This window comes from Narcine bancroftii, chromosome 11 (assembly GCF_036971445.1).
Source record: "Narcine bancroftii isolate sNarBan1 chromosome 11, sNarBan1.hap1, whole genome shotgun sequence".
NCBI classification, from domain to species: domain Eukaryota; kingdom Metazoa; phylum Chordata; class Chondrichthyes; order Torpediniformes; family Narcinidae; genus Narcine; species Narcine bancroftii.
Window position 1 is genome coordinate 10,545,478 of NC_091479.1, and position 277,500 is coordinate 10,822,977.

The following is a 277,500-nucleotide window of genomic DNA, read 5'->3' on the forward strand; positions in this document are numbered from 1 at the left end:
TCCTCCCCCCTTCCCCGTCCCCCTCCCCCTCCCCCTCCCCCCTTCCCCCGTCCCCCTTCCCCTCCCCCTTCCCCCCTTCCCCTCCCCCCCTCCCTCCCCTCCCTCCCCCCCTCCCCTCCCCTCCCCTCCCCCTCCCTCCCCCCTCCCCTCCCCCCCTCCCCTCCCCCCCTCCCCCTTCCCCCCTCCCCTCCCCTCTCCCTCCCCTCTCCCCTCCCCTCCCCCCCTCCCCTTCCCCTTCCCCTCTTCCCTTCCCCTCTTCCCCTCTTCCCCTCCCCCTCCCCCTCTTCCCCTCCTCCCCTCCTCCCCTCCCCTCTTCCCTCCCCCTCCCCCTCCCCCCTCCCCCTCCCCCCTCCCCTCCCCTCCCCCTCCCCCCTCCCCCTCCCCCCTCCCCCTCCCCTCCCCCTCCCCTCTCCCTCCCCCTCCCCCCTCCCCTCCCCCCTCCCCCTCCCCCTCCCCTCTCCCCTCCTCCCTCCCCCTCCCCTCTCCCCTCCCCTCCCCTCCCCCTCCCCTCCCCTCCCCTCCCCGCTCTCCTTCTCCCTCCCCACCCCCCCAATTCTTCTTCACTGTTAGAACTGAGCCCCATCATTCACCACTTCAGCTGGCAGCTCCCTCCACCTCCTAAACTTTCCCCTTTCACCCTTGACCTGGTTTGTGTCCACCCACCCTCAGTGGAAAAAGCCTACTTTTTAAACATTTTACTGATAAATTTAAAGCCGCAGTATTAATTACATTACATTCAATTCAAAAAGTTTTATAAGTGGTATAAAAACCCCCACCCCAACCCAAGGAAAAATGAAAGGCCCTGAGAATGCCAAGAGATAGAGTGTTTTTCTCATCGGCAAGAATCTATTAAACCTGTAAACCCATTTTTTGTAAATAGGGGCACCCTGATTTTCAAACCACATGATATTTATTTCATAAACTGTAAGTCATTTTCTCGAGTGATGTGCAGCTATGAAGTTCTGCCTGCCATCTTTCCATGCCTGGATCTGAATTTGACTTCCATGATGTCGCTCTGCATTTCCTAGAACTGCTAAGGTAAATTGCACATGTTCAATTTAGGTCTTATGATCTTAATATTACTCAATTAAAATAACATTCTGTGGGGATTTAACCCCCCCCCTCCCCCCCCCGGTAATCTGTTCAAAAAATTACCAACTTCCAACTGGAAATATTTAACTTTAGGACACCGCCAAGCCGAAAGCAAAAAAGATCCAGTCTCACGTCTGCACTGAAAACGCAAGTCTGATACAACTGGATTCAATCGGTTTAGTTTTTGTGGAGTCAAATATAATTGATGCAAAAAAAAAAGTATATTGGACTAACCTATAATTTTTGCCATATTATCCTTGCATAATTCCATCCAATTTTTCTCATTTATTTGTCCGTTTCAATCCACTTCACATCTTAATCTCAATTTGTGCATCCCTATTTTGGGGGCTTCCTTTGAAGTAAATTGTATATTACAGAAATAAATTTTACTTGCATTAATATTATGAATCAATAATTCCAATTCACTTCAGCTCGGTATCGTCAAACGCGGACTTATTTATCAATCAAAAAATGCCATAACTTGATAATAGCAAAGTATTATTAGCCACATTAAATTTATTCTTCATTCACTCAAATGTTATAAATCTTCCAGCTTCAAAACAATCCTCTATCCTCTCAATAACCACCCACATGCAAGTTCTCAAAAATTGATATCAATAGAAAATGGAATGTGGGTTTTGAGAAAGGGGCATTTTTCATGAAACTAAACCTTTCATACCTATTTCATAATCCGTCTTATTCCATACCTCAATCAAGTGTTTCAAAAAAGGTATTTCCTACTTCGTACCAACAATTTAGAATTCCATTTGTAGTAAGTTCTATATTAAACCAAAGCAGGAATGTTATCTGAACTAAACAGTACATTAATAAATCTCAATTGAGCAAATTGATGATAATTCTTAAAATGGAATGTGTTAACCCCCCACCCCAATTTCTTTTTTTTTAAAAACTTTATTTAGATTTTATAACATGAATAACATATAGGATTACATTAAAAAAAATTAAGAATAAAATAATAAAATTACAATACAGTATCAGTAATCTAATAAACTATACCCTCCCAATAATTATTACACATTGATAACCCAACTCAAATTAGTCCAACCCCCCTTCCTCCCCAAATAAAGAGTGAAGATTAATAAAGTTAATAATATATGTGAGAAAAAAACCCACTTACAAAAAAAAACCAAAAACATAACTGATTAAAATACTAACAAAAAGAAAAGTAATTAATACTAAGATATCAGACTTAAAAAACATATTTAAATCAAACTTAAATGCATATATTTAACAAACGGAGTTAAGATGAAATATATATTTAACTCAAACTTAATATAAAAAATTAGTAAAGTTAGTAACATTATCTATCAAAAATTCTTAAACAATAATCAATTCTTAAAAAAAAATTGTAGCATGAAAAAAAGATGAAAAAAAAAACTTTCTCTATAGAGATAAACCTTCACCAAATATCAACTAACTACACATCTATCATCATATTTGTCACATAAACCACCATCTTAAACCAAAATTCAAACCTCATTAAGCATTGTACAATTCAATTTTAGTACTCTTCCACCATTTTTCCCTTTTACTCTTGAATAGTTATCCAATAAAAGCTCCAATACCACATTTAAATATCCCCAATCATTACGTTAAAATTCAGATATCCAAATAATAAAAACACATCTACAACGAAATCTATATCTTCAACAAATGGAGCATAAACCACAAACAAAATTCAAGCCTCATTAAGAATTGTACAATTCAATTTATAACTTTCACCATTATTCCCTTCGTTCTATAACTAAAATAGCAAAATAATATACACCAGAATTACCACTCCTTTCACTTAAAGTTAAAGAAAAAATATAAAAAAAACTTATCCATCCCATTCACATTTAAATTCAGATATTCCTTATCTACTGAATAAACTTTACAAAAAAAACCACATCAATTTTTAGTTTTTTAAACAATCAAATACTTTCTTATGCTTTTTTTTATATTTAAACAAAAAAAACCCTCTCACTCTTTAATCTAATAATACAAAAAAAGGAAAAAAAACAGGTAGAAGGTTAAAAATACCCCTCCCGTCTAAACCGCGCAATGCGGTAACTCCCAAAAAAAAATGGGTGTGAGATAACTCACACGTAGCAGATGACTTTCAGGAAATAGTGCCTATCCAGTTCTCTCCCCAACTCTCACTTCATCTTAACTAACATCCTCATTATTTAATATCCCTTCTTTTAAAAAAAAACATTAGAAAAAAAAAAGGACAACTCTTCTTTTAATCAGCTCCAACTGCCGAGTCACCATTACAACCATTCCTTCTTGGAGCACGGCTCTTTTCTTCCATCTTTTGTCTCCTTAGAGATCGCGGCGGACTATGTCTCTGTTGAAACTGAGTGATTGGCAGCTCTTGAGCAAATGCTATAGCTTCCTTTGGAGAATCAAAAAACTTTGGTTGGCAACCATCTTGAAAAAACATTCAAAACAGCTGGATATCTAAAGGTTGCCTTGTAACCTTTCTTCCACAACTCTTCAGCAGGATTGAATTCCCGTCGTTGGAACATAACTTCTTGACTCAAATCCGCATAGAAGAAAACTCGATTATTTTGAATCATCAAGGGTGATTTTCTCTGTGTGCATTTCTAATAGCCACTTGTAAAATTATTTCTCTGTCGTAATAATTCAAGCAACGAACCAAAACAGGTCTTGGACTTTGACCTGAAATAGGTCTTCTACGCAAGGCTCTGTGAGCACGTTCCAGGTAATATACCTTCCGGAAAAATGTTCTAGACCCAGCGCCTGCGGAATCCATTCAGTAAAAAATTTTCTTGGGTCTGGTCCCTCCATACCTTCTGGCAAACCAATAATCTTTATATTGTTCCGTCTGGATTGTTTTCCAAATAATCAATCTTTTTCACCAAATTTTTATTTTGAGTTTGTAAGTCTTCGACCATTTTGGTCACATCAAAAACTTGATCCCATATTTCGTCTATATCTTCTTCACATGAATTAAATTTATCTCTCACTTCAAGCTTAAAAGCTCCAACTCAGCCATCTGTTGAGAATGTATTTTCACCAGAGTATTAAACCTAGTACCAAGTTCAGTCATAATCTTGAATAATACCTGCATTGTATAAGATAATTTAGATTCAAGATTCACAAAAATCTTTTCAATTGGAAGAGATTTTGGCTCAACAGATTCCTGCTTCTTCTGCATAACTAAAGGATCTTCTGTTCCTTCCTTCATTCTGGTTGCCTTCCCTTGTAGTAAGACTGCGTGTGGAAACCCCAGCCACAGCCTCTCAGCAATGACTGGAGGACGCTGGCCAGGATTTTACCCAGTCCATAATGTATTAAGTCTCCAGTACATCAAGTTGTATAGGTTCTTCTATCTCAAGAGATGCAGTTTGCAGCGCCACCTCTACAGTTGACAAATGCCTTTGAGTAACTCTTGTTCTAAAGGCTGTTTGGCGCCCTCTTTAGGGGCTCTACTGATGTAACATAGAGCTCTACATCCGAACACTGTACCTCTCTCCTGGGATCCATTTCACGCTGAGTCCCGTGTCTTTCCTGTAGGTAGCTCCAAAACTTGATCTTTGAAAATGTAGTTTTTTGATGATCTGTTGTCATTTTTTTTTTGCTCTTTTCCACAATTGTACCATCATAAGTTAAATTAACAGCACTGAAATTATCTAAACTTTTAAAGAATTTTAACGGGCATTTCTAGACAAAACAATAAGATAGAGTCAGGAGAGGACTGGAAGGCACATCTGATCCTTGAGCCATCTTGCCACGCACCCCCAATTTCAAACATCCAAGTCAATTTTTCCAAGAAACCCTCGCCATTTTACCTTTCCATAAAAACTTCCTAACAATCGCATTTAAATCCTTAAATTTTTTTTTGATGAATTAAGAAGGGGATCGAGTGAAAAAGATGCTGAACTCTCAGAAAAATATTCACCTTAACACAATTTACCCGACCACCTAAAGTAATAGGTAGGGTATTCCACTTGTTCAAATCCCAGAAATTTTATTAAGTAAGGGTAAGTAAGTTAGTTTATATAATTTTTAAAATTGTTATCAACCCGAATACCAAATATTTAATTCCAGCATCTGGCCACCTACGTTTACACTGAGTATAGTCCCCCTTAACTAAAGGCATAATTTCATTTTTCTCCAATTAATTTTATACCAGATAATTCCCCGTATTCTTCCAATGTTGCATGTAGTTGAGACAATTATTGGATTAGTCAAATAAACCAAAACCTCATCAGCAAATAAGTTAATTTTATATTCCTCTTAATTAATCTTTATACCCTTAATCTTAAATCTTGTTTTATAAGCTCTGCTAAAGGACCTATTACCAAAATAACAGGTCTGTGATAAAGGACAACCTGCCCATTAATTTAAAAGAAGTAGAAACTTGTGCATTAGTCACCACCCTTGCACAAGGATTTTTATATAGGCTTTAACCCAATTTGTAAATGTCAACCAAAAACCAAACTTTTCAACAAAAGTCCCATTCTAATCTATCAAAGGCCTTCACTGCATCCAAGACTACTGCCATACTTAAGATCACTCTTTTCTGAGCTAAATGAGGAAAAAGCTTCTTGTCTAAAATTTCAAGTCAGTTGGCATTGAGTTATATGGGGACCTGCCTTGCAGAGTAGAGCATAAGGCAGTTTTTCCGGGACCTGTGTCCTAATCCTAACCTGGTACCCTTCCACACCAGGAAAAGCTTCAGCCTCATTGCTCTCACACCAGAGAGGGCTGACAGACCTTAAGGAAGGAAATAGGCAGCACACTGATTTCAAATTTCTAAATATTTTAGACAAGAAATGGGAGCAGGATTAGGCCATCCGGCCCATCGAGCCTGTTCTGCCAGATCTGCTGATAGGCTCATCTCCACCTATCTGCCTTTTCCCAATATCCCTTAAAAATCTATCCAACCTTGTTTTAAATATATTTACTGAGGAGGCATCCACTGTTTCACTGAGCAGAGAATTCCACAGATCATCATACTCTGGGGGAAAAGCAGTTCTTCTTTATCTTTGTCCTAAATTACTACCCTTAATTTGAGGCTATGTCCCCTCGTTCTAGTCTCCTACTCACTCCCCACCAATAGAAACAACTTGCCTACCTCTATCTCATCTATTCCTTTCATAATTTTATTTGTATCTATAAGATCCCCTCTCATTCTTTTAAATTCAGCAAGTACAATCCCAGATGGCTCAATCTCTCCTCATTGGCCAACCCCTTCATCTCTGGTGAACCTCCTCTGCACCCCCTCCAAAGCCAGTCCATCCTTCCTCGAGCAATTGAACAATACTCCTCAGACGCGGCCTCACCAGGACCTTGTCCAGTTGCAGCAGAACCTCCCTGCTTCTAAATTTAATCCCTCCAGCAATGAAGGCCAACATTCCGATGACCTTCTAGATAGCCCGCTGCACCTGCAAACCAACCTTTTGCGATGCTTTAACACGAACCTTTAATGTTATTAAATTAATCATAATTTTTTTTTGTTGTAATTCTTTATTTATCACCCTCTGAGCCATATCAACCAATATATTTACAGATGCATCTCTTTAAATATTCACAGTGACATTTTTTCTTTTTTCCCCCCCTCTCCCTTCCCCCTTCCCACTCCCTCCAAAAACAGTAAATATTGGACATATAAAATACAATAAAACAATATCTTTTCCAAAAGGAATTCAAACAAAAAAGACGTATCATCTACTTATTCACATTAAATCTGATCGTGTTCATCTTCTTATCATTTTAGGTGGTGGTGGTTCTAGGCCTGCTCTTTCCGTTATGTTCCATCTATGGTTCCCAGGTTTTTACAAACATTGTAACTTTGTCTTTTAAATTATATGTGATTTTTTTTTCCAATGGGATACATTTAAACCTGGTTATATATTCCATTAATGTTTATGGTCCTATAGTCCATCTTGTATCTTTATTTTCACTTCTTTTCCGCCTCTTCACCACCTTCATCTCTTTTTTTCCATTACTATTTTTTAAGTTTTCCTTTTTAATCTCAATATATGACAACACACTTAAGACATGAAATAACCCAACAATCCCCACAAGCAATACATAAGCAGATAGTTGAGAAAAAAAATAACCAAAACTGTCGATGGTGGAAATCTGATATAAAGCAGAATTATTGTGGAAAATAGAACTCAACAGGTCAGGCAGCATCTGTGGAAAGTGAAAAGTTACCATTTCAGCTGGTCAGGCATTTAGTCATTTTCCTTTTCCACAGTTGCTGCCTGACTTGTTGAGTTCTATTTTCCACAATAATTCTGCTTTATATCATATCTTTCTGGCAGCCAGTGGTTCTCAACCTTTTTCTTTCCACTCACATCCCACTTTAAGTCATCGCTATGCCATCGGTGCTCTGTGATTAGGCAGGGATTGCTTACGGTGAGAAGGGAAGGTTGAGAATTACTGCTCTAAACCCCATTGTTACTGAAATATTTTTGCTTGAGAAAAATTGTCATTGCCCTATTTCCATTGGCGTTCTGAAACCGTGCACATAACGAGTCAATGAAGTACAATTAAAACAGTGGTTCTCAAATGTTTTCCACCCACCCACGTCCCACCTTAAGTCATCCCTTACTAACCTCGGGACCAATGGCATAGGGATGACTTGAAGTGGGATGTGAGTGGAAATAAAAAGGTTGAGAACCATTGTTTTAGGCTCCGCCTCACAGCTTTAGAGATCCAGCTTCAACCTTGACCTCCACTGCTGTTTGTATGGAATTTGCATGTTCTCCCTCCCCTCTGAGGGGCCAGTTTCCACCCACATCCTGTCACATAATCAAGACTTTTCACAGAATCCTGCTGCGCGCAAATCGGCTGCTAGCCAGACCTTGAGTTGCTTTAGGTTGTTTCGGGGCTATGTGAATGTTTAAAAAAAATGCTGGAGAAACTCAGCTGATCACTGTATTTTATATTGGTAAAGGTACATAACCAATGGTTTGGGCCCTTCATTAAGGTATGAGCAAAATGTAGGCAGGCGTCCGAACAGAATGGTGAAGAGGGGCAGGAAGAAGACCAATCCCACAGGCAGGAGAGTAGGTGGATGAGGGAGGGAGGATGTCTCTGTGAATGGAGAGGGAAGGGAATTAGAGAGAGAAATGGGAAGGGAGGTAGAATGGAGAGCAGGCTAGCAGAAATTGGAGTAGAAGGTAATGAATGCATCTTTATTTTGCTGTATGAAGGACACTGTTTGACCTGCTGAGTTTCTCCAGCATTGCGTTTTTACATGGTGATTTTGCAGACTTTCAAGTTTCACTGCTATATAAATGCATCCCTTTCTTTCTCTTAAAGGTTATTGCCAAAATGACAGAAACCATGACGTGAGGCTGCGACTCGAAGCCTTTCGAGTCACTGGCTCGTCGCCAAAAAGAACACAGAAGGTGGGGGAAGCATTTCTTGCCATCTACCCTCGCACGGACACGCCGAGGATGAACGTCTCGGCGAAAGGAGACCAGGATCTTTACTGCTACAGCAGCGTCCTGGCGTTGCTCCGAGTGCGGGATGACGCGCTGTCCATGCACTGTGGAAGAATGGCCTACAAGGTGCGTTTCTATGAGGCACGACTTCAGAGGGATGTCCCAAGGACAGATTCCACTCTGGCGGTGAACACAGACAGTACCCAGATGCATCCCCTCAGCCCAAACCCACCAGCAACGACAGCTTGCAAAATGCCTTCACCGCCCATTGAGTTGATGCAACAGGGGCCAACATCACCTGGTCCTCAGGTAGGTGCCGGATGGACTGGCATTAAATATTACTTGACTGATGTGAGAGTGATCTCCAATTGTGAATAGTTGGCTAACAAAAGGGCAAATGGAATGTTGGCCTTCATTGCTAGAGGGATATAAGATCATTAAGTGTAATTAAAATGGGTATGTTGCTGTATATTGGAACTCCGAAAAACCCTCAACAATAGCGTGGAGAATGATTGTACAGTGCAGCCTTTTGAGAGCAAGTAAGGCATCAGCTTTCACATCAACAATCTGTCTATTGGTTGGTGCTTCCAGAATGTCAGGGCAAATCTTTAGCTTAAGACCGGCACATCCCGTAGCTGGATTAGGATGGCGACACCATTGCCCCTGAGCTGAAAGCCCTGCAAAAGGTAGTGGACGCAGCCTAGGACATCACCGGTAAAACCCTTCCCACCATCGAGAACTTCTGCAGGGAGCGCTGGCATCGGAGAGCAGCAACAATCATCAAGGATCCGCACCACCCAGCGCACGCTCTGTTCTCGCTGCTGCCATCAGGAAGAAAGTCTCGGTGCCACAAGACTCGCATCACCAGGTTCAGGAACAGCTGCTCCCCCTCCACCATCAGACCCCTCAACAACCAAACTCAATCAGGGACTTGTTTAAGGACATTATTCATTATTGAATATTTATTTTCTGTTTTGCACAGTTTGTTTACATGTGTATGTTGTGTACAGTTTTTTTGCACTTCCAAAAAGTGGCAATTCTGCCTCGCCCGCAGGGAAAGGAATCGCAGGGTTGTATGTGATGTCATGCATGTACTTGGACAATAACTGAAATCTGGATGGTAGAACACAGCAGATATTGCTAATCAGGATGGTGGGTTATTCTGGGGTTCGACATGATCTAGGAATTTTTTTTTCTCTCCCTCAAGTCTCAACAGTGGGATGAATCCAAGGAGGGGTCTGATCTTGAAGCGTTGCCTGAGCTCCGTGAGGGAAGCCCTCCTCCTACCCCAGAGCGGAACAATCGCCTGGATCCACGGCACTCCAGTGATTCCAGCTTCCATCTGTCTTACCCTGAACATGTCCCTTCAGGATGCTTGGAAACACGCGTGAGTACTGCAGTGTATCACAACACCGAGAGCCGAAGGGCCTATACTGTGCTGTAATGTTCTATGCTTGTGAAAATGCAAAAGATTGATAGAGATGTTTAAAGCATTGCAAGGATTTGTTGGGGCTGATTGGGAGAAATTATTTCCTCTGGTGGGAGAAGTGTTTAGTGATGAATTCCTAAAATGACTGCCCCTTCAGACCTCGATTGGCCGCACACCCCTGAAGTTTAGAATCGTGAGAAAGTGCTTTTCTCCAAAAAAAAATCGAGCTTCGCAGGAGAGATGCTGTGAGGATATTTTTCCTGATGAGGGATTTCTGTGTGAGGGAACCCTCTGCAAATAGATGGGAGGTGAGGAGGACTTAGTGCCTTGTGAATCTTTTCCAATTCTCTACCCCAGAGAACTTGCGGCGCTCAGTCATTTGATTTTATGGATGTTCCTCCGCTTGCGATGGTCTGACTTACAACTTTTCAAAGTTGCATGGTCGTTATCACCATATTTTATGATTAAAATTCTTTCCCAGTGTGAAATAAAAAGTAATCAACATTTAATTATAAAATAGGCTTTGTCTTAGATAATTTTGCCCAGCTGTAGGCTGTGTTTTGAGCACGTTTAAGCTAGGCTAGGCTACGCTGTTCGGTAGGTGTGGTGCTGTATCTTCTCGACTTAATGATTTTTCCACTTCCAGTGGGTTTATTGGAATGTAACCCCGTTGCAAGTCGAGGAGCACCTGTACTCAAGGTGGTCAATCGTGTCCGCGGTGAATGACGACGCAGACCCTCGAGCCCATACGGCTCTCTCCTCACCCTCTTGCTTTTGTCCTTGAGTTTGCAGGCAGGCTGGTCTTTTCTCACCTGAAATATGGTTCAACCCCCCTGTTTTTTAAAACTGACGTCATGGGATTTTTGTTTAAAGGGTGAGCAAAGGCGGTGAATTGGACTTGAGTGACAGCCCGGTGATGATCTTCCCTCCTGTTTTGAGTCTGCTCGTGCGCCATCTTCTCCCGCAGCCTCGCGTAGCCCCTCCTGCCTCAAGCTCCCATTGTCCTTCCCATTTAATGCTGGAGGAACTCAGCAGGCCTCGTGGCGTCCATCGGAGATAAATGTATACAACCAAAGTTTCGGCCTGAGCCTTTTTTCAAAGCATGAGCAAAAAGGCACAGGCACCTGAATGAAAAGGGTGGGGAGAGGGAAAGGAAGGGCAGGGGGAGGGGCACAGACTAACAGACAAAAGGTGATAACTACACATGGATAGGACAGGAGAATTGATCAGGGGAGGGGTGGCTCTATGAAGGTAGAGCAAGAGGGAAAGAGAAAGAGCTAGCGGAAAGGTATTTTGAGTCTGGCAGTGCAGGAGACCATGGGCAGACATGCCAGCAAGGGAAGGGGGCAGGGAATTGAAATGGGTGGCCACTGGGAGATCCACGCTGTTGCAGCGGACAGAGCCGAGGTGCTGAATGAAGCGATCGTCCAGTCTCTGCGATGAAGGGGAGACCACAACGGGATGTAGTGTTCACAAGTGAACTGTTGCTTCTCTTGGAAGGACTGTTTGGGGCCATGAGTAATGGTGAGGGAGGATGTGTGGACTTGTGTAGCACTTCCTGCGGTAGTAGGGGTAGGTGCCAAGGGGGTGATTGATGGGTTGGGTGGAGTGGACGAGGCAGAGAAGGGAGATGTGTCTAGTGGTGGAATCACCTTGTCTCTCCCCTTCTCTATCCCTATTTCTCCCTTCCTTTTGCTCTCTCATTTTACCTTTCTTACACTCTGCATTCACAAAGTTACCCACACCCCCGATCAAATTTAAAATATTTAAAATTCAAATTTAAATTTAAAATGTAGACATATTGCACGGTAACAGGCCATTTCGGCCCAAGACTCTGTGCCGCCCAATTAACCTACACCCTCAGTACGTTTTGAAGGGTGGGAGGAAACTGGTGCCCCCGGGGAAAACCCACGCGGTCATCAGGGGAATGTATAAACTCTTTCCAGACAGCATGGGATTCAAACCCTGGTCCCAATCGCTGACGCTGTTAAGGTGTTCCGCTAAGCACTATGTCAACCGTGGCACCCAATTCTCACCTTTCCCCTCACCTCCTTCTTCCCATGTCTAATGATCATTTTTTGTCCGTTGGCCTGTGCTCCTCCCCTTGCCCTTGCCTTGAAGGTCTCAGACTCGAAACAGCGGTTATATATCTTTACCTCCTTTGGACGCTGCGAGATCTACTGAGCTCCTCCAGCATTTCGTTTTTTTTTTACTGCCACCACAGCATCTGCAGATTTTCGTGTTTCATTCAAGTATAATGAGAAGAGAAAAGAAGTATTTACATCTGGCCATTTGTCCTCAAAAATGCTCGGAGGGCAAGAGGCGGTGCCTGAAGAAAGCAGCCTCCATTCTCAACGACCCCCACCACCCAGGCCATTCACTCCGCTACCATTGGGGAAAAAGGAATAGGGGACGAGCTCTCAGCGGCACAAAGACAGCTTCTTCCCCTCTGCCATCAGATTCCAGAATGATCAATGAACCACAGACACGGCCTCACTTTGACTATTTATTGCACTAATTTTAATTTGTAGGGTGGTTTATAGAGATGTTTGCCCTGTGATGCTGCCGTCAAATTTTGTGACCTGTTCATGACAATAAATTATGATTCGGATTTTGAACGATCGTCTGTGTCAGTAGTGCAGACAGATGTCTGGTGCACGTGGAAGTTTAAAAAAAAATGAGGAAAGGGTACAGCACAGCCATCTTGAGAGGCACAAAGATTTTGGAAACCCTGGCACATTAACGGAAGTTTCTGGTGGGCAGCTGCCGTGCTAATAGATCAGGATGAAACGTGTTTGTGGCAGAACATAACAAGCCATTAACTTCAGCAATGCATTTTCTTTGGAGGCTCCATGTTTGAGATAAACACTGACAGGGGCTGGGAAGACGGGGCGGCTTAACAAGGTGAAACACTGGAGAACGAGTCATTGAAAATTCTCTTTCAATCCCAGACAGCTTCTGGATAAGGAACCGGCTCTTTTGTTTTGCACTTCATAGGTTCTGTTCCCAGAGGAACGTATCTGTCAAACAAGGCTCCCTGTTGCTTTACTTGAGAATAGCTCAAACATTTGAAGGTTTGTGCACTATTTTTGTCACCCAACATAGAAACAAAGGGTGTTGGAACATCGGACAGGATAGGAAATGCCTGTCTTCCTTTGTTAACTCGGCAGTTGGCTGGTGGAATGATAAGGGGAGGGAAAATGTCCGTTTCCCAGTGGTGGGGATCTGCTGGCTGAGAGGGTGATCAAGTCAGAACTTTTGATTCTCTTCCTGAATAAGAACCAGAGGTGTATGATCCAGTGACCTTTGGGGAACTAGAGGAGGAGTGGGTGAGCAAATTTAAATTCCTAGGAGTCACCACCTTGGTGGAGCTTTCCGGGGTCCAACACACTTCTTCGGGAGTTGGTAATGACATCAAAAACCTTGGCAAACTTCTGCATTTGTGTAGGGGAAAGTGCGCTGACCCTGGCCGCCTCACGATCTGGTATGCGAACACCAGTAACCCTGGTAGTGGCACACATCCCAGGACATCATAGGCAAAACCCTCCCCACCATTGAGAACATCCGAACTGTCAGAGAACAGCAGCAAATTCAAAGATCCGCGCCACCCAGCACACACGCTGTTCTCGCTGCTGCCATCAGAAAGAGGTGTCGGTGCACAAGACTCTCACCACCAGGTCCAGGAACAGCTGCTCCCCCTCCACCATCAGACTCCTCAACAACAAACTCAATCAGGGACTCATTTAAGGACTTGTACTAGTGCACTTTATTGATTTGTTTTCTCTGTTTGCACATTCAGTTTGTTTAGTTTTCTTTCTTTGTTTACATTTCTCTCTTTTGTAGACTTATCTTTTCTTGAGAATAGATTTTACTTTTGCACGACCGATAAGTAGAAATTCTGTCTGGGAAGAAGAATGTCAGGGTTGTATGTGATATCATGTATGTACTCTGACAATCAACCTGAACTTTGAGTGAGCTCTGTAATCAACATATCCTGTAAGGGCAGTGACTGAGATGTGGGATTCAATTTGAGTGACTTTTTTTGAGCTGGCATGGACTTGATGGGCCAAAGGCCGCTCTTCTTTGCTGCCACTATTTGTGGTTTTGTATCAGCATTGCTTAAACTGGCAATAGCCGTGCAAAATGTAGAGCAGGTGCCTCATCTCTGCCGTGACCTGGACTTCAGTCCTGACTTCCAGTGTGGAGTTCGCCCAGTCTCTTCCATCCTCCCGGGTTGGATGACACGGTTAGCGCAGCGCCAGCCCTTGGGATTCAAATCCCATGCTGTCTGTAAGGAGTTTGTACGTTCTCCCTGTGTTTGTGTAGGATTTCCTCTGGATGTTCCAATTTCCTCACACCTTAAATCTGTGATTCTCCACCTTTTTCTTTCCACTCCCATCTCACTTTAAGTAATCCCTATGCCATTGGTGCTCTGTGATTAGTAAGGGATAGCTTAAGGTGAGATGTGAGTGGGAGGGAAGGTTGAGAATCACTGAGAATTACTACTGAAATATTTTGCTTGAGAAAAATTGTCGTTGGTCCATTTCCTTTGGAGTTCTGAAACCCTGCACATAACGAGTCAATGAGGGACGATTGAAACTGGGGTTTGCAAACTTTTTCTTTCCACTCACATACCACCTTAAGCAATCCCTTACTAATCACAGAGAACCTATGGCGTAGGAAATACTTGATCCACTGCTTCAAAACATATCATGACTTTAGGTCAATTGAGCAGCACGGGCTTGACGGCCAGAAGCGGGGAGGGAGGGGAGGTTTATAGGTCAATTGGGTGACGTGGGTGCATGCTGTATGTATAAATTTAAAATAAAATCTAAGCCTGCCCTAAATTGTCCCTCCTGTATGGAGTGGTAAAATTTGGGAAGGGTTGATTGGCCAATGAGAAGAATTAAAAATGGGATTAGTGTAAAATCTGATCGCGGGGACTGGGTAGGGTGAAGGGCACATGCATCCATTCTCTGTGATTCCATGACCTTCCTATTGTTTAGTCTGGAATGTAGCTTTGGTTGGATATTTTGCTTGAGGAATGTTTGTATGAGGTTAACGATTAGATTTCAGTGCCATTTGGATACAAACAAGAAATCGAGCATGGAATCCCACTGGATGTCCTTGAGTTGTCTTTCATCCTTCTGTCTGTTCCTTAAAACTTCATTGGTACAGATTCAACAGCAGTGGTTTTTTTTTACCAGCGGCCCGTTCTTTTTGAACAGGAGTCTGTGCGGCTGCGGCGGCACTGGGGGGGGGGGGGGGGGGGGGGGCGAATCCACGGACACCCAGTGACTCTGAAGGGACTCTCTTTTGCTTCTCTTTCTCCTGTTGTGAGGGGCATCAGGCAATATGAATGGTGACTGTTTGCCTTATGGCAGATGAAATATATTACGTACAATAAAAGCCCTGTTATCCAGACCTCAAGCAACTGGCAAAAAAAAAAAGGAAAATAAATACTGTATATACTCTTGTAATAGTTGACCCCTGAAATTTTGGCCCAAAATTCAGATTTTTGTATGACTGGTGTAAATATCAACCCATCTCCCCAAAAATATTTAGCCCCAGCTGCCTGCCTGACAACGGACCCTTGCCCTACCCAGCCCCCCATCCACTGGAGCTCCCAGCGCCCTGGCCACTCCCCAATCTGAGCTCCCGAATGCAGATCCTCGCCCCCCCCCCCCCCCCCATCCCCGGCTGCCCGACCATCCAAACTTCTGATCCCCCAACCATGGTTCCGGCCATCCAAGATCCCGAAGCCGTGAATGATGCAAGCACTTGCCACGGTCAAAAGTTTGACCCGTGTAAAATTTGACCCCCACCCTCCCCTTTTTTTGGCTGAAAATTGGTCCAAAATATTTGATGATTTCACGAGTACGTAGGGTGGGTACCCCCAGCAGCTAGTTCACCAAGCACTCAACACACAATCTCAAGCAACTGGAAAATTCACTTATCTGCCATCTTCCAATCTTCATTGGTGGCAGATACCAAGATTTTTAACCGTTACTTTTTAATGCATTACATGACAATAAAAGAACCTTGAAATTGATCCTTTTTAAGAAATCCTCTTGCAATGTAGAAGGAAATCATTTGTCCCGTGGACTTGGTGCAAGATCTCAAAGCATTGGTACCATTTCTTGTGACCCATTCTCAACCTCCTCAACTTCTCCTTCCACCCACCTGCACCAGCCAACCAACTGGTTGTGGGAGGATACTGGAGCAAACCTACCCAATTGAGGAGATGAGGGGCAAAATATGCAAATATGATGCGAACAGCAGTGCAGCCTCTGGATCTGATCCAGATCGCTGGAGCCACAACAGCATTCTTGGACCCTCTTTCTGCTAACCCCGCCTCAAGTGTCCCAAGCGAGACCAGCCGAGTTCCTCCAGCAGTTGTGTGTGTTTTTACGACAATCGCAGCGTCTGCAGGCTTTCACTCCGTGCCTCAAGTCTACGTGCTTCCTTCGGAGAGAAAGAAAGCGAAGCAAATTTCTAGAATATTGCTTCTCTGTCCACACTGGGAGATGCAAGTCAGTTGGGAGATCTGACCCCACAGTCCTGAGCAACACCCTCTGGTCCGATAACAAAACCTTTACGTTTCCCGCTGCTGCAACGTGCATAAGTTCAGTTGCTCATTTCAGGAGGCCGAATCTATCCTTATCAGTAAACATGTCTGCACAGTGAGATAATGTCACCAGAATCAATAAGGTTCCTGATACTTGCCTGGAGTGCCCCAGAATCTGAATCAGGTTTGTGGCATGAACACGTGTCATGTTGTTTTGCGTTACAGGTGCAATATTGCAATAAGTTACAGTTTTCTAAACACAAAATTAGAAATTAATAATTAGTGCAGAAAAGAGGTAAAAAAGTGAGTGGTGTCTGTAGATTTATTGTCTGTTCAGAAATCTGACGGCGGAGGGGAAGAAGCTGTTTTTATACCGTTGGGTGTTTGTCTTCAGGCTCCTGTATACCTCCTTCCTGACGGCCTGGGTGGTGGGGGTCCTGCTTTCTTGAGTCAACCAGTCAGAATGCAGTACACCTGTAGAAATGTGCAAGTTTTTGGTGACAGACCAAATCTCCTCAAACTTTTAATGAAATAAATCCCCCCTGGGTAGATCTTCAGAAATATTGATACCCAGGAATTTGAAGTTCCTTACCCTCTCCCAACTGACTTGCATCTCCCAGTGTGGACAGAGAAGCAATATTCTAGAAATTTGCTTCCCTTTCTTTCTCTCCGAAGGAAGCACGTAGACTTGAGGCACGGAGTGGATTGCATTCTCCTGATTTTTCCCTTCCTGGAGTTGAGTGTAAGGTCGTTGTTGAGATACCCCTCAACTCGCTCGGCGACTGAGTTTCTGCTGTGTGTCACTGGCATATTTGTAGATGCATTTGGATTGTGTCTGGCCACCCAGTCATGGGTGTAGAGTGGAGCAGTGAGCCAAGCACGCATCCTTGAGGTGTGTCTGTGTTGATTGTCAGTGAGGAGGAGATGTTGGTAGAGATCTGCGCTGACTGTGGCTTTCCAAAGAGGAAGTCAAGGATCCGGTTGGAGAGGGGGATGCAGAGGCCCAGGTTTTAGAGCTTGTTGACCAGTCCTGAGGGAATAATGGTGTAGAACCCTGAGCTGTAATCGATGAAAAGCAGCCTGATGTGGGTATTGATGTTGTCCAGGCGATCCAGGGCTGAGTGGCAAGCCATTGAGGTTGCGTCTGCTGGTCGGAGAATTGTTCATTTTTCCTCTTCAATTAAATTCCTCATCTTGTTCTTTTTTCACATTCAACCTACTGTTTACATCTGACCGCGCATACGCAAATGTGCGCTCAGACACTAACACACTTACCTTAATTTGAGTACCGGTCTGTATACATGAGTGAGAATGAATACAAGAGGACCCTTGCAAAATGCAGGGGTTCTGAGAAACATCTGATCAATCATATCAAATCCAGATGTGCTGCTGGACAGGGGTATCGCAGGGCCCTTACCCTGTGGTGGATTTGGAAGGGCAATGGACCCTGATGTGTGTGCTCGGCTGCTGGAGGGGTGAGCGACCGTTGGGGGGGGGGGGTGGGGGAGGCAGGGATGCAGTGCAAGAGACAGAGAGAGAGAAAGCCAACGATGCAAAGGCAGAGAGAAACACTGGAAACGGCTGGGCTGGACATTCGCAAGGAAGCAAGATTAAAATAATTGCGAAACCTCAATTACGACAGGCTGAACAATTCTGGCACAGGATCACCTTGAGAAAAATGAGGAATTCCTGAGAAACCTGATCAAGGCAGCTGGAAACAATAGAAGGTTTTTGAAGCTCGTTGACAGGACAGTAATTGTAACACTGACAAGTATATTATCTCAAGAAAAATCTGCTTAAAGAAACCCAGCTGAAGTTGTTCCATTTCAAGTCGTGTGCCTCCAGGGCATTCAACTACATATTACCTACTGCCAAGAGACTTTGAAACTTCCATCCTTGCTTGTTTAAAGAGTATGAACATAATAATGGGGAGTCTTTTGCAGTTCTGCAGATTACATGTCTGTATCTGTTCTAGTAATGACTTGAATTCAAAATTCTCATCCTTGTTTCTGTAAACTCTCCCTTTCGCTGCATTGTTCCCTGTCCCCACCAACTTCCGATCTATATTCCTATGAGTTTGGCCCTTTTCCTCATTCCCATCATTGAGCAGGTGTCCACCTTCTTCCAAAAACGCCACCACCAGCAACTTGGCCCTTACCCGCGTAGAACACCACAGCACGGAAACAGGCCCCTTCGGCCCTTCTAGTATGTGCTGACCCTTTTTTTGGTGGCCCAGCCCCACTGACCTGCACCCAATCCATGCCCCTCCCATCCATGTACTGTCCAAATTCTTAAATGTCAAAATCGAGCCCTCATGATCCTCCTCGTAATTTTAAATACCTCTATGAAATCTCCCCTCATTTTTCTACGCTCCAGTCCTAACCTATCCTCCATTTCGCTTTCATCTGTCCTGGCCTCCTCTTCCTCCAGACGCAACACCAGCCTCTGCATTCAACACGTTATCCCAGTTATTTCTGTCACCTACAACCTGAACCCACTACCAGATCCTTCCATGTCTGCCTTCTGCAGAGACCGCTCCCTCCATGACTCCCTCGTCCACTTATCCCTTCCGATTAATCACATCCTTGCCACTTTCCCCTGCGGCAGCAGGAAGTGCCAAACTTGTGCCCACACCTCCCCCTCCCCACCCCCCCATCACCATTCAACGCCCCAAACATTCCCTCCAAGTGAAGCAACACGTGAATCTGCGGGAGTCACCTACTGGTGCTGCCGTTGTGGCCTTCTTCATGTCGGAGAGACTGGACGCCGGAGAGACTGGACGCAGACTTTGTCCGCGTCAATGACAGGGATCTCCCTGTGGTCAACCAGTTCAATTTTGCACCCCCACCCCCGTGCTGACATGTCTGTCCGTGGCCTCGAGTACTGTCAAACCACCCGTAAATTAGAGGAACAAAATCTAATATTCCATCTGGGCACACGCCTACTGGATGGTGTTAACGTTGACCTCCAATTTTTGCTAGCCCACTCGCCATTCCCCCATCCCTCTGTCTGCTTTCCTCCAGTTCCCCTTCCCCCTCTATTCACAGAGCCATTCCCCCCTCCCCATGTTTGCTGATGTGCTGTCCCTCCCATATCCACCTATTATCTCCTGCATGTGGATGTGTACTCTTTCCCCTTGCCCCTCCCCACCACTATTTTGTTCGGTTTCCCTGTCTAAATTTTGCTCATGAAGGGGGCTCAGCCTCGAGATGTTGGTTCTGTATCTTTATATTTGCTACATAAAGTAAACTGTTTGACCCACTGAGTTTCTCCAGTATTGTGTGTTTTTGATTTAGACAAACAGCACGGTGACAGGCTCTTTCAGCCCATGAGCTTCTGCTGTCCAATTACACCTAATTGATCTGCAACCCCTGGCTTGTTTTTGGGTGGTGGGAGGAAACTGGAGCCCCTGCAGACACAGGGAGAACATACAAGCCTCGTTACAGACAATACGGGATTTGAACTCCGGTCCCAATTTCTGGCGCTAATCTTCATTCACAGTGTCTGCAGACTTCCATGCTTTACTCCCATCACTGAGCCAGTGGTTTTACTGTGCCTTCAGCTCTCCAAACCCTTTCTGCCTCTCACCTTGGTCCTCAAGGGTAAATGGGAGATGAGCAATAAATGGTGGACTTGCTCAAAACAAAAATGAGCACTTTCCAGGCCCTTTTGGTGCAAACTAGTAACAAGGTCTCTTTACCGATCACATCTCTAACTTTAGGTATGAGGTGATTTTAAAATTCTGATTGTTTTTTTCTCTCTTCTTTCACATCTACCCTCCTTTCTCTAATCTTCTCTAATCCACATCACTTCAAGATAAGTCTGTGGAATTGTGGGTGCTATAGAAATGCAAGATCCTGTTGAATTCACTGATTTTGTTCATTGACCAACTTGTCAGCTGCATATTTATTTTGATTGGAGACTGATGGAATGTGGGCTGAGTTGCCAGAAAATAATGGACTTCTGCTGTGGTCTCCTCTATGTCGGAGAGACTGGGCGATCATTTTGTTGAGCACCTTGGCTCTGTCTGCTTCAATAGTGTGGATCTCCCAAAGGCCACCCATTTCAATTCCCTGACCGTGGTCTCGTGCGCTGCCAGACTGAGACCACCCACAAATTGGAGGAACAGCACCTCGCATTGGATCTGGCCATCCTCCAACTGGATGGCGTTAACACCAACTTCCCTGGTTTCTGTTAAGAACGCACCTCCTTCTTCTTTCCAGTCTCCTTTCCTCCCTCCCGTCCTCCTGTCAAGGTCAGCCCTTCAAGGTCTGAGCAAACTGTAGGCAGGCGTCCAAACAAAAGGGAGGGGGAGGAACACAGTCCCATAGGCAGGAGGTAATAGGTGGATAAGGGAGGGAGGGCACAGCAGCAAATGGGGGAGGAGGGATGGCTCTGAATGGAGAGGGATGGGAGTGGAGACCTGGAGGAAATAAGACCAAGAGGAGGGGGAAGGGCGGGAGAATGGGGAGTGGGCTAGCAGAAACTGGACATCGATGTTAATGCCATCTGGTTGGAGAGTGGCCAGATGGAAAATCAAGTGTTGTTCCTCCAATTTACGGGTGGTCTTAGTGGGATTGTACATGAGGCCCTGGACAGGCACGTCAGCATGGGAATGGGGCACAGAATTGAAGCGGTTGACCACTGGGAAATCCCTGCCACTGACGCAGACAGCGAAGGTGCTCAGCGAAGCGATCTTCCGGTCTTCTCCAAAGTAGAGAAGGCCACAATGGGTGCAGGAGATGACTCCTGTAGATTCTGCAGGGGTGCTTCACTTGGAAAGTCTGTTTGGGGCCCCAAATGGTGGTGAGAGAGGAGGTGTGGGCGCAAGTGTGGCCCTTCAGTAAACGTTGGGCTTAGGCCAAACCTCACTAAAGAGTAGAAAATAAATCCATGGAGGAAACGAAAGTGGATCAAGGAGAGGAACTGGCAACCTTGTCGAAAATGAAAAGGGGTTGTGTATTTATGGAAGAATAGCTAAGACAGGTTTGGCTGTCTGCATATTCCTTGAAGGGCTCAGGCCCGAAAAGCCGCCAATATATCTTTGCCTTTTATGGACACTGAAAAGACGGGCCGAGCTCCTTCAACATTTCAGTTTTTTTACCACAATCCCAGCATCTGCAGACTTTCGTTTTGCTGGTGTCAGTTTGGACAAAGCCGTCCTCTTTCCAATTAAGAAACTGGCCTTGAAATGCTTTTTTACTGCAAGAGTGGTAATAGATAAAGCTCCGTCAAAGAGAAGAGAGAGTGCTTGATGTTCCTTGAAGCAACGCTCTTGCTAATTTACTGCCTGAATTGTAATCAATGAGCCTTGAGACAGTCATTTACAAAATAATTGAATGTGCAGGCTGGATTTTTTTTCAGTCGAGTCCTGATTGTGTTTCCAAATAAAAGCCGGAACAGGCTTGTTCTGTTTGCTTTATTGCTGATTTAATTCTGGGTAAGGAATCACGTGAAGATTGTTGGCATTTGTTGTCTATTCTTAATTGTCTCTAACTGCTGGCAACCTCCAGTTGACTTGTGGAATCACTGAAGTGTACAGCATGGTATCAGGCCCTTTGGCCATCAAGTTAATTTATTGGTCCTCGGTGCAACACACTGCAAAGACAGTACAGACCTATCACACGTACAGATAAGCAATGTACTTATCTACAAATATTAAAATAAATAAGTATTATTGTTTAAATAAATATTTGACTCGTGCCCTGTGGAGAGTATTCTGGCTTGGTTGCATTACTGCCTGGTATGGAGGTGCCAACTCTCAGGACAAGAAAAAAACTCCAGAGGGTTGTTAACTCGGCCTGCAACATCATGGGCACCAGACTTCACTCCATCGAGGACCTCTACATGAGGTGGTGACTTAAAAAAGTAGCTCCTATCCTCAAGGACCCCCACCCAGGAGGTAAAGGAGTCCAAAGGCAACCCATCAGATGCACCAGGACGGCTTCTTCCCCGCTGCCATCAGATTCCTGAATGATCAATGAACCAAAGACACTGCCTTACTTTTCGAGCATTACCATTTTTAGTTTTAAAAAAAATTATAATAATGTTGTAAGATGGTTATAATATGATGCCGCCGCAAAACACCGAATTCCATGACGATAAATTCTGATCGTGAGCCATGGAGGGTTTGTATGAGGGGATCATCAGTTGTTTAACAGAACCACTGCCCATGGGGGAAGAAGCTGTTCCTCAGCCTGGTGGGGCTGGTTCTGATAACCCTGCATCTCTTTCCTGGAGATAGTAGTTGGAAGATGCGGTGTGCGGGGTGAAAACGATCCTCACGGATTTTGCCAGCCTTCTTTAGACAATGATCCCAGTGAATTCCATTGATGGGGGTGGTGGAGGGAGACCCCAGTGATCCTTTCTGCTGCTTTTTTGGTCCTGTGAATTTTTACCATATAAAGGATGCTGTTTGACCTGCTGAGTTTCTCCAGCGCTGTGCGTTTAATCTTCATTCACAGCGTCTGCAGAATTTTGTATTTTACTTCTGTGATTGAGCTATTGATTACTGTGCATTTAACTCTGGAATTCCCGTTCCAAATGAATGCTTTACAGCAATGGTTCTCAACCTTTCTCTTTCCACTCACATCCCATTTTAAGTCATCCCTCTGCCATCGGTGCTCTGTGATTAGTAAGGGATTGCTTAAGATGGGATGTGAATCGGAAGGGAAGGTTGAGAATCATTGCTCTAGACCCAATTGTTACTGAAATATTTTGCTTGAGAAAAATTGTCGTTGGACCATTTCCTTTGGGGTTATGAAACCCTGCACGTGACGAGTCAACGAGGGACGATTAAAACAGTGATTTTCATACTTTTTATTTTCCACCTTAAGCAATCCCTTACTAATCACAGAGCACCGATGGCATAGAGAATACTTAAAATGGTATGTGAGTGGGAAAGAAAAAGATTGAGAACCACTGCTTTACAGCAACCGTACCACACGGTGATGCAGTTGGCCAGGATGCTCTCGACTGAGCTTCTGTAGACAAGATGGTGGCCAGTGGCCATGCCCACCGTAGTCTTCTCAGGAAGTGCAGACTCACTGACAAGTGAGGAGGCGTTGTGTGTCCAGGACAGGTTGCTTTTTAAGTGGACGCCAAAGGAGCTTGGTGCTTTCTACTCTTTCCACCACTAATGTGTGGTGGAGGGTAGTCGACCATGATCCTCCTGAAGTCCACAATCATCTCCTTCATTGAGACCAACCACCCACTTCTGTAAATCATACACTAATTCCCATTAGCACCTCCCCAGATCATATCTAGGTATGGCACATTGGGATGCAGAAATACATCGTTGTATTCCCCTTGAAAAGATTACCTATAACCTAAGAAATCAGTACAACATATTTTTACAAGTTTGGCGTCCATATTTACAGTTTGCAGGTGTAAATCGTTCCTCCCCCTCGAGACCTGCGTTGATCTTCTCCAAAGAAAATTAAATAGACCATCAATGTATGATCTGTGGAGAGTGCGGCACTTTTCACCAATCCATTCTTTCTTTTCCTTTATCTTTTTTCCTTTATATCTACTCTTTGGGCTGTCTTCTTGAGTGGTGGGGGGGGGGGGGTTGGGGCATAACCATCATGGAGTAAATACTGGAGTTACATTTGTATTTGTAATTTTTAATTTTGTAATTGACTGTATATCTGGTCAAGATTTTAAAATAAACTATTAAACCCACCCCCAGACTTTACCCCACACCTACAGCAGCTCCGGCCAGCCTGCATGTCGCTGGAATAGGGAGGAAACATGGGTGGTCGCAGGGGGAACGTGTAAAGTGCAGGTGGGCGGCATCTGAGGTGAGGGCTGAACCGGAGTCTCTAGTGCTGGGAGGCAACAGCCCTACTCTGCTACTCACCAACGCAAAATTGCCACCATGGCTAATTCTGAACAGGTGGTTGGGTGCTGTATGTGCCCAGAACTGTGAGCAGCGCTCAATGGAGCTGGCTGTGCAGTAGGCGCGTAGCTGCTGTGATCACAGGGTATTTTTTTTCCCCAGACATACAGTATGGGAATAGGCCATTTTGGCCCAAAATCCCATGCTGCCCAATTTACACCCCCGAATGTTTCAAATGGTGGGAGGAAACTGCCCCCCACCCCCCGGGGAAAACCTACGCAGACTCGGGGAGAAGGTACAAACTCCTTACAGACAGTGCAAGACTTGTATCCAGATCGTTGGCACTGTAAAGGCTTTGTGCTACACTAACCGTGCTGCCTCTAGCTTTAAAGCAGTGCCACCTGTGTAGTGGGATTGTACCCATTGAGTGATGGGGAGTGGGAACACTGATAAATGTTACAATACTTGTAAAACATTGGTTGGTTCACACTTGTGTACAATTCTGATTGCCTTGTGGAAGGGAGGATGTGACCGCAACGGAGAGGGTGCTCAGGAGATCCACCAGAGTGCTACTGGATCAGAACATTTTCCTAAGGAGAGAATGTACTCTTCCCAGTGGTGTCACCTGGTGTGGTAACTCATGGTGTCATCCACCTCCCATCCCCCCCAGTGATGGTGAGACCACGCTTGGTGGGTAATGGACAGTTTGGAAAGATAGCATTAATCGGGAAAGGGTGCAGAATAAGAATGTTGGTGGGACTGGCAGGGAGGGGGGAGGGGTCTTGAATTGGAGGGAGTGGTTGTATAGGTTGGGATTTTCCTCTCTGGGAGTGTAGATGGCTGAGGGGGTGTACCAAATCAAGGTTTATAAATTCATGAGGGGCATAAATGGGGTAACTTGTCATCCAATTTGCATGTGACTATCCTCCACTTGCTGCGTTTTTGAATAAATTATATTTTTGCAGGTTATAGACATTTCTGTTTCCTCTGTGGCGTTTATGTTGGAGAGAATCGGGCGCAGATCGGGAGATCGCTTCGCTGAGCACCTCCTCTCCGTCCGCCACCACAGCGACCTCCCAGTAGCCAACCACTTCAATTCCGAGACACACTCCCAGACCCACTTCTATCCCCACCCTGACCACCCGCGGATTGGAGGAACAACTCCTTATCCTCCGTTTGGGCACTCTCTAGCCACATGGCATGAACGTCGATCTCTCTGTCTTCTGCTGAACCTGTTTGTCTTTTCTTCCCCCTCTCCCTTTCCATCCTCCCCCTCATTGCTGCTGTCCCCTCCCTCCCCTCATCTGCCTAACATCTCCTGTCTTTGCAACCCCCTCCCCTCCCCAACCCTTTTGCTTGGATGCCTGCTGGCATTCTCACATACCATGCTGAAGGGGTCAAGCCCGAAATGTCGGTTCTGTATTTCTACCTTTGTTGCACAAAGGACACTGTTTGACCAGCTGATTTTCATGATTTTACTTCAACTACGGTGTCTGCAGATTTTCGTGTTTCCTCTGCTCTGTGTGAGTCTATTAACTCTTTGTTGCTCTAAGTGGCACAAGGATAAAGGATACTTTAGTAACACACCACCTTGCGTAGATGTCATCAACGAAGTGAAGTCTGGTGCCTGTGATGTCACAGGTCGAGTTTACAACCCTCTGGAGTTTATTCTTGTCCTGAGAGTTGGCGCCTCCATACCAGGCAGTGATGCCACCAGCCAGAATGGTCTCCACGGTACACCTGTAGAAGTTTATGAGACTCTTCAGACTCAGCAGGTCAAAAAGTGTACTTTATATTGGAATGTAAAGGGTACATAACCGAAGGGCTTCGAGGTATCTTTAACGGGAGCATGTGGAATAATTTCTTTCACACAGAGGGTGGTGAGTGTTTGGATCAAGCTGCTGAAGGACTTTATTGGGTAGTGGGAGACTGAAAGCAAGTGAGCACTCATGATTGTAATCCACAACGATACAGAGACCAAGAACTGGGAGAAGGCTGATGGTTCTTGTTTGGACATCACGGAGTTTAAAAAATTTTTCACACTGTGCACCATATCAATCAAAATACACACAAACATTTCCCTCTTAAATTATTACTGTAGCATTTTCTCCCTTTTTCTCCCCCCTCCCTTCCGCCCCCTTCCAACCCCCCCCCCCCCCAAACCCATTAAATGTTCAACATTTACAATACAATAAAACCATCACACAATGGAAAATAAACAAGAAAATTGTGTCTTCTACTTTTACACACTGGATCAAGTCATTTTGTTTTCTTCTCATTCTATCATTTTAGGGGGTGGAGGTCCGAGGCAAGCCCTCTCTGTTGTGTTCCATGTGCGGTTCCCAAATTTGTTCAAACAATGTGACGTTATTTTTTAAATTATATGTTATTTTTTCCAATGGAATACCTTTATTCATTTCCATGTACCATTGCTGTATTCTCAGGCTCTCTTCCATTTTCCAAGTTGACATTAGACATTTTTTTGCTACTGCTAAGGCTATCATAATGAATCTTTTTTGTGCTTCATCCAGTTTGAGGCCTAATTCTTTACTTCTTATATTACTTAGAAGAAAGATCTCTGGATTTTTTGGTATGTTATTTTTTGTGATTTTATTTAATATCTGATTTAGATCTTCCCAAAACTTTCTCACTTTCTCACATGCCCAAGTTGCATGTACTGTTGTTCCCATTTCCTTCTTACAGCGAAAATATCTATCTGATACTGTGGGTCCCATTCTTTTAAACTTTTGGGGTGTGATATATACCCTGTGTAACCAATTATACTGTATCATGCGTAACCTAGTGTTTATTATATTCTTCATAGTTCCAGAACATAACTTTTCCCATGTTTCATTTTTGATCTTTATGTTTTGATCTTTTTTCCACTTTTGTTTGGGTTTATAACTTATTTCATAATTTTCTTTTTCTTGCAGCTTAATGTACATGTTGGTTATAAATCTTTTAATTATCATTTTGTCTGTAATCACATATTCAAAGCTGCTTCCTTCTGGTAATCTCTGTCTGTTTCCCAATTTATCCTTTAAATAAGCTTTCAGTTGATGATCTGCAAACATTGTACCGTGAGTTGTTCCATATTTGTACTTCAACTGTTCAAATGTTAATAAATTATTTCCCAAAAAACAGTTTTCTATTCTTTTGATTCCTTTTCTCTCCCGTTCTCTAAAGGAAAGGTTATCTATTGTAAAAGGGATTAGTGGGTTTTGTGTCAATAATAATTTTGGTATTTCGTTTTTTTCCTTTCTAAGTGGATCTTCTTCCATGTATTAAGTAAATGATGCAATACTGGTGAGCTTTTATATTGCACCTGCTTTTCATCCCACTTATAAAGTATATGTTCCGGTACCTTCTCCCCTATTTTATCTAGTTCTATCTTAGTCTAGTCTGTTTTTTCCCTTGTCTGATAAAAAATCTGATAAACCTTAATTGTGTGGCTCTATAATAATTTTTAAAGTTTGGTAACTACAAACCACCTTGGTTGTACCTCTCTGTTAATTTATCTAACGCTACCCTCGGTTTCCCCCCTTTCCACAAGAACTTCCTTATTATTCTCTTTAGTTCACTAAAGAATTTCTCTGTTAAGGGAATTGGCAATGATTTAAATAAGTATTGAATCCTTGGGAACACATTCATTTTAATGCTGTTTACCCTCCCTATCAGTGTTAGCGGTAATTCTTCCCAATGTTCTAAGTCTTCCTGCAATTTCTTTATTAGTGGCTGATAATTTAGTTTGTACAGGTGGCTTAAATTATTATCTGACCTGATCCCTAGGTATCGGATTGCTTGTGGTTGCCATTTAAATGGTGATACTTTTTAAAATTCTGTATAATCCGCATTACTCATTGGGATCATTTCACTTTTATTTGCGTTGATCTTGTACCCCGATATTTCTCCATACTCCTTCAATTTCTTATGTAGTTCTTTTATTGATAATTCTGGTTCTGTTAGGTATACTATGACGTCACCTGCAAATAAACTGATTTCATACTCCTTCTCCTTTATTTTTATCCCTTTTATTTTATTTTTTGTTCTTATCGGTTCTATTGCTAAAGCGAACAGTGAGGGAGATAGTGGACATCCCTGCCTATTTGATCTACTTAATTTAAATTGGTTCGATACATATCCATTTACTGCTACCTTCGCCAATGACATCATGGAGTTGATGGGTGGAATGGTCTCCTTCCAGTATTTTCCTCACTCACTCTCATTTCAGTTTGAAAGTATTTTGATCCGATAATTGATGCGAGTGGGAGCAAAAAGTGATCTGATGAAAGCTGTGGGGCAGTGAAGATGATGGCAGCAACATTTTATCTCCTCGATTAAGAAGAGTTTAAAAATTGAGAAAGAAAGACCAGTATTTCACAACAATGTTCACAACTAGGGTGCCCCAAACTGTTTCTGTGCTGTAATGTTCTATGATAAAGTCTCAGGAGAAGAAATTAAATCAACAACCTTCTGACTAAAATGGCAAGGGCAGAACCAGACTGCACTGAACTTCCAGAACTCTGTGTAATCTGCTGACAGGGCATCTTTATATTTTAAATTAAAAAATGTGGGCATGCAGCACGGTATCGAGCCCACGAGCCGCCCAATTTACACCCGGTTACCCAGTACGTTTTGAACGGTGGAAGGAAACCGGAGCCCCCAGGGAAAACCCGCGCAGACACGGGGAGAACGTATAAACTCCATGCAGACAGCGCAGGATCTGAACCCCAGTCCCATTTGCTGGTGCTGTACAGGAGCTGCGTTACGCCAACCGGGCCGCGCCCCCCCCGCCCCCCATCTTGTAATCCAGAACCTGGAAGGTTGAAGTGGCTGTAATTTTCCCAACACTTCCATGACACATAAAACCACTTGAAGTAGCATTCAAAATAATAAGCTGGCACATTAAGAACCACGTATTAATATCTTGTGCAGTAAAGTTGATCCTAATGTCCCTATAATCCTTTTCTGCCAGAATTGCACAGATGAAATACACGGAGAGATGAACTGGTTTGTATGTCTTTGCTTGTGTTAATGGCAATAGGAAAACAATCCATCTTTAGCCATTTTACAGCAAGAACATTGAACATTTATCTCCGAGCAGACTAAGTGATTGCGTTTCTGAATTGATGTTAATCACGTTCTTTGGAAGTGAGGAACTAATTCATTAGTGTTGACAGGGGATAAACTGTCGGGTTTGCTGGCTACAGTTCCACTTCATGGGGCATGGTGGGAGACAGATCGAATGGCAAGGGATGGAAAATATCCGAAATCTATTTTTAAAAATATCCGACAGAATCCCAGACCATCGCCATAAACAGACGAAGAAATGCCAGACCCTGTCAGGACTCAAGGTTACTGTCATCTGATTGCACAAGTACAACCTGATGAAACCCGAGTTCTCCGGTCTGCAGTGCAAAACACACAACGAAACACATACAATCAATGCATATGCAGGACAAGTATTCATCTATACAATGAATATGTGAGTCTCGGACGGTTAGTGTGAGCAGATCCTTTGGTCGATCAGCGTTCTCACTGCCCGTGGGAAGAAGCTGTTCCTCAGCCTGGTGGTGCTCCTCCTGGATCTCGTTCTCGAAGGGAGAAGCTGGAAGATGCTGTGTGCGGGGGGAGGGGGGGGGATAAAGATCCTCAATGATTTTGCGTGCCCTCTTCAGGCAACAATCCTGGTAGTTCACATTGATGGAGGGGAGGGAGATCCCAGTGACCCTCTCTGCCCCTCTTATTGTCCTGTGGATTGACCTCCGATCCATTTCTCTCCAGCAACCGAAACACACTTTGATGGAGCTGGCCAGGATACTCTCAAGAAATCTCTTGTAGTGGGTTGACAGGATGGTGGCTGGTAGCCCTGCCTGCCTCAGTCTTCTCCAGAGGTGCAGCCACTGTTCCGCCTTCCTGGCAAGCGAATGAGATTTTACACAGAGAGTTGTGGGGGCCTGGAATGCTTTGCCAGGGATGGTGGTGGAGGTTGAAACATTAGGGGCATTTAAGAGACTCTTAGACACAGGGATGAAAGGAAAGTAGAAGGTTACAAGATAGGAAGGGTTTAGTATTTTTTAGAAGGAATATATAGATCAGCGCAACACTGAGGGCCTGGTCTATGCTCTAATGTTCAGTGTCCTAGCTCTTGTGTGATCCACTTTGAGATGGCTTGCTAAGGTGCTATCTAAATGCAGGCTGTGCAGTTGATTGGTCTGGAGGACCACTGTAACCATTTGGCAAGAGATACAGAGCGTGAAGCCTACCTTAAATATTGCACTGTTAATATTTCCTGTGAGAATTTTAGATAAGATTCAGTTATTGCATCAGTCATTCAAAAGGAGACTTTTGAATCCTGGTTCGTTCTGCAGGGCAATGAAATTTATTCCGCAAATTGCTATTGAAATCTCAGTGTTAATCTAAACTGGTGCCCTAAAGGGTTTATTAGTTCCTTGCATCTCAGACTCTCAGTAGGTTGTAATCAAAGAATATTGGCTTTATTCGTAGCATGTTTCAGGAGATGCAATTCTTTGCTGCAACTTTAAAGGTTGGAAGATGATATTCGTGGGCTAATTTGAGGAGAATGTTTGCAGAATTCCTTCTTCAAAGAAAAACAAACTTACATTTCTATAGCACCTTCAAAGTCCTATAGACTTTGGGTGGGGGCAGGGTGGGGGGGGGAAGGATTTGAGCTACATTTGTGTTTGCAGGGCGGAAATAGCAGCAGCCAAAATTCCAATCTTCTCGGTTGTTCTGGGTTTGTTTATTTGTGCCCTCGAAGGCAGGGCCTTGGGATCAAGGGCATTGGCTTTCATTTCTGGTTTTGTGTGTTCTGATGCGAGGGCAATGTGGAGGATGGAGCTGATTCTTGACGGGCAGGTAAGTCCAAGGTTTGTGAGGCTGAATGCTCTTTCCACGAGAGGTCCCAATGCACGAACTCACGGTTGTCAGCACCATTCCCAGTGCTCAATTCCTTCATTGTAATAGTGCAAAACGTGTAAAGTTACACAAAATTTCCTTCTGCCTGCTGTAAGGTAAAGAATCAGCATTGCTGCCCCTTTCAGTAAGAGAGAAAAGGAAGCAAAAGAGAGTCCCTTCGGGGTTGCTGAGTGTCCGTGGGTTCGCCTCCAGGGCTCCCGCAGCCGCACAGGCTCCTGTTCGATCAATCGGCAGCCCGAGCTCCAGATCCGAACAATCAGGAAGCCGTCAGCACCCGAGGCCTTTCGGGAGCCCTTCTTGCCCACAGCACCGCTCCGATAACCTGGTTCTCATGATCCTGCAGCCAACGCAGTTCCCTCATCCCCTGAACCCCTCGCTGGTCACCGTCCTCTCTTCTGCCTCTACTTCTCAATGTGTGAATGTTCTCCGCGTTTCTGGTGACCCGCCCCAGTCCTCTGCTCCACCTCATCTGCAAACCCTCGTGGTCGCTGCCGAGCCCTGGCTCTGCCATCTTGGGCCCAGACCCCTGAGGTTGCAGGTTTTTAATGAAGTCACAGTTGTCTCCTTCAGACCCGGCGTCAGAACAAATCTAATAGGGGGAGCGGGGGAAGAGAGCAGTAGCCTGACCCCGGGGGGAGGGGCATAAAATGTCTTTCAAGAACTCAATAAGCAGGTGGGGGGGGTGCTGGGGATGGGTCTATCACTGTATAACACTGGGGCACAGTACTGGTGGAAAAGGGTCTGTCACTGTATAACACGGGTACAGTACTGGTGGAAAAGGGTCTGTCACTGTATAACACTGGGGTACAGTACTGGTGGGGACGGGTCTTTCTCTGTATAACGCGGGTACAGTACTAGTGGGGACGGGTCTTTCTCTGTATAACACTGGGGAACAGTACTGATGGGTACAGGTCTGTCACTGTATAACACTGGGGTACAGTACTGGTGGGGACGGGTCTTTCACTGTGTAACACTGGGGTACAGTACTGGTGGGGACGGGTCTTTCACTGTGTAACACTGGTACAGTACTGGTGGAGAAGGGTCAGTCTCTGTATAACACTGGGGTTCAATACTGGTGGGGGTGGGTCTGTTACTGTAAAACCCTTGGACCACAGTCCTCCCTATCTCTGTTGTAACCTGTCACCCTCTAATCTTCAAAGACCTACATACCCCTCATGTCTTGGCCTCTCCAAAGTACACGATCTTGATGATACATGCTCCGCTCCCAAGCCTCAGCTGAGAAAGTTCCAGGAATCAGACCCTCAAGCTCCTTCTTTTCAGGTGCTTATTAAAACCTGTTTCTTTGGCCAAGCTTTTAGACATTGCCCAAGGTCCCCAGCACCGAAGTTTGATTATAACCCACTGGAGAACCTTGGTGATAGTTTACAGCATTAAAGGCCTTGAAGATGCAAGGTGCACGTGTGTGTTGAATGCATCCTTGGTGTGTTAATTGCAACCAAATGCATTATTTTGATAAATTAACTTTGGCTGTTGTCTTGTTCCCCGCAACCTTGAATCTTGGGATCCTATGCACCTCTTTCACCAGAGGGAATGTGTCCAAATCTTTCTTGCCGATGATTTGGAATATTTTCTGATGTTCTCGTTGCCATGGTGTCGAGGGCTGTTAGTAGCTTTTTAACTGCATCAGGAGACTCCTGCCTGCAGAACCCTCGCGCACATAAAAGAAACAGCGAATCTCTTAAGAATATTGACCGACAGGCGGTGGCTTGCACAGTGTGTCTCCAGCACAATTAGTTAAACCCTCAGGAATTCCACCAATGTAGTTTTAATAAATCCTTTGGTGGAAGAAGCGTTTTATCTGTTCAAGCCCAAGTTCTTAGTTCCATAATTCCAACAATTTGTTTGTACTTTACTTGATGGCAGAGGTCGACAGCATCGAGTCCACGCTGCTGAAGATCCAGCTGCGCTGGATGGGTCACGTCTCCAGAATGGAGGACCATCGCCTTCCCAAGATCGTATTATATGGCGAGCTCTCCACTGGCCACCGTGACAGAGGTGCACCAAAGAAAAGGTACAAGGACTGCCTAAAGAAATCTCTTGGTGCCTGCCGCATTGACCACCGCCAGTGGGCTGATAACGCCTCAAACCGTGCATCTTGGCGCCTCACAGTTTGGCGGGCAGCAACCTCCTTTGAAGAAGACCGCAGAGCCCACCTCACTGACAAAAGGCAAAGGAGGAAAAACCCAACACCCAACCCCAACCAACCAATTTTCCCTTGCAACCGCTGCAATCGTGTCTGCCTGTCCCGCATCGGACTGGTCAGCCACAAACGAGCCTGCAGCTGACGTGGACTTTTTACCCCCTCCATAAATCTTCGTCCGCGAAGCCAAGCCAAAGACTTGAAATACCCTGCTGTTGCTAGATGTGTACAACCCAGATGGGTGGATAAATCTTCTTGAATAACAAATACCTTTATCTGGATGATGATAAATCACTTCAGGTCAATTTTATAGATAATAGAAAGAATGTGTTATTACAGTCTATGTCTTTTCAACCATTCCCAGTCCTACCATTTGTATTAAATTGAAGGATATTACTTGAATTAATTTTTATTAGAGCCTGGAGTCTTTTTGGGACCCAACATTTTTTCATGGATGAAACTTCTCTCAGTGAAGTTACAGAACAGTACAGTACAGCAGATGAACAGGCCATTGGGTGCACAATGTTCTGAACATGATGTTTATATGAAACAGGAAGATTAAGTGATGTGCCCAGATCATTTTAATTCTGCCTGCATGTGACCCTTATCGTACCTCTCCCTGCACATTCGGATGTCTATCCAACAGCCTCATAAATGCTCCAGTGATATCGACATCCACCGCTACCCTGATAGCCCATTCCAGACACATTCACGCTCTATTTGGAAAAGGAACTTGCTCATTAGAGGATTTTGGCCTTCAGCGTGCATTGGGATGCTTGTAGAAAGGGATTTTTTTTTTCTTTCCACTTTCTTGATGTCAAGCAATGAGAGGTTCTAATTAATTTGCTGATTTATCGAACAAATTAGTTGAAAGTAACCAGTGATGTCACAGTGTCCAAAACACTCAGCAGGTCAGACAGTATCTGCGGAAAGAGAAACTGCGTTAGTGTTTCATTTGGTGCTTGAGAGTTTCCAGCATTTTTTGGGTTAGGATTTAATTTTAATTTAGGGTAGGCACGGTTGCCATAGTGGTTAGCTCAATGCCATTACAGTGCCAGCAAGCAGGTCCGTGGTTCAAAACCCACGGTGTCTATAAGGAGTTTGTACGTTCTCCCCACGTTCAGTCTCTCGATGAGGAGTAGCTTTTGATGGCAGTCCCTCAGACCATTGCCCTACTGAACATGCCCAATCCTGGCCTGTTAACGTCAAGCCGCTAAACATTACAGATCATTAGTCACAGACCATTGCTTTTGTCAAATCTGAGCTGTTATTAAGACTTATTGCATGTAGAACGCTGCTCAATCGAACAGTCAAGAAGCAAGAACCAACAGCTATCACATCGCATTTAGAGAGCGGAAAATCTATTAACCTACAACGATAAAATTAGACCCATCAGAGAAAGAAGGTTTAGGGTATTTTAAAAATAATTATAAATCAATGCATTCAATTTTAAATATATTTAGTTTGTTGGCAATGGTTTTGATTGCCTTTGAGCTTTTAACACGTTATCATTTCCCAAGCCCCTCCTGTAGGGGTCTTCACAATGTAATGATCACTGAGACTTATACTGCTAGTGTCCTTGGGTTGCATTCCCATGAGTGTGGGGGGGGAGGGGTTGATCTGACTAAGGTATCTAAAAGGTTGAAATGGTTTGAAAGGGGATCGCAGACGAAGTAAACATTATTGCAGACAGACGGTGATTAAGTTGTTGGATGACATTCAAATGTCTGGACGCTCGTTCAAGGGATTGTGATGGTCATTGAACACGCCATCTGAAACTCCAAGGAAGGCCAAGTGGTTCGGTCAGGAGAGCCACTGCCTCACAGCGCTGGAGACCTGGATTCAATCCTGCCCTCTGTCGCTGTCTGTGTGGAGCTTGCGCGTGACAGCGGGAGTTTCCTGCAGACTTCCTCTCGTTTACCAAAGATGTAGAAGTTAGTAGATTAATTGGCCCCTGTGGTGTAGTGAGTGGTGCACTGTGTGGTGGTGTTGGCATGAAGCCAGGTTAACGTAGGATGAGTTAAACGGGTGGTTGATGGTCGGCACAGGCTCAATGGGCTGAAGGGCTGCGTGTTCCCATAACTGATTCCAGGAAGGAAGTCTGTGGGTCCGCGTGTGATCCTTGACCCACCAGTTTGATCGGCTCCTTGAATCGGCCCAGCGACCCACTTCGTTCATGGGGCCACTGGCGAGAAACTGTAAACAACATCAACGTTTAATGAATCCAAATAAAAAGAAACAGGAAGTATTCTCTACTATTTCTGTTCTTGACAACACACTTTGGGTGGCACAGTCGGTGTAGCGGTTAGCACAACCCTTTTACCGAGCCAGCGATCAGGTCTGGGGTTCAAATCTCACACTGTCTTAAGGAGTTTGTATCTACTCCCCGTGTCTGCATAGGTTTTTCCCGGGGGAGAGGCTCTGGTTTCCTCCCTCGTTTGAATCGTACCTGGTGTGTAGGTTAATTGGGTGTAAATTGGACAGCATGGACTCGTGGACCAAAATGGCCTGTTACTGTTGACATTAAAAAAAAAGATCCTTACACCCATCAGGGTTGAAATCAGGAATCATTTATTTACTTGAAATAATTGTCCTGTTAATGCTCAAGGCCAATTGGAACTTGTAAAGATAGGGATACAGATGAGACGAGGTGGGGTTGGAGCTGTAGGTGAGGTACAGGTGAACTGATTAAACAAAGCATCAAATTCAAGGGGCCAAATTACTTCTCATTTTTGAAAGGATGTGCTGGGTGTCAGAGAGGATTCAGAGGAGGTTCACAAGGATGATTCCAGAAATGGAAGGTTGATCATATGAGGTGCATTTGACAACTCTTGGCCTGCACTTGTTGGAATTTAGGAGAATGATGATCTCATTGAAACCTTTTGAATGTTGAAAGGCAGAGGCGGAGTAGATGTCGATTCCCATGGTGGGAGAGTTCAGGTCAAGAGGGCACAATTTCATGATGGAAGGGCGTCTGCTTAGAACAGAGATGCGGGGGAATTTCTTCAGCCAGAGGGTGGTGAATCAGTGGAATTTGTTGCCACGGGTGGCTGTGGATGCTGGGTCATTGGGTGTATCTAAGGCAGAGATTGATAGGTTCTAATTTATCCAGGGCATCGAAGAATATGGGGAGAAGGTCGGGCAGTGGGGCTGAGTGGATCAGCTCATAAGTGAATGTGGGGTCTATTTCTGCTTGGTCTTAAAAGTCCTCCTGTTCATCCTTAATTCCAAGTCTACTGATGGAACTTTTGTTAGCCCTTCCGGATCACCACACAAATACCCCTATTAACCTGCAACCCTCATACATTTTTTTTAAAAGGTGAGTGGAAACTGGAGCACGCAGACGAAATCCTCGCAGACATGGGGGCCACGTACAAACTCCTTACAGACAGTGCCAGATTCGAACCTGGGTCGCTGTCGGCGCCCCGTTGAAATTAATCCAGAACACAGCAAGGTCATTTTACAGACATTGGCATCTCGTGGAATCACATGACAGATCATCTACCCATTAACGGAACTGCACCCTTGATTTGCGCTTCTCCCCAGTCACTGAGTTTATCACAATACTGTTAGCTCCTTGTCTCAGTTTTCTGCTAACAGATGATATACATAGTTGCCTCTCCATCGACAGATCTCCAACAGTGTACCACGAGCTGCAATTACGACCACGGCCATATCGGGCTGCAATCTCTTTTAAATTCCCTGTGTGATTCAAGCTTCATGTATGATTTAGAAAGCCGGGATTATTTTGCATAGAATCCTTTTGGCTTTTTTATATTGTGGTTTATTGATCGAAAGAATCTGAAGGTCTTGCAAGCAAGCTGCAGGTTGCACCGCCTCTGAATGTCACCATTCCAGTATCCTTTCATCTCCTTTTGTTATTTCTCAGGCCCGAATATGGCTTTTCGTACAAGATTCAAAAGCACGATCGGAGCAATTCAGCTCATTGCTTTTAAAGCAATTGATGTCTGTGAGCCACAGTGGCAATTGAAAGGACAGTTTAGCAATCGATAAGCTGCTCTGAATAAGAACCATTCAGTGTATTTTCTTTTTCAGATTATTTTACAGGAATCAAAAGCCTCTGAATACGAAACAAAATCAATAGACTTTCTGGATAATATTGTGACAATTCAATTCAGAGCTCGTGACGCCAAGAAATAAGTTTACAGTCAAGGAGAGGTTTGGCCCCTACTCAGTAGGGGCCAACATTCAGTAATGTTTGGGACAAAGGCCGCTTTTGTTCCTCTATTTGCCCCTGTGCTCCACAGTTCTACATTTGTAATCAAACAATTCAAATGTGAGTAAAGTGCATATTCCAGATTTTATGTACACGTTATAGCCCCTTTCACACGTGCATCCCAGTAAATCGGCCGTTCAGTGTCCTAGGATAGGAATGGGGGGTGGGGTTTGGCCTTTCACACTAGACCACTCCTAACCGGGACACTGAATGCCTTCACACTTGCAAGAGTTTATTCCCGGCTTTTGGTCTGTTCTACTTTTAATTGGAAGTCCCAGCAATGTTGCTGCCTGTTTGACCCTTGCCTGATCTCAACACCAACGTCGAGGATTGCACTAGGGGTCGAGGCCGTCAAATCTCGGTGTGAGATGACGTCATCTGATGCCAGCGTTGAGCAGATTTTGCTTTCACACTAGACACTTTAAAGGCCGATTTGTGTTCGATTCCTGGGATCACTAGCAAGTGTGAAAGGGGGTTAAGGTTTGATCATGTAGAAAATATGGCATTTTTTAATACATTTCAGGGCACCATAATGTTTGGGGCATTTGGCTTCAACTCAGTATGTGTAATTGCTTCATTAGCGCAGGTGTTAGAGCACTGGGGTTGCTTCTTAGCTTTTGATCACCTTTGGGGTCTGTAGTTGCCATTTTTCAACATGGGGACCAGAGTTGTGTCAAAGAAGCCATAATGAGGCTGAAGAACAAGAATAAAACAGTAAGGGACATCATCCAAACTTTGGGATTACCGGAATCAGCTGTGTGGAACTTCATTAAGAAGAATGAGTGTACTACTGAGTGCAGTAAGCATTCTGGTGAGGTACTTGCTCATTAAACTGAAACAAGCCCAGCTCCTAAACCCTCCCGGCCAAACGAATGAAGCGAAGGAATGAAATTTTCACTATAATAAATTTGTAACCAAACAATTCACAAGTAATTAAGGTGGACATTCCAGATTTTATTCAAGGATATTTGTGGACATTTTGGTTTGACCATGTAGATATTACAGCACATTTTATACATAGTCCCCTCAATTCAAAGCACCGTAATATTTGGGACATAGCAACGGTGTGTATATTAAAGATTAGCATTTTGTTGAATATCCCTTGCATGCAATGACTGCTTGAAGTCTGTAGCCCCTTCCACATTTGCCAGTGATCCCAGGAATCGAACGTCAATCGGCCTTTAAAGAGCCGTGTGAAAGCAAAACTTGCTCAATGCCGGAGTCAGATGACATCATCTCACAATTCTCACCTTTCCACCTTACAATGACCATCGATCACCTTTTTGTCTGTTGGCCTGTCCTCCTCTCCTACCCTTTCTTCCCCCCCCACCACAGCCCTTGTCTGCTTTTTGTTTGTACCTTGAAGAAGGGCCCAGGCCCCAAACGTTGGTTATATTACCTCCCATGGATGCTGCGAGACCTGCCGAGTTCCTCCAGCAATTTGTAGATAGTATTTGTATTGCACCTAGCCACACAGTCATGGGTGTAGAGTGAGTAGAGCTGAGGGCTAAGCACACATCCTTGGGGTGTGCTTGTGTTGAATGTAAGTGAGGAGGAGCTGATCTTCCACTCCTCCCCATTGCCTCTCCTTCTCCCCATATATAGTTGGTGCCCTGGCTAATTAAGAAACTTCTCTCCATATATTTGATACCTTGGCTAATTGAGATACACGCCAGCTATGGCAGAGAATACAGGCCATTTCTGGGTTTACTTTCCTACAGCCACAGAGTCTGAGAAATCTCGGTCTCTCATTAATGCGTCCCCAATGTCTCACGTTGTTGGAGTCACAGACAGATCAGGCAAGGACAAGTAAAAAGAAGAGTTTGCTAGCCATTCATGATTGCCGTGGCCGTTCCCGCCTGCTTTGATCTATTTGTATTCGAGGCTGGATAATTGAGGACTGTGCGGAAGAGGGGATCAGAATCAGAATTTATTGTCGCGAATGTTGATTTGTGGCAGACTCACAGGTGCAAAATTGAGATTAACATTCTAAAAAGTAAATGAGTACAATAGAAAAGAAAGTGAGGGTGTCAGTGGTTCATTGTCCATTCAGAAATCTGATGGCAGAGAGGAAGAAGACGTTTTTGAGCCATTGGGTGTCCGCCTGCACCCTTTTCCCGAAGGCAGCAGTGAGAAGAGCAGATCAACTCTGATCATATTGAATGACAGGACAGATTGAGGGGCTGAATGGACTGTTTCTGCTGCTTTTTCCCTCCGATGCTCTTAATTCCTTCATAATTAGGTTAAATAATTTATTTCCTTTCATAGCTGCCATGATAGGGTATGAACGCGCTTCTCAAATTTTCCAGATTGCTGATCCTCTCTGGGAAGTACCCTCACTTCATCGTAAATCCAGGTCACATCCCGAGTGACCGAGTTTTGAAGTTATACCCCATGGCCTTTAACGTTGGACCTGTTGTGCATTCCGCCACTTTTTTTTGCCCCAGAATCCGGTATGGGCCAGGGCAACGTTACCATATTAGCCTGAGATCAGTGTGAAGGAAGGAACAACAAGGACGTATATTTTGATAGCAGCCTTAGCATTTTATTTCAGATATACCTTCGTGCAATTGGTAAAGGGACAGTAAATGGAACGTGAAAGTCTGTGATTGTAGTAAAACACACACAGTAAATGCTGGAGGAACTTGGCCGGTCTCACAGCACCTACAGAAGGTTAATATTCCCAATCATTCAGGCCTGAACCAGAGCCCCTTTCACAGAGCCAGAATCAATTCTCACCTCTCCACTTATCATATCCAATTAACACCTTTTGTTGGTCTGCACTCCTCCCCCAGCCGGCACTGTCTTTATTTCGTTGCCTTCCTGCTCTTGGCTTATTCCTTGAAGAAAGGCTTGGGCCCGAAATGTCGGTAATATATCTCTGCCTCCCGTGGACGCGGTGAGACCGACTGAGTTCCTCCAGCATTTCAGAGTGTTTTTATTGACAGTAAGTGTTAATTTGCAATTTAAAATCAAAAGAAGCATCAAGGAAAGGGTTTGTTAGAAGCTCCTTGAGCAATTTGGTTCTCCTTTGACCTTGGGGCAAAACGAAGACAGCTGCTATTATTTGTGATTCCAATTACTGAAATTTTCTGTTTGCCTTTTCACTCTGTGTAACTATCACTGCATGCTTGATGGTATTTGTCATAGTAAATTGGACTGATTTGGCCAAAGTCATGAAACAAATAGGCTGCAGATGCAGCCAATTGACAAAACATTAAGACAGCGTGATTTGCAGTGGCTCTGTGATTTGCAAGTTATCCCACATCCTCAGAGAAAGTCTGACATTATGTAAAAAAAATGCTAATACATTGACTGTTTGGTCAAAGGAAGACTTAGGGGCAGGAGTTTGCAGAGGTTTGGTACGACGTCGGGAAACCCTGGCAAATTTCCACAGATGTGCCATGGTGGAAGGTGTGCTGAATGGCTGCATCACAGCCTGGTATGGGAGACACCAATACCCCTGAGTGGAAGGCCCTGCAAAAGGTAGTGGACCCAGGACATCACAGGCAAAGCCCTCGTCACCATTGAGAACATCTACGGGGAACGCTGCCGTTGGAGAGCAGCAGCCATCATCAAGGATCCACACCACCCAGCACACACTCTGTTCTCACATTTCTTTATTTGTTTACATGTGTACGTTGAGCAGAGTTTGTTTTTGCACTACCAATTAGTGGTAATTCTGCCTCGCCTGCAGGAAGAAGAATCTCAGGGTTGTATTTGATGTCATGTATGTACTCTGAGACCTGCGTAGGAGCAGAAATAGGCCATTCAACCCATCGAGTCTGCTCCACCATTCAATCATGAAGGGATCTATTTTCCCCTCAGCCCCACTGCCTGGCCCTGTCCCCAAATATATGATGCCCTAGCTATCAATCTCTCTAACAACCTGGTCTCCACAACAGCCTGTGGCAACAATTCCACAGATTCACCACCCTCCAAGTCAGACATCCTTTTTCTGTGTCCTTCATTAGATCGATGGGATGGCGACGGTCTGGTTGCCTCATTATAGAAAGGGTGTGGAGATGATGCAGATTTACCAGGATGTTGCCTGTATTGGACATCATGCCTTATGAAGTAAGGTTGAGCGATGGAGGACAAGAGGCAATTTAATAGAGTGGCATAGATTAGAACAACTTTTCCCCAGGGTGGCAATGACCAGTTCCAGAGCCCATTCATTCAAGGTGAACAGAGAAAAGTTTAGGGTAGCTATCAGAGAGTGGTGAACGCCTGGGATGAATTGCCCGGGACTGTGGTTCAATAAGGACATTTGGATGGCATAGTGGTTAGTGGGACACCTTCACAGCACCAGTGATTGGGACCAGGGTTCGAATCCCACGCTGTCTGTAAGGAGTTTTTAATGTTCTCCCTGTGTCTGCCCGGGGGCTCTGGTTTCCTTCCACTGTTTGAAACATACTGGGAGTGTAGGTTAATTGAATGAAAATTGGGCGGCACGGACCCATAGGCCGAAATGGTCTGTTACGGTGCTGGATGTCTAAATTTAAATTTATAAATTTTAAAAAACTTGTAAGACTCTGAGATAGGGATGTGGACGAAATAAAAATGAGAGTTGTGGACTGTGAGGGAGGGAATGGTCAGATTAATGTGGAGAAGGTTTATTTAGATTCACACATCGTGGGCAGATGTAATGTTCAGTGTAAAATGCATAGATTTGGAGAGAATAAGCCCTGTGCTGAGATTTCCAGGGTGTGAGGTGCTAATGGGTGCAAAAACAAAGATTGTGGTGAGGAGAAAGAGTTGGGGCAGGAGTGGTGAAGCATTAGAGGTCGGCCAGGATATGAGGAGAAGGCTGGGCAGTGGGGCTGAGTGGGAAAGTGGATCAGGTTGTGATTAAATAGCGTGGCAGACTAGATAGGCCGAATAGCCCATTTCTGCTCCTTTGTCTTATGGTCTATGCACATTTAGGTTGGTGGATGAGGAGATTAATGTCCAGGGATCTAAAAACGTGAGCAAGGAAAAGAGATCACGAAGAACATTCAGGAGGAACCTGTATTGTGATGTTGAAGGCCTCAGATGCCCATGGTCCAGACAGGACAGTCAGCCTAACTAAAGCAGGAGCAGGTCCAACCTTTCAATTAAAGCTTGCTTCACTTCACAGTCCACACCATCCACTGCTCTTATCCTCACTGCAGACGATTGTGGCTGAGGTCTCGTCTTCCTGACGTGTACTCTACCATGAAGTATGGTGTTAAAAAGCCAAATATATATCACTAATAAAACTGATTAAATGCCCTGCGTCACTCTCCTCATGGTGCGTGTGAAAATGTGCTGGTATGAATGTGTGAATATACGAGTGTGAGTTTGTTTCTTTCTGTGTGAATTTGTGTGTCAGTGTCTGTTAAATGTGAAAGTCTTCAGATGCTGTGATTGTAGTAAAAACATGCAGTAAATGCTGGAGGAACTCAGCCGGTCTCTCGGCATCCATAGGAGGTAAAGACGTTTCAGGCCTGAGCCCTTCTTCATGGTACATGCAAACAACAGGCAGGCACCCAAATAAAGACACTTGGAAGAATGAGATAGAGGGAGGAATATGCGCAAAGGGTGTCAATGGATATGAAAAGAAGAAATATGAGATGATTTTGGCTCTGTGATAGGAGACAGCGGAAAGGAGAAAGGGGGCGATGATGGAGGGGGGGGGCTGCTTTAATGGAAACCGGAGAAGTCTTTTTTAATTTTCAGTGCCCATCGCTCTCTAGTTTCCACTTTCTGGCTATTTAAGAGTCTTTGCTCGTGGCTCTGCGATAGTGGAGGAAATCGGGAGAACACGACCCAGTCCTCATCGAAGGGTCAGTAGTGGAGAGAGTCAAAGCTCCAAGTCAAGGATCTGTCCTGGAGCCTCCATGTCGATGCAATCGCGAAGAAGGCTCGCCAGCGGTTCATACCTTGTGAGGAGTTTGAGGAGATTCGGAATGTCCCCAAAGGCTCTCGAAAGCTTCTTCAGGTGGACCGCTATTCTGGCTGGTTGCGCCCCCGTCTGGTACGGAAGCGCCAATGCTCTGACAAGTAAGAAAAAAACTCCAGAGGGTTGTTAACTCGGCCTGCGACATCACGGGCACCAGACCTCACTCCATCGAGGACATCTGTAAGCGGAATCTGAACAAAGCAGCCTCCAATCTCAAGGACACCCTCCACCCAGGCCGTGCCCTCTGCTCCCATTGGGAAGAAGGTACAGTAGCCTGAAGCTTTTTCCCCCCCTCCACCATCAGATTCCTGAATGAACGCTGACTCACTCTGACTTTACCTTGCACTATTTTTATTTATTTTGTAAGGTGGTTTATTGAAGTGTTTGCCCTGTGATGCTGTCGCCAAACAACGAATTTTGTGACAGTAAATTCTGATTTAGCTCGCTCCTCCAGTTTGGATTAGCTCCATCTGTCGATGCCCCTGAGCAATCAGCAGATCAAACCATCTGACTTGCAAATTTGCCGCAACTCACTTCAATCTTGGTTCATTATCACTTGGACAGATTGCATTTTCTCACAGGCGTCCTGGGAGAGACGGCTTCTTCCCTTGAAGAGCGTCAAGAACCCGGTGTGTGTATCCTAGATTTTGTACTTTAAATGGACGGGTGGGGGGAGGTAGGGAGGGTGGGATGGGGGGGGGAGAAAATGGCACTGTATATATTTGAAAAGGAAAAAGTGTGTATTATGGTTAATGTGGTTTATGGTGTGGAAAGAAAAAAAAAGAACCCGGTGTGTCCATTGCGCTGAGATAGATGGTTACTAATAATGAGGGAGGGGTCAGCTTTGCCGCCATCCCACCAGTATTTACTGATGAAACTTCACGCTGGATCGTGGGATCGTGAAACAGCAGAAAAGGTCTTCCTGGCAAATTAAGATCAATAATATCGGGAACTATGGTTTTTAAAAAAAAAAATCCCAGGAAATAGGATTTAAGAACTATATTCCACGATAGAAGATAAACTTTCATTCAATGAGTACCTTTAACACAGTAAGCTGTCCAAAATGCTTCACAAGAATGAAATCTGATGGGAAGGCGGGGAGATTTTAGAGCAGATGGCCATCAACTCAAAATGGGGTTTAAGGTGCATTGTAAAAGAGGTGGGAGGGAATAGAGAGAGAAAATTTGAGAACAGTTGAAGGCAGGGCTGTCCATGCTCGATCAATTTAAATTTATTGGTCGGAATTGGAAGGGGGCAGAGGTGTGGGAGGAGTTCCTCTTATCACTCTTGCTCCCCAATGTTTGGTGATCCACTGTGACGATTTTCATCTTCCCATTATAAACTGCTTCCCTTGGCAACCCAGTTTGTGGTGATGGAGTTGCCACCTGTAATCTGCATCCAACTCACCTCTCCCCCCCCTCCCTAGCCCGCTATCTCTCCCTTTCCCCTCCCTCTCTGCCCCTCCCTCTCCACCTCCCCCTCCCTCCTCCCCATCTGCCCTTCCCTCTCCTCCTCCTCCATTTCCCTCTCCGTCTCACTCTCCCCAATTTGGTTAAAAAAGGCGATTTCTCAATGGTCCTCATTCTTCCCTCTTTCTCTCCCAGTCTTTATTCCAATGACTTGAAGAAGGACTCTGTCCCAAGACGTGGCTAATAAACCGTTACCCCCTATGGATGTTGCGAGACTTACTGAGGTCCTCCAGCATTTCCATTAATGCCTTGGAGTGAAGCAGTTCTTTGTTGTGTCCCTTCTCGGTTGAGGATTTGTTCGACCTTGCCACGATCGGCTACTTTCTCTCGAACAATATTCCCAATTCCCATTCTGATCTTGGCAAAATCACCATGGAAAATGAGCCCGATTAGTCCCACTGTTTCTCACATCTCTGTCAACCGCTTCATAGCATGGTATACTCTTTGTTAACAGGCGTTAGTTTCGTGCACTTGCTAATTCTTACCGGCTTTCTGTGGCAGAATTGTAGCCAATTCCTGGCTCGTTACAGTGGAGGGAAGCCAGTCACCGCAGATGTTCCCTAAAATCCCTGGGGTGCATCAATATTTGCACAAGAAAATTAACTATTGATGTCGCAGAACCTTTGGAGTTATGATCCATAATTGACATCCAGAGTACTCAATATTAGTACTCAGCTTCAGAAAACTTCAAACTTGTGTCATTGACTTGCGGTGAGGTTGTCACGTGTTCACAGGTCCCTTGCAAGTCTTCCCTTTCTTCCTGAAGGCTTTGTTGAATTATTCACTCGGCTCAGCTCTGAGTGCCCCTTTGCATGACCCCGATTTTATTTTCTGTTTGCTTGACTACTCTTGCCTGCTGATGAATATTCCACCTTCGTGCATAATTGTTTACGGTGGCTCCAGGGCATTGGCCTGAGCCACCGCTTGCTGAAGCTTTCGGATGAAGAACCCTTTGGAAACTCAAATGCCACCAAGCTCAGGAGTTGAGGGGAAGCATGGAAACCAGATCAACCCGGACCAGGACAGGACAGTACGGAAACAGGCTTTCTGGCCCACCTACCATGAAGTCAAATTGAGCTAAACCTATCTGTCTGCATGTGCTCTGCATCCATCCTTTCCTTGACTGTTCAGAGCGTGGATCTCCTGGCGACCACCTGTTCTAATTCCACGTTCCCTGAGATGATGTCCATGGTCTCGTGCTCTGCCAGACTACCTACAAATTGGAGGAGCACCCGCTATTCCATCTTGGCACCCCCTTTCCTCCAGCTCTCCACCCCCTTCCCTTTCCGTTCACAGAGCCACCCCCTCTCCCCCTTGTGCCCTCCCTTATCCTGCCTATGAGTTTGTGCTGCCCCTCCCCTCCCCCCCCAACCATTTTGTTCAGGCACCTGCCTACATTTTGTTCAGACCTTGATGCAAGGCCGAAGCCTGAAATGTTGGTTCTGTATCTTTGCTCTGTAAAGTCCACCGTTTGACCTGCTGAGTTTCCCCAGCGTTATGTTTTTATTTTGTTCTTCTCTAGTCTGTTTTGTTGAAAGAAAACTTCCGCCACTTGCCAGCGCTTACCTTGTTCCTGGTGTATTTATATCGGTACGTTTCCTATCACTGGAGAAGGTTCGACCTTTAGGGTCCCTTTAATTGCGTGCGCCAGGGTTATAATTTTTTCTGTCTGTGTCCCTACTCACATTTTTGTCGATGAAGGTTGTTATTAAGTGGTTGAGCCATAATTGTGACTGACTCTCGGCATTTAAATGCATTCATTAGTAAGCCCTGTATTTAATCAGAATAAAAGCATTGAAATACACGGTATACTTTGAGCTTACCCAGAAAATGTTGATATTCAAGGGTGAATGCGGACACTAATAGATGACTTATTTGTTGTGTGTGTAACAGATTAGTGCTCTGAATTAAACGAGCTCTTGTAAAGGACTCGTGAGAAAGTATGTCTCTAATTTCCCTTCAAAACATTCAGCTTCCTCCTTTCTCCCTGCCTCAAGAAACATTCCTGGGTATTGAGCAGTAATTGACACCCCCCCCCCTTAAAATCAGAGAGTCCCTCCAGCACTCCCACAACCGCACAGACTTCAGTCCAAACCATCGGCAACCCGAGCTCCAGATCTGAACCTCCGACACAATCAGGAAGCCTTCAGTGCCCAAGGTCCATCCCACCCTCCCCACCCTCTGACATCCTGGTTCTGATTCCTGGTATCCCCTTCAGCAGTCCGTGGTTTTAGGCTACTGTTCTAGCATTTGATTCCTGAGTATATTGCATATTTGGCCCAACCTTTGTCTGCCAACCAAGTTGTCTACCCAAGCTCGAACCCCTGACCTGTTCAGACCATATCTCAATTCCCTGTTTTCCCTCATTTGCCTGTTATCCTTGTCTCCTTTCACCCATCTCTCTCTCTCTCCCCCTCCCTCTGCCTCCTTTCTGAGCCAAAATCAATTCTCACTTTTCCTTTTATCGTATCCAATTAACACCTTGTGTCTGTTGGTCTGGACTCCTTCCCCTCCCATACCCCCTCGGAGAAGCCTGTTTTCTTTTCACATACCTTGAGGAAGGGCTCAGGCTTGAAATATCAGTAATATATCTCCTCCTCCTGAGTTCTTCCAGCGTTTTTGTGTTTTGCCTACAATCACAGTGACTGCAGACTTTTATGGCTCAGCCCCCATCTCCTCCCGTTGGGGAGAGGATGAAATCATGTTTCAACAGCGTCAAAGATAGTTTCTTTAAAAAATAATGGTGAAGCTGCCAGAGCTGTCGTCATGGTGTGGACCTGGGGAGAGCAGGGATGGAGATCCAGCGGTCCTCCGCAGGGTTCTACCACCCAGTCCAACTGCTCTGTACAGGCTTTAAACGGTGGTTTCTTTTAAAATCCTGCCACCAGGATGGCAGCATCGGTGCTGGCATTGTCCTTTAGGGGTTGCAGACTCCGGGGAAGCAGAGGACTGGTGCAGGGCCACGGAAATCGGGGAGAGCACCCCCCTCCCCGTCTCCCCCAGAGGAGACAAATCTGCGGGACTGAGTCAATGGCGGTGGACAGCAAGGGACTCCGCGACTGAGGAGTGCACAGATGGCGGGCTGTTGGCAACTTGAGGCGAGAAACCCATGCGGGCTGCAGGGTGCCGGCAACTGTAGACAAGGGACTCATACCAGGCCACGGACTGCTGAAGGGGATACCAGGAATCAGAACCAGGATGCCAGAGGGTGGGGAGGGTGGGATGGACCTCGGGCACTGAAGGCTTCCTGATTGTGTCAAAGGTTCAGATCTGGAGCTCGGGTTGCCAATGGTTTGGACTGAAGTCTGTGCGGTTGTGGGAGTGCTGGAGGGACTCTCTGATTTTAAGGGGGGGGGAGTGTCAATTACTGCTAAAGGTGAATCTTACGGCTAACTAAATGCAGCCATCAGGCTCCTGCATGAACCTCACAACAGTGCCCTCATGCTGTACTAATGGATCATTTGCTCATTGTAGCACTAGACTAGCCACTCTCAACCATGACCTTCTTAAGACTGCTGGAAGTTTATGGGCCCCTTTCCCTGTGAAGAGGTCAAGTTTAGTTAGTTTCTTTCGTCCTCTCTTGTGGACTGCATAAAAAATGTTCTGTTTCAGTCCATGGCACCCTCTCTTAAATGTGCTCTGGCCTCTGGTGGGAGGGAGTATGGCACCCATTGAGAATGTAACTACGTTTGTTTTTCCACCTTGTATGAATGTTGGAGTTGACCTCTTCGACTGCTCACAGAATAATCATTCTCACTGTGTCGGGTATAATATGAGAAATCTGATCAGATACTATTTATCGTCATGTAAAACCCAGAATTGTAATATTATACAAAATTGCTTAAATGAAATTATTTTATGCTCAAAGCGTACTGGGGGTTGTAGGTCAGTTGGGCAGCAAAGGGCCTGTTACCGTGCTGTTTGTCTAAATTAAAAAAAAAAATTAAAACTAGAGGACTAATTTATTCCTTGGCTCTGTCTTAGGTGATAGAATCGCCACCTGGACCGGCTGCACCAAGGCTCACGTCCCCCGCCAATGAATGGCACATCTCCAGACCCGGCAAGCAGTCCGTCAGCATCATTCTGCATGGGGCAACTGACCTGCCGGCCCTCAGCGATGGCTCTGTGCCCCAACCCTTTGGGACAGCGTGAGTACTGGGCCCTGTTGTTTGCAGCAGCGGCGGTCGAAAGTGCGGGGTCAAATCCATTGAGTGGTGGTGAAGGACTGAGGCCTGAAATGTTGGGTCCCCTTTGCTTCCTATAGGTCAGTGGTTCTCAACATTTTTTTTCTACTCGCATCTCACTGTAAGTATTCCCTATGCCATAGGTGCTCTGTGATTAGTAAAGGATTGCTTAAAGTGGTCTGTGAGTGGCAAGAAAAAGTTCAAAAACCACTGTTTAATTGTCCCTCATTGACTCGTTATGGGCAGGGTCTCAGAACTCTGAAGGAAATGGGCCAGTGACAATTTGTCTCAAGCAAAATACTTCAGTAACAATTGGGTCTGGAGCAGTGGTTCTCAACCTTCCCTTCCCACCCACATCCCACCTTAAGTAATCCCTCACTCGTCACAGAGCCCCGAGGGTGCAGGGATTACTTGAAACGGTATGTGAGTGGAAAGAAAAGGTTGAAAACTACTGATCTAAAACATAGACCCCTTTAGCTCAGTACAGGCCCTTCAGCCCTTAATGTTGTGCCGACATGTGCAGTCCAGATTTGATCATCTCAGCAGCGCAAACCAACTCTACACCAATCTAATTCTTCTCCATCTCACACCTATAAGCCTCTATTTTCTTATATCCATGTACCTGCCTAAGAGTGTTTTACATGTCTCTATTGTACCTGTCTCCTCCACCACCCCTAGCGATGCATTCCAGGCACCCACTAATCTCTGGTGTGTTTAAAAAAAAACCCCAACTTTCTTACCCTAAATTTTCCTCTGCTTATCTTGAACAGATAATACTCTGGTATTTGTTATTTATATTGTCACCCCAGCTAAAAAGTACTGGCTGTCCTCCCTATCTAAGCCCCTCGTAATATTTCATACCTCTATTGTCCCCACTCAATCTGTCCAAAGAGAAAACCTCCAGTGCTGTCAACCTTGCTTCACGTGACACGCTCTCCAATACAGGGAGAATCCTGCTAAATCTCCAAAGTACCCACATCCTTCCTGCAATGAGGGTGACTCAAAATGACCTCACTGCTTCAAGTATGAAGTAAGCACTGGAGTGGTGGCTGGTGGTCAGTGTGGATTGAATGGGCTGAATGGCGTGTTACCATGCATCTGTCATTACTCATCCCTCCGAGCCTCTTGACTGCCTGACCCTTCATCAAAAGCATCATTGTTTTGTGGGATCTTGCTGTGTGCATATCAGTTAATGGGCTTGTCTCCCTCTAGCATTTCTAAGTAATTAAGGACAACATCCGACCAGTCGAGCCTGCTCCGCCTTTCAATGTGATCACGGCTGATCTGATTATCAGTTCATCTCCACCCACCTGCCTTTTTCCCCATATCCCTTAATTCCCCTACTTTGTAAAAATCTATCGAAATTGATAGAAACCTATCCAACCATGCAAAATCATCGAGGACCCCTTCCACCCCGCACACAGCATCTTTGAACTGCTCCCATCAGGGAGTAGATCCAGGAGGATCGGAGCCAGCACCACCAGGCTGAGGAACAGCTTCCCACGGGCAGCGAGAATGCTGAACGACCAAAGGAACTGCTCACAGGAACCAACCGAGACTCTCATTTGTACACAGGAAAGTTTATTTATTTTATAGATAAAATACTTGTCCTGCATGTGTATTGCTTGTTGTGTGTTATGTCTGGTTGTGAGTCTGTGTGTTTTGCACCGAGGACTGGAGAATGCTGTTTTGTCAGGTTGTACTTGTGCAATCAAATGACAATAAACTTAAAATATATTTACTGAGGTCACCTCCACTTCTTCAATGGGCAGCAAATTCCACAGATTCACCCCCCCTCTGGAAAAAGTAGTTCCTCCTCATCTCCGTCCTAAATCTCCCACCCTGAATCTTGAGGCGATGTCCCCTGGTTCCAGTCTCCCACGTGAATGGGAACAAATTAACTTTCGATACGTTGCACATTCAGTACATTGGGGGCTTCTAAGAAATTCTGCCTTCAAAGCCAGCTATTATTTTGCAGCGGTAAATTTATTTTTGCCTGTGTTTGCAGTGATTTTAAAAAAATCTTCTATAGTTCAACATAAGTTCTGTTTAAAAATAATGCTAATCCGTTTCTATGCTCAGTTAATTTGAGAGGCCTGATCTGAAAAACTGCAGCCACGCCCAGAGTTTGATGAAATATCTGTTTTGATGAAGCCAGCCATCTCATCATGAATTTTTAACCATGTGCAAACTCTCATAAATCTTTCAGTACTGTGGCTTTTTCTCAATGCATTCTCACTTGGTAGAACAGGTGCTATAAAACATTACAAATCAGTGCCCCTGGGGGCAGCTTATAAACAAAGCACAGGAATAAATTCTTAGAACCTTTCTCTCCAGTGGAGATTTATTGAACTATGTAACTTTCTCATTTGAATGCACGTGTGTGTGACTGTACATACACTCTCTCTGCATGCATATGTTTACCTGTGTGTCTGTGTTTATATGTACTTACATGATTCTGTGCACCTTTTGTCTGTACATGCATCCAGCAGCTTGCATCAACGTGTGTATATGTATGCAGATTTTTTATGCTTCAGTGGCATGTATGTCTATCCATCTGTGTGCTGTACATGTTATGTCTGTGTGCTTGCTGGATATATTTCTGTCAACACTGCATTTGTTTATGCACAGATGCATGTAATTGTATGAAGGTGTTTGTGAGTGCCTGTGTAAATCTGCAAGTGACTGTGTGGGTGGTGTGCGTGCCCACGTGTGTGTGCATGTATTCATGTCTGGGTCCACCTGTCTGTGAGGCTGAGGGTGGTTCGTTTGTGAAGACCGGAAGGTTGAAGGATGGTTGGATAAGTCAGGGCCATTCATTATTCATCTTGAGTGTCACAGGCTGGATCCAGATCCGTGACCTCTCTCTCTGCTCTGCTGACGAAGCCCTTGTGGCTCTCCACAGGTATGGATCCCCGGCTTGATAACGGGAGATTAAATGGCCAGCAAGATATTTGATGCGTATTTAAAAAAAAACGAACCAGTTATAAAAATGAACTGGTGACAGATGAGTGGCAAAGTTGGCTTTATGAGACGAGGATTTTTGCCAATAAACACTTTTCAGAACAGCAGACTGGGGAAATTCAATATTTTAAATTAAATCACAAATCTGAGGGCATCGCTTTCTGGGCACGTTTAGGTCTTCTGGTAACTTCCTGAATTAATTTTTTTAACCCCTAAATGACATGTTAGGGTTGTCCAGTATTTGTGGAAATGACCTGGCAGAATAGCCTTGCACACAGCACCCCAGTGGGCCGACAAAGGCAAGCACTCTGGGGTACAAATAAATTAGGTTTTCTCTTCCTCTCCCCTTCGCATATGGGGTCATTTCTACTACCTCTGGGCTTGGCTTGGAGTGCTCACAGATCTCTCCAGAGCAATTTCCCTCTCTTTCATTTTAGTCTCAATTGTTCGACCTCTATCCCTCGCTCTTCCGCACTTTCGCTCTCCCGCACTCTCCCCTTCTCCCTTTGCCTCACTTTTCCGATTTCCCCTTCGTCCGCCAAATTCCTTGCTTCAGGTAAACAGCAGAAATTCCTTGATGGCTCAAACCATTTCTCCAATAGTCTTCTGCATCATTCAGCTAAGAAAGTTTCTGGAAGGACGAAACTTGAGCTGCTCTTATTCTTGGCTGTAAGTATATTTTAACCTTGCTGCATGTATTTCTAACATTTCATCACTCAGAGTAGAAAAAAAGGTATTCAAATACATAACCTTCATTGTTAAATTGTTAGTTTTCTGGTCCCAGGAAACTTTAGATATTTTCAACTTTATTTAATGTTTGAAAAGGCAAAGTTGTTTATTTTTCAATTTAACCATAATTATTTGAGGAGATCTCAGATTTATTGTTAGAGTACATACATGACATCACATACAAGGTTCTTTTTCCTGCGGGTGAGGCAGAATGACCACTTATTGGTAATGCAGAGAAAAACCTGTACTCATCATACACAAGTAAACAAATAAAGAAATATAAACAAACTGTGTAATACAGAGAGAGAGAGAGAAAAAAATAAGAGTTCTTAAATAATTGAGTTTGTCGTTGAGGAGTCTGATGGTGGAGGAAGAGCAGCTGTTCCTGAACCTGGGGGTGTGAGTTTTGTGGCACCGAGACGTGTGCTGGGTGCTGTGGATCCTTGATGATTGCTGCCGTTCTCTGACGGCAACGTCCCATGTAGATGTTCTCGATGGTGGAGAGGTTTTGCCTGTGATGTCTGATTATGAATGGCTAAATATGAACTGGAGGGAGTGCAATCCAGATTTGATCATCTCAACAGCGCAACTGAATGCATCATTAATCCAGAGAGTAAAATCTTTCACGACATATAGTGTCTGTAATAATAACCAGTACCATGTCCCATCTGTACCACAGCACTATATGCTCCCTTTTTATGGTCTATTTTCCAGCCGTGGGGTTGTTAAAACTTGTTAATTTTTTGTTTTGACTGCATCTTACAAAGGAATAAATTGTTCGGCTCTGGGCTCGTCGGGATAGAATGCAGAATTGTTGGCTTAGCTTGAGTGAGCAAAGAGAAGCTGGAGGCATTCGGCAGGCCAGGCATCGTCCCTGGTTAGAAATGGTCAGTCAGTGTTGCAGTTCTGGACTCTTTATCAAGACTGGAGGAGGATGGAGTGATATCAGGTTGGGGGGAGGGGGCAGGTGGAGAGACAGCGAGAGAGAGAGAGAGAGAGAAAACCCTGGGGTGGGGAGGGGGGGGGGTGGAAGGTTAGTTGAGTTTATTGTCGTCATACCTTGGCGAACAGCTCAAGCCTGAAACATTGGTTTGATATCTTTCTCTTTGTTATATACAGGACACTGTTTGACCTACTGAGGTTCTCCAGCGTTGTTTTTACTTCAGCACAGTGTCTGCAGACTTGTATGTTTTACCTTCATCATCTGACGAAACAACGTTCTCTGGTCCTTGGTGCAAAACAAGTTGACACACAGCCAGACATAGCACACATACAGACAAACAATACACATGTAGGACAAGTATTATTTCATGAATACGAGAGTCTCGGCAGTTCCTTTGGTCGTTCAGCATCTCGCTGCCCGTGGGAAGAAGCTGTTCCTCAGCCTGGTCGTGCTGGCTCTGATCCTCCTGGATCTCTTTCCCGACAGGAGCAGCTGGGAGGTGGTGCAGGGTGGCAAGGATCCTCAATGATTTTGTCTTCCCTCTTCTAACAGTGATCCCAGTACATCACGTTGAAGGGGGAAGGAGACGCCAGTGATCCACTCTGCCACTCTTAATGGTCCTGTGGATTGACCTCCAACCCATTTCTCTGATGCAGCTGTACCGCACAGTGATGCAGCTGGCCAGGACGCTCTCTGTAGAACTCCTGAGGAAGGTTGATGCAATGGTGGCTGGTAGACTTACCCGGGTTGATGTAATGGTGGCTGGTAGACTTACCCGGGTTGATGTAATGGTGGCTGGTAGACTTACCCGAGTTAGAGAGTGTACTTGGAGGATTGTGAGCCATTTTGGGGCTTCTCATTTAAGAAGGGATACAAAGAACGTTCACCAGGCTGATTCTTGGAAATGAAAGGATTATCATACAAGGCATGTTTGGCAGCTCTTGGCCTGTATTCACTGGAATTTTGGTGAATTAGGTGGGGATCTCATTGAAACATTTTGAATGTTGAAAGGCGAGGACAGAGTAGATGTAGGAAGGTCATTTCCCATGGCAGGAGAGTCTAGGACAAGAGGGCACAACTTCAGCGTTGTTTTTACTTCAGCACAGTGTCTGCAGACTTGTATGTTTTACCTTCATCATCTGACGAAACAACGTTCTCTGGTCCTTGGTGCAAAACAAGTTGACACACAGCCAGACATAGCACACATACAGACAAACAATACACATGTAGGACAAGTATTATTTCATGAATACGAGAGTCTCGGCAGTTCCTTTGGTCGTTCAGCATTCTCACTGCCCGTGGGAAGCTGTTCCTCAGGCTGGTGGAGCTGGCTCTGATACTCTTGGATCTCTTCCCCGATGGGAGCAGTTGGAAGATGCTGTGTGTGCGGTGGAAATCTACTTGGACACATTACGTCACTTTCCCTCCATTGGCTCCTGCTCGGATTTGAAGCTTGGATGAAGTCATGAAAGGAAATGAATCTCTTTAAGATTTCCAAGAAATTCGATGGCTCAATCCCTGATCAGAAGACTCATCGATGATGAGATCATCAGATAGAAAGGAACAAATTGGTGAATGCAGGCTCAATTTTAACATTTAAGACAAATTTGGACAGGTACTTGGATGGAAGGGATATGGAGGAATGTGGTCCGAATGGAGGCCAGTGGGACGAAGCAAAATAATAGTACAGCACAGACTAGAAGGGCCAAAGGGCATGTTTCAGTCCCATAATGTTCAGTCAAGTTTATACAAGTACAACCCGATGAAATAATGTTTTTCGGTCCTCAGTGCAAAACATGCAGACACACAACCAGATAGAACACACGTACAGACAAACAATACATATGCAGGACAAGTATTCTATCAATCTAAATTAATAAATGAATACTGATTTGTACATATGAGAATCTTGGTTGGTTAGTGTGAGCAGTTCCTTTGGTCGTTCACCGTTCTCACTGTCCGTGGGAAGAAGCTGTTCCTCAGCATGGTGGTGCTGGCTCTGATCCTCCTGGACCTCTTTCCCGATGGAAGCAGCTGAAAGATCCTGCGTGCGGGGTGGAAGGGGTCCTCGATGATTTTGCGCGCCCTTTTCAGACAACGATCCTGCTGGATCATGTCGATGGAGGGGAGGAGGCTCCAGTGCTCCTCTCTTATCATCCTGTGGATTGACCTTCTATCCATTTCTCTGCAAAAACTGTAACACCTGTGATGTAGCCGGCCAGGATGCTCTTGATAGAGCACCAATAGACATAATGGTGCTTCTATAGTTCTAACTCCTCTCGGTTCAGTCTTCCAGGCATGGGTGGGCTTTGTAGTTCCCATATTGGAGCCAATGTATGGTCAAGTGGAAGCCTTGTTCAGCTCAGTGCCAATTTGTTCCCATCTGAGTCAGAAGGTGGTGTGTTCCAGTCCCCTCTGGAATCCTGAGCATTGTACCCCAAGCAGACTCTTCATTGAAGTACTATGGGGTTCCTCTCTTGTTGCATGTGCCTTTTTACACCTGAAACTCTGCTCTCTATTGAATGTATATCAGCGGTGCAGAGGAGGTTCACCAAGTTGATTCCAGAGATGAAGGGGTTGGCCTTTGAGGAGAGATTGTCTGGGAATGTACTCGCTGGAATTTAGAAGAATGAGAGGGGATCTTATAGAAACATTGGATGGATTTTTACATAGTCGGGGAATTGAGGGATATGGGGAAAAGGCAGGTAGGTGGGGATGAGCCCATCATCAGATCAGCCATGATCGCATTGAATGGCGGAGAGGGCTCGACGGGCCACACGGCCGACTTCTGCTCCTATTTCTTATGCTCTTATGAACATGTTGTATTACACATCAATGATCATTTTGCTTGAAATATTCGAACAAGTATGGGAGCCTTACATTAAATACAATAGCGAAAACCTACCGGGGACAAACATTACCTAAGTTGATGGAAGGAGAAGGAAAGAAAAGAATGGACTCAGTAGAATTTCTGGTGTATTTTTGTTGAATGACAACATTGTCTGACTGGCTTAATGCAACCTAGATTGTATACCTAAAATGGATGAGGGGGGGGGTGGGGGGGGTGGCTTGGGAGGAGGGGGGGGGGGAGAAAAAGTCACTGTATATGTGTGAAAAAGAAATAGTGTATATCATGGCTAATGTGATTTATGGTGTGAAAAATAAAAAAATTAAAAAAAAAAAAAAAAAGATAATTTTGCTGCGTCCTGCCCAACACTGGTCACCTTTTTCATTGTTGTTTCGCCCCATCTTGCTGTCAAGAGGTGAAGGCCTTAATTGTTGTATTTCTTCCCTCTGATTCCAGGGAAGCCTTCTGATTGTTTTTTGAATGTAATGGCCCCATGATTGATGGCTGAGCCCTCAGTTCGTTCTGGACCTCCCCCTGAATTCCTCCTCCTTCTCCTCTTGTTTTAAGGTGTTCCTGTCAGGCAGAACGTTAGCGTAGTGGTCGGTTGCATCGCCAGCGACCAGGGTTCGAATCCTGCACCGTGTGTAAGGAGTTTGTACATTTTCCTTGTGTCTGCATGGATTTCCACTGGTTTTCTCCTACCTTTCGAAAGTGCACGTGGTTTATAGGTTAATTGGGGTTTTTGGGGTGCACTGGCCCATGGGCTGGAAGGTCCTTTTACCTTGCTGAATGTCTAAATTAAAACCAACGCTCAGCTGGAGCTTTGGTACGACCCTGACATGTAGACATTCCAGTGAAGTACGTGTGATGCCTCTCCTGTCCACATTCATTTGTGGCCTATCGGCTATTGGCCTATGCTCCTCCTCTGCCCCTTCTTCCTTCCTCCCCCAGCCTTTTAATTCAGGTGCCTGCCTGCTTTTGGCTCATACCTTGACGAAGGGCTTTGGCCCGAAATTTTGGTTCTACACCATTGCCTCCGTTGGACGCTGCAGGACCTGCTGAGTTTCTCCAGCAATTTTGTGTAATTCCCAGCTACTGTGTTGTCATTAGACCCCAGTGAAAAGGGACATCTTGCCAAACTATCTGAAATTTGCATACGACCTTGACAGAAAGATATATTAAATGAGGCTTTAGGATGTGAATGGGGGTGACAGCTTTATGGAACTGTTTCATTACTCCTCAAGCAAAGAATATTTCTAGTTGCTGAATGCATTAATGCTTACATCCCATGACAGTTGGGGATTGTTAAGCCGATCGAGGGATCTCCATTATGCTCTGAAGCAGATCTGAATCTCATCACATCGAGGTGCCTGCTACCCCCCCCCCCCGCCCCTTTTGCTGTGGAAGAGAAGAGGGGCGTGTTGACACAACCTGCCTGCTGAGGGGGCTTCGAACTCCTTGTTCGATAATTGTGGAGAATTGCTGGGGCCCATGGCTAACCGGGGGGTGGGGGGGAGGCACAATACGACCTTCAAAAACTCGGTCAGCGGGCGGGGAAGGTGGGTGATGGGACAGGTTCTTTCCATCTCATTAATGTGGCTCTTCTCACGATCAGGGAGGCGAGGGCAACTACATGGGTTTGCAAAACAGTCAGAATCAAACCTGTTGGCCCACTTCTTCTAAAGAGAGCGAGAAAAGGATCTAGAGTCAAAGTTAAGAACTAAAGACAAGGTATGAAATCTGGTTTGGTAATTTAAATGTCCAGGAGTGAGGTAGGCCACAGAAAGTGGCCAAGTCCATCACTGGCTCTCACATCCTCTTTTTTTAAATACCAAAAATAGTCTTTATTCACAATAAATTATTTATAAAAGGAAAACTATTCAAGGTCTCTTTCCCACCCTTAGTTTCATATCCATATATTCCCTGTGTCACTGATGCATTCATTTCTGTTTACACTGTTGCCACCACTGTGGCACCTTGTCACTTCTATCCCCTCTGTTGTTTGAGGGGTTTCCCCTCGGTCTCGTCTCCTCCCCCCCCCAACCAATGTCCGCTAATGGGAGAACTCTAGCCCCCCCCCCCCCCACAGCGCCTTCCCAATAGCTGTGCCAAGCCTCAGTGCGTCCCTCAGCACGTACTGTGGCAGTCTGGAATGTGCCAGTCGGCAGCATTCACCTCACTGACCAACTGAAGGGCGCCTTTCACTGAGTCGATGGTCTTCCCGCAGTTCTGGATGTCTGACGCTGTGTGCGTCCCTGGGAACAGCCTGTAGATCGGAGAGTCTTCACCATCTATCCATTTAAGACATCTGTTTGAGGTGGTATCTCATCAAGGCAGCCAACATGAGAAAGTATCCCCATCCCCTAATCACAATCTCTTTCCACTGCTACATTTGGGAAGAAGGTGCATGGGTGGTGATTTGTGGGATCAGGCTCGCTGTTTCAAACTGCGCCTGTGCCAGCTCAGACTGACATGTCTGGCTCTGCCCCGCCTCAGCCCAACTTGCACAATGCTGATTGGTGAGAAGGTATGATTGACACTTCACTGCATTATCACAATACCATTCAAGGCAGGTGGCAACAGGATGAGGCAGCTGACAAATAAGCAGCCATAAGGTTTGGTCTTGACTGCCAAATGATTGTGTGCTTTGAACGAAAAAAATGATATGATCAGCCATTCTCACTGGGTGTCCCACGGCCTCCTTGAGGGCCACTGCACAAGAGAGGTGCGTAAGAAACCAACTAAACTTGACTGTTGAACAGGGAAGGGCGTCCATACGCTTTTGTTTTCTACTCTAGATTATATACTTCTGAATCCAATAATGATAGTACTTCAATGTTGGATTTTCTGGACCTCCCTAATTTGCCTACACTTTCTCAGAATAAACATGAATTTGGAGGCATCTCTCTCTCAGGAGGAAATACTTTTTGCTGTTTCTTCTCTACATTCTGGTAAATCACCAGGACCTGATGGATACCCCATGGAATTTACTGAACTGCTGGGGTCTCAGTTAAGTTCTGTAGTTAATGATTCATTTAAACAAGGGAATCGTCTTTTAATGAAGATCGTATAACCATTTACAAAGCGGAAACAGGCCATGTCGGCATTTCTAGTCCGCACCGGTTCACTAGAACAACTCCACTAGCTCAATCCTCTCGCTCTCCGCCAAGATCCCTCCCACCCCCTCGCCTCCATGTATACATCCAATCTTCTCTTAAATGACAGAAGGGACCCTGCCGCAACTATCTCATCGGAAGATCATTCCATTCTGCCACCACTCTCTGAGTGAAGAAGCATCCTCTAATATTTCTCCTAAAGTGATGCCCCCTTACCCTTAACTCATGGCCTCTTGTTCCAACCTTCCCTGCCCTCAGGGGAATGAGTCTGTTTATGTCTAGTCTATCTATTCCTTTCATAATATTTCTTTTATTCTGATAAAGAGGAAGGATCCAATTGAATGTGCTTCTTCTAGGCCTATCTCTAAATGTAGGTGTGAAGATCTTGTCTAAAATATTGGCCCATAGACTTGAGCAGGGTCCTAAGGGGGGGTCACAGCTGAAAAAAGGTTCAGAATGTCTGACGGATTCATTAAGATCTGCAGCGTGGACTAATTAGGCTGAAAGGCCTATTTCAATCCTGTAATCTGTGAATTTATGATAGGAGTTGAGAATTTACTGTCATCTAAATAAGCAAATGTACGATGAACCAAAAGTATTGCTGCAGTCACAAAAGAATATAAAATGCTCTGGGGATAAAAAAGGTTTAAATTAAATTACAGGAATGTGCATGTGACCAAAAAATGATGTAATAAATATGAAGGGATTACATACAGACATTTTTGAATGTTGAAAGGCAAGGACAGAGTAGACATAATAAGATCGTTCCCTTGGTGGGAGAGTCTAGGACAGGGGTGGACAACCTTTTTAAAAACTCACATTCCACCTTAAACAGTCCCTATGCTATAAATGCTCTGTGATTAGTCAGGTATTACTTCAGGTGCGATGTGGGTGAAAGAAAAGATTTGAAAACCACTGTTTTAATCGTACCTCATGGACTCGTTATGTGCACGGTTTCAGAACTCCAAAGGAAATGGGCCAATGACAATTTTTCTCAAGCAAAATATTCCAGTAACAGTTGGGTCTGGAGCAGTGATTCTCCACCTTCCCTTCTCACTCACATCCCGCCTGAAGCAATCCCTTATTAATCACAGAGCTCCGATGGTATAGGGATTACTGAAGGTGAATTTAAAAAAAAGTTGCCCACCTCTGGTCTGGGACAAGAGGGCACAATTTAGGATTGAAGGGTGTCCACTTAGAACAGAGATGTGGAGAAATTTCTTCAGCCAGAAGGAGGTAAATCTGTGGAATTTGATGCCACAGGCAGTTGTGGAGGTCAGGCAATTGGGTGTATTTAAGGGAGTGATTGATAGGTTCTTGATGAACCAGGGCATCAAAGGGAGAAGGCCAGACAGCGGGGCTGAGTTAGAAAATGGATCAGATCATGATTAAATGGCAGGGAAATCTCGATGGGCTGAATGACTTATTTCTGCTCCTATTTCTTACGGTCTTATGGATAGATAAGTATTCACAGTTTCTATCTCGCCTTTTCTCTTATTTTGCACTATTTATTTAAAATAAATGTACAGCCTCTCCCCGACTACGACCATCCGTACTTACGACTGGGGGGAAAAAACTATAAATATAAAAAAAACGCTTGGTCGTAAGTGCACCAGTGCTAACGACTGCATGCGTACGATAGTGGCCATCAGAAGATATCCCGGCATTGTGTACTTCACAGCATCTCTCTCAATTCTCTAAATCTAATGAGTTTTTATGCTGGATTAAACCATTATTGTACTAAATCACAAAGAGTGCTGTATGGGTATACAACTTCTACATGCCATGCTAATGTATGCCCGATTTATGTCCATTTCGAGATCAGTCAGTCAGAATGGGCTGACGTATGTCAGGGAATGGCTGTACTTTGCACCTGTGATGCTACTGTACAACCACAAATTTTGTGACACCTGTTCATGACAATAAATTGTGATTTTGACTGAGGGTGCAGAGGGAGATATCCAGGATAATGGGGCCACAAATGAAGTGGGAACCTCTTATGTGTCTAAAATTTACATCTGCTCCTTCGCAGTATGCTTAGCGCTGGGCACCAAGGATAAGTTCACTCTTGCAGGATCTGATGCGAGGTCTGTGATGCAATTCCATCCTTTCTAACGCAAAGTTTTATTTCTCGTTGCTAGTAAGAGTGGCGCGGATGGAGAGGGAAACCAGAGGGCCCAGGGTGTCACCCATGCCTCTGTCCAGCCCACGCACTCCCCATCCTGGGAGGAGAAGCTGACGGTGGAGGTAGAGGAGGAGATGGCTGCAGAAGAAGGTAAAGGACTCTCCCCTAATTAACCTTGACAAATGACTTCTGTGGATTCATGCATCGAAGGAGGTGGAGTGCCTCAGTTCTGTGTGTGAGGAGACTCCTTGTACTCCCTATGACCATAGGCGCTTCCCCACAAATACCTCATGTGCTTCAGTTTGCTAGTCTTATGTGGACGATCCCAGATCTGGCGGTGTTAGCCTGGAACGTAGAACACTACAGCACAGTGCAGGCCTTTTGGCCCTTGATGTTCTGCTGACCATCATTATTCCTTAAAAAAAATGTACTAAACCCTCCCTACCCCATAACCCTCAATTTGTTCCATCCATGAGCCTGTCTAAGAGTCTCTTAAATGTCCCTAATGTTTCAGCCTCCACCACCACCCCTGCCAAGGCATTCCAGGCACCCTCAACTCTGTTTTTAAAAAAAAACATTCCTGATGTCTCCCCTAAACCCCTCCCTTCACTTTGTACAGATGTCATGGATGAAAGAAAAATAAAGGATTATGGGGTAGGGAGTGTTTTGTATATTGTTTGTGAGGAAGATTGAGGACCAAAGGGCCTGTGTTGTGCTGTAATGTTCTATCTTCCTGCTCCCTTGTAAATAGCGTGGTAGGATTTTGAGGATGTGGTTTAACATTTAGACTGAAAGTCAGAACCTCTGGCACTCCCACTCCAGCATCAGCAAGATTCAACTCTGCATCTGGTCTATAACCTACGACAACCTTCAGCACCAACCACAACTCCTCCATCCTTCATATCATCTGTAGACTAACTGACCCATCCTTCCACCTCTTCATCCAACTCATTTATACAAAGATCAGGGACCCCAAGAACAGATCCCTGCAGCACTCCACTAGTCACAGACCTCCGGGAATAATACTTTCCTCCTGCTGCTACTCTCTGCCAATTTTTTATCCAGACAGCCAAGGTTCCACTGATCCCGACTTAATGACTCGATCATGGGGGACCTTGTGAAATGCCTCACTAAAATCCATGTAGACCACATCTACTGCCCTCCTCAAAAAACTCAATTAGACTCATGAGACATGACCTTCCCTTCACAAAGCCCTGCTGACTATCCTTGAGTAGACTGCGCTTCTCCAAATGCTCATAGATCCTGTCTTTAAGAATCCTCTCCATTAGTTTGCACACCACTGATGTAAGACTCATCGGTCTATAACTCCCAGGATTCTCTTTATTACCTTCTATTTTAATTTAATGTAAATCTACTTTGTGGTCCTGGAGAAGCACAAACTCGCCTTTATTGTGTGAGCATGGTAAGAACAACATAGAAAGGTGACTTGACCTCAACAAGCACTGAATCAAAGAGGGGTTCAGGGAGACGAGAACGAGGCAGGCCAATGGAACTGTATAGATCAGGGGTGTCAAACTCAAATTCACGGAGGGCCAAAATTAAAAACTTGGACTAAGTCGAGGGCCGAACTAAATATTTATTGAAAATTTTCAACAACATCTGCATGTTTTCTCTTCTTTCAACATATGAAATGTTAAACTTTAGGATATAACTTTAGGAGGATAATGTTACAGGTCAGGAGTAGGTAGCTCAAGTTCACCCTTTGCTTGACCTGAGGGAAACCTATTTGGTCCCTGTGGATGTAGTCAGCATTCACAGGCTGTGTCCATTTTGGCCTGCATCAGGACTCAGCATTTCCTGCTCACTCCTCAGGCTCTAGGCCTCTATTCACCCACGACCCACCATCCCTCTACCTGACCAGTCCTTTACCCAACCTCTACTCACCCCTCACTCCACTCGCTCTGCCTCTACCCACCCCATCCTATACACGCCCCTTTACTGCCTCTCCCCTCAACCTGTTCCTCCCTCTACCCGTCTCTCACCCTCTAATCACCCCTCCCCTACTCACCCTGCCCCTCCCCTTTTACCTCTTCACTATCCACCCCTCCTTCTACTCATCCCTCCCTCTAACTGCCCCTCGCATCACCATAACTTCCCCTGCCCATTACTCCTCACCTACACCCTCTGCCCACCCCTGTTTACCCACCCACTCAGGCCCAGCGCGCTGCCGATCAGCCTTTGCGGACAGCCACCATCTCTCTCTTCACGTGCAGGGCCGAACCAGCCGTCCCTGGGGTCCGCGCGGGTGCAAGCGCTGAAGGCTGTGGCGACCGGGAGAAGTGCGCTCGCGCTGTGGAAGGGCCGTCCGGTGCTAGTCACGTGGGGCACGCGCTGCCCGGGGACCGTGCGTAGCCTGCCATGCCCGTCGCGCCAACAGGAAATCACAGGCGCTCGCCCATCCACCGCACCGCTCGACAAGTGGGAGAAGTGACTGGTTGTGCGGGGAGCCTTCCAACCGGCTTGCCGGCTGATGACATCGACAGACTTCTCGTGTTACAATTTCTCGTGTTACAATGGGGAAGGAAGGATGTGCAATGAAGGGGGAGGATGGTGGGGGTGACATGACCAAAAAACAGCATCGGCTCTCGCTGCAGGGCGGGCCACCTCTAATACATTTTTGAAATGATCTTGTGGGCCAAATATAATTATATCGTGGGCCAAATTTGGCCCGCGGGCCAGAGTTTGACATGTGTGGTATAGATGGAGAGACAAAAGGTCAGGGTGGAATCGAACTCCCTTTTCTGCTCTAATGGCTATGACAATTCAGTAGGTATCAATTGGTTGTACGAGGCTTTGAGAGATCCTATGTTATGAAAAACACAGAGATCCAAGCCTTCCTTTAGTGGTTTGAAAAACAGTACATAGTTAATTTCATGGCATGAATTAATTGGACAATTCAGTCTTTCATTTATAAGTAGGTCTAATTGGAAAAGTCTTTGGCAGGCACGTTTGCAGCTTACTGGATTTTGTGGCCATTATTTTTTTCCTTCAGGTTTCAGATCCTCGTGATGTGATTTAGACATTCTTTCACATTTATTTCCATTTCTTTCTCCTTCTTATTTTGTGACGAGTTCAATTCCTGTCAGTTACCTCCTGCTTCCTGCCTGGGGCCTTGGTCTCCACCCAAAGGTCATAGCATTTCTTTAGCATCCTTCGTGTCCGTTAAAGGATTTTCCACCGTGACACATCGTTCCATAGAGCCGTGCAGTTTTGGCTGAAGGATAGATTTTTAATGGAGTACCAGATATCGAAACGATTAGGAGGTGAACAGCCAGCACCTTTTTTTTTCCAGGGCAGGTGTAGAAAAGACCAGAGGACATCTGTACAGTGAAGGGAGGAAAGTGTAGGGGGCAGAACAGAAGTAAGTTTTTTTTAACACAGAGAGTGGTGGGTGACTGGAATGCATTGCTAGAGATGGAGGCTGAAACATTAGGAGAATTTAGGAGACTCTTAGATAGGCCCATGGATGAAAGAAAAATAAAGGATTACGGGGTAGGGAGGGTTTTGTATATTTTTTGCGAGGAACATTGAGGACCAAAGGGCCCATGTTGTGCTGTAATGTTCGATCTTCCTGCTACCTTGTAAATAGCGCGGTGGGATTTTGAGGATGTGGTTTAACATTTAGACTGAAAGTCAAAACCTATGGCACTCCCACTCCAGCATTAGCAAGATTCAAGATTGTCAGGTAATAGTTCAGAACGTAATTTTATGTGAAATTGAGTTCACCCTGCCGTAAAGCAGACAAAGCCGCCATCGGTGTCACCTGATGCCCCTGACAGCGCGAGAGAAAAAGAAGCAAGCGATTCACTTTAGAGGTGCCGAGTGCCCATGGATTCGCCTCCAGAGCTCCCGCAGCCGCACGGGCTCCTGTTCAATCGATCGTCAACCCGAGCTCCAGATGCAAACCTCCAACACAATCAGCAAGCCTTCGGGAGCCCTTCTTGGCCTCAGCCACCCTCTCAAATCCTGGTTCCCATGAGCCTCCCGCTGCCTGCATGGGTCCATCAGCTGATGAGCCCCTCGCTGGCCCAATTCCTGTAGGGTCTTTCAGCCACTGACCCCCTTGCTCATTAGCTGCCGTGATCACCATCCTGTAGGGTCATCTCCTCTGCTTCTCTTTCTGGGTGGCGGGGGGGGGGTATGTTCTTCTGGTTTCTGGTTCACTGCTTCCTGGAGTCTGCAACCCCTCATGGCCAATGCCCAGCACAGGCACCGTCATCTTAGGCACAGGACTTTACAACGAAACACCATCTGCTCCTTTAACAGGCCCTTTAAAACCCGTACAGAGGCACACACATTGGGCCCGGGCTGTGGAACCCTGAAAACCAGCGCTGTGTCTCCACTGTCTATAACCATGAGCGAGCCCGTCATTGAGCCGTCACTGAAGTAGGGTAGGGGGAGAGCATTAATGAGTTGGTCTCCGTGCTCATCACTGCTCGCTGTGATACCTGTGGGCACATATTGAGGGAATAGGCTGATGCCTGGCTGTCCCATTCACCACGTGGGTGCTCCCTTGTCAGGATGCCAACATAACAAGCATCGACTTCTCCGGTTAGTCCCTGCCATCTCTTGCTTGTCTCCTTTCCTCAAGATCTCACTCTCTCTCACCCCTCCTTTCCCTCCAGCTCCTTTTACACAGCCGTTAAGAGGCAGGAATTAACTGCCTTTTAACCGCTTCACCAACAAAGGTGGGTTGGGGTGTAATTTTCATCCCATGTCTGATCCTACCAAGGCAAGAAGTATCAGAGCTGGTGCATTTTGCAGTGGCTTCTACCTAAAAGGGTTAGGGGTTGCCGAGCCCAGGACAGTCGAAGGCTGTGACACATTGATGACGTTGAATACGTGTGACTTGCCAGCGGAGATACAAACTTGAACTGGCAGCAATGAGGTCATGTATGTTATGCAGGACATCCACGCTGTAATGCTGCAGGTCCCGCTTCCTTTTCCTCCGGGATGCTGGCTGGCTTATGTAAAAGGTCGCACTGACCTGGCATTTCGTGGTTCAGTGTGAACGACCCGAGCTGCTTTGAAAGATGGGTCATTCACATGCCATTTAAGAAAGTTTTCAGTGTAAAAATTCTGTCTGTCTCCTTTTACAGAGCCAAATCTACCCCCCTCTCCTGTCCTCTTATCCTATCCAATTAAAACCTTTTGTCTATTGGTCTGGACTCTTCCCCGTCCCATTCTTCCCTTTTCACCAAAGTTTTAATGTAGGCCTCTTGCAGGCTTTTTGAAGAAGGACACAGGTCCGCATCGTAGGTAATTTATATTTCCTTCTGAGGGTGCTACGAGACCGGCTGAGTTCCTCCAGCGTTTCTGTGTTTTCACTACAACCTTGGCATCTGCAAACTTGAATGTTTCACTCCGAGCTGAAGACTCGACAGAAAATGCAGCGTGGACTCCACCTCTGCCTAGGAAAGGCAGCCAATGTGCCTAAGGACCCATCACACCCCAGAAACTCTCTCTTCTCTCTCCTTCCTTGTGGAGAAGGCTCACAGTAGAACACTTCTCTCCATAATGAGTGCTGACCCCACTGATCTTCTCTCTCTCTCTCTCTCTCTCTCTCTCTCTCTCTCTCTCTCTCTCTCTCTCTCTCTCTCTCTCTCTCTCCTCCCTCCCCCCCTCCCCATGACTGTGTGGCCAGGAGCATCTAAAAATTGGCCAACGACACCATGCCCATCGGCAGAATCACAGATGACAATCAGGTAGCGTACAGGAGGGAGATACATCAGCGTGTTGAGTGGTGTCACAACAACAACCTTGCGCTCATCGATAGCAAAACCAACGATCCAGTCCTCATCGAGGGCTCAGCAGTGGAGAGGGCCAAGGACTTCAAATTCCTGGGTGCCAACATCTCCAAGGATCTGTCCTGGAGACTCTATGTCAATGTAATGACAAAGAAGGCTCGTGAGTAGCTAGACTTTGTGAGGTGTTTTAGGAGATTCGGTAGGTCACCAAAGACTCTCGAAAACCTCTACCGGTGGACTGTGGAGAGCATTCTGCTGGTTGCATCACTGCCTGGTGCGGAGGAGCCAACAATCTGGAGAAGAAAAAAACTCCAGAGGGTTGTTAACTCGGCCTACAACATCACAGGCACCAGACTTCACTCCATCAAGGACATCTACATGAGGCGGTGTCTTAAGAAAGTGGGCTCTGTTCTGAAGGACCCTTATCACGCCCTCTTCACTCTGCTACCATTGGGGAAAAGGTACAGGAGCTTGAAGATGAGTACTCAACGGCACAAAGACAGCTTTTTCCCCGCTGCCATCAGATTTCTGAATGATCAATGAACTACAGACACTGCTTTATTTCATCTTTATCTTTTCCTTGCACTGTTTTTATTTATTTTGTCATGTGGTTTATATAAATTGTTTGCAATGTGATGAAGCCACAAAACAACGGATTCCGTGATGTGTTCACGATAACACTGCAGCAACGGTTGGCGTAGCGGTTAGCACAACACTGTTAAAGTGTCAGCGATCGGGACCAGGGTTCAAATCCCACGCTGTCGGTAAGAGGTTTGTACATTGTCCCTGTGCCTGCCTGGGTTTTCCCTGGGGGCTCCGGTTTCCTCCCACCGTTCAAAACATACCAGGAGTTTTAGGCCTATTAGGTGTAATTGGACGGCAAGGACTCATGGGCTGAAAGGGCCCGTAACCGTGCTGTCTGTGTGTCTAATAAATTCTGACAAATGAACATTTTCTCGAAGGGGGTTGAGCTCAGATTTTGACTTCTTAAAAACAAAAGAAAAGGAACACTTTTTTTTCCCCTCCCAAGTACAAAGGAAAATTTACAACCTTGCCCTGGGTTGCAGATGCCGGGGTTTGTGGACTCCTTGTCTGAACTATAACGCAAAATTGGTCAGGAGGCTATCGATTCGAGCTGAGCAGAAGGGGGCGCGTGCCATTTTGAGCAGATAATCTCCACCCTGCTAGAATCCGTGGATGGAATCCAATTAACGGCAAGGAGAAAATAAGGAAAGGTTATCCTACGATATTGGATAAGCCTTTGAACCAGCTACCACACCACCGTCAACAAACACGCAGTCTCTGGTGCAGAGAGACCTGGAGCCAGGAGCAATCGGAGTGAAAATAATACTTTGCTAGGAGTAGGTGGAGAGACGGCAGGGGACGGGACACAGACCTTTTATCTTGGGAGGTGGCAAGTGTGATGCTGCTACATCTTTTCCATCTGTCACCACCCCCTCCCCAACACCCCACCCGATGGTTTTAAGCCTCGCAGTCTGGTTATTCTGTCAAGGGTTGTGGAGCAGGCCAATGCACTCTGTGTTGCATCATTGATGTGTATTGATCTGCTGCTTGCCTCGTGGGCTGCTATTGATGGCTTGGCTCATTGCCTGATTTTTTTTTAAGCAGACAGTCGGTGCATGATCTGTGACTTTCTAATTAGCCCTGAGACCTTTTATTCAATCCGTTAAGCAGCAAACTCTGACTGGAATTTAAACACAATGTTGCCATGTATTTGCATTAAAATATTGTATTTCCTGCTACCAAATCTTCTGCTGCTTTATCCCTGTATTTTGCTCTCAAGTCCTTGCTGTCAGTCACTAGTGACGCACCTTCAGCACTGCCGACCAGCCAGTTTGGAAGGAGGCCTTTTGGCCTGTGGAGTCCTTGTAGACCAGTGAGGCCGAAGAGGATGCAGGCGGCGGGCCGCTGGAGACTCGAGGCGAGGAACCCACGCGGGCTTGTTGGCGACAGCGGTCAAGCGCCTCGCACCAGGCTGCGGACTGCCGGAGATTGGCTGAAGGCATCGGAATTGGAATGCGAGTGAGCGTAGAGGACTTCCTGACCGCGCCCGAGCTTCGGATCTGGAGCTTGGGTTTGCTGAAAGTTTGGACTGGACTCAGTATGGCTGCGGGAGTGCTGTAGACCAGTCCACGGACACTCAGTGACCGGGGCTTAGTTTATCACCTGATCCAAATGGTGCGATGTTCAATGGCGCATACATTCTCGGTCTATTCCTGGAGATCCATAGAACACGACAGCACAGTACAGGCCATTCGGCCTTCAATGTTGTGCCGACCCACATATTCCTTCCAGACAAAAAAAGCACTAAACCCTTCCTGCCTCGTAACCCAGAAGTAAAACATGAAAGTGTGCCGACACCGTGGTTGAAGTAAACACAAAGCTGGAGAAACTCAACAGGTTGAACAGTGTCCTTTATATACGTAACCAATATTTCAGGCTTGAATTCTTCAAGCCTAAAACATCAATTATGTGTTTTTATCTTTCCTTTATAAATGACACTAAATGACCCGCTGAGATTCTCCAGCATTGTTTTTACTGCCTCTTAACCCTCTATTTTTCTTTCATCCATGGTGTGCCTGTGCCTTTAAATGCCCCAAATGTTTCAACCACCACCCCTGCCAAGGTATTCCAGGCACCCACAACTCTTTTTAAAAAAAAAACTTATTCCTGACGTCTCCCCTAAACTTCCCTCCCTTCACTTTGTACAGACGTTCTCTGGTGTTGGCTGATCCTGTCCTGGGAAACAGGCACCGGCTGCCCACCCTATTGATGCCTCTCATAATCTTGTAGACCTCTATCAAGTCTCCTCTTATCCTTTTACGCTCCAAAGAAAAAAGTCCCAGTTCTGCTAACCTTGCTTTGTCAGACTTGTTTTCCAATCCAGGTAAATCTCCTCTGCACCCTCTCCACATCCTTCCTCTAATGAGGTGACCAGAAGTGAACTCAATACTCCAAGTGTGGTCTCACCAGAGATTTATAGAGTTACCGCATGATCTCTCGACTCTTGAACTCAATCCCCCTATTAATGAAACCCAGCATCCTTTAGGCCTTAACTATCCTGTCAACCTGCGCAGCAACTGTGAGAGATGCCTGGATTTCCCAACCCAAGCCACATCAAAATGTGTGTTGAACCCACAGCCACCTGCCTCAGAAATGAGGTGTTTAGGATCGAGCCACAGACGGATTTATAGCAGGGTAATTCTGGAATATTTTAGGTGCAGTTGGCATAGTGGTTAGTGCCACGTTGTTCCAGCGCCAGCGATCGGGACCAGGGTTTGAATCCGGGGCTGTCTGTAATGAGTTTGTACGTTCTCCCTGTGTCTGAGTGGGCTTCCTCCCACCGTTCAAAACGTACCAGGGCAATTGGTGGTGCAGGTGGTCTGTCACTGTGGTGTAAGTCCAAATTAAAAAAAAAATATTTAAATTTAATAAAAATTAAAGCATCAACTTCTGACCTATAAATATACTAAGATTCCATTTCTCTCTTCCTTTGGAAGAAGTGGGAAATAATTTCCTATTAGTACCGATTTAAAACATCTGTACTGATTGCATCAGCCACATTTTGCTGGTACACTGTAACATCTGTACCAGTTTCCTCCTGCCCCTGAAAGGTACGTCTTTGAAAGGCACCTCGTTCGAGGGGGTGCATCAGTGGGATGCATTGCGGAACACTCCCATTACGACCAGAGCATTATTACCTCATCTGCACAACACGATGGGAGCACTTAATGGCTGACACTTGATTGCAGCTAAATACATTTATTCATGTGAAAATGCTTCGATTTGTGAAGGGGGAGGCGGTTTTGTGTTCTGCCAGCTAATTAGGAGAGGAGCGAAGGTGAAACTGGCAGCGTGATTACAGGCTGTTCAGAGACACGAGCACCGCATCTGGGTTTTAATGACAGCTCGAGTGAGTCTTGGAAGTGACTGCTGCTCCGCACACAGCATGGCTATTGAGAAGAGAAAATTGGCAGTCTGTCAGTGACTGGGGGACATTCGACTGATGTCTGTGTCACTGGTCTTTCAGAATAAAAAAACACTCGGGCACTAAAGGCATTGCTCATAGAGTCCACTTTTGAGATAAACACATCCTCCCCTGTCTTGGGAACTATTGTTTGATAATTTAAATGATTTTTTTTTAGAAGTTTATTATAATCTACTTCTTGAGGTAAAACACGAAAGTCTGCAGACACCGTGGTCTGCTGGAGAAATCCAGCAGGTCAAACAACATCTTTATGTAGCAAAGATAAAGATACATAACCAACATGTTGGGTCTGAGCCCTTCATCAAGGTATGAACAAATGTCAGTAGGTGCCCGAATAAAATCTACTCCTTGATCCATTTATCTGTAACAACAGGAATCACTGTAACGTCAGTTTGGCATTCACACCTATCTCCTGATGACCTACCTACCAACCTAACCTGGTTACCCATCTGACCTACCTATATAGACTGAAACACAAAAGTCTGCAGACGCCACGATTGCAGTAAAAATGAACAGTGAATGCTGGAGGAACTCAGCTGGCCCGCCGCGCCCATAGGAGGCAAAGATATATTACCGACGTTTCGGGCCTGAGCCCTTCTTCAAGGTAGAAGCAAAAAGCAGGCGGGTGTCTTAATTAAAGACTCGAGAGAAAATGAATTTTAAATTAGGCATCTCTCACAGTTGCTGCGCAGGTTGATAGGATAGTTAAGGCCTAAAGGATGCTGGGTTTCATTAATAGGGGGATTGAGTTCAAGAGTCGAGAGATCATGCGGTAACTCTATAAATCTCTGGTGAGACCACACTTGGAGTACTGGGTTCACTTCTGGTCACCTCATTAGAGGAAGGATGTGGAGAGGGTGCAGAGGAGATTTACCTGGATTGGAAAACAAGAATGGGAGGGGCTAATTGGAATAGATAAGAGGAGAAGTGGGAATTGATTGTGGCTCTGTGAAAGGAGACAGTTTTTAATTAAGAGAGAGAGAGACAGAGCAGGTGGGCAAGGATCAGAGGGACAGAGATGTGGGGGTGGGATGGAAGTTTAAACCGGAGAAGTCGATGCTAACGGCGTCCAGTTGGAGGGTGCCCAGACGGAAGACGAGGTATGGTTCCTCCGATTTGTGGGTGGTCTGAGTCTGGCAGTGCGCGAGACCCCTGGGCAGACAAGTCAGCAAGGGAATGGGACAGGCGATTAAAACGGGTGGCCGCTGGGGAGATCCATGCTATTGCGGCAGATGGAGCCGAGGAGCCCAACGAAGCGCGGATCCTTGACCTCCGCGGCCAGACAGACCCGCGCCGGGGCGAAGCGCGTCGGAACATAGGTGCAGGAGTTGCGGGAGGGAGTGCGAGAGGCAAGTCCACGGACACTTTGTCTCTTGAAGGAACTTCTTTGCTTCTCTTTCTATGATTGACAGGAATGCCGGGCCAGAGCCTTGTCTACGTGTATCTTCACAAGCAAACAAAAGTTGTCTAATTTTATATACATGACAAAAAAAGGAATCTTGAATAAATACAAGGAATAACCAAGAGGCAAAACTCCAACCGGGTCCTGTGATACCAAAAGCAGAGTGCCAGGCAATCTGTCCTGGGCTTGAGTACATTTCTCTGTTAATCTCCCTTCCAGGTAGACCAGCTGTTTTTTAATTCTCACTTTTCTGCATGGCTGCCTCTGACTCGAGATAATTGGTGTTTTTCCGAACGGTCCTCCTGCTTACTGCTGTTGGTGGTAGCAGCTGAAGCAATTGGGGTGGGGTGGGGGGGGGGTTGGGGGGGCTGGTGTTCATGTCTGATTCCCTTGGCCCGTTCCCAGACTGGGAAATTGGCAATGAAGGAGGTCGGGCAGCATCAGTGGGGAAAGAAGAAGCAGGCGATGCTTCAGGCAAAATGAGCTTTTGTTAGGCCCGACCTACCAAGGCGCTGCCTGAACTGGTGGAAGGGCCGTCTGTGGCTGTACTTTGCTTGAGGGGATTCAGTATGTCAGTGAAGACTCTCGAAAACCTCCACCGCAGAGAGCATTCTGGCTGGTTGCATCGCTGCCTGGTGCGGAGGCGCCAACTCTCAGGTCAAGAATAAACTCCAGAGGCTTGTTAGCTTGGCCTGCGACCTCACGGGCACCAGACCACTCCGTCGAGGACATCTACATGAGGTGGTGTCTTAAAAAATAAAAGCAGCCTGTATCCTCAAAGACCCCCTACCACCACCACCCAGTCAGATCTGAGGCTGAAGAACAGACCCGCAGCGGACTGATTAAGGCATCTGCGGTCAAAGGACTCAGACCAGGCTATGAGACCGGCTTAAGGGTTACTAGGTATCAGAATGGTGGCATGAGAGACTGTTGGTGTCCCTGTTTGTGCCAGAGGTACGCCATCTGAGGTCAGGTTGCCGATGGATTTGGACTGAAGGCTCTGTGGCTGCAGGGGCTGTGGGAGCACTGGAGGGATTCCACAGAGACTCAGTGACCTTTGGCGGGGTGGCGGGGTGGGGGGGGTGGGGATGATGACTCTCTTTTGCTTCTATTTCTCTGGCTGTAAAGGGTGCTGGGTCATTTTTGCTCTCAACGCATCTTTGTCTGCCTTGCAGTAGGCTAAAGGAAATTTTGTGTAATATCACATTTTTTTCTTACAATAAAATAATCTTGAATGTTCCACACTTGGCCCTGTAAATGACATGACTTGCGATCAATAGGTTACCTCCTGGTGAACATCAGTCCAAGTTCTGAGAGGAACAGCGTCAGGGAGAGAAATCTGCTGGGGCCCACCTTCCGTCGGAATCAGCTCCGGAGCGTGAGCCTGTAGCTAGGAGCTGTGCATTGATGGATAACTCTCACAGGAGTGACGCGAGGTCCAGAGAACCTAGAACATTACAGTGGAGTAAATTTATTTGTTAAATTTAGACATGCAGCATGGTTACAGGCCATTCTGGTCCACCAGCCTGTACTATCCAATCACACTCAATTGACCAGCAACCCCCCAGTACGTTTTGAAGGGTGGAAGGAAACCCATGCAGTACACAGGGAGAATGTATGAACTCCTCACAGACAGCGTGGGATTCGAACCCCGGTCCCGATCTCTGGTGCTCTAGCTGCGTTGAACTACGCTAACCGAGCTGCCTTAAAAGTACAGGTCCTTCAGCCCATGATGGGTTACATATATACCTACCCAAAATAACTAAACCCTCCCTACCTCATATCCCTCTTTTTATTTCATCCATGTGCCTGTCTTAAATGCCCCTAATGTTTCAGCCTCCACCACTATCCCTGGCAAGGCCTTCCAGGCACCCACAACTCGCTGTGGGGGGGGGGGAAAAAAAGTACCCCTGAAGTCTCCCCTAAACTTTTCTCCCTTAGCTTTATGCAGAATGCAAAGTCTGGATTGAAAGTTGCTCTACCTGAGGTGCCGTCCACATCACCGTAAACCCAGGTCCCGAGTTTGGAGCTCAATTGGTTAACGGTAAATTAGTTCAGGTGTCGGGGCATGGGAGAAGAATAGGGAGAAGGGAAAGGGTTTGTTGAGAGTAGTTTACAGGGGGCTACCATTTGAATGGGGAGGACATTCAGAATTTGGAGGTACATTGGGACATGGGAGTTGTCATGCAGGATACCCTAAAGGTTGACCTCCAGGATGAGTTGGTGGTGAAAAAGACAAATCAAATGCTGGCATTCGTATGTAGAGGATATAAGAATGCTTTATAATGGCCTGGTGAGGCCTCATTTGGAGCATGGGGTACAGTTTTGGGTTCAGAGAAGATTTACGTGTCTGGAATAACGGGATTATCACATGGGGAACATTGGACAGCTTTTAGACTGCACTCCTTGGAGCCTCATAAAAAAGAGGGGACTCACATAGAAGCATTTCAAGTGTTGAGAGGCCTGGACAGAGTCGATGTGGCAAAGTTGTTTGCCATGGGAGGGGGATCTAGGACAAGAGGGCACAACTTCAGGATTGAAGGGCCCCCATTTAAAGCAGAGATCTGGAGAGTTTCTTCAGCCAGAGAGTGGTGAACCTCTGGAATTTGTTACCACGGGTGGCTGTGGAGATGAGGGTGTTGGGTGTATTTCAGGTATCAGAGGTTATGGGGAAAAGGCGAGCGAGTGGGAGAATGGATCAGCTCATGATGGAATGGTGGAGGGAACATGACGGGCCAAATAGCCTACTTCTGGTTCCATGTCTTATGAGAGTTTATGGTCATACACACAAGTACAATGGAAAGGTGTCCTGATATTCTTGCTTGGTGCAGCCACACAGGTACGAGTAATGTATTGAGGAACAAGACCTATAAATTAAATTACCTCACAAGATAAAAGGGTAGATAAATAATCACACTGTGGTTAGTGCAAAATGTGATGTTCCAATAAATGGTGGGTTCCTTCTATCATGATCAGAAGTTATAGTCATGAACGTGTCACAAAATTTGTTGTTTTGCAGCACCGTCATAGAGAAAACGTTTATATAAACCACCGCACAAATTAAAAAAAGAAAAAGACGAAGTGAGGCAGTGATTTTGGTTCATTGACCATTCAGGAATCTGATGGCAGTGGGGAAGAACCTGTCCTTGTGCCGCTGAGTGCACGCCTTCAGGCTCCTGTAACTTTTCCCCCGATGGTAGCAGAGCGAAGAGGGTGTGACCTGGGTGGTGGGGATAGAGGCTGCATCTTTAAGACACCGCCTCTTGTAGATGTCCTCGATGGAGTGAAGTCTGGTGCCCGTGATGTCACAGGCCAAGTTGTCCTGAGTATTGGCGCCTCTGTACCAGACAGTAATGCAACCAGCCAGAATGCTCTCCTCTGTCCACCTGTAGAAGTTTCCAAGAGTCTTCGGTGATATAGCGAATCTCCTCAAACTCCATATCAGATGAAGACTCCAAAATGTACCACGTTGACCATGAAATGCTTTGCGATTTTGGAACCTCACTCCAGAAATGTCATTTACTGATAGTAAAGAATTTTCCTGAGGCTTTCCCTTTGTGTCTGTCAGTGGTAGAATTGGAAGGAAGTTACTTTGTTGATCAGAAGACGAGCAAACACGTCAGATTACATTTTAATAGGATACAGTCTCAGGCAATCGACAGGCGTGCGATCAAACACGAATCAGAATTGAGGAAATATTACCACAAAGGACCAGAGTTTTGCTGCTTGATTGGTTTCACCAGTGACCAAGAGGAGGGTCCAGAGTGGGGCCCCCAGCTGTTGAAGGTCCGGAGGAGATGTTGAGCAGGAATATAGAGCAACCATGGTCTCTGGGAGGGGTGGGGGGGAGAAAGGAGTAAGAGAGCTTTTTGTGTAAAATGTGGCTTCAAAGGTGAGGAAGGAATGCTAAATGAGCCATATTTTTACAACCCCATTTGTTTAAATCCTGTAATCCAAATCAAGACACATATTCTGCAATGTCTTAAATCTGACCTTGACATGATTGACTGACAATAACCTTTAACCTTGGGACAAAAGCGAAGATTTCCATTCCATTTGCATGTTTGGGTCTAAGAGGTCAAGCATAAATTATGCAGATGGCCCTTTGGCTCTGGTTCCTGCGTGACTTTCTAGCTGATGAATGGGTTACCTGTCCGTGACTGCCGATCAGTGCAGGGCGACTGCACCCAGGACCCCTGTAGCTCATGCAGAGTTGGGACAACATTCAAATTTGGAGCAGCTCTCGTTCAAACCCAGGCCCTGTGGAGCATTCTCTCTTCAACAGGAACTTGAGGCAAAACAATCTTTTCACTTCAATATGTTAATTCTTGAATCATTTACTCTCAAGTGAGAAAAGAATGACATCATTTGCTTTTTATCCTGGCCACCCATTCACAGCATCTTGATCTGTTCATCAGCTTCATACCTTAAAGAAGGGCTCACGCCCGAAACGTCAGGTGTATATCTTTACCTCCTATGGGTGCTGCGATACCTGCTGAGTCTAAACTATCCGTGTCCTCTGCCTTGGTGTCATTGTTTTCCATCTGTTCAGTGTTAAGGTTTTATTGTTCTGTACATTTCAGGGTTCAGGGAAACTCAATGCTGAGAGGTTAACAAAAGAAAACATTCAACATCTTGGATCCATTTACAACAGCAAATGTGTGGACTCACATCTTTTATAATCAGGGTCTCACTGCTCAGTACGTTGTCAGTGTCTGAATCGTGATAGGTTAACGTTTCAGCCTGGATGGGGATCGGAAAGGCTGGGGCCAATCAGATTGTGGTTGGGAATGGAGGGTCCTAAGCCAGAGAACTTGAGTATGGTGGTAACACACATGGTTGTCTTGGGAATGACCAATGGTATTTCATCCCTGGAAAATAATGGTGGATTTTAGGGCTTGTGTACGTTGCGTGTGTGTGTGTGTGTGTGTGTGTGTGTGTGTGTTGTGTGTGTGTGTGTGTCTGTCTGTCTGCGAGTGTGTTCGCATGAGTCTGTGTGCATGTGTCTGCAGGGGTGTGTGTGTGTGCATGTGTGCGCAGTCTGTTTATGGGGGTGTGTGTGTGTGCGCTTTGAATCCCGCGCTGTATGTAAAGAGTTTGTACGTTCTTCACGTGTCACCGTTGGTTTTCCCCAGGGGCTCCGATTTCCTCCTGCTGTTCAATAACATACCAGTGGGTTGTAGCTCAATTGGGTGTAATTGGATAGCAAGGGTTCATGGGCCGAAAAGGCCTGTTACTGTGCTGCATGTCTAAATTTAAAAAAAAATCTTTATGATTGAGGAGTTATTCTGAGCAATGCACAAGACCTATATTGTGCAGAAGGGTATGTGCTGGTGTTTCAGTTGTCCCTTCGAACTTCTCTCATCTCTTCACAGAGCTGGTCCTGAGCATAGCAGACAGCAGAAGTAAGGAGCTTCTTGTCAGATACCGTCTTCCTGTCTCCTACCTGCAGATGTTCTATCATTACCACCTTGAGCTGATACAGGTGAGTGAAGGAGAGCACAGGTGATCCTGGCCAACAGTTACTGTATAAACACAGGTAATAGGTAATAGTCGATTCTATGTAAAAGTTGACCCCCTCTATTATTGGCCCCAGTTGCCCACTCTCCAGAGCTCCTCTTACCTTGGTCCCAGCTGCTCAGCCATCAAAGCTCCCGAAACCCCGACTGTGGATTGTCACCTAGACCCTGACCGCCTGCCCATCCGAGCTCCCAATGCCCCAACGGTGGACTCTCACCTAGGCCCTGGCCACCTGCCCATCCGAGCTCCCAACACCCCAACCGTGGACTCTCACCTAGGCCGCCTGCCCATCTGAGATCCCGATGCCCAATCCTGGACTCTCACCTAGGCTCTGAATGCCTGCCCATCTGAGTTCGTGAAGCCTCGAATGCAGACTCTCACTTAGGCCCAGGCCGCCTGCCCGCTGGAGCTCCCAACGCTCCAACCGTGGACTCTCGCCCACCCACCAAAGCTCCCCATGTACCAAACGAGGACTTAACATCCGGTCCTATTCGCCCACCCGCCCATCCGAGCTCACAATACCTCAAATGACGCAGGTATTTAGCAGTCAAAAGTAGTGTGCGTGTAGTAGTCGACCCTCTAAATTTTAAAGATTGCACGCATATATAGGGCAGTCCTTCAACAGAATGGCGAATCTGTTTCCTGCCGTTTCTGTCTGTGTGGGATCTTGCTGTGTGCATATTTGCTACCAATTTTTGCCACATTACAATCCTTTGGGTATCCAAAGCTGAGGAAGGCACATAATCATTCAGGGGCCCTGCTGTTCAGCGTGGGCGATCACATCGCTCCATCTGTCGCGGTGTCTGACCCTCCGAATTGTAGTTGTTGCTTCCCCTGTTCTCCTTCAGTGAAGGCTCCATCTTTGAGCTGAGACCATGGTCGATGATCATACAAGGGAAAAAAAATACCAAAGTGGTTTCCCTTTGCAGTGTCCGTACTGGACGGGTAACCCTGCCCATTGATCAGCAGATTCATCTGCCCAGCGATTTGAGTTTTACAACCAGAAATTCCAATTTGTAGAATCTGCTTGTAAGAACCATCGACAATCCATTGGCTTCACTTGACCCTGATTGGGAGGCTAAATACCTTGCCCAAGGGAGACCTGTGGATTATTGGATGGAAGGAGCACCTTACAACTCCTTTTTCTGAGCAATTGAACAGCACCAACTCTGATTAAGGATCCTTAAAGGGCAGCATGGTTTATATAGCAGTTAACGTGCTGCTCTTACAGCACCAGCGACCGGGGTCGAACCTAACGCTGTCTGCAAGGAGTTTGTACGTTCTCCCCGTGTCTGTGTACAAAACCGTACTGGGGTTTGTGGGTCAATTGGATGTCATTGAGCAGCACGGGCTCATGGGCCGAAAGGGCCTGTTACTGTCCTGTATGTCTAAATATAAAATGCACTCATACGGATAATCATCGTGGAGTGGCATTGGTTTTTACGAAGATTCGATAGTTTAAATTTCCTTTGCGACTCATCCATCCTGTGTTCTCATCACGGGGCTGGTGCAGGGATCAATTCCCCTCTTTACGGGCATCCAAATATATTGATGGTTTGGTGTGTGTTTTCTTCCCCCTCCTCTCTCTCTCTCCCCCCCCCCCCTGCCATCGCTTGGCTCTAGCCACACCCCAGCGTCCCATCTGGTGTTCGATTATATGTCACTGTCGTGCGGAAAGGCAGCGTCATTCCTCGACAGGAGGGCTTCGCTTACACCGGCTTTGAGGTAGGCCTGCCTCAGTGCCCTGTCGAGAAAAATACACGTCAGGTGGAAAGAAATGGGGATGGAAAGATTTCGGATGTTAATCTAGGGGATCCATGTAGCTATTCACATTTCTCCACTGCTCTATAATAGCGTTCATGTTGGAAATCGACCTTACTTACAGATATAATGACCCTAAATGTGTATTTGGAAGCTGAAAAGAGCACCTGTCACTCAAAGGATATTAATATTAATGTATGCAGATGTTAAGTTTTCAATGCAACTAAAATTACTAAATGCTCCGATTCAGAAAATACACTTTGGGTTATTACAGTCTGCCCTTTATAATGTGCTGGTCGTTAATTTAGCTTGCTTCAGACAAATGGATTAACATCCCTTGAAAATGTAAAGGCACAGGCTCTCCTTCCCCCACCCCACCTCCATTATCATTACCCCCCCCCCCCCCCGTGCGTGTTTGTTCTTGTATTGCCATAGTAACCAAGGCGTTTGAAGCATTGCAGATTCAGCTGTTATCAGTATTCGAGGGGTGGTCTGTGGCCGCCCATCTCCAGCCATAGTTGCGTGGCCCACCCACTGCTGGTATGCCTGACACTCCCCCCTCCCACCGGCAGGCGGGAGGTGGAGTAATCACCTCCAGCACCCTGGCCTAGTCCACCCACTTTTACGCAGTGACCAGCAAAAGCACCCCAGTGCATCGACGACATTTGGGACATCACCCTCCGTAACTTCTACAGGAGTTCAACTGCAGTTCCCTAGAAGGCTGAGGTGGGCCACCGTCCTGTCAACCTTCCACAGGACCTCTATGGAGAGTGTCCTGACTGGCTGTATCACGGTTGCTGTGGACTTTTCACAATTGCAGCAACGTTCCCTGTAGATGTTCTCGACATTGGGGAGGGTTTTGCCTGTGATGTCCTGGGCTGAGTCCACTTTTTTTTGAGGGCTTCATGCTCAGGGATACTGGTGTCCCCATGCGAGACCGTGATGCAGCCGGTCAGCACACTTTCCACCACACATCTCTAGAAATTTTCCAGGGTTTCCATGCCATTACCAAACCTCGTGAGGAAGTAGAGGTGCTGACGCGCTTTTCACATGATGCCATTGGCCTGTTGGCTCCAGGAAAGGTCCTTCAAGATAGTGACTCCCAAGAACTTAAATTTGCTCACCCTCTCCATCTCTGAGCCCCCAGTGATTGCTGGGTCGTACACCACTGGTTTTCCCTTCCTGAAGTCAACAATCAGCTCTTTGGTTTTGGTGACATTGAGTGTGAAGTTGTTGTTGGCGCACCATCCGGCCAAGTTTTCAACCTCCCTCCATCACTCCTTTTTATATACTGAATGACCCATTGCACCCCAAACACACCCTACTCTCCCTCCTCCCATTAAGAGTGTGAAAGCATTCACCAACACGTTTAAAGACAGCTTCTACCCTGCAGCCATCAGGCTCCTGAATGAACCCCACAACAGAGCTCTTATGCTGCCTTTGCTTGGTGCTGATTGATCTTCCTTTTCATTGTAACCATGTAATTTGTAAATTGCGCTCTTTACATGGGTTAGCAATAACCCGTTAGTCTGCTTGCAAACAACCCTTCTCACTGCCCCAGGTGATAAATAAGCTTAAAACAATGTAAAATTCAAAAATCTCCATATGCTGTGGTTGAAGTAAAAACACAACGCTGGAGAAAATCAGCAGGTCGAACAGTGTCCCCCAGCGGATGCTTTAAACCGCGGATAGTACCAAACCTTATACAGGAAATGCACCGCTTAACGTCCATGATGCATTCTGTGAAATTGGGCGTTATGTAATATGGACATTACGCAACACCATATTATACTTAGCAAAGTTAAATGGGATACTGTAGTGTACCTGTAAACTTTTTATTTGTAAGTAGGGATCAGTTGGGGACGGACACAGGACTATGGGCAGAGAGGGGGCAGTGGGATCAGTGTGGGGGACTGACATGGGGTTGTGGGGCAGGACTGATACAGGGCTGTGGGGAGAGAGTGGGACAGTTGTCAGTTTCGGATCGCGGTCGACTCGGGTAACTGAAACTGCAGATTACAGGGAAGCCACTGTATACGTAACCATTTCTTCGGGTTTGAGCCTTTCATCAAAGCATGAAATGATGCAGGCAGGTGCCCGAACAAAATGGTGAGGGGGAGGAGCAGGGTCCCATACCAGCAAACTTGGGGTGGGGGAAAGGCTCTATGAATGGGAGGGAAAGTGGAAGAGGGAGAGAATGGGGAGTGGGCTGGCAGAAACCTGAGAGAGCACCCAGACGGAAAATTAAGTGTTGCTCCTCCAATTTATGGGTGGTCTTGGTTGGGCAGTGCATGACGCTACAGACGGGCATGTCAGCATGGGAGTGGGGTTCAGAATTGAAATGGCTTTTGAAACTTAAAGCAACATTGGTGAAGAGAGTCTGGGAATTTGATGGAAAGTGTCATGAACTCCCAGATCCAAATGAATGGCTTCACATTTACAGTATGGATACAGGCCATTCAGCCCTTCTGGTCATTACTCCCTCCTACAGCCCCCCCCCCCCCAGAATATTCCTGCTCTTGCCTTCCGTCACTTTCAGCTTCTCAGAATAGTCAATAGTTTGGGACAGATGGCGTTGAGTCCTTTTCCCCTTCTTAGAAATGACCAGTGGTGACAGGCTGTGGTGCCCTGGGGTTTGAGGTGAGTCCACGGCTGGAAGGAAGGCCTCTATGGCGGCCATATTGATAATATGTGCAGTCAGTCACTAACCAGATCTACATTACTCCAGGTTCTGCTCCGAGCTGTGGAGAACCCATTAAAGGACCCCTTAGGCCCACTCCTTGTGGTGGCGAGGATAGTGCCTGACTATGAACCTGACAAGTAAGTGGTTCGACTACAGTGATTGAATTATTAAATAAAGTTACCTTTTGGAGTCTTTTGGAGATTCGTAGAACCACAACAGGGTCAATCTGACCAACATTCAATGTGACATGATCTATTTGTCCACAAGATTATGAGAGACGTAGATAGGGTGGACAGTCTCCCGAAGCGAGAGTAACACACATCAGAGGACATCTGAACAAGGTGAGGGTAAGTTTAGGGGAGACATCAGGGGTATGTTTTTTCACTCAGGGTGGTGGGGGCCTGGAATGCATCACCGGAGGTGGAGGAGGATGGTACAATAGGGACATTTAAAAGACTCTTCGACAGGCACGAGGATGCAGGGAAAATAGAGGATTATTGGTGAGAAGTGGGGAAGGTTTAGTTTGTTGAGTCGGTTTGTATAGCTTGGCCCAACATCGAGGGCCGAATCTGTTCTGTGCTGTAATATTTAAAAATTAAATTTTAAATTCAGACATACAACACAGTAACAGGCCATTTCGGCCCATGAGTCCGTGCCACCCAATTTACCCCCCATTAACCTACACCTGATATGCTTCAAATGGTGGGAGGAAATCCCACACTGACATGGGGAGAACGTACAAACTCCTTACAAACAGTGTAGGATTAGAACCCCGGTCCCAATTGCTGGTGTTGTTAACTGCTGCGCCAAGCAATGTTCTATGTTCTAGAAGTAGAAAACACTGGAAATATTCAGTGCCTGGATTCATGAACAGAGATGTAGCATTAACATTCTGTGTTGCTAATTTCCAATTTGAGGAAGTTCTAGCTTTCCTACATGTTGTCAGGCATTGACACTGAAACTCGTTAACTTCGTCGACCACCTCTGTCTCAGTCCCTGCAGTCACACTTCAGTGACAGTATCAGCGGGGAGTGGTGCTAACGTCTACCTTTGATCGCATCAAGCATTGCATTGGGAAAGTATTGCTCTTGCCTCATCTCACACCAACCATTCTCAACCATTCTTTGCCTCTGCAGCCCCCAGGATGGGCCCCCTTTTCTGTGAAGCAGTCAGGTTTTGGGCCCCCTTTTCTGTGAAGCAGTCAGGTTTTGGTTTCTCCTGTACTCCTTTCTTGCCTTTTACATAAAATACACAAAAATATTTACACTATGTGAGGTGCAAAGGATTTACTTCAATGTGCTGTGGGCCCCGTCGACAATGGCCCGTCCATGGCACCCTCTCTCTGCTTCTCATGTTCCGCCTTTCTCTATCTATCTCACTTTTCTTCATCTGCTTCTCTTTGTCACTCTATTCCTCTCGCGTTTTTTTCACATTTATTTATCTTTGTACAGCAAAAGTCCAAAAATCGGGGATCCCAGAAAGCTGGACCACGAGAGAATTTTCAAAAACTCTCACACTTTCCAAACGTAGTGCAAGTGCCGCCGACGCAGAGCGGCAACAAGAGACCACACTTGTTGGCCTTATTTTCCTTTAGAACTGCTCGTTTTGATAAATGAACCACGCTGTATTTGCTAATGGACAAACTATCAAAATTTACCCGTTCATCTCTTCTTTACTCCTCCTTAAATTTGAATTTTAAATGTTCTGCCCGAGAATCTGGAAAATTCAAAAATCTGAACCAACCCAATCCTCAAGCTATCTGGATTTTCAGACTTCTACTGTACCAATATCACTCCTTGTATTTTTCTCTCTCCACTTCCTGACGAGGAGCCCAGGCCTTTACTTCCTACGGATGCTGCGTGACCTGTTGAGTTTCTCCTACATGTTTGTGTCTTGCTCTCAACCCCAGCATCTTCTTGTTTAATTCTCTCCCACCTGGCTCTCTTTCTCTCTCTCTCACCCTTTCTCTTCCCTCCCTCCTTTTATTTTTCTCTGCGTCTTTCTCCCTCTTTCCCTGTAGATGTTCTCGACATTGGGGAGGGTTTTGCCTGTTTGCAAATTTCTAGAGATGTGTGGTGGAAAGTGTCCTGACCGGCTGCATCACAGTCTTGCATGGGGACACCAATACCCCTGAGCATAAAGCCCTCAACAAGATAGTGGACTCAGCCCAGGACATCACAGGCAAAACACCTTCCTCTTTCCGTCTCCATATATCCTGAGAGCAGGGCTTCGATTGGCGGCCCTGCAGTGAGGTGAAGACAAGGCAGGTTGCACAAGCTGTTCCACCATTAATTATTAATCAGTCCCTTGGTTCTTTATTACTTTTTACACCTTTGATGCCCTTTAGCAATGACTGGATCCTCAATTAAAATCGATGCAGGCAGCACTGCCTCTTTGGTGGAATGCCATCATACATTTATAATAGACTCCTGTGGATTGTAGCCCATTATTTGGAGACGTTCAGTGAAGGGTCATGGTAAATACCTCCAGGTAGCCTGAGTGAAGATGTAGCTGGGACTTGCTTGTCAGAGGAGAGAAGGGAAATTGGAGGCTCCCTTTCTGAGTGTCTCTCTGTGTGTTGGCGCCCAGGTAGGATGTGGTAGACTGGCTGGGGAATTGTGTGCTTTTGGAAACCGAATGCAGCTTTAGGCTTGGAATGTGACAGATCCGTGGGTGTTGATGTATTTTCCTGAACAGAGCTGCGGTGTGGATGAAGCCTCCCAGGCTCGCCAGCATTAGCGTTACCACAGTCAAGTACCCAAGCCCACAGCGGTCTTCCTTCGATGTTCCCCAGCACGCCACCCAAGGCTACATCCAGGTAGGCTGCTTTGATGTTCGGCAGTGATGTTTACCCAGTGCGAGGTGACTCTCTGAGGCAGCAAGTCTCCAGCGACTTTATTTGTCCCGGGAGCTCTTCCGGTGAAAAGTGCTGAGTTACGGCGCGGAGACTCTCATTCTCTCCGCAGTTTTTGGTCATACACTCAGTTTTAAAAAAATCTTTAAGTTTTACTTCCAGCACATTAGAAGCCATATCAACTTGTGCTGCCCACAATTGCACCCAAATTAACCTACCTTCTGGGAGGAAACTGGAGCCCCCAGAGGAAACCCCCCTCCACACCACGGGGAGAGCATACAAACTCCTCACAGAGACGGATTTGAACGAGAATCACAGGCGCTGTAATATCATCGCGCGAACTGTGCCACCCTATATATGTTGGGTTATGTTAGCTGGAATGCCTTAGCGAACCAAGTCTGTTAAATAACCTAGTGGATGACTCACTGAAGGCTGTTGGACAGTTTCTGCACAAAATTGGGAAGGGGGCGATGGAAGAAGGCAGCCAGCCCTCCTGGACACAGCCTCTTCTCTCTGCTCCCTTCGGGCAGAAACCTGAAGACCGGCGCCGCCAGGTTCAAGAGCAGTTCCTTTCCACCAGCTATCGGGCTCTTGAACCTCCCCTTGGTACTCTAATCAGACACCACAAAAGGTTTATAGTAAGTTACTTTTTGGTATGAGAAAACTGCGAATCTATCTAACCTAGTTATTGATCTGTATAATTTATTTACGTTTTCTATTGATCTATTTGTGGGCTGCAGCAAGTAAGAATTTCAGTGCATGTGTATTTACAATGTGTATGACAATAAGCTAATCATTATTGCCAAATGTGAATATTAATTGCTAGTTAAACTAGGTACAAATGAAGATCAGGGTCATGGAGTACAGAATAGGGGTGGCACATTTGGTGTAAGGGGTTAGCGCGACGCCATAACAGCGTCAGCGATGGGTCCGGGGTTCGAATCCCGCTTTGTCTGTAAGGGGTCTGTACGTGTCTCCCCATGTCTGCGTGGGGTTTTCCCCGGAGGCTCTGGTTCAAAACGTACCGGGGGTTGTAGGTTAATTGGGTGTAATTGGGCCGAAAGGGGCTGTTACCATGCTGTATGTCTAAATTTAAAAAAAAATTAACAGGCCCTTCGGCACAAATGAGATTGAGTTTGTTGTCGTGCACCTTGTACAGTGTACACATACACCGAAATTCTCACTTGTTGCAGCCGAACAGGTACGTAAGGTACACCAAGTACAATCGTACGCATTACCCCAGTACAGACAGGGATAATAAATGAAAAGGATAGACAGATAAATAAATATTGACAATTGCAGTCAATGCAAGTAAGAAGAGTGGTGTTTCAAAAGAGCTGGCAGGTCTTTGTTGCCCACGGAGCAGATTAATTGTCCGACACGCTTTTTGTTTTAAGATGTATTATAATAAATTCTCCAGTGAATGTAGTAGGTTTCAGGGGAGCATTGGAATTAGGAGCCGGTGATAAGGGGATGGAGGAGACCCATGAGTGTCAGGGGGAGAAGGGATGGGTGGGCGTTGGGGAGAGGAGGGGTGGACGTTATGGAGAGGATGGGTGGGCGTTGGGGAGAGGACGGGTGGCGTTGGGGAGAGGGGAGGGGTGGGCACTGGGGGAGAGGGGACGGGTGGGTGCTGAGGGAGAGGGGACGGGTGGGTGCTGTGGGAGAGGGGACGGGTGGGCGCTGGGGGAGAGGGGATGGGTGGGTGCTGAGGGAGAGGGGACAGGTGGGTAAAACACAATGGTGGAGAAACAGCATAACTGGCATTTCAGGCTTGAGCCCCTCAAGGTTTGGAGAGGTGATGGGTGAGTCTCAGGGCTTGAGTCTTGGGATGGTGTCCGGTCATGGAAGGTGTGGCTCCTGGAGGGTTTTGGGTCAGTGTTCCCTGCTGACACTGTGCAGATATATGGTCCCTGATGAGTCTGTGGTGGAGTAGTTCCTTGAGGAGCCCCTGTGGGTCTCGGGGATAGGCAATATGCCATTTTTTCTGAATGGTCTTATATCACCTCCTCACATCTGACAGGGACAACCAAGCTCTCTGGACCAGTGGGTGAGGGTGCCCTCCTTCCGATCACCAGAATTTCACCAATCTACCATGATCAGACGCAGCCTGAAACTCACTCCCCAAAAGTACAAGGAAAGCGCCTTCACCAGGAGCTTAGGGGTCCAAGAAGGCAGCTGCCTATCTCCTTTTGGGGATGGGCAAGGACAGTGATATGTCCACCTGTCAGGAGAGAATCCAGTGGTTTTCAAACATTTTCTTTCCACTCAGATCCCACTTTAAGTAATCCCCCTGCTGTCGGGGCTCTGTGATTAGTAAGGGATTGCTTAAGGTGGGATGTGAGTGGGAAGGGAAGGTTGAGAATCATCCAATTGTTACTGAAATATTTTGCTTGAGAAAAATGATCATTGGTCCATTTCCTTTGGAGTTCTGAAACCGTGCACATAACGAGTCCATGAGGTACAGTGGTTTTCAAACTTTTTTCTTCCCACCCACAGCAATCCCTCACTAATCACAGAGCCCCGATGACCTAGGGATTTCTTAAAGTGGTATGTGAGTGGAAAGAAAGTGAAAATCTCTGGATCCGACAGAAGTAAAGCCATGACATGAACCACTAATACCGTTCAGGAGAAAAATTGCAATCTGTCCTTATTGGAGTATTTAATCAGTGAGAAATGAAGACAGATTTCTACCCAAGTTGCACCTGCCTTGGTGTAATCTGACCACAGATGCTCTTGGTTATTCTTCCCCTTCTCTCACACTCCTTCCAACTGCAAACACTTTGGCAGAGCCTGCTGCCCTACTCAGCGGGTACTGGGGATTAAAGTTTCTTCCTGTCACTTGCTTTTACTGTCTCCTGCATCTTTCTGGACGATCTGACCGACGGCAGCAGACGCAGTGCCCACCACTTGCCGAATCAGTCGGCCTGTCAGACCAGCAGCTTCGAACGAGGGCGTCTGTTTAGTTCAGGACATTTCCCCCCCACCCCCCACCGCCCCGGCTCCTCTGGCCTGTTTCCCTGCTGTTAATTTCCCTGCTGTTAATTTGGCATGGAACAGTGGCAACGGATTATTGGTGGAAACTCTGAAGGAGTTTGATCATCGAATGTTACAGCACAGTAGAGTCCCTTCAGCCCATGATGTGGTGCTGACTGATATATAAACCAACTCCAAAACAGCCTATTCCTTCCCTCTCTCACACCCATAACCCTCTATTTGTTTTATATCCACGTACCTGAGAGTCTTTTTAAAGTCCCTGTGGTACCAGCCTCCACCAGCACCCCTGGCAAAGCATTCCAGGTACCCACCACTCTCTAGGTAAAGTATTTATCTCTGACATTTCCCCTGAACTTTCTTCCACTCACCTTAAATGGTATGGACCATTGCTACCCTAGGAGAAAGGTGCTGGCTGTCCACCCTTTCTCTCCCTCTTCTAATCTCATGCACTCTGAGCTCAAGACTAGGGCCCGTCGGAGACTTGTAGCTCATTCTGTGATTAAACCGCACTGCCTTTCCCCACAGACCTGCGAATGGTTTGGTGCACTTCATTCCCACCGATCGCTAACTGGAGTCTTCATGAGTCCGGAGGGAGACATGGCCAGCCATTCTGTGACCTCTCTGCTTTAATCAGTTACGCAGTGGAAATTTCCAGGATTAGACAGAAGCACCATTGAACCTTGGGGATATTTTGAAAACTATGTGTGCACCTTGAGAGGAGGGAGGTGGCAGAGAGTAGGAATGCGAGGGGAACAGAGATGGAAAAAGAAGCGTGAGAGAGAGAGGAAGACAGAAGATGAGGTGGAAGGTGAGAGAGAGAAAGACAGCGGTTGGGGGGGCGTGTGGGGGTGGGGACAAATTTGTGGGGGAGGAAGAGAGCAAATGTTTGTATGAGAAAGGGATGGAGACTGTGTGTGATAATGTGTGGGTCAGTGTCTGTATTTCTACGTATATGTGTGTGTGACTCTCTGTGTGTGTGTCTGTATGTCTTTTCTATGTGTGTGGGGATTCTGTGTCTGAGAGTGTGTTGCCTGCGAATGTGTGAGAGGGAGTGTGTGAGGGATAGGGAGGGAGAGAAAGTGTGAAAAGAGGATGTTTGTGGGGGGAGGGAGAGTGTGTGTGAACGGGGAGGAGGGATGGAAGGAGGGGGAGTGAGGGCAGGGAATGAAGGAGTGGGGAAGGGAGAGAGGGGCCAGCGGAATTCACTCAGTGTTCTGCTGCGCCTGTCCTGATCTGCGGCTGGTTTGTAAGCAACGTGGGAGGTGTTACCCTGACCCTACACCAGGGCTGATTTTTTAAAAAAAAAGGGATGCACGAACAAATCATTCATTAAAGGAACAGCGTGGTTAAGCCTTTTTTTATTGGGAATGATTCCTGTTTTTACAGCTCCCAAAGTCAGCATTTAGAAATACAATCACGGTCAACAGCCTGTGGTAATTATGTGAGGTGAGAATTGATTTTTCCACTGCTTTACTCGTGTTTTTTCACCGTCATTTTTTGAAAGACTGATGATACCTGATTTATTTTCCAAAAGGTTTCATGTAGATTCTCCTCATTAATCTGAGCTTTGCCCATTATTTAGCAGGTGCCTCGACGTGAACGTGTTAGGCAGGAGAGCTGATGTTGTTCGATAAATTGATTTCCGCGTGCCAGTGTTTATCAGTCTGCCTAATCCAGGAAATGACCACTGCATAACTGATTAAAGCAGGTTACACTGTTCTGGCAGAGAGGTCACAGAATGGCTGGTGAGGGAGATGGCCTCGTCTCCCACTGGACTCGTGAAGCCTCTGGTTAAGAGATCGGTGGGATTGATGAATTACAACATAAGCCTCACCTAGAGAAACTGTGAAACATTGCAGCTAAACAAGAGAGTCTGCAGACATTGGCATCAAGTGCAATCCACACAAGTGCTGGAGAAACTTAGCAGGTCACACAGCATCAAGGGAGTCAACAGTTTTTTTTACCTGAGCTTTTGCCGACACACATGTGTGTGTGTGTGTGTGTGTGTGTGTGCGCGTGCGTATATATATATTTATATATATTTATATATATAGATGTGTATGTGTGTGTGTATATATACGCACACGCATGCATATAAACCCACCCACCCCCACACCGCCCCCGGGTGACTGCTGGAGCTGAACCATCAAGACAAAGCACGTGTAGGTGAATCGTTGACTCGGGGCACTGGGAGAGTGGAGCGATAGAAGCTGGGCTGAATGTGAGCCTGTTGATGATGAGTGACCGATGGTCGGCACAAACGAAGCCATTCGCCTTGATCTGGATAAAATAGAGAGTAACCAAGCTCAGCGGACCCAGACATACTCGGGTCCTATTGAGATAAACTGCGATGAAGGCTACATGATTGGATATTGGGGTGAGAGGTTGTGGACCAATGGGACCGTCCCATCACATCCGGAGCAGGTGTGTGCACTGGGTACCTGTTGTGCCTGCATGCAGTTTGGAAAGATCAGTGGCACCTTCCAGCTCCAGTAACAGTAGGTTCAGAGATAGACGCTGTATTTTCCAGTGAGGCACTTGCAGGCTCTGTGATAAAGATGCATGCACTAAACAAATTGACATTTATGATGCTTCAGGGAGAAGTAGTACAAATTTATCAGTTCTCAGTGAAAAGGAGACAGATGGAGAGAGTGAGGCGAGACCCTGGCTGCGTTGATTGACAGCTGACTTGTCCCCTGCCAGAGACTCAGAGGGAAGTGATGGGGCTTCCCCTCTTTAAAGGGCTGGCTCTCTCCCATATGTAGATGTGAATGAACAGCTCTGTACACGTGCTGTTTGCTTTACATCCTGGCTTCTCATCTCAGGGGGAGCGTGCAAGTTGTTTGGACTGTATCTGCCGAGATGCAAACACAATTCCGGTTACCCATTCCTTTCAACGTTGCAAAGTGCTGCGAGCCCTTGTCGGAATGGTTGCCTCGGGATCGTGGAGTTGTCTATTTAATCGGTCACGGCCAGACCAACTCCTGTCAATCACAGAGCAAAACAGCGCAGGTGTAAATTGGGTGGCATGGGCTCATGGGCCGAAAGGGCCTGTCACCGTATATCTAAATTCAAAAAAATTAAACTCTGGACAGAATCTGTGGTAGTGTTCCTCCAATTTATAGGTGGCCTTAAGTTGGCAGTATGTGAGGCCGTGGATAGACATGTCAGCGCTAGGACATGCATGGTGAATAGTTGGGCAGTGAAGAGTGCAGTAGGACAGAGGGATGTAGGAATAATGTTATAGTTCCCTGAAGGTGAAGTCACATGTGGGTAAGGTGGTGAAGAAAGTTTATGGTATGTTGGCCTTTATAAATCAGAGCATTGAGTCTAGGAGCTGGGATGTTATGTTAAAATTGTACAAGGCATTGGTGAGGCCATATTTGGAGTATTGTGTACAGTTTTGGTCACTAAAGTATAGGAAAGATATCAAGAAATTGGAAAAAGTGCAGAGATTTACTAGAATGTTGCCGGGGCCTAAGTTATAGGGAAAGGTTAAACAAGTTGGGTCTTTATTCTTTGGAGCCCAGAAGATTTAGAGGAGATTTGATTGAGGTATTAGATAGAGTTGACATGCAGAAACTTTATCCTTTAAGAAAGAAGGAGATACAAACAAGACGACATGAGCTTAGAGTTAGGGGGCAAAAGTTTAGAGGAAACACGAGAGGGACTTCTTTACTCAAAGTGGTGGGTGTGTGGAATGAGCTTCCAGACGAAGTGGCGAAGGCAGCCTCGATATTGGCATTTAAAGAGAAGTTGGATACGTACATGGATGGGAAAGGAATAGAGGGTTATGGGTTGAGTGTAGGTCAGTGGGGTTGGGTGGGAGAAAGTGTTCGGCATGGACTTTTTACCCAGAGAAGTGTGAATCTGTGGAATGCTCTGCCACAGAGGGTGGTAGGGGCGGATTCGCTGACTATGTTCAAAAGAGAGTTAGATAAGACTCTTGTGGGTAACGGAGTTAAGGGTTATGGGGATAAGGCTGAAAAGGGGTACTGATGGTAATGATCAGCCATGATCTAAAATGGCGGTGCTGGCCCGAAGGGCCAAATGGCCTACTCCAGCTCCTATTGTCTATAGAAAGGGGCAAGTTGGCCTGTTTCTATGGTGCAGTTGTTATATGGTTCATATGTAAAAGTTAATTTAAGTTTTTAAAATATAATTTATTAACAGGCCTTTCCAAATTATATACAAACCCTGTACGTTTTGAAAGGTGGGAGGAAACCCACGCAGACATGGGGAGAATGTAAAAACTCCTTACAGACAGCACGGGATTTGACTCCCCTCCCCGATCACCAACACAGCAACAGCGCATGCTAACTGTGCCAACTGGAAGTTGTTCAGCTTCCTTCCAGTCCTGTGTCCCCTTTATTGTTAAACCGAACGGCCAACCAATATTCTTTGGCCGCCACCTTGATGTCATGAGTGGGATCTTGCTGCGCGCATGTCAACTGCCATGTCACCCCTCTGGAGATGGGTGGAAAGTGCCATGGGGGAGCGCTCTAAGGCTGCGAGAGGCGGTGCTTGTTCAGAAGATGTTCACCGTTGATCTTTGTTTTCTTTTCCTCAGATTTCTCAAGCAGGCTTTCCCCCAGAGAAACCGGTTTGGGATCATTCCTACCTGTTCCAGGGCCGGGACTGTGCCACCATCTTCACCACGGGAGCGGCACTCATCCTCGAGTACTACTGCATCCCTTCTGGTGCGTAAAGGGAGAGGGGAGGGGAACTGACACAGACAAGACCCTCAGGCAGATCAGTTCATGTTCGATTAAAAACTTTCAGAAACTCAGCCAGTCTTGCAGTGTCCATAGGAGGTAAAGATGTTTTGGCCCTGAACCCTTCTTCAGGTTACAAGCTAAAAAGCAGGTAGGCATCTTAATTAAAGATGAGAGATTAAGGGGGAAGAATGGGAGGGAAAGGAGTCCAGACCAACAGCCAGAAATTGGATATGATAAGAGGAAAGGTGAGAAGTGATTTTTCTCTCTGTTTTTGTGGAGACGCCTGCCTGCTTTTTGCTTATACCCTGAAGAAGGGCTCAGGCCTGAAACATCGGGAATATATCTTTACCTCCTACGAGATCGGCAGGGTTCCTCCAGCGCTCACTGTGCATTTTTACAACAACCTCGGTGCCTGCGGACGCCCGTGTTTCACTCCACTGGCCTTCAGGACTGTTCTGCGGAGAGATTTGTGAGATCAAAGCCCCCCATGCCTCAGATGATAGTGGGCCCAGTGTAGTGACAAGATGGTGATGTCATAGCCCACTGACATCAAGGTCACTACTGATGCCATGGAAAGCTGGCACAAGGCAGTGCCCGCTAATTGTGCTGAGACTTTATGCTCCAAAAACATCTTGCTTCGTAGATCTGGTTAGGGGTTCTATTGTGATGTGATGAAGTTCCAGGACCATTGTTTGAGGAACGCTGCCCACATTTTATTTGCTACCTGACTATAATATTGTAGTCTTAGAAAGAGAGAAAGACAAAGAGAGAGGAAGAGAGAGAGGGAGAGAAAGACAACAAGAGAGAGAGGGAGGAAACACTAACCAGCAGTGGGGTTAAACAGGAAAGTCTGCAGACTGTGTGTCTGTAGTGCAATACTCAAAAGTGCTGGAGAAGCTCAGCAGGTCACGCAGCGTCAAAGTCATTTAACCATCCCATTTCCGTCCTTGCTTCCATTTGATCCTCCTCACCTTCTCGTCAACTCTCGTCCAGATTCTCCCCCTCACCTGCACACTAGGAGCATCTCACAGTAACTTGCCTCCTGTCCTCCACACCTTTGGAAACTGGAGCACCTGGAGGAAACCCATGTTGTCACAAGGAGTATGTGCAAACTCCAAACTGGAGGTCTGGTTCTCCGGTGCAGTGACGTGGCTGCTTCGTATGTTATCCACTGACTCCCTGTGCACTTTCACCCAGCCACAATGCAAGGTTGGTTTTGGCTCGGCTCATGTCATGTACTAGTGCACAACATGTCATATTACATGAAACTGAATTCTGCCTGCCGAAAGGCGAGGAGCTGTTATTAGTTATCGCCCAGTCCCCCTACTACAGTAGCAGAAGAGACTGCCTTCAGAGTGACCAGTGCCTCCCGCACCCTCTGCAGATGCACAGACTCTGATCCCTCGGCAACCTGAGCCCCAGGTCCAAACCTCCGACACAAACAGGAAGCCTTCAGCTCCCGAGGCCTCGGATGCCCTTCTTGCCCTCAGCCACCCTCTCGCCTCCTGGTGATACCTGGTTCCCAGGAGCCAGTCTCCAGCAACCCGTGTGGGTCACCTGACCCCGAGAGGCCCGCAGCCTGTGTGGGTCCTCCCTTAGCCGCTGAGCCCCTTGCTGGTCTGCTGTCATGGTTTCCTTCCTGCAGAAGAGATGGAATGTGAAACATTTTGCTCCTTTTATCCAATTTAGTGCTAACATTTCAGGAATTGTGGTTGAATTAAATTTGGCAAGTGACTGATTTCAGATTTATTGTCAGAGTACATGCATGACATTGAATACGACCCTGAGATTCTATTTCCTGCGGGCGAGGCAGAATTTAAAAAAAAAACTCTCAACATACACATGAAAACAAATAAAGAAATGTAAACAAACTGACTATGCAATACAGTGAGGAAAAAATCAATGAAGTGAAAAGTACGAGTCCTTAAACGAGTCCCTGATTGAGTTTGTCGTTGAGGAGTCTAATGGTGGAGGGGGAGCAGCTGTTCCTGAACCTGGTGGTGTGAGACTTGTGGCACCGAGACCTCTTTCCTAATGGCAGCAGCGAGAACAGAGCGGGTGCTGGGTGGTGTGTATCCTTGATGATCGCTGCTGCTCTCTGACGGCAGCGTTCCCCGTAGATGCTCTTGATGGTGGGGATGGTTTTGCCCGTGATGTCCTGAGCTGTGTCCACTACCTTTTTGTAGGGCTTCAAGCTCAGGGGGCATTGGGGACCCCAATACCAGACCGTGATGCAGCCCGTCAACACAGTAACCACACATCTGCAGAAACTTACCAGGGTTTCCGATGTCATACCAAACATCTGCAAACTCCTGTGGGAGTAGCGATGCTTTCTTCATGATGCCATTTGTGTGTTGGGTCCAGGAAAGATCCTCCAAGATCCCAATAACTTAAATTTGCTCACCCTCTCCACCTCTTCTTGCCCCAGTGATCACTGGATCGTACACCTCTGGGTCTCTGTTCCTGAAGTCAACAATCAGATCTTTGGTTTTGGTCACACAGATGCATTATTTAACTTGCAGACAATAGAAAGTAAAGTCACCTCCTCACCTCCTCCCAAACTAATGCTGTACGACTAACTCCTTCCAACTTGCTGCTTTTTTGTCCAGATTCCAGCATCTCCAAGTGCAGTGAGATTCTGACTCAAAAGCTGATGGGTGGAGTTTAAAATTCTGAGAGATGTGCTTTATTGCTAATATGAAGCCCAGTTATTGAGTTGGTCTCCTCGTTCGTGGTGTTCCGTTGACTGGTTCCTCAGACTTCAGAGCTCTGGTTAGTCTGTCTCCTCTCTGACTAGTTGAGGGAGTAATTAACACATTTTCCTGCTCTGTTACCCCCCCCCCCCAACCCCCCATCCACAGCAGTGATGAACACTGTCAGCTGGTTCAGCCGTAGTCCCGTGGGATTTTCAGCGGTGCCTCTAGGCCAGGATGTCTACCACCGGTTGATGACGGAGAACGGAGGCTGTGGGCTGAGTGTGGATGGTCTACCTGTGCAGGTGAGCTCCTTCCCACCCTAGGCATGTCTTGCTTGGAAATGGCTCCCCCGCTTCAGGAGGCAAAACTGGCCAGATGCGTAGTGCCATGTTAAAGACGCAAGAATGAGCAGGGAGGAATTTGTGGGAGGCCCCTTTAAGCCCATCCCGTCCTCACCCTGAGGCCTTCGGGAAGCGAAGGGCCAGTGAGGATGTATCTGCACCGTTGGGGAACCTGCATCATGGCCCAGGTAATCACTGTACATTTGCCAACTCTCTGCAGGGAACCAGCCTGAGAACCACATCCAACACCACTCCGACCGTGGGACTTGTCCTCCGACTCATTGGCTCTGAGGTAAGGTTCAAGGCAAGTTTATTGTCATCTGATTGCACAAGTACAACCCGACGAAACAGTGTTCTCCGGTCCTCGGTGCAAAACATGCAGACACACAACCAAATATAACACACACAGACAAACAATACACATGCAGGACAAGTATTTCATATATACAAATAAATATTGTTTGATGAATATGAGTTTGGTCGTCCAGCCTTCTCACTGCCTGTGGGAAGAAGCTGTTCCTCAGCCTGGTGGCACAGGGTCTGATACTCTGGTATCTCTTTTCCAATGGGAGCAGCTGAAAGATGCTGTGTGCGGGGTGGAAGGGGTCCTCAATGATTTTGCACACCCTCTTCGGATAACAGTCCTGTTAGATCAATTCAATTGGGGGTGGTGAGACAACTCTGTGATGCAACTGGTCAGGACGCTCTCGTTAGAGCTCCTATAGAAGGTGGACATGAATGTGGCCAGTAGCCTTGCCCGCTTCAGTCTTCTCAGGAAGTGGTTGAACAGAGGCTTGGTTGCACCAGCAGATCATTAGGTTTGGTTCATTTTCCTTCACTCCACCTCCACACTAGTCTTCAGATGTCAGGATGCTATGCTCTGGAACCCCTATCTTGCTTTTGTAAGAGTCCCTTAAATTTCTACTCTCACAAAACTGGTGACTTCCTTCTCTCTCCAACACTCCAGTGAAGTGCATTGAAGGTGCAATACAAATGCAAACAGATGAAAGCTGGTCTCGTGGCCCCTTCTGCCCGTGACCTCAAGGCAGTCGAACACTTTATCTCCCTTTGCCATTCCTGCCTCCATTTTGCTGCAGATTCCCTGCCTTTTCTTGCTGCTGTCTTTCGTCTTGGTGTTGCCTTGCTGCCAGGGCCAGGTTCTTCCTTCTAACGTCACAGTGGAACAGCTGAAGCCTTCCCACTCTGTAGCAACATGGGCTGGCCCAGTAGAGGCTTCAGTCGCTGGTCAATGGTGAGGGTTATGTTTGAAGTGCTGAGGTGGATACACGTGCATGACAGGAAGCAGATTCCTTACAGATTCGTGAAGACAACGTCGGCATTTGAACACAGGTCTCTAGCGCTGTAATAGCACCACTCGGCTAACTGTGCAGACCACCGCCAGTGGGCTGATCTCGCCTCCAACCGTGCATCTTGGCGCCTCACAGTTCGGCGGGCAGCAACCTCCTTTGAAGAAGACCGCAGAGCCCACCTCACTGACAAAAGGCAAAGGAGGAAAAACCCAACACCCAACTCCAGCCCACCAATTTTCCCTTGCAACCGCTGCAACCGCGTCTGCCTGTCCCGCATCGGACTTGTCAGTCACCAACGAGCCTGCAGCAGACGTGGACATACCCCTCCATAAATCTTCTTCCGCGAAGCCAAGCCAAAGAAAGAGACCCTTTATAACAGCTTTCACAACTGCAGTCCCTTCCAAATAGTTGTACTGCAAATGAAATACTGATGACACATTTCCATCTGTTGTCGTGTAGGAAAGATGGGTTCATAACCACCTCCCGTACGGAGAGCAAGAGGACGTGGCCTAATGATGTTCATAAGATCACAAGATATCGGAGATGAAGTAGGCCAATCGGCCCATCAAATCTGCTCCACCATTCTAATCACGAGCTGATTTATCCTCCCACCCAGCCCCACTCCCAGGCCTTCTCCTGTGACCCTTGATGCTCCGACTAATCTCTGCCTTAAATACACACCCAATGACCTCGCTTCCCCAGCCACCTGTGGCAACGGCCCTCCGACTAAAGAAATTTCTCCGTGTCTTAAATTAATGCCCTTTCAACCTGAAGTTCTGTCCTGTTGTCCTAGATTCCCCTACCAGGGGAAACATCCTTGCCGCATCTACTCTGTCCAAGCCTTTCAGCATTCAAAATATCTCTATGAAATCACCGCCCCCCCCCCCCCCCCCCCCCATCCTTCTGTAGTCCAATGAGTACAGTCCAAGGGCCAACAATCGTTCCTTATATACAAACCATTTTATTTCTGGTATAATTCTAGTAAATCTTCTCTGAACCCATTCCAATGCCACCATGTCTTTTCTCAAATACGGCGCCCAAAACTGTACACAGTCTCCAAATGAGGTCTCACCAGTGCCCTATGGAGGCTCAGGATGACATCCTTGTATTCTGTCACTCTAGAAATGAACGCCAATATTGCATTTGCTTTCTTCAGCACCGACTCGTCCTGTTGGTGGAGAGCTAGGTATTGGATAGGATGGTAAGGATACATTCCCTCCTCTTTGAGATTACTCAATGGATCACTCAAAAGGCAGGCCCTCAGGCAGTTCTGCACACCCTGTGACTGGATTGGGTTTCAGCCTAGATGTTGGGGGGGAAGGTTGAACCAATAACAAGCAAGTTAGCTATCCTATCAAGTTACTCTGCTCTGAATCTGAATGGGGCATCAAATGAATTCCATGACACCAGTCGTGGGAAAGAAGACTGCTCTATTAAAATGGGCATGAATTGAATTAGACTGGAGCTGTGTCTTGGAGAGTGGACAAAGTGGAGCAGAAGGCCCCTGCTCTACTCATTTTACACTGATGACTGTGTGGCAACCGCACAGTCCACAACCACAACTGCAAATTCACTGACAATGCCACAGTAGTGGGTTGTAAAAAAAAGATGGCGATGAGTCAGTATATACATGAGGGAGATTGAAAACTTGGCTGAATGTTGCACGAGCAACAACCTCGCACGCAATCTCACCAAAACCAAGGAGCTTCAGGAAGGGAAAACCAGAGATGTACGATCCAGTGATCATTGGGGGGGGGATCAGAGGTGGAGAGGGTGAGCAAATTAAGTTCTTGGGAGTCGCCATCTTGGAGGATCTTTCCTGGACCCAACACACAAATGGCATCGTGAAGAAAGCTCGTCAGTGCCTCTACTTCCTCGGGAGTTTGCGGAGGTTTGGTATGACATCAGAAGCCCTGGAAAATCTCTGCAGAGGTGTGGTGGAAAGCGTGCTGACCGGATGCATCACAGTCTGGTGCATGGACACCAATACCCCTAAGCATAAAGCCCTGCAAAAGGTAGGGGTCACCATAGACCAGGACATCACAGGCAAAGCCCTCCCCACTATCGAGAACATTTACAGGGTACACTACCGTCGGAGAGCAGCAGTGATCATCAAAGATCCACACCGCCCAGCGCCACGCTCTATTCTCGCCGCTGCCATCAGGAAAGAGGTCTCGGTGCCACAAGACTCGCACCACCAGGTTCAGGAACAGCTGCTCCCCCTCCACCACCAGACTCTTCAATGACAAACTCAATCAGAGACATATTTAAGAACTATTAATTTGGCACCTTATTGATTGTTTTTCTCTTTATATTGTTTTCTTGTGTACATTAAGTCAGTTTTTCTTTTGCACTGTCATTAAGTGGGTAATTCTGCCTGGCCCGCAGGAAATAGAATCTCAGGGTTGTATGTGATGCCATGTAAGTATTCTGACAATAAAACCTGAAGATAAGTCTTGAAATGACGAAATTACCTTCATTCATTGAGATAATCATAAGTTTAGTTTAGAGTAGAGATTCTCGACCCTTTTCCTTCCCCTCACACACCACTTTAAGTAATCCCTATGCCATCGGTGCTCTGTGATTAGTAAGGTATGGCTTAATGGGATGTGAGTGGGAAGGGAAGGTTGAGAATCACTGCTCTAGACCCATTTGTTACTGAAATATTTGGCTTGAGAAAAATTGTCGTTGGCCCATTTCCTTTGGAGTTCTGAAACGGTGCACATAACGAGTCAATGAGGGACGATTAAAACAGTGGTTTTCAAACTTTTTCTTTCCACTCACATACCTCCTTAAGCAATCCCTTACTAATCACAGAGCTCATGGCATAGGGAATACTTAAGTTGGAATGTGAGTGGATAGAAAAAGTTTGAGAACCACTGGTTTAGTGTCTCATTTGAAAGCATTAATGTTGTGGCATTCCCTCAGCGCGGCATCGGATACACCCCTTGAATTAATTTTTCTTCCCAAAAATGTCAGTGAATAAAAATATACACACCAATACAGCAAATAGCTTCTGCACTGATGTGTAGAGCAGTTGTCAGCATGTTTTACTGTTGAGCAGAGACTTCTCACTGGACCATGTTGAATGCTTTATCCTGGGTCTGCTTCTTGCAAGATGATAAATTGCCCAGCCCTAGTTAAAAGAAATTACTTTCAGTTGATTATATCAGCACAGCTTCCAGAAGCAGTAAAACAATAGCTAGGGAGGGAGATATATACACGCACAGGGAAACAGTGATCATGCACACAAATCCCATTTTATTCACCGAATACTCCCCCAGCACTGCACTGAATGTGCACTCTTATCTACCCGCTTGGAGAAATTTACAGTGACCAATTATCTGCCACCCTGTAGACCTTTGACGTGTGATTAAACAGGGACCCTCCCCTACCCCCTAGGAGAAATTTACAGTGACCAATTATCTACCACCCTGTAGTCCTTTGACATGTGATTGAACAGGGACCCTCAGGAGAGACTTGTGTTGGCCAATCCACACAGGTCTTGATTGAACTTGACTTGTGTGGCAGTTGGTAAATCAGTTGTGCTGCCAACATTAGTGGGTCAGGGTCGAGTGTTGAGTGCTTCACTTTAAGACATTAGTGTTTCTGGGAGGTCCTGTTTTTGTCTGCAGTATTTTGCTTTTGCCCACCCCTCGGCCCATGTTTAACACGATATTCCTCTGCCTGTATTGGCGATCCTGGCATTAGGCTGTTGCTGGTTCAAGGCCTCTCGCTCTCATTGCCTCATCTGTGTCCTCCATTCCATGATGACGTCCAAAGTTGGGGATGTTTGCTAGGGATGGCTCAGCGTTCAATCACATTCACAGTTCCTTAGCCGGCAAAGCAACCATCCCTGCATATTGTAGAACCGATTCGGGCATGGCCGATAACACTGGACAACAAAGAATTTGCTTCCTGAACACTTTTGGGTGTATGTTATGGATTTTGGGCTGCTGGACATGAAAACCTCCTTAGAATTTTCCTATCTTGTACAATTTTCTTGGCAACTACAGACCACCACACTACATCCAGCTGATCGACAACACGCTTCAAGCAGACAAAGCTATGAATTGCAACATGTTATTGAAAATTCATTTTCAGATGGTTGGTGTGAGAATTTCCTTTGGTCGTTCAGCGTTCTCACTGCCCGTGGGAAGAAGCTGTTCTTCAGCCTGGTGGTGCTGGCTCCGATCCTCCTGGACCTCCTTTTGAATGGGAGTAGATGAAAGATACTGTGTGTAGGGTGGAAGGAGTCCTCAATGACTCTAATACTTCTGTATCTCTCATTGGCAAGGACAACATTAATCATCCTTTGTGGCGCTGGCAGGAGCTAAAGGAAATCACTGCTGCCACACCGAAGGTCGTTAACGACTGCTTTTATTCATATTCAGCGCGCCCCTTCAAGGGCAGCATGAGCTCAGTCACCTTGTGGATTGTGACGTCAAAATCGCTGCCCAGGGCGCACACTAGAAGGGATGCTGGAGTCAGAGAGAAACCTCTGGTGACGCCATTTCCCCATGGCTGCCCTGCCACGTGGCGATACAAGCGGGGCCTGTTCGCCATGAGGATGTGTACTGCCACACTCCATTTACCACTGAACTAGAGGCCTTGCTGGCCATTTCACAGCACTTAAGGATTGAGGAAGCATACAGGAGGGAGATAGATCAGCGCGTTGAATGGTGTAACGACAACAACCTTGCGCTCAATGTCAGCAAAGCCAAGGAGATGATTGTGGACTTCAGGAGGAAGTCAGGGGAACATGACCCAGTCCTCCTCGAGGGCTCAGTAGTGGAGAGGGTCAAGAACCTCAAATTCCTGGGTGTCAACATCTCCCAGGATCTGTCCTGGAGCCTCCATGTGGATGCAATCACAAAGAAGGCTTATCAGTGGCTATACTTTGTGAGGTGTCTGAGGAGATTTGGTAGGCCACCAAAGACTCTCGTAAACTTCTACAGGTGTACTGCGGAGAGCATTCTGGCTGGTTGCATCACTGTCTGGTACGGAGGTGCCAACTCTCAGAGGGTTGTTAACTCGGCCTGCGACATCACGGGCACCAGACTTCACTCCATTTGAGGACATTGAAATGAGGGAGTGTCTTAAAAAAGCAGCCTCTATCCTCAAAGACCCCCCCCCACCACCCAGGCCATTTCCTCTTCGCTCTGCTACCGTCGGGAAAAAGGTACAGGAGCCTAAAGACACAAGGGCAGCTTCTTCCCGGCTGCCATCAGATTCCTGAGACACTTCCTCACTTTCTAATTTTTTAATAGTAATGTCATAAGTTGGTTAAAATATGAATGTTTGCCCTACGATGCTGCCACAAAACACCGAATTTCATGACTTGTCCGTGACGATAAATCCTGATTCTGACCCTTTTTCAGTGGGAGTCCGACACCTTGGAGAACTTTAAGGAACTACATGGCCTTTATAGCAAGCCAATCGCTGTATTTCTCACTATCATTAATATATTCCTTATTTCTCGAAGCAAATGAATTTAAATCCACTGGCTGCTTTAACAGATTTGACTTCATGGGAACAGATTATTATTTTGCTTTCGGATTGCTGGTGTTCTGACAGAGCTACTCTATCACTGTACCCTGTGGCCCATTTGTCACAATGACCTGCTTTAAGTGAAAGCATGGAGGGGTGACCCTCTGAGGGTGAAAAATCATCAGTGATGAATGAGTTTTTTGATGGTAAATGAGGAGAGATATTATCAATGCACATACAAATGCACATACAAAATAGGGGCAGGTGATCAAAAGCAGGACCAGTGAGGAGCAGAGGTTTTGGGAAAGAATTTCGGGGCTTAGGGCCTTGGCATTTGGAACAGTCCACCAGTGGTCGAGTGGTTACGTTCGAGGGGGGTTGGGGAGCCAGTGTCGGAAAAGGACAAGGGTCTCGGAGGATTGGTCGGGAGGGGTGAGGCAAAATGGGGGTTTGGAAACCGAGCCTTTACAGAGGAGAAGCAAATGTCAATAATTGAATATTTTAGACTTTTAATGACTCTCCCTGTGCCCTGAAATTAGGGAAGGGAAGAGGTATCCTGAAATAAAAAGTAACATCGCAAATGCTGGAGAAACTCAGTAGGTCAAATCATGCACTTTATGCAGCAAAGATACATAACCAGTGTTTTGGGCTTGAGCCCTTCATCGAGGTGCGGAAAAATGTCGGCAGGAGCCCAAACAAAATGCTAGGGGCAGGATAAGGGAGGGAGGGAACGGTGACCAGCAGGGGGTGGGGGGGAATAGATCCCGGTAATAGAGAGGGAAGGGGATGGAGAGCAAGGGGAAAGGGAAGGGAGGGAGAATGGAAAGCAGGTTAGCAGAAACCGGTAAGGCCATCTGCTTGGAGAGGGCACAGACTGAAAATCGAGTGTTGTGCCTCCAATTTAGGGGTGGTCTTGGTGGGATAATACAGGAGGCCATGGACAGGCATGTGAATATGGGAGTGGGGCGCAGAATTGAAGAGGTTGGCCTCTGGGAGATCCCTGTCACTGACACGGACAGAGCAAAGGTGCTCAGCGAAGCGATTTCCCAGACTGCTCCCAGGTGACTTGAAATCCCTTCTCCTTCCTTATTGAGAAGAAAGGGGTCAGCAGCTTTGCTGAGAAAACAATTTCAGATGAAACACTCTGTAACAGGATGACATCGTTAGCCTAGTGATTAGCGCAACATCGTTACAGTGACTGGGACTGGGGTTCAATCCTGCACTGTCTGTAAGATGTTTGTATGTTCTCTATGTGGGTTTCCTCCAGGTCCCCTGGTTTACTCCCTCCATTCAAAACATGGAGGTTGTAGGTTAATTGGGGTATTTGGTTGGCACGGACTAGTGGGTTGGAAGGCCTGTAATGTGTGGCACAGTTAGCGCCACGCTGTTAATGCGCCAGCGATTGGTTCCGGGGTTCGAATCGTGTGCTGTCTGTAAGGCATTTGTATGTTCTCCCTGAGCCTACGTGGTTTTCCTCTGGATGCTCCAGTTTTCTCCCATGGTCCAAAAATATACCGTGGATTGTAGGTCAATTGGGATGAAATGGGCCTGTACATCTAAATCTGAAGAAGAAATAGCAGGAATTGCACAGAGTCACCTCATTTTCTTATACCTCCATTCTTTTGCCGAGCTCCTTTTCATTTTCGGGGGCTTTTGCGGTAAAATACAAAGTACTGATACAAGTCGGGCTGAAGCATAATGGTATGGAGATTTTATTGATATTCCACGGGCGCCTTGGGGTTTGGTTGCCGAGGAGCCCACATTGGTGGTACTTACGAGTAATTGCCCATGGGTCGAATCGAGAGGCTGTGTGTGATACATTATTCACAAGGGCCCAACTTAGCCATGAATTAATTCGTTTTATTACAGTTGCTTGCCAAACTAAATTAACAGCTTCAGCCAAGCACTAAACTAGCGAGGTATTTATTTTTGGATGATTGTAGTGGATGCCGTTTTATAGGACAGTAATTTGTATCTTTTATGATCAGGTTCATGCATGTAATTTAATAGATGTGATGGCCACTGTTTCAAAATTCCTGATTAAATTCTGAGCTAATCAACACAGCTGTCCCCAGCAGGATTGGCATAACATTAGGACAACCTACGTGATATGAGCATCGTTCCTTCAGATGGGAGATCCATGGAATAATAGTTTAAAAGACAGCCAATGAGGTAATAATAGACTGGTATTGCTCACCGTGGCGATATCTTTAAGGGCTTCGTAAACTGACGATAAGAGCATAAGGCGGGCAAAGGTGACTATTTTTGGGGATAGCCTCGTGGAACAATATAGCACTGCAGGAGACCATTTAGTCTGCTGAATCCATGCTAGCCCTTTCGAACATCAGTTGGTACCGTTCTCCATCAATTTCAGACCATAAGAGGAGGAGAAATAGGCTATTCAGCCCACCAAGTCTGTCCTGCCATCCAATCATGAACTGTTCCATTTCCCCTCACAGACCCACTGCCTGGCCTTCTCCCCATAACCCTGGCTACAACCTTGATTGGTTGTATTTAACCCCTCAGAAATTAAAGAAATTTGAATTAATTTCCTCAGATTTGTGTTTCAGATGTGGGCATGAGATAGGTACTTCTTTTCTCATTTGACCTGGACTTATTCTAAAATTAAGAATTTTTGGAATCAGGCTGAATTGTTTTTGGAGCAAGTATTAAAAGTGAGTTTACCATTTCATCCAATGTTGTTTTTACTAGGGGACATTAAGTCGATTGCTTTAGGACTGAGACTGACTAAGTACCAAAATGAATTTTTACGTTAGCTTTGGCTGTTTCTAAAAAAGGTTTGGCTACTACTTGGAACTCTGATTTAGTTTTAGGAAGAGACGGCGTACTGAAATGAAATCCTGTATTCCTTTAGAAGAGATAATGTATAATTTGAGGGATAAATTTCATTTTTTTGGAAAAGTGTGGAGTCCATATTTAAAAACTCTTGGTATGAAGATTTAATCTCTCAGTCCGCTCTGGTGGGTGTCTCCGTTTCCACAGCTAAAAAGTAGATTATTGTCATTTTTAAGTGATCTCCTTTCTTCTTCTTTGTAGGTGGGTAGAGAAGGAGGGAGGGTGTTAGGTGGGGTGGATTTTACTTAATTATATAATATCTGTATGAATATGTTATAATTAATGTTATATGATTTAAAATTTACAAATAAAATATAAAAAAAAGAACCTCGATTGGTGTAGCAGTTAGCGCAACTCCTTTACACTGCCAGCGTTCAGGGCCAGACCGAGGTTCGAATCCTGCACATTCTCCCGTGTCTGCGTGGGCTTTATCCAGGTCTTTGGCATCCTCCCGCTGTTCAAAATGTTCCAGGAGTGTAGGTTAATGGGGTGTAAATGGGGTGACACGAGCTCGTGAGCCGAAATGGCTTGTTACTGTATGTCTAAATTTAAAATTTATCAATCTATGCCTTAAGTACAACCAATGACTTGGCCGCCACAATTTGCTGTGGCCACAAATTCCGCAGATTCACCAGGTGAAGAAATTCCTCCTCATCTCTGTTCTAAGTGGATGCCCTTCAACCCTGAATTTGTACCCTCTTGTCCTGATTTCCTCATAACTTTGCAACTTTTTTCCCTTCATCCATTGATCCAGCCTGCTTATGAATCTTTCTCCATTCCAAAACCCACCCACGTGATGTGTGGAAAAGATGGCACTGGCTCAAGGAGGCCAGCTTAAGCACAATACAGGTAGACGTGATCAATGCCTGAATAAAAAAAGATCTCATTATTACTATGCCAACCAATGGAATCAGTCCCCCCCCTGAAAATTCTTCACAGTTTTAATCAAACCTCTGCTCAAAATAAGAAGGTTCCTCACCAATCTATTTTAACACTGTCTCTAATGGAGACCATCCTGTTTTCCAAAGTTATTATTTCTTTAATTAATGTGGTAATTACTGGCAGAACCCACAAAAATCAAAATGCTGGAAAAACTCAGCCAGTCAAGTGACATCTGTGGAGAGGGACACGTTTCGGGACTGTGAACCATAGAACATTACAGCACAGAAAACAGGCCCTTCTAGTCTGTGCCAGACTATTATTCTGTCCACTCCCACTGCCCTGCACCCAGTCCACCGCCCTCCACACCCCTCCCATCCATGTACCCATCCAAATTCTTCTTAAATGTTAAAAATTGATCCCTCTTTCACCCCTTCAGCTGGCAGCTCGTTCCACACTCTCACCACTCTCTGCATGAAGAAGTTCTCCCTAACTTTTTCTCCTTTCACCTTTCACCCATGTCCTCTGGTTTATATCTCATTTGCCTTCGGTGGGAAAAAAAGCCTACCTACATGTACTCTTGTCCCTCATAACTTTGTATACCTCTATCAAATCTCCCCTCATTCTTCTACACTAAAGGAAATAAAGTCCTAACCTGTCTAACCTTTCCCTGTAACTCAGGGTAAGTTCATTTATGCAGAATTGTGGACGCCTGGGGTGGTGGTGGAGGCTGAAACATTAGGGGCATTGAAGGGTCTCTTAGACGAGATGGATGAAAGGAAAATAGAGGGTTAAGGGGTTGGAATTTTTTTGGCACAAAATCGAGAGCCAAATGGCCTGCACTATGCTCTAATTAATATTCTAATGTTCTATCCCAACTCCCATATTCAATAGTTTTATTTATGAAGGCCAATATGCCAATAAAACCCAGAACACTAGGATGTATCATCCGTCCCTGTCAGCCCTGAGCAAGCACGTGTTCTGAGCTTATGTCCTGCTGGCTCAGACGCAAAAGCTGCTCACCGAGCTAGCGGCGGGGACTAGTCGGGGAGGGGACAGATGGTGATGATAAAAGGCATTGTCATCTCAAGTATCACTGCCATCTCCATGGTCTATCTCACCTTGGTCTTGACCGTAATTCATTATCTTTGCTATATTCACCATGCCTGCCAAAGGAGTCTGCAGCACACTATCTATCGAGTCTTCCTGAATGTATTCATAAAGAACTTGCTTCTGATTTGTCTGCACGTCAAGCTTGCTGTCACCTGATTGCACAAGTACAACCAGAATAAACCGCGTTCTCCGGTCCTCGGAGCCAAACACGCAGACACACAACCAGACATAACACACACACAGACAAGCAATACAGATGCAGGGCAAGTAGGTACTAATAAATTTTGTTTCCTGAAAATGAGAGTCTCGGAGGGTGAGCGTGAGCAGTTGCTTTGGTCGTTCGGTGTCCTCACTGGCCATGGGAAGAAGCTGTTCCTCAGCCTGAAAGATGCTGTGTGCAGGGTGGAAGGGGTCCTCAATGGTTTTGCGCACCCTCTTTGGACAACAATCCTGGGAGGACACGTCAACGGGGGAGGGACAAGGTGGTTACTGATTGGCAAGATGAGTCACTGGACAGTGGAAGTTGCATCTTCACAGATGAGTTGCCCAAAGCTGCCAGAAGGCTTTGAAAGGCTGCTAAGTTTCTGGCCCGAGAGAATTTTTGGCTCTAGAACTGAGGGAAATGTTCTTATGTTTAAGTAAATCAAAGAATAAATCACTCATAATCTATTTATTAACCCAACCTGGAATGAAAACTCAATAGGAAACCGCAAGGTAAATGCTCACTTTGCCAAGCTGATGTATTGGGAATTTCTGTGGGCTTCCATCCCAGTTTGTGGGAAGTGGGGAATTTCTCAGCTGCAGTTGCTTGGCACCATTAGCTAGTGGTCAGGACAGCGCTATTACAGCACCAGTGACCTGGGTTCGAATCCACCACTCTCTATAACGAGTCTGTGTGTTCTTCCCCGTGTCTGTGCGGGTTTCCTCCGTGTGTTCCCACCGTTCAAAACGTGCCGGGAGGATTGTAGGTCAATTGGGTTGCATGGGCTCGTGGGGCAAAAGGGCCCATGTGTCTAAATTAAAATTTAAGTTAAAATCTACTCCTGATGTTCTGTGAAGGGAATGTCCCCATTGAGTTCTCGGCATCCTTTTACCAGTATGGTCTATGGTGTTTAAGGACAATATTTAACCCTCAACCAGTCACTTTAACTGGCCTTCATCAGCTTGTGGGATCCTGCTATGCTTAATTGGCCACTGAATGTCTTGCAGTGCAACAGTGACCAAACTTCCGGTTACTCTATTGGGTCTGAGTTGTTTCAGGACTCCTGGGATTGTGGAAGGTGTTTGCGATCAGGCACACAAGGAGGTGTCTAGTACAAGGACTTTAGAGCATTAGCTTTAGCTGCATAACCGGTCACTCAGGAACTTCAATCCTTTCATTCTCCTCTGGAACTTAGTTCACAAGTGCCCTTTCAATTGGGGTTTGAGGTTGGGAAAATGCTGTTCAAACTCTCTTGCTCCTTTCACACTTTCTACATCTTTTTAGTTAATTGTTTTACTGAAGTTTCATTGCACAGATTTCTGCATCTCTGGAAGGCGACTAAGCATCATTTCCTCAAGGGGTAATTCGTCCATCGGTGTTCCCAGCGATGGCAACGCCTCATGAATGAAAGAAATCTGGTCCACATGTATTTAGTAACTTTCACATCCTTTCAATCTGTCGATGAAGAGCAGCTCTATGTAGGAGGTGATCCAGAGCTGAGTGGAGAGCCAGCGATATTGCATCTGCTGCGGACCGATTCTGACGATGGCAGCGGCTCCAGATCTTTGCCTAGATAATTCTGGCCAAGACCAGCCTCTCAAAGCATTTCATCACAGTGCAAGTTAGTGCTACTGGGCAGTAGCCGTTGAGGCAGTCCACGCTACTCTTCGTGGGTACCGGGATGATTGATGCCCTTTTGAAGTAGGTGGGAACCTCCAACTGCAGCAGCGAGAGGTTGAAAATGTCTGTGAATGCTCCGGCTAGTTGGCTGGTGCAGATTTTCAGTCCCCTGACAGGTATGCCGTCAGGACTTGATGCCTTGCAAAGCCCTTGGTTAGAATCAGTTAATCAACTCAGATCTATACCATAGATTCAAAGTCTGCTGGTTCAGTGAAGTTGTTGGACAGAGCTTCAGCCTGTATTTACAAATGTGCTTCAGAACCCAACCATGTCTGCTTACGGAGTTATGCCTTGCTAAGCATTTTACAGGAGTGCATACATTTAGGGATATCCACAGGGCCAGGGAATCTCTAACATTCATCTGAAAATGGGAAGGCAATGTTTCCAAACGCAAATGAGTAAAAAAAATGCCATGTTAAATTTCCTTTTAGTTAAATGTTATTTTCTAAATTCTAATGCGCTGTGAGTTGTGGTTATAATAAACCCTGGAGCAGATGTTCCATGCAGGGCTACATCAGTGAATAACTTGAGGTTGCAGGCTCTGTGCAGTTGGTTAAATGCCTAATGAGTGAGAGACTTTGAGATCGCGGGAAGATTAATGTCTTTGTTGAGCAGAATGTGTTGGCCTTCTCCACACGCACTCCCACAGGAGCCCTCGTGGACAAGAGCTAATTGAATAAAAGTGCGCGCGGAAGGCTGGCAGCACATGTTGTATGGTGCCTCGCGTTAAAGAAGGTAGATGAAGCATCTCACAGCAACGAGCCTTGCGGCACCACTGACGGCAGCTGCATTAGCCGCATATGTAATCGCAGACAGCTGATAAACTGTTGCATTTTGCATGAGCTGGGCTTGGATGCTATAGTGGACGCCCAGATCGCATGTAGGGAATCTCTTGTTCTTGATTGCAGAGGCTTGCGTGGACATGAGAGTTTGTTGTTAAGTACGAGGTACAGAGGCTCCAAAATTTTTACTTGATGCAGCCGCAGGTACACCAACAATAATGGGATAAGTTAAATTGCCATAGTGCTCCATGAGACAGAGAAAGAGATAATACATATATAAAAGGATAGATAAATCAATACTGTGTTGACGAAATGCGCATACCTCTGACCACATTAATAAGGGGTGGGTAAAGGTCAGCTGCTTAAAGCTGTGTTTGGCATTGAGTATTTGGCAGTGGAATAAAACACATTGGCTACAACGTGATGTAGCCTAACTCTGTTATTTTTCTGCCACAGTCTAATCAGGCATTCAATATAATTTCAATATCATTCGTCATTTCACTAATTTTTAAATTTAGAGATACAACACGGAGCCTTAGAACCACAGAAGCATAGAACATTGCAGCACAGAAACAGGCCTTCTAGTCTCTATTTTTCCACCTAGTCCCACTGACCTGCACCCAGTCCGTCGCCCTCCATACCTCTTCCATCCACGTACCTGTCCAAATTCTTCTTAGATGTTAAAATTGAACCCCACATTCACCAGTTCAGCTTGCTCCACCACTCCCCCTAAACTTTTCCCCTTTCAACCTGAACCCGCGTGCTCTGGTTTGTATCTCACCAACCCTCAGCGGGAAGTAGTCAATCTCCATTGACTCTGTCTATCCCCCCTCATGATTTTAAATACCTCGATCAAATGTCCCCTCATTCTTCTTCGCTTCAGGGAATAAAATCTTAACCTTTCACCTCTCCCTGTAACTCCGTTCCTGGAGTCCAGGCAACGTCCTAGTGAATCTTCTCTGCCCTCTTTCTATCTTATTGATATCCTTCCTGTCATTAGGTGACCAAAACTGCACATAATACTCCAAATTTGGCCTCACCGATGTCTTATGCAACTTTACCATATTCTCAATACTTTACAAGGGCCAATATGTCAGAAACTCTCTTTACAACCCAACTGGCCCATGGGCCCTTTCTGGCCAAACACAACCATGTGACCAATTAACTTACTAACCCTGAACACCTTTGAGGGGTGGGAGGAAATAAGAGCCCTTGGAGGAAACCTATGTGGAAGTCGGGAGAATGTACCAACTCTTGGAGGATTTGAACCGGTGTCATTGGTGGTGTAATAGCGTTGCACTAACTGTGCTGCCATGTTCTTAATGGGCTCGATAGAGTAGGTGCAGGGATGGTGGTTCACCTGGCTGGAGGTATCTTGAACCAAAGGTCATAGTCGCAAAGTTAAGGGGTGGGCTGAGATGAGAAGGAATTTCTGTATCCATGGAATAATGAGTCTGGAATTCTTTACTCGACGGTGGAGGCTCAGTTGAAGGTAAGGATCTATAGATGGGATGGTGAGAGAATTGAAGGGTATGGGGTTACTGCAGGACAACATCCCTGAGGTAATGAGACATGGCCTTGGTGAATGGTACAGCAAAAATGGCCGCCTACTGCACTCTTGCATCTTATCAGAATCAGAATTTATTTGTCATAAAAGTCATGAAATTTGTTGTCTTGCAGCAACATCTATAAGTCACTGTACAAAATAAATAATAAAAGTGGAATAAAAATATAAAGTCAGAGTGAGGCAGTGTCTGTGGTTCATTGTTCATTCAGGAACCTGATGGCCGCGGGGAAGAAGCTGTCTTTGTGTCGCTGAGTGCTTGTCTTCAGGCTTCTGTACTTTTTTCCCGATGGTAGTAGAGTGAAGAGGGCATGGCCTGGGTGGGTGGGGGTTCTTGAGGATAGAGGCTGCTTTCTTAAGACACCGCCCCTTGTAGATGTCCTTGATGGAGTGGTCTGGTGCCTGTGATGTCGCAGGCCGAGATAACAACTCTCTGGAGGTTTTTTTAAAATCTCGTCCTCTGCACCAGACAGTGACGTCACCAGCCAGAATGCTCACCTGTAGAAGTTTTCGAGAGTCTTCGGTGACAAAGCGAATCTCCTCAAACTCCTCACAAGGTCTAGCAGCAGGTGATCCTCCTTCATGATGGCATCGACATGGGAGCTTCAGGATGGATGTTGACACCCGAATGTGAAGATTAGCCCAGATACACTGCAAAAGAAGGAACCTACAGTTGTACCCCTGGCTGTAACAGTAATGACTTCCTTCATATCTGGGTACAATGTTGTGTGAATTCTCTTCCTATTTAGAACATGGTCTCCTTTATTCCTTGCACCAAAGTACATGAACACATGCTTTAGTTTGTATTCCATCTGCCCCTTCTCCCAACCTATTGAAGACCCTCTGCAAATTCTTTATTTCTCATTCCCGTGTTTCGGGTGTGAGGTGGGGGTTCCAGAGCATGAACAGAGTGTGTGTATATGTTCGTGAGGGGGTCCAGGCTGCTTGTATGTTTCCTGCTTTGTTTAAACCCAACCGGTTCATTGCAAGAGTTATTATACAATTTGTGCAACAGGTTAAAAATAGATTAAATAAAAGCTAGTATTAATGGGGAGAACTGAATAGTTTGGAAAATGTGTCAAATCGCTGCCACCAAATTATCACGGTTTCCAGATAGCACTGGCCAACAAAGATTTTGCTTCTTAAACTCTTTTGGATATATTTTATGGATTTTGGACCGCTAATCACATAAATCCACAAATAATTCCTATATCATGTACCATTTTTGTTATTTCCTGTCATCTTTTAAGCCTACTAGTATATTGTCCACTATTTTGGTCAGTCCCAGCAAGCCTGGGCATGCACTCAGTGCAGGTGCTACGCAACTGTTGTCTTGGGTCTGGGAATGCACATGTTCTTCAGGCAATAGCATAATGAGGGCACTTAACCATAGGCTTCTCACTTGGACTTCTTCCCGGCTGATCTTGGTGCAGTCAGTGACGAACACGGTGAAAGGTTTCATCAGGAGGACTGGAATCCATCCATGCCAGCCGTCTATTCTTCGACATTGACACGAGAGGCATCAAATGCTGAATACAGCGTAAAAAAAAACATTTTTAGGTCAGTTGAACTAACGCAGCGCGTCGACATCAATAAAAGTTAATTTAATGTTGCTCCAACTTCCTACGCGATGCAGCAAATCTGAAATTATCTTTGCATTCAGCTTGAAGTTGTCTATCACAATCCCCAATTTTTTTTTCCCAGGAAGCAAACCTTTTGTTGTCCAGTGTTATCTGAGTTTTATTCCACTAGATGGTCCAGTGAAGTCGTTGGGCTTTTGAAAGAAAGGAATCCACTATTCTTAACTGACTTAGCCCAGATATCACTGCAGATCAGTGGTTCTCAACCTTTTTCTTTCCACTCACATCCCACTTTAAGTCATCCCTAGGCCATCGGTGCTCTGTGATTAGTAAGGGATTGCATAAGGTGGGATGTGGGTGGGAAAGGAAGGTTGAGAATCACTGCTCTAGACCCAATTGTGTGTGAAATGTTTTGCTTGAGAAAAATTGTCACTGGCCCATTTCCTTTGGAGTTCTGAAACCCTGCACATAACGAGTCAATGAGGGACGATTAAAACAGTGGTTTTCAAACTTTATGTAATCCCTATGCCATAGATGCTCTTTGAAAACCACTGTTTTAATTGTGTCTAATATATCACAGAGTTGCTTGCTGAGCATAGGCACCTTCCTTATTGCTGTGTTTGTTTGGCTGAGGCAAAGGGGTGCTTACCCTTACAGATGGATTGTGCTTTTAAAGAACCCAGTGTTCTTGCTCAGCCAGTCTGTTAGCAATCCGATTAGAGACCAGCTCGAGCACTGAGGCTGCACTAGCACAAGGAAATGATGGGGCTAAATCTTATTAACGTGCTGGGCAAGTTGGTCCTTGTCTGCCACAGAGAGGAAGCGCACAGACATCAATTAAAATCATTCACTTCTCGCAAACCTCTCTCCTGCAGCAGATATGCTGGCTGTCACATTTAAAACATGGTTGAAGCCAAATAAAGAAGTGTTGGGGGAACTCAGCAGGTCAGGCAGTATCCATGGGTTGAAATGGTCAGCCGGGATTGACCATTTCTAACCACGGACCTGCCGAGTTCCTCCACTGGCTCTTTGTTTGCTCAAGATGTCAGCATCTGCGGCTTTTGTGTTTACTGCAGCAGGTATCTGTAACGTGGTGGTGTACCTGTTCCCACCCACGTCCGAACCAGGGTCTGATCCCGAACTTGGGATGCGTTAAGTTTGCACCTTCTCCTTGCGACAGTGGGGGAATTCCTCTGGGAACTCCAGTCTCCTCCCTCAAGGTGGGCTTGGGAGGGGGGGGAAAGGGGGGCTGTTATCTGCTGCGTTGCCCCTTTTGTAGGCAGTAACAGGAGATTTGTACCTGACCCGAAATGCTGGTTGCCCTTTACTTCCTGCAGATGCTGTGCGACCTGCTGAGTTTCTCCAGCACATTTGCATGTGGCACTCGACCTCCCAGCGTCTGCAGACATGTTTAGAAGGAGATTCAGGCTTTCCACAGTCGGGAGCCTGAATGGGTGGGTGGCCGGGTCTGGATGAGAGTAGAGGGCAGGCGGCCGGGGCCAGAAATAGGGGGGGGGGCAACTTTTACATGTGTATATATGGCATACATACCAAATATTTTCAGTCGCAAGTTACGTCCACTAACATTACCATTGTGAGCACTGTCTCCTACGATTCCTGCCTCAGCCACCATATTTCTGTGAGCCGCACAAACGGCCGCGTTTAGCCACCCCTGAAATAGAGGGAAATTGTCTCATTGATGGGGGAGACCAGAACTAGGGGGACATAGTCTCAAAATTCAGGGTAGTAGATTTAGGATGGAGATGAGGATGGATGTTTTTCCCAGAGGGTGGTGAATCTGGAATTCACTGTCCATAAAAACAGTGGCGATGACCTCAGTAAATATATTTAAGACAAGGTTGGATAGATTTCTACATAGTCGTGGAATTATGGGATATGGGGAAAAGGCAGGTTGGTGGAGATGAGCCCATCATCAGATCAGCCGTGATCGCATTGAATGGCGGAGAGGACTCGATGGGCCGGATGGCCGACTTTCTTCTGCTCTTATGTACACAAGCCTTGAGGACCATTACACCCATTCACACTGGCCCGATCTTATTCTCTCCACATTTCCATCAACTCCCCTCTCCCTCACCCACACCCTGGGGGCAATTTACTGCGTCCAATTAGCCCAGCAACCTGTGCACATCATTGGAATGTTGGGGCTGGAATGTCAGGAGGGAACTTGGATCACTGAAACCTTACTAGTTGTAGCACACTGCTGCTCCACCCTTGACTGTGTCGTAAGAAATGAAGGGAATGTGGCATGTTCAATTTTCTCACTTCCTGTCTCCCCGTCACCCAAATCTCACTGCGACCAAAGATGGTAGAAGCCCCATGATTTAGTTGTTTGTTGGATGATACACCAAGCCGTCACCTCGTGAAGGCAGACAGGATTACTAACGAAAGGTGCACTTACACCATCGGGAAATGTGAGCTCATATCAAAAGGAGTTTGTTTCGTTTGGTACATTAATTTTGGTCAGAGGGGTCAAAACAGAATCAGGGTCTGTGTGAAATGAGACAGTAGCTGACAGACAGTCAGCGTGGAGTAAATTTGCTATGCTTCCATTTGTATGGCATGGTGAAATGGGTAGCATAATGTTTAGCACAACACGTCACTATTACGGCGCCAGCAACTTGGGTTAAAATCCTGCGCTGTCTGTAGGGAGTTTGTATGTTCTCCCCATATCTGCGTGGGTATTCTCTAGATCCTCTGGTTACCTACCACCTTTCAAAGCATACAGGGGCTGTAGCCTAATTGGTGTAATTGGGCGGCACAGGCTGTTGGGCCGAAAGGGCCTGTTACTGTGTTGTATGTTAAAAAATGGTGGCTTGGGAGGTGGACACCAACCTCCATCAACTTCACATCAACTTAATATCACCAGGCGCTTTTCAACCAAAGGTGGAGTCTCATCTGTTGCACAGTAGGATCCCACAATGTGTGGCAAGATAGGCAGCCAGATAATACAGTAAAACCCCTGTTATCCGGAATTCAAGCAACCGGCAAAAAAAATTGTGGAAAATAGATAGGTTAAAAAAAAATGCGGAAGTTTAAAATTGGCGCACCTCGCCGTTAGTTCGTGACACGCATTCTCAAGTAACTGGAAAGTTCATTTATTCGGCATCTACCAATCCTCATGTGTGCCGGACACTGGGGTTTTTACTGTATATCATCTTATAAATACAGGAAACGCTGAAACACTCAGCTTCTGTCTTTGGAGACAGAAGCAGTTTTATGTTTTGGATCCAGATTCCTCGTCACATCTTCCAGTATTTTCATTACTTTTAGAACAACCGCAATCATGGATGTGTGGTAAATGTTATCCAGAACTGCGAGCCATCTGCTTGCAGGGTTTGTTTGAAAGGCATTAATTCCAAACGTGCGCCACTCCTGCCGATTTCTCTCTCCTCAGCCTAGAATGATTACGGTCACTGCATTAGGTCTTGATCTCGCATTTGTCAAGTTTAAACATTCCTTTATTGTCATGTAATAATGCAAAAAATGTAATGCAGACGAGATATGTCAACTTTTTCTGGCTGTAAGAGCAAAGGGTCTCCATTAGCATTGCCTGGCTAAGAGAAACAGGCATTGAGTGTCCATTGAGTCAGATCTCGCACTCCTCGCACAGCCTCTGCAGCCACATAGCCTCCAATTCAAACCAACAGCAACCCGAACTCCAGATCCAAACCTTCGACACGATCAGGAAGCCTTCAGTGCTCGAGTCTCTTAGGGAGCCCTTTGTGCCCTCAGCACGCTCTCAAATCCCAGCTCTGATACCATGAGCCAGTCTCCAGCAGACCACTACCCGTGTGGGTCCCCCGACCACAACCAGAATCCACACCTGGATGAGGGGCTCAGGCCAGAATCATTATCTTTGGCTACATGTTTGACGTGCTGAGTTTCTCCAGCGTTGTGTTTTTAGCCAGAATCCTATGCTAATAAAATAACCACCCTAACCGAACCAAACCCAAAGATTTCCTTCTGTATTTCAGCGACCAGATTCGATTCTCGCCATGGAGTATCCCTCCTGTGTGTCCAGCCTACGAGCCAAGACCCCGAGGAGTCCCGTCCCCTTTCAGCACCCGGCTGCTGAGACCGCCGACGTGTCCTCCAAGGTGGAAGAGTGGAACCATTCTCCTCCCTTGGATAGACCCGCAGGCTTACCACCAGCACTGGCCTCAAAGGTACGTCCAGCTGAGTTAAAATACAGCTATATTGATGTCAAGTTGATGGAAGTTTGACCAAATGCCTTTGGAGAACTATTTTTATTTGTCCATTGATCAACGTTTGAGGTGGTGAAATGGATATTCAGATAGTGACTCAAAATATACCGTATATACTCGTGTAATACTCGATCCCGTGTAATAGTTGACCCACCCCACCTTTTTGGCTGTATCCATGTGATCCATGTAAAAATCAAGCCCTATTTTTGGCCCCAACTGTCTGCCCATCCGAGCTCCCAACATCCCGACCGTGGACTTAGTCCCAGCCATCTGAGCTCCCAACGTCCTGTCCGCAGACTTATCACCCTGATCCTGGCCATCCGAGCTCCAGACATCCCAACCGTGGACTCCCCAACTGGTTCCAGCCATCTGAACTCCCGATGCCCCGGGCTGCCCGTCCGTCTTGAGCTCCCGACGCCTTGAGTGACTTACTGTGGTCAAAAGTGTGGCCTGTGTAAAAGTCAACCCCCCACCAAATATGACCTGAAAAATTGGTTGATAAAACTCAACTATTGCCCGTATATAAGCAATATCTGTGGGTTCAAATCTCTCCTGAATTGTTCCTATAGATTGAGAACAACTTTGAAGCTTCTGACACACAGGAGCAGTTTTTAACTTTCAGAATTGAGTTGAAGGTTTGTCTATAGCCATTGGCTAAAACAGAATCATACAGAGGGCAGTAAGGAGGGCACATGCAGTCAGTAAAATTCCAATAATCCATCAAGTGGGGAAGTCCTATCAGTTCAGCTCATTGGTCTGCAATGTGCACTGGGGATCCAGAGTACGGGGAGTGTATGGCCAGAGCTTGTGAAGGGGGATGGGGGTTGGAGGGGACTAAGATCCGGGCTGTGGGCTGGATGTGCGGCTAGAGATGGGGTGGAGTGGGCGGTGAGTGGAGGGGACTAAGGATCGAGCTGTGGGCTAGAAATGGGGGTGGGGGGGGTGGAGGGATGGTGGAATGCGCGGTGTGTGGACTTGTGGACTCTGGCATCACTTAGGGGGTACATTTTGAACCCACAAAACAAAACATTCAGTCACTCTCGAGATGTGTGGAAAGCAGTTTAAAAAATTTTTTTTTTAACAAATTCAGACATTTGCACATCAATTAAAAATATTAACATTAATTTCAATGAATCATAGAACTCTGGTCTGAGATGTTGCTATTGATTGCTTTGAATCACGTGGTTTCGTCTCCACGTGCCGTCAGCAAGCGCTGTTGTTTTCGTTGCTGCCGGTGTTTTTCGAGTCACTGCTTTTGTCAAATTTTCTGGTGTTTTAGCTACAACATCGTGGTCGGTAGTATTTGTGAACCTATAGCAATAACTTTTTTGAGAATGAAGTCACATGATATTGTAATTTAAAGGTGTGAATCTAATTTTGCTGTTTGTTTATCGCACTACTATCGCCGTTACGTTCCGTGATCTATGGGAATTACAACTTATGAGTAACATTAGCACAAGAAACATTGCTATGGAATGGGAGGAGGTCCGCTACTCTACCTTCATCAATGATCTTGGTTACATCCTCAAAGTATTCCATCAGGCTCGTGAGACACCACCTTCCCTCGATGAAGCCATGCTTGTCTATCCCTAATCAGATTAAGCCTCTCTAAATGCTTATAAATTCAGTCTCTCAGGATCTCCTCCAACCACTGAAGTACGAGCCACCTCTGCTCTCCTTCTTGAACATTTGCAACCTTCCAATCCTCTGGAATTCTCCTGTCCCCAGAGATGATCATCGCCAGTAGCTCAGCAATTTCCTCCTCTTTCCTGATGCCTCAGTCACGTCATGTCGTCTTCACGGTTGCCAAGGGCCTTTTCTCTGGTGAATACTGAAGCAAAGTATCAAGGATTTCTGCTAACTCCTCCGATTCCATTCACACATTGCTACTGACATCCGTGATGGGTCCCAACCTCACATGACTCATCCTCTTGTCCTTTGCATATTTGTAGAATATGTAGTCATGGGTCCTCTACCGGCACCACCTACGGCTCCTAGAACGCTTCCACCAGCGTTGTCTCCGCTCCATCCTCAACATTCACTGGAGCGCTTTCATCCCTAACGTCGAAGTACTCGAGATGGCAGAGGCCGACAGCATCGAGTCCACGCTGCTGAAGATCCAACTGCGCTGGGCAGGTCACATCTCCAGAATGGAGGTCCATCACCTTCCCAAGATCGTGTTCTATGGCGAGCTCTCCACTGGCCACCGTGACAGAGGTGCACCAAAGAAAAGGTACAAGGACTGCCTAAAGAAATCTCTTGGTGCCTGCCACATTGACCACCGCCAGTGGGCTGATATCGCCTCAAACCGTGCATCTTTACGCCTCACAGTTCGGCGGGCAGCAACCTCCTTTGAAGAAGACCGCAGAGCCCACCTCACTGACAAAAGGCAAAGGAGGAAAAACCCAACACCCAACCCCAACCCACCGATATTCCCCTGCAACCGCTGCAACCGTGTCTGCCTGTCCCGCATCGGACTTGTCAGCCACAAACGAGCCTGCAGCTGACGTGGACATTTACCCCCTCCATAAATCTTCGTCCGTGAAGCCAAGCCAAAGAAAGAAGAAAGATTTGTAGAATGCCTTGGGGGTTTTCCTTAATCCTGCCCGACAAGCCCTTCTCATGCCTTCCTCGGGCTCTCCTGTCCATTCTTAAGCTCTTTCCTGTCAACCATGTGATTCTCTAGAGCTCTATTAGTTCCTATCTATCGAAACCTTTCATAAGCTTTGCATTTCTACATTTCTTGTACGCCGTAGTTCTTTCACCTTACCGTCGTTTCCCTGCCTCAGTGGAATATACTTAACCCAAAATGCCATGCAAATATTCTCTGAACTTTTGCCACATTTCTGCTGTACTTTTCCCCAAAAACCTACTTCCAATTTATGTTCCTGACTACTAGAGCGATATATTCCCCTACCGCAATCAAATGTTTTCCCAATTTGCCCATTCCTGTACATCTCAAGCACTCTGGTAAAGGAGAGAGAGTTGTCATAATTTTCTCCAAAATGTTTGCCCACTGAGAGAGCTGGTACCTTTTCCCACACCACGCCAGATATAGCCTCTCCTCTATGTTTAGTGTAGTTAGTAGACATTCGGGGACTGATAGTTGTCGTCTGCCTCTCTTTCCATCATTTTACCCTGATAAAGGTGATATATAAATGTAGCATGGCATTTTAACCTGTGCCACAGACCACCATCTTCCTATCTTCAGCTTGAGTACAGATACGTTGAATGATCGAAACTTAGATATTAAAGTTCACAGTGTCGCCAAAGGCGGCTTTTATATATTTGCTCGGCTGCCTGTGGGTTATAGCTGCGGTTATTAAAATTTTTTCCACTCATCTCAAACTCTTGATCTTTTGGTATTTGTGCTTTAATACAAAAAGGGAGAGAAAAAAAATGCCCCAGGCGCCTCACACCTCTTGAAGGCCTTGGCAGATCCTGTCAGAGAACAAGGAAAAATAATTGAAAGCTGCCTGAACTGGTGAGGGGGGTGGGGGAGGGGGGGGGTCGGAGAGAGAGAAAATGCGAACTGAGGGTTTGCATGCTGCAGTGGTTGGTGAAGTCTCTCAAAGCTTTATCTCCAGTACAGTTGGTTAACAGTGAGTCGCCAGCATGCTGAAGGCCAAGAGCATTGATTGGCATCTGATACCTCCGTATCGTCAATGCCACTTTCAAATATAATTGCGACATATCATGAACGTATTGTAATTTCTCTGCACTGGTGGAGTTTCCTGTGACCACCTACGGCCCTTCATCACAGGGCAGCTCTCAAACGATGGCTTTGACAGCCAACACTGGGAACGTAGAATGCCAAAGCTGTCAGTGATGTCATGGCTATTGAACACTTGTGAATGCCTATGCAATCCACAAAACATTCAGTCACTCTCGAGACATGTGGAAAGCAGTTAAAAAAAATATTTTAAATAAATTCAGACATTTGCACATCAATTAAAAATATTAACATTAATTTCAATAAATCATAGAACTACGACTCTCTCCTGGGAGACGTTCTCCAATGTGTTCACTCGGAGCTCTGTGAGGTGAATGGAGAGACAGATGAGTCTGATGAGTCTTCCCACAGACCTCATCGCTCTTGGGCAGCAAGAAAGGAAAGCAGGGCCAGGCCACAAGATGACACCAACAGCAGAGACCAGTGATACAATACTTATTTCAATCGTTACCAGTTCCCTTAACAGAGAAATTCTTTAATGAACTAAAGAGAATAATAAGGAAATTCTTGTGGAAAGGGAGGAATCCGAGGATAGCATTAGATAAATTAACAGAGAGGTATAACCAAGGTGGTTTGCAGTTACCAAACTTTAAAAATTATTATAGAGCAACACAATTAAGGTTATGTTCCATGTATGGTTCCCAAATTTGTTCAAATAATGTGACTTTATTTTTTTAAATTATATGTTATTTTTTCCAATGGTATACATTTATTCATTTCCATGTACCATTGCTGTACTCTCAGGCTCTCTTCCATTTTCCAAATTGACATATTTTTGCTACTGCTAAAGCAGTACAATTAAAGTATTTATCAGATTTTTACCAGACAAGGGAAAAACCAGACTGGACTAAGATAGAACTAGATAAAATAGGGGAGAAGGTACCGGACATATAATTTATAACTGGGATGAAAAGCTGGTGCAATATAAAAACTCACCAGTACTGCATCATTTACTCAATATATGGAAGGAGATCCACTTAGAAGGTATATGTCCGGTACCTTCTCCCCTATTTTATCTAGTTCTATCTTAGTCCAGTCTGGTTTTTCCCTTGTCTGGTAAAAATCTGATAAATACTTTAATTGTACTGCTTTAGCAGTAGCAAAAAAATGTATAATGTCAACTTGGAAAATGGAAGAGAGCCTGAGAATACGGCAATGGTACATGGAAATGAATAAATGTATTCCATTGGAAAAAAATAACATATAATTAAAAAAATAAAGTCACAATGCTTGAACAAATTTGGGAACTGTACATGGAACATAACAGAGAGGGCTTGCCTCGGACCTCCAGCCCCTAAAATGATAAGAAGACAAAACATTTTTCTTGTTTATTTTCCTTTGTGTGAAGATATTGTTTTATGGTTTTATTGTATTGTCTTTTTCTTCTTTGGCTTGGCTTTGCGGACGAAGATTTATGGAGGGGTAATGTCCACGTCAGCTGCAGGCTTGTTTGTGGCTGACAAGTCCGAAGCGGAACAGGCAGACACGGTTGCAGCGGTTGCAGGGGAAAATTGGTTGGTTGGGGTTGGGTGTTGGGTTTTTCCTCCTTTGTCTTTTGACAGAGAGGTGGGCTCTGCGGTCTTCTTCAAAGGAGGTCGCTGCCCGCCAAACTGTGAGGCACCAAGATGCACGGTTTGAGGCGATATCAGCCCACTGGCGATGGTCAATGTGGCAGGCACCAAGAGCTTTCTTTAGGCAGTCCTTGTACCTCTTCTTTGGTGCACCTCTGTCTCGGTGGCCAGTGGACAGCTCGCCATATAACACGATCTTGGGAAGGCGGTGACCCACCCAGCGCAGTTGGATCTTCAGCAGTGTTTGAGGATGGAGCGGAGACAATGCTAGTGGAAGCATTGTATATGTTGAACATTTATGGGTTTTGGAGGGGATGGGAAGAGGGGAGGGAGGGAAAGGGGGAAAAAAGGGAGAAAACGTCACTGTGTATATTTAATGAGAAACATTTGTACATATTTTGGTTGATATGGTTCACATATAAATTTTTCACATAAATTTAAGTGAGAACATTAAACGACCAAAGGAACTGCTCACACTAAAACCATCCGAGATGCTCATATTCATGAAATAATATTTCCTTATTTGTAAAATACTGTGTGAAAAATAAAAATATATATTAAAAAAAAGCAGCAGAAACCAGTGACCCAACTGCATACTGACCTCTTGCTGCCCATGTGGAGTTTGCATGTTCCCCCTGTGGCTGTACGGTTCATGCCAGGGGCTCAGATCTCCTTTTCACATCCTAAATATTGATCATTTGACCGAATCAGAATCTATTGTCACGAACAAGTCACAAAATTCATTCCTTTGTGGAAACATCGCAACGCAAGCACCTTATAAAGTAAATAAAATAGTGCAAGAAAAATGAAAACTCAAAAGTAAGGCCAGTGTCTTTGGTTCATTGATCCTTCAGGAATCGGATGACAGTGGGGAAGTAGCTGGGTGCTCGTCTTCAAGCTTGGTAGCAGAGTGAAGAGAGCGTGGCCTGGGGGGTGGGGGTCCCTGAGGATAAGGCTGCTTTCTTAAAACACCACCTTTTGTAGATGTCCTCGTCGGAGTGAAGTCGGGTGCCTACGATGTCGCAGGCCGAGGTACCAACCCTCTGGAGTTTATTCTCGTCCTGAGCGTTGGCGCCTCTGACCCAGATATTGATGCCACCACGTTCCACCTGTAGAAATTTTCCAGAGTTTTCAGTGATATACTGAATCTCCTCAAACACCCCACAAAGTATATATGGAGGCTCCAGGACAGATCCATGGAGATGTTGACACCCAGGAATTTGAAGTTGTTGATTCTCTCCACCAACTGACCTCTCGATGAGGGCTGGTTTGTGTTCCCCTGACTTCCGCCTGAAGTTCACAGCCATTGAGGCTATTACCTGGCGAAACATCATTCTCCGGTCCTCGGGGCAGAAACACAACCAGACAGAGCACACACAGACAAATAATATACATGCAGGACAAGTATTTCTTATATACAAATAAGGAAATATTATTTCATGAATAACGAGCATCTCGGATGGTTTTAGTGTGAGCAGTTCCTTTGGTCGTTTAATGTTCTCACTTAAATTTATTTTTAAAATTTAGACATACAGCATGGTAACAGCCCATGAGTCCGTCCTACTCAATTACACCTAATTGACTTACAACTCCCAGTATGTTTCGAATGGTGGAGGAAACTGGGGAAAACCCATACAGACGTGGGGACAATGTACAAACTCCTTATAGGCGGTGTGGGATTAGAACCCTGGTCCCTATCACTGGTGAGGTAACAGCGTTGCACTAGCCCCCCCCTATGCTAGTCAGAGGTAGTAGTTAACTTCTCATTGGTTGAGAGTTAGACTGGGGAATAGGGAATCAAAGAAGCCTTCTGCTGCATCTCTGTGACGTCTAGGGAGTGCCTGATTAAGTCCCAGTATTAATGCGGGTGGTGGGGTGCAGATGATTTGCTCCATTGAGTTAAGGACACTGATCGACCATTGCTATAAGCGGCAGAATCAGTTTAGAGGGCTGAAAGGCCTCCTGATTTTATGATTCTGGGTACAGGCTGTTTTGTAACCTCTGCATAATCCCAAAATGCGGAGCTATTTGCAGTGTGGTCTTTGATGGGGCAGCACGGTTGGCGAAGTGGTTAGTGCAACACTTTTACAGCGCCAGCGATTGGGTCTGGAGTTCGAATCCCTCGCGGTCTGTAAGGAGTTTGTACGTCCTCCCCATGCCTGCGTGGGTTTCCTCCGGGAGCTCCAGTTTCCTCCCACCGTTTGAAACATACCAGGGGTGTAGTTAATGGGGTGTAAACTGGGTGGCGCAGACTCGTAGGCGAACTGGGACGGTGTCTACATGACGCAGTGTCTTAGAAAAGCCGTCTCTATCCTCAAAGACCCCCACCACTGAGACCACGCCCTCTTCACTCTGCTGCCATTGGGGAAAAAGGTACAGGAGCCTAAAAACGAGCACCCAGCGGCACAAGGACAGCTTCCTCCCCCCCGCCATCAGATTCCTGATTAATCAATGAACCAAAGACACTGCCTTATTTTTGTCCACAATTATTTTTATAGTAAGGTTGTAAGGTGGTTATAAAATGAATATTTGCTCTGTGATGTTGCTGCAAGACCCCGAATTTCAAGACTTGTTCATGACAATAAATTACTGTGCTGTACGTCTAAATAAAATTTAAATTATGTAATGCATGGAACAACAGTCACATTTCACTCTGTGTGAAGGAGTGAGGCATTTCTGCAGTAATGTGATAAGACTTTATACAAGTACAATATTTTCTGCATCTGAAGTACAATGTGATTAACCCCAAAACATTGGCTGATTGAAATCCTTCTGAGAATAGATCTCACCATTAACTTAAAAAAAAACGCAGTATCATGGATATCTGACTTCCTGCTATTATGTCCTTATCTTAAGGAAACAGAAAGAGATAAAAATGGACTAAACCCTATTATGTCTGTTAAATAATATGTAATTCTTATGTACTCGTTTCTAATCTGGGCCTTGTTAATTTGTAATTAAACATCTGTATCTCAGCAGAGAACATCTGGGCAATTGGCAAATGTCAATGGATTGCAAACACTGATCCTGTCCCACAGTTGTGTGGTCTTTTTCAACCAAGATTAACTGTTACCTATTAAAAGAGTAATTAAGTTGTTCGTAACCAGTAACTAAACCTGCAGAGAGCTGCTGACTGATGCTGGATTTCCATTCATGAGATAAGGTTGTTTCTGAAGAAGTGTGAAATTTTTAATTGCAGAGAATTCACTGGTTAATCCCATCGAGTGTCGTTTGATGTGATAGTGGAACAAGGTTAGCTCTTGTATCGACAGTTGCCCCTTCAAACCTTCCATTTGTTCTCCGGAAGTTCTGGCCATTCGGAAAGGCTCACCTTTACTTTCCTGTAAACCACTGATGGTACACTGCACCAGAGCATCAACTTTTTTTTTAGAGTTGCCTTCAAAGTGGGTTATTTACAAAAAAACTGTGGTTTGAATTTAAAGCAAGCAAAAGAATGCCCAGTCCTTAAGCTACAAGATGATCCCCATCTTGTTGAGCTCTGATGCTTACCACACCATTCAAAAACCTCGTTCCTGCAACTTTGCAGATGGTTGCTCATGTAGCAGCGTCGAAGTACTCGAGATGGCAGAGGTCGACAGCATCGAGTCCACGCTGCTGAAGATCCAGCTGCGCTGGGTGGGTCACGTCTCCAGAATGGAGGACCATCGCCTTCCCAAGATCGTGTTATATGGCGAGCTCTCCACTGGCCACCGTGACAGAGGTGCACCAAAGAAAAGGTACAAGGACTGCCTAAATAAATCTCTTGGTGCCTGCCACATTGACCACCGCCAGTGGGCTGATATCGCCTCAAACCGTGCATCTTGGCGCCTCACAGTTCGGCGGGCAGCAACCTCCTTTGAAGAAGACCGCAGAGCCCACCTCACTGACAAAAGGCAAAGGAGGAAAAACCCAACACCCAACCCCAACCCACCAATTTTCCCCTGCAGCCGCTGCAACCGTGTCTGCCTGTCCCGCATCGGACTTGTCAGCCACAAACGAGCCTGCAGCTGACGTGGACTTTTTACCCCCTCCATAAATCTTCGTCCGCGAAGCCAAGCCAAAGAAGAACACTCATTTCACTATTCTTCGCATGCACACACCCCCCCCCCCACACAAATCACCCACATACCCTACACACCCTATTCAAACAGCTGCTCCGAGCAAAGCCCGACCAAGGTTGAATATTTGCTCCCATCTTCACCAAAGGTACTTCAGAAAATATTTTCTTTTACAATTTTAAGTTATCATTACTTATTATTTCAGTTTTTAAAATGCATTTTCCTCATTTTTTTTTGTTGCCAGTTGCTTGAATTGCAGATACCAGGGTTTTAGTTTACAATTAGGGACAATTTTATATATAAAAAAATACAAAACCTTTCCGAATTGGCAATAAGTAAATAATTAAGTGATATGTGATCTGTGTCCAAATCTCCCTCAACTCTGCTCATGTTTTTTTGTAAAAAAATCTTCAGTCGTTCCTTTTTCCACGTCTCCCAGAACGATGCTGCAATCTTTCTGTTTCTTCCAGTTTTGTCATCAGGGATTTTAATCACCTTTCACCGAGATAAAAGGGAAACGTTGGTGGAATTAATTGAAAACACAGCCTCCTTAATCCCTTCAAAAACCACCCCACGTTGCAGCTGAAGGGAAAAGGAATGGACGTCAATTTGTTTTTATTCTAAGGGAGAGATTATACCTTTCTGCTCCCCTGATGATCAAACTTAGGTCAGGCCTTTCAGCCCAGAGTGTTGTGCCGACCCATTAAACCTACTCTATCTAATCGGGCTTTAAACGCCCTATTAACGGAGGCAATGGTGGGTTTCTTTTAAAACATGCTAATAAAATTTAAAGCTTGACTGGGTGATTTACTCTCAAAATATCGTGAATTATTATATTAAATACGCTCAACAGCATCACTCCCCTGGTCAGCGGTAGATTCCAGACTTGGGGTCGTCTTATAGGGCTACAATCCTGCATTTTATGTGGATATTCGGTGGGGGGGGGGAGGGTCATCCCATTCACGAGCCGGCATATATGACATATTGGGTAAGCGTGAAATTGGGAGGTAATTTTCCACATTGGGCAGAAGAAGCCGAGGTAGTCTTGCTTCTTGATTTAGATTTCAGATTTATTGTCAGAGAACATACATGACATCACATACAACCCTGAGATCCTTTTACCTGCAGGCAAGGCAGAATTACCACTTATTGGCAGGGCAAAAAAAAACTGTACATGTCAACAAATAAGGAAATGTAAACTGTGCAATACAGAGAGAATTAAAAAAAATTAATAGAGTATCAAAGTAAGTCCTTAAATGAGTCCCTGATTGAGATTGTCGCTGAGGAGTCTGATAGTGGAGGGGAGGCAGCTGTTCCTGAACTTGGTGATGCGAATCTTGTGGCACCGAGACCTCTTTCCTGATGGCAGCAGCAAGAACAGAGTGTGTGCTGGGTGGCGCGGTTCCTTGATGATGGCTGCTGCTCTCTGACGGCAGTGTTCTCGATGGTGGGGAGGGTTTACCCATGATGTCCCGGACTGTGCTCCCGACCTTTTGCAGGGCTTTACGCTCGAGGATATTGGGGACCCCATACCAGAATGCGATGCAGCCAGTTAGCACACCTTCCACCATACCTCTGTCAAAATTTGCCAGGGTTTCCGATGTCACACCGAAACTCCTCAAACTCCTGAGGAAGTAGAGGTGCAGACGAGCTTTCTTCACCTGGCACTATTGTGTGCTGGGTCCAGGAAACTCCTCTGAGATGGCGACTCCCAAGAACTTGAATTTGCTCACCCAATCCAAGGATCTAATCAAGGATACAAAAGCTGTTACACCCTCATAATCTCCTAGGAATCTCTATCCCATGATCCCTCCGAGCAGATTGACGTTGGGAATCTGGTAGTAATACATTGGGAGCTCTGAGAAGCCTTGGGTAAATGGCAACATTTGTTACCGAGTGGTCACCTTCCTGCCCTGTGAGACATCTCTTCCCCATCGGAGTAGAGAGGACGATGGAGGAACTCAGAGGCATTTCGAATGCTGAAAGGCCTGGACAGAGTTGATGTGTCAAGGTTGGTTCCCATGGTCGAGGATTCAAAGACAAGACAACTTCAGGGTAAAAGGGTATCAATTTAAAAAAAAAGAGATGTGGAAAATTTTCTTTAGTCAGAGGGTCATGAGTCTGTGGAAACTTGTTGCTACAGGCAGCTGTGAAAGCAAGGTCATTGGGTGCACTTAAGGCAAAGATTGACAGGTATTTGATTAGTCAAGGCATCAAGGGCTACAGGGAGAAGGCTGTGGAGTGGGGCTGAGTGGTAAGGTGAATCAGCTCATGATTAGAATGGTGGAGCAGACTCGATGGGCCAACTTCAGCTCTTATAATCTTGTGATCTGTGGAGGCACCTGCACCTGCAGCTGCCTCTGGCAAGTCAGCTCAGAACCCACGAATTGAAATGGAACCAAATACCCCCCCCACCCCTTCCCGGTCCCGAGAAATTGCAAAGAGGATGACCTCACCTGCCCTCCAAAATCGGCTCAACAGATCTGTATTTACAGTTCCCTTCTAGTGCCTCAATAACCGTGAGCAACTTAACATAAGACTGGCCATGGGTGGGGAATGGGATGGAAGGATTACCGGAAGACGCAAGATAAGGCCCTGTGTCCTTGGCGTAGAGAGGGATTGTGGGTAATTTCCCTCTCTACTGCTGACAGAGTTTAATTAAGCTCTAGCTATGACCAGACGGGTCTCTTTGGGGAGCCTGAAGATTGTATTAGAATAAATCACTGCATTAATATTTTCTGGAAACTCGAAGGACTCAAGTTCATTTAAAGCATGTTATTATATTTAAGCTTAATTTAAACTTATGAACATTTCAATACAGAATGATTTGCTGCAGTTACTATTGGCCTGTGTAGAGAATTTTGCCATTCATGAAGCCCTCCTCTCTGAAATAAGATGGGAGATTGAAAGTGACGGGCAATCTAACAATTTTAACAGAAATTGGCAGGAGCCACACTCTCCTGGTTCCTCACAAGGTTTGATTAAATAATGTGTAAGGTTTCAGATCATGTGTATCAACCCAAATAATAGAAAAACCGTTTGAATAAAAAAATTGAAAATATCGGCTTGAAATGAAATCATCTATCTCGCACGAAAATGTAAATGGATTTCCTGTTTTATTGTATTGTAATGGTTGTTTTGGGGGGGTTATAAGATGTTTTTAATTGCATCCTTTGCTGTATTTTGATTTATTTTAAACGATTTAAGCCAATCTAAATAGTTTTCAAATGCCACAGACTAATAGAGATATTTAAAAAACCACAAGGGAATTCACGTCCAAGTTTTGTCTTGCTGCGCTACCCTTACAATGTCCCGCCCAATCAAGCCAAGCATACCGTGTGATTTACCACCCGATTTACTTGTGCAACCATTGTCAATGAGGTGGACCCCCCCCCTCACCCCGATCCCTCTGGACATCAAGGTTTTAAGAGCCCTGCCATTTCCCTTACACTTGACCTCCCAAAGTGCAACACCTCACACTCGCCTGGATTAATCTCCGCTTTGCCGATGTGTTTCCTGCATTGCAACTGCCTACTCTTCTTTGAACGAATTGTTGGCAGTGATTCATTTGTAACATCCTGCAGTGGTTTTGCAATGAGTCTTATAAGACTCTGTTTATCCACCTTTTCGGCGTGCAGATTTGCCTTTTTCCAGCAATGCTTCAATGAGCGCAATTTTCCTGGAGGGTTAAGAACCGTCTCTGTTCTTAACAGTTCCTCGCACTGATAAGCTGGTCCTACACATGGGGCATGAAGGCTCCAGTACGAACCTCTTCTACTGCATCACTTTCCATTCTCCTCCTCCCATTCATGCCATGTACAAAGTTTAGAGGTTAGGATTATGAAGAATGACTAATTAGGGTGTGAGCGTTAAGGTTAATGATCTGTAATTAGAGTTGCTAGTTATGCCTCCATATGAGAGCGCTAAGTGTTAAAGTTGGTGAAAGCAAAGTTAAAATTTATTGTCAGAGAACATATATAACATCACTTACAGCCCTGAGATTCTTTTTTCAGTGGGCCACTACTTATCGGTACGGGGAAAAAAAACTGCACTTAAGGAAAGTTACGTATACAAAAGAGGGAAATGTAAACCAAGAAAAAAAATCTAAACAAACTGTGCAAAACAGAAAATAAAAAATGAGTCCCTGATTGAGTTTGTGGTTGAGGGGTCTGATGGCGGAGGGGGAGCAGCTGTTCCTGAACCTGGGGGTGCGAGTCTTGTGGCACCGATAGCTCTTTCCTGATGGCAGCAGCGAGAACAGAGCGTGTGCTGGTTGGTGCGGGTCCTTGACGATCGCTGCTGCTCTCCGACGGCAGCGTTCCCTGCAGATGTTCTCGATGGTGGGGAGGGTTTTGCCTGTGACGTCCTGGGCTGCGTCCGCTACCTTTTGCGGTAGGCTTTTCCTCCCCTACTAGGCCGCGATGCAGCCGGTCAGCGCACTTACCACTGCATTGATTCTTCTCCAGTGATCTGTGTAAAATGTTGTTTTGGTGGCAATAATCAGGAAAACTGTAGTTTACAAAGGTAACATCTGCTTTCTGGCCACACTTTGTCATTTTTGCTTGATCTGTTGAGGTATTGTCTGTGTTCACCTCCCTGCCGAACACAATTAGATACAGCAGCAATGTTGGAATTACAGAGAATGTGGGGCAATCCACATTTCAAACATTGAAAGGCATAAACAAAATAGATTAGATAGGTTATTCCCCACGGTGGGAGAGTCACGGACAAGAGGGCACGACTGCAGGATTGAAGGGCGTCCACTTAGAACAGAAATGCAGAGGAATTTCTTCAGCCACAGGGGGATGAATCTGTGGAATTTGTTGCCACAGGTGGTTGTGGAGGCCGGGCCACTGGGTGTATTTAAGACAGAGGTTGATAGGTTCTTGATTACCCAGGGCATCAAAGGTTATGGGGAGAAGGCCGGGCTGTGGGGCTGAGTGGGAGATCGGGCCAGCTCATGATTGAATGGTGGGGAAGACTCGATGGGCTGAACAGCCTATATCTGATCTGAATAACTTTTAAAGAGTATAAGGGAATATTTACTGGTCAGGTGTCGAGTTGGAAGCTCATGTCCTATCCCCACGACTACCTTCCTCTTGGATGGCTTACAGAAAACAAAGCTCTATGTTCCTAATCCACTCTGAAACAATGATCTCCTGACTATAGTGGACACCATATCCTGGAACACTCTAATCCCACAGCACTATGTAAGCCCCTTCACCAGGAGGACTGGAGTGGTTCAAGAATTATCAGTATCCATAGGACAGCAGTGGGGGAAAAAGTATTGTCGGTAACATTTCAAGGCTAAGACTGACATTTGATCACAGGTCCTTGATCTGAAACATGCGGGTGCATCTACGTCTGTATCTATCTATCTGTCTGTCTGTCTGTCTCTCTCGCTCTCTCCCCTCTCTTTTCACTCTTCATAAAATAAAATAGTTTTTCTCTAGCATCAGTGGATTGGGAGCAGAACTGAATGTTGACGCTTAATGATGGCACCTCAAACAGCAATTCAGTGACATTTGTCCCATTGCACCCCTGCCAAATCAGAATGAAGTAATCCCACTCCTTATTTTCCTCTACCCCCTATCTGTGGCGTGCTCTCTCTTCCTCAATCTGTCTCTCTTTTTCTTTGTCTGTCTCTCTCCTTCTCTCTCTCTCTCTTTGAGTGCCTCTATCTTTTTGCCTCTTGTCTCTTTCCCCCTCTCTCTCACACACCCATAACCACACTCGCATGTCTCCCCCCCCCCCCACACCCACAACCACACACACACACTAATGCCCATCAATCATTTGATTCTTTCACCTTTAACTCACACCAAGCGGAGACATTTACAGTGGCCGAACCGCCTGCCAGCATGTTCTTTGGATCTGGAAGGAAACTGGGGCAAACCCAGCATGCACACTCCACACCGGAAGTCGGAATTGAACAGTACTACATGTTGAGGCAGCAGTATTACATGTTGCCCCCGCCACCCCACCCCCTACCCCTTCCCAAGCTGTGGAGCCTTGCTGCATGGTTAAGACTGAACCAAAGAAATGGAACTAGTGATGTAAGGTATAATTCAACTCGTTGAGAGCCGGCGGGTTTCAGAATGAACATATGAACGGCATCTGCTTCTTTCTCCCCTACTGTTTTGCCATGGATTCTGATTGGTTCAGCGGATGTAGCAGCTGCCATTCTCTCAGAATAGAAACATGTGTCAGTGGGGTTGACTTCAGTCTCACTGACTCCAAGAGGGATCAACGATACATGGGGCTGTCCAATCGGGCAGAGCTCTCAGCAGAGGGCCTTGCTGTCAGCACCTTTCCTTTCGACTTAGGTCAAGTCCAGACATGGGCCTTACTGCACCTGCTGTCAGTTTGGACCTTTGCTTTCAGAAGCACAGGGAATGTTGTTTTCCTGCTGGTTTTGTTTTGTAAACCTGACGAGCTTCTGTTAATTACAACTATGGCCGATTCAGACAGGATCAATGGAGAGAAGCCATTCCCATTGCTGAGAAGTTCAAGAAGAAAGGGGTTAAAATCTAGGGCACGGTGCCAGGGAAGAGAAACTTTTTCACACAGAGAGTGGTTCTGAGGGTCCAGAGCTATCAAGGTTATCAATCTTCGTCGTGAAGCAAGGCTGCGTTCTCGCACCAACCCTCTTTTCAATCTTCTTCAGCATGATGCTGAACCAAGCCATGAAAGACCCAAACAATGAAGACGCTGTTTACATCCGGTACCGCACGGATGGCAGTCTCTTCAATCTGAGGCGCCTGCAAGCTCACACCAAGACACAAGAGAAACTTGTCCGTGAACTACTCTTTGCAGACGATGCCGCTTTAGTTGCCCATTCAGAGCCAGCTCTTCAGCGCTTGACGTCCTGCTTTGCGGAAACTGCCAAAATGTTTGGCCTGGAAGTCAGCCTGAAGAAAACTGAGGTCCTCCATCAGCCAGCTCCCCACCATGACTACCAGCCCCCCCACATCTCCATCGGGCACACAAAACTCAAAACGGTCAACCAGTTTACCTATCTCGGCTGCACCATTTCATCAGATGCAAGGATCGACAATGAGATAGACAACAGACTCGCCAAGGCAAATAGCGCCTTTGGAAGACTACACAAAAGAGTCTGGAAAAACAACCAACTGAAAAACCTCACAAAGATAAGGTAATTCAGAGCCGTTGTCATACCCACACTCCTGTTCGGCTCCGAATCATGGGTCCTCTACCGGCATCACCTACGGCTCCTAGAACGCTTCCACCAGCGTTGTCTCCGCTCCATCCTCAACATCCATTGGAGCGCTTTCATCCCTAACGTCGAAGTACTCGAGATGGCAGAGGTCCATAAATCCCCTCCATAAATCTTCGTCCGCGAAGCTAAGCCAAAGAAGAAGAAGAAGAAGGACACTAATGGCATCGTGAAGAAAGCACGTCAGCACCTCTACTTCCTCAGGAGTTTGCGGAGGTTCAGTATGACGTCCTAAAGTCTGGCAAATTTCTGCAGATGTGTGGAGGCTGCATCACGGTCTGGTATGGGGAAGTGAGTGGAAGGACCTGCGGGAGGTAGTGGACACAACCCAGTACATCACAGGTAAAACCCTCCTACCATCGAAAACATCCAACCTTGTATTAAATAATTTACTGAGGTCACCTCCACTGCTTCAATGGGCAGAGAATTCCACAGATTCACTGCCCTCTGGGAAAAGCAGTTCATCCTCATCTCTGTCCTAAATCTACTCCTCTGAATCTTCAGGTGCCTCGTTCAGTTCTCCCCCACCAGTGGAAACAACTACCTAATTTTACCATAATTTTAAACATTTCTATAAGATCCCCTCTCATTCTTCTGAATTCCAGCGAGTCCAGTCCAGTTCTGTGGAATCAACCTGGTGAACCTCTGCACCGCCTCCAAAGCTGATCCATCCTTCCTCAAGGAAGGAGACCAGAACTGCATGCAGTCCTCCAGATGCAGCCTCGCCAGGACCTTGTACAGTTGCAGTGTTACCTCCCTGCTTCTAAATTCAATCCCTCCGGCAATGATGGCCAAGATTCCAAAAATAGAAACAGAAACAATTCTGAAAGGCATAGATAAGATAGGTAAGTTGTTCCCATTGGTGGGGGAGACCAGAACTAGGGAACACAGCCTCAAGATCCAGAGGAGTAGATTTAGGACGGAGATGAGGAGAAACCGCTTTTACCCCAGAGGGTGGGTGATCTGTGGAATTTGCTGCCCATTGAAACAGTGGAGGCGACATCAGTAAATATGTTTAACATAAAACTAGTGAGGGGAATTAGGGGATATGGGGGAAAAGGCAGGTTGGGGAAATGAGCCCATCTTCAGATGAGCTGTGATCTCATTGAATGGCGGAGCAGGCTCGACGAGCCACTCCAGCTCCTATTTTTTTATGTTCTTAACTTCAACCAGCAGGTATAAAAGCTATGACTCGGGACCTCAATGAGCCAGTGACAACCTTCAGTCTCCCAACAATGCCTGGAATACAACTGCAACCTTAAGACCCTGTTCCATCCAAAACGCAGTATTATTCATTCATAGAATAACCACGCTTTCTTCAGCTATTTTTATTTATATTAATTGTCCCCTCATCGAAATAAGCATACAATAGCTTTTAAAATCCTTCATCGTTTGTAGCACTCTCTTGAAAATAGATGCTCATTTGTCCTTTAAGAAGTTTGTTCCCATGGCAACTTTCTTCAAGGCCTTCATCAACCTCCCCCCTCGCATGTTCAGCTCTGCTCTACTGATGTTTTGTCAGCTGTCGCTAAGGAGAGGTTGTGTTGTAGTGACTGAACGAGTGGGACTGACAAAGGCTTCATTGTGCGCCGGAGAGATTATAAGGAAGGCATGGAAGGTAGCCCACGACTTTGGAAAGCCAATGATTGTGGCAGCTTGGCGGCAAGAGGCAATGCTATTTAACAGAGGGGCAAGCATACCCCCCCAGTACCATCTTTTACCAAGGAGCAGAGACTTGGAATGTATTTGTGTGCCCACTGGTTCTGTGCTTTGTGTGGGCAACCGTCCCAGCTCAACTAGGCCCACCGTCGCTACTGGGGACTCGATATTTAGTGCGAGGAGTAACGAGGTCAGCGCGACTTGGCAATCTTTCATTGCAATAGGTAGGAGCATGCGAGCAGGTTAGTTCCCGAGGAAAGGGCCCTGGGGGGGGGCTGAAGGCTTGTGACGGATGGTTTCGGGAGGAAGCTGGCATCAGCTCAGAAGGAGTCGAATGGCCTCCTATTACAGGCCCCACACAACCTCTGTGAGTATGCATGCTGCTCAGATAATCCCTCTTGCGGGAGGATGGCACGACATCCTATTCCATGGCTAGCGCAATGCTATTACTGCGCCAGCGACCCGGGTTCGAATCCGTCAATGTGTGTAAGGAGTTTGTACATTCTTCCCGTGATGGAGGCTGCAAGAGCGCTGGAGATGAATCCATGGGCACTCAGTATCTCTGAAGGGACTCTCTTTCTCTTATTATGGGGGGGGGGGGGGTGGGCATTGTTACTTACGGCAGGCAAAAGCTAATGTATATTGAATGCAGGGTTTCCCCTCTTATCTGCGATCCAAAACTGATCTGATTACTCCACACTCTCCTCACAGTCCCGTGTCAGTCCCCACACTGACCCCACTGCCCCGCTCTCTGCCCACAGCCCCATGTCCGTCCCCACACCAATCCCACTTCCAGCTCTCTCCCCACAGCCCCATGTCGGTCCTGCTCTCTGCCCACAGCCCCATTTTGGTCCCCAGACTGACCCCACTGCCCTCTCTCCCTACAGCCCCATGTCAGTCCCCACACTGATCCCACTGCCCCGTCTCTCTCCACAGCCCTTTGTCGGTCCCCATACTCATCCCTCCTTACAAATAAAAAGTTTACAGGTACACTACAGTGTCCCATGTAGCTTTGCTAAATTATATAACGTGTTCGCACAACGTCCACATTGCATAATGCCCAGTTTCACAGAATGCATTGTGGACGTTAAGCGGTGCATACCCTGTATAGGGTTCGGGACTATCCGCAGTTTCTAGCATCTGCTGGGGGTCTTTGAGCATATTGCCCACAGATAAGGGGGGGACTACTTGAACCTGTGTTGGTTTCCTCTGGGTGCTCCATTTGCTCTCACCCACCAAAAAGATATGGGAGTTGCAGGGTTGATTGGTGTATTTGGAGGGTAAGGTCTTGTGGGCCAGAAGGGCCTGTTACTGTGCTGTATGTCCAAATTAAAATAGTGATTGTAAATCAAAAGTATAATTACATTAATGACTCTTGGGTGGTACGGTTAGCGTGACACAGTTAGCATGGCGGTTAGGGTAACGCTGTAACAGCACTAGTGACCCGGGGTTCGAATCCCCTATCTGAAAGGATAGCATGTCAGTGTGGATTTTCCCCGGGCGCTCTGGTTTCCTCCCACTGTTAAAAAACGTACCAGGATTGGGTGTCATTGAAGCAGCACGGACTCATGGGCAGGAAGGGCCTGTAGCCTTGCTGTATGCCTAAACTTAAAATTTATGCCTTAAGGTGTATGCCTTAAAACTTAAACTTAGTGCATTTAAAGGTCATTTCTCCAAAGGTCACTTTCCACATTCCACATGTGCAAAGTGAGCTGTTTTGAACCTAGTGCAACTCTTCCTTATGAATAACCCATCCATGCAATGCATAAAGAGCTTTCCAGTTGGAATGGCCGGTCTCCCCTCCAAGTACTGACCAGGCCTGAGCCTGCTTAGCTACCGAGATCAGACAATCTCGGGCATATTCAGTCTATTAGGCATCTGGTTAATAGGGAGGGAGGGCTTAGAGCTTTCTTTTAGGAATATATGGGTCGGCACAACATCGTGGGCCGAAGGGCCTGGACAGTGCTGTAATGTTCTATGTTCTATGTTCTTGCAGCTTCCAAAAGACAGAGTTAATCTTCCACCTTACAATGCACTGGCACAAGTATTCCCAGAATACGATTACCTCTTCCGCGCTGCCAGGCCGAAGGGGAAACAAAGGGCAGCGAAGAGGGAAGAGCAGTTGCCAGTCACAGCTCCTGAACTTATTTTGACCCAGGAACCAATCTTGCTCTCTCCAAAAAGGTACGGTTTCATCACAACAAATCTCCAGTTTGTGTGGGTGAACCAGAAAATCTGCACCGTGGTACGCAATGGATGGCAGGCAGGATTAGCGTAGTTTGGGTTCGAATCCAGCACTGTCTGAAATGAGTTTGCATGTTCTCCTTGTGGCCCACATGGGTTTACACCGGGTGCTCTGGTTTCCTCCCACATTACAAATGCGTACGGGGTTAGAAGGTTCAACGGCCTTGAGGATGTATTTGGGCAATGAGAGCTCGTGGGCTGGAAGGGCCTGCATCTGTATCTCTAAAACCTCAACAAACAAAAACAGAAACGCAGCAGGTCACCAGCATCTATAGGAAGTAAGTTGCTGTGTTAAGCCTCAGTCCTTCCTCAGGAGCGCTACAAATTAGTCAGAAGCCCGAATGAAAAGGTGGGCACAGGTGGGGAAGGAGCACAGGCCAGCCGGTGGGAACAGGTGGAGAAGGGACACAGGCCAGCAGGTGGGCATAGGTGGGGAAGGGGCACAGGCCAGCAAGTGGACACAGGCCAACAGTGGGGAAGGGGCACAGGCCAGCAGATAGACACAGGCCAACAGTGGGGAAGGGACACAGGCCAGCAGGTAGACACAGGCCAGCAGGTGGACACAGGTGGAGAAGGGACACAGGCCAGCAGGTGGACACAGGCCAGCAGGTGGGGAAGGGGCACAGGTCAGCAGGTGGACACAGGTGAAGGGGCACAGGCCAGCAGGTGGGCACAGGTGGAGAAGGGGCACAGGCCACCAAGTGGACACAGGCCAGCAGGTGGGCACAGATGGGGAAGGGGCACAGGCCAGCAGGTGGGCACAGGTGGGGAAGGAGCGCAGGCCAGCAAGTGGACACAGACCAACAGTGGGGAAGGGGCACGGATCAGCAGGTGGGCACAGGCCTGCAGCTGGGCACAGGTGGGGAAGGAGCACAGGCCAGCAGGTGGGAACAGGTGGGGAAGGAGCACAGGCCAACAGTATCTCCAGAAAGCCCACATCTCCCTTCCTCCAAAGCTCTCAACACACTTGATCACCTTTCTCTGAGATTCTCACCTATCCAATGGGGTGACTTAAACCTCTTCCTCATCCATTGACCTGCCCATGGTTTGTGAATTTTCTGTTCCTGGCATTGGCACGCTTGGCTTGACCAGAAGGTGGTGCAAGCTGACTAATTCTGCTTGTGTATCTCTTGCGGTGGCTTAAGATATTGTGGCCACATTAGCAAAAGCTGGCAGCAGGGAGTTTTGGAGAGCTGTTCCTCTTGGTCCCATACAAAGGCCTAGTTCACATCGACAAGGGAACGTAATTTTGACTTCCCCAGACCACCAGTTTACCCACATGGAGACTGACGGCAAACTCCTCCTCAGCTCGAGATTTGGAATAGTAAATGGTAACCATCTGTGAAGTCGCTTTAAGAGGGGTTTGTCGAATAATTTTCCAGTGCATATTTTTACATCATGTCCATCGAGGACATGCCTTCAACTGTATAAAGGCAATTTTTAGTGGTTATTATTTTCACCAAGCTTTTGCTCCTTCCTCCCTCTGACTTAAACAGATTAGGCGGACAGGCAGAGATGTGGCAAATGAAATACAATGTCAGAAAGTGTACGGTCATGCACATCACTGGAAAAATAAATGGACAGGGGAGAAAATTGAAAAAACCCAGTGACCTGAGAGTCCTTGTGCAGGACAGCCTGAAAGTAAACTTGTGGGTTGAATCGGTGTTGAAGAAGGCAAATGCAATGCTGGCATTAATTTGAAGAGCAGGGATGTGATGTTGAGGCTTTGTGAGGCCCTAGTGAGACCTCGCATGGAGGATTGTGAGCAGTTTTGGGCTTCTCATTGAAGAAAGGATGTGCTGACGGACAGGGTTCAGAGGAGTTCACAAGGATGATTCTGGGAATGAAAGTCGTCCTCAAATTCGCCCCTTAAATTCACATTCCACTTTAAGCAATCCCTAAACCACAAATGTTCTATAATTCATAAGGTGCTCTGTGATTAGTAAGGGATTGCTTAAGGTGGGATGTGGGTGGAAAGAAAAAGTGTGAAACCCACTGTTTTAATCGTACCTCATTGACTCGTTATGTGCAGGGTTTCGTAACTCCTAAGGAAATGGGCCAATGACAATTTTTCTCACGCAAAATATTTCAATAACAATTGGGTCTAGAGCAGTGATTCTCAACCTTCCCTTCCCACTCACATCCCACCTTAAGCAATCCCTTACTAATCACAGAGCACCGATGGCAGAGGGAAGACTTAAAGGTGGAACATGAGTTTAGGGAGCTGTTTGAAAACCACCGGGTCAGCACGTGCGGAGCATTTTTACAGCTCTTTGGCTGCCCTCATTTAGGAGAAATATTTTGAATGTTGAAAGGTGAGGACAGAGTAGACATAGAAAGGTTTGTTTCTCATGGTGAGAGACTCAAGGACAAGAGGGCACAACTTCAGGATGGAATGGCATCTGCTTAGATACGGAGGAATTTCTTCAGCCAGAGTGGGGTGAATCTGTGGAATTTGTTGCTACGGGTTGTTGTGGAGGCCGGGTCATTGGGTGTATTTAAGACAGAGATTGGTTCTTGGTTAACCAGGGCATCAAAGGTTATGGGGAGAAGGCCGGACAATGGGGCTGAGTGGGGAAACGGATCAGCTCATGATTAGATAGCGGGGCAGACTCGATGGGCTCCTTTGTCTTGTGGCATCTTTCCTTGTTGAAAATGACACTCAGAGAAGGGTTTTCTATGGAGTGAACCAAACATTTTCTGTGTTCTACAGTGAGTTGGCAATTGAGGACAACATTGGAAACCAGGAAATCATTCAGCATGAAGCCCAGGTGAGTGTGCTATGGACAGATACCGAATGTATTGACACCAAAGAGGCCATCTCTCAGTGGAATGAAACCCATTATCCAGATGACCAAGAGCAGAAATGGGCCATTCAGCCCATCGAGCCTGTCCCTCCATTTAAGCATGAGCTGATCCATTTCCCCACTCAGCCCGGCCTTCTCCCCATAACCTTTGATGCCATGGCTAATCAAGAACCTATCAATCTCTGCCTTAAATATCCCCAATGTCCCAGCCTCCACAACCACCTGTGGCAACAAATTCCACAGATTCACCACCCTCTGGCTGAAGAAATCTGTATTCTAAGCAGATGTCCTTCAATCCTGAAGTTGTGCCCTCTTGTCGTCGACTCCCTCACCTTTCTACATCTGCTCCATCCACGCCTTTCAACGCTCGAAACGTTTCAATGAGATCTCCTCTCATTCTCCCAAATTCCAATGAATACAGGCCAAAAGCAGTCAAACTCTCCTCATATGGTAACTCTTTTGTTCCTGGAATCATCCAAGTGAACGTCCTGAATAGACAATATCACTGCAAACAGAAAATTCTGGAACAAGTCTGACTATGTTCTGATCTACTTGCTGTGTTGATGTAGTCTTACTGTCTTTATAAAATAGATTCCTATTTATTTATCTGTTGTATATTACAGTAAAGCTCCCAGTATCTGGCACCTATGGGGATTGGTAGATGAATTTTCCAGTTGCTTGAGGTTGCGTGTTGTGTGATCCAACTGTTGGGGAGGGTGGGGGGAGGCGCCAATTTTAAATTTCCCTATTTATTTTCCACAATTTATTTTTCCGGTTGCTTGAATTCTGGATAACGTGGATTTTACTGAAACGGGAATATCAGATGGGGGTTGTTCAGGAGACAAATTGATATTGACTGTATTTCTATGTGATAAAATAATGGTTTGAATCTGCTGATAGCCCAGGCTCGTGAGGTGTCCGCGTATAGGAGGGTTGTTGTATATTCTTTCTGTGGAGCCCCGTCCACACTTGTTGGATTTCAGCATCTTTGTTCGGGGCCTTCAGTGTGATTGAAGGTCCAAAGACTGTTTGCGGAGACTGGGAATTAGCCCACAACTTGTTGTTGAGGAGCGTGAAAAGAAAAAAAAGAGTTATTGTTTCAGGTCGAAGACCCTTCCACCTGTTGCATTGACTCTGCTTCTCTGTCCCACAGACACCCCTGAGTCACTGAGGGTTTCCAGCAATTTCTATTTTTCAAATTTAGACATACAGCATGGTAACCGGCTCTTCCGGCCAACGAGCCAGTGCCCCCTCAATTATTAACCTACAATCCAATATGTTTTGAAGGGTGGGAGGAAACTCGAGCGCTCGGAGGAATCCCACGCAGACACGGGGAGAATGTACAAGCTCCTTACAGACAGGGCTGGATTTGAACTCGGGTTGTTGGCGCTGTAACAGCGCTGCTAACCGTGCCACCCTTGGATATCCACCATCTGCGGGGTTTTGTTTTCATTTTGTCTTTGACTTGCATTGATGTAGATTTTGTTTCTTGGTAAAAAACCAAAGGGCCTTGCAGGTTCCGACATGTTGTGATGCTGGTCATGTGGCATCCACAATCACGTGGCAGTGACCAGATTATCTGGCTGTTGGCTCAGTGATGAATGCAGGCCAGGATATCATATGTTTGGTTCACCAATAATCTGCAGGGAGGTCAATTTGCTGTTCTTACCCACTTTGGCTAATATGTGACTCCCAAGTCCAGCAATGGCTCTGTGGTGACCCTCAGTTCAAGTGTAATTACGATGCTGGTGTTGCCAGAGACGTTTTCATCCCATGTACTGATGTCGCAAAGACTTTTTACATCCAGCCAAATAAAGCAGATAATGCCAGCGTATAACATCATAGCCAAATGACAGTGTCTCTGTGGATGCAGCACTCCCTCTGATGGAGCTCCACTCCCTATGATGGAACTCCACTCCCTCTGATGGAACTCCACTCCCTCTGATGGAGCTCCACTCCCTCTGATGGAGCTCCACTCCCTCTGATGGAACTCCACTCCCTCTGATGGAACTCCACTCCCTCTGATGGAGCTCCACTCCCTCTGATGGAACTCCACTCCCTCTGATGGAGCTCCACTCCCTTTGATGGAACTCCACTCCCTCTGATGGAACTCCACTCCCTCTGATGGAGCTCCACTCCCTCTGATGGAACTCCACTCCCTCTGATGGAGCTCCACTCCCTCTGATGGAACTCCACTCCCTCTGATGGTGCTCCACTCCCTCTGATGGAGCTCCACTCCCTCTGATGGAGCTCCACTCCCTCTGATGGAACTCCACTCCCTCTGATGGAGCTCCACTCCCTCTGATGGAACTCCACTCCCTCTGATGGAACTCCACTCCCTCTGATGGAGCTCCACTCCCTCTGATGGAGCTCCACTCCCTCAGATGGAACTCCACTCCCTTTGATGGAACTCCACTCCCTCTGATGGAGCTCCACTCCCTCTGATGGAGCTCCACTCCCTCTGATGGAACTCCACTCCCTCTGATGGAACTCCACTCCCTCTGATGGAACTCCACTCCCTTTGATGGAACTCCACTCCCTCTGATGGAACTCCACTCCCTCTGATGGTGCTCCACTCCCTCTGATGGAGCTCCACTCCCTCTGATGGAGCTCCACTCCCTCTGATGGAACTCCACTCCCTCAGATGGAGCTCCACTCCCTCTGATGGAACTCCACTCCCTCTGATGGAACTCCACTCCCTCTGATGGAGCTCCACTCCCTCAGATGGAACTCCACTCCCTTTGATGGAACTCCACTCCCTCTGATGGAGCTCCAATCCCTCTGATGGAGTTCCACTCCCTCTGATGGAACTCCACTCCCTCTGATGGAACTCCACTCCCTCTGATGGAACTCCACTCCCTTTGATGGAACTCCACTCCCTCTGATGGAACTCCACTCCCTCTGATGGTGCTCCACTCCCTCTGATGGAGCTCCACTCCCTCTGATGGAGCTCCACTCCCTCTGATGGAGCTCCACTCCCTCTGATGGAACTCCACTCCCTCTGATGGAACTCCACTCCCTCTGATGGAACTCCACTCCCTCTGATGGAACTCCACTCCCCCTGATGATGCAGCACTCCCTCTTTTGCTGCATTGCTCCCATCAGGACAAGTAATCATATATGCAAATAAGTAAATAAATAAATTTTCTTTTGTGAATATGAAGCGTCTCGGATGGTTAGTGTGAGCAGTTCCTCTGGTCGTTCAGCATTCTCACTGCCCGTGGGAAGTTGTTTCTCAGCCTGGTCGTGCTGGCTCTGATCCTCCTACAGGTTAAACTAAGATCTTGCCTACTCTCTCAGGTGAGTGCACAAGACATTCCAATGCTAAAAGGTAGACGATTGCTGGGTCAACTTTATCCATGGCAGGTGGATGGTTTTGTTGTTATTCCTTTGTTGCTGTTTGCCGGGACTTGCTGTGAGCAGACGGGCTTCTGAGCCCTCACTTCCCTGCAGTGACCGGTCGTGATGCAAATCAAGTTGGGACAGCCCTGAGATTGTGCAAAATGGACGAGCTTTATCCTAAATGCCGAGGCGTGGAGTCAATGAAGGTCCTTTCTCCAGTGTAACCAGCCTGCAGGAGATCCCCTCCGGGGATAGTTTGTCTTTCTTTCATTAGTTCAGTGCAGCAGTCCGTACATAAACAGCTGCCAGTTCCACAGGCTTCAGGAGATGTTGATATGGCAGTGATGTGTGATAATGCTTTGTACCTCATTTACTGATCTGATGCTTGTGTTCTTGCCAATTCATGAGCTGATCAACTCTTGAGCCTTTGGGAAAATTGGCGGGGTTGTGGTGGGGGGGAAAGAGTGGGTGGTGGAGGGTGCAGTTTGATGACAAGCTTACAGCTTTATTTTAGCAGTAGCTGTTCTGATCGCAGAACACTCCTTGCAGGTTAGATCAGCCGCTTTCCCAGGCTGACAAAACCAGGGATGTGGCGACTTGTGGGTCAGGAGATGTGGCCATTTCCTTCAGTAGAGGTGGGCCTACGTCTGAACTAGGAGGGAATTGAGGGGAACTTTATAAGACCATGAGACAGAGGAGTATAAATAGGCTATTCAGCCCATTTAAACAAGAGCTGATCCATTTTCCCACTCAGCCCCTCGCCCCATAACATGCAATGAGTTCGAACGACAAAGGTTTAACTGTTACCTCTTGAAAAGGGATCTGTTAAATGTCAATGCTCACAAAAAAAGGATCAAATTAACTGCAGATGCTGGAAATCTGGAACAAAATCCAAAAATGATAGAACAAAAAGTCGGCAGGTCAGGCTGCATGTGTGGGGAGATAAACCAAGTTAAGCTTTCAGCTCGGAGAGTAACCGTGGCAGCACTAGCCTTTTGAACTTTGAAGACCACTGGACGGTTGTAAAGACCCAAGGCTACATTCATGTCCTTCAGGAAAGGAAAAGTGTGGTCTGGCCTGAAGATAGTTCAGCTCAGCACAGACCCTTTGGCCCTCAATGCTTTCTCCACAGCAATCGAATCCTGCCCTACCTCACACCCATGACCTTTTATTTTTCTTACATCCATGTGCCTGGCTTTTGAGTGCCCTTATTGTTCCCATCATCAGTGCATGGTGCATTCCAGGCACCCACCACTCTGCATTTAAAAAAAGTTCCTATAAGATGTCTTCCATTCCCCTTAAACTGATGTCCTATGGAATTAGCTATTGCCACCCTGAGAAAAAGGAGTTGGTTCGTCACCTAATTCCTCATAATCTTATTAAGTCACCTTTCATCACCCCATACACAATAACTCTTAAAGTATAATTTTGTTTACAGCGCGGTGGAAGCCGATTCTGGCCTTTTACACCCATGCCATCCAGTGACACCCAAATTAACGTACGACCCTGTATGTTTTTGGACGGTAGGAGGAAACCAGAGCACCCAGGGGAAAACACATACAAGGGGAGAACGTACAAATTACAGATAGAACCGGATTCGGACCTGTGTCACTGGCGCTGTAATACCGTCGCGCTAGCCGTGCCGTCCTAAGGGGGCCATAGCCCAAGAATGGTTGAGAATGGCTGTTCTAGAGGCTCCATCGGATTTACACTGTACACCGTTCAGCTGGGTGGTCAGTGAAGCACTGTTGGACCCAACCGTATAAAAATTGTTCAGCTCCGCAGGAAGTCTTTGGATGTTGCTTGGCCCATCTACGTGTCTAGAGATGCCCTGCTCGGGAGAAGATTGGCCTGAGAGCTGGATACGTGGGTGTTCTTGGAGATTCAAGTCTCAACAGGATGAACAAGACCTCATTTCTCTGGGACAGATTCCTGCTTGCCATCATGCTTTGCGGGGGCCAAAAATATGGAGATGGAAAATTAGTTTCTGTTATTTATCTTTTTATTTTGCTTTTTTTTTTGGCATTACTGGAATATTCTGAGATGAGAAGGGATGAACAAAAATGTTTCCAAATACCCTGTAGCTGAGAAGAATGAGGTGATCTTGCAAAAATATAGACTCTTTCAGGAGCTTGAATCTAGCAGATGCTCAGAATTTTTTTTTATTCCTAGAGGCTGGAAGGGCAACATGACCTCAGGATGGAGGTCTTCACTTGGAAGACGATGAATCTTTGAAATTCTCCACCTCAGAGTTGCTGAGTGCATTCCAGGGCCTTTTTAGCTCAAGGAATCACAGTAGGTGGGAACCAGTTGGGAAGATGATCACCTGCATTGCCTGTGACCTAGATGAAAAAAGGAATAAGCTCAGGTCTAGTCCTTACTGGTGCCTCAGTACACTCACAAAGGTAATGAAATCGGCGCCACCCATCGAGAACATCTACTGTTGGAGAGTAGCACCAATCATCAAGGATCCACGCTACTCAGCGCACGCTCCGTTCTCGCTGCTGCCATCAGCAAAGAGGTCTAGGTGCCACAAGACTTGCCCCACCAGGTTCAGGAACAGCTGCTCCCCCTCCACCATCGGACTCCTCAACCACAAACTCAATCAGGGGCTCATTTAAGGACTCGTACTTTTGCACTTCAGGGATTTATTTCTCTCTCTGTATTGCAGTCATTTTGTTTACATTTCTTTATTTGTTTGCATGTATCATTATCATCTTCAGTAGAGTTTCTTCCGCTGCCAATAAATGGCAATTCTGGCCCATCCGCTGGAAAAAGAATCTCAGGGTTGTACGTGATGTCATGTATGCCCTCTGACAATAAATCTGAATCTGTAATTTTCTATTATTCATTCAGTGCTTTTCCTCATGGTGAACATCACTCCTTTACAGGGCATTGTTGGGTGAAAAAGAAAACTTTTTCCACCAAAGGTAAGACCTAAAAAATGTGAGCTGCTCTATTCCCATTGGCGCTTGCTTGAGAGCAAGTCTTTATCCATGTCACTGAGAGCACCCTTTGCTTGTCCAGAGCTGGAGATCTGTAACCAGCGAGGGGGTCTTTGACCTGAAACGTTAACCCTCCTTGTCTTCTCAGAGATGCTCCCTGACCTTCTGAGTGTTTCCTGTGCTTTGGATTTCCAGCATCTCCGATTCCCTTTCGATTTCCAGACGTGTATCTTCCAGCCTCCCCCCCAGCACCAGCTCACCTCCGCCAAAGGGCCGGAAATCCGTCTGCACTCTCAAATGACCCGACAGATCTTCAGCTCTGATACCAAGTGATTGAATGTGGTTTCAGCGTTGAAGAGTGAAGTGCTGTCTTGGTACCTGACAGCGGAGACAAACTGATAGACTGCTTGGGTGGGAGGCAAGTCAGCAGAAACAAAGAGCTTGTGCATAATGTAACAAGGTCAGAAAGCTTTAAGTGAATTTCATGTCCTAATCCAATCTCGGAATTATAATGATATTGGTAAACTAAAGGAGCTTTGATTTTGGTGATTTATGCTGTCATTTGAGCATCTTGATTAGATCATCAACTCAGAATTCATTTTGGGATAATCACTGGGGACACAGTAGTCTTGTCTCTTTATGTTTCAGCTGGATGATCTCTCATGATGTGGCTGATGTGTATGTTAGGATTTAGCGGAGTGTTTATGAATGGAAGTAAATTGGAACCACCCACTTTGAATTGAATACAAAGTACTTCCTGAACACTTTTGGGTGCATTTTTTTGGATTTTTGAGCTGCTGAACATGAAAAGTGCCTTAAAATTTTCCTATCACGTACGTTTTTTTAGATATAACCTAGTTTTGTGATTTCCTGTCATATTTCAAGCCCACCTCAAACACACAAAATTCATTTACTGCATTTGCACTTGGACTCCTTCCCTGCTGATCTTGGTGCCGTCAGTGACGAACACGGTGAAAGGTTTCACCAGGACATTGCGACCCTGCAAAAGCAATAACAGGGCAACTGGAATCCATCACTGCTGGCCGATTATTGTTGGACACTGACATGAGCGGCATCAGATGCTGAGTACAAATGAAAATCAGCGGCAAAAACATTTTTAGGTCAGTTGAACTAATGCAATGTGTCAACATCATGATGCGATTAAACTTGCTAAATTCAATAAAAGCTAATTTAATGTTTCTCCAACTTCCTATTTGATATAGCAAATCTGAAATGATCTTTGTGTTCAGCTTCAAGTTGTCTATCATAATCCCCAATTTTGTACCCAGGATGCAAACCTTTTGAAAATATTTGTTTGTCCAGTGTTATTTATTCTCACCAAGATGCAGGAAAAATCTTGGTTTTCAGTTCTCTCAAGCGTCAACTCAATCAGCTTTTCTCTCACTTAATATACATAATATCACTCCTCCCCTTTAGCCCTGATAAAAGGTCCAGACCCAAAGCATTGACTGACCATTTCTACCCCCTGTCTGACCTGCTGGATTCCTCCTTCGTTTGCTCAGAATTCCATCAAATGCAGATTTTGTGTTTCTCTGAGCCGCAGGTTCAAAGTTCACACTTATTGTCAGAGCATTTCGGGAAGGATTCCTGACGCAGTGTTATGGACCAGCCAATGAGAGCAGAGGCCGTACCGGATCTAATTCTGGTCATGGAGGGGGAGCATTTTGGTGAGAGTGATCACAACTCCCTGAGCTTCAGCCTAGTTATGGAAAAGGTCAGAAACAGGCAAAATGGGAAAGTGCTTCATTGGGGAAGGGCTAATTATGAAGGGATGAGGCAGGACCTAGCAAGAATAAATTCGAAACAGTTGTTCAAGGGTGAAAGCGCAGAAGAAAGGTGGAGGAAGCTTAGGGACCATTTGTGCTGGGTTCAGGATAGGTTTGTCCCATTGGGACAAGAAAAAAGATGGTAGGAAAAGGGAACCGTGGCTGACGAAGCAGGTCAGGCAACGTCAAGAGGAAGAAGGAAGCCTATGTTAGACATAGGATGCAGGAAACAGGAAGGGCTCATGAGAAGGATATGGTAACCAGGAAGGAACTTAAGAAAAGAATTAGTAGAGCTTGAAGGAGGCGTGAGATGGCTTTGGCATGTAGGGTTAAGGAGAACCTCAATGAGGCAACATGTGTCTGGAGGAGGAGGAAGAGGTCGAATACTTTGCCTCAGTATTCAAAAGAGAAAAGGACCTTGATTAGGGTGAGGATGAAATTTCTACTTATCTGTTGTGGAAAAGAAGTATAATATATATATATAGATATAGATAGAGAGAGAGAGAGAGAGAGATAGAGCTGCAGGCTCGTTTGTGGCTGACAAGTCCGATGCGGGACAGGCAGACACGGTTGCAGCGGTTGCAAGGGAAAATTGGTGGGTTGGGGTTGGGTGTTGGGTTTTTCCTCCTTTGTCTTTTGACAGTGAGGTGGGCTCTGCGGTCTTATTCAAAGGAGGTTGCTGCCCGCCAAACTGTGAGGCGCCAAGATGCACGGTTTGAGGCGAGATCAGCCCACTGGTGATGGTCAATGTGGCAGGCACCAAGAGCTTTCTTTAGGCAGTCCTTGTACCTCTTCTTTGGTGCACCTCTGTCTCGGTGGCCAGTGGAGAGCTCGCCATAGAACACGATCTTGGGAAGGCGATGGTCCTCCATTCTGGAGACGTGACCTACCCAGCGCAGATGGATCTTCAACAGCGTGGATTTGATGCTGTCGGCCTCTGCCATCTCGAGTACTTGGATGTTGGAGATGAAATCGCTCCTATGAATGTTGAGGATGGAGCGGAGACAACGCTGGTGGAAGCGTTCTAGGAGCCGTAGGTGATGTCGGTAAAGGACCCATGATTTGGAGCTGAACAGGAGTGTGGGTATGACAACGGCTCAGTATACGCTAATCTTTGTGAGGTTTTTTAGTTGGTTGTTTTTCCAGACTCTTTTGTGTAGTCTTCCAAAGGCGCTATTTGCCTTGGCGAGTCTGTTGTCTATCTCGTTGTCGATCCTTGCATCCGATGAAATGGTGCAGCCGAGATAGGTAAATTGGTTGACCGTTTTGAGTTTTGTGTGCCCGATGGAGATGTGGGGGGCTGGTAGTCATGGTGGGGAGCTGGCTGATGGAGGACCTCAGTTTTCTTCAGGCTGACTTCCAGGCCAAACATTTTGGCAGTTTCCGCAAAACTATATATATATATCTATATATCTATAGATATATATACAAAAGAGAGAAGTGCAAGCAAACTGTACAATACAGAAAATAAATAAAGAACAGTGTACTCAGTAAGAGTCCTTAAATGCTTCTCTGAGTGAGTTTAGTAAAAACACAACATTGGAGAAACTCTAGGTCAAACAGTGTTCTTTATGCAGTAAAGATGAAGATACAGAACTACTGTATTGGGCTTGAGCCCTTCATCAAGCTATGTGCAAAATGCAGGTTGGTGCCCGAATGCAATGTTTTTACTCTTTGGCTGAGTTTGTTGTTTAGGAATCTGATGGTGCAAAAATAATGAGCAAAAAATAAAGTAAAAGGGAAGGGAGCAGTGTTGCAATATGTCAAATGGTAGAGTTATGGTAGAGTTCAGTGGTTCCCCATCTTTCTCTTTCCAATCACATCCCACTTTAAGTATTCCCTATGTCATAACAGCTCTGTGTTTAGTAAGGGATGGCTTAAGGTGGGAAGAAAAAGATTGAAAACTACTGTTTTAATCGTCCCTCATTGACTCGTTATGTGCAGGGTTTCATAACTCCAAAGGAAATGGGCCAATGACAATTTTTCACAAGCAAAATATCTCAGTAACAATTGGGTCTAGAGCAGAGATTCTCAACCTCCCCTTCCCATCCACATCCCACCTTAAGCAATCCTTACTTATCACAGAGCATTGATGGCATAGGGATTGCTTAAGATGGAATGTGAGTGGAAAGAAAAAGGTCGAGAACCACTGATCGAGAGTATAATTAAATGGTAGAGTTATGATATAGTTAAAATCAAAGCAAGGGCAGTGGGAGGTCTAATCACAGCAGGAAAGGAACTGTCCTTAAGCCTGGAGGTTTGTTTTTAAAATCATGTATCTTCTGCCCGATGGGGGTGGGGGAGAAAAGGTTTGACTGGGATGGGATGTGTTCTTTAATGTGCTGGCCACTTTCCTGATACAGTGAGTGGGGGGATAGAGAAGAGTTGACAGAGGGGCGGTTGGTTTGTTCGATAACCTGAGTTTTCAACTCCACTGCGGTCCGGGGCAGAGCAGTTCCTGAACTAACTTTCTCGATGCTTTCCGGATGGAAGCAAAATAAGTGTCAGTGAGACTGGTTCAATGCCATCTCAGAGTTTAGCAATGGCCACTGTGAAATAAGTGAGGGGGTGGTGGAAAGAAATCAAGGAATCAGCCTGGCCTCAGTCATCTGGAAAATGTTAGAATCGATCACTAAGAAAGATAGAAAGTGATAAAAGGACTGAGCAGACATGGATTTATGTAATAGAAAGAATGTTTAACAAATCTATGATTTAGATGTAGCCAGCAGGGAGGGGAAGCACCTGATGTGGTGTATTACAGGGAGGCTTTAATAAGGCAGCTTACAGGAGATTTCCAAATAAAAGCATGTTGGATTAGAGGTGATGCATCGTATATCCTTGTGTAATCGTTGATACCCTGTAAATACTCATTCCTCCCCCCGCTTTTTTTTGGCCCAAAAATCGTGTGTTTTAAAAGTCAACCCCACTTTTCTAGCCCTGACCGCCCACCCATCCGAGCTCCGACATCCCGACCGTGGATCCTCGCCCCGGCCACCGGAGCTCCCGCCTCCCCGAATGTGGATGCTCGCTCCGGCCGTCCGCCCCTCTGCGCTCCCGACGCCCTGACCGTGGACATGACACCCAATCCCGGCCATCCTTGAACAACACAGGCACTTATCAAGATCAAAGGTTTGCCCCCACCCCCCCCCACCACCTTTTTTGGCCCGAGAAATTAGTCCAAATATACGAGTATATACGGTACTGATGTAGGTTGAGGAATAATTTAAGGATTAGAGAGTAAGAATAAACAGTCCCAGTTCTCCACAATGATTTGGCCAAATTAGGGCTGAGAAACGTTACTGTGAATCTGGTCAATTTATCTTGATGCTGTTGTCAGTTCAGATCAGATCGACATGTGATAAAACAGAAATGTAATATTACACAAAATTGCCTTTCACCTGCCATAGATTTGCCTTTAAGATAGCCCCACATCCCTTACAACGGGGAAAGAGAAGCAAAAGGGTGTCCTCGCTAAGTCACTGAATGTCTGTGGATTTACCTCCAGTGTTCCCACAGCCTCAGTTGTGTGAACACCGGATGTGAAAGCAGGCAACGAGATAGAAAATGCCAGAAATACTCCATTGCTCAGCCAATCTCTGTGAAAAGGCCTTTCATCAGAACCCACGAATGAAGGGTTCTGAACCTGATTTGTTAACTTGTTTTCTCTTTCCACTGATGCTGTCTGACCTGCAGTGAGTTTCCGGTATTTTCCAGTTTTATTTCAGATTTCCAGCATCTGCAGTTTGCTTTCATTTTCATGAGGACCAGGTAACCATGCAGGGACCTTTCGGCAGCCAGTGCCACACCCCAGACTAAGGCGGTGCTGGAAGCTCATTGTGGCGGTTACATTTCAAGCCACAGTTGCCTATTCCTGGGTTCTCATTGAACTTGCAAAACGATTTCCATCAGCTGTGCTACTGGAGGTGTGAGACCTCTTATGGGCAGTCCTGGATGAGGTCTCCTTTCCTGTCATGCCTTGGTAGGCCAGATGTGTTTTACGATTTCGTCTTCAATGTACTGAAATTAGTTTTGCAGATTACTTAGGTCATTAATTTCCAAGCTCCTGATGTGGGATTTGAGCTTCTGTTTGCAGACTATTAGTCCTGATCCCTGTATTACCAGTCCAGAGACATAACCTCTGTTCTTTATCAAGCAAAGATAAAGATACTTAACCAACAGTTCAGGCTTGAGCCCTTCATCAAGGCATGAAGTACCCTGTGTGACCTGATGGATTTCTCTAGCGCTGTGTTTTTACTTCAACCACGGTGTCTGCAGAATTTACTCCTAACCTCTGTTGTTCTTCACAGTCTCCATGGTGACTGTGACATGGACGCCCGTTACAATAATATTTGCATTTATATTGGGTCTGCGGTGGAACATCTCGAAGTGCTTTCCCCCTGCAGTGAGTGACAGTAACCACAGTTACCGAGAAAGTCTCTCCCCCATAATGAAGCCACCAGTGGCAGCGTTGCAAACCTTTAACACAGCAGAAGTGTGCTAGCTCCTCCAGGTGGTTTCCAATAAGTAAAGCAGGCCCCAACTGCAGGTCATTAATACCCATTCAGACAAATGGGAAGTCTGCAGGAAGCAGGCCATTGCTTGTTTCAGAGATATCTCTATTAAGTCTTCACAGGAGGGATTAAAACCATTAACATTAATTCACATTCCATCCTAATTGGTAGTTTCTTCTTTCTTTGGCCCTTTATTTCTTATTGAATATTTATTCTCTGTATTGTGCAGTTAGATTGTTTACATTTCTTTCTCTCTTTACAATTCCCTCTTCTGTATACGTTGCTTTTCTGGTACCATTGTTTTGCATTACAGATAAGTGGTCTGCAGGCAAAAGAATCTCAGGGTTGTCTAGTTTTTGCAGCGTTTTGTAGTCAAAGCAGGAGTAAAACATGGAAGTCTGCAGACATCGTGACTGGCAAGGGCAGGTAGCGCCACGACCGGGACCAGAGTTCAAATCCTGTGCCGTGTTTGTATGTTCACCCCCGTGTCTGCGTGGGTTTCCTCCAGGTGCTCTGGTTTCCTCCCGCCATTCAAAATATACAGAGTGAGGGGGGTGGATGGAAGGTCAATTGCGTGTAATTGGGCAGTACAGGGTCAAGGCCTGAAAGGGCCCGTTACTGTGCTGTATGTCTAAATTTAAAAAAAAAGTTTAAATTAAAAAAAAACTAATGCAGGTCAACCTAAACTTTCCCCACCTAGCACCATAATCCTCTATTTTCCTTACATTCTAAGAGTCTTTTGAAAGTTCCAGCCTCCACCAGCATCCCTGGCAGTGCATTACAACCATCCACTGCTCTCTGTACACTATAACTACCTCTGACACCACACTAACCTACTCTCCACTCGCCTTCAAAAGAAGTCCTCTGGTATTTACCTTTGTCATCCCGGGCAAGAGGTTATGAGTTTGCATTTGGTTTCTCCCTTGTAATGAAGGAATAACATTGGAACACTTGGAATATTCTGTTCGGTCCTGGTCATCTCATTATGGGATCAGGGGAGATTTACCAGGATGTTGCCTGGATTTGAAAATAAAACATTTTTAAATTTAGAGATTAGATGCTCAATTTCTGATTTGAATTCAAAATTTCAAACACTGTGAGGACCTTTTTTTGAATTACTTTTATATTCTTTGATTTGTTATGGTTAGAAATGTTGCCTAATGAGGTAATTTACATATGGCTCTTCATAGACTACAGCTCGTCTTTCAATAATGTTATTCCCTCAGTGCTGGTGAAGAAGCTACAAACTCTAGGCCCTCTGTATCCACCTCTGCAACTGGATCCTTGACTTTCTCATCGGAAGACCACAGTCAGTACAAATTGGAAACAATGTCTCCTCCTCACTGATCATCAACACAGGTGCACCCCAAGGATGTGTGCTTAGCCCACTGCTCTCCTTGTTATTACACCTTTCCCAGTGTGGCATGCATAATTCCAATGCCATCTACAAGTTTGGCACCACAGTTGTTGGGAGAATCGCAAACGGCAATGAGGAAGCGTACAGGAGGGAGATAGGTCAGCTCGTTGAATGGTGTAATGACAACAACCTTGCGCTCAACATCGGCAAAACCAAGGGGATGAATGTGGACTTCAGGAGGAAGTCAAAGGAACATAGCCCAGTCCTCATCGAGGGTGCAGTAGTGGAGAACTTCAAATTCCTGAGGATCTGTCCTGGAGCCTCCGTGTTCATACAATCGCAAAGAAGGCGCGCCAGCGGCTATACTTTGTGAGGTGTCTGAGGAGATTTGGTAGGCCACCAAAGACTCTTGTAAACTTTTACAGGTGTACTTGGAGAACATTCTGGCTGGTTGGATCACTGCCTGGTACGGAGGCGCCAACTCTCCAGAGAGTTATTAACTCTGCCTGTGACATCACAGGCGCCAGACTTCACTCCATCGAGGACATCGAAATGAGGTGGTGTCTTAAAAGAACCTGCCTCTATCCTTGAAGACCTCCCCCCCCCACCACCCAGGCCATGCCCTCTTCACTCTGCTACCATCGGGGAAAAGGTACAGGAGCCTAAAGGCGAGCACAGGACAGCTTCTTCCCCGCTGCCATCAGATTCCTGAATAACCAATGGTCCAAAGACACTGCCTCACTTTTCGTGCACTATTTTTAAATTTACTTTTTATTAGTAATGTCTTAAGATGGTTATGACATGAATGTTTGCAGTATGCCACCAAATTTCCTGGCTTGTTCGTGACAATAAATTTATCACTCTAATAAGAATTCTGTCTTTTTGGCCAAACAGTGTCTTTCTTGGTCATGGGTTTAGATTTTCCTTTTTTATAATAAAATATCAATGCAATATAATCTGTTTGATTAAAATGTGGGGTACTCCGGATGAAATAATATGATTTAGGAGGAATGTAACTTTTTGAGTTTTAACATATGTGCTCTGTATTTTTGGATGTGTAGTTTCAATGCCCATAACATTATTGTAAAAGAAAACCAGTTTTATGAGGGCAAGGTTAGCAGAACTGGGTCTTTTCTTTACGGAGCGAAGAAGGATGAGAGGAGACTTACTAGACACCTGCAAGATTTTGAGAGGCGTAGATAAGGTGGCCATTTTCCCAGGGCAGGAATAGCAAACACCGGAGGACATCTGGACAAAGTGAAGGGAGGAAGGTTGAGGGGTAAGTTTTCTACACGGAGTGTTGTGGGTGCTTGGAATGCCTTGCCAGGGGTGGTGGTGGAGGCTGAAACATTAGGGGCAGTTAAGAGACTCTTGGACAGGCACATGGATGAAAGAAAAATAGAGGATTGGTTTAGTTTCTTTTTGGTATGCATCAGCATAACATCGAGGGCCGAAGGACCTGTTCTGTGCTGTAGTGTCCTCCCCTTTATAAACTTAATATCTCCCCTTCTTATTTTAGTCTCGATAAAGGGCCCCGACGCAATATGTTGACTGACCATTTCTACCCACAGATGATGCCCGATCCCGCTCTCCCTCCAGCTTCTCATTGCTTGCTTGCAGTTTTAATGTCTCCCTCTTCTTTCCTGGTTCGGTATTCATTGCCTGTTTATAGACAATTGAGAACAGCCAAGCTATTGTATCTCGTGCATCAGACAAGCAGCAGAGACGCCCTTTTATCGCGTTTAATATTCCGAGCAGTCAGACCCGAGCTCGGTTTGTGACCTTCATAATTGCTGTTATTTCAACTCCATCATGAGTTGAGCATTGAAGAGCCGTGTATTTGATTGAGGTTCTATCTCTTGTGTAATCATGAATCTTCCCTGCAAACATTTCAATTAGAAACTCAATTTCACTCCATAGACCCAGGAGAGGTCCAGAGAAGCCTTCAATCACCCGTCGATAATCACCCAAGCTGTCAGGCCACCACCAGGAATAAACTAAAGATATTAGTGACCCAGTTTCCCCTGCTCATTTTATACGAAGCTCGGTGCAGATACAAATAAGCAATCCTGGTGGAAATATTATTTTTTAAAATGTTCAAAACGTGGAACAAACTTGGGAAATAATAGGAAGCAGGAAGAGGTCATTTAACCTCTCAGACCTGTTCTCCCATTTACCAGGATCACAGTGGCTCGCCCTGTATACCAGCCGATTTCCCCGGTTGCCTGGATTCGTTTGATCCACCATGTGACATGGTAAATAGTCATCAGGGTGGAAGGACCTAAAACTAAAGGGCATAGATTTAAGGTGGGAGAAAGTTTCAAAAGAGATGTGCAGGGGGTACCTTTCTCGCTCGGAAGGTCGTGAGCGATGTTCCCTCTAAGTTTTAGTAGTCCGTGTGTGCCAAAATCTAACGTTGTGCAAATTTTTTTTTCCTGCGACAAAAGTCTGGCTGCACTGAATGCTTGTGCAAATGTAAACTTAAAATTGTTTCAAGATCATTTTGGCCCAACCTGTCTCTCATGGTTAATAAAACTGTACTGCCATGTTTTAATCTAATACAGATATGACTGCAATTGACTTCTTTCCATGCATCACAAATGACCAGCTCTTAACAGTGTGCTACATTATTTAGATCACTAACCTTTTGTGCGCACGTTAATTTTCTTCGTGCACTGGTTTCAAAACGTGTGCGCGCGCGCACAGCTTAGAGGGAACAGTGGGGGGGGGGAGGGAGTAGAGTATGGAACAAGCAGTGGTTAAGGCATGTACAAATATAATGCTCAAAGGACAATTAGGTTCATGGATGGGTCCGCTTTAGAGCAGTGGTTCTCAACCTTTTCCTTTCCACTTTAAGTCATCGGTGCTCTGTGATTAGTAAGGGATTGCTTAAGGTGGGATGTGACTGGGAAGGGAAGGTTGAGAACCACTGCTCCAGACCTAATTGTTACCGAAATATTTGGCTTGAGAAAAATGGTCATTGGCCCATTTCCTTTGGAGCTCTGAAACCCTGCACATAACGAGTCAATGAGGGACAATTAAAACAGTGGTTCTCAGCCTTCCCTTCCCACTCACATCCCTTACTAATCACAGAGCACCGATGGCAGAGGGATAACTTAAAGTGGGATGTGAATGGAAAGAAAAAGGTTGAGAACCACTGCTCTAGAAGGAATTGGGACTGCAGGCACCGTGGTTGAAGTAAAAACAGTGCTGGAGAAACTCAGCAGATCAAACGGTGTACTTCATAGAGCAAAGATAAAGATTCCTAACCAATGTTTCAGGCCTGAGCCCTTCATTAAGGTACCTGTAACTGTGCTGTATCTCTAAATTAAAAATTAAAGCACGCCATGTCTTTTGAACATTGGTACGCACGAGCTCTGGACTGTGAGGTGTGTTGTGTTCTTGGCCCAGCTGCTCTCTTTCTGTCACCCCTTCCAGTCCTCAAACATTCCTGAAATTCCGACCCTAACCCAGCAAAGAAGTCCTTCAGTCTTTGTGTCATCTGCAAACTTGCTGATCCGATTTACAAGGTTATCATTCCAGGTCATTGATATAGCTGACAAGTAACCATAGTCCCGGCACCGATCCCTGAGGCCCACCTTAAAATTTCTTTGTCCCAGCTTTTTCCTCCCACCAGTTGTTGCAATCACTTTTTGTCTGAAGAGCCTCCGAGAAATGCAGGGGGAAGCTTCTGCTAAATTCGAGGTGTCAGTGAAATGGACGCCATTATTTTTGGTGTATTAGTTCCAGCAGGGAGAAATGGGACTGAACGGCCTGATTTTCTGCTGTAAGTGCCATGTAATTAATTTCGCTGATTTATTTTTCCTTTGCTGAAGACCATTAAATATTTCCTTTCCTTGTCGCACATACATCCAGTTCTGCTCTGGGGTCACTCCCGTATCTGCTGCAGGCATTTCATCGTCTCTCATTCCAGTCTTTAGGTTCAAACATGATAAATGCTGATTTGTTATGAATATTGACCATGTCCCTGGAGAGTTTCCGTAGATTTCCAGTTTCCATTAATTGTGTGTGGGCTGATGTGTGTTTGAGAACTGCATGGGGGGGGGGGGGGGGGGTGAGTGTGTGTGTGTGTGTGTGTGTGCACATTAATATGTCTGCATTAGTCTTATTTTCTCTGAAAATGTGTTTTTGTGCAGCATGTGGTGGTCAGCATATGGCTATATGCCGATATATGTGTGTGAATATATCCATAATGTTTGTTTCCCTGTGTGTTCCAAGTCTGTGTTAATCTCTCAGTGTGAATGTCCAGATCTGTGTTTGTGTGTGTTTCCGTATGTGATTTTGAGCCTGAGTATGAGAGGATGTTTATATGTATGTGCATGTGTACATTTACCTGTGCGCGTGTGCGACAGAGTGAGCGTGATCACCAAGGCCAGTGGGTTTAACGGCTGTAGTTCACATCATCTGTTCAGTCAAATGGTTAAGCCTGATCAAGAGCTTGTTGTATGAAAGCAGCAGACGTGCATGTTAGATTTTCAACTCGGGCAGATGTGTGAAACGGAGGAAGGACATCAAGTTGATCCTTTTCCATCCTGACTATTTAAGTACAGAAAGAGCATCAGGGCTGCTCATTTAAAATTAAAATGACCCTAATGAATTATGCAACTAAATACAAAGAATGGGTTGGAAAGATCTTATATTTCAGTTGAAATGTGCAAAATGCACATGTGTTTGGAATTTCATTATCCTGTCTGATTGAATTCTCAAATGCTATATTTATTTTATCCTTTATACATGAGATGGCTTTCTGGACTGCTTACAGAAGAAAGTTTCTCCTTGGACCTTGATACATGTGACGATGAACTTGAACTTGAAAGGTGCTCAATCTTTGTTCGGGATTGACACTGACATCCACGTCAGAGCAGAATTAGAATCAAAATCAGAATTTATTGCCATGAACGAGTCACAAAATGCGTCGTTTTGTGGCAAGATTGCAGTGCAAACATTCATTTAAACCACCTTAAAAAAAATAAAAATAGACCACAAAAAAGACACAGTGAGGCAGTGTCTGGGGCTCATTCAGGAGTCTGATGGCAGCGGGGAAGAATCTGTCCTTGTGCCGCTGAGTGCTCGTCTTCAGGCTCCTGTACCTTTGTCCCGATGGTAGCAGAGTGAAGAGAGCATGGCCTGGGTGGTGGGGGTCCTTGAGGATAGAGGCTGCTTTATTAAGACACCGCTTCTTGTAGATGCCCTCGATGGAGTGAAGACTGGTGCCTGTGAGGTCTCAGGCCAAGTTAATAGCGCTCTGGTGTTTTATTTCTTGTCCTGAGCGTTGCCACCTCCATACCAGACATACTTCTACAGCACACCTGTAGAAGTCAAGTCACCTGATAAGTTCATGCTATGCTTGCATGGTAAATACAAGATAGCATTTCTCCAGGACCACAGAGAATATTTACATAAATATAAGTTAGAATTGAAGTTAAAATATTAAGACGTATACAGTAACAGTCCACAGTACCCTATCCCCAAATGTTCTGGGAATTCAGGACCCTGATGGCTTGTGGGAAGAAGCTGTTGCCCGATCTGGACGCCAGGGCCCGAGGGCTGCAGTACCTCCTACCAGATGGCAGAAGGGAGAACAGTTTACATAAGGGGTCGAGAGTTTTCGGTGTCATATCGAATCTCTTCAAACACCTTACAAAGTATAGCCGCTGGCGAGCCTTCTTCGTGGTCGCATTGTTATGGAGGATCCAGGACAGATCCTCAGATGTTGACGCCCAGGATGTTCTTGACCCTCTCCACTACTGACCCCTTGATAACGACTGGTTTGTGCTGTCCTGACCTCCTCGTGTGGTTTGCGAAGCAGTGACCTCCTCCTATGTGCATGTGTCTGATGGATGTGTGTAACTCTGGGTGGTGAAAGGTGGTGTGAGGAAAGGAGGAAAGTCAGTCATCAAACATATCATAGCACTCCCAGTACCATCTTAGGAAACGAACGAAGCAAAAGGGCTGAGTTAAATGGCTGACCATTGAGAGACTCAGGTCAAATCGCTGCACAATCACATTGCATTATTTCCAGCCTGCGTTGCCAACACGCAGATAATTAAATGGAACTTGTAGGGTTTCAATGGAGCAAGAGGCAAGATATTAGCAAATATCAAGTCCTCTGCCAGACCTTGAGCTCTCCATCTGCTGTTGAAGGACTCCTTATCTGTGTCTTGGCCTTTCCCTTTCCAAAGATAAGTTCAAAAAATAAATAATGTACTTTAGACAGATTTGCCCAACAAGCCTTGATGCATGAAGATTAAAGTCCTTCGTGTCACAGGATTTTGGCTTCAGGAACGTTTATCTTTGTCTGACAGTCTTCAGCAGCTTTTTCTTTTCATCATAGTTGACTGACCTTATTAAACACCTCACGTGATATCTCACCACCCTCAAGCCCCCACACAACCCCAGCCCCACACTCCCGTTAAAACCAGGGATCATTCCCATGATCCGTGACCTCTACATGATAGGTCACATAAGCTGGCACCAGGAAGAGGCCTCACTCCTCCAAGCTCTGCTGTGATGCAGCACCTATAGAACTGAAACAGGCCCTTTGGCCCTTCTAGTCTGTGCCAAACTATTTTTCTGCTCAGTCCCACTGACCTGCACAGTCCATAGCACTCCATACCTCTCCCATCTATGTCCCTGTCAAACCTCTTCTTCAATGTAAAAATTGAGCCCAGCTGGTACTCATTTGTTCCACACTCCCACCACTCTCTGTGTGAAGAAGTTCCCCCTCATGTTCCCTCTACAATTTTCCCTTTCTTACCCTTAACCCATGTCCTCTGGTTTGTATCTTACCTACCCTCAGTGCAAAAAGCCTACCTCTATTCTGTCTACACCCCTCATAATATACCTCCATCAAATCTCCCCTAAGTTTTTTACACTCCAGGGAATAAAGTCCTAACCTGTAACTCAGTATGTAAGATCGAAAGTGTCCAGAGAAGATTTACTAGGATGTTGGCGGGTCTTCAGGATTTGAACTACAGGTAGCAGGTTGGGACTTTACTCCTTAGAGAAGAGGTTCTCAACCTTTTTCTTTCCCCTCACATGCCACTTTAAGTATTCCCTAGGTCATCGGTGCTCTGTGATTAGTAAGGGATTGCTTAAGGTGGGATGTGGGTGGAAAGGAAAAAGTTTGAAAACCACTGTTTTAATCATACCTCGTTATGTGCACGATTTCAGAACGCCAAAGGAAATAGGCCAATGAGAATTTTTCTCAAGCAAAATATTTCAATAACAATTGGGTGATTCTCAACTTTCCTTCCCACTCACATCCCACCTTAAGCAATCCCTTACTAATCACAGAGCACCGATGGCAGAGGGATGACTTAAAGTGGGATGTGAGTGGAAAGAAAAAGGTTGAGAACCACTGCTCTAGAAGGAATTGGGACTGCAGGCACCTGGTTGAAGTAAAAACACCGTGGTTGCACTGTTTAACAGTTCTCTCTGTCACTTTTTACCCTGCACTTTTGTCTATGTCATGCACTTCTGTTTTATTTGCTTCTTGCACTAACTGCTGTACCATGTCAAGGTTGAGCTGCATTGCTTAGCATGCAAGTCTGCTTGCTGCCACTTTCCCCTTCCTTTCCCATTCCCGGGCGTCCGTCGAGAAGGTGACGCTGAACTGCCTCTTGGACCTGCTGTTAGCCTTCTGCTAAAACCGTCGCTGCTTTGCAGCTGGACAGGCACGATTCCAAGCTTTCCAGGAGGGAAGTAGACACATCAAAGCTTTGTTGTGGTTTGAAAATGACTTGTAATGAAGAGATGTGGTGATGGGAAATGCTTCAACATTCAGAGAGCAGATGAGGTTCCAAACATTCTTTGTTGCTTCTTCTCTTTAAGCTTCTCCAATTCAGGGATTCCCAAACTTTTTCCTTCCACTCACACTACACCTGAAGTAATCCCTATGGCATAGGTGATTAATAAGGGATTACTTCAAGTGGTGTGTGGGTGAAAAGAAAAAGTTTGAGAACCACTGTTTTAATCGTCCCTCATTGACTCGTTATGTGCAGGGTTTCAGAGCTCCAAAGGAAATGGACCAATGGCAATTTTTCTCAAGCCAAATATTTCAGTAACTATTGGATCTAGAGCAGTGATCCTCAACCTTCCCCTTCCACTTTAAGTAATCCCTTACTCATCACAGAGCACCTATGGCATAGGGATTAGTAAACGATCCCAGTAGATCACGTTGATGGGTCGGGGGGGGGGGGGTGGAAGGAGACTCCAGTGATCCTCTAGTTCTGGAGATGCAGTCATGGGTCAGTAGCGTGAACAGGAGCGGGCTGAGCGCACATCCCAGAAGTGTGCCAGTGCTCAGTGTGACTGTGCTCGACATTCTGCTACCAACCCGGACAGACTGTGGTCTTCCTGTTAAGAAGTCCAGGATCCAGTAACAGAGAGGGGTATTGAGTCCCAGCGAGGAAAGCTTCTCCACCAGCCTCTTGGGAGCGATCATTTTCAATTTCTGATTCCACTTTGTAATCTTTGTGCCTTGCTTCTTGTCACCGTATCCGCACCAGTTTTTGTTCCATTTCTTACGGAACTCTATACATTTCATCCCACTCCCTGACACCATCCTGGCTCTGACCACCCGCTGACCGGCTCCAAAACATCTTCATTGGGCTGCAGTTAAGCCCATTGTTCATTCGGATCCGAAGGGGATGCTGGGGGAGGTAGATCCTCAGCAAGACAGGAATGTGATGTTGAGCCTCCATAAAGATCTGGTGAGGCCTCACTTGGAGTGTGCAGTTTTGGGTGCCACGTCTGAGAAAACAAATGCTGGCATTGGAGAGGGTTCAGAGATTTTTCTTGACGGATGCCAAGAATGAAAGGGTTAGCATACGAGGAACAATTGTTGACACTTGGACTGGACTCGATGGACTACAGAAGGATGTTGAGGCACCTTGAATGCTGAAAGGCCTGGACAGAGTAGATGTGGCAAGGAGGTTGCCCATCATAGGGGAGTCTAGGTCAAGATGGCATGACTGGATAAAAGGCCGTTAATTTAAAACAGATGCAGAAAAATTTAGTCAGTCAGAAGGTCAAGAGTCTGTGGAACGTTGCCACAGGGGGCTGTGGAAACGAGGTGATTGGGTGCATTTAAGGCAGAGAGTGATGGGTATCTGATTAGTCAGGGTTCCGGGGAGTGGGGCTGAGTGGGAGGATGGATCAGCTCATGATTAGAATGGCAGAGCAGAATCAATAGGCCAATGGACCAACTTCTGTTCCTATATCTTGTAATGTGAAGATCAGTGGCCAATAGATAGAAGGGTAGAAATGGGATCTGTGTAGGTGAAGGGCTGTATCACCTTGCACCTCTCTAACTTATTGATGTGCCCCAGGAGCTGGACAACTATCGGGCCGCCATGCAGAAAATGGCAGCGGACATCATCAAACTGAGGAAAGACGTCGCGAGGCTTGAGGGGGAGAACAGCAAACTGCGCAGTGAACTGAACCTGCAGCAGAATTTGGGCCAAACGTTGCTGGATGACACGGACCTCGATGTGATGACAAAGACGGAATTAGCAGACAGAATCGGTGTGTAAAGTACTCTCCCTACCCCTCTGAGACTCTCTTAGTTTAACTTGCAATTAACTCTGACTCAAGTCAGAAAGTTGTGGATTGGACTGGAAAACACGACGCTGGAGAATCTCAGCAGGTCAAGCAGTATCCTTTGTACAGCAAAGATAAAGATACAGAACCAAGGTTTTGGGCTTGAGCCCTTCATCAAGGTCTGAGCAAAATGTAGACAGGTGCCCGAATAAATGTGGCAGGGGGAGGGGCACAGTCCAATGGGCAGGAGGTAATGAGTGGAAAAGGGAGGGAGGGCGCACCAGCAAACAGGGAGAGGGGGGGGGATAGCTCTGTGAATGGAGAGGGAAGGGGGTGGAAAGATGGCGGAAAGAAGAGAGGGGGAAGAGAGGGAGAACAGGGAATAGATGGTTCGCCCTTTCTCCCTTATCCACCTATTACCTCCTGCCTGTGGGACAGTGATCCTCCCCCTGCCCCTTCCCCCCTCCATCATTTTGTTGGGGGGGGGCCTGCCTACATTTTTCTCATACCTTGATGAAGGGCTCAGGCCCAAACATTTGGTTCTGTATCTTTGCCTTTGCTCTGTGAAGGACACTGTTTGACCTGCTGAGTTTCTCTCCAGTGTTGTGTTTTTACTTCAGTCACGGTGTCTTCAGACTTTTGTGTTTACCATTTAAGTTGTGGATTGAGGTCCTTCCTTCTATACCCCAATAGCCAGCTGGCAGTTCCATCCTTGACTTGCGATGCTATTCCAATGAAGTTCAAAGTCGTTTCAAGCTGTCTTCTAACTGAACATGTTGCAGTAAGTCCAGCCGAGCCGTACCTTTTAGTGATAAGAATATTTTCCAATGGTAATTTCAAACAATTGTCTGTACCCTTTCCTGACTAACATTCCCTGCCCTGACCTACTGCCTCTCTCTTTCACCCTGTGATACCTTCTCTCTGATGCACGAAAGTCTGCAGACACTGTGATTGTAGTTAAAAACACCAAAATACTGGAGGAACCGAGCAGGTCTTGCAGCGTCTAAAAGACCAAAGATATATTTTGCCAACGATTCAGGCCTGAGCCCTTCTTCAAGGATCGGATTCAGGCCCAAAACGTCCCAATATATCTTTGCTTTTTTGGGCGCTGTAAAAGACCGGCTGAGTTCCTCCAGCATTTTGGTGTCTTCCCTCTGGCCAGTTAATCTTTCCCACCTAACCCACCCTCTCACAGACTTTCCCCAATATGTTTGACCTCATACTTTCCCCAGTTCTGATGAAGTGCCGTCGCTCCGACACGGTAACCCCGGTTCCCTCTCCGCAGACTCTGCCCGACCTGCTGGGTATTCCTGGAATCCACTCGCTAATCCTGACTGTTGGGCGAAAAGTGTATGAAGAAGAAACTGCAGGTTTAACCTTGGTTCCTTTTGCGTCTTTCAGTCTTATTAAAGCAGAAACTGGCCAGTGAGACTGCTAAACATCTGAAAACCAAAGATAAGGTGCAGAAGTTGCAGAATGAATTAATCAGGGTGAGTTGTAAACGGATTTTTAAAAAAAGTACCTGAATATGAAACCATGGCAGACAAATCAGTGAGGTCACTGAATTGGGGGCTTGTGCATGCTGTTAAGTAATTTTTTAACAGGTTGGTGTGCACTTCAGTATAGAACAGTACAGCACAAGGAAAGGCCCTTCAAGCGCTTAGGTCTTTGCTGAACATGATGGCCAAGTTCATCTAAACCTCTGCTGTGGCAGGGGTTAGCGCAACGCTGTTACAGCGCCAGCGACACAGGTTCAAATCAGGCACTGACTGTAAGGAGTTTGTACGCTCTGTGTGGGTTTCTTCCGGGTGCTCTGGCTTCCTCCCACCCTTCAGAACGTACAGGAGTTGTAGATTAATTGGGGCATGGGATGCTGGGCCGGAAGGACCGGTTACCGGGCTGTGTCCCCAAATTAAATTAAAACTACTCCTGGCAACCCGCTCCAGCCACTTGACTCCAGCCATCTCCTATAAACTCCACACCACCCCCCAAAACCTTAACTGCATTTCCTCTCATTAATTTTGTAAACTTCTCCCAGAGAAAGGAACCCAACATCAGTCAGGGCACCAAGGGCCACGGGGAGAAGGCCGGGGAGTGGAGCTGAATGGGAGGGTGGATCAGCTAGTGATTAGAATGACTCGATGGGCTAATGGGACTACTTCTGCTCTGTCATCTTGTGATCTTATAAATGACCTTGAAAGGCCTTCTCATTGCTTGACTATGCCAGAGTATTCGAATTACACTGAGGAGATTATGCCAATTTTCCTTTGTAACCCATTGATTTGGAATGACTGTTTACGAAGTAATTTCTTGGGAAATATTGTTGAGGAAGAAGACTTAAATTTGAGCCGAACCAGAATCTGACTCCCAGACCTGAACCCAATAACCATCTCCGCTGAGTTCAGTCAAGTCAGCTCCTGCGTGGCACACATTTAGAATTGGGCTTATATATCCATACATCAACTTGCGTCCGGGTTACGTTCTGGAAGTGGGGACGCAAACCGATTTGGGTGTAAGCCGGTCATTATGGGTGAAATATACTCATCCAAGCACCCGACACCCCGACCATGGATCCTCACCCCAGCTGCCCGCTCGACAGAGCTCCCAACTGCCCACCCACCCGAGATCCCGGCACCCCGACTGTGGATCCTCGATATCCCAATGGACTGGCCGCAAGCTCTCTCCTGGCTTCTTGCTGCCAACCCATCCAAGCTCCCCATGCCTTGACCGTGGATCCTTGCCCTGGCCGCCCACCCACCCACTGGAGGTCCTGACGCCCCAACTGCGCAGCTGCGGATGCTCGTCCAAACACCAGAGCTCCAAAGCCTCTCTCCTAGGCCCCTCGACTTAGGTGCAAAACATAGGTTTACGGAGTAAATGTAAATATTTTTATTAGGCATTTATGGTGACCTCTGATGTTACTCAATCGGACATAAGTCTGTATTAAAAAAAAAGGCCTTGCTCCCATCTACACAAGTAAACGTTGAAAGGAATAGAAAAGATTAGAAAAGAAAAGGTGCACACTTCTACCCGGCCCATGGTTTGACGTATGATTTAACCCAATGCATTGATTTTATCAGAAGGGAGTAAGGTGGACTTCTGCCACGGTTTGTGCTTGTGTCTTTAAACCCTTGGTGTCTATGTTAACTATCGCAGAAGAATGATCGGGAGGCGGAACTCCTGCGCCTACAGAAAGCTCATCAACAACAACAGGCAGCTTTACGGAAATACCAGGAAAAAATGCGCAAGTCGAAGATTCTGGAAGACACCATCCGGAAACAGGAAGTGGTAATGCTGGCTGTTCAAACTGTTCTAAAACACATGGTGTTCCATTGCTAGGCCTGACTGGCCCATTCCTGCTTTGTTTCAAAGAAACCTTTCTTTAAATTAATACAATACTGCCGACTTCTGGGGGTTTAAATTCCTTTTGGATTTTGTTTTAAGTGAACGGTCTTCCAATTGTGACACTCCGTTTTGTATTCCTGTGCTTTACAATGTTGATTTGCAGAGAGAGGCGGGGGCAGAAGACCTGTTCCTGGTCGTTCTAACTCACCGGTTCAGAAATATCTGAATAAACCAAAAGTAAATCTGAAGATCCCATGTTGGATGCGGAGGCTGGTGGGGCGGTAGGCGAGGATGAAGGGGAATTCTATGTTTGTTGCGTCTGAGGGAAGAGGGGGCTAGGGCAGATGAGCGGAAAATGGCTGAGTTGCTGCGGGTGGAGGGGAAGCCACGCTTGTGGACGAAGGCAGACATTTCAGAAGCTCTGGACTGGAAGACCACATCTTGGGAGCAGGTGCGGAGAAACTGAGAGGAGGGGATAGAATCCTTGCAGGGAATAGGGTGTGAGGAAGTGTAGTCAAGGTAGTTGTGGGAGTTGGTGGGTTTGTAATGTACGTCGGTGGAAAGCTTGTCCTCCTGAGACGGAGACAGATCCAGGAAGGGGAGAGTGTTGTTGGAGATGGACCAGGTGGAAGTTTTCCACGAAGTGAGCAAAATTAATTTAAAGAAATCTAGGGAAACCACACTTCTCCAGGGACCCGGCACCCTTTTGCTAAGTCGATGAGATTGTGCACAGTTTCGGGACAGGTTAAACACAACTTGTGTAGAGGAATGAGCACCTGGACTATGTTTAGATTTTAGATGGCCTTGTTCACCCAAGATACTTAAACTAACATTAAACAATGACACAGTAACTAATTAGTTCCCTGATGAAAAAGAACAGTAGTTTGGAAGACAGGATCTTGATCATTGTCTGAAATATTCCATATATGCTTGCATAATTGTTAAATTTTTTCCACCACTTTTTCGGGGGGGGAGCCGACTTTTAAGTGGGTTAAACTTTTGACTCTGTGAAATACCTGCGTCGTTCAAGGCGTTGGGTAGCCCGGATTGGGTGTTAAGTCCACTGATGGAGCATCAGGAGCTCGGATGGGCAGGCAGCCAGGGTGTAGTTAGCTACTAAGGCAGGCAGCCTGGGTGAGGGTCCACTGTTGGCACATTGGGAGCTGAGCTGGCCAGGACTGGATGGTAAATCCACTGTTGGGTCATTGGGAGTTTGGCTGGGTGGGTAGTCGGGGCGTCAGGAGCTCCTGAGGGTGGGCAGCTGAGGTGAGAGTCCACTGTTGGGGCATTGGGAGCTCAGATGGCCAGGAAGTCTCCCTGTTGGCAAGCCTTTCCCACCTTTGCAATATACAGCTGCACGCAGTTATAATAGTTTCAAAAGAGCGTGAAAGGTCGCTTCCCATCGGCGAGGTCAGGAGACAATCTGATCTCCTGGCCTCCAGTTGAGTGATTTGCATCATGCCTTGGCAGAGCTTGGTAAGGTTCGATGGAGAATAACATCCTCTCCCTTTTAGCTTTTAACAGATTTGTTTGTTTTTAACCTTATTGCAGGTTATAGAAAAAATGGAGAATATTTTAGATAAGAACTTGAAAGAGAGACCGAAAAAGAAGTCCAATGTTTCCAACCGACGTCCAGGTAAGTTAATTGGCACGAGATGGGTGGAAGAATGGGCCATTTTACCCCTTGGGGTTGAACGAAATGACAACTGACCTACGACCTCAAATCCGCTTCCCTGTTCCATCCTTGCGTCCTCAGCAACCTGAGCTGATAAAGAATTTTAAATTTCTTTTTAAATTTAAATTTTATTTACAACACGGTAGAAGCCGATACCAGCCATTGAGCCCAATTACAGGAAACCAGAGCAACCAGGAAAACCCCTGTAGGTCACATGGAGAACGTGCAAACTCCTTACAGACAGCGTGAGATTCGAACCCTGGCTGCTGTGCTGTAGCGGCGTTGCACTAACTGCTATGCCAACTCCAGTGGAGGGAGAACTACCAAGTTCAAACAGCAATGTTATTTTGATTTGACATTGTTTGTGGCACAGATCTATGGGCCGAAATGTACTGGGGGGGTTGTAGGTCAATTGGGTGTAAATTGGGTGGCATGGACTCGTGGGATGAAATGGCCTGGTCCCGTGCTGTTCTAAATTTTTATATATATTTTTAAAATTAAATTCCATTATATATTTAGACATACAGCACGGGACCAGGCCATTTCGTCCCACGAGTCCGTGCCGCCCAATTTACACGCAACTGACCTACAACCCCCAGTACATTTCAAAAGGTGGGAGGAAACTGGACGTCCTTGGGGAAAACCCACGCAGACACGGGAAGAACATACAAACTCCTTACAGACAGCGTGGGATTCGAACCCCAGTCCTGATCACTGGCGCTGTAACAACGTTACAATAACCCTGCCGTCCCAGGCCATAAATTCCATATCATGCCTCCTGACAATATGTTCCAGGTGTTAGACTTTTTATTTGTGGAGGGGAACACTATTTATTGGGCCTGGATGACCATTGTGTATATTGGACCAGCGTGAGCCTCCCTGTCCTTGATTGGCAGTTACCAGAGACGGTGCAGAGAGAGAGGTGGGAGCGGCACTACGTGCGGAGAACACACGGCTACGGGAAGAGCTGGCGCAGCAGCGGCTGCCACCTGGACCCATCATCCTCCAGCAACCAGTTTACCCTGTCAAGGTGAGGCTAATGTAAAACTAAGGGCCAAGATAGAAATAAACAGGGCAGTAAGGAGTGGGTTTCAAAACGGGTAGTTACAGGTGTAAAGTAATTTAGGATTACAGAGGAAATGAGAAAGGGATTTATTGTCCAGAGAGCGAGGATGGATGCGGAAGTGGAAACCCTCGCCATACTTGAGGATCTATGACCCACAGGGCGAGGTTGGTACAGACAGGGTGGCCTCCAGGCTCGATGATTTTCTGTAACTCTATTGATTACTGAGCATCTCACAAGACCCTCCTCCTCAGCTGACACTATGGCATTCAGTCTTGGATTGATGTTGTATTGATGTCTCCGTATAGTGATTCTCTGGTTCACTGCAGTATTGGAATAAGTATAGCCCGGTTAGAACATAGAACAGTACAGGCCTTTCGCCCCACAATGTTGTGCCTACCTTTAGACCCTGCCTCCCACATAACCCTCCATTTTAAATTCATCCATGTGCTTGTCTAGCATCTATTGCAGTGCCAGTGAACCCCAGTTAGAATCCATCTTTGCCTGACGGGAAATTGTACGTTCTCCCTGTATGGGCTTCCTCCGGGTGGTCCGGTTTCCTCCCACCCTCCAAAAATGCATGGTTTGTCAGTTAATTTGGTTGGCATGGGCTTGTAGGCCGGAAGGGCCAGTTACAGTGCTGTATGTCTAAAAAATGCAATTAATAATGTAGGAGCTGACCATGTGTCCGTTTGACTTGGTCGGTAGGATTCACTTTGCTCAAAGGCCCTCTTCACGAGGGTTTGGCCTCGTGATGCGGCGCGAGAGGAACCACCTGAGTCTCAACGTGAGACTCAAGGTGTAGGAGATGATCGTGGACGTCAGGAGGACCAGAAATGACCACCCTCCACTACACATCAACAACCCTGTAGTGGAGAGCATGGAGAGCACCAAGTTCCTTGGAGTTCACTTAACTAGTGTCCTATCATGGACACTCAACATCTCCTCACTTGTCAGAAAGACAACAGCAATTTCACTTCCTGAAAAGACTGAAGCAGGCAAAGCTACCTGTGATAGTACAGATTCTATCACCAATGTTTTCTTTCGACGCGCATTACACTACCGGCCACCATTATGCCAACCTTCTACAGGAGCTCTATCGAGAGCATCGTGACCAGCTGCATCACTGTGGGGTACAGTTGCTGCAGAGAAATGGATCGGAGGTCAATCTACAGGATCACGAGTAGCAGAGAGGATCACTTAAGTCTCTCTCCCCACCATCGACGTGATCTACCAGGATTGTTGTCTGAGGAGGACATGCAAAATTATTCCACCCTGCATTCATCAGAGACATTCATTGATACAAAACAATTTTTACAGACAAAATGCTTGTACTGTTTGTCTGTATATGAGTTATGTCTGGTTGTGTGTCTGCGTGTTTTGCACCGAGGGCCAGAGAACGCTGTTTACTTGTGCAGTCAGATGACGATAAACTTGACTTGAGAAGTCAAGTTGCGGGGAGGGTGAGAGAGGGGTGAAGATCCTGATCGGGTCAAACTGGGGGAAGCCAAGTGTGTAAGCAAGGTGAGCACCTGGTCGTTGTGGCCTGGAGTGGCAGTGCTCTACTGCACCTGCTGCCTTTGACCTCCTGGGTGCTGGAGGCTTGGGAGGTGCTGTTGGAGTAGACTGGGCATTTTGTCAGTGGTGAAAAATGAGGCCACGGTGCAGTTTTGGGTTATCCACCCAAATGAGGCAATCTCAGGAAGTTTATCCCGCACTTTACTTCAATGTTTCAATAAAATGTCCAACAGTGTTTCAAAAAAAAAGACCAGATTAATTTATTTTAAATTTAGACAAACAGCACAGTAGGCCCACAAGCCCGTGCCATCCAAATAATCCAATTAATCTACAACTCCCGTATGTTTGGAAGCGTGGGAAGAAACCAGAGAACCCAGAGGCACAGGGAGAACGTACAAACTCCTTCAGACATCAGTGGTTTCGAACCGGGGTCACTGGCACTGAATGACGTAGCACTGACCCACTACTACTGCCACTCCGAATTTGAAGGGGCCAGTGATTTTTCTCCTGGGTTTGCAGTTTAGACCCAGCGTTGAATCCTCCAGACCTTCCAGGACTGTGTTGAGCTTGATTACCCTGCAATGTGGAATTGCAGTTTATAATGTCTTAATGCAATAACATTCAAAACATGTAGGTTAATTCCAATAAAGATTCACATATTACATTTAGAATGTAACGTACATGAAATTCTTTAACGTTGTCTACCATAAGGAAGACAGAGAGTTGTCATTTTGTCCAGTGCCCCCTTTACAGAAATGAGGCCCAGGCAAGGAACAAACTCACGATCCCTGGTTTACAAGCCCAGTGCTCTAACCACTGAGCTATCGCAGCCCCCATCTGAGCTATTTGGGTCGTACGGGTTGCTGGGCCAAAAGGACCTGTTAGGGCTAAGGCTTGTTTCTATATATTCATAAATCCCAACATTTCTCTTTTCAGCCCCCACGAGGGAAGCCTCCATTGGGGCGGCACAGTTGGTGGCTAACACCAACAATTGGGACCAGGGTTTGCATCCCGTGCTCTCTGCAAGGAGTTTATATGCTCTCCCCGTGTCTGTGTGGGTTTCTCCCGGTGGGCTCCGGTTTCTTCCCACCGTTGAAAATGGACAGTGGGGTGTAGGTTAATTGGATGTAAATTGGGTGGCACCGACTCGTGGGCTGAAATGGCCCGTTACCGCGCTGTATGTCTATATGTTACAATTTTTAAAATGTAATAAATTTAAATTTACTTATCCAACCTAACTTCCTGCTCTTTTTTTCAGGAATCCACAGCTGACTCGGAGAAACTAAGATTGCTGGTGCAATTGGAGAATGCCGAGAGACGTATCCAAGCACTGGAGACTCTGGTATGTGCGTTCCAGGACACTCTCTTGAACTCTGTTTAAGTGTCCACTTTGAACTGGTAGCACACATTGCACAAGGTCGCACTACTCAGGAACATAGTTGAAAGACAGAACAGACAGAACGTTACTCTCCATGTACTGATACTTAGTCACTAAGGGTTGATACAGAAGTACAAATGATTCATAGATAGTTCATTGCATAAAAATGCTGGAGAAATGTTTCTATTGATTATCTCAAGCAGAAGACAGAAAGGCATGAGCTGGCATTGACATAGATGAAGCAGGATGGGTCACTGGAACTGTTTAAGCCTAGGAACATTATGCTGCCACTACTTTGACCTCAATACAAGGAGTGAGCTCTGCTCCCTCCTCTGGAAGTCTATAACCCAGCTCCTTGGTCTTGTCATTGAGGGAAAGGTTGTTGTCCTGCCTTTACCTCCCTTCTGTTCTCTGGCTCGTCATTGTCGAGATCCTGTCCATGCCATGCTCTCCCTTAGCTGCAATTTTATGTGTGGTTTACTGTCACATTTCACATGGTAGGCTTCCAATAAGAGACCTTGGAACCCCTTACAACATTGAATATACTAGATAAATGTTGGTGGTGTTAGCCAATCTTTGAGGAACAGATGGCGCAAGATGCATGGGTAACACACCAGGCCCTTCTTTTCAGAAACGCCGCCTCCTTGTCAGGCGTGTGCTCATTATTACCAGTAATTTCTCAGTATATTTGGACTCCAGGGGAAATTGGATTTAAACACAGATGAAGAACTAAAACACAAAAATCTGCAGACTCTGCGGTTTAAGTAAAAGCACAAAAGCTGGAAAAACTCCGCAGATCAAACTGTGTACTTTGATAAAATAAAGAGAAAGATACGTAACCAACATTTTGGGCAAGAACCCTTCAGCAAGTGTGGTTCAGTTGCTGCAGAGAAATGGATCGGACATCAATCCAGAGGACCATCAGAGTGGCAGAGAGGATCAATGGAGTTCCTCTCCATCCCCATCGACATGATCCACCAGGATCGTTGTCTGAAGAGGGCGTGCAAAATCATCGAGGACTCCTTCCACTCGGCATTTCAGCTGCTCCCATTGGGGGCAGAGATCCGGGAGGATCAGAGCCAGCACCACCAGGCTGAGAACAGCTTCTTCCCACGGTCGGAGAGAACGCTGAACGACCAAAGGGACTGCTCACACTGACCGTCCGAGTTTCTTGTATTCACAAAACAATATTCATGATATCTATGAATGGTTGTCGTCCATCTGCATTGTTTGGGTGTTATGTCCGGTTGTGTGTCTATATGTTTTGCACAGAGGACCAGAGAATGCTGTTTCATCGGGTTGTACTTGTACAATCACATGATAATAAAACCTGACCTGACTGTCGTATGCAGGGTGGTGTGAAAAATGCTCAGTTATTCTTGGCTATTTGAAGTAATTATTGAGAATTCAGGCGAGGTTTGTGGGTTCAGCTTAACTAGTAACTGACGCTGTCTATCTCTAGTTGGAGGAGAGCTCACGGAAGTGGGGGCGAGAGAAGCAGAATATGTTGACGAGGCTCTTGGAGCATGAATATGGTTTCTCCAGAACCTCCACCATGGTGTTCCATGACTTTCCTTTGGTGAGTGAAGCTCTTTGAATCTTGATCTCGACTGCAGCAAACTTAATATTTCCATTTTTAACCTGTAATCCTGAGCAAGGTAGAGCTCCACTTGAATAAAATTTGGATGATAATCCAACTCTGACAATTACCACTTATCTGGTCCCAACCCAATCAGGACCAGTCTGTCCACAACTGAACCGATTCTGGCCAACGCAAAGCCCAAACCCAAGTAGTCATTCAGGCTCAGACCAGGAAGCCAGGTCAAGTTGGAGACCAGCACAAGTGAAGATGTTAACTAAATACAGTAACCCCACCCCCGCAGTATAGGGATTGCAGATGCCGAATGAGCAAATTTTCCGGTTGACTGAGACACACTCTCACAATGCCTAACTATACACCTGCATTAAGAATAAACAGTTAAAAAAACAAAAGGCAGTGCGAAATGTAATCAGTATTGAGGTTCTTAATTATGTCAGATTTATTTCAATCAAGTCATTCCTGTAATTTACACAACTTAAATTGTAGGCCAGTCACTGGCCTTGTAACAGCATTGCAATAACTCCTACGTTAACCATGTCACTTTCATAATTATCCCATCCCCCCCCCCCCCCCCCCCACTGAGTTTACAGATAAAGACTTACTAATATACTAATAAAGACTCTTAGCAGGCAGGGATAGGGAGACACTTTGGGAGAGTCGCCCCAGCGGTGAAGGGTATGGGCACCGCCATTCTATTCAAACACAACATTATTCAAACCGCGGCTGCGGGCGGGGTGCTCCGCTGGCTGGATGTCTGCTCTTGTCTTCACCAAGGGGTTGTGTGTTGGTTCACAGAACATTTGTATTAACATTTGAATTCAACGGGGACTTTACTATATGCATGCAAGTTGTAGTTAGATGTTCCAGTTTCCAGGTCCAGGAGCAGGATGAGTGATGTGGAATTTGCAGCAAGTAAGAGAGCCACTCAGTCTCTCCCTACGTTTCTCCTGAATTCTCTTCGATTTACTATTTCATTTCCGCGCACTCTCATCTTGGACTCTCTCTATTCTGCCCTCGAGACCCAGAGACCCTAGCTAACATTTCCCTCTGTCATTTTAACAGAAAAACCCCTCCGTTTCACATCCGGATGGAAATTGACATGTGGCCCTTTGATCCGAATTTCACAGTAAGAATTTACAAACAGCATTTCGAGAAGGTGTTTCGACCGACTGTCCGGTCAAATTCAAAATGGCAAATATCTAATTCTGATTAAATTGAAGCCAGAACCCAAACAATAAGAAAATAAATCTCCTTCTTCTCTCAAAACTTTTGCACACGAAACTGACAAAGGAATTTTTTTTTAAAATGTAAAAGATGATGGAGGTATTTTGAATGTAAATGATTAGTTTTTGATGTGTGTTTAATGAGCTGGAGACTGACCTGTGCATCTTATGCGGTTTTACATGTGAATAAAAATAAAATATAATCCAATAAAAGTCCCCCCTGTTTTGGCGTTTCTTTTTATTCAGAAGGACCATTGTTCAAAAGGAAAATAGGAATAATCGAGGAAATTATAGGACCTCACATCAGTGGTAGGAAGACTAATGCCCAACCCTGCTCCCACCATTTTGTTCGGGCAGCTGTCTACATTTTGCTCAGACCTTGACGAAACGTTGGTTATCTTTGCTGTATAAAGTACACTGTTTGACCTGCTGAGTTTATCCAGTGTTGTGTGTTTCTTTTTAACTTATTTTTTAAATTGATTTTCAATAAAGGTTACGGTCCAATAAAATAGTACAGACGGTTGCATGAACGAAACACGATGTTCCAAATATCACTAACGTACATACATTGTAAATCATATCCATCATTCTTAGAAAATAAACTGATTAGGTATAAATTTTGAGATAGTCAAATGGATTGAACATTGGCTGAAAGGGAGAGGCCAGAGAGTGGTAGTGGAAAATTGTCTGTCAGGTTGGAGGCCGGTGACCAGTGGTGTGTCTCAGGGATCTGTATTGGGCCCATTGTTGTTCGTTATATACATTAATGATCTAGATGATGGGGTGGTGAATTGGATTAGTAAATATGCAGACGATACTAAGATAGGCGGAATAGTGGATAATGAAGAAGGTTTTCAAGGATTGCAGAGGGATTTGGGCTGCTTAGAAAAGTGGGCTGAAAAATGGCAGATGGAATTTAATGCTGATAAGTGTGAGGTGCTTCATTTTGGTAAGAAGAATCAGAACAGGACATACGTGGTAAATGGGAGAGCATTGAGGAATACAGAAGAGCAGAAAGATTTAGGAGTGACGGTACATCGTTCCCTGAAGGTAGAAACTCACGTGAATAGGGTGGTGAAGAAGGCTTTTAGTATGCTGGCCTTTATCAATCATTGCATGGAATATAGGAGTTGGGAGGTGATGTTGAGATTGTATAAGACGTTGGTGCGGCCTAATTTAGAGTTCTGTGTGCAGTTCTGGTCGCCTAATTATAGGAAGGATATAAACAGAGTGGAGAGAGTGCAGAGAAGGTTTACCAGAATGTTACCTGGGTTTAAGCATCTAGAGTACAGGGAGAGATTGGACAGATTAGGTCTTTATTCTTTGGAGCGTAGAAGGTTGAGAGGGGATTTGATAGAAGTATTTAAGATTATGAAAGGGATAGACAGAGTGGATGTGGATAGACTATTTCTGTTAAGAGTAGGAGAGATTGAAACAAGAGGACATGAGTTAAGGGGCAGAGGTTTAGAGGTAACATGAGGGGGAATTTCTTTACTCAGAGAGGCGGTGTGGAATGAGCTTCCGGGAGAAATAGTGGCGGCAGAGTCAATTTTATTATTTAAAAAAAATCTGGACAGGTGTATGGATGAGAAGAAGGTGGAGGGTTATGGTCATTGTGCAGCTAGGTGGGACTAGAGAGGAGTGTTTGGTTCGGTGCAGACTAGAAGGGCCTAATGGCCTGTTTCCGTGCTGTAATTGTTATGTTATATGTTATGTTATTAAAAAGAGCAAGAAGATAGTAAAAGAGAAAAGTTCAAACCCCTTACCTAACCTCGTTGCCAGATGCTAGATATGACCAGTATTAAAAGAAATGAATGTAACAAAAAATAAGGAACATGGAACAGATACAGACAATTTAATTGGAGTAAAATTATAAAGCAAGATAGAGTGATAAATGACCTGAGTGATAAATGAGTCTTATACCTGAATTATTAACTGAACATCAAATCTTTTCCACATTCAACCTCTGATCGTGAGTAGGTGGGGTAGCATCCTTCCGTTTAAGTAAAATCGCTCGCCTCGCCAGACGAGAGGCGCGACTCTGAACCAGAGGTTTTTTTTTTGTGTGCTTTTTACTTCAATCGCGGTGTCTGCAAGCTTTTGCTTTTTACCCCTTATAACGGAGAGGGTACTTGGGGATAGGATTTACGCACATTTGGAAAGGCAAGGACTGGTTAGAGACAGTCAGCATGACTTTGTTTAGCTGACTTGATTGAGTTCTTTTGAGGAAATGACAAATACTGTATGTACTGTTGTATAGCGTGATCCTTGAAATTTAAAAATTTCACCTTAAAATCAGGGTCATCCTGTAAAAAAATAATCTACAGTTCCTACCTTGATTTCCCCAATAATGTGAACATTCTTCCTGCATCTAATCTGTCCTGGGCCTTGCAAAATTTACAGTGTCACCATTGTCCATGGTACTGGTTAGATTTTAAATATTAATGCTGAGCGATCAAAGGAACTATTCATACTAACCACCTGAGACTCTCATTTGTACAAAAAAAATATTTATAGTTAAAATACTTGACCTGCATGTGTGTTATTTGTCTATATGTGAGTTATGTCTCATTGGGTGCCTACGTGTTTTGCTCTGAGGACCTGAGAACACTGTTTCATCAGGTTGTACTTGTGCAATTGGATGACTAAACTTGAAGGGATGCAGAAACCCTGGCAAATTTCGACAGAGGTGCGGTGGAAAGTGTGCTGACCGGCTGCATCAAGGTATGGTATGTCGAAAGATAGTGAACACACCCCAGGACGTCACAGACAAAACCCTCTCCACCATCGAGAACATCGACAGGGAACGCTGCCGTCGGAGACCAGCAGCAATCATCCAGGACCCACACCACCCAGCACACACTGCTGCCGTCAGGAAAGAAGTCTCGGTGCCACAAGACTCGCACCCCCAGGTTCAGGAACAGCTGCTCCCCCTCCACCATCGGACTCCTCAACAGCAAACTCCATCAGGGATTTATTGAAGGACTCTTACTTTCTTTTTGTTCTCTCTATATTGCACAGTCATTTTGTTTACATTCATTATCTGTTTATTATTTGTTTACATGTTTACACTGTGTACATTTTTTTTGCACTACCAATTAGTGGTAATTGCAGGGAAAAAAATCTCAAGGTTGTACGTACTCTGACAATAAATCTGAAATCTGTATCACCTTTTTAATCCACCTGGTCTTCACAGACTTCTAGAGTAGACAATTAACCTGTTCACAGGCCTCATGTTCCGTGCAGATGGGATTGTCCCTGTAAGTGATGAACTCTGTTAAGGTGTATTGACATTCTAGTAGCTACATTGCACATCCCTGGGAGAGTGCAGAACCTCCAGTTGGAAGTGTGGGTCTTTATGGAGTAGACTCACAATTTAGCCTTCCAAGGTTTAGAACGTAGGTTCCGTCTTACAAGAAGACAGATCTCAGCCTGACAGAATGGAGAAAGCCATTGGTGTCATAGATAGACCTCTTTTGGTGCTCAGCAGAGTTTTGATGGGTTCAAATAGAATCAAGGCTGGACACGTATTATGATCAAACAGTGGTCTTTATTCACACACAGAGGAATTCACAGAAAGGGCACACGTTGACAGACTTGGCACAGTGTACCAAGAAATGAGGGTTTTTCTTCTTCTTCACCCACCACCCACAGTTCTGGTATACCGAGAAACGAGGGTTTAACTTGTTTAGCACCTATCACCCACAAGAACAGCAGACTAATAAAAGTAGCTAACAAATGAGTACATGCACCTGGTCTCCAGTGTAGCCCCTGCTCGGGATCCAGCACTGGCCCATTGCAGTCAGGCCTCCGGAGCTGCCTGCAGCCTGGGTTTCAGGGATGGTTTGAAGTCACCAGCAAACAAGAGAGTGGCAGAGAAGGCACCTGCTACTCTTTCAATGCAGGATCGTCCACATGACATGCGAGGACCAAACGTGTGTCAGCCTCGCCTATGGGCAAATCTAACTATTAATTGGCAGTCGAAGGTCCAATCACACATCTGCTGCCAGGGTCAATCACGCCTCGCATGTAGGCAGATCTAACCTTTGATTGGCAGGCGAGGAGACTTCCAACTAGGCTCCAGCCAGAGAGGTTCTGCAATCATCTGCAATCCACATTCCAACCAGGTTCCAGTCGGAGAGGCCACATGACCCTCCACATTTCACACCACACCTCTTTATGTTTCTGTATCAACCTCTTCACTCTGCTACCATCGGGGATAAAGGTGTCTGAAGACGAGCACTCAGCGGCACAAGGACAGCTTCTTCCTCTCCGCTGTCAGATTCCTGAATGGACAATGAACTGCAGACACGGCCTCACTTTCTCCTAGTTTTCTTGCACCATCTATTCATTTTTGAAATTTAATTTATGGCAATATTTGCTGCAAATCAAAGATTTTCTTGGCAATAATTTCTGATTCTTAATCAAAATATTTGTGTGCTGTGTTTTTAAGGTCACCGCTCACTCACCCTAAAGGGGCAGCACAGTTAGCGTAGCAGTTAGTGTAATGCTGTTACAGCGCCAACGATCGGAACTGGGGTTAGAATCCCACGCTGTCTGTGCGTTCCCCCCCATGTCTGCGTGGGTTTTCCCTGGGGGGGGGGGGTTCCGGTTTCCTCACACTATTCAAAACATACCGGGGGTGTAGGTAATTGGGTGTAATTGGGCGACACGGGCCGAGCGGGCCTGTTACCATGCTGTATTTCTAAATTTAAATTTAAATAAGAAACTTCAAATATCTACTTTGTGAGCCAAGTAAACTGGAAACTGCTTCTGGTTATACAAAAGAAATGTTAAAGTTTATACTTATCACTGCCTTTGAGTACTTGGGATATAATATCTAGATTTTTAAAACCATTTAGTATGTCGATAGACAATAGGTGCAGGGGTAGGCCATTTCACCCTTCAAGCCAGCACCGCCATTCACTGTGATCACGGCTGATCACCTACAATCAGTTCCCTGCTCCTGCCTTCTCCCCATGTCCCTTGACTCCGCTATCTTTACGAGCTCTACCTCGATAATGACAGAAAAGCATTAAAATGTGCAAAGCAGAATGTACAGTGTACAATTTTCAGACAGACGAACATACAGATGGGAATGAAAGTCACCCTTAACCCTTCCCCACATCTAAATAAGATCATAGCCGATTCAATTGTAACCTTAATTTGCATTTTTCTCAGTTTTCGAGTGATCGTTGAAAGTAAACCTTCACAAAAAAACTTTTCCATGTTAAGGTCGTAATTTTATGAACATTTGCGTTGAAAATAATAGTTCTTTACACTAATCATTTGACACATCATTAATCATTTCCTGAGTTACAACTCATGAAGAAAAATAGATGAGACAAATGAAAATCAGAAATAATCTGACCTGCATGTAAGCAATTTATAAATATGTTTCTAATCTAACATTAATGAATCAGTTTAATTTAAAATTGACATTAATATTTTCATCAGCGAGTGTTATAGACTGTGTTCTCTCTCTCTGTGACCAGGATTATTAGTTATTACAACCTTTACATGACGTCACAACACCACAATCTGCTTTCCAACTAGTTCCTGTAACATAGCATCTATTTTCACCCGGTAAACTCCTTTGAATAAAGGACAATATTAAGAAAATCTAGTTTTTCTAAGGTTGGTTGGATGAGTAATTGATTTACTCAAATGTTATCCCTTCATGTTTGCATGAAAAAGAAAAAAAAAAGAGGTTTTATTTTAACTTCTCATCCCAAGCACATTTTCTCTGAGAATGGAAGAGACCCTCGATGCTTGCTCAATCTCTTGCTCAATGTGTACAAGGCACAAGAGTCCGGGTAACGGAACCATCACACTGGCAATGACGATTTTGCTTCCTGAACACTTTTGGGTGTATTTTATGGTTTTTGAGCTGCTGATCACGAAAACCACCATAAAATTTTCCCATCGCGTACCATTTTTCGGATATCATTGATTTTTGTGATTTCCTGTCATATTTTAAGTCTACTTCTAGCATACAAAACCGTGAAGTGCAACATGTCATTGAAAATTCATTTTCTGCATTTGCACTTGGACTCCTTCCCGGCTGACTTCGGTGCCGTCCGTGATGAACACGGTGACATTGGGACCTTAGAAAAGCAGTGACTGGAATTCATCAACGCTGGGCCGACTATTGTTGGACACTGACACGAGAGGCATCAGATGCTGAGTACAAATGAAAATTAACGAGAGCAGTGTGATAGTACAGATTCTATTACCATATGTATGTGTTCAGATGGTCGTGTAGGATGACTGTGATTGGCTGAGAGTGTAGCCACACCTACTGGCAGGTCTTAAAGGATTGCTCCTAGCCAGACCAGGTCATTCTGGACTGGTCGACCTACTTGTGATACGCTCCAGTCTTTTAGTTAATAAAAGCCTTGGTTTGGATCAACAAGCCTTTGGTTCTTTCGACGCGCTCAACAAGCATTTTTAGGTCAGTTGTGTCAGCCTTGTTATGTTACAGCGCCAGTGACCAGGACCGTGGTTCGAATCCCATGCTGCCTGTAAGGAGTTTCTACATTCTCTTCATGTCTGCGTGGTTTCCTCTAAGTTCTCCGATTTCCTCCAGCCTTTCGAAACGTGCTAGGGGTTGTAGGTCATTTGGGTGTAAATGAGTGTGATGTATGTCTAAATTTAAATTTAAAATGATGTGATCACTGGTAAACAGGCTAAATTCAATAAAAGTTAATTCATTGTTTCTCCAACTTCCGACGTGATGCAGGAAATCTGAACATCTTTGTGTTCAGCTTGAAGTTGTCTAGCATAATCCCCCATTTTTTTCTTTTGAAATAAATTTGTTGTCCAGAGTAATTAACGTTTACCATAGAACAGATCTTTGTATACATCATATATAGTATTGAAATTTACACTAATAATATTGGAAGAAATTGGTTTTTGGTATTTCATTTTCAAATTACTGCAACTGTGTATGGAACATCGCAAATTAAAGAAAACATATGCAACATATAAGACAAGTTGGCCAGATTTGGGCAGCAATATTGGTTAACGCAACACTATTACACCGCCAGCAACCTGGGTTCGAAACTGGTGTTGTCTGTAAGGAGTTTGTATGTGCTCCCTGTCTCTGCGTGGATTTCCTCCGGCTGCTCGCACCCTCCAAAAATCTACAGTGGTTGTAGGTTAATTGGGGTATTTGGGCTCAAATGTTTAAATCTATATTGAAAAAAAAATGAATCAAACATTTGTCAAAACTGAATGATTTCCATTGAAATTATTTAGATTTAGACATACACCATTTCGGCCCATGAGTCCGTGCCGCCTAATTTATACCCCATTGACCTATACCCCCAGTATGTTTTGAACGGTGGGAGGAAACCAGAGCCCCCCCCCCCCCGCCCCGGGAAAACCCACACAGACACGGGGAGAAGGTACAGACTCCTTACAGACAGCGCAGGATTTGAACCTCCGTCCCGATCGCTGGTGCTGTAGAGGTGTTGCAGTTACCGCCACGCCAACCGTGAAGAATAAAACTTATTTACATAAACAGATCCCTTTTCTCTTCACTTGATGGGTTTTAAAGTTAGAATGATGGGCTTATTGGGAATGAGGATGAAGTCAAAGATGTCTTCCACATCAGTCATATGATGGTATTCAATTTTAAAGTTCTGGAGCATCTGAAAGAAATAAAACAGTTATAGACATGGAATAATTGCTGTATTTAATCTCCCGATACTTGTCATATCCTACGTACTTTATAGCCAATTAAATATCATTAAAGTGTAGTAATACAGAAATCTATGAAGCTAATTTGTGCAAAGCAAATTCCAACAGAAATAACAAAAGATAAAAGTAAATGTTGAATGAAGGATAAATATTGGCCAGGACATCTGTTTTTCGAAAATGTGTCAGGGGGAATCTTTTATCTGAGGGAACAGATCGCTGTTCAATTTAATAACTCATCCCAATCACTAGCACTGCTGCTTTCCTGCACTGGAGAGCTTGGAACCATCGAACATTACAGCACAGAAACAGGCCCTTTGGCCCTTCCAGTCTGTGCCAAACAATTTTTCTGCCTAGTCCACTGACCTGCCCTCGGGCCATATCCCTCCAGTCCATGTACCTTTACAAATAATGTTAAAATTGAGCCTGCATTTACCAATTCAGCTGGCATCTCATTCCATTCTCCTTCCGCTCTCTGAGGGAAGAAGTTCCCCCTTTCACCCTTAACCCATGTCCTCTAGTTTTTATCTCACCTAATCTTAGTGGAAAAAAGCTTGCCATCTATACCCATCATAATTTTGGGCACAGGTAATCGGCCAGGTTTTATAAAAGCAATGGGTAAAAATGCAATTCATTGCAAATTAGCTCATTATACTTGCCTTTCTCTTTATCATCTTTGATCTCACAGTCATGAGTACATCCTAAAGGAATTTTATTTCCAGCAATCAGTGCTCCACAGATTTCTGTAAATTCTCCTTTATAGCATTGCATATCGATCTTTTCAATAGTATCATTGAATTTGAAGTATTGAAATGCTGTTTTTCTTTGATTCTATAAGACCCCCTAACCTGATAATGTGCAATGATGTTAATATACGATCTAAAGACTCCAACTTACATGAATCAGAAAGATAAAGACTTTTGTCTCTGCGATCCTGCGCCCAATGCACTGCCGTGGTCCAAATCCAAAGGCAAGGTTGGTGAAGTTTGTTCTTTCCTTCTCCAGCCACCTTTCGGGTCTAAATTTTTCTGGATTGCTAAATATATCGGAGTTTCTTCCCATTGCATACAATCCGAGGTGCACTAAAGTCTACAGGAGGAAATCAATAATTGGTGCTGTTCAGATCATCAGTCCGGCAGCCAATTGGCAACACACTTTTAAACAAATTTTTAAACGATTTTATTGAACAATTGCAATTTGCAAGGTGAATAATGAAACTGTGGATGTAATCTTAAATTTCAGGGGTGTGTGTGTGTGTGTGTGTGTGTGTGTGTGTGTGTGTGTGTGTGTGTGTGTGTGTGTGTGTGTGTGTGTGTGTGTGTGTGTGTGTATGACTGCAGGTGCGTGTATGTGTGTCTGTGCATCCATGTGTTTGTTTACCCGTTTGTGACTATGTGTATGTGACTGTAGGTGCATGCATGTTTGTCTCTGTGTGACTGTATGTATTTGTGTGATTGTAGGTGAATGCATGTGTGTGTCCGTGCACGTGTGTTTGTCTACCTGTGTGTGACTCTGTGTGTGTGAGTGTATGTGTGTCTATGCCTACACACGTATGTGGGTGTACACTTTAATCTTACCCGCAGGTAAAATGAAAAGCAATGTGTGAGAGTTTGATTGTTAAGCTTGGGTGTATTGAATGGTCATTGATTTAAGCTTCTAATTAAATGTCCTCTATTTAAAGGAAAAAAACAAGTAACTAATGACAGTGGTTCATGCAAAAGTATAAGAGTTCCTGGAGGTACAATAAAATCTCTGGTATCTGAAATTTAAGCAACCGGCAAAAAAACAGGGAAAATAAAATTTAAAAATTAAAAGAAATAAGGATAAAATAATTAGCAAAAAATACGCATTTAAAATTGTAAATGTTCTCTGAAGTGACACAAACATTTGGTGAAGATGGGAGCAATTATTCAGCCAGCGGAGTGTCTCGGACGGGCTTTATTTGTAGCAGCTGTTTGAATAAAGTTGTGTGAAACAGCAATGGCGTCGCCCAGGATGAAGAGCTGGTTGATGCCGCTCGCCGTTGGGGTGACTCTGTTAAAGTGTCTCCATATCCCTGTTTAACAAGAGTCGCCCTGGTCAGAGGCTTTATCTGCAAACTTGGGAGGGGGGTGGATGGGGGTTAATTATCTATCATGTTATTGTTCGTCTTTCGGGTGGCTCCGTGGAGGGGGAGGAACCTGCAGATGCAGCGATGGTTAAATGTTTTCAAAGAATGTGACTGAAAATAAAGTAAAATATTTTAAGGTTTATATATTCATGGTGAAGTTTGTACAATGCAGTATTTTTGTCTTTTAAGCTGTTTATTCTTAATGCACGTGTATTAGTTAGGTATTGTAAGTCTCAAGCCACAGGAAAATATACATCTACCAATCCCCATAGGTGCCGGACACTATGGGTTTTACTGTATATACATGCTAAACTAAGCACATGATTTAATTGTCTATGTCATACCCCAACTGGTAACAGATAATTTTGCAACACGAGGTCTTTCTTTAAATATCGCTGTAATGTTATTCCCACTGGATGAATTCTAGAAAATATAAATGTACAGCACATATTTGTTACCACTGTTCCAACACAGAAAGTCATTAAAAAAAATGAAGACCATAAGGCCATCAGCCCATCGAGTTTGCCATGCCATTGAATCATGATGTGATCCATTTTCCCACTCAGCCCCACTGCCCAGCCTCCCCATACCCTGGCTAATCAAGAACCTTATCAATCTCAGACCCGGCCTCCACAACCACCTGTGGCAACAAATTCCATAGATTCACCACCCTCTGGCTGAATAAATTCCTCTGCATCTCTGTTCTAAGTGGACACCCTTTAATCCTAATCTTTGCCACCTTGCTTGGAAATACCGCTGACATCTGGGATGTTTGGAGAGTTTAATTCATTGGTAGTGTCGGAACAGATGAAGCCATAGACAGCAAGTTTAAAAGCATACCCGCTGGAGGCATTACAACATGGTACGACCACTGCTCGGAGCAAGATTGGAAGAAGCTACGAAAGGCTGTGACTGCAACTCCTCACCTAATACAAACTCCCCTCCATGGTCTCCATCCCTTGCTGCCTTGCAGAGGCAGCCACGTACTAAAGGATCCATCATACCCCAGAGACGCACTCTCTTTCTCTGCCTTTCATTGGGAAACACGTGTTTCCAGGAAAACTTAGAATAAATTTGATTGGGGATATGTATGAAACATGTTAAGCCACAGTGCAAAATGTGCCAAACTTTAAAAGAGTTAATTTTGTCTATTTCATGAAACACTATTTTTCTCATTGACTTTCTGTAGATTTTTCTGCTTTAAATAAGCTTTAGGTGAGATTCTAACCCTGAACGGGGTTGGAACCAGAAGGAGGAACATGAATCACAATTACCCATTAATCTGTCGAAGTTTGGCGCAGCTCCACCTCCGTGGGATGGCACGGTTAGCTCATCGCCTTTACAGTGCCAGCAGTCGGGACCGGGGTTCAAACCCTGAGCTGCCCATAAGGAGTTTGTACCTCCTCCCCGTGTCTGCATGTGTTTCCTCCAGGTGCTCTGGTTTCCTCCCATTGTTTGGAATGTACCGGGGGTTGTAGGTAAATTGGGCGGCACGGACTCATGGGCCGAAAGGGCCCGTTATCATGCTTTAGGTCTAAATTAATAATTTCAAAGTTAAAAAATACCATACAAATTTGGAGAGGAGACCGTTTTTTGGTTTCCTTTGCAACAAGCGGTTTCTTACCTCAGAGTTTCCTTCAACGTAGCTCTGAGGAGTGGCACTGATTTTAGCATCTGAACCAGATCTCCTCCTTCTTTCTTACTGGTTTCCATAATCTCACAGCGTAAATTTTCCTGAAATTCTGGGCGTTTGGCAAGCTCGTATGTTATCCATGACAGAACAGTGGAAGTCTATTTCAACATTGAAATGACAATAAAAGAGTATGCTAGATAGGTTACAAAAGACCTACTTTGAAAATAAAATCATTACTTTGCTAATTTTAAATCATTTACTAAACAATGACGTTGATAGCTATCAAATGTAATGAGATCAGATACTATTTATTGTCACGTAAGAAAACAAAAATGTAATATTACGCGAAATTGCCTTTAGTCTGCCGTAAAGCAGACAAATTTTCAAATGGTGCAATCGGTACGCCTGTGTCAGCTGATTTGAGTAGAGGTGAAGGCCTTCAATCCCAAGCATAATTTGAGGTAATTTGGTGCTAATTGAATTGCTTTTCCACTGAACCCTTAAACAGTAAATTAGCCATCAATTCCTGGGACGCAGTGCCAACGGAGAAAGGGTAAAAGATTTCCCATTATCATTTGCATTGTCCCATGCCCTTACAGAACCTTTACCTGTTGAGAACATCAGTACTTCTCAACCTATGGTCCGGGGTTGGTTATAGGTAGCCCCCGTGTTCCCTTCTGACTCAACAGCCATTTCTCAAAACGGACGCAAGTTGGAAATTCACTGTGTCTGTTTTATCATTCGTCAAATACAACATGGCGGCCAGTGCTCGCCACCCCTGCTATAGGTGCTATTTTCCATAGATATGCCCCTACTTTCACCCCAGAAGCGTAATTTTTATACTTACATATTTTTTTCTTTTTTTTTGGATAACTTTATTTTAAACCATGATGCATAAAATTAAGGACTTAATACAAATTATAAATATTAATATAAGTATATATAACATATAACAAAAACCCCTCCAACCCCACTTACTAAAGAAAAAACCCTCCCCCTTTGTATACCCCTTACCTAAAACCACCCCAACTACCCCTTTTCAAAGAAAGAACGGGAAGAAGAGATGTAACCTCAAATGACATAGACAAACATCGTGAATTGAGGCCAAGGCCCAAGTATTCAACATTTTAAACCCATATAATCCAAATAAGGGCTCCAAACAAAAAAAAATATGTTTTTTTTCCCCAACGGTATACAAGATCTCAATTCTGTATGCCCTCGAAATCAACTCTACCTCATCTTTCCAAGTAATTGCAATAAATTTTCTCACATTTGCTAATGCTAGTCTCAAAAACGCTATTTGAAATTTATTTAATCTTAATTCCAAATAAATCTTTTTGGGACATATTTTTTCTTTACAGTATTTTTTTTGGCCGCACGTTTGGATGATCGTAATTCAGGGACTACCTGGAGCTCAGACAACGGAGTAAAGAAATAAGTAAAACAAGGCTGTAAATTTATCAACAAAAAAAAATCCCCCCAAAAGAAAGCTTGAAAGCACTTCCCAACAAAACCAAACCGAGATTGTGGTAGAGTTGCCAGAGGGGGCTTGAGTTTGACAGCTCCCACCTCCCACTGGGTTGGTCAGTGGGCTTGCCGTAGATTGTTTCTGTAAGCTGTTTCTTTCTTACGGTGTCAATTGCGCCTGTCATGATGTCTATGATGTTGGCTCTAATGTCTTCAATAGGGAGAACGTCTTGCTGCAAAATATCTTGAAGGATGCCAACATTTTTTTTGTCATTTATTTTTCCCTGTTGGAATTCCTTGTATATTTTCAGAATAAAACTATTAGCTGGAAAAGAAAAGAAAGGAGGGGCCATCAGAGCATAAATGGGTCACAATTGGCCAACTGAACCATCATAGTTTCATTCTTCCTGGAGAAGTGAGCAGAATAAGACATTTAAATTTTACATTTTAAATTTAGACATACAGCACAGTTACAGGCCCTTCCGGCCTATGAGCCCGTGCTGTCCAAATACTCCAATTGACCTACTGTCCCGTCATAGACCAGCAAGACAGTGTTATTTTTAAAATATATTTATTAATAAATATTAATAATATTACCTTAAATCTAAACTTAACCCCAAACTTTGCACAAATGTTCGTGTGTGTGTGTGTGTGTGTGTGTGTGTGTTACCCAAAGCTTTACAGCTTAGGCAATTCCTAAAGTTCAGTCTTAGAAATCCTGCATTGAAACTCAGAACTTTTAAAACTAACGTTCAGAAGTAATTATTAAGTAGGTAAGACATGAAGACATCAGACTCCATTTTACTCCTTGTAGAGATGCTTCCATAGAAGTGTTCTTCCAACTGGATGATTAGGCACAACTCACCTCTTCCTTGCATAGCGGAAACTAAACTTGTGACTTCCACAAGGCTTCCAAAGATCCAGGCAAGGGACAGATGAAGTTACCATCAGAATGGTCATGATCCAAATGAAGCAATTCTCCTGCTTCCTTTGCTACATATGGGTCAATCCAAAAAATGGCCATAGTAGATCATTGTTTCCCTGACAAAGAGGAACAGCAGAAGTGTCCATTTCTTACAAAGTCCTTCACTTCTGTGCCTTGCAGAACTCTAGTTACTTATAAATCAATCTTGCTTCTTCAAGTGTCTCAATACTAAAATCTGTTTCCGTTTCAATTTCCCAAAAATTGACTTCTTTCTCCACAGATGTCTTTTCCTTGGGTAAACAATCCGTTGTTCTGGTTCTTAATTGAGAGCATTTGGTTTTGACTCAGGCCACTTAAGGATGCCTTCTGTCTGACCACAAGCTGTGGATGGTTTTTGCTGTGAAAAGGTTTTGTTATGAAAATGGTTTAGAGCCTGTGTTAACCCTTAAAATGTTCTCACTAAATAAAATGTGAGCTCACAACCCCTTGAATGTTTTCAAGGGTGGGAGGAAACTGCAGAGCCTGGAGGAAAGCCGCGCAGACACGGTGAGAACTTACCAATTCCTTACAGTGTGGATATGAACCTGGGTTGCTGGTGTTGAGCTAACCACGTCTTACGTGTTTAATGCTGAATTTGATGTAATGAAAGAAACAATGATTCCTTGAGTAAATGATATTTTTTTTGGTGGAAGAACTCAGCAGATCTCCAAAATGGCGCTTATTTATCTTTACCTCCTGTGGACGTTGAGAGATCGGCCGAGTTCCTCCAGCATTTCTGTATTTTCACTACAATCTGCTGTCTTTCCCTGTTTCACTCAGTTTTTGGCTTTTGTTCAAGCTTTAGGCAGATCCTTGGAAGGTCAATGCAATTTGTGCCTTGATGTGGACGTCATCGGAAAGACTTGCATTGACCTTGCCTAGTTGTCCCAGAACACAAAGGCTTGCTTGACCATTTCGGAGGAAGGTTACGAGATTGCTGTAGGTGAGGAGTCACACACTTCAGTGAACCGAAAGGGTCTTGCAACAACCTGGAATCACTATTTTCCATGCGAGGGTTGGAGAACCAGAGACATATCAATCCTGCCTCCCCCGACTTCATTACTTTAGAAACTAATGTGGAATCTCAAATTTGTCCATCTAAACTTAGTAAAGCAAGATTTATATCAGATTCAGATTTATTGTCAGAGTACATCACATACAATCCTGAGATTCTTTTTTCCTGCAGGCTAGGTGGAATCATTATTTATTGGCTGTGCAAAAAAAAACCGGACTCAATGTACACATGTAAATAAACAATGAAATGTAAACAAACTGACAGTGCAATACAGAGAGAAAAAAATCAATAAAGTGCAAAAGTACGAGTCCTTAAATAGGTCCCTGATTGAGTTTGTTGTTGAGGGTCTGATGGTGGAGGGGGAGCAGCTGTTCCTGAACCTGGTGGTGTGAGTCTTGAGACACCGAGGCCTCTTTCCTGGAGGTAGCAGCAAGAACGGAGTGTGTGCTGGGTGGCGCGGATCCTTGATGATTGCTGCTGCTCTCCGACGGCAGCGTTCCCTATAGATGTTATCGATAGTGGGGAGGGTTTTACCTGTGATGACCTGGGCTGTGTTCACTTCCTTTTGCAGGGCTTTACACTCGGGGGCATTGGTGTCCCCCATACCAGACCGTGATGCAGCTGGTCAGCATAATTTCCAGCACACATCTGTAGAGATTTTCCAGGGTTTCCGATGTCATGCCAAACCTTTGCAAACTTATGAGGACATAGAGTTTGTGTGTGGTGTTCAAATTGACACTGATATCCCCTTCCTGTCCATTTGCTCATTGTTTAAAGTTGGCATGCCTCACCGTTAGTTCGCCAATCACGCAAGACACATTCTCAAACAACCAGAAAATTCACTTCTCCAGCAGGTGCCAGATACCGGGGTCTTACATTGTATTAGATTACTACCAACTGCAATAGGGAGATCCATCGTGAATCGATCCTTCAATAGGTACCATAGCTACAAATGAATGATGCTCTGGTCCTTATGGCAAATTCAAGAGGCCTACTGCATGGTGGATTCACTTGGTACTCTAGGAGTCTTTAAATCATCCATGATGCACAAGAAATTATCCTCAGCACTACTGACCACCATGTTGTCAACCTTCTACAGGAGTTCTATGGAGAGCATCCTGGCCGGCTGCCTCACTGTGGGGTACAGTTGCTGTAGAGCGGTGGTTCCCAACCTTTTCCTTTCCACTCACATGCCACTTTAAGTATTCCCTATGCCATAAGTGTTCTGTGATTAGTAAGGGATGGCTTAAGGTGGGATGTGAGTGGGAAGGGAAGGTTGAAAATCACTGCTCTAGACCCAATTGTTACTGAAATATTTTGCTTGAGAAAAATTGTCATTGCCCCATTTCCTTTGGAGTTCTGAAACCGTGCACATAACGAGTCCATGAGGGACGATTAAAACAGTGGTTTTCAAACTTTTTCTTTCCACCCACATACCACCTTAAGCAATTCCTTACTAATCACAGAACACTTATGGCCTAGGGAATACTTAAAGTGGTGTGTGAGTGGAAAGTACAAGGTTGGGAACCACTGCTGTAGAGCATCAGGTTGGAGGTCAAGAGCAGTAGAGAGGATCACTGGGGTCTTCCTCCTCCCCATTCATGGGATTTACTGGGATTGTTGTCTGAAGAGGGCTTGCAAAATCAGTGAGGACGCCTTCCACTCTGCACACTGCTTCTTTCAGCTGGTCCCATCAGGGAAGAGATGCAGGAGGATCAGAGCCAGCTCCACCAGGCTGAGGAACAGCTTCTTCCCAGGGGCAGTGAGGATGCTGAACGACTAATACAAACCCACTTGACTATTTATTTAACAACAATACTTATTTATAAGCACCGTGCTTGCGTGGATCGTTTATTTGTATTTGTGTTGCATCTGCTTGTGTGTTTGCAGTGCATTCTCCGAGGACTGGAGAACACTGAGTGTTCCTGGTACAATCAGATGATCAATGAATAAGATTCCTATATCGACACAAAAATAATTGAGAGTGAGAGAAAGAGCAGTGCAACATTTTTTAAAAAGCTGTTAATTTACGGAATCGGAAGCGATAATTTAACGACAGAAGACAAATTTAAATATTTCCAGTTTTTCTTACCATGTGCATGAATGACGTCCCAAGACTCTACGTGTTCCTGCCAGATCTTCGAATTGATTGATTTCAATAGCTTTGGTGAAATATAGAGCATTGGAACGGTGGTTTTAAACAGCTTGATTATCGAATTGATATATTGCTGCGATTCCTTGTTTATATTTGTCAGGAAGGAAAGACGTTGTCCATACAATAATTGACAGATCGCTGCAAGAAAGAGTTAGCAAGTTTGTCCATCCCTGCTGTAGAGCATTGGAGCAGAGATTAATCCCAGAAACACATCAATACAGTAGTAAAGATCAGTACAGAGTGCAGGAGCTACAGAGAAATCAATTCAAATCAACCAGTGCAGACTCGAAAGGCCAACATGGACTGTTTCTGCTTCGTAAATGGTTATATGGTTAACACTGGAAATTATTCATTATTACTCTGTGTAAATCATTAAGGCTGGAGGGACTGGTATTGACCCAGGGAGAATGCGGAGTGGAGACCCAGCACTGCTCTGCAAGGTCCTACTGCCCAATGCTACGGTCAACAGCTCCATAAAGGCTTTTAAAGGAGCCAGTGGTGTTTTATTTGAAATCCTGCAACCGTGAAGTCTGGGCTCTGTATTTGACTCTGGGGTTGCAGGGCACCAGTGATGGGGAGAACATCCCCCTTTGAAAAGGATAAGCAGAGGAGATGACTGTAAGGACACTGGCCACTTTGGCAGACCAGCGAGGGGTTCAGACAAGCAGGAACAGCGGGCTGTTGGCGAATTGCGAGTGAGGAACCCACACGGGCTGCAGGCTGCGGGCGACGAGGTCAAAGGACTCACACCGGTGGGCTGCTGGAGACAGGGCCCATAAGCACCAAGCATCAGAACCAGGGATTCAGGTGGGTGCTGAGGGCAAGAGGCCTGCTGACCTTCCCTGGGCGCTGAAGGTTTCCTGATCGTGTCAGAGGTTTGGATCTGAGATCTGTTTAAACTGGAGTCTTGTATGGCTACAGAAGCTGCTGGAGGTGAATCCAAGGACACTCAGTGACTCTGAGGGAACTCTCTTTTGCATCTCTTTCTCTGACTGCAAGAGGCACCATGCATTGTTAATAGCGACTCTGTCTGCCTTATGCTAGACTGTTTTATTGCATGTCTGGTCTGATCTGATTTGAGCGGTGACAATAAGTTAGTAAGGAGGGAGAAATAAAGCTATTTTGAGTGATCATTAACAGCTCAGAGACCACCAGAGCTTTTGGATGGCAAGACCATTGCCCAAAGATCATAGCCATCCAAAGTTTAAACTAACGGCATTAAAAAAGAACAAGTGCACAAAAGGAGGTGATATGTTTTTACACACTGAACAGCCTCCTCAAAAACAACAGCGGCTTTGAATATAGAGGGCAACCCGTCAAGAAACAGGTAATGCAATTTCATTCTGATTTAGGTGCCTTTCTTATTAACAGCAAAGCTAAGACTTAACATCAACGTAGCAAGTTTGCATGTGGCATAAAGATCAGAGATGTTGTGGACAGCAAGGATGGCTTTCACAGCTTGTAGGGGGATCTGAACAAGGTGGAAAATTGGGATGAAAAATGGCAGATGGATTTTAAAAAAATTTCAATTTAGACATACAGCACGGTAACAGGCCATTTCGGCCCACAAGCCCTTGACGCCCAATTACGCCAATTAACCTACAACCCTCGGTAGGTTTTTGAAGGGTGGGAGGAAACTGGAGGTGCCAACAAAACTGATGTAGACACGGGGAGCATGTACAAACTCTTTACAGACAGCGCAGGATTCAAACCCTAGTCCTGATCACTGGTGCTGTAACAGCGTTACGCTAACCGCATCACCCTTAATTTAATGCAGACAAGTGTGAGGTGTTGCATTTTGGAAGGACAAACATAGTTAGAACATACACGGTAAATGGCCGGGCACTGAGGAGTGCAGAGGAACAGAGGGATCTGGGAATACAGATACATAATTCCCCGGAAGGGGTGTCATAGGTAGACAGGGTTGTAAAGAGAGCTTTTGGCACATTGGCCTTCATCAATCGTAGTTTGAGTTGTAGAAGTTGAGATGTTGTGGTAAAGTTGTATAAGACATTGGTGAGGACAAATTTGGAGTATTTGTGCAGATTTCATCACCAAACTACAGGAAAGATATCAATAAGATAGAAAGAGAGCAGAGAAGATTTACTAGGATGTTGCCAGGACTTCAGGAACTGAGTTACAGGGAAAGATTAAACAGGTTAAGACTTTATTCCCTGGAGCATAGAAGAATATCAGGAGATTTGATAGAAGTATTCAAAATGATGAAGGGGATAAATGCAAGTAGGCTTTTTCCACTGAGGGTAGGTGAGATACAAACCAGAGAACGTGGATTAAGGGGGAAAGAGGAAAGGTTTAGGGGGGAGCGCTGAGAGTGGTGGGAGTGTGGAACGAGCTTCCAGCGAAGTGCTGAATGCGGGCTCAATTTTAACAGGATGAGAGAGGTGTGGAGGGCTATGGCTATAGTTTGATAAAGACTAGAAGGGCCAAAGAGCCTGTTTTCTGTGATGTAATGATCGATGGTTCTATAACACTAAATTGTGCAAATTCCCGAACTGCGCCTACTTGAAGGAACGTGATCTGGGGCTTTGAAAAGGCAGTCATCTGTGATGGGAAAGGGATATGGGGGTGAGGGACTTGATAAGTGACAGAAGTCCATGTTCTGCTAATTGGAAGAATCCCTCTTGCTCTAACTCTTCGTACAATAAATGTTTGACTGATGCATGTACTCCAACCACTCCAAATGTCGCTATAGTCAGGCATAGTAATCTGTAAAAGTACACTCCCAAACAATTTATGGAAAATACATCGTGGTACAGTTAGCGTGGAACTAGCACAATGCTGTTATAGCACCAGTGGCTGGGCCTCAAACAACTGGCAAAAAAAAGAAGAAAATCAGTAGGCAAAAAAAAAATCGGTGTTAGTTTATGAATCACGTAACACTCAATCTCAAGCAACCAGAAAATTCACTTATCCAGCATCCATAGGTTCCGGACACCAGGGATTTTACTGCATCTCTTCAGGGGGTTTGGTGTTGAATTATGTTTCATATTTCAGCGAACCTTGTCTCTCTCTGCTAAAGGCTCAACTTTTGCGGTTGAAGCATTCTTCAAGAGACCTGCATGACATTTGCTCTTCCCACACAGACGATTCCAATTCAGGACAAAACAGACTGTTCGCCACAGTCACAACATTTTGCAGTTAACTGCAAAAATGCCACCTACAATAAATGCTGCAGTTTGCCAACTCTACCAAGTAAAAAGTATTTAAATTGCTTTGTGAGATTTAAAATTGTCTGAGAATCATTTCCAAAAGGCCATCATTTTAACATGCTGAGAATAATCTAAATTAATCTGCAGTTATGAATACTTACTTTGGAGTGTGAATTTGAAGAGATAATTTCTCAGATCGACTGACCATTCGCCATTTCTAGTTTTCCCTGTATGTCTGTAAACCATGGACATAAAATCTAGTGACACCTCATTGATAGCAGGCACAAACTTTTGGATTGCCTGGGGTGTGAACATTGCTTTGTTTAAAATAAGTCGATTTTTTCTCCAATCATCCCCACTTCTGTAAGACACAAGGACCATTTGTTGACAGGCAGGTTAATAGTTTCACAGACACTGCACAGGAGAAGCTGGAGCAGGAGTTGGTTGACCCGCCAACCCACTCCACCGAGAACTGACTCCTTGGCTGGTCTTTCACCTCAGTACCACTCTCCTGCATTTCCCTCGATCCTTTGTCTTTAATCCCATCTCCACTATTACACCTGTTTTATCCCTAAACAACGGCTTAATGTCTGCATGTCTCTGAAGTTCTGGAGCACAGAGGAATAGACATTTCCCAGCCTTCCATAAAAGGGACATAGGGGAAAGCTATGGTCTTACTTCACAAAGTTTGGAAAAGAGGAATTTGAAATGGCTTGAAGAACCTTGTGACTTCTGTTTCAAACACCACGAGCTGGAGAAGTCCCTATCAGGCATCTCTTAACCCACCTTCAGCATAGTCCACAGGTCGCACATTTACCTCGTCGATCACCTCAGGGTCCATATTCAATTACAAAGGGCATAGACCAGTGGTTCTCAATCTTTTTCTTTCCACTCACATCCCACTTTAAGTAATCCCTAGGCCATCGGTGCTCTGTAAGGGATTGCTTAAGGTGGGATGTGAGTGGGAAGGGAGGTCGAAAATCTCTGCTCTCGACCCAATTGTTACTGAAATATCTGGCTTGAGAAAAATTGTCATTGTCCCATTTCCTTTGGAGTTATGAGACCGTGCACATAACGAGTCAATGAAGAACGATTAAAACAGTGGTTTTCAACCTTTTTCTTTCCACCCACATACCACCTTAAGCAATCCCTTACTAATCACAGAGCACCGACGGCCTAGGGATTACTTAAAGTGGCATTTGAGTGGAAAGAAAAAGGTTGAAAACCATTGGCCTAGAGGCTTGTAAGGAAAGCCCCTAAGGCTACAAATAAGAGAATTGAGTGTTGCAAGGAGAGGGTGAACAGCAACAGAGCTATTTCTTGCTCTGAACTTTGTTGACGTTCCCAATGTCAACATTGGGTCCATCCACATTATTTTAGGATTCTTGCCCTCTTTTATGTGTGAATTGGGGGAGCCAGTCAGTTCATAAGTACGAGTAGTTTGTAAGTCGGATGTTTGTAACACGGGGTCTGCCCAGAAATGCTTGGTACACAATCCTATTGTGACTTGTGTTCTTGGTCTTAGCCAATAAACACAAGCACCCCCACATATTTTCTTAACCACTGTACTTCTCTGCCCCGCTGTCCTCAGGGTTTTATGGACGTGCAATGCAAGGCGCCTCTGTTCTCCTATGCTTTTTGGTATCGTGATGCTTATCAGCTGTGATCACTCCCACTTCTCGGATTGAATTTTCCTCGTCACATTTATGCTTTAGATTCTAAATTCTAAAATTTAGAAATGCAGCACGGTAACAGGCCCTCGAGGCCCAATTACATCCAATTGACAGGCACGTTTTGAAGGGAGGGAGGGAAATGGAGTGCTCAGCATCAGGGGCCTCAAGACTCTCACCACCAGGTCCAGGAACAGCTGCTCTCCCTCCACCATCAGACTCCTCAACAACAAACTCAAATCAGGGACTTTTAAGGACCCTTACTTGGGCACTTTATTGATTTTTTCCCTCTGTATTGCACAGTTTACATTTCTTTATTTGTTTACCTATGCACGCCTGGTGTTTTTTTTTGCACTTCCAACAAGTGGTAATTCTGCCTCGCCCACAGGAAAAAGAATCTCAGGGTCATATGTACCCTGAAACCGAATGTGATTTACTTTCCATTTCTATTCGCCCCTGAAGTCATGGTCTTACTGGTTAATGCTGTTGGGAAGGAAGTTCCAGGACTTGATAAAGGAACGGCATTATATTTTCATGTCAAGGTGATGTGGTACCTGGTGAGGAATGTTCAGATGGGTGGTGTTCCTATGCACCTGCTGTGGGAATGGTCAGTTTCCAACCCCTTTCGCCCAGGTTGAAGCTCGATTCTTCAGCATATGTACCGTAAGGAATGGAAGTCTCAGATACTTTAGTTTCCCCAGTACTTCTTTATTGCATCACCCCCAACCCCGGCTCCACTCTCCATAGGGGATCCAGAAGCTCCCCTAACTTACAGGGTTAAAATTCTCCAATGCTATCTGACATTAACCAATCTCAAAACAGGCACCTCCTAGACATTATTCCAATGTACATGATGCACCTTGTTGTGGACCAACCACACAGACCTGTTCCCCTAATTCTTGTAAATCGCATGACTGCAGAGAGAGACGAGACTGTTAGAAATTTATCGTCAAGTTGTTGTTACCAGGCAACCAAACATTCCTGAGCCTCTCGCTGTCCTTGGTCATGGTCCTAATGGAATTTCAGATTGCTGTCGTTAACCAGGCAACACACATCCCCCCTCATTGTCCTTTAGTTATTTGCAATTGTCCCAGCCTAGGCATTAACCAAGTTGTACTTATGTATTAATATTTTAGTTAATTAATGTCTCAATGCATTTGATGTATGAATCTGCACCAATCTAAACCAGAAAAACCCTTACCTCTACCTCTACCATTGGTTTGGAATATCCTTGCCAGGTAACATTTGTTCAGCCATTGTGCTTGTTTGATATCAGACTGATTACTTTGGGTAGAAATTGATGTGATTTCAAGGGTTCTCAGCCTTGGTATATTGTAGATGAATCAATTTGGCTAAAGATTATCTGTTGTGGTATAAGGGATCTGAGAAGGATGTCCTCCTCCATCTTAACTCCCCCCCACCCCCACCACCGCCCGTCTTTTACTATGTCTGTCTCTCTCTGTCTACTTTACCCCAGCTCTACATTCACAAAGCCAATCCCCCCCCCCCCCCCCATCAATTCTCACCCTTCCCATCTCCTGTCCTCCTCTCAGTCCCCACATCCGGTGATCACCTTTTGTCTGTTGGTCTGAACTCCTCCCCCTGCCATTGCTTTTATCCAAGCGCCCGCCTGTTTATCACTCATACCTTGAAGAAGGACTCATGAAATGTCGGTGATATATCTTTACCTCGTATGGACGCTGCATCCCTGTGTCTTTACTACGATCACAGCGTCTGCACACCTTCGTGTTTCATCTCAGTCGATGCACATCTTAGTACTTAACTGAAGAAAAATCCTTAGCCTTTAGTTGAGTGGCTAGGCCATGCAATTTTGAGAATGGGGATGTTCCTGGAGTCTCCTTTTAGTTGTTAATTAGTCACCACAATCCATGATAATGTAGTGTGCTGTGCGAGAGCAGTGGAACAGACTGGAGACGCAGGCTGTTAGCTCGACTGTTGCAGCAGAGTGTTTATTCAAACTTCACGAGCTCGCTTATCAGGCCGGCAGTCAGACTGTGTGTACGCCCTACCGCTGACGCAAGCGGGCATGCCAACTTCCGTTCTGAAATCAAGCGCTCAGTGGCACAAGGATGGCTTCTTCCCCTCTGCCATCAGATTCCTGAATGAATAACGTGCCAAGACATGGCCTCACATGGACTTATTTTTTTTCTCTGTACTATTTTTATTTGTAAGATGGTTTATATAAACGTTTGCACAGTGGCTCTGCCGCAAAGCAATGAGTTTTGTGGCACGTTCAAGACAACAAGTTCTGATTCTGAAAGTGGGCCGAGGAATGGCAGATGGAATTTCACTCAGACAAGTTCAAGGTATTAGACTTTGGTAGGTAAAACCAGGGTAGGATATAGTGTGAGTGGTGGGGCCCTGGGAGTGTACAACAGAAAAAAAACTTCTGGGGAGTGCACCGACATAATTCCATGAACGTGGCAGGGTGGTGAAGATATTTATTGTGGATCCTTTCATGAATTGGGGTAGGTAAAAATAGACCAAGCAGCCAGAGGAAATGGGAAAAGCAAGAACAACTGTAGTAATAATCACAAAACATGAGGTATGTAAACCGGAAAGGTTTAGTGAGATACATGTGAATGTAGACAAGATGGACAGACTTGGTTGACCTGGACAACTTGGCTGAAAGACCTATTTCTGTGATCTAGAACTCTTAAGAATCTTGTTTAGAAATAAAGTTGATAGATTGAAACTTACTTTAGCAAGATTCCATATTTTTCGTTCCTATAGTCTTTGTAAGCCAACCAGGGTTTCAAACTCAGTCTCTCTGGAAAGATATCTTCTGCTCTGAACAACGTGTCAATGTCATTGAGATTCAGAACAAAAACACTGTCATAATTGCCAATCCTTTCCCTGTATATCAACAGATAAATATAGTCAGGACCATATAGGCAACAGCAAATACATAATTATGGACAAATATACGAATATTACAGGGGTCATGGTTCATTCAGGTGGATGGTGTAATTGAACTATAGTTGAGCCATTCTCCACAGGCGCCCATCTCCCCACCACAGCACATTTAAGCAAAAGCCTTAATTTCTTTTCTTTCTTTTTCAATCTTTTTATTATTATTATAATTTATAAACACATACAGTTCAAAGAGATATAAAAAAATACATAGTAAGTAATGAATTAATACAGAGATATTAAACAATAATATTACAGAATAAAAATATATCATAAAAAAAAATTTTTTGATCAGTTTAGGGTGTGAACTATCTCTAAAAAAAAGATATAATTAATAACAATATATGAAAAAAGAGGAAAAAAACCCCAAAAAAGAAGAAAAAACAAATCTGAATTTAAAAAAAACCTACCGATTGAGCTAAACCACGCCGATCACTCCGATCTCATCTTACAGCCCAATTATCATACATAATCATAAGCCTTAATTTCTTTTCATAATATTTTAAATTTTCATAATATTTAAAAAAATTTTTTGTGTACAAAGGAACATGAGAAATAGGAGCAGGAGTTGGCCATCCATCCCGGCGGGCCTGCTCCCCCCATGGCTGATCTGATAATCGGCTCATCTCCACCCACCTGCCTTCCCTTATTATGTAGAAATCTATCCAAAATATATTTACTGGTATGACACCTTCCTGGTTATGTCACAACATTCTTAGCAGGGAGGGTGATGTAGGGACCAATGACATAGGTTGGAAAGATGAGCAAGGGGAATCCAGGGAGATAGGCGCTAGGTTAAGGAAGAGAACTGCCAGGGTAGTGATCTCAGGATTGCTTTCCATGCTCCTATTTGAGAAATAGGAGGGTTAAGGCAGCTTAACACCTGGCTGGGGTCATGGTTTAGGAGGGAGGGCTTCAGGTTTCTAGATCACTGGGCTTTGTTCCAGGGAAGGTGGGATATGTACTGACAGGAGGGATTGCATCTGGAGTGGAAGGGCATTAATATCCTTCTGGGTAGGTTTGTTAGTCTGGTCCCGATGGGCTTAAACTAGATTTGCAGGGGAAGGGGAACTAAAATGTTAGAGCAGTTAGTGGGAAGAAGGAGATAAAGGTCATGTGAGGACTGCATGTATACGCGGAACTCAAAATCTTGTACATGACAGAAAAATTTTCTCAGGCGTATTTATTTTAATGGAGGGAGTATTGTTAGAAAGCCTGGTGATTATAGGGCATGAATTGACATGTAGGATGACAGCATTGTGTAATTAATGAGACTTGGTTGCAGGTTGGGGAGGATTGTCAGCTTAATATTCCGGGGTTCCATTGCTTCAGACAAGATAGAGGTTGAAGGATGAAAGGGGGAGGAGTGGCATTGCAAGTCAGGAAAATGATCTCAGATGTACAAAGTCAGGAGAGCCAGGAGGCTTTGTCTACAGAGGCCACATGAGGAACAGGAAAGGTGAGACCACACTGATAGGTGCCTCTAACAGGGGCACAGTGCTGAATGATTAGATTTCTGAGCTCACCAAAAATGATCAAATATCCTAATGTTCTAGGTGGCATTTTATCCCCCATCAGCCACCACTCCCTCTCCTCAGTCCTCCAATCCCGTTTCTGTCAAATCCCCTGTATTCAGAGCCAGCGTCTGAACAAATCTGAGGGGCATTAGGGCGGGGTGGGCAACGCGTCAAAATAAACGGCGATGGGGGAGGTCTCGCGAGACCTGGCCTCGGTGGCCGCCATGTTGTATCTGGTGTTGTATAATCGAGGGCAAACACTAGGATTAGGAAGGAGGACGAGTGAACCAGTTGTGGAAGAAATAGGTTCCTTGTATGTCCAGAATAGTGCTCAGTGGTGGTGGTGGGGAGAGGGAGTGGGGTGGGGAGGTCCCCACTAGTTAAAACTCCCTACTTGTTTATTTTGCCTCTTTTTACAGAGGTTCTGGGGCAGCGCTCTGCCGAGCTCCAGCAGCACTGCACCCTGGCCGCCCGATAGAGAGAATTGGAGGAGCAAGTCTGTCAAGAGATAGCAGACCGATGTAAGAAGCAGAAAGTTGTGACGGCAGGAAAAGTTAACTTGCCAAATATTGACTGGGGCTCCCATACACTCAAAGGTTTGGAGTTTGTCAAACGTGTTCAGGAAAGTTTTCTAAATCAATATATAGAGGTACCAACAAGACAAGAGTGCAGAGGGATCTGGGAATACAGATACCTGTACATTGTTCCCGCAGGTGGACTGGATTGTAAAGAAAGCTTTTGGCACCTTAGCCTTTATAAATCAAGTATTGAGTACAGGGATGTGGTGTGGCAGCAAGCACGCACAAAACTCGAAAGACTGTACTTTTCAATAAAAGTCTGAACCCCAGTTCATGCCTTGGTGGCTCCCCTGTGTGACTGACTCAGCAGGGGCCAGCTCAGGTCTACATTCAGGTCGGCTGATTGTCAGCCCCTTGGGTGATTTTCCTGCAGGCACGGAGATCAAACCCTGCAGCAGACTGGTGGTCGTATCACCACAAGGAGTTGGGATTTTGGAACTTGGGTTGGGGGTCAGGGAGGAAGTGGGGTTTGGGGGAAAGGGGAGGTAGAGGGTCAGAGGGGGAACTGGAGGGTAGGGGGTCAGAGGAGGGGAGATGGAAAGTAGGAAGGTCAGAGGAGGGAGGTGGGTTTGATGGTCAGACTTTGATGGAGGCTTGAGGATCAGAAAGGGAGGAGGAGAGTTGGGGTCAGTGGGTGCATGTGGGGGTTGGAGGGCCAGGGGTAGGAGGAGCAGAGGGGGAAGTGGAGGATTGGGAGGGTCAGAAGGGAAGGTGGGGGGGGGTAGGGGTGTTAGAGGGGGAGGGGAAGGGAAGGTTGTGGGTTGGGGGTCAGGGAAGAAGTGGGGTTTGGGGGAAAGGGGAGGTAGAGGGTCAGAGGGGGAACTGGAGGGTAGGGGGTCAGAGGAGGGGAGATGGAAAGTAGGAAGGTCAGAGGAGGGAGGTGGGTTTGATGGTCAGACTTTGATGGAGGCTTGAGGATCAGAAAGGGAGGAGGAGAGTTGGGGTCAGTGGGGGCATGTGGGGGTTGGAGGGCCAGGGGTAGGTGGAGGTAGTAGGAGGAGCAGAGGGGGAGGTGGAGGATTGGGGGGGGTCAGAAGGGAAGGTGGGGGGGGTAGGGGTGTCAGAGGGGGAGGGGAGGGGAAGGTGGTGGGTTGGGGGGTCAGGGAGGAGGTGGGGTTTGGGGGAAAGGGGGATGTAGAGGCTCAGAGGGGGGAAGTGGAGGGTACGGGGTCGGGGGCGGGGGAGGTCCGGGGTCAGAGGAGGAAGTGGAGAGTAGGGGTCGGGGGGGTAGATGGAGGATAGGAGAGTTAGATGAGATGGTCTAGGGGCTGGATGGCGAGGAATTCAATCGAGTGGGGGTGGGGGGGTGTGAGTCGGGAGGGGGGCACAGAAGGATAAGGAAGGAGAGGGGTGAGGCAGCCGTGGGGAGGCTGAAGTTGGTGCCGATGAGGGGGGGGGGGGGTGATCCGGACCGGGGCGAGGGGCGGCGGGGTGCTCCGCTCTGCGGGCGCACGAACAAAGTTGATGGACTTCACGAAAGTTTTTCTTTCAACAAAATGCAACTTCAAGTGGACACCGAGTTTGAGGTTTGGAGAGATCCGTTAAATACGAGGCTAATTTACTGACCTGTAAATGGAACCAAACTTGTTGAAGTTATCTAACATGATGTTGTGCAGGTTTCTGTTCCCCTTGTTCCTCCAGAAATTGTACGCACTGACCCAATTGTTTCTCCAGTTGCCCGGCAAATCATCGAGGGTTTTCAAAGTTGTTGGTGTCTGGGAAGTTGCTGAATGATACCTCTGGGGGGTGGAGGTGAAGTCGTGGTCCAGGGACAGCAGGGTCCGCCTGGGACCCGAAATGCTGGCAGGTCCAGAGAGTCGGAAACCTCCCCTGCTCATGAACATCTTGCTCCTCGCCTGATCACCCTGTCCCCACTGCTGGTTTGTTAAATTATATATATACCCACGTTCAAGGTCTTGTTTCCAGTAGTTATGTCATTTGAAAACAAAATTTGAATCCTTTGTTCATCTCCAAAGCAATGACGTACTGTCCACAGGGGTGTGTGAGAGATGAGTAAACTTGACATGAAAATATGAAAGATGGGGAAACTAGTGCAGACATGTGGAGTGATGGATTAAACCAGTATGAACAGGCTAAGCATGGAAATTAGGATGCAGGAAGCAGAGTCAGCCTATGTAAGATAAGAACCTTCTAGTCCTTGGACAGGATCAGTGAGCCCACCGTATGAATAAGATGAGGAGAGGTAAGGAATAATAGAATGTAGGAAGTTGAGATCGTCTGGATGAGATAAGGGTCTCCTAGCCCGAGACAGAAGTACCAAGTTCTACATATATAATTAGTAAGCCATACACAGATTTATCAAGTTATGCATATTTAATTAGTAAACCCGAGACAGGATTAGTGAATTCTGGATATGAAGGAACTGTAGCTCTGAGAGTTGGAAAGGTGTGAATGGGGACAAGGGCAAGTTTGTGAATAAGGACCATGAGAAGACACCGACAGGATACCCCCTGGTCCTCCAAGTGCACCAAGTAACCCTAACCCTTACCTAATGCCAAACCTCTCCAGGGGGGCAGAAGAATTTCAGTATTCCTATACTGAAATGAACTGTATAAAAGTTGGGTGAGCCCCAGTGTAGGTGTGTGTTCCCACGGTAAGGGGAAGCACCCAACTTTGCATTGTTGCTTAATAAATGTTCTTTTGTTCTCAATTTTTGTCTCGAGCAATTTCTGTTAAGGTACTTCTATTTCTAACAAATGGGGGCTCGTCCGGGATCCCACTCCCTCCACTGACAGAGTGCCCGACGACGGGGGTAGGTGCACCCCAGCTGATTCAGCTGGACTCACGGACTGGTCAGTGGATGAAGCGAGTGATATCCGAGAAGAGGCATTGAGAATGTTAGAGATAGAAGTACCTTAACAGAAATTGCTCGAGACAAAAATTGAGAACAAAGAACATTTATTGTAACAACAATGCAAAGTTGGGTGCCTCCCCTTACCCTGGGAATACACACACACACACTGGGGCTCACCCAACTTTTATACAGTGAATTTCAGTATAGGAATGCCCTCCCCCTTACATTCTTCTGCCTCCTGGATGGGTTTGGCATTAGGCAATCCTTCCTGCCTACGTGCAGTTTCTGTGAACTTGGAGGACCAGGGGCAATCCTTCCTGCCTACGTGCAGTTTCTGTGAACTTGGAGGACCAGGGGGTATCCTGTCGGTGTCTCATCATGTCATTATCCTCATTGTCCTTATTCACCTGCCTTGCCCTTGTCCCCATTCACACCTTTCCGACTCTTAGAGCTACAGTCTTCATGTGCAGAGTTTGCTAATCCTGTCTAGGGTTTACTAATTTAATATGCATAACTTGATAAATCTGTGTAATGCTTACTAATTATATATGTAGAACTTGGTACTTCTGTCTAGGGCTAGGAGACCCTTATCTCATCCAGACTACCTCAACTTCTATTATTCCTTACCTCTCCTTATCTTATTCATACGGTGGGCTCACTGATCCTATCGAGAAGACTAGAAGATTCTTATCTTACATAGGCTGACTCTGCTTCCTGCATTCTAATTTCCATGCTTAGCCTGTTCATACTGGTTTAATCCAGCAACCCCAGGGTCTGGCCCAAGGTGGCCCCGCCTGTGCTCAACAGCGACCACAAAGGATCGTAGACTTCGGGAAGCAGTGGACCAGCGTAGGTCATCAGAAACGGGAGGAGCACCCACCAGCATTAGAGGGAGAAGTAGAGAAGTCAACCCCTACAGGATGGTGGAAGACCAACGAGGGATGTTATATTTGGTGGTGATGTTAGCAAATTTAGAATATAAATCAACAGATTTTGTGTCAATTCTTAAAAAGTAAATATCTACTGAAGTATAATGGCCTAGAGCACTATGGAGAAGAGGTGGAAAATCTCGTTATGGTGCAAGTGGTAACAACCTGAGTCTTGATGTGGACAAGGTAAAGGAAATTTAAATTATACATACAGCACGGTAACAGGCCAATTCGGCCTTATGGGTCCGTGTTGCCCAATTTACACCTCATTAATTTACAAACGGTACGTTTTTGAAGGGTAGGAGGAAACTGGAGCCCCCCACGTCGACAAGGGGAGAATGTACACACAAATGATTGTGGACTTCAGGTGGACCAGGAACAACCACATTCCACTACCCATCAATAACTCTTTAAGAGAGAGAGTGCAGAGCACCAAGTTCCACTTAACTGGTGACCTGTGGTGGAGACACTGCATTTCTGCCCTTGTTAGGAGGGCGCTACAGCGACTGCACTTCCTGAGATGACTGAATCTAGTAATGCTAGCAACCACCATCATTGTCAACCTTCAACAGGAGCTTCATCGAGAGCATCCTGTCTGGCTGCATGACGGGTCAGTTGGACTAGGCAAAAAAAAAGGTTTGGCACAGACTAGAAGGGCCGAAGAGGCCTGTTTCTGTGCTGTAATGCTCTATGGCTCAATGACCCCTTCCACCCTGCACAGAGCATCTTTCAGCTCCTCCTGTCAGGGAAGAGATACTGGAGTATCGGAGCCAGTCCCAACAGGCTGAGGAACAGCTTCTTCCCATGGATGGTGAGAATGCTGAACGACCAAAGGAACTGCTCCCCCTAACCATCCGAGAATCTACTATTATTTAATAATATTTATTAATTTTTATACATGTACTGCATCTCAGGCGCTTGTCAATATGTGTTCTATGTCTTTAGATGTAAAAGACGAAAATCTGTAGACACAGTGGTTGAAATAAAAACTGAAAACACTGGAGGAGCTCAGGTGAAACAGTGTCCTTTAATTTTTACCTTTGCTACATAAAGGACACTTTGACCTGCTGGGCTTCCCCAGTCTTTTGTGTTTCTACTATGTCCTGCTGGGCTTCCCCAGTCTTTTGTGTTTCTACTATGTCCTGCTGGGCTTCCCCAGTCTTTTGTGTTTCTACTATGTCCTGCTGGGCTTCCCCAGTCTTTTGTGTTTCTACTATGTCCTGCTGGGCTTCCCCAGTCTTTTGTGTTTCTACTATGTCCTGCTGGGCTTCCCCAGTCTTTTGTGTTTCTACTATGTCCTGCTGGGCTTCCCCAGTCTTTTGTGTTTCTACTATGTCCTGCTGGGCTTCCCCAGTATTTTGTGTTTCTACTATGTCCTGCTGGGCTTCCCCAGTCTTTTGTGTTTCTACTATGTCCTGCTGGGCTTCCCCAGTCTTTTGTGTTTCTACTATGTCCTGCTGGGCTTCCCCAGTCTTTTGTGTTTCTACTATGTCCTGCTGGGCTTCCCCAGTCTTTTGTGTTTCTACTATGTCCTGCTGGGCTTCCCCAATATTTTGTGTTTCTACTATGTCCTGCTGGGCTTCCCCAGTCTTTTGTGTTTCTACTTTGTCCTGCTGGGCTTCCCCAGTATTTTGTGTTTCTACTATGTCCTGCTGGGCTTCCCCAGTATTTTGTGTTTCTACTATGTCCTGCTGGGCTTCCCCAGTCTTTTGTGTTTCTACTATGTCCTGCTGGGCTTCCCCAGTATTTTGTGTTTCTACTATGTCCTGCTGGGCTTCCCCAGTATTTTGTGTTTCTACTATGTCCTGCTGGGCTTCCCCAGTCTTTTGTGTTTCTACTATGTCCTGCTGGGCTTCCCCAGTCTTTTGTGTTTCTACTATGTCCTGCTGGGCTTCCCCAGTCTTTTGTGTTTCTACTATGTCCTGCTGGGCTTCCCCAGTCTTTTGTGTTTCTACTATGCCCTGCTGGGCTTCCCCAGTCTTTTGTGTTTCTACTATGTCCTGCTGGGCTTCCCCAGTCTTTTGTGTTTCTACTTTGTCCTGCTGGGCTTCCCCAGTCTTTTGTGTTTCTACTATGTCCTGCTGGGCTTCCCCAGTATTTTGTGTTTCTACTATGTCCTGCTGGGCTTCCCCAGTATTTTGTGTTTCTACTATGTCCTGCAGGGCTTCCGAGGATCCCACTCCAGTTGTATTTTACCAGTCTTCATTTGTTTAACTGAACCTTAACCATATCACTCCCTCCAAAATAAACAGGAAAGGCTGGGTATCTGACCTGAAATGGAAAATGCAATCAGAAGTATTCCCTTTGTCCCATCCACCCTGTCCCTCCTCTGCATGTTAACCCTTGGCAACTCTTTTTGCTTGCTGAAGTACATCATGTAGATTGAATTTTTTTTTAATGTGTTAATTGCTTGACACATTAAGAGACTGGTTGGTGTAAGTTGGGTCATGAGTGTCACTGCAGAGGTACGTATCTATTGCATTGGTCATTATTGGAGACTATTTAAAGTTTTGGTAGTGGTTTTACCAATTTTAGAATATAAATCAACAAACTTTGAGCCAACTCTTAAAACAAATTAAATATGATTTTTGGTGAAGGTGTATAAAATAACCAGCAAAAACTGAAATAGGAAATGCAACCAGTGTTATTCCCTTTGTCTGATGCGCCCCGACCCTTCTCTGCATGTTAGACCTTGCCTTTCCCCCTATTTCCCTGCGTGAATGAAGGGACCTCATGACACTTCCTGCTTCCTCATTCCATGTCGTCTCGCCCTTCCAGCCAATCACCACCGCTCTTCGCCCGCGTCACTGGAGGGGGGCGGGGACCGTTCGGGCGCCTCCATCTTTGTGCGGGGCGCTCTGGGTGGCAGGTGATGAGGAAGGGGGTGGGCTCGATTTAAGCCTTGCTGAAGCCCTGGGAAAGTTTCTTTGCCTGGGGGGGAGCCGGCAAAGTTCAGCAGGGCCCAGTCATCGGATTAAACATCATGCAACGCCCAAATGTGCTGTGGAACCTGCAGCCAAAGGGCCCCAGGCCCTCCCCCCCCACTGGGGGTGCTGAGTTCCTTTAGTATTTCTGTTTTTACCAAGTTATTGGTGCCACTTTAATTCCTTTCGATGTTGACTGACCTGCTGAGTTTCTTCAGCACTTTTGTGTGCTGCACTCTTTCATTCAAATCAGTTTTACAGACCCTTCGGCCCAACTGGTCCATGCTAGTCCTCCTTGCAACCCCCCATCCCTCTATAACTGTTCTATCTGGACCTGCTTCTTTTTTTAAAAGAGAAAAAAAAAATCAAATCAGTTTATTTGTACTTTTGTTGAACGATTTCCGTAGACTTTTCAAGGTTTTTAAATTACACCTTGGTGCTCTGGAGCACCAACGTCGAAAATGGCGTAGAGGAGATCTGTCTGGATGCGGCCTGGGATGGAACATTTTGAATATGAAGAGATCTGATCTGTTTTTCCTGGAATGGAACCTGATTTGAGTTGCATAATTAAAAAAAAAAGGCAACCCCGAACTTGCTGCTCTTTCTCTCTCTCTCTTTCTCTCTCTCTCTCTCTCTCTCTCTCTCTCTCTCTCTCTCTCTCTCTCTCTCTCTCTCTCTCTCTCTCTCTCTCCCTGTTCTCCAACCCTGGCAATATCTTCAAAAATCTCACATATTTCTTGTGGCGTGATCAGAACCACACACCAGTGGCGTCAGCCAATGCGGTAACTCCTGGTGGCTCCTCCCCTCCCGCACCCAGGATCTCCTCCCATACTAGACCATACAGAATCCTGCATAATCTTTTTGGTACTTAATGTTACTTTTAAATCGTAATTCCTGTAGATCACTGAATGGGGCAGCAATCTTTGGCTTGGCTTCGCGGACGAAGATTTATGGAGGGGGTAAAAAAAGTCCACGTCAGCTGCAGGCTCGTTTGTGGCTGACCAGTCCGATGCGGGACAGGCAGACACGATTGCAGCGGTTGCAAGGGAAAATTGGTTGGTTGGGGTTGGGTGTTGGGTTTTTCCTCCTTTGCCTTTTGTCAGTGAGGTGGGCTCTGCGGTCTTCTTCAAAGGAGGCTGCTGCCCGCCAAACTGTGAGGCGCCAAGATGCACGGTTTGAGGCGTTATAGCAAAATTAAAATTGCACCTTTTAATTACAATATCATACGCACAGACTAAATGTATTTACATTTACATAGTTTCATGTGGTTAAAGTGAAAATTACCACAATATTGTAGCTAAAACGCCAGAAATTTTGACAAAAGCAGCGACTATAAAAACTCCAGCAGCGATGATAAAGATACATTACCAACGTTTCGGGCTTGAGCCCTTCATCGAGGTATTGCAGCGTTTTGATTCCTTGCATTGAAATTTAAATAAAATGTAATTCTGTTTCAGTGAACATTGGAAATCCCAAAGATGCAGAAGGATAAAAAAGCATGGTTTTCCCAAAGTGTGAGCAGACACATTTGTGATCTTTGGGGTATGTAAGACACTAACTTTTATTCAAAATTGTAATTTTTCTATTTTGATGGATTTAAATTTATAATTTTTAGCCAATGTTCTCTTCACTATCGGAATCAGAATTTATTCTCATGAACAAGCCATGAAATTTGGAGTTTTGTGGCAGCGTCACAGGGCACACGTTTATAATTTAATCATCTTACAACGTTACTATAAAATTAAAAAAAATTAGTGCATGAAAAGGCAGTGTCTTTGGTTCATTGATTATTCAGGAGTCTGATGGCAGCAGGGAAGAAGCTGTCCTTGTGTCGTTGAGTTCTCTTCTTAGGCTGCTGCACCTTTTCCCCGATGGTAGCAGAGTGAAGAGGGCATGGCTTGGGTGGTGGGGGGGGGGGGGGGTCCTTGAGGATAGAGGCTGTTTCCTTAAGACAGCACCTCATGTAGATGTCCTCGATGGAGTGAAGTCTGATGCCCAAGATGTCGCAGGCTGAGTTAACAACCCTCTGGAGTTTTTTCTTGTCCTGACCATTGGCAACCAGCCAGAATGCTCTCCGCAGTACACCTCTAGAAGTTTTCAAGAGTCTCCTGTGACATACCAAATCTTCTCAAACTCCTTACAAATTATAGTCATTGGAGAGCCTTCTTCGCGATGGCATCGACATGGAGGTTCCAGGACCTTCTATGGATGCTGTTCCTTCAGTGTTTTTACTTCAATCACAGCATCAGGAGACTTTCAAGTTAATAAACGCAGAGATCGAAACAAGGTTGAAATTTGCTCTGTCGCCTTGATACTGATTTACAGTTACTTTAGTGAAAACATGATAGTTTGCCGACATTGCAATTGCGGTAGAGTTCCTCCAGCACTTTTGCGTTTGCACAACAGTTCATTTTAAGTCGATGGTAAAGTTAAATTTTCAAATAATTTTAGCGCACCTTGTGACCTAGTTTCGTGAAATTTTCTATTGCCTCACTTCATAATAATTGCACTGCAACAAGAGGCTATTCAGACCATTACACTCTTGCAGCCTCTTTGAAACCGATTCACTGTGTCCCAATTTGTCCAATAGAATCACAAATGTCCAGATGCTTAATTACTGTTTAGAACATTATGAAGTTTGCTGTGTGGTTTCATGGTTTAAAAGTAAAGAAGAATAATTTGAGATGGAAATATTTATCCATTGAACTATAGTCTAAATCAGTGATTTTCAACCTTTTCCTTTCCACTCACCTCTCACCTTAAGTATTCCCATCAATGCTCTGTGATTAGAAAGGGACGGCTTTCAGTGGGAGGTGAGTGGAAAGAAAAAGTTTGAAAACCACTGTTTTAATCATACCTAATTGACTCATTATGTGCACGGTTTCAGAACTCCAAACAAAACATTTCAGTAACAATTGGGTCTAGAGCAATGATTCTCAATGTGAGTGGAAAGAAAAAGTTTGAAAACCACTGGTCTAAATGGAATCAGACCTGTTGTGTAAATTAATGGAAGTTTCAAGTTCAAATTTATTTATCACCCAAATGTATCAGGGCAACCTGTCGAAACAGTCTTCTCCGGTCCACAGTGCAAACACACATACATTCATAGCACACACACAGACAAGTACAGTACATGTATACATATATTTAAAATAAATATTATTTATAAATAGTGGAGATTCAGAGTGTTGCTTTGGGAGTTCATCATGCATTCAGTCGTCTCACTGCCTGTGGGAAGAAGCTATTCCTTAGCATCTCTTTCCTGACCGGAGTAGCTGGAAGATGCAGTGTGTGGGGTGGTTAGGGGTCCTCACAGATTTAATGAGTCCTCTTTAAACAACGATCCCAGTAAATCACGTTGATGGGGGAGAGGTGGGGTGGGGCGGGGGGGGGGGGGTGGTGGGGGGCGACCGCTCCATGATCCTCTCTGCTGCTTTCATGGTCTTGTGGATTGACCTTCGATCCTTTTCTCTGTAGTTAACAGCAACTGTATCACACTTTGATGCAGTCGGCCAATAGGAGCTCTTGGGAGAAAGTTTCAAACCAATCAAAATTTGCTGGAGACTTGTTTTAAGTTGATTTTGGCATTTTAAATGTTTTCATAATTGTATTATAACAAATAGTAAAATCCAATTGCTGATTTCAATACGTGGCTTCTATATTTCATACTGCAGTCACTGAAGGTGGGATTATTACAAACTGGAATTCAGCTGATTTCCTCTTCAGTAATGATGCGTCTCATCCTGATACACAAAGGTATATCGAAATCAAATATTTTAAAATATATTTGAATTATGTTATCAATTAATCTTAAACAAAATGATAATAACAACGTTGCGTGAATACGTGAGCCATTAAAGTTTGTGATGAGGCGATTACTTCTTTAATTTTTTTTAGACATACAGAACAGTAACATGCCCTTCCAGCCCACAAGCCCGCGCCACCTATACCCAGTTGACCTAAAACCCCCTCATACAGTGAAGCATGGGAGGAAACTGGAGTGGGGAGAACGCGCAAACTCCTTACAGACAGCGTGGGATTCGAACCCAGGCTGCGATCGCAGGTGCTTCGTTTCAAAGAAAAATAGTGCAACTTTATTTTTCATTTGTCTGTTCTATCACTACTGAGACCAATTTGCAGGTTATCTGTAGGGCACTTCTGAGGGCTTATCTGATGTCAGCTGCTCACTACCCAGCAGAAGACACATTGCTCCTTTGGAATGATTTCATTGCCATGGTGGAAGACACAATGCCCTGGTAAAATGTGATTGGCAAAGCCATGGTAGAAGGGCAGCCCAGTTAGCATAGCAGTTGGATCAACGCTCTTACAGACCCAGTGTCAGTGGAAATCCTGTGCTGTCTGTAAGGAATTTGTGCATTCTCCCTGTGTCTGCGTGCATTTCCACTGAGTGCTCTAGTTTCCTTCCACCCTTCAAAGGGTTGTGGCTGTTATGTAACAGCACTGCCCCCTACCTAGTCAGAGGACACTCCAGCTGCCAATCAAGTTTTAGTTCTGTCCCACCCATTTAGTGCATACCTTGCTGTTAAAACTGTGTAAATTACCTGGACTGGACTCTCCAGCCTACCTATACTTGTCCTTGGACCAGTGACTGTTGTAATTGGATTAACCCTCCTGGCACTGAGCCATTGGTTTCCTGCTCACAACCTGGGATGGACCCTCCAGCACTATAAAGGTGCCATTGTTCTCTCTCTTTGCCAGCTTGGGTCAACCCTGCTTCACTCCAAGCCTAGAAATGTGGATGGGCACTGCAGAAACTGTTGGTTGGTAAGATGTGCACTGTTAAAAGGGTGTTTAATTAGTGTCCCATATAGCATAGAGCCATGCCTGCACTGAGTCAATGGGTGGTGGGGCATTGTAGTGAATTTTCATTGATCACTGTAGGTACCAGTTCATTGTGTGTGTGTGTGTGTGTATTTTTGTTCCCACACTATTTTCCTCATGTTCGTTATTAATTGTCCGCTATTACTTTCCTATGACTGCTGTAAAGTGTGTGTGTGTTTGCGTGCGTGCGTGTGTTACACTTTCCCACACTTGCTTTTTTGTAAATAAAATCCTTCCCTATCAAAACTGTGTCCAGAGACCTTGTCTTTGAGACCTACCAAACCAGTTTCCACACTCCCAACAAAGTTGTAGGTCAATCGGGTATATATGGGCAACAAGGCACATGCGCTGAAAGGGCCTGTTTTATGTCTAAAAAAGGCACAATGCCCTGGAAAAAGACAATTCTCCTTTTGATGAAATTCTGATTCCAAAATGCACGAAGCGTGGTTTTTGTAATTTTCAACACCTGATCTCGTTGGAGAGATGAACACAAGATGTCGTAGCAAAGGTGTCTGCAAGCACTATTCTGTTAGATTATATCATCATCTAAGCGAGAGACCACAAGGAAATTCAACTCACCTATGTACCATAGCATTTGGACTGACAAATTATGAGAGGCTGGGACTATTTTCCCATTCCGAGCTGCACTCATAAATTGTAAGGACCTGGGTTGAAATTCATGTGGTCCATTGCTATTAATATATTCCATAATTATTAATTTCTTGCCATTTTGAACAAAAAGAAAATCTTATCCTTTTAGATTCAGTAAATACATTTAAAATTTGTAGAATTACACCCAACTGCTCATTTGGCTTTGCTTGAAAGAGAAATCTCATCTTCATGTATTTAAAAAAAAATCTTTTAGGATCTTTGAAAGTTTGGATTTTGTGGAGAACAAGGCCACCGTTTTTCATGCCAGTTATCTGACAGCATGTGCTGAGCCTGGGCTCAGGGAAAGTGTCGCCATTGGCCATTTTCTGCTTCCTCCTTCCTGCCTCCATGAAGGTTAGTCCTAAGTTGATAAGAGACACGATTAATCATATGGGCACTGATTTCATCAAGCGGGGGGAAAAAAACCAAATAGGCATTATGGACTTGAAATCTTATGAAAACAATTTTCAAATTTTCATGTATCATCTTAGCTATTGCTTCATCAAATGTAGGTTAAATCCTGGCTGTTTTCTTTAACAGCCAAAAGCTTCTTTATTCCAATCTTCTCAAGGACGAATAGGAATAGTGAAGGTTGGCCTCGCCAGGCAAGGTTCTCATTGCTCAATGTGAATTAAAGAAAACAATGAAATATTTGTGAACAAGGCCAAGTACAGCTCTGCATTTCTTTTTTTTTATATAATTTTTAACTTTTCACACTGTGAACCATATCAACCAAAATACATACAAACATTTCCCTCTTAAATATACACTGGCATTTTCTCCCCCTTTTTCCCCCCCCACCTTCCCTCCCCCCCCTCCAAAACCAATAAACATTCAACATTTACAATACAATAAAACCATCACACAATAAAAAATAAACAAGAAAAATGTGTCATCTACTTTTACACACTGGATCAAGTCATTTTGTCTCATTATTTTAAGGGGTGGAGGTCCGAGGCAAGCCCTCTCTGTTGTGTTCCATGTACGTCCCAAATTTGTTCGAATGCTGTGACGTTATTTTTTAAATTATGTTATTTTTTCCAATGGAATAAATTTATTCATTTCCATGTACCATTGCTATATTCTCAGGCTCTCTTCCTTTTTCCAAGTTGACATTAGACATTTTTTTGCTACTGCTAAGGCTATCATAATAAATCATTTTTGGGCTTCATCCAGTTTGAGGCCTAATTCTTTACTTCTTATATTACTTAGAAGAAAGATCTCTGGATTTTTTGGTATGTTATTTTTTGTGATTTTATTTAATACCTGGTTTAGATCTTCCCAAAACTTTCTCACTTTCTCACATGCCCAAGTTGCATGTACTGTTGTTCCCATTTCCTTCTTACAGCGAAAATATCTATCTGATAATGTTGGATCCCATTCTTTTAAACTTTTGGGGCATGATATATAACCTGTGTAACCAATTATACTGTATCATGCGTAACCTTGCGTTTATTATATTCTTCATAGATCCAGAACATAACTTTTCCCATGCTTCATTTTTTATCTTTGTTTAAATCCTTTTCCCACTTTTGTTGGGTTTATAGCTTATTTCATCATTTTCTTTATCTTGCAGCTTAATGTACATGTTGGTTATAAATCTTTTAATTATCATTTTGTCTGTAATCACATATTCAAAGCTGCTTCCTTCTGGTAATCTCAGTCTGGTTCCCAATTTATCCTTTAAATAAGCTTTCAGTTGATGATACACAAACATTGTACCATGAGTTATTCCATATTTGTACTTCAACTGTTCAAATGTTAATAAATTATTTCCCAAAAAAAGTTTTCTATTCTTTTAATTCCTTTTCTCTCCCATTCTCTAAAGCAGTGGTCCCCAACCTTTTTCTTTCCACTCACATACCACTTTAAGTATTCCTTATGCCATAAGTGTTCTGTGATTAATAAGGGATTGCTTAAGGTGGGATGTGGGTGGAAAGAAAAAGTTTGAAAACCACTGTTTTAATCGTACCTCATTGACTCGTTATGTGCACAGTTTCATAACTCCAAAGGAATGGGCAAATGACAATTTTTCTCAAGCAAAATATTTCAGTAATAATTGGGTCTAGAGCAGTGAGCAATCACTTACTAATCACAGAACACTTATGGCATAGGAAATACTTAAAGTGGTATGTGAGTGGAAAGTAAAAGGTTGGGAACCACTGCTCTAAAGGAAAGGTTATCTATTGTAAAAGGGATTAGCTGATTTTGCATCAATAATAATTTTGGTATTTTGTTTTTTTTCCTTTCTAAGTGAATCTTCTTCCATATATTGAGTAAATGATGCAATACTGGTGAGCTTTTATATTGTACCAGCTTTTCATCCCACTTATAAAGTATATGTTCCGGTACCTTCTCCCCTATTTTATCTAGCTCTATCTTAGTCCAATCTGGTTTTTCCCTTGTCTGATAAAAATCTGATAAATACCTTAATGCTCTATAATAATTTTTAAAGTTTGGTAACTGCAAACCACCTTGTTTGTACCACTCTGTTAATTTATCTAACGCTATCCTCGGTTTCCCCCCTTTCCATAAAAATTTCCTTATTATTCTCTTTAGTTCATTAAAGAATTTCTCTTTTAAGGGAATTGGTAATGATTGAAATAAGTATTGTATCCTTGGGAAGACATTCATTTTAATGCAATTTACCTATCAATGTTAGCGTTATTTCTTTCCAATGTTCTAAGTCTTCCTGCAATTTCTTTATTAGTGGCTGATAATTTAATTTGTACAAGTGGCTTAAATTATTATCTAACCTGATCCCTAGGTATCGGATTGCTTGTGTTTGCTACTTAAATGGTGATTCTTTTTTAAATTCTATATAATCCCCGTTACTCATTGGCATCACTTCACTTTTATTTGCGTTGATCTTGTACCCCGATATTTCTCCATACTCCTTTAATTTCTTATGTTGTTCTTTTATTGATATTTCTAGTTCTGTTTTGTCATCTGCAAATAAACTGATTTTATACGCCTTCTTTATTTTTATCCCTTTTATTTTATTTTCTGTTCTTATCAGTTCTGACAATGGTTCTATTGCTAAAGCGAACAGTGAGGGAGATAATGGACATCCCTGCCTAGTTGACCTACTTAATTTAAATTGTTTCAAAACATATCCATTTACTGTTACCTTCGCCAATGGTCCATTATATAAAGCTTTAATCCAATTAATATATTTTTCTGGTAGATTGAACCTCTGTAATACTTTGAATAAATAATTCCATTCTACCCTGTCAAAGGCTTTTTCTGCGTCTAAAGCAACAGCCACTGTTGGCTTCTTATTTCCTTGAACTGCATGAATTACATTAATAAATTCACAGACATTATCCGCTGTTTGTCTTTTCTTAATAAATCCAGTTTGATCTTGTTTTATATTTTAGGTACACAATCGGCCAATCTGTTTGCTAATAATTTTGCTGTTATCTTATAATCTGAATGAAGAAGAGATATTGGTCTATATGATGCTGGTGTTAGTGGATCCTTCCCCGTCTTTGGTATTACTGTAATTATTGCTGTCTTACATGAATATGGCAAGTTTTGTGTTTCTTCTATCGGGTTAATTACTTCCAGGAGAGGAGGGATTAATAACTCTTGAAATGTTTTATAGAATTCTATTGGGAATCCATCCTCTCCAGGCATTTTATTGTTCGGCAGCTTTTTTAATATATCCTGTACTTCCTCTATTTCAAATGGTTTTATTAGTTTGATTTGTTGATCTTCTTGCAAGTTCGGCAGTTCAATTTTAGTTAAAAATTCCTCTATTTTGTCATCTTTCCTCTCGTTCTCAGTTTGATACAATTGTTCATAAAATTCTTTAAATTTTTCATTAGTCTCTGTTGAATTATATGTAATTTGTTTGTCCCTTTTCCTTGATGCCAATACAGTTATTTTAGGTTGTTCTGTTTTAAGTTGGCAGGCTAATATTTTGTGTGTTTTTTTCTCCTAGTTCATAATATTTTTGCTTTGTTTTCATTATGTTCTTCTCCACCTTGTACATTTGTAATGTTTCGTATTTTATTTTTTGTCCGCTAATTCTCTTCATTTTGTTATATCATCCCTTTTTACTAGTTCCTTCTGTACTTACTATCTCCCTTTCCAACTGCTCTGTTTCCCAATTGTAATCCTTTATCATCTTAGTTACATAACTTATTATCTGCCCTCTAATGAAGGCTTTCATTGCGTCCCATAATATAAATTTGTCTTTTACTGATCCTGTGTTTATTTCAAAATATATTTTAATTTGGCATTCAATAAACTCCCTAAATTCCTGCCTTTTAAGTAGCATAGAGTTTAACCTCCATCTATATGTTCTTGGTGGGATCTCCTCCAGTTCTATTGCTAATAACCTGGGTGAATGATCAGATAGTAGTCGAGCTTTATATTCAGTTTTCCTAACTCTCCCTTGAATTTGGGCCGACAACAAAAACATATCAATCCTTGAGTATGTTTTATGCCTACTCGAATAATATGAGTATTCCTTCTCTCTTTGGTGTTGCCTTCTCCATATATCTATAAGTTTCATTTCCTGCATTGATTTAACCATAAATCTGGCCACTTTATTCTTTTTACTTGTCTTTTGTCCAGTTTTATCTAACATTGGGTCCAAATTAAGGTTAAAATCCCCTACTATCAATATATTCCCTTGCGTATCTACAATCTTCAAAAAAATATCTTGCCTAAACTTTTGATCCTCCTCGTTAGGTGCATATATATTGAGCAAATTCTAAAATTCTGAGTATATCTGACACGTTATCATTACATACCTCCCTGCTGGATCTATGATTTCCTCCTCTATTTTGATTGGTACATTTTTGTTAACTAGTATGGCTACACCTCTAGCTTTTGAATTATAGGATGCTGCCATTACGTGTCCTACCCAGTCTCTCTTTAGTTTGTTATGTTCCACTTCAGTTAGATGCGTTTCCTGCACAAATGCTATGTCTATCTTTTTCTTTTTTCAGTAAACTTAATAGCTTCTTCCGTTTAATTTGGTTATGTGTTCCCTAATATTTATAGTCATATAATTCAATATGGCCATCTCATATCCTGTTTACTCCTCATTTCCACTTCCTCACCACCACCATCTCCCTTTTCCCCATTTTCATCTCTTAGTTTTTTCTTTTTAAACTCAATGTTTGACAACACATTTAAAACATAAAATACTTCAACAACTCCCACATCCAATATTACCTTAACCCCAAATGTCCCCCCCTCTCTGAATTTCCCCTTATCCCTTGCCGGGCAACAACTCTCCTCTCCATTTGGATTGCGAACCCGCTCAAAAGGGTCAACTGATTTTGCAGTGACGGTTATTCTCTTCCACCCAACACCCCAAGAAAATACTTTTTTTTACACAAATAACAAAGTTCACCCTCTTTTTTCCCCCCCTTACTTCCTTTTTCCCTTCTCTTTCCCTTACATATACATTATTTTTACATCTTTATATATATTTTATCGCCATTCTTTATTCTTGTTACATCTCTTCATCTCTCCTTCTGTCCTGCAGGCGTTCTGCAAACTCTCGTGCTTTCTCTGGATCCAAGAACAGTCTGTTTTGCTCCACAGGGATAAATATTTTAAGCACAGCTGGATGTCTTAACATAAGAGTAGGAGAGATTGAAACAAGAGGACATGAGTTAAGGGGCAGAGGTTTAGAGGTAACATGAGGGGGAATTTCTTTACTCAGAGAGGCGGTGTGGAATGAGCTTCCGGGAGAAATAGTGGCGGCAGAGTCAATTTTATTATTTAAAAAAAATCTGGACAGGTGTATGGATGAGAAGAAGGTGGAGGGTTATGGTCATTGTGCAGGTAGGTGGGACTAGAGAGGAGTGTTTGGTTCGGTGCGGACTAGAAGGGCCTAATGGCCTGTTTCCGTGCTGTAATTGTTATGTTATATGTTATGTTATAAATTTATAACCTTTTTTCCATAGGATCGATTTTGCTGTGTTAAACTCCTTCCTCTTCTTTAAGAGTTCAAAACTTGTATTCCAAAGTTTTATTGTCTCCTCTAATTTTATTCCTTGCCCGCTCCAGTATATTTTCTCTTGTCGTGTATCTCAAAAATTTTACTTAAATGAATCTTGGTTTTTTTTTTTTTTTTTTTTTTTTTTTTTTTTAAATTTTTTATTTTTCACACCATAAATCACAATAGCCATGATATACACTTTTTCTTTTCCACACATTTACAGTGACTTTTTCTCCCTCCCCCCTCCCTCCTCCCAAGCCACCCCCCCATCCCTCCCCCCTCTCATCCATTTTAGTTATACAATCTAGGTTGCATTAATTCAGTTAGACAATGTTGTCATTCAACAAAAATACACCAGAAATTCTACTGAGTCCATTTTTTTCTTCTCTTCTCCTTCCATCAACTTAGGTAATGTTTGTTCCCGGTAGGTTTTCGCTATTGTATTTAATGTAAGGCTCCCATACTTGTTCGAATATTTCGATATTATTTCTTAAACTATATGTTATTTTTTCTAATGGAATACATTTATTCATTTCTATATACCATTGTTGTATTTTCAAATTATCTTCCAATTTCCAGGTTGACATAATACATTTTTTTGCTACAGCTAGGGCTATCTTAACAAATCTTTTTTGTGCATCCTCCAAGTCAATTCCAAATTCTTTATTTTTTATGTTACTTAGGAGAAAGATCTCTGGATTCTTTGGTATATTGTTTTCTGTTATTTTATTTAATATCTGATTGAGATCATCCCAAAATTTTTCTACTCTCTCACATGTCCAGATTGCATGAATTGTTGTTCCCCTTTCTTTTTTACATCGAAAACATCTATCAGATACTGTTGGGTCCCATTTATTTAACTTTTGCGGTGTAATGTATAGTCTGTGTAACCAATTATATTGTATCATACGCAGCCTCGTATTTATTGTATTTCTCATCGTTCCAGAGCATAACTTCTCCCATGTTTCCTTTTTTATCTTTATATTTAAATCTTGTTCCCATTTTTGTTTAGTTTTACCATTTGTTTCCTCATTTTCCTTTTCTTGCAGTTTAATATACATATTTTTTATAAATCTTTTGATTAACATTGTATCTGTAATCACATATTCAAGGTTACTTCCCTCTGGTAAACTCAAGTTGCTTCCTAATTTATCTTTCAAGTAGGATCTCAGTTGGTAATATGCCAGCGCTGTATCTCCCGTTATATTGTACTTATCTCTCATTTGTTCAAAGGATAAGAATCTACTTCCTGAAAAACAATTTTCTATTCTTTTAATCCCTTTTTTTTCCCATTTTCTAAAGGCAAGGTTGTCTATTGTAAAAGGGAGTAGCTTATTTTGCGTCAATATTAGTTTTGGTATTTGGTAATTTATTTTATTTCTTTCTACATGTATCTTCTTCCATATATTGAGGAGATGGTGTAATACTGGAGAAGTTCTATGTTGTACCAATTTTTCGTCCCATTTATATAATATGTGTTCAGGTATCTTTTCCCCTATTTTATCTAATTCTAGTCTCGTCCAGTCTGGTTTTTCCCTTGTTTGATAAAAATCTGATAGGTACCTTAATTGTGCGGCTCTATAATAATTTTTGAAGTTTGGCAATTGTAAGCCTCCTTGTTTATACCATTCTGTTAATTTGTCTAGTGCTATCCTCGGTTTCCCCCCTCTCCATAAAAATCTCCTTATTATTTTCTTTAACTCTTTGAAGAATTTTTCTGTCAGTTGTATTGGCAATGCCTGAAATAAGTATAGTATCCTTGGAAAAATGTTCATTTTAATACAGTTTATCCTTCCTATCAGTGTTAGTGGTAGCTCTTTCCAATGCTCTAAATCGTCCTGTAGTTTTTTCATTAGTGGATTGTAATTGAGTTTATATAATTGGCCTAGATTTTTGTTTATTTGCACACCTAGGTATCTTATTGCCTGCGTTTGCCATCTGAATGGGGATTCCTCCTTAAATTTTGAGAAATCCGCGTTATTCATAGGCATTGCTTCACTTTTATTTACGTTTATCTTGTATCCCGACACTTCTCCATATTCCTTCAATTTCTTATATAGTTCTTTTATTGATAGTTCTGGTTCTGTTAAGTACACTATCACATCATCCGCAAACAGACTGATTTTATATTCCCTGTCTTTTATTTTTATTCCTTTTATATTATTATCTCTTCTTATCGATTCTGCTAGTGGTTCTATAGCTAGCGCAAACAATAATGGTGATAGTGGGCATCCCTGCCGCGTTGACCTGCTTAAGTTAAATTGCTTTGATACATGTCCATTTACTGTCACTTTCGCTAACGGTCCCTTATATAATGCTTTAATCCAATTAATATACTTCTCCGGTAAACTGAATTTTTGCAATACTTTGAACAAGTAATTCCATTCTACTCTGTCGAAGGCCTTCTCTGCGTCTAAAGCAACTGCTACTGCCGGTGCTTTATTTCCTTCTACTGCATGAATTAAGTTAATAAATTTACAAATATTGTCTGTTGTGCGTCTTTTTTTGATAAATCCAGTTTGGTCTAAATTTACCATTTTCGGTACCTGTTCTGCTAATCTGTTCGCTAATAGTTTAGCTATTATCTTATAATCTGTGTTTAGCAAAGATATTGGTCTATATGACGCTGGTGAGAGTGGATCTTTCCCTTGTTTTAGTATCACTGTAATTATTGCTGTTTTACATGAATCTGGTAAGTTTTGTGTCTCATCAATCTGGTTGATTACATCCAGGAGGGGCGGTATTATTAGGTCTTTAAATGTTTTGTAGAATTCTATTGGGAGTCCATCCTCTCCTGGTGTCTTATTATTTGGTAAATTTTTTATTATCTCTTGTATTTCTACTGTTCCAAATGGTTCTGTTAATTTATTTTGTTCCTCTATTTGTAGTTTTGGTAGTTCAATTTTAGTCAAAAATTCATCTATTTTCCCTTCTTTCCCTTCGTTTTCGGTTCGGTATAATTGTTCATAGAATTCTCTGAAGTTTTCCTTAATTTCTTTTGGATTATATGTAATTTGTTTGTCTTTTTTCCTTGTTGCCAATACCGTTTTCTTAGTTTGCTCTGTCTTAAGCTGCCATGCTAGGATTTTGTGTGTTTTATCCCCTAGTTCATAATATTTCTGTTTTGTCTTCATTATATTCTTCTCCACCTTATATGTTTGTAATGTTTCATATTTTATTTTTTTATCCGCCAATTCTCTTCTTTTGGTTGTATCTTCCTTTATTGCTAATTTTTTTTCTATGTTTATTATTTCCCTTTCCAACTGCTCTGTTTCCTGATTATAGTCCTTCTTCATCTTGGTTGCATAACTTATTATTTGCCCTCTAATGAATGCTTTCATTGCGTCCCATAGTATAAACTTATCTTCCACTGATTCCGTATTTACTTCAAAGTACATTTTTAATTGTTTTTCAATAAATTCTCTAAAATCCTGTCTTTTAAGTAGCATGGGGTTTAATCTCCATCTATACATTCTTGGAGGGATGTCTTCTAGCTCTATTGCCAATAACAGGGGTGAGTGGTCCGATAATAGTCTAGCTTTATATTCCGTTTTCCTAACTCTCCCTTGTATGTGGGCTGATAACAGGAATAGGTCTATCCTTGAGTATGTTTTATGTCTAGTCGAGTAGTATGAGTATTCCTTTTCTTTTGGGTTTTGTTTCCTCCATATGTCCACAAGTTTCATTTCTTGCATTGATTTAATTATAAATTTGGTTACTTTGTTCTTCCTGTTAATTTTTTTCCCCGTTTTATCCATATTTGGATCCAAATTCAGATTGAAATCCCCTCCTATTAGTATGTTCCCTTGCGTATTAGCTACCTTCAAAAAGATATCTTGCATAAACTTTTGATCTTCTTCGTTAGGTGAATATATATTAAGTAGATTCCAAAGCTCTGAATATATCTGACATTTTATCATAACATATCTCCCTGCTGGATCTATTATTTCCTCTTCTATTTTAAATGGCACATTTTTGCTAATTAATATAGCCACTCCTCTTGCTTTTGAATTATACGATGCTGCTGTTACATGTCCTACCCAATCTCTCTTTAATTTCTTGTGCTCCAATTCAGTTAAATGTGTTTCTTGGACAAATGCTATATCTATTTTTTCCTTTTTCAGTAAATTTAGTAGTTTCTTCCTTTTAATTTGGTTATGTATTCCATTAATATTTAGAGTCATATAGTTCAGCGTAGCCATTTTATATTTTGTTTATCTTCTCTTTCCGTTTTTCCATCATTACCTTTCCTCCTTTTCCATTTCTGTTTTCTTATTTTCAACTCTTTACCAGACAACATTCCTACAACATCCAACATTTTCCTTATTCTCCTATTTCTATCTTCTTTATCCCCAATCTCCCCTTCCCCTCCTGAGTTGCCCTTTATCCCTTGTCGGACAACCACATCTCCCCTCTCCATTTGGATTTGCGAATCCACTCGCAAGCGTCAACTGATTTTGCAGTGACCGCTCTTTTCCCCCCACCCAGCCCCCCCCAGAAAAGATTTCGTTTTTTATATGTCACAAAGGTCACTCTTTTAGTTCCCTCCTTATTCTCTCTATTCCATTACCTTCCCTTATTAATTCTTGTCTATACTTTCTATGTTTTCCTCTAATTACAGATACTTTCACATATGCCCGTTGTCTCTATTCACTCTTATACCTCTTTACCCGCATACATATCAATCGTGGTCATTTTTACCCTCCTTACCCGTCTTCATCCCTCAGTCTATTTTTGTCTTTACCCACATACATATCAATCGTGATAATTTTTGCTCTCATTACCCGTCTTCATCCCTCAGTCTATTTTTGTAATTGTTCTGCAAATTTTCGTGCTTCTTCTGGATCCGAGAATAGTCTGTTTTGTTGTCCTGGAATAAATATTTTCAATACCGCAGGATGCTTCAGTGTAAATTTATATCCTCTCTTCCATAAAATCGCTTTTGCTGCATTGAACTCTTTTCTCTTCTTTAGGAGTTCAAAGCTTATATCTGGATAAATGAAGATTTTTTGCCCTTTATACTCCAGTGGTTTGTTGCCCTCTCTTACTTTTTCCATTGTCTTCTCCAGCACCTTTTCTCTTGTAGTATATCTTAGGAATTTTACTACAATAGATCTTGGTTTTTGTTGTGGTTGTGGTTTAGGGGCCAATGCTCTATGTGCCCTTTCTATTTCCATTTCTTGCTGTAGTTCTGGACATCCTAGGGCCTTAGGGATCCATTCTTTTATAAACTCCCTCATATTCTTGCCTTCTACATCTTCCTTAAGGCCCACTATCTTTATGTTATTTCTTCTGTTATAATTTTCCATTATATCTATTTTTTGGGCTAGTAATTCTTGTGTCTCTTTAGTTTTTTTATTAGATTCCTCCAATTTCTTTTTTAAGTCTTCTACCTCCATTTCTGCTGCTATTGCCCGTTCTTCCATCTTGTCCATTTTTTTCCCCATTTCTGTTAAGGTCATATCCATTTTATTTATTTTCTTTTCTGTGTTGTTTATTCTTCTTCTTAAATCATTGAATTCCTGTGTTTGCCATTCTTTAAATGACTCCATGTATCCTCTAACAAGAGCAAGTACCTCCTTTACCTTGCCTATCTTTTCTTCTTCTATTTCCCTGTACTCTTCCTCTTCCTCTTCTTCTTCCTCTAGGTTGACCATCTGTTGTTTCTTTGCTGCCCTTTCCTCCTCTTCTTTCTTGTTTCCATTGTCTTCTGTGGTGTCTTCTTGCTGCAGGTGTTCTGCAGCTGTCGTTGCCGGCTGTGGAGATCGACTCCCCAGCTGGTCCCCCCTCCCGTCGGTGTGTTTTTTTGTATGCGCATCGCGCATGCGCGAGGAGTCGCGCATGCGCGGTTGCGCACTTTTACTCGGCTCTGTGAGCCATTGTTGTAGTTCTCTTTCTACCGACCTGAGGTAGTGGGGTCTTCTCTCCGCAGCGGGCCTCTTCGGACAGGTAAGGCCTTCACCTTTTTCCTCCGTTGTCTTCTCTTCCTCTCTTCTTTCCGTTGATTTTGATTTTTCTCCTTTTGTCTCCATCTTCTTTCCACCTTTATATTCACTTTTCTTTAACTTGTATTTCTGTGCCTTTGTATTTTCTCTCGTTTTTCCCGACTTTTCTGGAGAGGGCTGGAGTTCACCGTCCGGCCACTACTCCATCACGTGACTCCTCATGAATCTTGGTTTTTGATGTGTCTGTCGGAGATCCCGATGCCTCCAACAACTGAGACACAGGTCCCGACCTCCTCCGTGGTGGGATGAAAGTTTTGATGCACACGTTCTGTATTATTGGTTTAATTCGTTGTGTTTTTGTTTCTTTATTAATTTAGAGATCATTTGGTCTTCTGCTACTTATGTGGTATTTTGGATTCTAGTGTGAAATTTAAGCCCCTCAAAAGTAGTATCCATGTAATAGACAACCCCATAAATTTAACATTAAAAAATGGTCTCAAAAATGTGACTTCGACTCGAGTCGATACGGTATTTGTTATACATTCCACTGCAGTTAATTTAGTTTTAAGTGTTTCATTCTACCACTCTACAGAAAAGTCTCGATTAAAGCTAAGGAGTGGATAATTAGCTCAACCAGCAAAGTGAAAAACATATATAAATAATAATTCAGAGTAAAATGTTACTTCAGTCTCCTCTCATCCTTCTTCATCCCACCTCATAAGACTTATTTTCCAGTCCAGGCAACATCCTGCTAAATCTTCTCTGTCCCCTCTCCATAGTGTCCACATCTTTCCTATAATGAGGTGACCAGAACTGCACACAATCCTCCAAGTGTGATCTCACCAGAGATTAGAGCTGCAACATGACCTCTCGACTCTTGAACTCAATCCCCCTATTAATGAAGCCCAGCATCCCATAGGCCTTCTTAAGTATCCTTTCAACCTGCACGGCGACCTTGAGGGATGTATGGATTTGTACCCCAAGGACTCTCTGTTCATCCTCACTTTTAAGCCGACCATTAACCCGAAATTCAGCCTTCAGGTTTGACCGTCCAAAATGCATCAACTCACACTTACCTGGATTAAACTCGGATGGTTTAACTTTACCATGCGTAGCTTAAACTGAAGAGTCTGGCTAACTTTTTTGTATATTCCATGTATATTTAAAGTGTATTAGTTTGTGTTTGGTTTATGTTTAGCTTGCATTACACATTTCTTACTTCTTAATTATTAAGAAATTAAAGCAGCGATTGGCAGTTTCATTTGGGAGCAAGAAAATACTTTTCATCCTCAGCAGGTGAGCTTGTTTGCTTTCTGTCTTGAGTATTATTCCCGAGTAATATGTCTATTTTTGGGTGTATTGGAAGAGTTGTCTGATATTTCAAAGAGGAACTGGGTGATGAGCTTTCATTTACTGCCTGTGGGCATAGCAGTGGCTCACTCAGCTTCTGGAACCCTGGGAATTTGAACACAGCCAAGTCCATTCCCAGTGCAATTGTCTATGCAAAGTGCTCCTCACAATCTTCTGGGGACTGGTGTCCAAATTGAGAATGGCCTCCCAAGAAGTAGCCTGTCATTGTCACATTTTGAATGACATTCCGTCAGATTCCTCCCTCACAATTCCAAGGTATGTCTTGTTCTGCCTGTTGGTCAGACCCACCGGAGGAGGCGTTGAAACCAGAGCCCATGAAGTCTCATGGCATCAGGGCGGTACGGATAGTGTAATGACGTTATAGCGCCAGCGACCGGGGTTTGAATCCCGCGCTCTCACAGTCTTCCCCAATGACTGCGTGGGTTTCCATCCACTGCTGGGGTTGTAGGTTAATTGGGTAGTACGGGTTCACGGGCCGAAAGGTCTTGTTACTGTCCTGTATTTAAAATGTAAACTGCTGATTACTGTCTTCCTTTCTCCGTCAGCTGACGAATCAGAGTCCCTCCATATTGGCAAAAGTCCTGATAGTAGCAAGAACACCCTGGGCATGGAACTCCATCGAGGACCAGTTTCCATGCTCCCTTTAAACTTGCTCATACCTCATTTCCCAAGCTCTTTAAACTCACCTGGGCTTTGTTCCTGATTTCCTTTGAAACTCAAGGGTCTCCATCGCCAGTCTCTTAAACACACTGGAATTCTACTTCCATCACTCCTCTTGAGATCACTGACTTCAGTTTCCCACACTCTCTCTAAGCTAACATTGTACAAGTTATTATACGACTATGTTACATCTTAAAATAAAAAGTGAATTAAAAGTATGTTGGACTACAAATAGAGTAATATCTAATGGGCCACAAAATTTGCCATTGTAGCACTAATAAAGTCCTGAAGATGCCAAATTATTATAATTTTAATCTTCTGTGACCTTGGTTTGTGTTCAATTTTTCCATAAACCCAATCTAGTCCCTTCACTATAGATTTCAGTTCATTCTTTCTACAAATGTGTGACGTTTGGTATTCGCTGGGGTTGAATTTGACCTTGTCAGTCAGATTGCAGTTTTCAATCCTTATGCAGCCGACGAACCTGATGTTAGTATCATGTATAATTTACCTTGGACTACGTTAAAAGTTCACTTTTGTGTATATGCAGAAACATTCTGTATAAAGGTGCAAACCAATACATGGGGATTAGAAAGTGCACATGTTTATAGCCATCAAAATGATTGTGCATTAGCTTCTAACATGAACTGTAGCTGGAGGATTGTGACTTTTGGTTTAATTTTTAATATAAAAGCCACAGGCAGGAGGAGATATTTCAAAGGAGAAACCATATGACATGTGTCGTGCAGAAAAGGAGAGAACGAAGCCATCCAAGTTGGATATTTGCAACAGTGGAGACAGGTTTGTTCTTTTCAGCTTTATTTTCATCCACTTTTATGACAAAATCTACAAAATTCATTGATAGGTTTATGAACAAAACAAAGGAGGCATTTGTTGCACTTCAATCTCAGCAACAAGCGAGCTGCTGGAAGAACTTAGTGGTTCAGGCACCATCTGTGGAGGCAGAGCAAAGTTCAATGTCCCTGCATCGGGTCCAACCACTAATGCGTTCTTACACTTGCAATTTGCGTAAAACTTAAAAGTACATTCTTCTTCCAAATATTACTCTCTATTTTCCATTCTCCTTTGCATGTATTTAATTGTGCTTGACTGCTTTTTCCTCTCTGTATTGCAGTTTGTTTACATTTCATTATTTGTTTACATGCATACAGAGTGTACAGTTTTTTTTTGCCCTGCCAATAAGTGGCAATTCTGCCTCGCCAGCAGGAAAAAGAATCTCAGGGTTGTATGTGATGTCATGTATGTACTCTGACAATAAATCTGAAATCTAAACACGTGTTATTGAGCTGGATACAATATCTGTCCAATCGGGGCCAAATTAGATTGAAATCCTCAGTTTCATTTTTTAAATTCGATTTTCAGGATCTTTGACATAATCCCTTCATTAAAATTCTAGAAATTGTGGATCGCTAGATACAGGCCATTGCATTGGAATAGTGCCATTTTCTGGGAAGAGATTAAGAGTTTTGTGAACTCTCTGTACCTGTGCTGGGGTTGCCTGGCAGCACGCTAATGGAACTGCATCATTCTGGTTTAATTGATAAAGTAGACACAATTATACCCAGAGTTATTGCATTTTCATTTATTAGGAACGAACAGCAAGTACATTTATGAAATCCTGTAACTGCTACAGAATTACTTTATTAAGAAAAGTACTGATGTCATAGGGCAGCCCTCCTGGGGGCCACAGCGCATTAAAGGGAGGGGGGGGGTTAGACATAGACAAATCATAAATAAATGGTTAAGTATGGCAGATGTACAGCATTGCTTCTGTTATTCTAGCGCTAGTAATGTTGAATATCTCTTTATGAAGTCAATGTCCACTCCGTGGGGGACTGGTCAAAGTAGACGTGATCTGAGGTAATTTATTAGCAGGTTGGAATGAAAATCTTTATCAATTGTTTTTTTGTGATTTATTTCAGAATTATGACACATGGCAGATAATTATTGCCTTTCTTTTCCTTATGATATTTCAGTTGCAATATCTTGATTTTTAATTTAAAGCGAATTGGAATCATGGGTATATATAAAGTTGCAGGATTTGGCCCATCACAACATTCGGCTGTGTTTATTTGGACAGTCGGAGGGGACAAGTAATTGCTATGATTAAAGTAATCGTTGGGCACTATCAGTTGCCCCAGTAATTGCAATGACAAAGACTTGAGGGGAATGATAGGCTTTATTGCACAGAAGACCCGGATCCAAACTAGGGAAGTGCAGGTGGCCCGACTTTTATGGCATGGGTCCCAGGGGAGGAGTCCAGGTAAGAGTGTCATCAGGGGACGGGCCAATTAGCAATTGAAAGTGCACTCTGGCTGAAGTCGTGTGATTATGACCATTTCTAGATGCTTTCACCTCACTTCATCCTGGAAATTTGCCCAGCAACTTTGTGGCAAATGCTACTGGAGGAATGAAAATATGTTGTCTCGGAATCATTGCGCACTCCTGGCATAACTGTCCTTTCATAACTGCTTGGTTGAACACCTACTAGGGTTAAATCCTATACTCCACTGTAATTTCTTTGCTTGGCTTCGCGAATGAAGATTTATGGAGGGGGTAAATGTCCACGTCAGCTCCAGGCTCGTTTGTGGCTGACAAGTACGATGCGGGACAGGCAGACACGGTTGCAGCGGTTGCAGGGGAAAATTGGTTGGATGGGGTTGGGTGTTGGGTTTTTCCTCCTTTGCCTTTTGTCAGTGAGGTGGGCTCTGCGGTCTTCTTCAAAGGAGGTTGCTGCCCGCCAAACTGTGAGGCGCCAAGATGCACGGTTTGAGGCGAGATCAGCCCACTGGCGGTGGTCAATGTGGTAGGCACCAAGAGGTTTCTTTAGGCAGTCCTTGTACCTCTTCTTTGGTGCACCTCTGTCACGGTGGCCAGTGGACAGCTCGCCATATAACACGATCTTGGCAAGGCGATGGTCCTCCATTCTGGAGACGTGACCCACCCAGCACAGCTGGATCTTCAGCAGCGTGGACTCGATGCTGTCGACCTCTGTCATCTCGAGTACTTCGACGTTAGGGATGAAGGCGCTTCAATGAATGTTGAGGATGGAGCGGAGACAACGCTGGTGGAAGCGTTCTAGGAGCCGTAGGTGATGCCGGTAGAGGACCCATGATTCGGAGCCGAACAGGAGTGTGGGTATGACAACGGCTCTGTATACGCTAATCTTTGTGAGGTTTTTCAGTTGGTTGTTTTTCCAGACTCTTTTGTGTAGTCTTCCAAAGGCGCTATTTGCCTTGGCGAGTCTGTTGTCTATCTCGTTGTCGATCCTTGCATCTGATGAAATGGTGCAGCCGAGATAGGTAAACTGGTTGACTGTTTTGAGTTTTGTGTGCCCGATGGAGATGTGGGGGGGCTGGTAGTCATGGTGGGGAGCTGGCTGATGGAGGACCTCAGTTTTCTTCAGGCTGACTTCTAGGCCAAACATTTTGGCAGTTTCCGCAAAATAGGACGTCAAGCGCTGAAGAGCTGGCTCTGAATGGGCAACTAAAGCGGCATTGTCTGCAAAGAGTAGTTCGCGGACAAGTTTCTCTTGTGTCTTGGTGTGAGCTTGCAGGTGCCTCAGATTGAAGAGACTGCCATCCGTGCGGTACCGGATGTAAACAGCGTCTTCATTGTTGAGGTCTTTCATGGCTTGGTTCAGCATCATGCTGAAGAAGATTGAAAAGAGGGTTGGTGCGAGAACACAGTCTTGCTTCACGCTATTGTTAATGGAGAAGGGTTCAGAGAGCTCATTGCTGTATCTGACCCGACCTTGTTGGTTTTCGTGCAGTTGGATAACCATGTTGAGGAACTTTGGGGGGCATCCGAGGCGCTCTAGAATTTGCCAAAGCCCTTTCCTGCTCACGGTGTCGAAGGCTTTGGTGAGGTCAACAAAGGTGATGTAGAGTCCTTTGTTTTGTTCTCTGCACTTTTCTTGGAGCTGTCTGAGGGCAAAGACCATGTCAGTAGTTCCTCTGTTTGCGCGAAAGCTGCACTGTGATTCTGGGAGAATATTCTCGGCGACACTAGGTATTATTCTATTTAGGAGAATCCTAGCGAAGATTTTGCCTGCAATAGAAAGCAGCGTGATTCCCCTGTAGTTTGAGCAGTCTGATTTCTCGCCTTTGTTTTTGTACAGGGTGATGATGATGGCATCACGAAGGTCCGGAGGCAGCTTTCCTTGGTCCCAGCAGGCCTTGAAAAACTCATGCAGTTTGGCATGCAGAGTTTTGTCGCCAGCCTTCCAGACCTCTGGGGGAATTCCATGCATACCTGCTGCTTTGCCACTTTTCAGTTGTTCAATTGCCTTATATGTCTCATCCTGGGTGAGGACCTCATCCAGCTCTAGCCTTAGGGGCTGTTGAGGGAGCTGGAGCAGGGCGGAATCTTGGACTGAGCGGTTGGCACTGAAAAGAGATTGGAAGTGTTCTGACCATCGGTTTAGGATGGAGATCTTGTCGCTGAGGAGGACTTTGCCGTCTGAGCTGCGCAGCGGGCTTTGGACTTGGGGTGAGGGGCCGTACACAGCCTTTAGAGCCTCGTAGAAACCCCTGAAGTCGCCAATATCCGCGCTGAGCTGGGTTCGCTTGGCGAGGCTAGTCCACCACTCATTTTGGATCTCCCGGAGTTTGCGCTGAAATGGCTGCATGCGCGACGGAAGGCTTGTTTCTTCTCTGGACAGGACGGCTTTGTAAGGTGAGCCTGGTGGGCAGCTCGCTTCTTTGCCAGCATACTCCAAGGTCAAATCACTTTCTATGCTGTTGGCCCTAATAGTCGCTATAGTCTTATCAATTGCCCACACTAACATTCTCATTCATGGCCCCATGATCAACTGATGAACGATCATCAGTTCTCGCACTTTCTTGAGGCCTCAATTCCCCAGAAGCTCCAGTCCTTTGGTACCTCGTTGGCCCCAATCGCCTATCCCTTGTACGGCCCTGATGCAGACACTGATTTCACTTCGCTTTCCCCATTGCCAATCCAATGCTGCTTCTAATCTTCAGTGGGATAATGGAAGCCATCCCGGGAAATGTCCATTCGAGTCGGGCAGAGTGTTCATTGCATGTTCTCGTTTTCTTGAAAAAGGGATAACTCTAAATGTTACTTAGGATTAAAATTTACCCCAGCTACCCTTGAAACGTGTTTCCAAACAGACATTTAGCACCCAACGTCCCTCCTTAATAATTACCACCACATTAAGATATTATAATTCGCCATGTCTTTCGGCTCTTGATTTGCAGTTGCAATTGAACCACATTGGTCCAGGTAAGGTGGAAAAGCTGAGAAATGGGCTATCGTGGAGATGCCTTTACACACTGTAATACTCCAAGGTCAAAACTGGTGTTTCAGTATCTCAAGGATATTATCAAGTTATGGAGATTAAGCGTACATTTTTAAAGATTTTTTTTTTACAAAGCAGAAACAAGAATTTAGGCATGGAGACACCATCATTCGAAGCTGAACCATGCCACATTCAACAGATGTACCCCGTAAACAACATGGTCACCGGTAAGAATTCAATTTCACCTTCAGTGCTTGTCAAATGCATTCATTGTGTCAGAGGGCCAGATTCAGCAATTCTGTTTATCTGTTTGAAATTTTTGCATTTGGACTCTGTAATACAACACGAGGACGTAATTGGCAATGATGTTTGAAGATTGGACACAGGAAGGGCTGCATTAATTTGTTGAGTGTACCCGAAAGTGGACATCGGTTTCATCCAGTAGTGGAGCCATTGACCAATTCTGATTATGTAATCTATTTACCTCATTGCTCTTTGACTTTGTAAGTGCATCATGTCTGTTGCATTTCCTCACAGAGGGTATACTTTAAAAGCTATTCCTTGGGTTTTGAGTGCTTCAGGGCACTTCAGTAGTGAAAAAGAGAATGTATAATTATAACATCTGCCTTTCATTTCTCAATTCATAACAGTTTAATGAAGTTATTGATTTTAATGTTCAATGATGTACAGTAGTCTTGGATTTCATTCTGTATTTGTAAGTTTGTCATATTGTTGAATGAGAAAGAAATGTTTAATTGTTTCTCTTTTGCATTAAATTCATTGATATTCCACAGTGCAGAAATACTGGGGCTTATTTTCTACATGACACCAAAGTTATTTAGAAATTCTGTGTCACAATTGCCTTAACCTCAGAACAATAAGGCTCTTTTGGACCGGCTGCATCAAGGTCTGGTATGGGGACACCAATGCCCCTCCAAATTTGCAGATGACACTAAGCTAGGAGGGGTTGTGTGCACGGAAGAGGGGGTCAGGAAGCTCCAGTGTGATTTGGATAAATTGAGGGACTGGGCAGGTCCATGGCAAGTGCACTACAATGTGGATAAATGTGAGGTTATCCACTTTGGTCATACAAACCGGAGGGCAGATTACTATTTGAATGGCAATCGATGAAGAGATGGGGAAGTGCAGAGAGACCTAGGGGTTCTTGTGCACCAGTCTCTGAAAGCGAGCATGCAGGTACAGCAGGCGGTTAAAAAGGCAAATGGTATGTTGGCCTTCATATCAAGAGGGTTTGAGTCTAGGAACAAGGATACCTTACTGCAGCTGTACAGGGCCTTGGTGAGACCCCACCTGGAGTATTGTGTGCAGTTTTGGTCACCTTATCGAAGGAAGGATGTTCTTGCAATGGAGGGAGTGCAGAGGCGATTCACCAGGCTGATACCTGGAATGGCAGGAATGACTTAGGAGGAAAGATTGCACAAATTGGGATTGTACTCGCTGGAGTTTAGAAGATTGAGAGGGGATCTCATGGAGACCTATAAAATTCTGGCAGGACTGGACAGAATGGATGCAGATGGGATGTTTCCACGGATGGGAAAATCCAGAACCCGGGGCCATGGTTTGAGGATAATAGGCAAACCATTTAGGACCGAGATGAGGAGGAATTTCTATACCCAGAGGGTGGTGAATCTGTGGAATTCATTGCCACAGAGGGCAGTAGAGGCAGGTTCATTAAATCTATTGGAGGGAATTAGATCTATTTCTTCAGTCTAAGGGTATTAAAGGTTACGGAGAGAAGGCGGGGACGGGGTCCTGAACTTTAAGATCAGCCATGATCTCGTTGAATGGCGGAGCAGGCTCGAAGGGTCGAATGACCTACTCCTGCTCCTATCTTCTATCTTTCTATGTTTCTATGAACTTAAAGCCCTGCAAAAGGTAGTGGATGCAGCTTAGAATATCACAGGCAAAGCCCTCCCCACCATCAAGAACATCTGCAGGGGAAATTTAGTCAATTTTGGAAAAAATTGTATGTTACCATTAGATCCATATGTTTTTTTTTTACTGGGTTATGTGATTCCTTTAAAGGGATTGAGGTTGGATAAATTTCAAATTGCATTTGTATATTTAGCGTGGTAGCTCGAAAATGTATAGTAAGTACATGGAAGGATAATACAATGATTAGTTAATGCGATTGATAATGAAATGAAAGCCTGTATTGTTATGGATAAAATTAGCGATGTTTTGTTTGATAATTATTCTTTTTTTTGTTAATAAGTGGTCATAATATTTGGAATATATGCATTTAGAGGTACTTTGATTTATTTTTTAAAAATTTTTTTTCATCTATATTTCTTTGGCTCTCCTTAAGAGAGCTGGCTGAAGGGGTGGGAGGATGGGGTTTCATTAAGAAGAAAAAAAGAACATCTCCAGGGGATGCTACTGTTGGAAGCAGCTGCAATCATCACCCCCCAGAACACGCTCTATTCTCGCTGCTGCCATCAGGAAAGAGGTCTCGGTGCCACAAGACTCGCACCCCCAGGTTCAGGAACAGCTGCCTCCCCCTCCACCATCAGACTCCTCAACCACAAACTCAATCAGGGACTCACTTAAGGACAAGAGTTGCACGTTATTGATTTTTTTTTCTCTCTCTCTCTAAATTGCACAGTTTTTTTTTGCATGTGTACAGTTTTTTTTAACACTACCAGTAATTCTTCCTCGCTCGCAGGAGAAAGAATCTCAGGGTTGTCATGTATGTACACGGACAATAAATCTGAAATCTCTTGAATATTTGTCCTGTTTAAACATACCAATCCTGTTTGCCTCATTTGCTCTCTTGGCAAGCCTCACACTTGAAACCATTTTTAAAGGACAAAAGTTTCAGTTGACCACTCATTGTGATAGAGGTGTATATTATAGTAATTGAGTAATAACCAAGGGTAAACGATGTGCTGCTGGTCAGACTGAATCCATGAGCAGAAATGGTCAGTAAACATTTTGGGTATGGACCCCTTATTGAGACTAAAGTAAATAGGGGAATGAAACTTGAGGAGGGGTTGAGGTTATTGGATAGAAGGTGGAAGAGATGGAGGAAAAGGGAGGGAGAGACCATATGTGGGATATAATTAGAGGGAAAAGTATGAAGGTGAAAAAAAAATGATCTTCATGCCATAAGGTCATTTGATTTTAAGAAAAGACGTGCTGATGTTGGAGAGGGTTCATTGCAGGTTCACTAGGATGTCCCTAGGAATGAAAAGGTTATCATATGAGGAGCGTTTGACAGCTCTTGGTCTGCACTCGTTGGAATTTAGGAGAATGAGGGGGGGGATCTCATTGAAACATTTTGAATGTTAAAGGCATGGACAGAGTAGATGTAGAAAGCTGTTGTTTCCCATGGTCTAAGATGGAACAACTTCAGGATTGAAGGGTGTCCTTCTTCTTTGGCTTGGCTTCGCGGACGAAGATTTATGGAGGGGGTAAAAAGTCCACGTCAGCTGCAGGCTCGTTTGTGGCTGACAAGTCCGATGCGGGACAGGCAGACTCGATTGCAGCGGTTGCAAGGGAAAATTGGTTGGTTGGGGTTGGGTGTTGGGTTTTTCCTCCTTTGCCTTTTGTCAGTGAGGTGGGCTCTGCGGTCTTCTTCAAAGGAGGTTGCTGCCCGCCAAACTGTGAGGCGCCAAGATGCACGGTTTGAGGCGTTATCAGCCCACTGGCGGTGGTCAATGTGGCAGGCACCAAGAGATTTCTTTAGGCAGTCCTTGTACCTCTTCTTTGGTGCACCTCTGTCACGGTGGCCAGTGGAGAGCTCGCCATATAACACGATCTTGGGAAGGCGATGGTCCTCCATTCTGGAGACGTGACCCATCCAGCGCAGCTGGATCTTCAGCAGCGTGGACTCGATGCTGTCGACCTCTGCCATCTCGAGTACTTCGACGTTAGGGGTGTAAGCGCTCCAATGGATGTTGAGGATGGAGCGGAGACAACGCTGGTGGAAGCGTTCTAGGAGCCGTAGGTGATGCCGGTAGAGGACCCATGATTCGGAGCCGAACAGGAGTGTGGGTATGACAACAGCTCTGTATACGCTTATCTTTGTGAGGTTTTTCAGTTGGTTGTTTTTCCAGACTCTTTTGTGTAGTCTTCCAAAGGCGCTATTTGCCTTGGCGAGTCTGTTGTCTATCTCATTGTCGATCCTTGCATCTGATGAAATGGTGCAGCCGAGATAGGTAAACTGGTTGACCGTTTTGAGTTTTGTGTGCCCGATGGAGATGTGGGGGGGCTGGTAGTCATGGTGGGGAGCTGGCTGATGGAGGACCTCAGTTTTCTTCAGGCTGACTTCCAGGCCAAACATTTTGGCAGTTTCCGCAAAGCAGGACGTCAAGCGCTGAAGAGCTGGCTCTGAATGGGCAACTAAAGAGGCATCATCTGCAAAGAGTAGTTCACGGACAAGTTTCTCTTGTGTCTTGGTGTGAGCTTGCAGGCGCCTCAGATTGAAGAGACTGCCATCCGTGCGGTACCGGATGTAAACAGCGTCTTCATTGTTGGGGTCTTTCATGGCTTGGTTCAGCATCATGCTGAAGAAGATTGAAAAGAGGGTTGGTGCGAGAACACAGCCTTGCTTCACGCCATTGTTAATGGAGAAGGGTTCAGAGAGCTCATTGCTGTATCTGACCTGACTCTTTGCCCTCAGACAGCTCCAAGAAAAGTGCAGAGAACAAAACAAAGGACTCTACATCACCTTTGTTGACCTCACCAAAGCCTTCGACACTGTGAGCAGGAAAGGGCTTTGGCAAATACTAGAGCGCATCGGATGTCCCCCCCCAAAAAGAAGGGTGTCCACTTAGAACAGAAATGCATAGGAATTTCTTCAGCCAGTCAGAATTTGTTGCTATGGGTGATTGTGAAGGCCGGGTCATTGGGTTTATTTAAGACAGAGATCGATAGGTTCTTGATTAGCCAGAGCATCAAAGGTTATGGGGAAAAGGCTGGGCAGTGGGGAAATGGATCAGCTCGTGATTAAATGGTGGGGCTGAATAGCCTGATTCTGCTCCTATATTTTATGGGGCTTAACGGTGTCCAGGAGAAAGCAAGGGGATGAATGCCTATCAGAGAAGGTGTCAATGTGGAGTTGTTCTACTGGTAGGTGAGACTAGAACACAGGGACATAGCCTCAAGATTTGGGGGAGTAGATTCAAGATAAGGGGCTGCTCCTAGAGAGAAGTGAATCTGTAGAATTCTCTGTCTGATGAAGCAGTTTCCTCAAAGAATATATTTAACAAAGTTCAGATTTATTGTCAGAATACATACATGATTTCACATACAACCCTGAAATTCTTTTTCACACTTATTGGAAGTGCAAAAAAGTTGTACTCAAGGAAAGATACACATATATAAAAGAAAGAAATGTAAACAAAGACAAGTGCAAACAAACTGCTCAATACAGAAAATAAGTATTCAATAGTAAATAATGTGAAAAGTACGAGTCCTTACACGAGTCGCTGATTGAGTTTGTCGTCGAGGAGTCTGACGGTGGAGGGGGAGCAGCTGTTCCTGAACCTGGTGGTGCGTCTTGTGGCACCGACTCCTCTTCCCTGATGGCAGCAGCAAGAACAGAGCGTGCGCTGGGTGGGGTGGATCCTTGATTTAACACACAGATAGATGGAAATTTACATCGGAGAGGAATTAAGTGTTAGAGGGAAAAGACAGGTAGGTGGAGCTGAGTTCATGGCCAGGAGCATTAGGTTGAAGTTTCCCATTAGTCCTGTAGATTAGTTCCCCCCTGCGCTGGTGCATCATTTCACCGAGAAAGATTGAGCTGGGCAGTGACACAACCTTCTTAAATAACCATCTTCTTTGAATTACCTGTGTTATGAACCCATTGGTTAGCTTTGTTGCTACTTTGCACAGCTCAAGTGCAGTAAGATCCCCAATATCCGGAATTCAAGCAACAGGCAGCCTCAAACAACCGGCAAATAAATAGCTAAAAAATAATGAAAGCTTTGAATCGGCGCCCATTACGGTTAGTTTGCCTGTCATACAACACACAATCTCAAGCAACCAGATAATCCAATCCACTTAATCCAACATCTACCAATCCCCATAGGTCTGGGTACTAGGGTTTTATTGTAACTTCAAAGGTTGTTTTTTAAATTTAGACATACAGCACAATAACAGGCCCTTTCGGCCCATGAGTCCATGCCGCCCAATTGACCTACAATCCCCATAATGTTTTAAACGGTGAGAGGAAATCCAATCAGAAGTGGGGAGAACGTACAAACTCCTACAGACAACCTGGGATTCAAAGTCTTGGTCCTGATCACTGGCTCTGTAACAGCGTGTTGTTAACTGCTTCACTATCTGTGCTGCTCCATTGGTAGCAGGGAGTTGTTCAAAGGCTGTGAGGATTTTCTTGGGGTCCTCTTGATGCCTGGTTGCCTCTCATGGCCCATTCTGCCTCTTGGGTGTGGAGAGTTAGCATCACTGAAGAAGATAAAAAGGTAAAAAATACGAAAGTTTAAAATTGGTGCCCCTAGTGGTTAGTTTGCCTATATGCAACACCCAGCCTCAAGCAACTGGCAAATTCACTTATCCAGCATCCACCAATCCTCATTGATGCTGGATACCGGGGGCTTTTACTGTACATGAATTATATTCCTTGGAGTCTGATTTCATGCAGAACTTGGATCAAGCACGTATCCTGTCTTGATGCATCCCCAGTGCTTTAAGCGAGAGCAAAGGCTGGAGGTGAACTTGCCAACGTCAACCGAAATAAGTACTTTGAAGTAAAAACACACCAAAATGCTGGAGGAACTCAGCCGGTCATTTCAGCGTCCATAGGAGATATTACTGATGTTTCGGGCCTGAGCCCTTCTTCAAGGAGCCCTTGATCTTCTTGAAGAAGGGTTCAGGCTCGAAACATCGGCAATATGTCTTTGTCTCCTATAGTCTTTGTCTCCCATAGACATTGAACAGACCGGCTGAGCTCCTCCAGCACTTTGGTGTGTTTTTACTATAATTGCAGCATCTGCAGACTTGGGTGTTTCCCCAAGTATTTTGAAGACCTTCTCAACCATGACTCAACTTGACCTCGGCGTCATTCGCTCCATCACTTGGCATCTGATTGTTCCAGCCTTGCCAGGAACCCTGAACTGCCAAAACGGCCGTGCCCCAACTTAAAAATAAGATCAAAATCTCTGGAGCCTGCAGTATCCTTCCTGAAATGTAAACACATCAGTCGCAAATCCACAATCCGAATCTGTGAAGAAAAGGCATCCACAGAGACACCAAAAGAGTGACCATTTTCAAAGAAAGGAGGCCAATCCTTTTTGTAGTGACTACCTCGTGGTCTCCCTGCTGCCGGCCACAGGGGAAGTCCTGACCAGGGTCCGCCTCAATGGTCTCCAATCATTAAGAGAAGAGCTGCTGCCAGAATTGCTGTCTAAATTCTATCCATGTTTCCAAGACTGGTTCAAAATTGGTATCAACCATTGTATTTGGCCTTTTGCAACCATGCTTCAGAATCAGAATTTATGGAGGGTTTCATTTTTGTCAACTCCTTTTTTCAAATTCTGTTGTTTTCACAATCCCTCTTCAGCTCTCTGCAGAAGTTTATCTCCATCGTAGGTTTTCTTCTAATGGAGATGTGCAGCATCTGAACTCCCCCCCACCCCCGTTTAAAAAAAAATTTAGACATAGAACTTGGTGACAGGCCCTTCTGGCCCCCAAGCCATGCCTCCCAATTAACATGGAGCATAGAATGCTACAGCTCAGAGCAGTCCCTTTAGCCCTTGACCTACCAAAAAAAGAAGAAACCCTCCCTATCTCATAATCCACAATTTTTCTTTCATCCACATCCTTGTTAGGAGTCTTGTAACCTACAACGTTTGTTGTTACTTGCTCATTTATTTTGTGCTTTTAGCTTTGTCATGGCCATCTTGCATTTGACTATTGACTCCCTTCTATGGAGTTGTGATATTGAAATATTATTTGGAGAGTTGTGGGAAAGGCAATAGAGGAGAGGAAAGGATGGGTCGTATGCGAGTGAGAGAGGGAGGAGTACTGAAACAGATGGGAGAGGAGGAGAGGTCAAGAGAGGCAGTTGGAAGTCTCAGAGAAGGTTGGAAGAGTTTAGGAATAGGGGAGGGGGGGGCCTTGTTCTGCCAAGATGTTGAGTCAGCTAGTCGTGGCCATTAGGAAATTTTGCACAAGCAAGTCATTCTCAACCCAGAGGACTGAGAGATTTGGTTCTTGTGCCCTTCATGATTGGCATCAAAGCAGTTGATATACTCTATATTTCGGTGTACAAGACGTCTTTCAGATAAGATGTGTCCCCATTTTCAGCCTGAATTTCATGGTTTCATCATGCATTGGGCAACCCACCAATTTTATGCTGGATGCCTCAGAGCGGCTGCAAGGAACATGACGGAGACTGGTGTCCAGGCCTCCCAGCAACAGCCCAAGCTTTGTTACAACACCTCAATTACCAAGTAACAAATCTGTAAATTAAGCAAGCAAGTGATTACAATAACAGGGAACAAACCTTTGCTTCTGGCTGGGAAGATGCTGAACAGTGCTGAGTCCAAGTCTTCAGCGTCGGCAGCAGCCGAGACAGCGGCGGCGACTCCATTCTCAACATCGCATTGAAGAAGTCGCCCCACTGACCGAATGTGCTTGGTGAAGGAACCGCGGCTATGCGTTGGCTTGGGATCACTGCTTCCCGAGCAGGAGAGGGGACCTCTGGCTCTACAATTGTAAAATATCTGGGTGGGTTATTGTGGCAGTTGGGAGGTGGCAGAACCGGTAGTGGGGACGTGTCAGGACCGGCGGCGGTGGGGAGGTGGTCAGGACCACTCCTTTTTTCTGGCCAGAATTTTAAGGTCACATTTTTGTATCTGGACTGTAAGACGACTCCAGTTTATGGCGTGTTTTTGGGTGCTTCAGATGTCGTCTCATATGCCGAAATATATATCTATATATCATCCTGAATATGAATAACATTTTAAATCAAAAATAGGCTTTATTCCCAATAAATTGTTTACAAAAGGAAAACCGTTCAAAGTCTCTTCCCACCCTTGGTTTTGTTTCCATACATTCCCCTCACTGTACATTGTTACACCATTACCACCACAGTTTTCTTGATGTTACTACCCCCTCATGTTGTTTGAGGGCCTTTCCTTCAGTCTCAGCCCCTCAATGCCCTTTCCCCACAGCGCCCTCTGTTGGTTTCACCAAGCCTCCATGCATCCCTCAGCATGTACTCCTGCACCCTGGAATGCCCCAGCCAGTAGTGTTCCCTCTCCGACATCTCTGTGTGCTGAAAGACCAACAGGTTTGGGGCAGACCAGAGTGGATCTTTCACTGAGTTGATGGTCTTGTACTGACGATAACCACACCAGCAGTGCAAGTATAAGACAGCTTTAATAAACTAATATGTACACTAAGAGGTCTTGTCTCTCTGCAGGACAAACCTGGAAGGCCAGACTGTAGCTCTGGACAGCTTTATAGACAAGGTCACCGGGATGACCCCTGGTGACCTAGTGGTGGAATTACAAGAGGTCTTGTCTCTGCAAGACGAACCTGGAAGGCTAGACTGTTGCTCTGGTCAGGTTTATCTACAAGGTCACCGGGATGACCCCTGGTGTCCTAATGGTGTAATTACATATCACCACAGGCCTTCCACCAGTTCTGCATGTCCAACTCTGTGTGCGCTCCCAGCAATAACCCCAAATCAGAGAGACCTCTCTCATGCTACTGCTCTTGCATCTTTCTCCAGAAACTTCTTGTAAATCTGACAATCATTTTGTCCCAATGTGAACTCCAGATGAAACTCGTCTGATTGCTGTATGATGGGCTAAGGGTGAAAGGGATAACGTTTAAGGGGAACATGAGGGACAACTTCTTCACACAGAGAGTGGTGGGGTTGTGGAATGAGCTGTCAGCTGAATTGGTGAATGCAGGCTCAATTTTAACATTTGAGAAGGATTTGGACAGGTACAGGGATGGGAGAGGTATGGAGGGCCATGGATTGGGTGCAGGGCAATGGGACTAGGCAAAAATAGGTTCGGCACAGACTAGAAGTTTCTATGCTGTAATCCTCTATGGTTCTCTGGATGTAAAACACTGTAAATGGAAATTGGAAAAAGACTACCTCTTTGCTCTATGGTTCTAAGTAAAGTGTTAATACAGGAAAGTCCTCCTCTGTTATAGATGTTCAGTTTGTAGAAATTCCCTCTTGATAAAATACCCAGAAATTTAAGATATGGAATAAAATTCACTCTCGTGGAATTTATGCAGGGGAAAAAAAGTCTGCACTTTGTAAGGATGCAAATCTCCTGCCCGCTGAGGCCCTTTGTTGGCTTCACTAAAATTGCTAAGTTGTTACTATTGCAGCGAAACACAAAAAATCTGCAGACACTGTGATTGTAGTGAAAGTGCTGGAGAAACACAGCCGGTCTCGCAGCGTCCCTGGGAGGTAAAGATATTCGGGCCTGAGTAGGCTAGCTGTGAGATCTGCTGAGTTCCTCTAGCATTTCTATGCTTTTGCATTATATTATTGTATACATATTCTTTAAACAGTGATAGATTCAATTGACTGATTTAGCTGTTCCGTTATCTTGAATCTGTGTGTAGAACATAGAACACTAAAGCACAGTACTGACCATTCAGCGCTCGATGTTGTGCCAACCCAAATATTCCTTAATAAAAGTACGAAACCCACCCTACCCTATAACCCTCTATTTTTCTTTCATCCATGTATCTCTAATGGTTCAGCCTCCTCCACCATCCCTGGCAAGCCATTCCAGGAACCCACAACACTCTGCGTTTATATATATATATATATATATATATGTATATATATATATATATAAAAAAAACTTACTCCCAATGTCTCCCCTGAATTTCCCTCCCTTCACTTTATACACATGTCCTCTGGTATTTGCTATTCCTGCCCTGGGCAATAGGTACTGTCTGTCCACCCTATCTATGCCTCTCATAATGTTGTAGACCTCTATCAAGTCCCTTCAGCTTTGAAATTTCATTGATTCCTTAATTTAAACCAGCTAAGTTGCCTAATTTATCGGGACATTTTGCACAAAAAATGGAAGTTGTTTGGAAATAAAAGTTTTTGTGGGAGAGCAGTTTTGTAATTTGTTTTATTACTTCTGCATAGGTTTTATCTCTATTGATGAACTGAAGAAATACTCGGGGAATTTGTATGACTTCATTCCAGGTTGTGCACAATATTCAGTTTGTCGCATTCAGGGAGAGAGAGAAACATCTTCTTGGTTCTAAAATAAAAAAAAACGAAACCCCACTTTTATTGATACACATTAAAGCAGCCTCCATTGGAGGGATTTCAGTCCTTATTTATGGTGGTCTCACTTTTGCCGTAACACTGGACAACAAATGTTTTTCAGAAATTTGCTTCCTGAAAATAAATTCAACCTGATTTGCTGTATCACGTCGGAATTAGAGAAACATTACGTTAACTTTTATTGAATTTAGTGTGTTAAATCAGATGCTGACCCATTGCTAAAGCTCAACTGACCCAAAAATGTTTTGCTGTTAATTTTCGTTTGCACTCAGCATCTGATGCCTCTAGTGTCAGTTGTTGATTGAATATTAATTCTTGTATTTACCTTTGAGTTTAATGTTAAAATAAAGTGCCCCAACGTAAGATCAAATACACAGCGTTTTTGATTTTATGTGGAACAATCCAACGTGAAAGCCATCTGTGTTACTGATCAGTTTACAAGTCCTCATCTTGTGTAGTAGTTTTCCATATCTATTAAGCTTATCCTGTTGTCATTTTAAACTGTTTTATCAAATTATTATTCAATTTCCAAACATTTCTGACTATATTAAATGCATGGTTTCAATTTGTTGCAAGCTTTGGTTGGTGTGGTACATAATAAAACAAAGAATTTGTTTCTCAGTTTTTGGATTGTTGAAATTTACTTAAACTTGAATTCAGAATGAGGGTAACAATTGGGACGGACATTTGGGATTTTCATTTGCTGAATTTGTAGGAAGCAGTCGCTGCCACAATTAAGTTTTATAAATAATCTTGCATTTTCTCATTTATTAGAACCAGAACTTTTATGTCATGAAATGTGTTGTTTCACAACAGCGTCACAGCGCAAATATTACTATAAAATTACATTTAAAAATAAATAAATTAGGGCAAAAATAAGAGGAAGTGAGATAGTGTGTGGTTCAGGAATCTGATGGCAGAGGGGAAGAAGCTGCCCTTCTAACAGGTGTTCATCTTCAGGCTCCTGGACCTCCTTCTCAATGGTAGCCGTGTGAAGAGGGCACGGCCTGGGTGTTGAGGGACCTTGAGGACAGAGGCTGTTTTCTCTTGTAGATGTCCTTGATGGAGTGAAGACTGGTACCTGTGATGACTGTTCACACTGTCTGTGGATTTTTCCTGTTCTATACGTTGGCACCTCCATATAAGAGCGTGACGCAACTGGTCAGAATACTCTCTGGTCAAGTCAAGTTTATCGTCATCGGGTTGTGCAAGTACAACCTGATGAAACAGCGTCCTCCGGTCCTCGGTGAAAAACCCAGACATAACAAACATACAGACAAATAATACATTTGCAGGTCGAGTATTAGATCTATAAAAATGAATAAATAAATATTGTTTCGTGAATATGAGTGGTCAGGGTGGGCAGATCCTTTGGGTCGTTCAGCGTTCTCGCTGCCCATGGGAAGAAGCTGTTCCTCAGCCCGGTGGCGCTGGCTCTGATCCTCCTGGATCTCTTCCCCGACAGGAGCAGCTGGAAGATGCTGTGTCCAGAGTGGAATAATTTTGTGCGTCCTCTTCAGACAACGATCCTGGTAGATCATGTCGATGGGGGGGTGGGGGAGGGAGACTCCAGGGATCGTCTCCTGTGTGGCCAGGCACAATTCTAAAGCAGGTTTGTGATGACAAAATTACAAACTGCAACGAGGAAATGTACAGGAGGGAGATATATCAGCTCGTTGAGTGGTGTAATGACGACAATCTTGTGCTCAACAACAACAAAACCAAGGATTGATCTCCCAACCATTTCTCTGCAGCAACTGTTCCACACCACAGCTGGCCAGGATAGAGCTTTGCGCTGTCCACTCTCTGCACAATGGAACCATTGATGTGTAGTGGAGAATGGCCGACTTTTGTCCACAAAGTTCCTTGGTGTGCATTCAAGGGACGAGCTACCCTGGACTCCCAACACCCCCTCATTATTCTGGAGGATCAGAGCCAGCGCCACCAGGCTGAGGATCAGCTCTTTCCACGGGAGTGAGAACGCTGAACAACCAAAGGAACTGCTCATACAAACCCTCTGTGACTCTACTATTTATTTACTTTCATATATGTACTGCATATAAATTGCTTGGAAATATGTGTTGTGTGTCTATATATGTGTTTGCATTTTTCCCACTGAGGACTGGTCTGGACCGTTTCATAATAATAATGAACCTTGAACTTGAATATTCAGCGTCACCGGTTTTTGTGTTTCTCAGTACTTCACGCGTGTTCAGCTAACCTATCACATTTAAAGGCGTGTAACAATGTTGAAAATGCAGCTTCTATTAGACAAACCGCAGGGTCACAGACCCTTTCAGCCCACGAGCCTGTGCCGTATAATTACATTCAATTGACCTACAACTCTGGCATGTTTTGAACGGTGGGATCGTTGACATCCCAGGCAAGGAGGCAAATGGAACCTGGCTTTAACACGATCGCACTCCTGAAATGTAGCTCTCTCTAGGCTGGCCAAATCATTTTGGTTGTGGGCCACATACTGTTCATAAAAATATAGGGAAAAACGTAAAAACCCAATGCTGGAAAAACTCAACAGGTCAAACAAAATGCTTTATATAGCAAAGATAAAGGTACATAACCAATGTTTTGGTCTTGAGGTCTTCATCAAGCCAAGATGCTCAACAGTGTGACCTCCAGCCTTTAACTCGGACATCTGTTTTTTTCCACTCGATCCTTGATGAAGGGCTCAAGCCCGAAACGTTGGTTATGTACCTTTATCTTTGCTACACAAAGTACACCATTTGACCTGCTGAGTTTCTCCTGCGTCGGGTTTTAACTTCAACCGCAGGGTCTGCAGACTTCTGTGTTTTACCTCTTGAAAAAAGCAAGGAGTCACGGGGCCAAACAGTATTAAGCCCGGTGGTTTTCAGCCACCATCAGCTCCTTTAGCAAGTCGTTTAAAGCCTGTAAAGAGCTGATGGCAGTCGGACTGGAGACTTCCCTCCTCACTCTCCGCGGGTCCACACCAGCAGCACTGCGGCCATTACAGCAGCTCCGGCATTGCCGGCATTTATGATTTTTTTTCTAACAGGCCTACTTGAACACGAGCCCCCGGACTTTGGCCACCCCTGCCCTAAGACTGGCATTGAACGGTTTGTTATATGGCTATATTAGGTGGGACTTTGATCGGTACGGACTAGAGGGGCCGAGATGGCCTGTAATGGTTATACTGCTGTGTTCAAGTGTCTGAACTGGAGTTTAAATGCATGGCTCACTGCGAGCTGAGAATGCTGGGATCACAGAATGCAAGCTGCCACATTATACATCAGTACACATGCATTGAGCAAATTATTACAAAGGTCTGCTTATTATTACAGAAATGCTGGAGGACCCTCAGCAGGTCTCGCAGCGCCCATAGGAGGAAAAGATATATAACTGACGATTCAGTCCTGAGCCTTTCGTCAAGGTGCGAGTAAAAAGCGGGCAGATGTCTGTATTAAAATGGCGGGGAGAAGAAGAGAAAGGGGAGGGGGAGGAGCACAGACCAACAGAGAGAATGGCACGGACAGGAGGGCAGAAGAGGAAAGGAGAGAAATGATCGGGGGGAAGGGAGGCGGGGGGAGTGGCGGCTCTGTGTATGCAAGAGAGAGAGAGACTGGAGAAACATGTATGTGTGGCGGGGGTGCTAATGGAAACCGTAGAAGCCAATGTTGACACCATCCGGTTGGGGGGAGCCCAGAGGGAAGTTGAGGCGTTGCTCCTCCAGTTTGCGGGTGATCTCAGTGCCTGAGACCATGGAGTTTGAAGAAGGGCTCAGGCCCGAAGCGTCGGTTCTATTTCTATGGATGCTGGGAGGCCGAACCCCGCTGTGCTGAGATTTTTCAGCGTCGCTCAGTAGATCTGCGATGCAGCCACAAAGTCTTTATTTTGCATAGACCTGTAATCTCTTTTAATGAAGGACAATTTTAATAAAGGACAGTTGCAAAAGTACCTGCTTTTCACCACAATTAGTCAATGCCTTGTTTTTTGTTATGGCCAATTGCCCCGCACGTAAAGCCGCATGTTTAGGCAATAGGCGGCTGTTTTGAGGCCACCTGAATGTGCAGGAGGTGCTCTTGAGGCGAGCTACGTAACCCTCCTCTGAGAGGGATCGTCAGCTCAGCGGCTCCCCCGGCCACCTGAATGCAGCTGGCTGAAAGTGGATGTTAAAGGGTCAGGCTGACACTGGGCAGGTCCTGGAGTCTGCTCAGAGCCGCATCCTGTGCGGCTGTGTCCTTCAGGTGGCCAGCGTTGCGCTTTCAACGCTGCCACCTGAACGGCAATTTAAAAGGGCCGCTTCTGCTTGTTCAGGCGCATTCTTAGCGGAGAATGCACCTGAAAAAGCCTAAAGAGATTCTTTGGATAAATTATTTTGTTTGCTCTGTGTGACCCTGGGCAAACATTGGCATCGACACCAATTCATGTTGAAAGCAATTATTTTCTGAGAAAATAATCGACAGCAAACCTAGGAACATAGGAAGTAGGACCAGGACTAGGCCAAAAATGGCCCATCGAGCCTGCTCCGCCATTCAATAAGATCGTGGCTGATCTAATTTATGACCTAACTCCACCGACCTGCCTTCTCCCCATATCCCCTAATTCCTCTATCACCTCATTCGGCCCATCGAGCCTGCTCCGCCATTCAATAAGATCATGGCTGATCTAATTTATGACCTAACTCCACCGACCTGCCTTCTCCCCATATCCCCTAATTCCTCTATCATGTAAAAATTTATCCAACCGAATTTTAAATATGTCTAATGAAGCAGCCTCCACCACTTCCCTGGATAAGAAAGAGATCCTTCCAGCCAATGCAAAAGGTAATTCTGCCAGTGGAAATCCCCATGAATGAGGGTATTCATTCCAAAGATTATCCAGTGATAGCTAGCTCTAGGCAATAAAATATCAAACAGATTACTCATGTCAATGGACTGACTAACCAGAATTAAGCTGTTGCATCATAATCTTGTAGATGTCTTTTGGATGACTTGGATATATACACATTCAAACAAATAATTCTTCTGTGCTTTGACTCATTGCTTTAGCTAGTTTTACATTACATTTAAATTTAGACGCACAGCATGGGAACAGGCCCTTCTGACTCAAGAGCCTGTGCTGTCCAAATATTCCAATGGACCTATCCTAACCCATACCCTAATCCTAGCCCTCGTATGTTTTAAAGGTTGGGTGGTAAAGGGAGTACCAGGAGAAGACCCACGTGGCCACAGGGACAAAGTACAGAATCCTTACAGACAGTGCTGGATTTGAACCTGGGTCGCTGGCACTGTGGTTTCGATAACTGCGTCTCCTTCTGTGTGGCCAGGCACAATTCTAAAGCAGGTTGGTGATGACAAAATTACAAACTGCAACGAGGAAATGTACAGGAGGGAGATATATCAGCTCATTGAGTGGTGTAATGGCGACAAACTTGTGCTCAACAACAACAAAACCAAGGAGATGATTGTGGACTTCAAGAGGAAGTCAGGGGAACACGACCCAGTCCTCGTCAAGGGGTCAGTGGAGAAAGTCAAGAACTTCAAATTTTTGGGTGTCAACATTTCCGAGGATCTGTCCTGGAGTCTCCATGTTGATGCCATCACAAAGAAGGCCTACTTTAATTCGATATGTCACCGAAGACTCTTTTACAGGTGCACCGTGGAGAGCATTCCAGCTGATATGGAGGCACCTACTCTCAGGTCAAGAATAAGCTCCAGAGGGTTGTAAACTCGGCCTGCGATATCACAGGCACCAGACTTTACCCTATCGAGGACATCTACATGAGGCGTTGTCTTAAAAAGGCAGCCTCTATCCTCAAAGACCCCCACCGTTACAGGTCTATGCAAAATAAAGACTTTGTGGCTGCATTGCACATCTACTGAGCGACACTGAATAGGTAAATTGTGATCATTTCTTTATCAGCAAATACAGCCCGCTTCATTTATCAAAACGAGCAGTTTTAAAGAAAAATAAAATCAACATGTGACAAAAATTTAAACATAAATTTTTTCACAATAAAAAAGGAGAGTGTAAGGCTTGAAATTATGTTTATAAATGAATGTTGTAAAAGAAAAATACAGTATAGAAATGAATTTCTTTGTGATAGGATGTCCTGTATTGAGCGAGGACGTTTGTTGCCGCTATGCATCTGTGGCAAACAAAAGCCTGCTACATTTAAAAAGATTTTTGAAAAGTCCCGATTCTCGGGTCGTCCGGATTTCTGGCATCTGGATTTTTGAATTTCTACCGTTGCAAAATGTAATATAGCAAAACCTCTGTTATCCAGAATTCAAGCAACCGGTAATAAAACAGAAAATAAATTGGTAAAAAATACGTAAACTTATCCATCATCTACAGATGCCCCCCCTCCCCCATAGGTGCCGGATACCAGGGATTTACTGTATAATGTTAACAGGTACCTTACGGAGGGAAGGAAGGGTGGGGGGGGGAGTTAATTGGAGATCGATGGGATGAGAGTCAGGGTACCGGGGGTTTTACTGTATGCCCTATGCTTTCTTACCAAATCAGTTGACGAAGTTAATAAAATAAGATTGGAAATTTAAAAGAGTATGAGGCCCAGTTTTGCTACCCCTGAAACTCGTCTGATTTTCATTAGGAAAGGAAACCTGACTTGTTTTTCCGATCCACATCTTCTTCCAGCTCCCGCTAAGGACTCCCTTCTTTTTCCGCGTGCTTCCAATACTTCCCCTTGCGCTGCCACCTTCCACCTCTGCGCTCCATTGCGCTCCTCTTTCATTAATGATGGTGGCAATGAAGTCAGGATAATGTGTGGCTGGAGGGGACCTGCAGGCAGCAAGGAGAGAGGCGAGAGCTTAATGCTGTGTCCATTGAAATTCCTCCCGATCGCTGCAGGTACATAAAATGCACCAATAAACAATGAATATAAATTAAATCACCACACGAGATAAATAAAAGATAAAAGATCTTAAGGATTGGTAAATATTCAGTGGAAGTTAGTGCAAAAAATATATTACAATAGGTCCAGTAGCATGGGATGCTGCCATGTGTCTGATGCCATTTTTCTTCGTAGATACACAGATACAGGATTTGGGAGAATTTATTATTTTAATTTTTTTTACAGCATGGTAGAAGCTGATTCGATTATTTAAACTCGTGCTACCCAATTACACCCATACATTTTGGAGGGTGGGAGGGAACCGGAGAGCCCGGTGGAAACCCACACAGATCATGGGGAGAACGCACCTCTTCACAGTGTTGGATTCGAACCCGGAACACTGGCCCCGTAATAGCGTCGCACTAACCATGTAGAAGCAGTTGAGGATGCAGGGGTGGGGGGGGGCAGGGGAAAGCAGGGGTGTGGGGGCATCAAAATGGGAAGCTGTGATGGAAGGGTGCTCTGGGTAAGGGGTGTGGACAAGATCAGGTGGCTGCGATAAATGTGTGTCTGTGGAATGGAGTATGGTCACCAATTCCTCTGGAATCACTTACAACTTCACCAGGGACATTTGTCCAGACTGAGTTCTCACAAAGTGTCCTCACATCTTCTGCTCCTCAGAACCACCAACGTGGGAGCAAGTCATCTTCAAGCCCAAGACATCGTCGATGAGAAAGATGCACAGCAGAGGGCAGTGTTTTAGTTCTGTGCAGTCTGAGAGCAGCACTCAGTTGGTTGCATTCTTAACTTTTTAGTTAACTTCTATATTATATGGTGTACCCTCCCCCCCAGAATTTCCACTTACAATGTAGGCTCTGAGCTGTACTCGCAATGTAAGATGACCCCAAATTTAAATTTAGACATGCAGGCCACAGCTGCCCAATTTCACCCAATTAATCCAAGCCCCCCCCCCGATATGTTTAGAAAGGTGGGAGGAAACCGCAGCCCCCGGGGAAAACCCACACAGGGGAGAACATACAAGCTCATTACAGACAGCGCGGGGTTCGAACCCAGGTCCCGATCCCAACCTTGGCGCTGAACAGTACTTTACCAACCATCCCACTGACCAGCGGAGTAATGCTGTTAAACACACGACTGAGCACTACATACAGTCTTGGTTATTTAAAATTTAGCCAATTTATTTCAAGTAATGGAAAAATTCTGTCAATTACCTACCGTAATACGCATCGAAGGTTCCCAGCTGGTGTAATGTAAACACTAGTGACAGCGCTTTGGTGTGGGTTCGTTTACATGGTGTTGAGTAAAATTTTACCAGTTATTTGGGAACTGGTAGCTTCATTTGCTGTGCTTTTATTTTAAGTTATGTTGGACACATTTCAAATACATTTTTATGGACTTTTTACCCCCTCCATAAATCTTCGTCCGCGAAGCCAAGCCAAAGAAAGAATTATTAATCCAGCTTCCCAAGTGTATCGTATACGCCTTTGTAGAGGACAAGCCTCGAAATTTAAAAATTTCACCTTAAGATCCTGGTCGTCCTCTACAAAGGATCTAAAATTCTTCCCTTGACGGCGAAGTCATCTTCCTGCCGGCTCCGATGCAATCTCGCGCATGCACCGCTAGTTATTTGTAAAGTCTCAGCACTCCTCCGCGGGGCCCAATCCGCCCAGTCCGACTGTTGTCTGCTCTGTACAGGCTTTAAGCCGCCTGTTACAGGATCCAACCCGTGGTTTATTTTTACGATAACTAAATAAAATTGAAACTTCTAAACGATAATTTTTTCATTAAAATACGGTGATTTGCTTTTTTTCCAGAATCAGTGGTACGTTCAAGATTTGGGGTCGTTTTATACAAAGGGTGTCACTCAAAACTGCCATTTTTGGTGGAAATTCTGGGGTGTCATCCGATAAATGAGTTTATACAATGGCTTATACGGTAAGTTTCAGTAGAAAAAATATTTAATGGCAGGACTGTAGGAGTTATTCGAGTGTTTCATGCTGTTCTCCATCGCCAAGGGGCAAACTCTAAATCACACCTTATATATGGTATTTATTCATCTTGAACATTTACTCCGGCAGGGCGTGGTATCCACCTGTTTCACAATGTCGTTAATAATATCCATCATCAAGAAGTGTGAAAAGTTGAGTCAGTTACTACCGACCACTGGCATCACATCTAAGGGGAAAGATTGATGTTGAAGCATATCAGCTTCTGACTGAACGGCGACATATACGGTCGACATATACGGTAATTATTTCACAACCCTTCACCTAAACCTGAGACCATTAAAAAATATTAAATCTTGTCTTTGAAAAGCTGGGGGCAGGTCACTTGACACTTTTAATATGGGACTGTGAAGCCAGAAGCTCAGGAACTGAGCTGGCAATACACATTGCCTAACTAAACGCTCAGGTGAAATATCCTAGCCTCCTGGTGTAGGCTTACAGTTAAGAATGGCTTCTTTATTGAAGCAAAGGAATGCCCAGTAATAAAAACTCGTCGGGAAGATTAAGGGAGAAACCTCAGAGGAAAAAAGAGTTTTAACTAATTAGTGTCTGTTTTTCCTGCCCATTTATCACATTTCATGGAGAAATGTCCATTCATCAAGTATCTCAACCATGGAATATTACAGGCCCTTCAGCCTGTAATTTTTTCTGCCTCATCCCACTGACCTGCACCCGATCCATCCATGTACCTGTCAAAGTTCTTCTTAAATGTTAAAATTGAGTCCGCATTCACCACTTCAGCTGGAAGCTATACCCCAACCCCACCACTCTCTGTGTGGAGATGTTCCCCCTCATTTTCCCCCTAAACTCTTCCCCTTTCACCCTTAACCCATGTCCTTTGGTTTCTATCTCACCCACCCTCCGTGGAAAAAGCCGACCTAATTTACTCTGTCTATCCCCCTCATAATTTTAAGCACCTCTATAAAATCTCCCCTCATTCTTCTACGCTCCAGGGAATAAAATCCTGAACTGTTTAACCTTTCCCTGTAACTCATTTCCTGTAAACCAGCAGAATATAAATTGAACCATAAAATACAGTAAATGCATCAAAAAATCCCAGCCATGAGACTACTGGGTAATTTCTTACCTCCTGCTAACTGATATAAGTTACATGATACTCCCAAACCTTATGACAATTGGTGTGAAGAACAGCACAAAACTGGTGCTCGCCATATATACGTTCAGTCCAGGTACTCGCCGACTTATGACTGTAATTGGGACCAAAGGATCGGTCACCAGCTTATAAACTGAGCTCCCAACGCCCTGGCTGTAGATTCTCTCCTAGGCCTCGGCTGCCCACTCATCCGAGCTCCCGATGCCCCGAACATGGACTTACAGGTGGGTTAAAAGTCGACCACCCTCCCCACAAATTCGACCTGAAAAATTGGTCCAAAATATTTTAACGATTACAGTAGTACTTAGTGGAATTTGGAGGATTTTGTTTTATTCATTTATAGGATGTTGGCATTGCTGGTAAAGCAATCATTGAGAAAGTCATTGAGGAGTGATTGCATCCATAAATGCACGTTTCTGAGTGGGATTAAAAGGATAGATGGCAGAGGTTGGCCAGAGTGACCAGAGGCAGGAGACACAGTCTTCGGAAAAGAGCTTGGACATTGGACTCTGAGATAAAGACGAACTGAGTGAGGATTTACGTAGGATTGGAGGAGATTGCAGAATAGGAACTGATATGAGGGGCCAAAATCGGCCCATAGGTTAGTTTTAGACAGTGCAAACAATTCCTCCGTGCACCTAATCTGCTCACCTTTATTCTCTCTGATCGGTAAGAATATCAAGGTTTCTTTTATTGTTATGTAATAATGTAAAATACATGATATATCTGCAGCCCACATAGATTCCTGTTCAAACCATTGGCAGCCTGAGGTCCAGATCCAAACCCAAGATACGGTCACGAAACCTTCCATGGCTGAGGTCCTTCTGGGGCCCTTCTTGCCACCTTTCGAATCCCGGTTCGGATACCTGGCTCCCGCGAGCCCATCTCCAGCAGCCCGCAGCCTCTGTGGATCCTTCGACCGTAACGGCCCGACGCCAGTGTGGGTTCTTTGACCGCTAGTTGCCAACAGTCCTTCAGTTGCTGAGCCTCTGGCTGGTGTGCTGCCATGGTCTCTGTCCTTTAGGGTCATCTCCTCTGCTTCTTCTTCTCAACGGGGGGGGGGGGGGATGAGCATGCAACTTGCTTGGCCTGAAATTCCTTATCGCAGCATGCCATTTCATCCTTCTGAATCAATGGGACAAATAGACTTGTTTATCTGAAGCACAAATTCTCAGGAATGCTAATATTCCATTGTGTGCAGGGTCATAAACATTTAGCACTTAAATAGTTTTCAACATGCAAAAAAAAGTCTTTGGAAACAATAAACAGTTAAAAAGCAGCAGGTATCAGATAAAGATGATCAATCTCACAAGCAGGGGTGGAAGACGAAAGTCTGCAGACACTGTATTGTAGTAGCAATGCAATTATGAACCAACTTACGACAATGGTATATAAAAATGGTAATGCTGGAGGAACTCTGCAGGTCTCAAAGTATCCATATAACCATATAACAGTTTATGGCATGGAAACAGGCCAACTCGGCCCTTCCAGTCCACGCCTCTTCTCCGCCCATAACCCTCCAACCGCCTCCTATCCTATCCAGCCTCCTCTTAAATGAAAAAATTGACTCTGCCTCAACCATTTCCTCCAGAAGATTATTCCATTCAGCCATAATCTGAGTGAAGAAGCATCCTCTCATGTTTCTCCTAACATTTTTCCCCCTTACCCTCAACTTGTGTCCTCTTGTTTCAACCTCCCCTGCTCTCAGGGGAAAGAGTCTACTTGCATCTAGTCTATCTATTCCCTTCATAATTTTAAACACCTCCATCAAATCCCCTCTCAACCATCTATGTTCCAATGAATAAAGTCCTAACCTCTTCAATCTTTCTCTGTACTCTAGGTATCTTAAGCCAGGCAACATCCTTGTAAATCTTCTCTGCACCCTCTCTACCTTATCTATATCTTTCCTATAAATTGGAGACCAGAATACAGTGGTACCCTCAGAATTCTAGCTGCTGGGCCACTGAACTAGTCAAGTTTGATGTCATTCAATTGTACAAGTACAACTCAACAAGACAGCGTTCTCCGGTTCTCGGTGCAAAACACGCAGACACACAACCAGATATAACACACATACAGACAAACAATACATATTCATAATATACAAATAAATAAATAGATTTTGTTTCATGAATATTAGTCTCAGATGGTTAGTGTGAGCAGATCCTTTGGTCGTTCAGCGTTCTCGCTGCCCGTGGGAAGAAGCTGTTCCTCAGCCTGGTGGTGCTGGCTCCGATCCTCCTGGATTTCTTCCTCGATGGGAGCAGATGAAAGATGTTGAGTGCGGGGTGGAAGGGGCCTGCTTCGTACAACGATCCTGATAGATCACATTGATTTTGGTGGTGGGGGGAGTGAGTGGGACCCCAGGGATCCTCTCTGCCACTCTTACGGTCCTGTGGATTGACCTCCGATCCATTTCTCTGCAGCCGCCGTACCCCACTGTGACGCTCTTGATAGAGCTCCAGTAGAAGGTTGAAATGGGGGTGGCCGGCAGCCTTGCCCGCTTCAGTTTTCTCAGGAAATGCAGTCACTGATGCACCTGGAGATCAGTCTGATTCTGACCATAGGATCTGGGCAGTTCTGTTCAAGGGATGGCTAAAATGTGCAAATTAGGACAGAACAATAAATCCTCATCTTGCCAACAACCTATAAATAAATAAGTACTCTGTGTGCTACTTTATCTGTGGCTGAAACACACCACAATTTTGGCCTGACCTCCATGCTCTTGTATTCTATCCCTTGGTTGCTAAATCAACCTGCAACCTTCTAGATGTTTATCAACTCCAAGGTCCCTTTGTTCCTCCACACTTCTCGCTGTCAAATCATCCTTCCTTGTTTACATTTCCTGAATACACAGTGACCTGAATTAAATTACGATGTTTGCACCTTTATACTGAGATTCCTTAACAACTGAGTTTTTCCCAATTGTCCCTAAATATGGCATTTACTCGCTGGTGCAGAACGAAGATTTCCTTTCATGGCCATATATATTTTCATAAAATCACACATAATACTCAAGTTTCTTGAATCTTTAATACATGCTGTACGTCTAAATTAAAAAATTAAAAAATCTAAAACAAAAGCAGAAAACGCTGGAAACAACAGGTCAAGAAGCATCAGTTAACATCTTAAGATCAGAATCAGAATTTATTGTAATGAACAAGTCATGAAATTAATTGCCGCAGCATCTTAGTACCAAACATTCATATTATGAACCATCTTACGACAATGGTATATAAAAATGGTAATGCTCAAAAAGTAAGGCAATGTCTTTGGTTCATCGATCATTCAGGAATCTGATGGCGGAAGGGAAGAAGCCGATCTTGTGCCGCCGAGGGCTCGTCTTCAGGCTCCTGTACCTTTTCCCCGATGGTAGCAGAGTGAAGAGGGTGCGGCCTGGGTGGTGGTGGGGGGTCCTTGAGGAGGGAGGTTGCTTTGTTAAGGTGCCACCTTGTGTCGATGTCCTCGATGGAGTGAAGTCTGGTGCCTGTGATGTCACAGGCCAAGTTAACAACCCTCTGGAGCTTATTCATGTCCTGAGAATTGCCGCCTCCGAACCAAGCATTGCTGCAACCAGCCAGAGTGCTCTCCATGGTCCACCAGTTTACGAGAGTTTTCAAGAGACTTTTCCCTTGCAATATTAAATCCATTTATCTTACCCCTAGTTATCTCAGCTGGAACCTTCTTCTAGTATTTCTATGTTTTGACCAGACTCTGTCCGACCTGCTGAGTATTTAACACATTTTTAATCTCTCTTATTTTCATTTATAGAATCTTCAGTTTTTAGTTTTTAATGTTTGTGTCTCAAGCGTTACTGCAAAAATATTTAAATAATGACTTTGCTTATATGTTATGGAAATTGTGCCAGAATGGGATGATAATTTATTAGTATAATTGTTACAGCATTGAAGAGGCTGACCTCCCCATTGATTGTCCATGAAACAATGCAGTCAGTCACGTTGCTAAGTACGTCAAGTCAAATCAAGTTTATTGTCATCTGCACAAGTACAACCCGACGAAACAGAGTTCTCCGGTCCTCGGTGCAAAACATGCAGACACACAACTAGACATAATTCTTTGGCTTGGCTTCGCGGATGAAGATTTATGGAGGGGGTAAAAAGTCCACGTCAGCTGCAGGCTCGCTTGTGGCTGACAAGTCCGATGCGGGACAGGCAGACATAATACTCACAAATAATAAACATGCAACACAAGTATCTCAGTACCGGGGGTGTAATTTGGGCGGCATGGACTTGAAATGGCCTGTTACTGGGCTGCATGTCTAAATTAAAAAATTTAAATTTAAATCTATGCAAATAAATAAATAAACGTTGTTTCATGAATATGAGATTCTCGGTGGATCAGGGCGAGCAGTTCCTTTGGTCGTTCAGTGTTCCCACTGCCCGTGGGAAGAAGCTGCTTCTCAGCCTGGTGGAGCTGGCTCTGATCCTCCTGGATCTCTTCCCTGATGGGAGCACCTGAAAGATGTGTGCAGGTTGGAAGGGATCCTCAATGTTTTTGCACGCCTTCTTTCGACAACAATGTCAGCCAATCATGTGGCTGGGAGGTGGAGGTGGGGGAGACTCCGATCCATTTCTCTGCAGCAGCGGTACCACACTGTGAGGCAGCCAGCCAGGATGCTCTCCATAGAGCTCCTGTAGAAGATTTACATAATGGTGGCCTGGTTCAGTTTTCTCAGGTCACCGTTGTGCCTTCCTAACCAGTGAGGAGATGCTGAGTGTCCACAGTAGGTCACTTGGTGCTCTCCACTACAGTGATGTTCATATGTAGAGGAGGGTGGTCGTTCCTGATCGTACAATGCAGCTTTTAAAAGGAACAAATGATAGGCGCAATGTTTAGAAACTTTTCCTGCTAGGTTAAAGTACGGTTGAATAAAGGCTGATGTGGAACAGAGCAAATGCCCAGGCCAATCTTCCCCAGCCTGGGGAAGTGAATGAAGTTGGCAAGTATATCTTGTCCCAAGTGGGGGTGGATACCAACCACAGACTTTAGAATGGCTTTAGAATGAGAAAAATGGTGGTGGTGCTGGGACTACGGAGACGGCAGCTCTGCTGCCGGTGTGGGTCCTACTACCCTGTCGATAGACCGTGCGCCTCAGGGAGCGGAGACGCAGCACTGCTCCGTGAGGTCCTACTGCCTGGTTGTTGCACTTTTGGCCCCGGGGAGTGAAGACATTATTTACTCTGTCAACCCTGGGGACAACAGAGCTGCTCCGTGAGGTCCTACTACCCGGGAATGGAGTCACACTCTGTGGGGCTATAATGCCTGGACCTGTAGGTCCCAGGGAATGGTGACACAGCACTGGTCCACAGGGTCTTACTGCCTGGTTGTTATACTGTTGGCATCAGGTAGCAGAGACACAGCGCTGCTCCGTGGGGGCCTACTGCCTGCTTGTTATACTGTCAGTCCCAGGGAGGAGAGACACAGTTCTGGTCTGCCAGGTCCTACTGCCTGGTTGTTATACTGTCGGCCCTGGGGGAGCAGAGTCAGAGCGCTGCTCCACAGGGTTCTACTGGCCAGTTATTACACCATCAATCTCAGGGAATGGAGACACAGTAACCATATAACCATTTACAGCACAGAAAAGGCCAGTTTGGCCCTACTGAACATCTTCTCTCACCTAGTCCCAACCTGCATTCGGCCCATAACCCTCCATACCTCTCCCGTCCATATAGTTATCCAACTTTTCCTTGAATATTAACATTCATCTCGCTTCTACCACCTCTGCCGGAAGTTCATTCCACACCCCCACCACCCTCTGCATGAATAAATTCTCCCTAGTGTTTCCCTTAAACTGTTCCCCTTTTACTCTCAATCCATGCCCTCTTGTTTGAACCTCCCCCATTCTCAGTGGATAAAGACTGTCCACATTGACTCCATCTGTCCCCCTTATAATTTTGAATACCTCTATCAAATCGCCCCTCAATCTTCTACGCTCCAGGGAATAAAGTCCCAGCCTGCTCAACCTTTCCCTGTAACTCAAACTCTGAAACCCTGGCCACATTCTTGTAAACCTCCTCTACACTCTCTATACTGTTTATATCCTTCCTGTAATTCGGTGACCAAAACTGCACACAATATTCCAAATTTGGCCTTATCAATACCTTATACAACTTCAACATAACATCCCAACTCCTTTTTCAATACACTGATTTATGAAAGCCAACATACCAAATGCCTTCTTTACCACCCTATCTACATGTGATTCAACTTTCAGGGAATTATGTAGCATGATTTCTAAATCCCTTTGTTCCACTGCACTCCTCAATTGTCTACCATTTAACGTGTATGATTTATTTTGATTAGTCCTACCAAAATGTAGCACTTCATATTTATCAGTATTAAACCCCATCTGCCATCTTTCAGCCCATTCTTCTAACTGGCCTAAGATTTGATAATCTTCCTCACTGTCTATGACACCAGAACTTTTGTATCATCTGCAAATTTACTAAACCTATAGTCTAGATCGTTAATATACACGACAAACAGCAGTGGGCCTAGTACCAGTCCCTGAGGCACTCCACTTGTCACCGGCCTCCAATTTTCCTCCACTACTCTCTGGCATCTCCCATCCAACCAGTGTTGAAGCCATTTCACTACTTCATCATTAATACCTAATGCTTCCACCTTCCTTACTAACATCTTATGGGGAACCCTGTTAAAAGCCTTACTAAAGTCCAAATAGACAACATCCACCGCCTTCCCCTCATCAACCTTTTTTGTAACCTCCTCGAAAAACTCTATAAGATTTGTTAAACCTGACCTACTGTGTACAAAACCATACTGACTACTCCAAATCAATCCATGTCTTTCCAAATAGTTGTATATACCATCTCTAAGAACACTTTCCATTAATTTACCCACCTCCAACGTCAGACTTACAGGCCCATAATTACCAGGTTTACTTGTGGATCCTTTTTTGAACAGCGGAACAACACGAGCCACCCTCCAGTCCTCCGGCACTTCCCCCTTGGCCAGTGACATTTTAAAACGTCCCCACTATTTGTTCACTAGCCTCCCTCCCACAGTGCTGCTCCATGGGTTCCTCCAGCCGGTTGTTAAACCATCAGCCTTGTGGAGCAATGACACAGCACTGTTCCGTGCGATCCTTTTGCCTGTTTGTTATATCGACAACCCTAGGAAGCAAGGACAGAGTGCTCCTCCACAGAGTCCTATCACCTGGTTGTTTAACTGGGAAATGGGGACGCAGTGCTCCTCCATGGATCCTACTGCCCTGTTGTTACGCTGTTAATCCTTTTCTTGGAAACCATGCAGCTCTGTACCCTGTGTGTGAATGCTTGGTAGCGGACCTCGAAAGGGTGTGCTCTCCAAGGGATCAGCGGAGTAGATCAGGGCACCAGAGTGGGAGAATATCCCTGCTGAGAGGGAGTAGCCTGGGAGAGGACCCATCAGAAACAATTTATGCTTGGTGTTACTTGAGAGTAATTATTGGAAACACAACAGAACTTGTTTTTTTGTGTTTTTGGGTGTGCTGTGCAATGTTGACACATATTACCCAACACTGGCATAACCGTTATCTGACTGATTAGGAACCTGTTGGGTCAGTGATGTGTTATGAATTGTGAAATTCACCGAGAAGTCAAGGCTTGTGAGAGGCTGAGGCCAGGTTTGATGAAATTCTTCGTAATTTTCTGTGACACAATGCTTCGAGGCACATTGAAAGGAAGCTGCTCTGAGGACAATGGAATGTTGGCAAATACCACTGGACAATGAAGATTTTGATTCCTGAACATTTTTGGGTGTATTTTGAGTTGTTACCATCAGGAAAGAGGTCTCGGTGCCACAAGGCCTGCACCACCAGGTTCAGGAACAGCTGCTCCCCCTCATAATCAAACTCCTCAACAACAAACCCAATCAGGGGCTCATTTAAGACTTGTGCACTTTATTGATTTTCTTTTCTCTGTTACACAGTTTGTTGACATTTCTTTATTTGTCTACATGTGAACGTTGAGTCAGTTTTTTTTTTGCACTGCCAATAAGTGGTAATTCTGCCTCGCCCGCATGAAAGGAATCTTTTTTTTTTCTCCCATACCTTGATGAAGGGCTCAAACCCGAAATGTGGCTTATGCATTTTTAACTTTGCTACGTAAAGGACACGGCACGGCATTGTATTTTTACATCAACCACGGTGTCTACAGATTTCCGTGTTTTACTTCCAAAAGAATCTCAAGGTTATATGTGACATCGTGTATGTACTCTGACGATAAATCTGAATCTGATTATAAAAATCACCTTAAAATTTTCCTATCGTCTTTTAGATTGTGGTTTGATAATTTCTTTATTGTCTTTTAGATATAACCCTGTTTTTGTGATTTTCTGTCATATTTTAAGTCTACTTCAAGGAAGTACAATATGTCATTGAAAATTCATATTCTGCCTTCGCAATCGGACTCCTTCCCTGCTGGTCCTGGTGCTGTCCGTGACGAACACGACGAAAGGTTTCACCAAGACATTGCAACCACGGAAAAGCGATATCAAGGCAACAAGAATCCATCAGTGCTGGCCGACACTATTGTTGGGCACTGACACGAGAGGCATCAGATGCCAAGTACAAACGAAAATCAGTAGCAAAACATTTTTAGGTCAGTTGAACTAATGCAACATGTCAGCACCATTATCCGATTAAATGAGCTAAATTCAGTAAAAGTTAATTTAATGTTTCTCCAACTTCTTACGTGTTACAGCACATCTGAAATGATCTTCGTGTTCAGCTTGAAGTCGTCTATCATAATCCCCAACTTTTTTCAGGAAGCAAACCTTTAAAAAAAAATTGTTGCCCAGTGACTCCAACAAACTTCAGTTACACTGAGGAAACTATTCCAGAATGTTTGCATCAGAGCTTGGATTAGTAATTCAAACTTCCAGGACACAAAGGGCTGCAGACACAGCCAGGATCTGACCTCCTTTCCATTGAAGATATCTCTGTGAGGCACTGCCTCAAGAAGACAGGCAGCATTAACAACAGTCTTCTCACCGCTATCATCGGGCGAAAGGTTCGAAGCCTGAAGAACAGCACCTCTACCTTCAACAATACTTTCTTTCCGGCCCTCAAACCTCCCCTTGTTACACTTACCTGGACTGCCTGCACTAGTGTAAATTCATTATTTCCTTGCACTGTGAATATTTATTATTTATCCATCTTTTGTATTATAGTACCTCTTTTAAATTCAATTTTGTGCAGTAAAATCCCTGGTATCCGGCACCTATGGGGATTGGTAGATGCTGGATAAATATATTTTCCAGTTGCTTGAGGCTTACAATAGCTAAATAACCCACCTGCATTAAGAATAAACAGCTTAAAAGACAAAAGACAAAAATAATGTACTTCACTTGCCTGAACTTATCAACCTTAAAGCATTTTACTTTATTTTCAGTCACATCCTTTGAAAACATTTCACCAACGCTGGATCTGCAGGTTCCTCCCCCTCCACGGAGCCGCCCGAAAGATGAAGAATAACATTATAGATAATTAACCCCCCCCTCCCCCCAAGTTTACAGATAAACCTTCTGACTGAGGCTGAGGGATATGGAGACATTTTAAGAGAGTCACCTCAATGGCGAGCGGCATCAACCAGCCCTTAGTCTTGGGTGATGCCATTTTATTCAAATACAACTTTATACAAGCAACTACTCCGAGCAAAGGCCGACCAAGTCACTCTGCTGTCTGAATATTTGCTCCCATCTTCACCAAAGGTTTCTGTGTTCCTACAGAGAACATTTACTTTCACAATTTTAAACTTATGTACTTTTTACCTATTATTTCCTTATTTACTTTAATTTTTAAATTTATTTTCCTCGATTTTTTTTTCCACTTGAGGCTGCCAGGTGTCAGGTGTTTTACTGTATTTTTTTTAAATGAAGTGTCTCTTTGGATGCAACAAGTAAGAATTTCAGTGCATGTGGACATTGTACAATGTATATGACAATACACTCATTAATGCTGTTGTATTCATTCTGACACTGCGGGTGCTCCAAGGGCACACATCCAGTGTTGGATGGATGTGGGTTTAGTGAGTGGAATGTCCATCAGTGCTCCATAACCTTTGCTGTATCTTGGTCGCATGGCATTTCCTCAGCTGAATGGACAGTGGCGTCACCCAGTGCGATAACTCATGAAGTCGCATCCCCCTGCTGCCCGCACGGACCTTTTCCCATACCAGACTGTACACAGCCAAACACTAATGACCACAATATTGCAGCTAAATGAATGTACTTGGGTGTTGAAGGCTTCCTGGTCATGTTGGAGCTTTGGATCTGGAGCTCGGGTGGCCGATGAACTGAACAGGAGCACTGTAGGCGAATCCACGGGAACTCAGTGACTCTGAAGGGACTCTCTTTTGTTCTCTTGCACTGTAGGGGGCGATGCTAATGGTGACTCTTTGCATTAAGGCAGGAAAAAGATAAAGTATATCAAGCCTGTTACATCTTTAATGTATTATTACCTTGGATCGTGACTCAGTGGACAACCTGACCTTTGAACAATGGATTTGAAACATTCCAGATCTAGAGCGGCGTTTGTAATTCATGCTAATAAGAACGTGTTGTGGTTGGACAGGAGCCAGCACATGGATTTTGATGAGCTATTTTTTGATCATGTCATGGTGATTAATTCAGATGTTGAGTGTTGAGAAGCCACAGTCCACTTCTGTGGTTTGAATCAAGCAAGTTTCTCTTTTTCCTCCAATCTGGTTCCATAGTTTAGATTTTGTCTTGTGTTGCCGGTGTAGAAGTCCAACAGATGGCCATTGATCAGTTGCATTTATCTCCCATTAGTTGCTCTCTCATACACCTGCTGATTGAGAGGCTCTGAAATGAACGCTAAAAATGCTCGAAGTTCTCCAGGTCAAGCAGCATCCATGGAGAGAGAGAGAGGGAGAGAGAGAGAAAGATTCAGGTTTCCGATTTATTGCCAGAGGACATACATGACATCACATACAACCCTGAGATTCTTTTCCTGCGGGCCAGGCAGCATTGCCACTTTTTGGAAGTGCAAAAAAAAACTGTACACAATGGACACATGTAAACAAACTGACTGTGCAATACAGAGAGAGAGATAAAAAAACCAATCAAGTGCAAAACTAAGAGCCCCTGATTGAGTTTGTGGTTGAGGAGTCTGATGGTGGAGGGGGAGCAGCTGTTCCTGAACCTGGTGGGGCGAGTCTTGTGGTACCTAGATCTCTTTCCAGATGGCAGCAGCGAGAACAGAGGGGGTTCTGGGTGGTGCGGATCCTTGGTGATCACTGCTGCTCTCCCGACGGCAGCGTTCCCCGTAGATGTTCTCGATGGTGGGGAGGGTTTTGTCTGTGATGTCCTGGGCTGTGTCCGCTACCTTTGGCAGGGCTTTACGCTCAGGGGTAACGGTGTCTCCACAGCACACTTTCCACCACACATCTGTAAGAGTCTGTGTCAGATTGACAGGCAGCTGTATCTGTTGCCTGACCTTGCCAGATCTTCAGGCATTCCCCTTTCCAGCAACTGTACTTGGGACTTATGATATTTGTTCGAGGAGTTGACTAGAATAACTGGTCCCTCAGGTGAAAAAAAGCTGTGGGAAAGTCTGGTCTTTCAAAGGTGCCACACATAAACAAGGTGCGAGCAGTGGAATTACGGGAAGGAAACTCACATGGGGTAGAGCTTCGGCTGTTAGTCAGGAATCTGGTTGGATAGTGGTTATCAGTGGTATTCCGTAGGGGTCAGTGTTGGGACCATTTTGTTAATTATATGGATTATGGAATCACTAGCTTTGTGGCTAAATTTTTTAATGATATCTAAGAAGGTGGTAGGGCGGGTGGTGCTGAGGACACGGGAAGGCTGCAGAGTCTCGCTCCTATTTGCGATCTTGTGATCTTCATCTTCCCCCTGCGGGGGCTTTTGATTTTAAAGTTGGACCCGAAGATAGAAGAGGTTTGGATCTGGAGCTCGGGCTGCCGATTGAATCGAACGGGAGTCTGGGCGGATGCAGGGGTTGCGGGAGCGCTGGAGGCAAATCCGCGGACGCTCAGTGAATCCCCAGGGACTCTCTTTTGATTCTCTTTCTCTCATATGGCGAGGGGGCGCCGGGCGACCCTAATGGTAACTCTTTGCCTTGCTCAGACAGAAGGCGATTTAGTGTATTATCACATGACAATAAAGGAAGGTTGAAGTGTTTTCCAATGGTCTCTCAGAACTGCATGACATGGACTTTGTTCTCCATGGTCCCTGACATTATAATATTTTTAAAAAAATTGATTAGCTTCCCCATTTGATGTTTATTTTGCTTTTTTCCCCCTTGATGGGAGCATTTCTGATCAATATTTAAATGCTCTCAAAAACAAGCCTGATAAAATTCAGGGATTCGTAAATGACAAAAGAACCTGAATGTGCTTGCCCTCTCCACCTCTGATCTCCCAATAATCACTGGATCTACACCTCTGGCTTTCCCGTCAACAATCAGCTCCTTAGTTTTGGTGACATTGAGTGCAAGGTTGTTGTTGATGCACCATTCAGCCAAGTTTTCAATCTCTATCCCGTAGGCAGACCCATCCCTTTCTTTATACAACCCACTACCGTGGTATCATTGGCAAATTTATAGATGGTGTTATTGTTGAACCAAGCCACACAGTCGTAGGTATGAAGTGAGTAGAGCAGGGGGCTAAGAACACAGCCCTGTGTTCTCCGGTACTGATGGAGAAGTTCTTACCAATCTTCACTGATTGTGATCTGGAGGTGAGGAAATCCAGGATCCAATTACATAGTGGGGTATTAGCTCCACACACACACACACACACACACACACACACACACACACACACACACACACACACACACACACACACACACACACACACACATGCTTGAGCAGACCGCTGGCTTCTCTCAGTAAACATGATTTAGCTCATTGTCTGTATAAGGTCTTTCTGCCAGATTAACTGAAAACTAATACCATTCGCTTGCCACCGCACTGTTCTCTGATTTAAAGATTAATTACCAGCAGGTATATGTTAAAGAAGCAAAATAGGTAAAACTAAATTCTGGGCTGGTCCAGACCCCAGGTTTAAACAAGGGTATTTTGTTATGTTTTATTTTTCACAATAGTCTCCTTCTTATCCAGTAGATAGTACAATTGTATCTGCAACCAAGATCTTTCAAAATCGGGCTAAACATTGACCGACTCGACACATAAAAAGTTATGCAAGAGCAAGCTGTGTTTGATCAGCTTCTATGTGTGTCTTTGTAACACCCATCTGCTTTTACCTCATTAGTAAAATTACATTTTTCTGGAGTTTATTAATTTGCATTGCATCTCTGGTCATAAACCATTCCTGTGGAGAGTGACTCCTTGGACCATTTCAGATGATTAAAATTTTTTTTTACGGTAACAATCCTTTCCAGCCCATGAGCCTGTGCCACCCATGTGACCAATTTACCTGCTCATCCCTTATGACTTGGAAGGTGGGAGGAGACCGGAGTCCCTGTGGAAAACTCACGTGGTCACGGGGAGAAAGTATAAGCCCCTTACAGGTAACAGCGTATATGAACTCAGATCGTTGGTGGTGTAATAGCGCCCCGACAACTGTGCCACCCGCTGCCAGGTTTGGAATCCTAGAGACCAATTCGGTTAAGGATTGGAAGCTTCCTTCGCTGAGGTGCACGAGTGAACCATTCAGACAGTCAACAATTTCACAATGGCGGCTCCCAGAGGGGTACAGCTCACCCTGGCTATCAGCCTGAAGACATCCATTCATGATCTAGGCTTGAGATGAATGGAGAGGCTTTGGGGTTGCCAGGAGACAAGTCACTTGCCACAGAATCTCCAGCCTCTGACCAGTTCTTGCAGCTACTTTGCTAACATAGTTGTGGTTCGAACCATAGAACACAGGCCCTTCAGCCCTTCTCATCTATGCTGAACTATTTTTTTTGCCTCGTCCCTCTGACCTTCACCCGGACCATATCCCTCCAAGTGTCTCTTGTCTATATACCTGCCCAAATTTTTATTCAGTGTCAAAATTGAGCCCGCATTTACCAATTCAGTTGGCAGCTCATTCCACGCTTCCACCATTCTCTGTGCGAAGAAGATCGTCCTAATTTTCCATAAAACCTTTCCACTTTCGCCCTCAACTAATGCCCTCTAGATTTTAACTCTCCTAACCTCAGAGGTAAAAGGCTGCTTCTATTTACTCTATCTATACCCATCATAATTCTGTACACCTTCATCACATCTCCCTCATTCTTCTGCGCTCCAGGGAACAGAGTCCTTTCCCTGTAACTCAGTTCTTCAAGTCCTAATTGCCTCTCCTCTTACTGATATAGGCAACCAGAACTGCACACAATTCTTCAAATTTGGGTCTCATACAACTTCACCATAGCATCCCAACTCTTATACTCAGTACTTTGATCTGCAAAGGCCAATATGACAAAAGCTTTCCTGTACAACCCTATCTATTTGTTGCCAGTGTCAATTATGTGGAGCTGATTAACAGACCCTTTAACTGAAGGAGGTTGAATATTAATGAATATTTATCAGCCCTTGCCTGAACATTTCCCAGGTCTTGTCAGATGCCTGGAAGGACTGCTCAATTGGGATGGATCGTACCCAATCTAACCCAAACTCTCATGCAATGAACCCCCTTCAGTTATACCCCCATTTCTCCAGTCCTGTCAACCCCAATAACTTCAAGGCTTTGGTTCCTTGACTGACCTCTCGGCCACCGTACAATGTGACCACCACTGCCCCGATCACCTCTAACCGTCAAAAGAGCTCTGTTAAACTGGCTTTCACTGTCTCAGTTATTCAGGAATTTAAATAGATTTGGAATTTATTTAAAAATGAACAAAAGTATAACATTTATTCAAACCCACATGGAACTGTTGTTGATTAAAGAAGTAAATTAAAGAAAAATAACTAGAGTACTGAGCTAAACACACCTGCCATAGAACGATACTGAGGCCAGATTCATTAGATATATATAGGTAACTCCCCAAATTGCAACCTATGCGACTTACGTCCAAAGATTTGTTTCAAAATATAACATTTACACAGTATATGTTGTATCTGACAAACTATAACAGGGATACAGGGCATGTCAGAGCCAAAATGTGCGTTCTTACCTTGTTAGTCGGAGTCCCAATGTCCGTAGGCTGGGCACGGCCCTCTTGATTCCTGTGCACATGCGCGAGTCTTCGGTTGGCGCGTGCGTGGTTCACGTATTGGAGTTTAGTTGGCGCATGCGCGAGAGTTAAGGGCACAAAATCAACATTGATAGGTTGATCAACAACCGCATGTGCGCAAGAATCAAGATGGCCGTGCCCAACCTACGGTGGGAGGACTGGGATGTAGGAGAGAGAGGAAGAGGGTCATCTATCTATTGACATCTGATCGTAGTTCCCAGGGAAGGGGCTGCTCAGGGTGCACGTACAGCCTCTAAAACGGCTCCCTGCTTTCGTAAAAGTGAACACAAGTTTCTTCGGAAATGTGAATTTGCGTAAAGCGAGTATTCGTACCTGTGCAACGTGGGTCGGCAGGGACTGATTCAGTCCAGCTTTGTACGTGGAAGGTCGTGCCTCTTGAATTTCTTGAATAGGTGAGGGAGAGGTTTGACGAAGGACGTTCTAGAAGTGTGGACTTCTGCAAGGCCGTTGACAAGGTCCAAGCATAGCACTCGTCTGGAAAGTTAGATCGCGTGGGATCCAGGAAGAGAGCCAGAGGATAGGAGGCATCTGAGTTGTGTGCGGAATGAGCACAGTCACCAATATTTGGTTACTCTCCGACATCAAATGCACATCGAAAGTAGTTGAATGAAATTCAAAACAAAATGTTGCATTAGCAACTTTTGAAAGGGAAACAGTTTTTTCTCCTCTCAAAGTAAATTGTGCGAATTTAATTGATACTTATCATGTGTTTTATTGACGTGTAGCTGCAGGAAGCAAGAATTTAAATGCATCAGTAAATGTATATTGATGATATCATCAATGATCATTTCAGGTCTGATCCCGTTGGATGTAAATTAGTTGGACTATTGCAAGACCTATCTAAATGCAAGACCTCATGACGATTGCCAGCTCAGGGTTCAGAAAGTAATGAGCTCCTCTGCCCCCAAGATTGCAGTGCATCCCAGAACTTCAAGGTGCACGTCTTTCGGACCTTTGCAAGGATGTAGGTGAGTGGTGTGGAAGAAGAAACTGGTCATCTGGCAGTAGACTGGCCAAGTGAAAAAATTATCTGTGCCCAATGACAGACTTTATGCTGATGCTGTGGGAGGGAAAAGGCAAATACAACACAGCTTAGTTTCAAGGACAACAGAAAGATTTAAAAAAAAGGGCTTTGACATAAACACCTTTAAAAGGTGCCCACATTCTCTGGGCTTTGAGTTGAGAGACCAGCGATGTCACGGCAGAACAACCTCTCAGTGATGGCTCATGGCCCTGGGGATCTGCGACTGGTAAAGCTTTGTTTCTTCAATGCTTAATTTTGAACTGTTTGCCCACAGGGTTATTAACATATGCTCTAGTAAAGTGGGAAAAATGTGCCAAAGTCCACACTCTTATATTAGTTCAGTGGTTCTCAACCTATGCCATACGTGCTCTGTGGTTAGGAAGGGATTACTGAAGATGGTGTGTGAGTGGGAAGGTTGAGAATCACTGCTCCAGACCCAATTGTTACTGAACTATTTTCCTTGAGAAAAATGGTCATTGGCCCATTTCCTTTGGAGCTCTGAAACCCTGCACATAACGAGTCCATGAGGGACGATTCAAACAGTTGCTTTCAAACTTTTTCTTTCCACTCACATCCCACCTTAAGCAATACCTTACTAATCACAGATCACCGATGGCGTAGGGATTATTTAAAATGGGATGTGAGTGGACAGGAAAAAGTTGAGAACCACTGGAGCAACCAATGAGCTGTTGCAGAAATGGTCAGTCATCGTTTCAGGTTGAGGCTAAGGTGAGAAGGGGTGATGTCAAGTCTACCAAAGAGAATAAAGGGGGTGTGAGGAGGGGGGGGGATGGTGCAAGAAGCTGGTAGGGGCAGAAGGTGAGAGAGGTAAAGGTTCCATTATTGTCACGTAGAATGTAATATACATGAAATTCTTTAACTTTTTTCTACCATAAGGCAGACACATTCACCACTTTGTCCAGCGCCCCTGACAGAAACCCACAGCACCGGGTGTTCCCAGGCCGTCTCCCCTCCAAGTACTGACCCATCCTGAGCCTGCTTAGCTTCTGAGATCAGACAATCCCAGACGTATTCAGGTGCTGTGAGGCAGATTAGGTGGAGAGACAGATTAAAAGGGAGAAGATTGGGGAAACGAGGTGGAAGGTTTGAGAGAAAATGAAAAACAGGAGTGGGCAAAGAAATGGAAATTGGAACCAGACAGAGAGGGAAATTGAAAAACGGTGTCTTAGTTGAGGTTCTAAGTAGAATCCTTCTTTAAAGCTTAAATAATTAAGTGCATGTAAAGGAATAGAAAGACAAAGAGATACAGAACATTTTTGTTACTGTTGTATCTGCACTTAGGCCAGAACAGAGTTTGGGGGAGGGGGTGAGGGAGGAGGGGGGAGGGCTAGTTGGCATGGGCCTAAGGTTTTGAGGGGGCCTACTCCTTTGGTAGAGGCAAAGGGAGGAATCTTTGCCTTGGTAAAGTTTATTGATAAAGAGAATCAAGGTGGAATCCTTTAGCACAAAATTTTAATATTTTAAAGACAATTTATAAAAAGATTAATACAGATTACATTTTTTATAAATCTTTCTAGTTTTATTCTGTCCTGTTGTTTGTAAGTAGATCATGTACACGACATGTACATGAATATACCCATACATAAATTATATGTATTTAGCACTGATTACTTAATGAGCAGTTTGAAATGGGGCCCACATTTCCAATCTGGCCTGGGCCTATTACCAGCTTTGCACGGGCTTCCTTGCATTGCTAGCTACACCCAAGGCATTCAATGCTTGCAAGCTTGTAGAGTTATGGATTGGACATCAGTGATGCGGATACAGCCAGGGTCGTTTGGGGGAGGGGTGTGTGGTGGGGTTGGATTGGTGGTGGATGCCTGAGTTGAAATGCAGCCACAGACTGTTGTTCTTTTCCATGAATCAATAAACACGGAACTCGCCATGAATAAAGGCAAAAAGAAAACTCATCACGGGCTCGATCTGACCCCCCCCCCCCCCCCAACACCATCAGATGCGCAAATAACATCCATGGACTGTGCCACAGGCTTTAATTATCTTAAACGAACACACCAGGTCTCTGTATTCTGCTGGCTCCACGTGTCTGACTGTCCCTAAAGGGCTGACTGGAGTCTTTATACGGGCCGGTGATGGACAGCCGACAGGTGGGGCCAGCCTCCCAGGTTGCCTACCTGCAGGTATGGTGGGCGCCACCTGCAGTCGGCTAGTAGGAGTGCGGCCAGTGTAGTGGTTGCATCAGCAAAAGATGTGTGGGTCTTGGACTCAGCCCTGATGTGATCCATTTCCTACCCTCCTCCCGCCCACTTCTTGCTGGCAGAGGTGCTCCTGGTAAATATGTGCATGGTGCCAGCATACAGAGATGTCAGCGCTGCAAGGGAAGTCTCCTCTCCCACACCCTCGCCCTTCTCAACTCCCTTCCCAAGTAGCAGGAAGTGAGGAGGACGAGAGTGAACATCAGATGGAGGTGTGAGGTTACCAAATGATATATTTCATCATTTAGTATTCACTAAATGCATTCTACTCAACTCTGTATCCCTTGGTAACCCTTCACCCCTCTCTATCCCTTGGTAACCCTTCACCCCTCTGCATCCCTTGGTAACCCTTCACCCCTCTCTATCCCTTGGTAACCCTTCACCCCTCTCTATCCCTTGGTAACCCTTCACCCCCTCTATCCCTTGGTAACCCTTCAACCCCTCTCTATCCCTTGGTAACCCTTCACCCCTCTGCATCCCTTGGTAACCCTTCACCCCTCTCTATCCCTTGGTAACCCTTCACCCCTCTCTATCCCTTGGTAACCCTTCACCCCCTCTATCCCTTGGTAACCCTTCAACCCCTCTATATCCCTTGGTAACCCTTGCTCATCAATAACACCGGACACCAATTTTTTTCAAAGGTTTGCTTTCTGAAAAAAATGAGGGATTATAACTTCAAGCTGAACACAAAGATAGTTTCAGATTTTCTGGATCACGTAGGAAGTTGGGGAAACATTAAATTAACTTTTATTGAATTTAGCCTGTTTAATCGGATAATGGTGCTGACACGTTGCGTTAGTTCAACTGACCTAAAAATGTTTTGCCGCTGATTTTTGTTTATACTCAACATCTGATGCCTCTCCTGTCAGTGTCCAACAACAGTCGGCCTGCACTGATGGATTCCAGTTGCCCAGATTTTCCATGATCTGGTGAAACCTTTCACCGTGTTCGTCACTGATGGCACCAGGATCGGCCGGGAAGGAATCCAAGCGCGAATGGAGAAAATGAATTTTCAATGACATGTTTGGCTGCTTGAAGTAGACTTAAAATATAACAGAAAATTCATAGAAATAGGGTATATCTAAAAATCGGTACGATAGGAAATTTTAAAGCCATTTTCGTGATCAAAATCCATGAATACACCCAAAAGTGTTTAAGAAGCAAAATCTTCATTGTCCAGTATAATCTGGCTGTGTCTGCCTTAAAGATATTTGAAGCTTCTGATCCATTGCTCTTGAAGAAGAGAGTTCCAAAGACTTATAAGCCCCTGATAAACTTCACTGCAACACTTTGTGGCCACTCTCTTAATGTTAAAGAGACGTCGGCTGCACTAGCAGTTGGCAGTGTCACAACTTTGCTCCTCTCAGTCAATCCAACCCCTCCCCGTGTGGAAAGGAGGGCCATGGCCCTGTCCATCACCTTTCACCATTCTGTGAGCATGTCATCCCCGTAAGAAAGAAGACAGAGAGAGAGAGAGAGAGAGAGAGAGAGCTGAGTGAGGCTGTACCCATTATGGTGGTGCAGGAGCAGAAACAAGCTACGTGTTTGCTGATGCCTGTCCCACCACTCAAAGGCCGACTCTCTTGTCAGTGTCCAAACCCTGACTAATCAATTGTTGAATAATAAACTCAGTACTGAACAGAACCTTATTGAAGACCATACTAGGGTCCAAATCAATTACTTCAAATGGAAAAGTGCACTCAGACGTTTCTCCTCTGAACAGACCAACACTGTGTGTGTGTGTGATTTTCCCTGATCAATTAAATGCAAATTAATTCTGCCCTTTGGAACAATTTCCTATAATTTCCCTGCCACTAATGTTGGATTTGACTCCCTGCATTACATGTGTGTGTGTGTGTGTGTGTGTGTGTGTGTGTGTGTGTGTGTGTGTGTGTGTGTGTGTGTGTGTATGGGTGTGTGTTGGTGTGTGAGGGTGTGTGTGTGTGTGTCTGTGTGTGTGTTGGTGTGGGTGTGTCTGTGTGTGTGGGTGTGTGTGTGTGTGTCTGGGTGTGTGTTGATGTGTGTGTCTGTGGGTGTGTGTGTCTAGGTGTGTTGGTGTGTGTGTGTGTGTGGGTGTGTGTGTCTAGGTGTGTGCTGGTGTGTGTGTATGTGTGGGTGTGTGTGGGCGTGGGTGTGTCTGTGTGTGTTGGTGTGGGTGTGTCTGTGTGTGTGGGTGTGTATGTCTGGGTGTGTGTGTCTGGGTGTGTGTTGGTGTGTGTGTCTGTGTCTGTGGGTGTGTGTGTCTAGGTGTGTTGGTGTGTGTGTGTGTGGGTGAGTGTGTGTGTGGGTGGGTGTGTGTGTCTAGGTGTGTTGGTGTGTGTGTGCGTGTGTGTGTGGGTGTGTGTGTGTGTGTCTAGGTGTGTGTTGGTGTGGGTGTGTCTGTGTGTGTGGATGTGTGTGGGTCTGGGTGTGTGTTTGTGTGTGTGGGTGTGGGTGGGGGTGTGTGTG

The 277,500-nt window shown here is 44.8% G+C and overlaps 4 protein-coding genes and 1 long non-coding RNA gene across 11 annotated transcripts in view; 3 read left to right on the forward strand and 2 right to left on the reverse strand.

The window, feature by feature from the left end:
• The first annotated feature begins 8,221 nt into the window (after positions 1–8,221).
• On the forward strand, positions 8,222–177,269 carry ccdc33 (coiled-coil domain containing 33). Its single transcript, XM_069902239.1, has 23 exons — positions 8,222–8,255; positions 8,398–8,831; positions 9,730–9,909; positions 49,073–49,236; positions 62,014–62,147; positions 78,552–78,661; positions 80,320–80,421; positions 83,186–83,277; positions 85,838–85,958; positions 93,562–93,691; positions 96,571–96,707; positions 96,967–97,038; positions 118,198–118,389; positions 138,683–138,870; positions 141,644–141,701; positions 165,033–165,228; positions 166,645–166,733; positions 168,400–168,531; positions 170,140–170,224; positions 171,160–171,293; positions 174,103–174,186; positions 175,685–175,801; positions 176,885–177,269. The coding sequence occupies exons 1-23, from the start codon at positions 8,222–8,224 to the stop codon at positions 176,918–176,920; spliced, it is 3,021 nt and encodes a 1,006-aa protein (XP_069758340.1). The 3' UTR covers positions 176,921–177,269.
• Positions 177,270–180,575: 3,306 nt separating this feature from the next.
• Positions 180,576–205,962, reverse strand: LOC138745502 (cholesterol side-chain cleavage enzyme, mitochondrial-like). Its single transcript, XM_069902583.1, has 9 exons — positions 205,526–205,962; positions 201,652–201,807; positions 197,422–197,621; positions 194,028–194,228; positions 190,121–190,281; positions 188,481–188,647; positions 187,201–187,279; positions 185,644–185,835; positions 180,576–184,700 (listed from the first exon to the last, which is right to left on the reverse strand). Exons 1-9 carry the CDS (start codon positions 205,801–205,803, stop codon positions 184,587–184,589), a joined length of 1,548 nt encoding a protein of 515 aa, XP_069758684.1. The 5' UTR covers positions 205,804–205,962; the 3' UTR covers positions 180,576–184,586.
• Positions 205,389–255,710, forward strand: terb2 (telomere repeat binding bouquet formation protein 2). Of its 6 annotated transcripts, none has more exons than XM_069902588.1 (9): positions 205,389–205,485; positions 212,085–212,169; positions 214,302–214,383; positions 216,335–216,474; positions 229,265–229,326; positions 230,756–230,862; positions 235,481–235,572; positions 255,282–255,402; positions 255,546–255,710. In XM_069902588.1, the coding sequence occupies exons 2-9, from the start codon at positions 212,106–212,108 to the stop codon at positions 255,577–255,579; spliced, it is 702 nt and encodes a 233-aa protein (XP_069758689.1). In that variant the 5' UTR covers positions 205,389–205,485; positions 212,085–212,105; the 3' UTR covers positions 255,580–255,710. The 6 variants fall into 6 exon arrangements, with proteins under 6 accessions (XP_069758689.1, XP_069758693.1, XP_069758695.1 ...); XM_069902592.1 differs by having other exon boundaries at positions 235,484–235,572; XM_069902589.1 differs by lacking the exon at positions 205,389–205,485 and adding an exon at positions 210,519–210,572.
• LOC138745507 (uncharacterized) lies at positions 246,440–253,213 on the reverse strand. The gene is made up of 2 exons (XR_011346312.1): positions 253,111–253,213; positions 246,440–246,588 (listed from the first exon to the last, which is right to left on the reverse strand). It is a non-coding gene; the product is annotated as an uncharacterized lncRNA (long non-coding RNA).
• Positions 255,711–272,650: 16,940 nt separating the features above from the next.
• The window catches only part of LOC138745503 (sorbitol dehydrogenase-like), a 45,257-nt gene continuing 40,407 nt past the window's right edge, over positions 272,651–277,500 (forward strand). The window contains exon 1 of one of the 2 annotated variants that reach the window (XM_069902586.1): positions 272,651–272,762. Coding sequence is in view for 1 of the 2 variants with exons in the window: in XM_069902584.1 (XP_069758685.1) it covers positions 272,988–273,044 (57 nt within the window). In the remaining variant the exon portion in view is untranslated. Of the gene's footprint in view, positions 272,763–272,939; positions 273,045–277,500 lie in introns of those variants that run through there. The other variant, XM_069902584.1, reaches the window with a different exon arrangement.

Coding starts and splice junctions, on each gene's coding strand:
- terb2 (XM_069902588.1), top strand. CDS start 212,106: ATGCAGAAGGATAAAAAAGCATGGTTTTCCCAAAGTGTGAGCAGACAC. Junction 212,170..214,301: donor ACACATTTGTGATCTTTGGG/GTATGTAAGACA, acceptor TTCATACTGCAG/TCACTGAAGGTGGGATTATT. Junction 255,403..255,545: donor TTTATACAATGGCTTATACG/GTAAGTTTCAGT, acceptor TTACTCCGGCAG/GGCGTGGTATCCACCTGTTT.
- ccdc33 (XM_069902239.1), top strand. CDS start 8,222: ATGGAGAGCAGGCTAGCAGAAATTGGAGTAGAAG. Junction 141,702..165,032: donor TCATTCAGCATGAAGCCCAG/GTGAGTGTGCTA, acceptor GATGTGCCCCAG/GAGCTGGACAACTATCGGGC. Junction 165,229..166,644: donor GGAATTAGCAGACAGAATCG/GTGTGTAAAGTA, acceptor TGCGTCTTTCAG/TCTTATTAAAGCAGAAACTG.
- LOC138745502 (XM_069902583.1), bottom strand. CDS start 205,803: ATGTTCATGAGCAGGGGAGGTTTCCGACTCTCTGGACCTGCCAGCATT. Junction 201,808..205,525: donor AAGTTTGGTTCCATTTACAG/GTCAGTAAATTA, acceptor GTTGATATACAG/GGAAAGGATTGGCAATTATG. Junction 187,280..188,480: donor ACGTTGAAGGAAACTCTGAG/GTAAGAAACCGC, acceptor TATATTTTCTAG/AATTCATCCAGTGGGAATAA.